Source organism: Rhopilema esculentum, chromosome 20, assembly GCF_057945365.1.
Source record: "Rhopilema esculentum isolate cy_ngs chromosome 20, ASM5794536v1, whole genome shotgun sequence".
Classification (NCBI taxonomy): Eukaryota; Metazoa; Cnidaria; class Scyphozoa; order Rhizostomeae; family Rhizostomatidae; genus Rhopilema; species Rhopilema esculentum.
Window position 1 is genome coordinate 13,943,346 of NC_142834.1, and position 233,206 is coordinate 14,176,551.

Consider the following 233,206-nt stretch of genomic DNA (forward strand, 5'->3'; position numbering starts at 1 on the left):
AACTTGCACAAGGTGAAATCTCTCCTTGTTTTTTTCTTGCAACTGAATGAGATGTCAAAAAGAAGGTTTATTATCAGCTTGCTGGCCCTTTCTTCGTGGAAATTCTCTTTGGAAGATCTACTTTACATCAGAATTATTTGCATAAAAGAAAAAAATGATCGCCGCCCTCATATCAGAAGCTCAATTAACACTGTGAATTAGCACAAACAGCATCTTGAGTAAATCAAAGGATTAACAAAGGGCTTAATATTCTTAGCTACACACATGTGGATGTTTTTGTTTTAAGCCAGCAGTTTTCTAATTATGTAAATAGAAATATTTTCATAGAGTCGACGGGAAGCTTTCTCTTGATAATCTGGTTTCAGGTACAATCTGTTTCTAACTGGATTAGCCCAGTTTCATCGTGTTAATCCCAAGGAGGTATAATCTATGGTATAATTAAAAAGATCTAAGCAAAACAGAGACTACCCGGTTTTTATTGTTTGAATTTTCATTATCTAGCCTCTTCGAGGAATTGCGAAAGTTATGACGTCATAAAACTCTACTTTTAGATTTCAACTTTGTCCGCATGACCATCAAGCAGGGTCTTTTTCGACGTACAAACTAGGGGGGTGGGGGGTTATAAGAAAACAGCCCCAGTGACCTTCTTTTGCTGAAAACAATAAGCTATTGCCGTTTAAAGCAACTCTACACATGCAGAGTCAGTTACATTTTTTATAAGAAAACTACACATTTTTTCCAGCCTCGATATTCTTAAGAAATTTTCATTTTGAGCCTGATTATATCCTTGAAGAATCTTATTTTTCAAAATATGGTCCGCTCTTGAAAAAACCTCGCTTTTGTAAAACGAAGTATGTCAGTACTGTGATTCTCTTTTTTAACATCGCAAACAGGCGACTCCTAAAAAATAACACACAAATATGCTTATAATATTCTAAAAATTGGATGATTCTGAACCTGAATATTCTTTTAAAACATATTCTCATAAAAAGATTGTAAGTCTGCTATAGATTTGGTATATCTCAGGCAACTACACTATGCAATAAAGTTCTTTTCGAAACCAGTGGCGGCGCCAAGGGGTGGTATGGGGGGAGGGGTAATTACCTCCCCAATTTTCTAAAAACATGGTCTATATATTTCTTCTAAAAATAGATCAAAAAGCACTGGGTAGGGGTAGATCAAATTTCTCAAGGAAAGGGACGAATCACTGGAACGAAGAAAAATGGGCGTGGTCACACTGGTCACGCCCATTACCCTCTCACTCTGTAATAGCTGGCGCCGCCACTGTTCGAAACAACCATCGTGCCTACATCTCAGTATGTATCTAAATCACTTTATATCAAATCAACGGTCCCTTGCTCCGACAAAAATCCTCAAATTCAACTACCAATAAGAAACAAGGATAGCATGGGCGGTATTTGCGTCAACACAAGCTAATAAGCAGCAATTTCATCTAGAAATAACACGTGCCTATAACGAGAATTCACGTAAATAAGAAATGATTGCCAAGTATTTGAATAAACAAGCAATGTTTACGTCTTTCCCACAATCCTAACGGGATCAACATGTTGTTCACTGTATGAATGGTGGAAAAACAACAATCGTACACCATTTTTCTATAAAAACCAGATATCTTTTGCTTAAGCTCGATTTTCCTAATTTTTTATATTTCGGTTCTCAATATCGTTCTTTTTTAAAAAATTTTTTTTCTACATCTATAAACTATTTATTATTTCTAAGACCACTAAAAACAGTTTTAAAAATTTCTTTGAAAAAAACAAACATTTTCAAACATAGTACTAAAGCTTCTTATCCAATATCCTTCACAGTATAAAGCGGAAGAACATAGATCGAAAACTCTACGCTAGGAAATATATATACCAAGTTGTGGATCAAAATAGGCCAATCAGAAACGCGAGCACATGACTTTTGAGGTTGCCCAAACAGTACCGCTTGCCTATGGAAAGTGTTACCAACGGAGTCCTAAGGTGAAAACGAATCCCTTCTGTATACATTTGCTAGAATAAAAACCCAAATTGTGCAAAAATCATAAATACGACATGTTTCGGATGGTTGATAGAGCCCGATCGTCGTTCCATCTAGCTATTATGAAATATATCTACATAAAAATTAAAAAAACACTACTGTGCAGACAGAAGGAGTGTGTGAAAACATATTTCTTATCTTTTATTTTTTATTGGGGCATGTTCCTATACTGTTCTTATTATTTCGGAGAATTAAGCCTTGGCTTTCTTATAAAATATTTTCTTATAAAGAAAAAAGTGTAGCATTTGCTAAAATAGCATTGGATTTCATATAAAAAGGGTATACTACGAAAAACAACTAATTATTAAGCAAATCTGCATTTTAGCAAATACAGATAGAAACTGTGTGTAGCAATTACGTTAAGAAAAATATGGCTGAAAGCAACGGGAAAGTTCTCCTCAGAGCAACCCCTCAGCTTTAAGCAAGCTGTATTTGGGTTTTGCTTTAGATTCAACTAACAGAAAATTATCACCATGAGAAAGCATCGAAATCTTATGAGTGATATCCGGTTGAGAATAAAAATGCTATAACTTGATGACAGCGGCCCTGCCCGCAGGTTTTGGGGAACAGGGGAAACTGCCATTTTTAAAAGAGAACATTGGTACCTCAGGTATTATTAACAAGGGAAACTTAGAAAGCATTCAGGGGCTTTTTTGGAAAATGCTAGAAACATTGTTCAGAACAGGAGATTTTCGAAAAATTTTTAAGGGGGCATGGGAAAACAGACTTCCTCCTAGGGGCCTCACGACACAAGCTAGAGCCAAATACAGGCAAGATAAGTAATAATTCGATCCAAAACAAAACTGACCATTTTGACCTGCAACGCCGTTGGAATCAAAACAAAGACGATCCTGGACCCTTACAATCGCTATTTGATAGATAAATCTAAAATTCTTAAAAATAAATATCTATTAAACCTAGAGGTTTACAGGCTGAAATAAGGTCTCATTAAAAACTTGCACATCTTCCATGTCCCTTCCCTTCTTTAAAATTTGGACTCTTGCCTTCAAGTTGGGCTTCAAGTCGTTGAAGAGGGATCTTAAACCAGCTTCAGGGTATTGGGTTTGTTATCAAGTAGGAATTGCAAGAAAGCAGATGTGATGTTCACACAAGAATCACAACGAACATCCTCATAACGGATACTTGTGGGATAACACCTTTGACCATAGCGGAAAAAAATTAGGAAAAAATCGTTTGCCAGTTGCTTGTAATAATCTTAGTTTTACCATGTTCTCTTTGGTTTTGCTTAGTAAGTTGGTTTTAACACAAACATAAGCATATTCATTATTTCATTCTTATCAGTTATCACACGTGCTGTGTTGAGGCCCATTGTAGCGGCCCACAAAACATTCTGCAGGAATGGGGGAGTTGAGCCCCCAGGCTAGAAGAGCAGAAGGAAAAAGAAAACGACACAAGAAAAGGATGCGAAACGATTGAGAGAATAAAATACTAGAGCTATGATGTAGAAGCGTTTTGGTTCGTAAAGGAATTGAATCTAGAAAAATTTATGTTTTTCGAGTGTATTGTTTGGTTGAGTCGTTTAGGGGCGTTTCTGGGTTGTTGTTATGTGCGTCTAATATTGCTATCTGTTAAAGTGAGGGCATTGCTCTATGTGTAAAATTCTGTGAAATTGTATTGCAGGGTCTGTTCCAACGTGCAGTGATGGCCAACTTGTCTAGTGATAACCTTGAATTTTGTGCAGAGATAAAGCTAAGATAAAGAGATTTTGTTCTAATTAATTATGAATTTCACAAAGAATAAATACATTATGATACTGAGTTAATCAAGAAAAGAATAAAATGAGATTAACCGTCAGATGGCCTATTTGCCACTAAAACGTATATGTCACATTTCGTCGGTTCGAGGGGAAGGGTCATAAAGAAACCAAAAGGCAACGCCCAAACTTTATGAGTTAGCTTTGTGAGTTTGCAAATTTTGTGCAAGTGCAGCGATTGAAATGAAATGAAATGCTTGCTCTATAATTTCATCGTTATTTTATTGACCGCAAAATATTATTGTTGAGAAAATGTAAAAACTAAACGAACGGGAACGGAAACAAAATTATTTACAAAACAGACAAGGTGCACTCTGCAGACATTCTCTTGTCTTACCATGGATAAATTAATTAAAATGAAAGGAATGAAAAATTAAAAAATCATTCAAAACTCCAAGCACACTTGCAATGCATTGCGAGATTATCAGAAAGGCGGGAAAATTCTTTCAAAGTATAGAAAAAGGGCGGGATTATTAGAGAGGCGGGATTATTAGAGACGGTGGGAATAGAAGAGAGAATACGGCAACTGTAACTTCTTTATTCGATTTAAAGATATGCAGTCAGTCTGGCTTTTAATCGCAGGAGCTGAACGACAAGCTTTCTCCTTATATCAGCCATTCCGAACCCGTACAAAAACGGTTCAAAAAGGACCTTTGTGCATGCTAATAAGATCAATGGCCAATGAATCTTGACAGGAAAAAGTTCACCATGAACGATGCTATGCAAATGGCTAGTTGACAGGGGCAATAGGCATACGATGTAATACCCTGCTAGTGCGCCCGTTGATACCGCCAATTTCACCTCATTTTTGAAGAACCGGTTAGACTCTGCCCGGGCAGTGAACGGGCCATGCGGACTGATCCGCATCTTTTGGCGACAGATGATGTATAGTCGAGCTTGTGTTACTATTAGTACCAAGGTGGTGATGTAAACTGGGAGAACGACCGTGTACGATAATAGAGAGGGCGGGCTGCGAGGAGAAATGTTGGGTGATGCCGTTGCCGGTAAAAACAGGACACAAATTAAACCTTGGGAAAACGCGATGAAGCAAAGAGCAGCTAGGCCAATGTTCACTCTCCGTGCTGTCACTATTGTATGTAGTCGTAGGCAATGAACACAGGCTACGTATCTTTCAATTGATAAACCAATAATCGTTCCACTTGAGACTAGCAAACTTAAAAGGCCTTGAAGCAAAACAAAAGTCTTCATAACCCGACATTCAAGAGATATAGGCGATAAGGCCAAAATCTGACCAAACAGCAACACTGTACCACTCAAAAAGTACAGCAGATTGGAAACGCAAAGTATCTTTATCAGCATATGCCGAGGCAGAACATCCGGGATCTTTCTTATCAGTATCCAGAGTAAAAATGCATGCACAGGGAGTGCGGGCAAACAGATGAGTATCATATTCCTGGCAGACGTTGGAACACACGGATATTCTCTTACGACCGTGCTGTTGTTTATAGATGCGTCCATGTTGCACAGGGTTCGGATTCTATAGTACATTTGCTGACGGCAGGAAGGTCATTTATACCGCCAAATACGTCAAATACTCTCTGCGTCATTTTTGCACCTGTGCTTTATAGACAGATCAATCAAGTAGGCTGCACAACACCAGATCAATACTCGCTTACAATTAAAAAATGATTACTCCATAGCCACTGGCAGCTGTTGTTTTAAGTTGTAAGTTGCCTACACATTCGTAGAGGAATGACAAAACAAAATGGTAAATTTTCTAGTATTTGGTTTGTTTTCATGCAAAATTGTCAACCGCTTACATAAATATTTCACTGCTTTACACCTAGACCCAATTTGTGTGTAGCAGAAAGTAACACGTTTTGAAACAAAGATATCTTAGCAATGCCAACTGTGGAGAATGATTTTATAGCCATAAAATTGGGAAAAACCCGCGGCATCAATAAATTTAGAAGGTGATCAGAGATCCACTAGGAGAAACGTGAATCCTTTTTACAATAATTGATAGGGAATAACGTTGAAATGGTGAGGTAGGATGACCAGCTCCTTTCCCTGCTGTCTTTCCTCGTTCCTACGTGGGCCTAATTTGCTAATTTAACCTAATTTAAAAAAAATGTTTGCTAATTTTCAGAATTCCTCTTACTTTCTCGAATAACGTTACACTTTCGAGGCATTTCTTTATGAATAATATAAACTTTGCCCAGACACGATATTCTTGAGAGATTTTCGCTCTAAGCTTGAATGTATTCGTAAAATACCTTTCTCTTTTTTCAAAATTGATATGGTTAGTGGGAAACATCACACGCCATCGAATAGAAAACATGTTTTTAGAAGAAAAGAGATATGTCAGAGTCATTCGATTCGCTGTTACGAACATCGATAAACTAGCTTGTGTTTCCCAGACCCCTAAATTTAAAGTAGACCTCTACTTTCAATTTAGGGGTCTGGAGCACAGGCTACGATAAACAGACAACTGCTGAAAAATGAGACCCAAATATGCGACCAGAGGCTGAGCAATATTCTTATAATATTTTTAAAAATTTATGATTTTAAGCCTCAATATTTTCATATATAGCTTTAACTGTATATTAAGTATATTAATGTAACTAGGGCATTCATTTTCTGTCTTAGTATTTAGTTGTAAGCTGAAGGGATTTTTGTGTATAAAGAATTTAAAATGAAAATGAAAAATAATCATTATTTGTATAAAAGAAAAAGCTTATAGCGTGTGCTTATTTGAAATACGTTAATACAGCTAAAATAGTGCAACCGATGCATGTTATATTTAGCAAATATGGTTCGCTTTACTTTGCATACGTAGCTATATCTCTATTACAAAACATCTAAAGGTAGGATTACACGATCAAATTTGAGTCATTTTTTTCATCAAAAGAACATATGATGGTCATATATCATCGTACCAAAGTGCTAAATTTGCATTATATTCAACTTTTAGCACTAAAATTCTTACAAAGTTTGAAAACGTTTTCTCACTCATTATATTTTTCAAAAATTGCACCATGTTATGTAATCCTTTGGGTCACTTTTAAAAAGAAGAGGGTCTCAAATTAAAATGGCACTTTTTGAAAAATTAAACAAAGGCTGCTACTGAGAAAAAAACCGTACATTATCTGTCGCCCAATGTTCTATTTACTACAAAATAGCCACATGATGGAACCAAAGTCTCCTACATTTTGGCATAAGCTGTCCACAATGTCCAATTAATGGATCTAGATACCTACATGTTAAATTACTTTGTCAAAACTAACAGCTTACATTGTTTTCAGTTCTGTGGTCATCTTTTGAAATGCTTGAGGCATCAAATGTTTTTTCTCAAACTGCACTTCAAGTAAAATTGACCTACGTTGTGTCTTTGAATGTCAGTCTTGTAGATGCACCATACACAGTTTCTATATACATGTGTACGTTAGTCAAGACCTTCTTTCTTGTCCTTGATGGAAGACTATAACAAAAAGAGCCAAGCACTGAGCAGTGGCACACAATTAAATATCAATTCAATAAAATTCAATCAATATAAGTTCGATTTCAAATCAATTGAGGCTTGGCCATTGGAGGACAGCCATAGCTCTTGCTCCTCCCCAGGCTCTCCTCAAATGCTGAATGAGAGCTAAAGATTGCTCTCCTAAACTGTCTAAAAATCAAATTGCTCTCCTTGAAATCAATTTTTCTCTGTTTCCATTCTTGTTTACCTTCAAATAGCTCACCTGGAAATTACTAGGAGAGCTGTTTGCTGCTCCCCTGGTAAAAGTCTTATGGCCAGGCCTGCAGTTTAATCTTGTTCGTACACTAGAAATTCATTACATGAAAATACTGTAATATATATATTTAAATGATAGATTTTGCAAAAATGAGCTGCTAAAATTTGATAATGGTATGAATCTGGCCTCTCTGACAAAGAAAACAGGTTTTAATTGACAAGTGCAACCCCCCCCCCCCCCTCCCCAGAAATACCAGGGGAAGCATTGGAGTGCTCACAGTGCCTAAGTGGCAATTACTTTTAAAGAAGCAGCTTATGTCATCTTCAAATCAATAATTGGCCAATCTAAAAACCCCTTGATGGAATCAAGCTCGCTGATTGGCCAATGTTGATCAACAGATAGCTTAAGCCACTTTAGTATATGTCAATCACCTTTAAGATTAATTACTAAGTTCAGAAAATAGAAAAAGAAAAAACTAAATGCAAATACTTTCAACATTTTTAACATTTTGACAAAAGTTTGATGAAAAGGCAAATTCATAGAATCCTTTCATGGAATATTACACTATAGCTGAAAAGTTACTTACTTTAAACCTCTCTTCCAAAAGTGAAACCTCACTCATTAGATCTGTGATTGCATTAGTGAATGCTTCATGAGGGCTATAGTCTGCAGTGGTTTGCACTCTCAGTACAAATTTATGCTCCAGTGGGTGAGGCACTCTATAACCAGCAAAGATTACTTGTGGGTCTTTTAGCAGCTGCCTAAAATGTATAAATCAAAGCTATGTGTCCAAACATTTTCTGAGTGAAATTGGATAAGATTGTTATGAATGGTGCAGAAGGGTGCTACTCTAATATAATATTTCAAAAAAATGACACCCAGGAGATCATAGAAATCAATTTCTAGGAATAGGAAGTAATTATATATATTATATCCTGCTATGCCTGTTTTAGCTTGACTCTTAAAACAATAATCAAACCAGAAAATGTGGGGCTGTACCAGCTGGCCCCACCGTCTCTCTATGCACTTTGTTGATGCATTTTCAGTGCTTTTTCATTAACTTCTCATCAACATTTCTATCAAATTTCAAATTGGCCACTTTTCTTGATCCAAGCTGGCTGTGGGACGCTGGCTGGCAAGACGGTTTATTGAACAAGAACATTTAAAAACAAACTTTGGTAAACTTTATTTTCCAACAATCAAAGTATACCACAAAAATTAGACAAGATGTTTGCAAAGCAAATATTAAATGACTTACGCTCGTAGTAGGTTTCCTAAAGTATGATCCTCCTTCATGACAACAAAGTGAGCAGCATTTGGCACCTTTGTATCTTTTGTTATTGTAATCCTAGTTAGAACAATTGAATTACAAGATAAAAAACACAATAGCCAAAGGTTCCACTTAGGTTTATCCTGTCAATAGCATTCCTAGACTGCACTTGCATATTTGAGCTCATCTAGCTCCAGAACTGAGCTAAACCCCTCATAGTTTTGACGAAGAGAACAGAGCTTCAATTTTGAGTAGAGATGCAGGTAATTTTATTCTTAAAACAATCAATAATAGTTGAATATACTTTTGTTGTCTTCTTTTTTGTTTTGGCTAAAATTCAGACATGAACATGGGAACAGATAACATTTAGACATTTAAAACCAGTCCTTTAACTAAGTAGAGAGCTAAAACCAGTCCTTTGACTTTAGTGTTTAACAATAAGATTTTTCAACGAGCATCAGCCACATTTACTTTATTATGTATGTCTGCTGCATACAAGGGCTTGATAGTGTGAAACTTAATGTCAAGATCTGTGGTGCACCAAAGCAACTTGGTAGCAAGTGAGCGTATGCATAAGACACCAATTTTCTCAATTTGTGTTAATCTGACTAAAATAGATTCCAGTGCATTAAAGGTATATTAGCTTTTTATTAAGTCTCAGTATAAAGTGCAGTTAATAAGAAACATTGACAAGTCTCGATGTGATAACAACTTGCAGCTCAGAACAGTGCAATACCAGGCCTTCTCAGGAAAGGTGTGTGCGATCACACTCGCACATGCTGGTACAAGCCTCCACACACCGAGGAGTGTGTTTAATCACATGCCTATTTTTCTAATCTTTATTTTGTTTTTTAACCAAAACGCTGAAAACTAATAAGGTGACAAAAAAAGAAATTGTTTTGTGTTTTTTATTTTGATGTGTTTCATCGCTCTTGTCTACCGTACTGGGTCACTGTAATCATTTTAAGAGCTGTTCTGTGGCTGTTGTGATGACACTCGAATGCAATCAAACATGGACCAAATGACTGTAGCATCGGAGCTAGTAGTAGCCCAGCAAATTTCATTCAAATTTTTAAAAGTTTTGAATATGTGCAGTGATAAAAATTCCTTAAAATAAACTCTGCCCAGTGCTCATAAAAACTAAGAAGCAGTTTTATCATAGACCTGTGTTAGCATGCACATGTTTCTAAAATACCATTTTTGAATAATACCTAATGGCTTTTTCTTAGATCTTAGATCAAGAGTCGCCATATTGTGTTACAACAGCAACAGCATCAATAACATAATGGCGGCGTCGCGGCCTAAGTGCAAGTAAACTTAAATAACATAATATGCCTCAAACTGTTAACCGAGTCATAATTTGCAAAATTGGAACAATAATATGAATAATAAACACTTCAGGTATAACTTCTCACTTCTTTTCGCCTTCAAGAAGCAAAAAAGGTGCGAATGATTCCGGAGCGTTCATCTTTGCACGTCCAGGAGCGTGACGAAAACTCTGGAGCAATGCATTGTGGGATGTTATGGATTTTGAGACGGCGACTTGTTCATGAAAATCATCCTTCAAACCGACCATTACAATTGTATACGCAACACGTAAATACAACGTAATTGGCATTGTACACTTGCTGCTTGGCTGCACGATTTGATTTCTAGAGTTCTAAAGTGATGATGTCACAAAAATGTATCTTTAGAATTTTTGAATCTGGATCCCATCACCTGAAAGAGCATCATGAAGTTCCTCTAAATGTGCAAAATTAGTCATTTGTGTCGCGAATTGGCAGAGATATGGCCACATGTGTATTGGCTCTTTCCCCATCAAACCTCTGTATACTTTATGAACAGAACAAAGCCAAAATAACAGTGATTCGAGTGGCACCCAGGGTATCGCCCTATAGGCCTCTTTATAACGCTGCGTAACCGATTTAGCCCCCTCTCTATCAAAGGCGGTTTTACAAGAAAAATATTGAAATAAGCCTCCCAATACATTGTACGAGGAAGAAGATAAATGCAAGAATTTGTCTGTACTGATGGTCTCTGTCAAATATTTTAAGTTTGAAATGTTAAATTATTAATAATGCGAATAGTTTCTATTTCAGCAGCTCAACTTTTGTCATCCCTTCAGCCTTAGAGATCAAATATTTTTGCATTTCCTGATTTTTATTTTTTAACTGAGATTAGACTAGTTCGATAAATTTGCTTTGTTCATGGAAATTGGTTCAAAAGATAAAAAGTTCTGATTCTTTTGAAGAACAAAACCCTATCCCTCTCTGAAGAATCTCTCTCGTGCAGAACAGCAAAATATACTTCCTCAAGTTCAGTAGAACTTGTATTCTTCCCCTAAAGAGAAATTCGAGTATATTTTTCCGAGGAATCTCGGGCCAGAACATGGTAGAAGATCTTGAGAAAGTTTTGGAATTGGGGTAAAAACAAGGCTAGAATTCAGGGGTGTGGATGGATAAGGCAAGGGGGTTGAACTTCGCTTGCTAATGCTGAAAAATATTTTTTCTGATTTTTATTTGTTGTTTTTCAAGCAGTTTTGTGATGACCCCTTTGCTCTTTTTTCTCTACCCATGCCTGCATTGCATTTTGCATTTGGAACCTGTTACACAGTGAGAGGACGCTGGAATAGAAGGGAACAGCGGAGGAGGTAAACGTTTATATGCGGACTGCAGTATTGTATTTTGACCAGTTATTAAAGACAACATGGCTGACGAAAACAAGACTGAAAGGGAAGAGAGCAAAAGTCCGGCCTCAATACGTCGCGAGACCAGGTTAAACTTTTATTTTGCATTTCGACAATTGGTTTGATATTAGACTATGAATTTGTTGCCTTCTCCTTTACAGATGGGTTGCGATGCGCAGACCCAGCTTCCCACAATCCCGGAGTCGGCGAATTAAAACTTGCAGGCTTCATGTATTTTGAACTAGCATCATTGAACTAGAACTCTGAGATTAAAGATGCACGATTAGTAGAATTATTTTAAAGAATAATTTTGCGCATCTGTGTAAAGGTTCCTGCTTAAAAATGCATCTGAAATTAACCTTGTTTAGCCATTTTAAGTTTGTTTGCCAAATTAATACGATGTTTAAGTTTCAACAAACCAAAAGCAAAAACAATTTTAAAGTAAATGCTTTACACTTAATGTTTGATTGCTGCTAAAGTTTGCTTTTTGGATACACTTCTAGCTCTAAGCCTGATAATATAAATAGACTATGACGCTAACGATTTTAGAAAGTCGTGGTTCCAAGGGTTGAAATGTTTTTTCAAGAAAGAGTTTGGAATAAACCAATCGCAATTTATCAGACCAGTGATTAAGGCGAATGTTGGCGAATCCTCCCAATTTAAGTAAAAGTTTTGCCATATCAGTTACTCGAACCACTGACCCTTGGATCTGTAGTCCATGACTATAACCACTGAACCATCCTTGCACGGTATCTATCATTTTTTTAATTAACCAAATAATCATTCTTTCAATACCCATTTAAGATCTAAATTTGTAGCTGAAAATGACTCTATGAATATGACTTAAAGCCATTGTAAAATTGATATCTTCATCATCTTTATTTCTAAATTATGACATTTATCTACTCCATCAGTCTGTTTTGATTCTGAGTCTTAAAGGAAGCAATTTTTGTTAAGGTCGGATGGGCATCTGCTGCGAATGTCTCGAACGACTGAAGCCAGAGCTGCCACAAGAACAAGGAGTTATTCTACCAACGATTCAGATGAGTTAGAAGAGAAGCTCTATGATGGACCTAGAAGAATTTCTTTCTCTGAAGTTCTACTTGGCAGAAGAAGCTTGTTTAGTTCAAATCAGCCTGTTGTCAACCAAACTGTGTTAGAAGAAAGTATTAGCGCTCAGAGTTTGGCTGAGCCAGATGGATTGTCGATGTCAACTGATAGTCACCAGGAAAGCCAAGATACTTTGACCAACCAGAGTGGCGTGGAGCAACAGCCACCTCGTGAAACAACACAAACAGATCATTTAAACAAACGACTACTTGATTCATTTCTGTCACGACTTGGCAATTTTGCTGGAGTGTTGACTCCGGGAACTGTCTATCACAGTGAGCATGCAAATGAAAATGAAATTCAGGAATCTGGGGATTACAGTACTGTGTATTCTGATGACTTATTGATGGACAGGATTTATAGAAGAATTAACAGTAAAAATGGACATAAGAAATAGTATCACATGCATAATATATAGATTTGTTCCCGTTAGCAAGGGTGTCAAACTCTAGCCCTACTGTTTTCTTTAAATATACTGGTACGTACTATCCAAATTCAAATTCTTGTCTAGGCTTAGTCGGTTTTGGCTTGTTCCATAATTTCCCCTCTGGTTTGGATTGTGGCTCTAACCATGTTTTAAGTTATGGCCCTTCTATGGTTGAGTTTGGCACCCCTATGCTAGAATTATCATGAGCCGAGGCCATCGTCAGAATGATGTGCACAGCCAGATTGGGAAAAGTATTCCATTGATCAATGCACTGATAAATTCCTTTGTGTCAAATCTGATGCAAAAGGCCATCAATATTTCTAGGTTTTTATTCTATGATTTTACCCCAAATGTATATGCATCTGACATTCAAATCAAATCTTGATCATAATTGTATTATTTTCAAAGAGATTATGTCATCAAACAGCTTAGTAATGTTGTCAGATTATTTGTGTTACGATTCCAATGTATAAACATCATACTATGTAATATACAAATAATAAATAATCATATATATATTCTTTAATTTTGATTTTAACAATTTGAGGTAAGACTAGATTGATGTCAGTGCCCTAATGTGTGGTACTGAGATAAACATTCACTTAACATACACTGTATATAGATTTCATAAACATCCTGCCATACTATATTGATTTTTAATAATTTTCTAGCCAGAAACAAATCTTGGTTTTATCTAAAGTTTTATAAATATATTCCACCCCAGTTTTGTTATTGAATTTTAAGATTTTGTTCATTTTTCTGTTTTACTGATGTTTAGTACCTGTTCATGATATGCCTAAAGTTGGAAGTATGTAATCCTGTACATGATTCTAAGATTGTGATGGTAATATGAGAATGATTAAATATATAAAATCATTTATAGCGAGTTTTCATTCTAGATTTTTATTGTCTGCCGAAAGATATGTTTCAAGCTTGGCATATCTGCTTATTGTGCATGTCAAATTACACCTCAAGACTAGGTTTCAAATTTATAGCTTGCATACATTAAATACAAAAGAATCCAGTGCCAAAGATTTTGTTAAATTGATTTTCAGGGGAAGAAACTTCCAAGTAAATTTCGGTGAGAACTTGAAAAGTTTCGGTGAGAAGAAACAATTTTGGTGAATATAGAAATAAAACGATTTCTTCAAGCTATTTCTATCTTCGACATAAAATTATCTGGAACGCAATCATAAAAGTAACAAAATCGAATGTTTTGTTGGCAACTCAATAAATGTTACTCTAAAGAGTGAGCAAGAATATGATAATTTTTTATTTAGAGAAGGTCTGTTTGTTTCATTTTTTATAAATCATGGAGGAAAATTAATTGGAAACGTTTACATTTTGCAATTTATTCGTTCGCCAATCGCAACGAGGGGACAAGAAATTCTGATCGATTGTGAGCTAAAAATTGAGGTGTCCAAATTGAAACATCTGGGGCTTTAAAACGAAATAATTGAGAGAATTTATGAAGAGCCAGTAGAATCATCTGCTCAGCCCATAGAGAACTCAAATTTTTTGGATGTAGAAGGCGAAAAAAAAGAAAGGTAAGATGAGCTTGATATCGTATCTGTTGATGACGAATGAAAACTAAAAACTGATATGTAAAATGAAGGTATAGTAACCCATAAAAAATATAAAAGAAGTTTATTTTATTCATTCGAAAACCAATCGGTGTAAAACAAGATATAGGTGTATAAATAGGTGTTCGGTTGCCCTGCTTCACCTGCCTCAGGGTGTTAGGAAGTATTAAATATAATTGAATACAGAACATTCTAATATCTAAATTCCAATATATTTTGTAATGTCAAATAAAATAAGTATGCGCAAAACGTAAATGAATTAAATAAGGAAATTTCGTACGATGCAAACGACTGAAAATTTACGACATCAAAATATTGGAGGGTAGGTCGAAGAAGTACACTGATCGGATGCGACTACTTCCAGTGGCGTTGATAGGAAAACTTATAGAAAGTTCATTCCCGTTCAATTCGTATATTTTAAAATTCCTCTTGCGTATAGAGTTATTTAAATGGAATAAGTACACTTGATATAAACTTACAGAAAATGAAACTAACAAAATTAGCTTATATAAACAACTAAATAAAAAGCTTGATTACATCAAGTACAAAATACATAACACAAATTATGGGAATTGTATGTCGGGACCTCTCTTGAGGAGGAGCACACTAAATAGCTAGGCTGGTTGAAGAGAGAGCATCCTCTGTATTAAAAAATATTATAGAACTTTGGAAATTGTTTCAAACTGATAACTCTCCATTATTGAATAATAAATTAAATCTTTTATGTTTTTATATAAATTATTGAATAAAAATATTTTTTTAAAAAGTTGGAACGGTGAGAAATTTAGATTTTCAGAGAAGTATCTGACAACTTTTATTTTAAAAAAAATTGAACATAAAATGATATTAGAACTGAAATAGAGAATAAAAGTATTATAAACCATACTATTTGAAGGTTTTCTGGGCTTCTCCTCAAAAAAGGTACTTTTAAGTATCAAACTTTAATGAATCAAGTTTTCTATCTTATTTAGGACAACAGAAGAATTCGTTTTTTATCCAGTTATAGATATCGTTTCTCGCAAAATGTAACATATAGTTGAAAAATAGACAACCGTGTTATATTGCCGACAAGTGCAAAAATTTTCCAAAAAAGATTAATTGTTTAGCTTTACAGGGTTGTTCTTCGCTGATATACTGTAAATGTAGCGTCGGCTATTTCGCATCATCTCCTACTTCTCTTAAGCGTAACGATAGGGCGCATCATACATGCGTTCATTTTGTCACACGTGGACGAGTAACCTGGGACTAGCAGAGTCCTAGCCTGCACCATTTTCAAGGCACACTTTTCAAATCTTGTTAAGAATCTTTCATACTTACACAACAAAACCTGCACGAGCATCAATGAATACCTCCAAATATGCTAAATGTTAGCTAAATGTATTCCAAATGAATGGTCCAAAAAATTGCTACACGCATGCTTTTGTCTTTCAAATCACTGTAACTTGGTCCCTGTCTGTTCATAACTTTATATAAAGGCGAACCAAAATAGTAAACGTCAAATCTTCCACTGACCATATATCAGTAGTGGCGGACTGACCGGTCGGGATACCCTCACAAAATTATTACAATTTTTTCCTTATATTGCTATTAAATGAAAAATCGTATTGTTTGGTAGGGGCCCTCTTCTGTTGCCATGACACCGAGACTCTCTCAGGATTAGTGGATAAAGAATGAATAGAAATATCACTATGGGTATTAAAGTACTGGAAAAGCATTTTCCAAAATTTTGGGCCCCATTTAAGCAAGAAGAATCCAGGGCCCAAAGCTTACTGTCTCTAATGCAATAATACGATACTTAACTGGAAGTTCCAAAATCTGATAAATTTTCATTTCAGGCCCTCAGTTTAAATGTTTTCATTAAAACATAGGTTAAGGTGGTAAGGACATGACAATTTTTGTGGCTCAAATTCTAGGAAGGTACATTATTTAAATGCTAACCAAATAGATTTGAGAGTATAGATCAAAACAGCAGAAGGGCTCAACCCCATCAGCTCTGACAAAATTTTTGCTCCAGCACATCCATACCACCAACGATCTTAGGTATAAACCATCGGTACTTACGCCAAATTTGGGTGTATTTACTCGGCAAAATTTTGGCATAATTCCATTGTGGTGGTCTGACTGTGCTAGTTTTAAATTCTAAAATTTGCTGACGTGGCGAAAACCATGCGAGATTTGCCCTGACGAACTTTGCAAAATAACAGGCTCGTAGACACTGGGGGCAGGGGGCAATGCACCCTCTTAATAAGTTTTAAATGACTCCCATTGTAAACTAAACAATAAAAAGAAACGAGATACAGCTGGAAGACTGAGATGCATTTCAAGCTTTATGCTCATAGAAGTGTAGACATGAATTGACATCATATCACAACTAAAATCGCAAAAAGTATTGGTATTTTGTCAAAGGTTATTTCACCACATACCAACTACGGTATAACCAATTGGGGCGGTGCCTATCCCAGCTCGCAAAAAAAAATTAGCAAATGTTTAAAGAAAGCAGTGAGAATTATTACTTTTAAAACGCAAATGGAACCTTCGAAACCAATCCTAAAAAACTTTAAATTGTTGAATTTAGAAGACACATACAAACTGGAATGTGCCAAATTTATGTTTGAAATATCTAAAGGAAGCTATTCCAGCCTTTATTCATACTTATTTCAACTAGCGAGCAACCAGCATAATATCGATACACGGCAAGCCAAATCTGGTAAATTTTATACTTCAGCAGTAAGAACTAATTATAAGAAAAACTTCATCACGCATTCAGGAATCAAAATTTGGAATAGTATCCCTCAGAACATTCGAAATTCTAGTACAAAAAAATCCTTCACTCAACTGTACAAAAGAATGCTATTTGACAATTATTAATTGTAAGCTTTTGGGAAAAATGACCCATTGGACCCATGAAAACCTTACTCCGGAACTTTCATTCTTCTTAATTTTATTTTACTTTTCCTTTTAATTTTGATTCGATTTTCCGATTTTTTTTCTAAAAGAGCACAGCAATTATAGGGAATTATTGTAAATGAAAGCTTGTACGTGTTGCCAAGGATCGTCCTTTCGTCAAAATTGGTGTGGCAAATATTCTAGATGCATTTTCTGGCCATCTCTGTAATGTAATATTTCGAAAAATTTTCTTGAATTCAGCCAGAATTCCTAACCATGTTGGTGGCCTTTATTTAAGCCCTGAATAATCTAAACATTTCACCCCGTCCCCTACTTCATTATCGTTTCGCCTGCCCCTACCTGTCACTGATGTTACCATCTTGGTTGCTGCGCAAACAATCAATTAACCTGGCTGCTTAACCATTGATCGAAAAAACATCAACCACTATTATGCTTTGACTGGAAAATTACATATCAAGATTTTCTTGAATAACATAGATATTTCTTGAATAACTTAGATATTTCATTAAGTTCTACCCTGGGTACCAGAGCCTCAGTGATCGAAAATGGTGACCCCTCTAAATACCATTCGCCGTTTTTTATCACTGAGGCCACCCTTTAAAAGTCCTTCAGCTAGAAAACAATAATTCCCCTCCCCGCAATATCATGATTTTCTCTCATCTCTTATCTACGTCAGAATGAAATTTCCAATGAAAATGGTGCTGACCTGGACTAAGGATTGTAAATTAGACATACGCCTAAATCCCTCCCCTGTATATCAGCTTGGTATTTTAAGCTGATTTTCCATATTTAGAGGCATTTTTTGGTGTTCTTATACGGTGTTATGTACAGTATGTATTTAAAGGAAATAATGCTAAAAATAGATCTTCCAATGACGTCACATCGGGGTGTAGGGGTAGCGAATCTGCTAGGTTTTCCTGTCAAATTCTGAAACAAGCAAAAATCTGAAATCTGCGTACAAAACTACCCAACCTCTGCAGATCGACAGACCCCTACACCCCCCTCACACTTAAGAATTCTATTTCAAATGTTTTTCTTTAGTCTCTTTGAAAAAGGTAAGCATGAGTAAGATACCTATTACAGAAAAGCCATGCAAAATTCCGAACGACAAGTGAATGCTAACTTGATGGACATAAAGCGCTATGAACTGTCCTAAGCAAGCCCCTGCTTGGCCAGCCGCTTCAGAAATGCCACAACCGAAGGACCTGGTCGATGTTGGAATAAGTTCTGCCCCGTAAACATACACAATGGTGTTAAAAGCCGCAAATCCTAAACCTGAAAGGGTCATAAAAATCGTTAGGAGCCAACCACGAATATCCCAATACAACGGTAAAATACACAAAGATAGGTATGTAATCAGAAAGTAAAAGGACTGTCTTCTTGTGAATTTCCCTAACAGAAAATACGATGTAAAAACAGCAAGCAATGCGGAAATCTCCAAAGCCCAAATATATTTGTAAGTGAAGTCCACGGAGCATGATGTTTCTTTGTTTAGATCTGAATTTTCACCAAACTGCATCGCTCCAAATCGCATCATTGCTGCATATAGAAATCCTAAAAACTGCATGTAAGAAACCAAAATGATTCTTTTTGCAATCTCAAGCGGAGATAAATCCTCTTCGTCATTTTTCTGTTCAACACTGAATTGTCCACCAGAGCTACTTCCCAACAAAGAAATATATCCTTTCTCCAAGCCATTGATTCGGGCGATCCTTTGCAGCGAATCTTCTGCATCGTCAGTCCGGCCAGAAACCAGTAAGTATCTTGGAGATTCGGGAACTAAACACATCAAACATGCCCCCACTGCAAGGGGTATTGCCTCGGAGAGTATGACGAACCATCGCCACGTCAAGTGTTCTATCGAGATTCTACCAGCAAAAATCCCATAAGCAGTTCCAGCAAAAAATGTTACATGCAACAAAGACGAATATTTTCGCTGGGAAAGTGGCAAAATTTCTAGTAGGTAGGTATATGCTATCACGTTACTTGAAGATACAAGACCAATAAATCCTCGAATTATGCCCATGAGATATAAGTTAGTAGAGAACGAGTAGAGTGCAGAGAAGTAAGAATTAAATATAAGGACCAGAATCAAAATCTTTCTTCTGCCATATATGTCTGCTAATCTGCCAAGCAAGATCGATCCAGGTATGTTTGATAATACTTCAGGAAGGACAAGCCATGTTGAAGTCAAGTAACTCAGACGCCAGTGTTTACGGAGGTACGGTTCAAGTATGGCGAGAAGGCTATTTGTCGATCCATAGCAGAAAAGTCTATAGCCCATAACGAATATTGCCATGATTTGAAACTTTCCAAAACCGATAGCTTCGAGCTGTGAGTTAATATCGAATCGATCCATTTTGGCTTGGATAGTGGATAGACTTTACTCCTAACCACGTCACGGCCCAATGCATTCTGGTACTCGTAGTTAAACCCAGGAACATTTTTGTTTATGTCTTTTACGGCGATCAGTCGAAGTTCTGTAATTATTCAACACTCTTTGCTCAAATAATCAAACAAATCATGAAAATACGGCAGAATATACCGAGCAGCCAATCTTTCATATTTTATAAAGAGCGAGTCTCGTACCCAGGGTAGGCAAACCTAAGTCTTCGAATATTTAATTATTCTACTGAGAGTGAATTTTTCTACACAGATCAGTCGGGTCTTAGGCCATTTTACTCCGTATTGAAATGCTTACTTAAGAGTACCAATGGCTGGTATCCGAATTTCGACAAGGGACTCTTGTCTGGAGTCATCTTCATCGACGTAAGGGGGGGTTATACATAAAATCGATCATTGTTGGTACATTTTAAAACCATTGTTATTCTACAACATAAAGATTTGACCTACATCTCATCTAACAAGGGAGCCTTAAGCTGAATTTACACTGGACGCGTCACGGCGCGGCGCGTCATGACGCTGACCAAATATGGTTAGCATTTTCGGCAGCTATGCGCACGCAGCGCGTTTTTTCAGCCACGCGTAACCGAGCGTCAAAGTTAAATAAATTTAACTTTGACGCTCGGTGACGCTTCAGAACAATAGAAAACCTAGAGGACAGCCAGAAACGTAAAAAAGGAGTTTCTGAAATAGGCCATTATAAAACTGTATTGCTTGTACTGTAGAATATACTTTGATGAGTCTCTCTGATTAAAGCATCGGGGGGCTAAATCCTGAAAGTAACAAAAACAAATCGCATTTATATTAGTTCATGATAAGTAACAGTATTATTCGTGTTTAGAGTCTCTTCGATGATATAAAGTTGCCTCGTCGATTCAATTCAACAATGATTTTGAGTCATTATATGTTCCGTTTTGGTAAAAAAAGTATTTCAATCACTCCCCGTTAAGCTTTCAATACCTTCCAAAGGTATACTTCCGAGGGATTTAATACATGGAAATTTTGGGGAGTGTTGATAAAAATAAGGTGTTTAATTTTCCCTCGAATTTTGGCAGGAAAGGAAACCCCATGAATCCGTAAAGCCAAACATTTTGCTAATTGTAGTAAGACCTTCAAAATCTTTGATATCAATAAATATTTCAGTTCTCTAATGAATGCTTGAAGAGAATCGTCTTCCTGTCAAAACATTGGCCAACCTCTCGAACCGAAATGTCGAAGAAACCGCACGAGACTAATTGAAATACATAGAATACCTCGATGCCAAGATGACGATTCAGGCCAAGATGCTGTTTTTGATATATTAGCTTCAGATTACCGTTTCATCCGTTTCTGTAGCAAACTTAAATGTCCGGCTTGATTTTACAATGCAAGGAATCCAGTACAACTTGTCGAGAATTTTGCAAGTTTGCTGTGAACAGTATTGGAAAACAGAAGAAAACGCGCCGCTCGATGACGCACCGTGTGTGAATAGGATGAAAAATGCATGACGCGACGCTCGATGACGCTCAGTGGCGCGCTGCGCCGCGACGCGTCCAGGGTGAATTCAGCTTTATAGTGCAGTCGCTTAGCAGTTGAATTGTGCATTTCATGATACAAGCATGAAACTTGGTACAAGTACATAATTTGACATGCTGAAAAACATGGGTTGCAGACCCCAATTTAAAAACTTCCCCAAAAGCTATTTTTTAGACTGGGGTACTTGTACCCAGTCCTCCTTCGGGCCTTTCTCTATATCTTTTTACCTATGCAAGTTTTGAACTGGAAACTTTGTATTCTTGCGCAATTTGACGTGCTGAATAAGATGAGATGTAGACCCACTTCAAAACACCCCGAAGCTATTTTTAGAATGGGGTTCTTGCACCCAGTCCTCCTTTGGGACTTCTTCCTTTATTTATTATTTATTTTGTTTTTAATTATTTACACAGTGTAAAGCTATCAACTACATACATAAATTGCTTTCCAAGCTGCCCTGTACAATGAAAGCGATAAACGCTAAAATTTAACAATACAGATATACAAATATACAGATTAGAACAACAAATTAAAAGCATTTAAAATACTGGAAGTAACACCAGGAATAAAAAGGGTCTCTTTATGTTCTGGAGTTTTCGAGATAACATTTTACTTGTTTGAAATGTTTTGTTAATTTAGATTTTGCGTCCTGGCCATTCCATAGTTTTGCCCCTCTAAAAGAAAAGCATTTTTGGCCACATGATGTTCGTAAAAACAGGACACGAAGATCGGTTTCGATGTTTCGAAGTTCCCGGGTACTGGTTTCTGATTACCTGTCGATAACCTGTCGAACAGGCACGCAAGGTACGAGGGAGCCTCATTATTTGTACACTTGTAAACCATTTTCAAAGTTTCTTCTACTATCAAGTCATTTACTGTCTGCCAGCCAAGTTTCTCTATAATAAGAAAAGCAGAAGCGTTGTACGGGCTATTGGTAACTATTCTGGCCGCGCGATTTTGCAACTTCTTAAGCTTGTCTAGTGCCGTGATTCCGCATACTGGGCAACAATATCGAAAATACTGGGCAACGGACAGCATCCTGGCATAGAGAACAATTGTGAGAGTGTATGGTCAATTGAAACTTTTTTCCCTTGCTCGTCTGTTGAATATTGGTGCCTAGCTCGCTTAGAATCGCTCCTCGGTTCACTTTGCGTTGAGATCGAAGTTTCACAAACTTTCCCTCCAAAACGCTGGCATTCCCGAGCCTTACTGCGCATGTTCCATCAATACATTTTTCAAAAGTCTCGTTTGCATTTCAAACTTTGGCCGTTTGTATCCCCAACAGTATTCGTTAAGATTTACTTTTAATGATTTCAAACTTCAAATGTTTACTTCTAATTCATGATACAGTTTTCGCAAGTTTTTGAGATCCCGTTTCGATGAAACTTGGGGCAGATTTATTAAACTTTCCATGTGAGCATTGATATTAAAGGTAATGTGTCCAGCTAAAGCAAGCGATTCTGTGGGGGTTTTTAGAAACATGTGATATTTCATGTCATCGCCCCAGCCACTGCGGTCGTTTTGTTTATCTAGACTGCTGCGAGGTTAGCTTTTCATGTGAGCAGTTTTGCATCGCAAGAATACTAACCAATCGCAAATTGTTATTTTGATGGGTGGCTTGACAAGTTGGGTATCGCAGTCCTTTTACATGGACACATTACCTTTAATTTGTCGGTTCGCAAAACGATTTTGCAGAATTACAATAGCTTCACCATAATTTGAGCCAATAACTTGAATGATAGCCTGCGTCGCAGACCATATTCTGAAGGAGAACTATCAATAATTATAAATCCTATAAATAATTATAAATCAGAATATGGTCTGCGACGCAAGCTACTTGAATGCCAGGGAGCTCTAGTTTTGGTAATTTCGCTGCAGAATCAACATACAAAGAGTTGGTAGTAGTAGATATGTTTGGCTGTGATATTTCCGAATTTGATTAGCTTCCATTTTCAAGTTTCAGACCTGACAGTTTATCTTCAATTTCTACTAATAAACCGTAGATATCAGATTGAATTTCTTCGCATTGAATCACTTCGTTTTCGATATCATCGTGCTTCATTTCAAGAAACACCTCCTCGTCAATTTTCCTAAGAATATTCGATTTTTCCTTTAAGAAAACTGATAGTTTTTGAAGAACAAAAATTGAAGCTATATATTTCGTCCCTGGCATCGTTTAAGAGTTTACTAGTGTGCGCACGGTAACCAGCCCTAATTCTACTTCGTTTAGGGCGTTGAATTAATTCAGGTACGGAAGTGTCCGTTGCTTCACCCTCTTGTGACATAGTTCATAGTTCATGGCATGACATCAGATTTATGCAACAAGTAATAAAAATCCAAAACATAAAGACAACAATTTGTAACTAAGAAAAGAACGTCAAACTAAGTAAACAGCGAAATCCGTCGAGGTTCATGGACCATTTAAGAAACCCCACTTAGAATCAGATTCAAGCATAAACATAAGCATAAAGAGCGTAAACGCTGTAGGGTAAAAAGTACAACCGAGTGGTTCGCAAAGAGTTAAGTTCTAGAGGACTGTATATATTCAGAGTAAATGTAAAATAAATAGTTTGATAGTTTAACGAACGAGAGAAACATGGAAAGAAATCACCTGGTTGTCTTTAGAAATACCATAACATCATCAAAGAACCGTACAGCAAGAATGATTCGAATAAGATTTGATCTTCGTGAAAATGTCAATACAACGACGTTTCGCAAGAGTTTTTTAGAATGAAGATGCGTCTGTTCGCTAGCGTTTAGATAATAATAATAAGTTCCGATTTGCCACACCTATCAATATCGTAGCCTCGTTTTCTTTGTTCGCTCACACATACATCGACACTGTAACCGCTGATAGAGCCGAAATGGATCGATTCGATATTAACTCGCAGCTCGAAGCTATCGGCTTTGGAAAGTTTCAAATCATGGCAATATTCGTTATGGGCTATAGACTTTTCTGCTATGGATCTACAAACAGCCTTCTCGCCATACTTGAACCATACCTCCGTAAAAACTGGCATCTGAGTTACTGGACTTCAACATGGCTTGTCCTTCCCGAAGTATTATCAAGCATACCTGGATCGATCTTGCTTGGCAGATTAGCAGACATATATGGCAGAAGAAAGATTTTGATTCTGGTCCTTATATTGAATTCTTACTTCTCTGCACTCTACTCGTTCTCTACTAACTTATATCTCATGGTCATAATTCGAGGATTCATTGGTCTTGTATCTTCAAGTAACGTGATAGCATATACCTACCTACTAGAAATTTTGCCACTTTCCCAGCGAAAATATTCGTCTTTGTTGCATGTAACATTTTTTGCTGGAACTGCTTATGGGATTTTCGCAGGTAGAATCTCGATAGAACACTTGACGTGGCGATGGTTCGTCATACTTTCCGAGGCAATACCCCTTGCACTGGGGGCATGTTTGATGTGTTTAGTTCCCGAATCTCCAAGATACTTGCTGGTTTCTGGCCGGACTGACGATGCAGAAGATTCGCTGCAAAGGATCGCCCGAATCAATGGCTTGGAGAAAGGATATATTTCTTTGTTGGGAAGTAGCGCTGGTGGACAATTCAGTGTTGAACAGAAAAATGACGAAGAGGATTTATCTCCGCTTGAGAATGCGAAAAGAATCATTTTGGTTTCTTACATACAGTTTTTAGGATTTCTATACGCAGCAACGTTGCGATTTGGGGCGATGCAGTTTGGTGAAAATTCAGATTTAAACAAAGAAACATCATGCTCAGTGGACTTCACTTACAAATATATTTGGGCTTTGGAGATTTCCGTCTTGCTTGCTGTTTTTACATCGTATTTGCTGTTAGGGAAGTTCACAAGAAGACAGTCCTTTTACTTTCTGATTACATACCTATCTTTGTGTATTTTACCGTTGTATTGGGATATTCGTGGCTGGCTCCTAACGATTTTTATGACCCTTTCAGGTTTAGGATTTGCGGCTTTTAACACCATTGTGTATGTTTACGGGGCAGAACTTATTCCAACATCGACCAGGTCCTTCGGTTGTGGCATTTCTGAAGCGGCTGGCCAAGCAGGGGCTTGCTTTGGACAGTTCATAGCGCTTTATGTCCATCAAGTTAGCATTCACTTGTCGTTCGGAATTTTGCATGGCTTTTCTGTAATAGGTATCTTACTCATGCTTACCTTTTTCAAAGAGACTAAAGAAAAACATTTGAAATAGAATTCTTAAGTGTGAGGGGGGTGTAGGGGTTTGTCGATCTGCAGAGGTTGGGTAGTTTTGTACGCGGATTTCACATTTTTGGTTGTTTCAGAATTTGACAGGAAAACCTAGCAGATTCGCTACCCCTACACCCCGATGTGACGTCATTGGAAGATCTATTTTAATATCTTTTCCTTTGAATACATACTGTACATAACGCCATGAGAACACCATAAAATGCCTCTGAATACGGAAAATCAGGCTAGATATATGGTCAATGGAAGCTTTGACGTTTACTATTTTGGTTCGCCTTTATATGAAGTTTATGAACAGACAGAGAAAAAGTTACAGTGATTTGAAAGACAAAAGCATGCATTTTTGCGGTATTCATTTATGCTCGAGCAGGTTATGTTATGTAAAATTGAAATATTCTGGACAAGATTTTTGCAACGCTATCAACGATTCATCTTGGATTCGGCTAGTCCCAGGCTACTCGTCCCGCGTGCAACAAAATGAAGGGATCCGACGCTACATTTACCGTATATCAGATATCAGCGACCCTGTAAATTTAAACAATTATTTACTCGGAAAGTTTTTGATCTTGTCGGCAATATAACATGGCTGTTTATATGTTAACATTTTGTGAGAAACGATATCTAGAACTGAATAAGACGACTTCTTCTGTTGTCCTGAATTAGATAGAAACTTTTATTGAATAAAGTATGATACTTAAAAGTACCTTTTTCGAGGAGAAGCCCAAAAAGCTTCCAAATAGTATGGTTTACAATACTTTTATGCTCTATTTCAGTGCTATTTTCATAACATGTTCAATGATTTTTTGAAATATAAAAATTATTGTTAGATATTTCTCTGAGAGCATGTTTTACAAAGGACTTTATGTCTTTTTCAATAATGCAGATTCATCGGCTTGAAATAATTTCCAAATTTGTCTGATTTTTATTAATACAGGGGCAATTGAGTGTTCCTTCTCACGAAAGGTCTCGACATAGAATTCCTTTCATTATCTTCATTTATTGCTTTACATTATGTTAGTTTTTATCTAGTTTATTGAATAACAAAATTATGTTAGCTCAATTTTCTGTATGTTTATATCATGTGAAATTTAAAATATACGAACTGAACTGAACTTCCTGCAAATTTTTCGATCAACGCCACTGGGAGTAGTTTCATGGGTGATCAGTGTACTTTTTGGACCTTTCCTCTAATACTTTGATGTCGTCAATTTTCGGTCGTTTGCATCATAGAGAATGTCCTTATTTCATTAACTTTCGTTTTGCGCAAACTTTTTTATTTGACAGTTCAAAAGATTTTAGGATATTCTGTATCCAATTATCTTTGATACTGCTTAACACATCGAGGTAGTATTTGGCACAGTGACAACCTATGGTAGCCAGGGTGGGAAGTTTTAGGGGCAAGGATGAGCCCTGTATCAGGGTGTCTGGGTTGATAGACGTAGGAGCCAGGGGGCACGTGCTCCCCCCCCCATTTTTCACAAAAATTGATAAGTACTTACTTGCAGCTTACAAAGGTGCACCTTCTCTGAGTACGTGTGCCCCTCCACTTTTGAATTGCTTCTTACGTCTATGTCAAAGGTCTTACTCTGGTGTATTTTTGCCGGCTAAACCCTAAAAATGCAGGAAAACACCCCTCTTGTGACTGTTTTTGAAATAGGTTGTATAAAAAATGTATTTGAAATATCATCAGTACCCGACATACAATAGGCAATGACCATGATGATGATTGCAGTGAAGTTGCTTGGCAGTTGAATCATGCACTTGGTGATGGAAGCATGAAATTTGATAGAAAAACACAATTTGATATAATGAATAAGAAGAGATGCAGACCCGACTTTGAAAATGCCCCCAAAAGCTAACTTTTACTAGGGCACTTGTACCCAGTCCTCTTTTGGGTCTTGCTCTTTATCTTGTAAATTACATCAAGTATCAAAAATTTCGATGGGATTTATATTCGGTGAAGCAGGGTAGCCGAAAATTAATCCCACCGAATTTTTTCGAAACTGAAATTGTTTCTTACCGAGATTCCCAAACGCTGAAAGAAACTTGTTTTACACCGATTGATTTTCAAATGAATAAAATAAATTTCTTTTATATTTTTTATGGGTAACTATACCTTCATTTTACATATCAGTTTTTATTTTTCCTTCGCCATCAACAGATACGATATCCAGCTCATCTTCGCTTTCTTCTTTTTCGCCCTCCACATCCAAGAAATTTGAGTTCTCTATGGGCTGAACAGATGCTCCTACTGGCTCTTCATAAATTCTCTCAATTATTTCGTTTTAACGCCCCAGATGTTTCAATTTGGACAGCTCAATTTTTAGCTCACAATCGATCAGAATTTCTTATCCCCTCGTTGCGATTGGCAAACGAATAAATTGCAAAATGTAAACGTTTCCAATCAATTTTCCTTCACGGTTTATAAAAAATGATTTAAACAGACCGGTTGTGAATATTTCTAGAGATTTGACCCGAATTCGTTTCTGCATTGGAAAACTCCTTTGAAATGTAAAGAAAAAGCTAAATTTTGAAAACAGCGTTATTCGCGGCCAGCCAGACAAACTAACTTCAACATGAAGATTCCAATTCTGTGATCAATTTTTAGAGAAAATGAAGATAATTAATTGACAACGCTAGATGGAATCAACGTATAGTATTTTTCGAAGTGGTGTGCGTCCATATTATCAGGGTTTCAAATTGCATTTTTCTTTCAATCAGGTCTTAGCAATCTTAATCTAAAGCGTTTTTAAAAGGTCGTGCGGCACAAAACTGTAGAGGTTGGAAGAATATGCGAAGAATGAAGGTATATAACGGTCTTACGAAATGAAAGCGTTGCTCCTGTGCTCCGAAACATGGATCTTTCACACATGCGATGTTGTTTACTTTTCAATAAAGCTTCCCCATTCACTGCGAGTCCTGTTTTCACCTTGCAAACATGGCTGACGCGACGCCATTTCTGGGTGCCCCATCTCGATAAAGCCACCTTCTCGTCGTTAACAACACTTATTGAAGCAACCAACCAAAGCAAGTTCGTTAGTAGTCACGTGTTCCTAAGGCATGCATGCTTTGACACCTCAAATTCAACTCCCAAGTGAATTTTCACTTGTTTCGTCTTGGTTCGATTGGACAACAAATTAACAAGGGAAATAACAGATGCATGTTTATTGCCAGTTTAAAGCATTTTCAAAGCTCCATGGGATCAAGTACAACTTAAATTCGAAGTGTCAGTTTGGAAGCTTTTTCGATAACATGGATACGAAGGAAAAAAGTCAACAGCATCTCTTTCCTTCGAATGAAAAAACAAGCAAAACACGATCAAATAGCTTTCTGGAAAATATTCTTGGGGCACCTTACACATCTAAGAAGAGCACCTTTTTAGGTGATTTACTCAACGTAGATGAAACAGCGCAAGCTCGTCAGCGAAGCCATTCTATTGCCGAAGAGTCGCCTTCACGAAGGCCTAAGCAAGAAAACGAACGCGAGAAAACGCGGGACACTCACTTGATCATGAAGTCAAGAAACGTTTCATTGACTGAAGCACTTCTAGGTCGACGACATAGCACTAACGCTGTATCCATGGTCAATCTTAATATGGATTGCGATTCAAGTTTTGAAAGCAACAGTGGGAATTCCGGGCAGTCCCTGGATTATCTGGATACATTCGATGATCCACATTTCACTGTATCTAAACCAGATCCCGTTCTGGATTTAAAAGATTTCAAGCCGGATTCTGAATCTGAAGCTAGCGGTATTCGCTTCATAATCGAAGAGGCTCCAACCAATACAGCTCCTTCCCATAAGAAGCCTATGATTGATGCTTTTCTTGATCGGGTGAACAATCTTTCCTGGGTTCATGGGATGATACCAAAAAAGAAATTCGCTCCAGGATGCCAAGATAGCACCCAAGGCAGGAAAGATAGCGGAGCTTCATTTTGCGACGATCTGCTGGTAGACAGAATTTATAAACATCTCAATGATAAATAATGACTTTAAGACGAAACTGCAAAGAAATATAAGGACTAAAGAATTGAAATTGCAGATGTCACCAAGAGACTTACAATTCACGGTTTTTATTTTCATGTTCATCCTTTACAGGCTAGAGAAGGACTTTATTTGGCGACATCACAAGCTTCATTTTGAATAGTGTTTTCATAAGTAAAAATTTGACTAGCACACAATTTTGTAAGGTAAATTTCGAGATAAGAAATCCATGCTATCGTAATCTTTATTCATAAAATTGCCAATAAGAAATGTTGGTTTTAATTGTTAGTTGGATTAATTACTTGTCTTAATTGTAGTTGACTTATAACAATATAATTAATTGTCTTAATTCATTCTTGAAGCAGTGAAATTCAATAAACATCCTTCGTGTTTCGGTTGTATGTTGTATTAATCAATGTTATGTTTGGTTAAATTGAATTTTTTATATTCAATAAATGAAGTAAATCTTCGACTTCTTATGGATGACTATTTCTCCAGTTTAACCTACAATACTGTAAAAGATATGATAACTACTGTGTCGTAGGAATGAAATTCATATAAGTGAAGGGGGTTTGTGGGTCGGGGGAGTGACGGATAGGTGTTTGTGGGTTGGGGGTTTGTTGGTTTTTTTATTTAAGGGGTGGGGTTTGCAGGATGGGGCTTGAGGTGTTGTGGTTTTTTAGGGAGGGGGTTTGATGAGTTGATGTTTGATGGGTGAAGGTTGGTTCGCATTGAGTATTTTGTTATAAAGGAAACACTCTTTTGGCAATAACTAGGGGTCTGATTGTCTCAAGCATGGAGTCTCGGGTGGGGGGGGGGGGGGGTTGGGGAAACAGGAAAGGAATAAAAAGACAAAGTAGATTTACTTTTTCTGTGTTACACATTTAATTATCATTTACATCGGAAAACTTTCAAAAAGCTCTAGTTTACAAACATCAATTTACCGATACCTCTCATTAATCTAATTCTTGGTAGGAAAGGCAGTAAAATTGCCACATGTGGTTGCAAAATAAGTGTTGCTAACGATGTGGAAGCATTTTACATTAATTGTAAATAGTTGGCTTAAATTAACTTAATGCTAGATTTACGAAATAAATCATTGCCAATTGTAAATAAATTACTTATTATCATATTACAATTATTAAGCAATTAACATCGAACGGTGGAGTTACAGGTAGGAACAAAGAATGCAAATGTGTAGTTAAATGGTTGGAAGTACTTGATGGGTAATAATAGAAGCTGAAGATGGACCAGCGTCAAACAATTGGGTTAGCAAATTTTAGTTAAGAAAATTTCATCTTGGTTGTTATGTTCAGTTAATCATTCGGATGAATAGCTTGCGAAAAGAGCCCCGAGAAAGACGCGTTTCAACCTGTGAATTTCATAGCCTAACTGTAAAATTAAAAGTGTTATTTCTTATCAATAACTTGTTAATATTGATACTTTGTTATGCTTGCGAGTGACTTAGGTGCATTAGCAAAGGTGCAGTTGTAGGGGTCCAATAGCAGGGTTGTAGTGACAAGAGTGCATTGGCAGGGATGCAATGGCCGGGGTGCAGTGGATTGCAGTAGGGTGCATTGGAAGGGGTGCATTAGCAAAGGTGCAGTTGTAGGGGTCCAATAGCAGGCTTGTAGTGACAAGGGTTCATTAGCAGGGATGCAATGGCAGGGATGCTATGGCAGGGATGCAATGGCGGGGATGCATTGGCACCCCCCTAGTATTGAAAATTGGCCGCAATGAACACCCTCTTCTATTAGAGACACTAGAGTAGCAACAGGTATTAGCACAGCCAAAATGTGAAAAAATTGATCGCCAGATTGTTCGAGCATGATGTATTAAAAAACATTCGCTAATATCATACTTTTTCGAGATAAATAACCAAGATAAATAACGCTGCCTTCTTTTTAAATGCTAAACAAAAATGACGTTTCATAAATTAAAATTAAATACAACAGAAACCAGCTCTTTAAAATTTGAAAATTTCATAGTAGTAATTCTTGCAGCTTGTAAACGTATTTTCAACAATTACCAGGTAGTTGTCTAGACTCTGTGTTGTGGTAAATTTGATGTTCGTTAAAAACAAAATTTTCGTAATACATAACATAACTTATACAAGCCTCCATAAATGCGTTTCAAAAACCAGGCAAACAGACCCAAGTGAAAGAAACTGACCTTGGTATTTCTAGAGCCAGGAGCAATTGTGCCTTAAATGACAAGGCAATCCATGATCAGTTGCATTTTTTATTACCATTAACAAATATATCATTTTCAACAGGGAGAAGCTAAAGAAAATTGTTTTGGGAGGGAGTGCAGATCAGTTTGAGTTTGAGTAGCCATTCGAGAATACACAGCCAATTTTTAGGAAGAAATTGAGCACATCATATGGATGAATTCATTTATCGCTAGTCTGTCCCTCAGTGATTGGCTAACATGAACAATAGGTCTTCCCGCCTTAACGGATTACGCTGCTCGCTTTGGCCGGCCTAGCTGCGGCAATGAACGAGTAATCGGGAATGGCAAGAAGATTTAGTTACTGGAATTGAATGATAATGATAATAAAGGAAGCATTTCCATTTGCTTTTGACATATCTGTCGCAGAAATCAAACAGGGAGTCAAAATTTTCTAGCCACAGCTTCACTATAACGGGAAAACAGCCATTTGATTCACAAGCTCTGGAATCAAAGCTGTCCCTGATTGGTTTAAATCGGTTAATTATCGATTAAGCTCAACAGTGCTTGAATTTCACAGCAATGGAGTTCTGAAGCAATGCCGTCACAAAATACAGCATTAAGAATTTTTTAATTTTGATCCTATGACTTGAAAGAGCACCACGAAATATCTCTTAATTTGCCATATCAGATAAATATGTTAGGCCTTGGCCGAGATATGGCCACATGAGCACAAACAATGGTTGCTGTATGTTTCGGGATCGTTGGCGGTTAACTAATTTATGTTTATCGACTAAATTCGGCAAGCCAAACATTAATGTAATCAAAATTAGTTTTGTGTGTTACCAAAATTTTCAATAACTTTCATCTTCAATTGCCTGTTTTCTTTTATTTAATTCAGTTTTTTCCAATTTCGAGATTATCTTAACATTCATTTGTTTTCTGTGGTTTTCAACACGCAGCAAAAATGCGACCAAATTTTGTTTTTGCACCAGATCAATTTTCGACTGCCAGGGGTTTTTGAGAACGGCCAAATGGCAACCCTGTATCGAGCCTTTGTAATATGATCTGTGTACATAACTTTATGAACAGACCCAATATAACAGTAATCCGTTAGTAAACTTAAAATCTTTCGTTGATCGTATCTCACCTGGCTTTTCACATATTTAACTGAGTTGCATATTTAGAAATATTTCATGGTGTTCTACAAACAGACTCTTATCGCCAAGTCCAAAGTTCGGGAGAGGGTGTCCCTGATTTTTAAAAACACCCCCTCATCTTTCGCCAATCTTGTTTGCCTGTCTATCAGTTCTATTTTCAAGGTAGAAAGAGTACAGAAAATCGATAGCAATAGAAAATTCCGAAATTATTGAAGTCGACTCTCGATACTTTCACAAGGGTGCAGCCAGGTACGGAACATTTCAGAGTTAAAGCACTGGACTTTAGCTTTGTTAAATTTCTGGATACGTTACTCTATGTAAATAATGACTCTATGTAAAGGAAATACTGTACCTAAACCAGATCCAGTTCCGGATTCAAGAGATTTCAAACCGGATTCTGAATCCGAATCTCCCTGAATCCGAACCTCCGGGTTATCAACATGGCATCAGTCAACACCGCCTCTCTACACGAGATTTCTAAGAATTTTTCTATTTCCTAGAATCTTATGAGTCCACGTAGGTCTGTCAAGAATTCGTTACCGTATTTATGAAGTCCTGGAACACAACTGTTTCTGTAATTCTCTTGAAAGTCGCCGATGCTTCCAGCGCTTTGCCTATCGACATCCATTGGCATTCTTCATGAACGTTTGTCTGAAATGCATTCATTCCTAAATAGATGTTGTCATGATTCGCATTCGTAGACTCACCTGGAACAACGATGATGAAAGCACCAATTCAACTAGCGTTAATTATGAGAGCAATGAGCAAAGCGATTCAGGTACTGCCTCGTGACGTCATAGGTACAGGTAAATGATAGCACCTCTCCGCAAACAAGGAATCTACTACTTCAAGAGTTTTCGAGTTTCAAAGGTTTATGATTTGTCAGGCTGGAATAGGTTCGAAAACAAAAGGAAGATGGTCTATAGGTTCTTTAGATTCAAAGTAAAACAAACGTTTCAACTTTACTTCAAACAAAAAATTAATGAAATTAAAAAGATCAACATGTTAGAGGGAGAGATTATTACCCTATTTTATTTGATTATTACCCGAATATCGCTATCAAAACCAAAAACAAATTGTTATGGTATAGAAAGTACAACCTTTATGGGATCCAAGCTCTGGCAAGAGCTTACAAATGACATTAAAACATCTTCTAGCCTCGCAATATTTAAGAAAAAGATTCTTGAAATATTCATCGAATAATTGTATATTTTTATCTAATGAGTCATCCTTTTAATTTTGTACATTTTCTATATCATTTTATTCATTCATTGTAATTAATTTAATATTTGTAAATGTAGTATAAATAGTAGGCTTTAATTAGCTGTTATATTAGCTTAAAAAAAATTTGCTTCGCCTACTGTAGATAATTTTATAATAATAATAATAAAATAATAATAATAATAATAATTTGTTAAGAGGCAGTTGTTAAGGACGGTAAATAAAGTGTTTACCCTCAGTGAAGGGAAAGAAAAAAAGCGAATGTCAGAGAGACCTCGTCATAGAACAGAGGCTAGAGGTTCATTTCTGTTATGTGGTCTGGTTTGTATCTCGTCCTAGAATCATGCTAGGAACAATCTCATCTCGCTGCACTGGATTGATGGGAAAATTTTATGGCCATGACATGATAATGGAGGCGGGAATGTAAAGAAACAGAAGAAATGAACAGAAACTACGAGAGAACAAAAGAAGGGTCTAATCCTCATGGGTGATTTGAATGCTGACTATCTGAACACTTCGAAAAACAAGGAAGTAAAGCGAATCATCAAGGGGCATGGGCTCAAACAAATAATAACAAAGCCCACAAGAGTCACCAAAACACAAGCACACTCATAGATATTATTGCAACAACCCACGAACAGAATGTAAGAAAGCATATCACACGCCCTAATTCTCTCAGTGATCACGATCTGGTGGGAGCAGTTATAAAGAAAAATTGTCAAAAGTTTTTATCAAGGACAACATACAAAAGAAATTTTGCGAAGTATGATGAAAATAGTTTCAGAAGAGATCTCCAAAGTCAGCCCTGGGAAAACCTTGAAAAAGAACAAAATGTTGACAAAGCATGGACAATTTTCAAAGGGCTCTTGAAGTCAGTAATAGATAAGCATGCACCCCTAACAAAGAAAAAGGTAAAAGGGCGTGATTGTCCATGGCTAACAAATGAAATTAGATCCAAAATGAATGAGAGAGATTACTGGTTGAAGAAAGCAAGAAAGACAGGAAAAGAAAATGATTGGTCCACATATCGTCGCTTACGAAATGCAGGAACTCGAATCATCAGATACAGCAAGGCAACTTACCCAAGATCTGTCTTTCAAGAAAACATTAACAGACCAAAGCAGTTTTGGGAGCAAATTAAAAAATGTTATCCAGCAAAATCCTCAAAAGATCGAAGCAGCAAAGTTTTTGAAATAAATGGAGAAATTACTTCTGAAAAGAAAACTATATCAAACGAATTCTGCATGTTTTTCGCGACGATTGGCAGAAAATTGCAATATACATTACCAGCAATAGTGAATCAAAGTTTGGAATATCACAAACACTCAACATTGGATCATAGACAGAACCCCAAAAAGGTAACCTTTAATTTCAAAATGACAAACATCAAAGACATCAGAGGCATTTTAACGAAACTAAAAAGAAAAAAGGCTGCTGGTTGTGATGATATACCAACAACGTTGATTGTTGATGGGGCAAACGAGATAGCTGGTCCTCTCTCAAATTTGATTAATCGATGTCTTGAAATGGCAATCTTCCCATGTGCTGAAAAATGCTCTAAAATTACACCAGTCTACAAGTCAGGTGAAAAAACGATCATGGATAACTATAGACCAATTTCTATACTCCCTGTTATTTCAAAAGTCTTTGAGCGGGTTGTGCACAATCAGCTCTATGACTATCTTGAGGCTAATAATATGCTTTCGGGGAGACAGTTTGGTTTTCGAAAGCGATCATCTACTCAACATGCAGTTACATTTTTCTCAGATTTCATCAGAACCAATATGGACAGGGGCCTTATGACTGGAGCTGTATTTATTGACCTGCGAAAGGCTTTTGACACAGTGAACCATGAGAGACTCCTATCTAAACTTCTTAATTATGGTATTAAAAACAAGGAGCTTTGCTGGTTTGAGAGCTATCTGTTTGGTAGAACGCAAATTGTATCATATGATGGAGCCTTGTCAGAAAGTCAAGCTATTTCCTGTGGAGTACCGCAAGGATCCATATTGGGTCCATTGCTTTTTACCTTACTAATAAACGATATCGATGAAAATTTAAGCCAATGTGAAATGACCCTTTATGCTGATGATTCTGTTTTGTACGTTGCTGGTAAAAATTGTGATATTATCGAACAAAAGTTAAACAGTGATCTAAAACAGATTGCTTACTGGCTTCAGCAAAATAATCTCGTTATTAATCTCAAAAAGACCAAGACCGAGTGCGTCCTTTATGGTACACACCAGAGAACTTAGAAATCAAAACCTATGGAGATCAAGATCAATAACACAAAGATCACAGAATCTAAAGAATACGAATATCTAGGAGTAAAGATGGACAAGAACCTGACCTTTTCTGATCATTTCGAAAAAACAATAAAAAAAGCCACATCTAGAGTAAAGTTATTGTCGCGTATACGGCATAATATAAGTCCTTACACAGCAGAAACAATTTACAAGGTAACAATTTTACCAATTCTGCTTTATTGTAACAATGTGTTCCTTCACATGGCACCATCAAAAAAGATGGTGTATGAGAACATTCAGAGACGGGCACTGAAAGTAATAAATGGCAACAGGGACAGTGTACAGCTGGAGAAAGTCAGTAGTATACGAAACAAGATGTGTGCTCTTGAAGTTTTCAAAAGTTTGAATAGCGTATCGCCACACGCCTTTCGAAACTACTTCACTAGAGTAAAACACAGGCAGTGTACTCGTGCCAATGCAAAAAATATTGTTTTGCCCAAAGTACATTTAGAAGCAGGCAAGAAGGCCTTTTACTTTCAAGGAGCAAAGATTTTTAATAAACTAACAGACGAAATGAAGTGTGAAATTTCAATTCTAAGATTTAAGACTTTTTGTAAAAATTTTAACTTCGACTTTTAAGATTTCATTCTCATCATGTATTTAATTTTTATTTCGGTAATCCATGTATATTTTAAACAGGTCCTTTATTGATAACAGCACGTTGTTGCTGACCAAAGTTAACCTGTATAAATATGATATTATTATTATTATTATTATTATTATTATTATTATTATTATTATTATTATTATTATTAAGGGATTGAATGAAAAAATAAAGAGAAAAAAGAACGACGAAAGCAGAAGAACATGACGGCAAGAAAGGAAAGTACAGGCAGTGAATAAGAACGTCACTTGATCTCCCTTAAAATCACAAAACTAGAAACAAACAAAGTGGCATTCACATACCATTGAGTAAAGTTCCTTCGCTGCCACGGGCTCCTGTTGTTCTCGGTTTATTCAAGCACAAATAATACCTAGTGAAATCACCTGATGGAGAAAAAGATGTTTACAATAATGCTTACAGCAACCAGCATTCGATTATGATAGGAAAAAACTGGGTTTTAGGCCAGTAGCGTTTGTTTAGCGGGGGAAAAGGGTATACGGAAAGGGGGTATACGGAAAGGGGGTATACGGAAAGAGGGTATACAGAAAGAGGATATAGGGAAAGAGGGTATACGGAGAGGGGGTATACGGAAAGGGGGTATACGGAAAGAGGGTATACGGAAAATGGGTATACAGAAAGAAAGTATAGGGAAAGAGGATATACGTAAAGAGGGTATACGGAAAGAGGGTATACGGAAAGAGGATATACGGAAAGAGGATATACGTAAAGAGGGTATACGGAAAGAGGGTATACGTAAAGAGGGTATACGGAAAGAGGGTATACGGAAAGAGGATATACGGAAAGAGGATATACGTAAAGAGGGTATACGGAAAGAGGGTATACGGAAAGAGGGTATACGGAAAGAGGGTATACGGAAAGAGGGTATACGGAAAGAGGGTATACGGAAAGAGGATATACGGAAAGAGGATATACGTAAAGAGGGTATACGGAAAGAGGGTATACGGAAAGAGGGTATACGGAAAGAGGGTATACGGAAAGAGGATATACGGAAAAAGGATATACGGAAAGAGGGTATACGGAAAGAGGATATACGGAAAGAGGGTATACGGAAAGAGGGTATACGGAAAGAGGGTATACGGAAAGAGGGTATACGGAAAAAGGGTATACGGAAAGAGGATATACGGAAAGAGGGTATACGGAAAGAGGGTATACGGAAAAAGGGTATACGGAAAGAGGATATACGGAAAGAGGGTATACGGAAAGAGGATATACGGAAAGAGGATATACGTAAAGAGGGTATACGGAAAGAGGGTATACGGAAAGAGGGTATACGGAAAGAGGGTATACGGAAAGAGGATATACGTAAAGAGGGTATACGGAAAGAGGGTATACGGAAAAAGGGTTTACGGAAAGAGGGTATACGGAAAGAGGGTATACGGAAAGAGGGTATACGGAAAGAGGGTATACGGAAAGAGGGTATACGGAAAAAGGGTATACGGAAAGAGGGTATACGTAAAGAGGGTATACGGAAAGAGGGTATACGGAAAGAGGGTATACGGAAAGAGGATATACGGAAAGAGGATATACGTAAAGAGGGTATACGGAAAGAGGGTATACGGAAAGAGGGTATACGGAAAGAGGGTATACGGAAAGAGGATATACGTAAAGAGGGTATACGGAAAGAGGGTATACGGAAAAAGGGTTTACGGAAAGAGGGTATACGGAAAGAGGGTATACGGAAAGAGGGTATACGGAAAGAGGGTATACGGAAAGAGGGTATACGGAAAAAGGGTATACGGAAAGAGGGTATACGGAAAAAGGGTATACGGAAAGAGGGTATACGGAAAGAGGATATACGTAAAGAGGGTATACGGAAAGAGGGTATACGGAAAGAGGGTATACGGAAAGAGGATATACGTAAAGAGGGTATACGGAAAGAGGGTATACGGAAAGAGGATATACGTAAAGAGGGTATACGGAAAGAGGGTATACGGAAAGAGGGTATACGGAAAGAGGATATACGTAAAGAGGGTATACGGAAAGAGGGTATACGGAAAGAGGATATACGTAAAGAGGGTATACGGAAAGAGGGTATACGGAAAGAGGGTATACGGAAAGAGGGTATACGGAAAAAGGGTTTACGGAAAGAGGGTATACGGAAAGAGGGTATACGGAAAGAGGGTATACGGAAAGAGGGTATACGGAAAGAGGATATACGTAAAGAGGGTATACGGAAAGAGGGTATACGGAAAAAGGGTTTACGGAAAGAGGGTATACGGAAAGAGGGTATACGGAAAGAGGATATACGGAAAGAGGATATACGTAAAGAGGGTATACGGAAAGAGGGTATACGGAAAGAGGGTATACGGAAAGAGGATATACGTAAAGAGGGTATACGGAAAGAGGGTATACGGAAAGAGGATATACGTAAAGAGGGTATACGGAAAGAGGGTATACGGAAAGAGGGTATACGGAAAAAGGGTATACGGAAAGAGGGTTTACGGAAAGAGGGTATATGGGTATGCACAAAACAATTAACATCCTTCAGCGTGCAGTAAACGTTTTCCATTTTATTACGGACGAAAAGAGCTAACACAACACAATATAATACCTAACTTTTATAACTTCTCTAATTCAAAAGGGCGTGGCATCAGTATATTGCCAAGGGATACGTTTATTACAACCCCCCCCTCCCCGCATTCCTACACAATTAATTTTGACATTGAATATAGCACTCAGTATATTCCCCCTTAGCAAGAGGAATATTAAGCAAAACTGAATTACCTTTGTGGGGATTGAAATTCTCATGTTCCAAGATCTCTATATCGACATATGGGAATTTGGCTATCTCCGATGGCGATATGACAATGCCGGTCTCTTCTCGCAGCTCTCGGTATGCGCATTCCGAGCTGCTCTCCATAAAAATACCTAAGATTTCAAAAAACACATATGGCAACGCAAGAAATTTACAGCAAGATGGAGGGTTGAATTGAAGAAATTATTTACCTAAATCTACTTAACTGACTACGGAAATATTATAAAATCCATGTCAGTTTTACTGCTTCAAAAACCAAAGAATATGTTACTGCTTTGAAACAAATCTAGGCCCAACCAAGAGCTTCTTTCCATCTAGGATTCTATCTCCACCTATACCACCGCCACCACTACAATCTTTTTCGCCATTATCAATATCATCGCCACTTTTGTCATCCTCATCAGCATTATCAACATCGTCACCATCATTACACCATCATGCTTATATTTATGCTGTGTACACAGTTTCTTTTCAATGTAAATGTGCCACATACAAACTACCTTGTAATAGTCAAACTACGTGAGGTTTGTAAGTGTTTTGTTTTTCAAAAGGAAAAGACAACTGGTTCAAAAAAGGATCTAAATTGTAACTTCAAATCGGTAAAGTTTGCTAACTTTTCCTTCAGCACTCTTGGAATTTTAAACAAATCTTGTGAAACTTTCGTTGAAACGTGTAAAACTCTTTCCTCTGATCAACAACACAAAATTATCTCATCTCTAAACACAAATTTTAATAATTTTGTCGGAGAATTCGAATATTTTGCCCATTTAAAAATTGGTCCCATTGTGTTCAACTGTCTAAAATATTTGCCCCACTGCCCCCTTAGTATATTTATCCACAAGAAAAAATTGGTCCCACTGTCTCCTTATCTGAATATTGTACCAACAAAACTAGCCCATTTGGCCCTATCCTACATAGCTCCGTTGCCTCCTTCAACCTTAAACCCACCTTAATTTGTCAACAGATATAAACACAAACCTGTTGTTAGAAGCCGATGCTTGAAAACACCTTTTGGTAAGTTCCACGGTTTCTCGAAAACATCGTTGCATTTCCGTTTGTTTCTATGGCGCCTCTGAAGTTCCCATCTGCAACGTTTCTGAGAAACAAAACATCTCCAAATTATTTGGCAGTGAAATACTTCAGGGACCTAGCATGTGAGCTTAGATTGAGGGAGGAGACAGGATAAATGAGTGATTACATGAAGGATTAGTGGAAAGCACCAACGAGAAACAGAATAGCAGAATTAATGTCCAGAATTGTTCCTTGTGGGTTCTTTTATTTTTCTGCCTCATAAAATCTATAAACCCCTTTTAAAACAATCAACAGGACAAACAGGGACAATAGAAGCATTTTAATGTTGGAGGGGAAAAGGTGGCATGGAGCACTTTGTCTCAGGAGAGGACGCAAAAGGTTCTATATAGGGCAGCTTCAAGAGAAGAAGCACTTTCCGCAATGCTATAGGGTATCTGTTGCTCGATATCATAATAAATACGTCATTGAACCTTGCACCTCAGAACGCTTTATCATTTTTCGAAAGGAAAGAATACGAAAAAGTCAAATGGTTTGGAAAAAAGGTAGGCGAAAATTTCTACTGAGCCATTTTTGCTGAATTGGTCTTAAGGTACACTTATAGGCCAAGTATGTGCATTTCAACAAATAAATGTTTTGACAACAATATAACAATTAAACTAAAGATCACGCACATAAAAGTGAAAAATAGGGGAAATGGGGGTCACGAGCCCTTTATTGATACAACACAAAGATGGGCAACTGATGTTTTTAGGCTTTGCTCGCCTGAATTTACATAAGAATAAAACTGCAAATGTAAAGAAGAGCTTTAAAACAAAACTCATTCATATGATTAAAAAACTTTGTAATTTCACATTTTTAAACATACTTGGAGTTTACGAAGGTCCTCTGGAAGATGCGATTGCAAGAGGCGGCTCCAAGAATCTTTAAAATTCCATTGCAGAAACAGCTGCTTAATGGAGGCATCCTTCATCTCGCTTAACAGCTTAACTTCAGAGTCCAGCCAAAATTGCACGTGCTGTAATATCTTATCGACATCGAGTTTCATTGGCCTACCCGAAAAGTATCGTCGAAACCATTGCGCTAACGAGGCTGATACGTGAATAAACGCGGGGCTTGTGACGTAACGTTTGAGCAAAACTTGCAAGGAGTCCCTGCGAAGAAACCGAGAATAAGAAATCTTAAACGCAGTAGCGCAGTGAGGGGTGCGAAATTTGAGGTGGGGGGGATGGGGGAGTTGGGGGTTGGGGTGGACGAGGGTATCTTAATAATCAAGACAGAATGACAGACAGAAGATGCAAAAACATCCTCCTACTTAAAGGCGAAACAAACAAGGAGTATTTTTGAGAAATCCGGCGACTTTAGAAAGTGAAAATTGAGAAAAGCCAAAAACAGTAATATGCTAATACGAACCTTATGAAATAGCTGGCTTCAAGCTAGTTTTCAAAAAAGAGAATTTTCAACCACTCCAAAGGCCACTCACATTCATATTTTGCAAGGAAAGCTTCCCAGCGCCCCCCCCCCTCCCCCGGCTAGGGTGCTTTGCTTACCTTTGCCTATCTCCCAAACTCACCACTCTGGTTGCGCTATTGCTAAAAGACAGATTTTTTGTCTATGTGTTGATTTATGTATATGTTTGTTTATTGTTTTATGGGTATCTTTCTGTTTCGGGATAGCTCTCCAGGAATGAACAGGGGAAAAATTATGGCTTTATCTACAGCTGATATATTTGGATCCTCGCATATGGAAGTGCAGATTTTCATGGCTTATACATAGGACCCTATATAAATACGCCCTATACAGCAGTATAAATACGGCTATCCGCACAAAAGGCTGGAAAGCTAAGTAAAATTTCGGTGACTATCCACACGATGTAAATTTTTCTACCAAAGAAACCCCTTAAAATGTTTGGCCACCTTGAGATCCAGCAATTCCAGAGTTGAATTTAGTAATCCATTTGACTTATGGATTACTTATGGATGAGTTAAAATCAGGGGTGTAGTGCTAGGGGGACTCAGGGGGGCTCAGGGGGGCTGAGCCCCCCTTGTCAATGCCGAACAGTAGCCAATTTCTACTTTTGCTATTGTTTTTCACAGCGTTTCGCGCAAAAGCCCCGCTTGTTATTTTGATAACACTACACCCCTGGTTTAAATGTAGGCATAGTGAAAAACTAGGACCTTAAATATACTGAAGCTGTTTTTCAATATTTTTTGGTAAATGGTTTTCAGCTGTGATCTCGAAGCAAGTGAGGCTATCACCAGCAAATGGTAACAAAGAAGGACATACCTGAGCTTCGTGTCGAAGTGAATCATAACGACACCGCAGCTTAACAAAACCGGTTTTGGCTTCAGCGGGTACAAAATTTCTTCGCAGCTTTTGCCTCGCAAATAAATCTGATTGCCTTGCTGGTAATATTTGCATACCAAACCACGGATATTCGCGCCTAAAGTAGAAGGATGACGTGTCTCATTAACGATGGCCACAATAGAACGTATTCGTTTATTAAAATTGCAAAACAAACTCGTAACTTGAAACGTGTAGAATTATAGCTTCGAAGATAGCATTGCATACACAGGTTAGGGAAAATGAACATAGGATTTAGTCAGGTTATATAATATCGTGCAAATAAGCGGTTTAAACGTTGTTGCACGCATTCGCTCAAAATATATAAGCCATTTTTAGGAAAAACCCCTATTCCCAGTAGGCGTTTTTAAGCCTCCTTTACAGTGTTGTCGCAAATGTTCAAACACTCGATACAATGGCCATCCAACTCCCAGTTGTATAAATATTAATTCCCTTGTGCCGATAAAAGCAAATCCAATTTTTCAGGTTACTGCGTTTTTTGATACTTCGAAATTGTAAATATGCGACAAAACAATCGGATACGGGGAGGGGGTGCTGTGGTGAGGTGGGCTGCAGACATTTCCTTTATAATTGTGTATGAATGGCAAGCCATACAACTGGCAGCCCCCCCCCCCCCAATATTAATTTCGATCCGATGACACTGTACGGAGTAAACAATGTTTTCATATACCTGGTCTTAAACGGACTCTCCTTCGCTCTTTGTGACAGATCAGTTCTTTTGTGATTCCGAGACACTTGAGTGGGATCGAGAATTCAGTATTGCCAACTATAAGGATGTTGGTCTTATCAGGCCAGTCTTCACAAACGCTCAGGTCGGTGACCCTACTGACTGGAACACCAGAGATGCGTGGCTCACCAAGTCCCCAAACCGACAGGGGGTCGTGTTCACTATCGTATGTGTCGTCAGAAAGCAACGCCCGTTCTCGCTCCAGGATATCTTGGCTAATTTAAAAAGAAAGAAATCATTTACTGTTATATTAAATATAAGTATGAATACTATACAAACAGTAATAAGGTTTTTGGCTTTAGTATCCATCTACATTTTTTTTGTAAGTTTCTTTGCAGAGGGCCGATGGCAGAAATGTCTTTCCAGCAGGATCGATATTGTATTGCACCTTAATTCTACGAGAAGGTGTTAGGGGAGGGGTAATATTATGGCAAAGTACCCCTACGTGATGTGATTCTATTAATTCGAAATGCTGTTACGTTGCAAAAAGTCACTTATCACTGTTTTCTGTTGGTAAAAGTCATATTGTTAAGTAAAAAGGGGGTTACCTAAATCTTTCTATTTTTTAACCCTACAGCCTAATAGCTAGGGGGAGGGGCATTCAAATTTACTACTTCTGTTGAAGTGCTATTCTCTCTAATGATTTCAAAAGCAAATGACAGAAAAATCATTTTCTGTTCAACGAATATTGGGAGCATTTAGACCTACAGCCCTTGGTATAACCTGGTTTTATGCAATGTCTAGAGGTCGGTATGGTTCAATTCATTCCTTCCAGATAATTTTCCTACGTAACTTTACAGCCAGCATTGTTTAGGGGGAGCCGATGTACGTCCAGGGGCAGCTTGTACAACGAAAGAAAATTCAGGAAACAAAATTCAGTAAACAAAATTCAGGAAACAAAATTATATGGAGGCTCCCATTTTCTAGAGTTGTACGTTTATGGGGGACAAACTTTTACTGTATTTACAAACCTAATAAATTAAAATCATACATACTTCCTGGCACCATGGTCAAAATTAAACATCTGTGGATCACTGCTGAGCTTCTGTGACGCAATAGCATCCCCATCATGCCTTGCTCGCTTGGACGCGATGTCGTCGCCTATGTCTGATGATTTTCTCTTCAATTTGCTTGCAAGAGAACCATTCCTTATTCGAATAACCTTTTAGAAATAATAATTCTACTGAGAAAAATATGTTATAAGACGTTACCACTATCTGATGGGGTGGGGGCAGTGGCGTCGCTTGATCTTCCAGACTAGGGGGTAGATGGTCATCAATAGAAAAGGAATTTGGGTGCTATTTCATCGACTGATAGACGATTGTACCGACAAACTGAGGGTTTTGTAGACAAACTAAAGATTCACCGACGAATTCGTGAAATATTAGGGTGGTATCACACCCCCTACACCCCCGCTAATTACGCCCCTGGGTAGGGGTGAGGGTGGGAGAGGGTTTGGGAGTCGGGTTTAACAAGATGCGTATTCAAATCCCACAAGCAAACGTTGGGAGGATAAAAGGTTGGAGTGGTCGTCCCATACGGTTAACATTTTATTACATTTATCAAAGATAACTTGATTCCCAAGATCCCATATTAACTGCAACATTCATGATACCTGATAAATATAAGATCATGAAATTCCCTGATAAATAATTCCTCAGATTGTGTAACAGAAAAAAAATTGAATTTCAATCGATATTACAAGATGTTATATGGGTGAGTCAACTAAGTTGGCGAGTTTTCCGACTAAGCACCCCTAAAAAGGAAAAACTCCTCGTTTTTGCAATGGAACTTTTTTTCAAGGGTGTGTCACGCCACAGACGCCCCCCTTTGGCAACGGGCCTGGATGGGGGGCTGCAGCCTTAACCTCTGTCTAAATTGAAACAAGGGGGCAGAGCCACTAAAGCCCCCCAATACATGACCCCCGGTACACGGGCAGTGACTTTATGTTGTGCAAGAATAAAACATTGACAAAATCTGACACTAACCTTTTCAGGGTCCTCAATGCCAAGGCTAATTAATGCCTGTTTTGCTGCTTCTTGCTCAATCTCTTTCCGTTTTTGAATCGATGACTGAAGCTGGGTTTTCCAGCCTTCATAACCACAAGTGACAGTTATTGCCCCTGCAAAGCAAAACAAAACCAAGGTATAAGTAACTCATCACAATAGAAAAGAAAGATTAGAAATACAGTTCTTAAATGATGACATCACAAAAAGCTATTTTAAGAATTTTTGAAATTGTTTCCCATAACCTGAAAGAGCATCATGAAATACCTCTAAATTTGCAAAATCAGTTAAACGTATTACGAATTGGCTGAGATATGTCCAGATGAGCACAAGCTCTGGCCCCATCAAACCTCTGTATTTATTTAGTTCTCAGTAAATTGCTAATGTTCTTCTTTTCCATGGTATTTTGAAACCCTGTTTCATTACCTACTTCCAAAAAATTCTTGAAATTTTGGCTTCTGACAGGATGTCATTTGAATATTTTTTTATGGTTTTCTGCACCATGATACTTCACATCATAGCACCTTTTCTGTACTTTAGATTTTACTTAAATATCCTTTCCATCCAAAAAGATATAATAAGAAGTCAATCTTACCTCCAACAATTTTACGAGTATAAGCTGCCTGTGGTAGTCCTCTTTGCATTAGGTGCTCATCAAGAAGGCCCTTGTAATTTTCCACAACAGGTACACTTTTTGGTGTGTCTCCTCTGACATTTTGAGGTATAACTTTCTCTCTTATTTGACTGCTCCACAAACAAACATGATCACTATGCTCTGCCTGTTTAATTTCCCTTTGAGGCAAGTTGTCCACATGCAAACTATTGTTATTTAGTACAGCACTAGGTAAACTTTCGCCAACTGTTTGACATAACACTTTCTGACTGTCCCTCTCAAACAAGTTTTCATCAATTCCTTTTGGTTTTTTAATGTCAAGTGCTTCCCAACATGCCTTCGCAGCAGAGTGCTCTGCATTTTTCTTATTTTTACATGCAACTGCACCACAGTAAGTCTTGCCACAGAATTCCACTACTCCAAAAAGCTGGAAATTGGGCCCCTCTGTAATTTTTGTTGTATAAATTGGGCGTGGATGGTTATGCTTTTGAGCTAGTTCATTCAGCAAGCTCTTATAAGCTTTTCCAGAGACCTCATCAAATTTATCAGCATTAGATACTTTCCTTGAACCAGGCACTTCAATCTTAGTGTCTTCTATCTCATTATCTTTTGATGTAGATAAACCAGACCTCACAATATCATAGTCTTCGATATTATCTTTCTCAAAATCAAAGTACATTGGCTCAATTTGTTGCTCAACTGCATAAATGTCTGTTTTTGTTTCCTCCATGTTTACATCTCTCTGTTGTGTTTTGTTTGATGAAGTGCTGCCTATTTTATCAGCGGCTGAATGTATCCTTTCAGATTCATTAGCCACGGACTCTTTCTTGGCACATAAACTAAGGTATCTGCATGCAATTTCAGCAACATTCTGTTCTGCTCTCTTCTTACTTGGTTGTGGAGAGCTGGTATGGAATTTCTGTCCCTCAAATAGTAAAATTGCAGAGAACTCTTTCCTTCCATTTGAGCATCCTTCCACAATGGTATAAACTGGTTTTGTCTTTGACAAATTCTGCTGCCATAAATAATGTAAAATTGACTTGTAGCAACTATTCTTTGAATTTGGTCTTAAATCATCTGTTGAAAAAGAAGTTGCGTTGCTTATTGATTGATTCTGTGAATTTTGCAATGTGTAATAACATGAAGGTAATAGTCAGTAAAAAAGCAAAACAAGGACAAGAATCCAATGCTGTGTAATAGAATTTGAAAATAAATTAAATTTAATAAAAAATGATACTTCATCAGGCATACAGGGCTTCATCAGAGTAAATGTAAAGAGAGAGTAGATGAGTTTGAAATGTGAAATTTTTGCTTCAAATATAATTATTTAAGCTGTCACTCAAAGCACGATAAAAAGAAGAAGAAGAAGATGTTAGCAATTTATCTTTTTTATCAAGCACATGACAAAATATCATTTTGCAATTTTGAGGACTTTTGCATGTTGGGAAATGGAATCAAGCTTTTTTTCCATAGGAAAAAGATTTTTAAGACAAACAAACATTGCTATGATACCTTTCTGAGGGGTTTGGAATTTGCAGGGGGGGGGGGGGGGGGCTTTGTGAAATAGGTAGGGCTATTGTGGTCAATTCCAAAATCTAATAAACAAAGGGTTTTGATAAATGAGGGGCTCGACCTTTTCTGGAGCAAAAGTATTACTTAAAGTGATAACAAGGACCTTTTGAATTTTGAAATTTAGTCAAATAAAAAAAGGGGTGATAATATCTAAACCCCAAGAATACAAAGTAACTAGTTACGTTTACCCCCCATTTAGCAGCACAGTTGTTGCTAGGAGAAGTCAAACAGGAGGTATATGCAGTTTGATTATTTTGATATTATTCAAGGAACAGACAAACTCCAACCATCAACCTTTACATGACAAAATATGCAATTAAAATATGATCGAAACATTTACAAATAACTCAACAACCAATTTTTGAAAATTTTCAACACTCCAATAATATTAAGGGGGATAGTTTGAAAGCCAACCTCTTGGTTACAGGGTGACCCTTTTGCCCCATGAATATTGAACAAAAAACACAAATGCTAGTCTTGTGCCCCTTTACTCATCATACCCTTTTTATAAGAACAATTTTGTATCTCAAAACTGATCAAAAGTTAAGAACAAGTTAAGAACAAGCTGAGGTTGAGCTCCTGTAAAATGCAATTTTGAACAACATATTATCTCAAAAACAAGGATTTTTAGCCCTGTGTTAGTGCTTTTCGGTGAATATTCAAACTTGTTGGCAAATGAAGGTTTTCACTCACTTTGTTGGCAATTGAGGCCTGAACACCTCCCTTGAGCGAAAAAGCTAGCAATCACACTGCTTACACTCTATAAATCTATAAACAAATTAAGAACAATCCAGCCTCAGATTTTCGAAAAAAATAAGAACAGTCAGCCTGAACATATTTACTGGTTCTTACGAAAAGAACGTGTATTGCCTCTTGTTGCAGGCCTTTGATGACAGAACTTGTTTAGAGAACAAGTTGAGAAGCTTAACTCTTGCATTTAAAGTTCAAGATACAACTTTTTGTTTGGAGGGGGGCAGCCCTGATAAATAAGTGTCAATAACAGCCATATTTTACAAAGGCCCCCGGTATCTCTGCCCTTGCTTGCATTTCAAAAACTTTTTATGTATGAGCAAAATTTTAAAGAAGTAATGTAAAAGTTTGTTTTTTTTTTGACCAGAATCTAGGACGCTTTTCTGGTTCTATTGCTTTTCTCGATCTGTTAAGATAAATTTATCTTGGCTCCAAGCAAATAATTTTTGCTTACTTTGCAATGTTAAGGCTATATGTATTATTTGCGTCATTACTTTTTAACAGGAAAGCTTAGATAAAAAACTCCATTTTAGCTTGTTTTTTAATGAAAGAAGCACCATGGTGCTATCAAAATAAACATTGGCCAGCCATGGGACGGGGGTGCAATTTCAAATTTCGTAAAAGCAGACTCTAAAAAGTAACAGATTTGGGTTTTCAACCTTATTTTTGGCTTAAGAAACTCTGACTGCTAAAGTGTTTATCTGGTTTTGTATAAAAGCCATTGGCCTAGGCATGCAGCGAATAACAAACATAGCAGTAATTGATTGAGGCGTTCACGAACATCGTGAAGGTCTGAAGTTTTGTAATGGGCCTACTTACACAACGAGGCGAAATATGAAGCAAATCAATTTTAAGTAAAACTTTTATGCTCACCTACAGAAAATGAAGGTGAAAAGGAGTTCTCCGTCAGATTCCCCTCCATGTTTTGTGAGATTGTTGAAAATGCAAGGCGCTTGCGCAAAAGGCAAATTTGACAAGAAAGTTAACGATTTCCGAATATATGGCAAATAGGCCAAAATGGGAAGGACATAATTATTTTTGTGCATTGATGTTTGAAAATCGTCTATTGAAATGACTTTATTATCGATTAAGTAGATTATTCAATGAATGCTGCAGATGATATTGACATAACAATTTTACCTTAATGTTCCACCTTTCTTCGTTAGGATTTCCATTGAATTGCCAACATGAATACCCTTCCGGCCAGCCTGTTAGTATGCCAAGAAGAACTTGGAAACATAACAGACAGACCTGGAGGGCAGTCCATGGCAGACACCACCGCATAGCACTATATGTGACGGCGCGGTCGCTTCGGCATTTACCAATTCTTGCCCAGTGTTAGTGTTTCAAAGAAAGGTTGTGAGAATTGAGTCATAAACATGGCAGCAATTCGTCAGATGGAAGTAAGCGTTATTTGTATGGCTCCTTAGTCCACATTGTTCGAAGTAAGCGAGATGAGTGCCCGGCCTAACCTAAAGTGGCTACACCTGAGATGGACACTGTTTCACAATGTTGCTTCGTGCGTATATATAGATGCGTATGACGTAATTTTCTATGAATAAACGCTTCCCCATTGGCCAGATTGTCCCGTGGTAGTCCCGTGGTGATTCTATTTACATCCCGTGATAAACGATGTCATGGTAACGTAGGACCAAGATAAAATAAGGAAGGACTTGCGCTCTGAAAGCGAGGCTATCATATTGCGACCATAATTACGACCAAAGTAAACATTTAAGTTACCGTCACATAAATACTAGGAAAAAAAGCCTAACGCAAAAAAGAAAAAGCTCCAGGTAACACTTACCTTTATGAATCTTTTCAATTAAAATTTTCGCAATAAATCATAAAATTCAATAGTTTTATAGGGATTGGATTTTGTTTATCAAATTTTTACCTAGCCTAAAGTGAAAATGATCCAGATCCAGATTAGCCTGAATGAAATTGTTCCCACCCTGTAGAATAAGTATGAAATGCCCCCTTTGGAAATACTTGCTTAGATTTAATACATTACCTCAAAGGGCATTGTTTGTTACCCAAGTTTTAAATTTTTTCAAAGAAATTGAAGTTTTTTGAAAGGGGAGCATTTTCATTCAGATCCAGATTAGCCTGAATGAAATTGTTCCCACCCTGTAGAATAAGTATGAAATGCCCCCTTTGGAAATACTTGCTTAGATTTAATACATTACCTCAAAGGGCATTGTTTGTTACCCAAGTTTTAAATTTTTTCAAAGAAAGTGACGTTTTTTGAAAGGGGAGCATTTTCATTCAGATCCAGATTAGCCTGAATGAAATTGTTCCCACCCTGTAGAATAGGTATGAAATGCCCCCTTTGGAAATACTTGCTTAGATTTAATACATTACCTCAAAGGGCATTGTTTGTTACCCAAGTTTTAAATTTTTTCAAAGAAATTGAAGTTTTTTGAAAGGGGAGCATTTTCATTCAGATCCAGATTAGCCTGAATGAAATTGTTCCCACCCTGTAGAATAAGTATGAAATGCCCCCTTTGGAAATACTTGCTTAGATTTAATACATTACCTCAAAGGGCATTGTTTGTTACCCAAGTTTTATATTTTTTCAAAGAAATTGAAGTTTTTTGAAAGGGGAGCATTTTCATTCAGATCCAGATTAGCCTGAATGAAATTGTTCCCACCCTGTAGAATAAGTATGAAATGCCCCCTTTGGAAATACTTGCTTAGATTTAATACATTACCTCAAAGGGCATTGTTTGTTACCCAAGTTTTAAATTTTTTCAAAGAAATTGAAGTTTTTTGAAAGGGGAGCATTTTCATTCAGATCCAGATTAGCCTGAATGAAATTGTTCCCACCCTGTAGAATAGGTATGAAATGCCCCCTTTGGAAATACTTGCTTAGATTTAATACATTACCTCAAAGGGCATTGTTTGTTACCCAAGTTTTAAATTTTTTCAAAGAAATTGAAGTTTTTTGAAAGGGGAGCATTTTCATTCAGATCCAGATTAGCCTGAATGAAATTGTTCCCACCCTGTAGAATAAGTATGAAATGCCCCCTTTGGAAATACTTGCTTAGATTTAATACATTACCTCAAAGGGCATTGTTTGTTACCCAAGTTTTAAATTTTTTCAAAGAAATTGAAGTTTTTTGAAAGGGGAGCATTTTCATTCAGATCCAGATTAGCCTGAATGAAATTGTTCCCACCCTGTAGAATAAGTATGAAATGCCCCCTTTGAAATACATTCTGCAAAGGAAGGAAGCAGGAACAATGAAGGTGTCTGTTGAATGCTGAATTGCTGAATTGTTATTTTGTTATAGAGTTGAATGTTATAGATCTGATTTGTTGTTTATGTTGATGTTTCATTGCTTGTGTTTTTAATTTTATTTTAAAATAGGCAATCCTCTTTTTTCTTTCAAAAACCTGATTTTCTCAATGTCCAACTGGAGATTAGGCGAGACAACAACGTTTTTGAAATAGTCGTGTCGTCCAAAAATGCAGCTGTAGTTTGCATGGTGATAGCCGTTACCATAAACAAGCATCTCCTTCTTTGTTGTTTTGTTAAAAATAGATCTTCCTTCTACATGGCAAACCACAAATTCTTCATTTTCGTATCCATTTCGACAGCCCTGGCACCTTTTGATTCGCTTTGTCCATTTTTTCAGGACGAATGGAGCGTTTTCTTGTTATTGTTATTTTGGTCAGTATTTACATCGTTTATTGTGGCTGGTTCGTTTGTTTCTTGGAGAAGGTCGCAAGAAAATAAGTTTCCAATTCGATCTGGAAGGCATCTGCTATGAAATATTTTGTCATCAGTACATTTCTGACATTCGACCTTGGAAGGAAGTAGAAAATTGTATAAAAGATATTGTAGCTTTAGGGTCCGATATGTAGCTAAGTGAGAAGATAGCGCATCACCTTTGGGAGACAATTTGTCCATGGATCCTTTGTCAATAAAATGTTTATTTTTCTTATCGACTTCAATTGCTTCTCGCAGTAGGAGTAGCAATTTAGAACCTTCCTCTTCTATACACCAAAAGCCGGTAAAGCTCTGCCAATGGGGCAATTTATAGACAGGTGAACAATAATCATCATGACATGTACAAATGTATACAAAAATTAGGGAAAAGGTTCATACTTCTAACTTGTTCCTCGATTTTTGCTATTATTCTGTCAGCACGAAGTTCACTATCTAGAAAAATGATAGATCATAAAATCTTTACAAGTCCTTTGCCATTTGAATCTTTCTTCCTCATATAAATAGGTCAAGTTGGTATAGAATACATTTATCGACCTTGTCGGATTTCGGAATTTCTACATTGCCTGTCAAATATGAAACGATAGGTCGGTATCAAGAATATTTCAGATTTTTAACGTACTAAATAGAAAAAGCAGACAAGGACGTCAGCCAGTCTTATATGATTAAATAGATGCCAGAGTTAGGCGCTTACCATCTATCTCTGGTCTTGTGACAGTAGCTGTAGACATGCTTCGTGCCTGCGACGGTGCTTTGGACAAAACAGACGGAAGGAATATTTTTAATTCAAACATATAAAACATATATAAAAGAAAGGCATATTTTTAATTCGTTAGATTATTGGTACTTTGTACGTAAACCAAAATAATTTTCAAATAGAAAATAAAAACAAATTATTTGAAAAGCATAGCTTAAAATCAAAAAGCAAAAAGGTACTCAGAGTTGTACCTGGCATTTTTCTCCATGTAAATGTGAATTTGTCTTCTCCGTGTAGTTTTTCTCTTTTAATAAAAACTGATGCGTTACCTAAAACAAGTGATAATGTACATCGGAATACACCTGCCTAAAACAAAAAACTTTAAAAAAACATAAATAAAATTAGATCCGCAGAACCTGCTGAAGTGTTGCCGTTGCTTTCATTGGCAGCAACATCTCCAAGCGTGTGTACTTCTGGAGAAACAAATATGAAAAAGGGTTATAAGAACAAAATTTTATTTTGTTTCATTTTAGACTTTCAGTTTAAGGCAGCTATATTGCACTGTAAAGACCGCCAGCACTAAAGCAACTACAGTTTCAATAAAGATTTCAATTATCTGCTTCTTACCAATGATTGAAACCGCAACATTTTATAAGTCAAATAAAGTGTAGCGGAGCTGGGGATACGGCTGCTTAAAACAAAAATCGGTAAAACTTAGATCCACAAAAATGCAGAGAAAACTTTTTACTTTTGCCTTTCAAATCAGGTTCATCAACCAACGACTGCCTTTCTTTGTTGATCACAGCGTGCATTTTTGTTTCAAGTAACTCTGAAAAAAAGCAAAGTCAAAAGGGAATTAGAGAGGTACCTTGTCCATCAACAACACCAGGAGACAAATTAAAAAAAATGACAAACACAAAAATGACGGCATTTTGTAAAAAAATATTGTATTACCTGCTGAAGTGTTGTCGTTGCTTTCATTAGCAGCAACATCGCCAAGCGTGTGTACTTCTGGAGAAACAAATATGAAATCTCCCAATGCAACAAGATATATAATTGAAAACATAATATTTTAACCGTTAGAAGAAATTGGTACGCGAAAGCTTCAATAGTCTTCAACAAAAGAAAGCTCCTTGGTTTACCTAGGTGTATTCGGTGAAACTTAATGCTTTTCGTGACTTATGTATCAAAATTCAAAGTGAACTTTTAATTTGGCTGTTTGGTAACAACCTTCTTACCCTTCGCCTCTTTGTAAAGTTTTAAATGACTTTTGTGAACGGGGTTCTTCAACCTCCGTCCTTCCAAGTCCTCCAAAATCATCTTGTTCTTTACAGCATCCACCACTATCATAGGGCCCTTATAGCGTTGTTCCAACTTACGCCCCTTTTGATTTTTAAGGGAAATATTTGCCACCAGCACCTTTGCGCCAGGCTTTATAACACCTCCTTTCCCGCGAATTCTGCTCCTGTGCGTAGCAATTTGTTTTTCTTGTCCTACCTCAACATTTTGGAGTAACCTTGAATAAAGACTTATGTTGGCTTCTTGGAACTTTTCTAAGTGTTCCTCGATCATTTCGTCAGAAGGCAACAATTCTTTTGTCTACAAAATAAAGGTTTTCCAAGTTCCAGAGAGAAATACGCACGCGCGTATATCTTCAGCTTGATGAAGAAAGAACATTTGAAGTAAGATATAGGTAGCGGATGAACACACGGAAAAGCATCGATTATGTGAGCTAAAGGGCAAAAAATATGTGAAACAAACCTCAAAAGTTTCTGGTATTTCCTCCAGTTGCACAGGAAAATTGGGCTCCCTGCCGTACAAGACCTTGAAAGGCAAAAACTTTGTGGTTGCTTGCCTTTTTGATCTCATTGACCATAATGCAGCATCCAAGAACTCGTCCCATTTTTCAGGGTGCTCGCCAACAAATGCACACAGACGCCTGTAAATCATTTGATAACAAAAGAGTGCACAGAAAATAAAGATTTCAAAGAATTGTTCCATTGGCAAAAGAGGAGCTACAGGAACTGCATTTATTAAAATTGGACCCAGAAACGTACCGTTGAATCGTTTGGTTCGTCCTTTTATCTAGTCCGTTCGTCTGTGGATGGTAAGCTGCAGTCCTGTTGTGCTTCGTCCCCAAAGCTTGCATGAGATTTTCATTGATCTTGCAAAGATACATATATCATTTTCGAGTGAAAGCAAGTGAACAATGCTAAAATTAACAATGTACCATAACTTGCTTGTCAGCATAATTTAGTATTAAATCTGAAGCGCTTGAATAAACAGCAGCCAAGGGTGCACTGGTAGGGGGGAGGGGGCAGGGGATGCCAAAATATAACTAATCTTTACTTTTGCTATTGTTTTTAGCAACGTTATGTGCATGAACTCACCTTGTTATTTTGAAAGCACTACGCCACGGACCTCAGTCTAAATCTAGATACTTCTCCACTGTGAAAAATGTAAAAAGACACAGTGTTCCTTTTTCATGAGGATCGAGTGCTATATGATATGACGGTTATTGCATACAATGATTCAGCATGATCCAAAACATATACATATATGAAAAGTTTTTAATTCTTTTTAATTGGGTACTTAAATGCTTCTTCAAATTTTTACATTTAATTGTTAATCTGTAAAAATCCTTTTTTAATTACTGAATGGACATAATTATGCATGGAAGTCACAATACAAAATTTAATTTTCTGTCTCTTCTATAAAATATTACAAATTGTTATCACCTCATTGACAAATTCTCCTCCATTATCGGACAGGAAAGCATGACAAGCTCCATGTCTGAAGAAGATTTTCAGAATACATCCTGCAATTTCAGAGGCACTTTTTGATTTTATTGGAAATGCTTCCGTCCATTTACTGAAGAAATCTGTGGCAGTAAAAATGTATGCATTCCCATTTGCTGTTGTTTTCAGTGGCCCAACCAAATCAATTCCCATCATTTGGAATGGATAAGTGACCTGTTGTTAGAAAAGAGAATTTACTAGCCTTTTAGCCAAAAAATTCTAGGTAAAATGATTAATCACAAACATTTCCAGACATTAAAAAAATGAAAGCATTTGAAAAGTATTAGTAAATAAACAAGAGGAATGCCAAGATTCCATATCTCACCAACCGAGATATCTCTACTTGAAGCAAGAAATGTTTTAAAAATAACCTGGATCAATTGATAACCCTAGGACTTCTTTGAAACAAATTTTGATTGACTTCTAAAGGCGCACAAGTTAGTCTTTACATTGGCCGTATTTGATGCACACAATCTTATCATCATCACACTCATCAAGAGTCCAACTAAATGCCCACAAGAGGGGGGCTTAATTGAGCTTTTAGGGTAGTTATAAAATTAACAACTGTGCTTGAAAATTTACAAGCCTGTTTTCGAGTATATCTAGAGTAAATAAAACTTTTATGGGTTAGTCACTTAACATGTCTTAGATGGTTTTCCAGTGATTCTTTAGCCTCTAAACATACTCAGACAGTTCAATACTCTTCTTATGCTTTTGATTTTTTAATGATAATGTTAGCACATCATTGCTCATCACCTTTATAATTGCTTATTTCAATATACCTGATGATTCTTTGTATATGAAACTCAGAGTTGTGGAAGATAGTCTCTTTATTTTAGTCGATCCAATAGTTTGAGCACTTTAGACAGCCATATGAACATTTCAATATGATATATATATATATAGATAATAGAAATTTGTCTTTTGATACTTCCGTAGCACAGTGCTCAATATGTTAGCACGTAGAGCGTGATATATCATAGAGTTGAAGAAAGTAAAACTACATGGTTTATCTCTACAAGCCTGTTTCGTAGTTTCATGATATAGATAATATGCACAAAATATAACATCAGTTTGAAGAAACTATCCAGATCAAGGTGCAATACTTTTATTGGTTGCAACTCCTCCTTCACAACTTTAATGTCAGAACTTCGCTGACATTTATCACAAACTTGTATCTGTAAGATAAATCAAAATTTGGCAATGTATTACTGCAATTCTTTCAATATAGATATCATATTGTAACCAGGGAGCAAAGGCAGTATAAGATAACTGATGGAAAATATAATTGGAATATTCAAGGATTTTCAAAAGTCAACCGGGACAGTTGACCCTGCGATATTTGCTCTTGTTTTAAAGTCATTAAAGAAAATGACAATTATTAGTAGCCTAATATATGGCATTGGATTGACACTGATGCCAAAAATTTGAAATATTACAAATGTTGAATGTTTGAAAAAAATGAAATGTTTCAAGATTAATTGCTTTAAAAAATTCAATATTATCCCTAAAATGTGCAATTTCCTCTAGCTCTTCAATGTCACTTGCATATCATGGTTTTATATCATACCCAAGCCTTCACATCATCCCATAGCTTTGGCCAAAAATATATCTGTGATATGGCAGTACATGTTTTGGTTGTGCCAGTATGGCCTCCCACGAGACTGTCATGAAATGCATCAAAAATCTCTTTGGCATTTTCTCTTCCTCTGACCACCTCTCTAGCACCATGCTCAATCTGCCCCCCTTTTGTGGCCTTTTCAACAGGTTTGTAGAACATTTTACCATCTCAAAGGAAATAAAGAGGCTTGATGTTATAAGAAAAACAGATTCTTGAGATAAATATGTTTACAGCCATTAATTGTGAAATATATGTATATTTATATATAATTTTAAAATCTAACAAAAACTTGCATAAGAAAATGTTTCATTATCTTCATATTTTCATTTCTTATTCTTTGAAAATGAGACAGCAATCACATTTATATGAGCATTTTACAAAAATTAAAATTATTAGGGGAGTGTCAAGGGCTACCCCTGGTAGAATGACTTGATCATAAGCATCACGCTCCCTTGACAATTGAAATTTATTGACAATAAACAGTGGTGATTTTTCTAAAAGATTAAGGGGAGACTTTGCTGAGCACTGCAGAGACACACATTTGCTCATTATAATTTCTTCTGAAGCTAATATCTTTGCCCCTCCCTAATACTAACAACTATCAAACCTTGAAATATTATATTAAAAACTGACTTAAAATTTTCATGTATCATACCTTTTAAGAAGAACTTTTTACTGGCTCTACGCAAATCCTTTTTTGCATTTGCTGTCGCATCCCTTGGGAAAATATTTTTGTCCAAGTATTCAAACAGACTTTGATATCGGCTTTCATCCATGATTACAAAATATCTAGCAGAACAGTTGATTGTTCAATTAAATTCAAAAATATTAAAACTTTAACAGATACAGATCAATGAAGTCTTTAATGCTTATATTTCTGGTCTGTTCTTGTATTTCGCTAAGAGACAGGCACTGAGAAGCGTTGAGAAAAGTGGGGGGTCTGAAAATATTGAGGGGGGGGCTAAAACCGTATAAAAAGAGGCTTTACTAGTAGATAATTGCTTAATATATGGTATTTTTTGCAAAATGTGGGGGTGGGCTAAAGCCCCACCCCCCCAGCCACCCTGCTCCACAGTGCCTAAGAGAGAAAGCTTTTTTCTGCCAGTCCAGCTTACATGTTTCATTTGTTTTTTTAACAAGAAGAGTTTCTTTCTGTTAAGAGAAAGAGAATGGATGAAAGAGAAAGAAGACCTCTTCAAATATATTTCCATTGGCAAAATCCTGATAATTTTCTGGCATTCCCAAAGACTGGGGTATAAGTACAAAAGAAGTTCTCAAGTGTGATGTTACAAAATTTATTTAAATTTGACCATAACCTAAAAGAACACTAGAAGAGGCTTACTATGCTAACACATTCAAAAATTTCGGAATATAACAACCATGCATTAAGTGATAACTAATTATATTTCAATTTGCCAATTTAAAGAATTAGTCCATTTTCATAGGATTTATTGGGTGTACAGCAACATTTAGCATATGAAATTACATAAATATTCACAGGCCACGCATATAAAATCAAACTTCCACAGTGCCACACCCACACTTATCTGATTGCAAAGTTTGATTACCTTAGCAAAAAAGGTATCATTATGTGATGAAATCTATTTAGCTTGAATTTACATCTGGTTAGAAACCCCCCTTTGTGAAACTAATTTGGGAGCTAAGCTCTAATTGAAGAATCAGTAAGAAACGAAATAGCTACGAGCAGGAAAGAGATGAGGGGAAGAGGAAGGAACTAGATCATTCTGTTTAGGTAGCCAAACTCACTAGGTCGTTCTGTTAGGTCGCTGAACTCACTAGTTCGTTCTAGAACACACAAAAATTGGCAATTGCATAAGTAAATATACAAATATTGTTGAAAAACACAAAACCTTACCCAAATACAAAAAACGCTTGCTCTGGTCGGAATGTCGGAGTGAAAAGAAAGACAAATCATCAATTGCGACCTACCACGTGCCCGCTAGTAACCTCGTACCGGATATACACAAGGACAATAGCAAGAATGTACTAAGGTACATTTTAATTCAGGGTACAGTATAATTCATGACAACGATTTGACAACATCGTCCAAAAAGCAATGTATATGTATTATCAACATTTTATTTTGGTATTATATGCTTTATAAAGTAAAAAAACGAATCATTGTAAAAGATAATATCCTTCCAGACCTTGTTTTGAAAAATTCCTCCCTCGCTTCAATTCGGCACCAATACTGTTTTGGCCCTTTGTAAAACCACTTAAAAAGGGGGTTTTACAAATGTGAGTTCGTAGGTCGTTCGCAGAAACGTTCACGATAAATACGGCAAAAACTGTTATCCAATTCTCTATACACTTCTTCTAATTCATCAGTTGACGGCAAACGACTAAAAATATCTTACACGGCTAACGGCGACAATGTAACGGCAAACACAATTCTGCAAGCTAGCGACAAGGTACACTGAGTTCAACAAAGCTTACGGCAAGACTGAACCTAACTATAAAGCCACCCCTTATATACCCGAAGAATAATACAATGAATTGGAACCCTGTGTTCTAACACCTTTCTCCCATTGTAACATATTTTATCGGCAAAGAACTCCACCGAAGCCATAATACTATCATAAATATTGTTTTCAACATTTCAACTAAGTCATCTGCAAAAACCTCGAAGCCTGTTCAATTTCATATCTTGTTTCGCTGCTCGAATATCATTGCTTGCATTAAATTTTCTTGTTTCTGAGCGGATTTCTGGAAACGAGATTTTGAGCATGTTACATCGAATTTTATTGAAGATTTGAAGGTCATTGATGCAGTATTGATGTTGTAGTGGTAGCCAGTTTAATGATTTCATTTTCTGTGTCAACTGAGCGTCTGTTCCATAAACGTGATAATCTAATGTAAACCTTGCAGCTCGTCTCTGGACAGCTTCAATTTTGTCAATGTTCTTTTTTGTATGTGGACTCCAACATGCTGATGCGTAATTTAGGTGGGGACGGACAATTGCATTGTATGCTGTAGCTTTAACATCTGGGGGACACATGTACACTTCCCTCACGAAAGTACCCGAACAGTTCGAAGATCGATTGCGCTTTCAGACAAAAACAAAATTAGGCTGGCGAAAAGGACTTTTTAACTTAGTGATAATAATTTCTTGAGAAACCCTTCCAAAAAAACCAGAACACCAAAATGCCGCAAAACTTCTGCGCTTTTTATCTGTTATCATTTTTTGTTAAAATGAGAAGCCTTTGCGCTACAAGCCTTACGCAAATCAACTGATGTCAAATAATGTACAAGTTTCGGCGACATAGGTTTAACAATTTTGTGGCTTTGTTTGAGATATAATTTATGTAATAATTAAAATTTAGCTTATTATCTATAATCACTCCAAGGTAACGTTCAGACGTAGTCTCCTCCAAGCTGTAAAAATTTAATTTAGATATATTTCCATCATCAAATGTAAATTTGGCTGATTCAAAAACTTCGTCAGAAACATCGTTTTCCTGTGAGGCTGATGACTGGAACATTTTGTACACGAAGTTGATCTTTATTTACGAGAAACACAACAAGTGAGATTGTAAGTTTGAGAAATTCTGAGACTGATTTGCTTCTTCCAAGAATGAAAACAGGCAATGGCCAAAAAGTATTTTCATTCTGCGGATCAAAAGTCTGGGATGAACTAGAAAAGGGGGTCAAGCTAGCCCCCTCTCTGTCGACATTTAAACGTAGATTTCTTTTAGATTTTGTATATTTTATGCTAATTTTAATATTGTTAATAATCTTCTTTATTTTTGATTTTAATAAAGTATTATTGTAATTTATTTTTTTCATGGCTCCCTGAAAAACATCCACACTAGGTTGATGGGGCAACCGTGTCTAAAGAACTTAAAATGAAATGAAAATATGAAATGAGAATGTGGGACATTTCTCTTTTTTGTGCAGGGCGAGGTCGAAATGGCCGATCACCAGACTGATTTCCATAATTTCAAGTTAACTTAATTATCTTAGAATACAACAAACAGCTAACTCAAAGCAGTGGCGTACCCAGGGCTGTAGCACTGGGGGGTGTCTGGGGCCCAGCCCCTAGAAATTTTTTGGACCACGCCCTTCAAACACTCGCAAATGCGGGGAAACGCCCTTTTGCAAATTTTCCCCCATTATTAGATTCATGTAAGCTACGGTAAATAGCAAAGCATTTTACAATTGTTATTGACACAAGCATACAGTATACTATCCCCCCCCCCAATGAGTTTTACATCGTTTTTGGACAAATCTCGAGTACCATATTTCAGAAAAGTGGGGGGGGGTCCGGACCCCTCCATCCCCCCCCCCTTGGGTACGCCACTGATTCAAAGGTAAGAAATGTGAAAATTATTACGAGTTATCAAAGTTTTCCAAAATAAAAGATTCCCGTGGTAATAAAATGCCCTCCTACCGAAAATACGGATCTTGAAAACGAGGATGAACGGATGTGGGCCTAAAAAGATTTTTAAAAGTCAGAAAGGCAAAGTGTTGCAATGGTTTTCTTACATCTGAGGGACTCCAGAACGAAAACAAGAGTGCGGTTAGAAAATTTCGACTTATCGGAAAATGTTGAAGTGCTGAGAAAAAGGGCATCAGAAATCACAGGACTGGATGTAAACGAACAACGTATGTTTAGCAGCCGTTATTAGCATGTTCTTGAAAATTTTGCATTAGCTCTCTCGATTTACCTCCTTTTCGCATCTAGATTCTCGGTGGAAAGGGCAATTTTGTTTTGTGGATCTAAATTTGATTAAAATTACACATCATGGTCCGGTGTTGAGCCCATGTAGCTGGACTTCATAGTTTCCTTGGTTGGGGGTACTGGCATAGAATGAAGAAAGAATGAAGAAAGAGCGAGGAAAGGTTGATGGATTTTCTGCTACGTTTTGGCAAGCGTATGACTTATAACCAGCCGTTGTTGGCAAAGAAGGACAATTTATAGTTTTTATTATGTGTTGTACCACATAAAATTTTGGTGTTGGCATTAAGATATAAAACCTTTGGTGCAAGTTCGTAATTAACTCGCCAATATCCAGTTTGATGTTTGCATGGATTCCACCCAGGAACATGATAAGCAAATGCTTGTGGACATAATATTAAAGTTAGACTCTACAATACATAATATCAGAAAGACCTAGAATTCGCCCTTCAGCCCTATAGAATAGTTTACTACGATTGCATCAAGTTTGAAACCCCGAGTTCAGTGGCGGACACTTGGGGGGGGGGGGCAAGGGGGGGCGACCGCCCCCCAATACTTTAGAGGACAATGGTCTTTTGCTCTAAAACAATGGTAAATGTGATGTCATCTTATTAAAACAATAGGCTTGCCCCCCCAATATTTGATCAAGTGTCTGCCCCTGCCTGAGTTCCAGCTTGGATTTGTCCTGTTGTATGCTCCAAAAACGCATAGAACTGATTGTATAACAGGCTTATTGTAACACAAAACAGGCTTGTAGAGATGAAACTTGTTGTTTGATTTCATTCAGCTCCAAAATATAGCATGCTCTACTACTTCAAAATATATATAATATAAGAGTTCCAAACTTAAAACTTTTATACTTTATAAAAGCATAAGATTAGTTGTATGTATTTTTGTTGCTACATACTATGTTGTGATAAAGCCTTTCATCTCAAGCATTTTATCAAGTAATCAATTGTCAATTTCAGATATGGTGTACTGTGGAAGAACATTAGAGGACCAAAGGACAATATCCTCTTATGGTTTAACTGAGGGCGTTACCATATATATTTTTCCAAAAAATTTGAAGACACAGTCTGAATCAAATGGTAAAATCCAAACAAGTATTTTTCACAATTTTTTGGCTTTAGAAAGTAAATTTAATTGATTGTTTATAGTGTGTCATTAGCATAGGCTGCTTTACCATCATTACAAAATACCCTCAGGTTGCTTTGCTCAGGAGTATATAACATCGTGCAGCCATAGATGGCATCCATAACTGTGGAACAAGTACCCAGTCATAACCTTGGGTGGAAAGAGTCACAATTGCCCAAGGGTGCTCTTCTCGCAAGTAATGGCCACTGTGCCACAGAGCTCACAAAACCTTTATTGCAACAAAACCAGATTTTGAAGCCTTCACTTGATAATATAATGAAATCTGAATGCAACAGACACTTGTGGGATGAGAAAAGTGGCCAAATTTAGGGAGATGTCCAAATTTAGGGAGATGTCTAAAAGTGCCTCTACAATTTTTTGTAAAGTGGAAAATAAACATTAAGGCTACAGTGATTTACAACACAATGGGTTTTTTCTATCATAGCTCAAACCTTGTACAATACCTGGGAATTCATACCTTGGGGAATTATCTAGGAGCGCCAGATTTTAGGCTTTTGTTTTTCTTTATCATGCGCTAGACGATGTAATTGCAAATTAATGGTTTCTCTCAAACACCCTTTTCACAGTTACGTTTATAGAAATTCTCACAAAAAGGGACTAACAGGTGGGCAAAATGCTAAACATTCTGCTTTCTCATAATTAAAGTCTTTTATTGCCTTCTAGAGAAAGAAACTGAAGATGTGAAACCAACACAATTAACAGAACTTTTAGAAAAAGCAATGGATAGTCCTCTTTACAAAGCCTCTGTGAGTTTATCTGATGAATTAAGCAAAGAAATAAAGGTTGCAAATCTGTAATTTCTATAAAATAACAAAATTTCTGAATTGAGTCATATAAACAATACAAGAAATTTAACTTCATTAAAATAGGGCATATAATGTTGATTAAATCTTAGGGCTTCTTATAGAAATTTGAAAAGCAAGGTCTTCTGAATTTGCAGACAAGAAATTTTAAAGATGTTTGTGCAACTATCTCAGCTAACCCAAAACAGAGGCAATATTTGGCTATTTTTTTAATTTACAAGAATTCAGTAAAATATATCAGTTTTTTTAATTCATTTGTTAGTTCTCTGGATTAATTGAAAGAGCATTATTTGAAAAGGTAGATGTTCTTCAACATAACTTAATTATGCATCAATGACAATGAATTAATCAAATAAATTTTAGCTTATAATAAAGAGTATGAAGATAAATGGATAATAAAGAATAAGACATGTATACATTTATCTTCTGTTATCTAATAACTGCGATTTTAAAAAGTTTAGTTTGACCTTTTGCGTTAATTTGTTGGTTTTTACTGGGATAAAACATTCAAAGTTTTTTCTACAATTTATGAATAATTGATAAGGATTTACTTGCTTTGGCCAAGGAGCATTCTTGTAGCATTCATAGTGACAATTTTGTTTTAAAAAAACATTAGCATGCCCTTACAGTCCCTTTTGAGCAACATGGCACATCTAATATTATTGACATAGACTTGAAACTGTCAAGATTACTTCATGCAAAACAAACAATTTAGAAAACTTTCGAAAAGTCGAGATGCAAGAACTATAATACAAAATTCACCTTCCTGTATAATTTTGCATGGTGAAATTTTCATGTAATACTTAACGAGATAATCCATGTTCCTTCAAGGTTAAACGTGTTTTGCAAGATCCAGATGCCATTGAACAACTCATTGCTGCAACACCAGCTCTTAAGAAGGATCCTGTTGCACTTTGTAAGTATTAAGTCTAGGTAGTCAAAAACACAGTATAGTTTATCTACCTAATAACATTTAAGTTTATGATTTCATTATCTTCTACAGACTAAGTAGCAACCATATATTTTTTTGCTTTGCAGGTTCTAAAGAGCTTTCAAGTGATATGATTAGAATGATCACTTTCTTTCTTAAAACCTCGAGTTTTTCCTTGGTGAAAGATTCACATTTCCCACTCAATAACACAGCTTGCAATGATCATCAAGTTTTCCGATTGAAATATTTCATCAAATTTATGACTTGATTTAAAATATTTCCCTAATTTTAGCACTGCTACGAGATCCTGAGCTTTTGTTGCAAGTTGCAGAAACAGCAAATGTGGCAAAGTGAGTTGACAAGATATTCGTTTAAAGATTATTTACAGATTCACAGACGATCTTGCCGTTTTCTTAGACTTCCCATGAAAAACAGCCTGAAAGCTTCAAGATTTCTCATCATATACAGCTCTAAACATTTGTATTTTTGTATTTATTTCTACCTAGCATCTGAAGGTAGTTTTTAGGACACTGAGAAGCTTATGCTTATCAAGCAGTGTCCTGGTCTTTCCTCTCGATGTGACCACAACTCCTGATTCCTATGCCTGGAATTACAGAGAGCTGGCGAGAGTTTGCTCATGTCAGGGACTCCAACCACAGACCCTTTGGTCTTTAGTCAGCGTCTCTAACAACTGAGCCATCCTTGCTCTAAACATATCAGGTCATCCTTGCATTTTGAGACATAACAATCTCAAAAATCTTCAAAAAATCTCAAAAATCTTTACAAAATCTGAAAACTATTCACAAGCTTGCATATTGGTAGCTATGTACTAGCTTAATGAATCTAAAGTTGGTTTGAGTTGCCTTTTTGAACATGGGCACTTATTCACACATTAGCACTTATGAAAATCTTTTTGTCCAAGAATTGGCGCTAATTTACATGGTGCTTATGGAAGCTTTTTTCTCTAAGGGTGGGCACTAAATTGGACTGGGTGCGTTTTTGAGTCCTGCGTGCTTGATAAAAGTAGTCATAAATGAGTCAACATATTTGAATTGAAATGATTTTGGAGTTTCTTTACCTTTTAATTTATTAATCGGTAATATTATTTTGTTGACCAGAATTGTTGAGCAGCACCCAGCTTTGGCACAAGCTGCAGGTCACATCATTGCAGCTGTAACCGAAGATGTCATGCCACTACCAATTGATAACTTAAACGATGAGGAAGTTCGTTTGCAAGAATTCGAGAGGGTAGGTATTATGCGTTAAGGTGACACTAACATTAATGTATATACAAGGATGTAAAAAACCCCTCTCAAAGTTCGCATTGTCATGATGATCCACCCCTATCTAATGCGTTTGATCTAATGGCTGTCCATTGCCATTCTATTCTTTTTTTTAATACCGTTCTTATTCAACTCCCTTGGACCTCATGCCCAAAGTATTGCAACTTTCTCTTCTTAATTACATCAACAAATTCTTCAAATGAAAAAGTTCCTTGTGGCATGCTAGCTGTTCTATTTCATGATATCTCTTTAAATGTTTTTGTTATTTTCTGGAAAGTAGCCCTAGAGCATTCGGCATTTGGAAAACCTTTATGAAACTTTTAGCAATGAAATAACTTTTGCAAAGGCTATTTTTCATCATTAACAAAAAGGGGACTCTACTCCCAGGATGAATAAGGAAATAAATCTTATTGTACCACTCTTTTCTTAGAGCGTTCGAGATTTTTTAGAACAATGGGATTTTTAGAGATTTTTGGGGGATTTTTCTAGGCAAAAGCAGGATTTTTGCCTAGGGTGAATGTGATTTTCATTGAGTGATATGCCCCACCCCCAGTTAAAACAACAATCAGCATTCTTTGGGAAGGGGGCAGTGCCCGATTAAGCCCAAATTTGACTTGATGCTGCAGCAGAAAAAAAGACCTATCATTGGGCCCAGTCAGCTTTAGGAAAACTTTTTTCTGTTTTCATCGGAGTAATGGGCCTAATGCTGCAGCAAATATATTCTGCAACCCACCCTAGTACGGTCAAGATTCTCACTTATAAAGTATCTTGAGGTTATTTTGAATTGTGTAAGTTTTGTATTAGATTTTAAATTTTTTGCTCCTTTAGGCAGTTGCTCGGGAGATGAATGCTTTCCGGGATATAAACACTTTACCAAACGAGGCCCAACAAAGGCAGACAGCACAGCAACATCAAATATCAGCTGCGCAGCTTGCTAGGGCCCTTTCGCAAGCTGGGGTTTCTGGGGCTATTTCAGGTAAACATCTAGACATGATTATGACGTAATTTTCTTTGTAAATGCTTCGTACTGGTTGGATTTGATAACAACAAACACTGGATATTCTATTATCAAATTCTCCAAGCTATCATTTGAAAATATTTCGGGCTCTGATGCCAGGGGCGTAGCTACTGGGGGGTGTTACACTCCCAACAGTTCCAAACAGTGGAATAGCTTGGGCAAATACTTCAAATTTGGTCAAATTCTGACATTGGGAAAGTTTTTTAATTCTTGATATAAAACTAAGTGTACATATGTATAATTCAAACTTTGATAATTATATCATTTATATATGACATTAATTGAGATGAAATATATTACATGAACTATTATATGCTTTTCATTGAAATTCTTATTCATAAAATTTTCGGGAAATTTATTGAAAACGGGAAAATTCAAAAAAATGATTTCGACAGCAAATACTTGAGGTATCAATACACTCCTGTCTGATGCGACCTTAAATCTTTTATCACTGAAAGTTCCCAAAGAGCTTCGATTTTTTCCGTTGATTGATCAACCCTTGTTTCTTTTTCTCAGGTCCTCAACCTACCCAACAATCTCAACCTCCACCAGCAGTTTCTTCTCCTCAAGTTGTCCCCCCTCCACAAGCAGTCCCCCCTTCGCAAGCTGCTACCCCCTTGCAGGCGGCCCCCCCTCCACGAGTGGTTTCTCCTGGCCAGACGGCAATCACGGCTGACTTCTTCAGCCAGGCCATTGCATCCGCATTAGCATCTCAAACACCAACGAACCAAGCGACTGCTGGCGACACACAGCACGAAGTGAGTCGAAAACGAAGTACACTCTTTTTTTATAAGAACAATTTCATAAGAACACGAACCTCAAAACTGGTCAAAAGTTAAGAACAAATTAAGAACAAGCTGAGGCTGAGCTTCTGCAAAATGCAATTTTGAACAACGTTTTTTCTCAAAATCGAGGATTTTTAGCGATGTGTGGGTGCTTTTTCGGTGAATATTCAAATTTGTCAGCAAATTAAGGCTGTCTCACTCACTTTGTTGGCAAATGAGTCCTGAACACCTCCTTAGAGCGAAAAAGCTAGCAATAGCACTGTTTACAGCCTCTTAATTTAAGAACAAATTTAGAACAATCCAGCCCTCAGATTTTCGAAAAAATTAAGAACAGTCAGCCTGAACTTAAATTTACTGGTTCTTATAAAAAAAAGAGTGTAACTCTCTCACAACAAAATGATCTTTATTATACGACTCCACTTCTTATGGATCTACTCTTTCCCAATTACTCAAATCGATCAATATTCTCTCGTTTTTAATACTCTGAAGAGTGTCAGGCGAAAAATTAAAGTATGTTTCAAAATGTTGCTTTTTCAAAGCCATTTTTAAATTCTGTACCGCTAAAAAGTGTTATAATTTATTTAAAACCAGGCTTTGGTGATAATTTGGCTGCATATAGAGTCTACTCTTAAAGCTACACACGTCACAACACCTGAATAAGTCTTCATTTTTCGTTTTTTCTCTGTATATTAATGTATATTAAGAGAGGGCCTAACAAAAACTTATTGCACTCTTTTCTAGGCTGCGCTCCAACAGATGCGCGATGTAGGAATCATGGACGATAATCTTAGTTTGCGGGCGTTACGACAAACTGGTGGCAATGTCGAAGCAGCAGTTTCGCTAATTTTCGAAGGCGAAATCGATTGAAAATGTTAATGCTGCAGGCAGGACGCGGCATTTCTATGCTTCAGACAATCCTTCGCGTTGACATTTCGTAGCAGGACCTGGTCCCCAAGTTGACTTGAAACCTCATCTCCTTTATTTAATGTATTAAATATTAACCTTTCTTGTGAATATATGTGTTGGTTTATATTTAAAGAATAAAATGATATGTGAAATATGCTAAATTCAAGAAAGAAAGTGGAAAATCTATTTTTGATATTTTATATTCTGAAAATGCAAATCTTTGCATATAGAAACGGGCCGAGGCATCTTATTCCGTTGGGAATGGACCACGTGTGCTGGTGAAAATGGACCACGTGTGCTGGTGAAAATGGACCACAAACTATGGAAAATGGATTACAAATTATGATGATAATGATGATGATTGATTAGGAGAAACGTTTTGGCAATACTTGTTAAGGCTTTGGGTTTATTTTCATCAATCGGTAAAGAAAAATTTAAAGAGAATAGTTAAGCTCATACTGTCCTTATGAATGGAACAATGGAATGGACCAGGACTACTTGATAGGCCTAGCTTCTAAGTATCCTAAAAAGAAATTTTGGAAGCTTGGTAGTTAAAAATAACAAAGTGATAACAAACGGTAGTTAAAAATAACAAAGTGATAACATAAGCAACAATTTAATCGTTAAAACTTAGTATTGTTTACTGGAACTCAATATAGAGTGAAATAAGGTTTTACCCTACTTTGTACTATTCTTCATCGAATGGATCTATTTTCTCTTCCTGCTGTGAGCCATAAAGCTTTCCCCATGATTTGAGTAGATCTTCCAGTGTACCCCCTGTCTGACAAGTCAGCCTTTGGAAGATCTTCCCAGCTTTCCTGTAGTATAAAATGTTTCATTTGACGAAAAGATGATTTAATTCCCCAATTGCTGCACAGTGTAGTCCCTCGGTATTTTAATAATAGAACATTAAATTCCCAAACGGGAACAAGCCTAAACACGAGGGACAACACAACGAAACTAATTTGTAAAGAGCCTTTCTCAAGAGACGCAAGTTAAGTCATTTTGCAGAAGTAGCTCTCAACAATTATTAATTGTTGTGTATTCCAAGAAAAAGGATACGAATAGAGTTCTCAAGTGTGACGTCACAAAAACCAATTTTAGAATTTCCGAATTTTGACCACATAACATGAAAGGACACCATAAAATAGTCCCATATATGCAAAATCAGTTAAATTTGTCAAAATTGGGTGAGCTATGGCCAATAGAAGATTTGAAGTTTGCTAACGGATTACTGTTATTTTGGCTCCGTTCAAAAAGTTATGAACCAAGACCAAATTACAGAGGCCAAATCTCAGCCAATTCGTGATACCTTTAACTGATTTTGCAGATTTAGAGGTATTATGCTCTTTCAGGTTATGTGAAAAAAATTCAAAAATTCCAAAAAATAGATTTTTGTGACGTTATCACTTGACAACCCTATTACAAATATTTTGGAAACTCCAACCACCACCCCCCCCCCCCCCCCAAAAAATGAAATTGTATAAGAAAAGCAGAAATAACATATACATTGTAGACAAATCAGTTTGCTTTGATGGACTCCGAAATATCCGTCAATTTTGTATCAAAGTTCTTCTTAAAACAGAATCGACCAGTTTGAAAATTTCTTTGATATATTGACTTCTAATTACTGCAAACTTTTTGAACTGATTTAAACTTTTTGTGCTACTAAATTGATTTAAATGTTTCGTAATTTGAAATTTAAAAAATTCACGAGATAAAATTCTAACAAAAACCATCTCAGCCAACCAATATGACAAAAGTCGACAGAAACATCATAAATTCTTGCCGAGGGGTAGCGAAAATTCTAAGAATTAATTATGAACTTAAGTTTGTTTTTAATTATGGTTGTTAACCTCAATAAAGGTACCAATGCCTAAATAAAATTCATCTATATTTCGATAGTTTTCAACTTACTTTGAGTCTCCTTGAACGTGGAAAAGTGACATCCTGAGTAAGTCAACCAAGCAATTTCCAGGTTTTAATTTTGCAAACTGAGAAAGAAATAATTGTAGTTGCAATATTTTAGAAACTGAGTTTCTTCTACAAAGTCGAAGTCTACAAAAACAATGAACATTAATTGTAATGATTGCCAATCTCAAAACACAACATTTTGCTAGTGTAAATTTTCTTTGACAAATCCAAGCTCAAAAAATGGCATCCCATTAAAAAAACCATTTCAGTTAACAACAAATTCCTTATGCTAATGTAATATTACTTTTAACAAATCCGTCCTTAATTTTTTAATCTGGCATAACAATTTCTACAAAAAACTACAAATCAAGATTCACACTAGAAGCATGAACTTGATGTTGATTAAAAAAGATAAAACCACATTGTCGATCTCAACACACCTCATTCAACGCCTCCGAAGCAAGTGTGATCCATCTTTCATTTTTATCTTTGCTGTAGCAAGCGATGCTTGATAAAAACAGCCGGACAAACGATGAATGGCTTGAAGGAGAACCGGGCACGGCGTGTTGGATGCATTTTCGCAGCGCAAACTCGGCGAGCAGAGGGAGGCCGAGCTTTTGGCAAATTCCAACGAAAACCTGTTTAAAGAAATAAATACTATTTCAGAAATGGATGAAGATATTAATATCTCCAAATAAATTACTGGGTGGCCTGATAATCTCATTAAGCGTGAAACGCAGAGTTGCAACTTAGAACCGTCCTGTTCCAGACAGCAAAGCCTGCACAGGTAGGTAAAGTGGGGGGGGGGCAAGGGAAAATTTAACAGCCATAGCAAAAAAAATTGTGAAAAGTTCATTGTTTTGCAAAAAAAGTGGGGGGGGGGGCATGGCCCCCTGGCCCCCCTTCGTCGGAGGCCCTGTCACAGCATCGAGCGTATTATCACAGACCTGCAAAATAACTACAATCCATTGCTTCGTAAGAACCGGGTAGTTTTTGTTAAGATAGCATGCTCAATTTTTTTAGATAATTTGAGGCTCGGGTGTTCTAAATCTTGCTTTTATTTCAACATTGATTTTTCTACATTCACTCACTATAAATTGTTTCTAATACCAATAAAAAGCAGTTTTACATAAAATTTTAAATAACACGATTTCCTAGCTGATAAAATATCTTCTACTATGTCAAAACTTTCAAAAAATTGCTTTTTCTACTAATTTTTGCAACTGGAACTGGGTAGGTTTGTTCTTACATTTTTCTTGTTTTTGGCAAACAAGCCTCCGTTTTTTAAAAAGAGTGTTCCTATAAAGGAAAGAGAGTGCATTCTATCTCTTCAATAAACTCTTGCTCTTTTGAAGCCCCTTTACCTGAGAAGGGCCTGAGAAGCTTTACAATTAAGATAATGACGGGTAACATCAGCTGCAGTGGTGGTTTATTAGGGGGCAAAGGGGGGAAGGGGGCTCCCCGTCAGCCAACCAATCGAAAATTTAGCAGCAACAGGACAGGTTATAAAAAAGATGACACTCAATCAAACCAGCGTCGATGCTTCTTTCAACATTTACTCACAACTTTAACAATCAACTCACTACCTTACCTGGTACCTCCAAATCGAATTGCTTTCCGAATCGCACAGCGTCTTTGCAGCCAATAGCAATTCATCTACATTTTCTCCGTTTCTAGATTTCAACAGAATTGCACAGATAACATTCAGATACTGAAGATCGTTCCATATTTTTGGATGTCCTTCGTACTCACTCATCGCGTTTTCCGATAACAACATAGCGATATTGTAAACGCCGTCGTTCAAATATGCCCATACTAGCTGCTTGATGGAATACACCCTGAGGTTGATGGCAATTTTGATTTTAGGCTCAAGTTGGCGTGAAATCGTTGTCTTTAGGGTCTCCTCCAATCCGCCGAGGCTTTCCTCAGCTATAAAGGAAGAAAGGGAGATTATTTAAGATCTATACATGCTTGTAAATACGTTAGAAGCGTACATTACAATTTTATTGAATTTAGAATAGTTGGCTTTGTTTATTTTTTACATTTGAAGTTTATGTTGTTAGCCATGTAAATATCTAATCGAAATAAATAAACAACAACAACAAGTTCCTCTGTGAACAGAGACAAAACTATTAGCGGAATTGACCCCAAGCCCCTTAAAAAGTCAAATACACATCTTTAAGTAGATACTTCCATGAGAGAATTTCCATACCAATAATTTTTCTTTTTCGATTGCACATCACCCTTTTTTCTTTACATAGAATAATTTACCAGTTGCCTCTCGATGAAGAAGCGAGGAGAATGAAAGTAAAACATAAACAGGAAATTCATTTAAAATGATCCTAATTTTAAAGTAATAGTAGAACAAAGGAACAAGCTTGGGTTTGGAGAATCAAAGGTCTGAATTGTTGAATTCATCATATATAGAACATAGAATATCAAAAAGAAGTTTCAAGTAATATATTCCTACATATCACCATAACCCTATTACCTTATTTTATCAACTGAAACGAGGCTGGCTGTTGCATAAATGTGACAACGAGGCCTTAAATAATTGCTAAACACATCTTAGATGCCACAATCCCTGGCCTACTGTTCTGAAAACTAATTAAAATTATTCTCAAAGAAATACGATAATGTTTACCTTTAAGCAAGGAAAGTCTTGCTGTTGAAATTGCCATCGTTCTGGTTGCAACACCGCTAGAACACAAACTTTTTGCCAATGCCGCCGCAGATAGCAGAGCCCAGTTCTCTGGTTGCCCTGGGTTACTGTGAACAGCTTTTTGAGCAGCACGTAAGCAAGCAACATGGGGACTTTGGCTATCTAACTTTGAAGCGAAAGATTTTGAACCAGAGGCTGCAGCAGCAACAACGAGCGATGAAACCTGAAATCAAGGACATTCAGCGATCATTTGATCTTTAAAAAATATAATACACGACGCTGAATAATGCGAGCTTTTTCTTATGACTTAATAGACGAAAAACTTGGCCAGATAACATAGGCCTAAAAAAATCACGTTCTCACGTTTCTGATTGGCCTATTTCAATCTACATATGCCTGTCGGTGGCCTGATAATTACATTAAGCGTGAAATTCGGAGTAGCAATTTAGAACCGTCCTGTTCTATACACCTAATAGCTTGTACAGCTCTGCCTGTACGGCATCGAGCACTTTATGACAGCAATTTTCAATCTATATATGGGTGTTCATATTCCCTAGCTTAGAGTTTTTTATCAATATACAGACGATTTTAACTCTGAGGAAAGCGATATTGACATAGATTTTGTGGTTGGAATTTTGAATTGTAATTGTAAAACAAGTGATGGAATTTTGGGAGGATCCTCAAGAACAACTCCCCGAAGTATATACACAGAAAACACGATTGCCTGAGTTAGAAATGAGGCATTGGGCACCCCCCTCTTAAGACAAATCGCTGGTGAAATCCAGCTTTATAAAAGAAAATTGTACAATCTAGCCTACTTCTTGGACGGGGGACACTGGAGGTAGAACTGAGTAGGTATTTATCTAAGCCTTTGACTACTGTTTTAACAAAGAAAGGTTACCGAAGCTTGAGAGAAAATTGACCCCTCATCAGTATGTTACAAAGGGTCCTGGAAACGAGAGTCTGTTACACAAAGAGTTTGACACTGGGGAACAAGGCTAAAGAAATTATAAAAAGGTCACGAGGAACAAGGTCTCGGATGACTTACATTTGATGGTTCATGAACAGCTGAAATTTCCGCACACCGGCCAGCAATCTTAAAAAGGAAAGAGTTTCATCAACTCGATATTTCGTTTTATTAAAGATGTATGTGCCATTATAATCATTTCATCAATTCAAAGATCTAGTTTCGCAAAACAAAATTTTTGCAAAACAACTGGAGAATTTGGAATCAATCTTAGTTTAAAATATTTTTCATATAAAGAGAAGAGTCCATACAAATTAGTTTATGTAATCCAAATCACTGATAAGATTTGAGGTTAAAAACATATCCAGTTTGCGTTGGGGAGGGTTTGTGTCCCCGATAAAAATGTCTATGGTGTGAATTACGCTGTCTAAGGTGTGTAAATAAATCAAGATGTATTAAAGGTTCACGAATATACCCAACATGGAACAGAAACGATTCAAATATTAGATTTAGGAAGAGATGGAAAATACCTCCATAGACAAAAGAGGTGTCTGCAAAGAGAAAAATTTGGCGAGCTTAGCCCACTGCCGGGAGCTTCCAGGATATCTGCAAAAGAAAGGATATAGTGATGGAAGAGCTTTAAAAATGTTAAAAAAATGAAACCACCATCCCTAAATAGTGCCTTTAAAATCATACAGGGTGGGTACTCTGGAACTATAATCAAACTAAATGTTCGAAGAGGTATTCTATCGAACTTTTGCTGAATTCTTCTGCATGCGTTGCAGAAATGAAAATTGTTAATAAGGTTTCATAGCCTGATTCGATTAACAGCTTTTCAATTAACTTTTTACATATTGCAATTAATTGTTTTTGTCAGGGTGAGGCAAGACGATCGGCCTATACTGATAGACGACCTTACTTAGATAATACCTCCAAAATACACCCTCATAGCACTCTCTTTAACCTATTACGCTAAGTAAGAATGACCAACAAAGTCTGCTACAAAACATATTTTTACTCCTGTACTTTTCTCTATAAACTAAGTCACGATATCATTTAACCAGCACGTACGATTACCCTACTCAAGAAAAGTCCTTTACATCACTTCTCATACCAAAAATCAGCTAATGGAATCATACCTTCGAATAAGTTTCTGAACGCTGCGTTTGGCTTCCGTGAAATTGCCCTTTAGTAAAAGAAAGATGGTTTAGAATCACTATGACATTATGCGATGCGTATTCAGCCAGAAGCCTCTTGCAACTTGCTATATAAACAAAACCAGCTCTACCCCCTTTTTAGTAAACAATATTTGATAATATTTCGACTTCGCGTAAGTTCTCGAATAAGTCCCAAACTTCCAGTAAAGCCCCTTTCTCGAATAAGCCCCCATCCTAAAGTACTTTTTGTGAAATAAGCCCCCATGCGCTGAGATATTTCCTCGACAACAATATGTATATCCCAACATATCTCAATTTTGAAGCATCCGGACCAGATTCGAACAGAAAAAAAATTACTTTGGTAATATTTTTGGCTGCGGCTAAATTAGCCCCCACCTTCAAATAAGCCCCATCTCAAAATAAATTCTGTGGAATAAGCCCCTGGGGGCCCCACGGAAAAGTGAAGTAGCATAATATCAAATAAAAGAAGTAAATAGTTTTGGGTGTGGTGAGGCTTTCAGTGCTGCTTTCTGTTGATCAGGACAATCCATTACACAAAGAAATAAATATATACTAAGAGTAAAAGGTGCGGATTTTCAGAAACAGTTGGGGAAGGATGGTTTCTATAATGAAAACCTTACATAGCAACCCTACAAATTAATCGATCCTAAAAATGACTGTCGATTGGGTCAATTTGAGTTAAAACCCCACTCATTTTTTCAAACAAAAATGAATATATGTGCATTAAATCTATAAGCAAATAAAATGCTGATACAAACGGCATGACAGAAAATCAACATTTATAATCGACAGTCCTTCCACAGACCACTTGCAAAACGTAGGGTATAATATTTCGAATAAAGTAGGAAGTGCTTTAATGTCAACTTAGGCAGCATTAAAGAAGAACAACATTCAATAATTGTTGTAAAAAGCTGTGTATTACCTGTAAGTAATATAGAGATGATTCCAAAAATGTAAAACTTTCTTGGACATCCTCTGTTTATAAAGTATAAGAAGATATAATCCTTGATTTTCATCGGTGAAAAGATCAAGTGAAAACGCCTTAGCCAAAAGGATGCAAGGCAGGGTTTCTTCGCTGTAGATGCAAATGTTCAGAGCCAAAATCTCAATCAACTGCAAACTGTCTAAACGGCTAGAATAATCTGGAAGATTTCATTAATCTATTTTAAGTTTTCAACTGGGTCTTCTTTAGTATTCCAGAAGTAATGATAATTTTCACATTGTTGCGAAAAGCGAAGCATACTATGCAAAATTTTTGAAGGACATGCGGCAAAATTGAGGATTTCAGAATTTCATTTTCTATCAAAAGCCTAATTACAAATAACTTTTGTATGCTTCAAGCAGCTAATGACAGAAGTTACAAACAGAACAAAACGAAAACAACAAAATAATTTACTAAAATACGTGTAAATCTAAGAGTCGATATTTTTGTAACCCGTTTCAGAAACATATGCAACATGGCAGAAAAATATAGATCTTCAAAGAAAGTTGCAACGAACGAAGATTGTAGGCAGGCTAGAGTGACGCTGATGCTCTGCAGTAAAACATGGAATACAGAATAGTTGCATATTGGACAAAAACAGCAAAATACGGAACAAGGAAAACGTATATGTGAGGTGAGATTTACAAACAGGACAAGAACAGACACATAGAGAGCTCTTGGAAACAAATAACGAAGCAAAACAAAAAACATATAGTAACAAATTCAAAAGGCTTAGTGCTTGCCACGCTCAATTCATCGCAGATTCATCGTCTGGAAAAAGAAAACTGGATAAAAACAAGAAAATTTATTGAAAGATGGAAAATACCGAAATCAGGATGTTTTCTAATCTCTGCCAAAGCTGCATTGGTTAGCGTCAGATCCTTTGACAAGAGACCCAAGGCAGCCAGCGCAGAAAGCCCTCGTTCACTTGGAGAAGATGTCTGCGCACTGCAAAGGAGACAAAACCATCATTATATCTCTACCTTTTTCAAAATATTGTCATGGAAAATAAGAATACACAAATATTTTCTAAAGGACGCTATTAAAAAGAGCAGATACTCACCCACCAAAAATGGAGGCTTTCGAAATTCGAGGTTTAAGAAAACGTTTGTTTTAAAAAATTCTCATTATGGGAAGCTAGAAAAATATCTGAAACGGAGGTGCTTAAAAATCTATGGATCAGCCACGACAAGTGCAAAGAAAAAATTTAAATGAACAAATGATTGAAAAAATGATAGCAAAGAAAAGGTAGAAAAACGGATCAGTAATAATTAAAGTCAAAATTTGCATTACCTCTTGAACAAAAATGACTTCGCAATCTCAGAATTTCCTGTTGAATAGCCAATAATTCCTATGGCGGCAAGAATGTCGGATTTGTCCCGTTCACTCTCTGCTAAACCGAGTGCTTGCTCGTAGGCTGTTAAATCATAGAAGAATGCAGTTATATAAAGCATTTTCCAAGAAAGCTAATGTTGAAGAGGCCAAAAAGTAATGACCAACCCCCCTTCTTGTAGTACAATTACAAGGGTAATAGTGACAAGGCTCAATGTGCTTAGAGACTTCAAAGACGGGGGATGCCTTGTTTGACTGAATGTATCCATTTGTATTTCATGCAGACTAGCCACGAGCTTAATTAAGGAGGGAAAGAGAACAATGTCTTCCAAAATTTTAAAGACCGATTCAAATTGCGTTCAAATTTGAAAGAAGGTTGAACTTCCGTTCCTCCATTTCCTTTGCAACATGATAATGTCAAGCAAATATTTGAATTCAGGCGTTATACGAAATTCTTGGTTTGCAAACCTCAGCCAATTTTTTGTTGCAAATCGAAGAAAGGAAAAAAATTAAGATGACATATAAACTACATACTTAATTAGTCTTTCAATAAAAATCTGTAGTGTTCATTTCAAGATAGTTCTATGGATAGCCTTCTATTGGGCAAATATTGGGCTTCTAAACAAACAATCACATAAACAAATCATCACTGTGTGGAAATTTGTGACTCAAATAGATGGGGGATTATAACTAAGAGAGCAAAAAAGCGAAATGAGAAGTAGGGTTTGTTTAGGGTTTATTCATGTTAGATACATTGGTAATAGAATTGACAAAATACAGGCAACAGGAAACTACAAAAACTCACTTTGGAAACTTTGCTCCAGCTGACTATCAAGGAAGTAGGCCAATGCGAGGCCAGTGACGTCACTTGCATTGATCATTGGCTTTATTTGAAGGTAGACTTCAATGGACTGCTTGAATTGGCCAGATCGTCTGGAATCGATTCAGATTAGATCAGTTATAGAAAAGATGTAGAAGGACAAAAATATGCATGCATGTCTCAAATAACAAAATAATAAAAACACAAACAAGAGCTAATTGCACTCAACACTAAGAAGGTTTTGCTCATCAACACTGTCTGGCCAAAGCATTGTTGAGCTGCTTACAGTGTAATGCCTGCGGCAGATTACAGCTCCTTGCCAAATGAGTTAGTCTCGAAAAAGAATATTTTGCTCCAGGTTTCCTATTAGACAAAATACTATGCAAGTTGAGGCAGGCCATTGAAAAGCAAGTTAAAATGGTGGAGGCCTTCGTAGAAATCAGGACAAATATTTTATAATTAGAAATACTTAATGTTCCTAAGGTGCCTGCTGTGCACAGGGATTAATCCACAACAGTACAGTGCATGTCGACCTATGGTTGAGTCATTTATAGTCGGTTAAGTTGGTAAACCATTCTCTGTTCCAAGGGCTTTTACGTTTAAATGGAGCTACGCTAGGTTTAGATAGCATGTTTCTGCCTCCCTAAAGAAAGTATATCACTCTATCAACTTTGCAACGGCAATAGCAAGTTATTAACTGATCATGAAACGAATAACATACCGTAAAACTCTGGCCAGATTTGCTAGTACCATGTTTCTTTTGTTGACATCTTCACTCGTTGCAAGTAGTTGATAAGCTCTTAGATACAAATTAAAAGTATTAAAAAAGCAAATTTGCATTTTTGTACAGCTAAAGCATAACGAAATTTTTGGAGTGTCGAGCATCTTTCCCTCGTCGAAGAATATCTGTGGGGTACCACAATGCTTATCGTCAGTGACTATACTTTTGATAATAAAGTTATTGCGTTGAGTTGACTTGTGTAGAAGTCAACCATATGCAAAAAACATAACTATTAAATAAACATAGTCATGTACTTTTTTGTGAATGGGGTTCGCTTTTATAAATCAATTGACACAAAAGGAAAAAAGATTTTTTTCCCTTTATAACACACAGGGTGAACGGCATTTTTTGGCCCATTTTTCTTTTATATTTGGGTACAAACTTTGCCAGTTTAACACAATCAACATCAACACCAACATCTCAATAGTCAGTGGTATAGTGCTATCTAAATAACAAGGGTGGCTCTTGCACAAAATGTTGCGAAAAACAATAGCAAAAGTAAAAATTGCCAATTTTGGGCATCAACAAGGAGACCAGCCCCCTTGAGCCCCCCTAGCACGACACCCCTGCCAATAGTACACTTTTTGACGCGTGTTAGACTTGACATTTTCCAGAACCTCAGCATAATTCTTTTAGGCCACAAAAATAAAAATTAAGGGATTCAATTTGCGAACTATATTCGTCCATGATACCACAATACCTTCTGAATGCTGTTTCGGCTTGTTTAAACAGCTGTTGGTGTTCCAGCAGAATACCAAGGAGGTTGTGTGCACAAGAGTTTCCAGGCATGCGAACTGCAGAGACAAAAGCAGAGTGAATTATAAAAAGAGGAACGCCTGGAAAACAGTGTGATGGGAGGGGGAGGGGGAGTTTAATTCTCTACCCGTCCTTGTTACAGATTATAATTTACTGTGCAAGAATGGTTTAGTGGTTTGAGATATACAACCAAGGGTCTGGGATTCTAGTTGCTGCCAGATTTTCACTTTCAGATACCAGAGATGCTAGCCTACGTCGCAGACAATATTCTGAAAGAGAATATGATCTGCAAAGCACGTTAGATTATTGCCAGCTCTCTGGAATTCCAGGCACAGAAATCTCGAGGTGTGATCACATCGAAAGGAGGGACTATGACACTGCTCGATAAGCATAGTTTCTCAGTGTCCATTCGGGAGCTACGCCGTACTGAATACAGAAACGAGAATTTTCTCTAAATCACGAGAAGTCATAAATGGTTTTAGAGCAACGGCAAAAATGCGCAATTTGTCTAGAGGATGAGCCTGCTAAGCAACATAAAATTATTACAAAAATGTACAAAAAATGGACGCTACATGAATTAACATACAAATAATTACTAACTTGTGTCCAGTACTATTACATCCTAATAAAATTCAGATATCTATTTTGTTATTGTGGTGACCCCTAGTGCTGTTCTTCTTTCTTGCTCTTATCGTATGCAGATGTCTTAAGGTATAGCACTACCAAGTATTTCCCCGTGGTAACAAGGCTACACGGCTTGTTACCAATCGAAATAATATATACCTACTTCTTAAGGTCAGGATACAAAAAAGGGGTTTAGAGGCAACCCTTAACATACCCAGAGAAGGAACGATTCCATTTTTAAACGTGTACTTTAAAGCCTCGATATTTGAGAGACACCACTGGGACATGTACGGAACTCGAGACCCAGACCCTTCGACGTTTAGTTGACTACTCTAACCACTGAGCCATCCTCGCATCTTTTCTTTAACAATTTCTAGACATGGATTGTACGCCCTCTGATAAATGTAAACAAACAATGTAAAAAATACCACTGAAGAGCTTTACCTGTATACTTCTGGACACAGACGGCCGAATTCGCGATGGCTTTGCGCACAAAATCAGGCAAGTCGAAAGGGCCAAGTCGTTGCGTAGACCGCTTCTGCTTGGCAAAGTAGTCTTTTAAGGAGAAAATTACCCATTTGGCGTATGCCAGATAGCACTCAGTCTGAAATATAAACACATTCAAATGGTTAGTTAAGAACTTCTTTCAAATGATTTCTATTTAAAGGCTTCTTCGTCTAGGGGTCTAACAGCCGAAAAATTAATTAAAATTTATATTATAAGGAACACTAAGGAATTGAGTAGGAAACAAAAGTGTATAAACAACATTTTTGTTACCAAGATAGGAAAAACGAGATTTCGGTAATTTCATCATCTAAGACATGACCAGGTTTTCGTGGATGTAGAAATTTCGTTGAACTCTTAAGCATGAACAAATTGATTGTGAGATTATTTATGGATTTTAAATCTCTGCGTCACATTTGAATTCGGCATAAACAACGCGAAATTTTAAGAGACAAAAGATTTTGGAAACCAACGCAGTTTCAATTTAAGTAACTATTGACTGATTCACACCTTTCAATTTACTTGATTGAGTCAGTTGTAAAGTTTAATCTAAGTTAATGACAGAACCATTGAACATCGATACTAAACGGTCGCTTCCTCATTGGTAGAGTTGCGACGAAAAAATGAAACAATCCTAAGAAAAAATTTGAAAAAATTGTCAATCTCGCAATGGTAGCAAACCACACAGAACGAGGCTGGTCTTTGGAAAGGTCAACTTACGTGCGATCCCATTTCAGATGAATGGCGAAAAAGATCCATGGCATCAGCATCGCCAATGATTTCCGCAATTGAGGCCTGTTAGGTACAAAATTGAAGTTACAAAAACAAAAGCGAGGTTACATTGAACGAGGCTAAACCAACAGAGTGCAGGAGTTGCTGGTCAAGAGTCTATTTTCTATTGAAGCATTTGGTGTAGCAAATTGGGAGTTGATTCTAAAATATATGTGATTTAAATTTTGACAGTGTTTTTATTCTGTACTGTTTATTCTGTAAAGTATTTTATACTTTACAGAGACCATTGACAATTTTCTGATGAATTTACTATTTACTATTCTTTTACTATCTGAAGATGAATCTAGCTAGAGACGAAATGTTTATCTATTTATTTAACTGGAATTGTCACTATATAACCGGAATGTCCATTAACATCTTTAAACGAGCTCTCTTCACTGGATTGTCAATGTTCTGATTTTATTTATTTTATCAAATATTGGACTGTCAATGGATTCAAGTCAATAGAAGAAATCTAATTTTGCAATGTCTTTTTTGTCGCTGTTCTTGTTATTAGTCTGATTATCAAGTCCGAATCTATTTCTGATTTATCTGCAACCCCCGTCTTTGCATTCACTGAGCATGCGCAATGTACTGAATTATCATTGCGCATGCTCTTCAAATACAAGCACGGGGGTTGCAAATTCATTGCAAGAGTTTCCCTTTTCCAACCCCCAAGCAATGTATTTCCCCTGTCCGTGTCCTTTCCCTTTTTCTTTCCCTTTTTCTTTCCCTTTTCCTTTCCCTTTTCCTTCCCCTTGTACTTCCCCCGTCCTTCCGCTAATAATAAAACTCACCTGGCCAATCCAAGCAGGGGTATATTCCGGGTCAGCATCTTGAGCTCTTTTGAAAGCTTCGTGGGCCTCCTGTATCATAGATATGATAGTGCAATAAAGAAAATTCAAAGTTCATATTTCATTAAAACACTCATTAAAACACCAAATGCTGGCAAAAACACTCATTTTTTAAAATAATCGAGTGTCTAAACAAATTATGTGTCAGATACTAATAACTTAATCAAGGTTAGCTGTCAGATACTAAGCAAGTTATGTTTCATTTTTTTTTCATTTTATTTTTTCATTTTATAATATTTATACAGGTTAAAGGTTCATATGTTTTTCAACCTGACCTGTTTAAAAGATTAAAATAAGAGCTAATAACTATGTTAAAATACTAGTAACAAAAGAAATTTACCAATCAAACCTAATTTACAATATTTAATAATACTAAGGCTATAAAAAGTGAACGTAAAGATGAAATAAAAGTTGATTTTTTATTTCAAAAGGTGAAATGTTATTTTTAGGTCTATAATTACATAGGCGATGATAATTCATAGCTTACCTTGATTTTATCATATTTCAGGTAAAGAGTGCCCAAATTGCACCATATTTCTGCATTCTGCAATAGAGAAGATAAAATTTCAACAAAAATCTATCTTCACGGGAGAATAACTCTAAAATTGCAAAATTATTAGGTTTAAAACAAAGAGCATAATTAAAAATCTTCGGTCTTTCAGACTGCAAAAATAAGAGTTTTGTTCAGAGATTGAAATTATCGTGAAATTGGCATCAATTAAGCGCCTACTTGTTCTGAAGTATTTCTGTAATTTTTGTCAAAATCAACTACTTGTTGAATGTTCCTATTGGTGAAATAGGTGACCTTGACACTAAAAACAATTTATCTAGCATCGCTAATTAACAACACTATGTTTTATTACTTTCTTTGTTCTTTATTACTTTCTTTGTTCTTTTCATTTCGTAAACCGGCAGCCTATCGGTATATAAACAGTGCTGGAACTTATTTATTGTAAACAACTACTTATTGAATTGAATGAGCAACTGCACGCGCCTGTCTTTGAAAACAACCAAGCTGGCGATAGGATGCCTTACTACCGTCAAGAACAACATTACTCTACAACATCGATCAGACGTGGTATTTGGCCTAATGTTAAAGTTCTGGTCAAATTAATTTTTACGTCAATTCAGCGTCGCTACTTCGATGTGTCGAAAAACAAAAAAAACGACATTGCTTGGACGTCCTGGCATTAGAATAGTGGAAATACATCCCTGGACTCATTACAAAAAAGAAATTACACTACATTACACTACTGACATTACAAATGTCATGAAATTTTCGTGTTTTATTTTAAATTTATTCTTCTTCGAACATATTCTGTTTCTTTAAAATATGCAATGTATTTCAAAGATGACCAAGATTTCACAGAGATTTGACTAAGATGTAATCAATAAGATCTATGTAATATTTTGCTTAGAAAAAGGGGTACTAGGTTCGCCATGGGTTTTTCTAGAGTAGAACTTCCAATCTTTGCTAGAGTATTCAAGAACCCTGAACAGCAATCAATTAACAATAACTCCATTCGTAGCAAGTAGAAAAATATTTAGGAAGAATAATAGCAGATTAAAAGTTGTTGTTCAAATGAAACCGAAAATTGTAAAATTGTAGACTACAGTAGAATCTTGTTATAACGTACTCTGTTATTACGTACTTTCGGATATAACGTAATGGTGTGCTTGGTCCCGGCAAAAGGTGTGCTTGGCTTTTGTCAATTTTTACTTACCCTCGTTACAACGTACTTCGCTTATAACGTACTTAATACGCTGGTCCCTTAAAGTGCGTTATAACCGGATTATACTGACTATAAACGGATTGTATAGACAATTCAGTAGACTGTAAATTTACATTGATCTAATAACAGCTTCAAGGCTGCATATATTAGTCACTGTATTGCTTTTACTGATATACAGAAAAAAAGTGAACTGAGAACAGTCAGGGAAGTTCAGCGTCGAGGTTTTCCCATAGCATTAAACCATGACAACGGTAGATTGTAAATTCACACCTGGGAGTCCAGTTGCAATGCTTTGATGAAGGCGTGCTGGCTTAACTCGGGGTTGGCAATGTCTAGAGGACAAAAAACATAATTGTGAAAAATTGTCAGCTTGTAACAGGGGTCAGGTAAACAAAAACATGTAAGGGTATAAAATGATGTGACAAATCGAGCAGTGGAATGAAAAATGGCGAGTGCCTTAATTGACTTTATAGAAATGGAGGACTTCTATCTTAAATAATTTTGTCTTACATAACAGGGGCAAAGGGTCTTCTACATCGGAGTCTATTCCTTTGACTAGGCCTTTCAGTGTAAGACCATTTTTTCGTTCAGTGCTTTCGATATCTTTCAAAAGGGCGTGCAGCAATTTTAGCGTTGTATGAATCTTGTCAAAGTGTGAGTTAAAAAGAGAAAACAGTGCCATAAAAAAGGGAAAATACTAAGTAAATGGGAGGTTGGATTACAATCAAAGTATTAAGGCGGCAAAGGAAAATGGTATACGAAACGCAACAATATCTTTTTACATAAAATTTTAAGAGAAGGAATTGTGTGTATGAATTTTGATCAATACCAGGACAACAGTGTCCAAGAATAACTTGCTAGTTTTCAAGCAAAGCAGTTGGCGAATTTGAGAGTCAAAACAACCTTTGATTTCAATTTAAGGCCAAGCCAACTTCTTTTTTGCAAGACCAGTTTTTAGAAGCTATACTCCGTAACAAGGGGCCGGGAGTTTCATTCTTCAAAAAGCGATTGGGTGTGCGGTTGCAATAAGCGATTGCAATAAGCAATAAGCGATTGGGTGTGCGGTTGCAATAAGCGATTGGGTGTGTGGCTATTCTACACAATTCTATCACTTAATATTGAAAAATCTCCAAATGAAGAGAAAACACAGTTTCTGTGCTACAATCCGTGCCAAAATCGTTGGAACACCTACACAAACTTTTTTTCTCCCCCCTCTCCGTTACAATTCGATTAATAGCAACATTGCATGATGGTCAATGACAATATAACTACGATTGAAGAAATCTCTATTCTCGTGAATCCACATTGTATTTTATCGAGGACGAGGGAGGGAGGAATTACCCGTGATTACCTGAATACGAAACTAAATCAAAGATCAGAGGGTTTTCCACTTTTGAACGTGAATATTTTGGTGCCCTAGCTATTTTTGGCAAGGACTGTAGGCAATTTGGGCAGCAAAAAGTCTTGAAAAGATACTGGCTGTCACGGACTTTATAATTACTACACGGCACATGACAATCGATACTTCAAACTGAACACACGAACACAAACGTAGCGTGACTTGCCATAAACCGAGTAACCGCAACATGTGAGAGACGGACCTGAACTGCCAGAGATCACGCCTAACGTGTTCCACATCTTGGCATTTCCTGGTTCAAGGCTGATGGCTTTCTTGATGAACTGGGAAAGAAGATAAGATCGCTAATCCTGTTTGCTGGATTTGTATATGTAGCTTTGTACGATGACTCTGGATGTAATAACGAAGTAACATGACAGAAATTTCAACAAAAGCCTATATTCAAAGCCTACAATCCTGGACAAAAATGGTTGAGACTTTTCAAGGAAAGCTTATATTTTCACTTTCCTTTAAAAAATAACTCCCCCCCCCCCCCAATTCAATGTTGAATGCATGATTTTGAAGGAAAAATGATAGAACTACAAATCCAACATTGCTTCAGGGGAAAGGGGGGATTCGAATTTACAGGGGCAAGGTATAGTAGAAAATTACAAAAACTGCATTTTGTCTCAACATTTTTGTCCGGGATTGCAGATCTCCCCGACTCTCACATCTACTATTATGATAATGTATGCATTGTCATATACCACAACTGAAAGGCTGGCCTTCTTCTGTTCATCTGATGGACCTAGCTTTAATTCTTACATAAAGATATAATAACCTATTGCACAAAACAAAGAAAAGCTAATATGGCTCTTCCTACAATGTCTGCTTAAAGTCTAGGAACATCAACTGCTTGTTTGTCATTCCCATTTGCATGCCCCCTTCTCCCTGTTCAAACAATATTGGACTAATCCCCATAGAAACACACTATTTGAATGTAATTGTAATTTTGAAACTAGGATTGATTGGATGTCATTCCAACATTGACTTGGGGAGAAAGGGGGCAAAACAGCTATTTCTAGGGGGCAACTCGGCTTTTTCTAAAGGCGTGAATAAAAACAAATCGAGCCTTGACTAAGATTTCACAGGTACTTTTCGCAAGCATTGAAGTAAGTATGTTAAAACGCCTTGGGAGAAGGGTTCAGAGACGAGTCCTGAAGAGGAGGCCAGAAAAACATGACGGTTTGTTGACGTCATGATGGCTCAGCAAGTTAAATGGCTTATAGATCATCAGAAAATTATCGTTAGAAAACTAGGCAGGCTATTGAACAAGACTTTTCTTAACGTCACAACACAAAAGCAACTCCCTTTTAACTTCGATGTTTTGAGTTGCTCATGGGTAAAACACGATCACTGCCTTGCATGATGAAAAGCATGGCGGTTAAGTAGGGCGGACAGAACAGCTTGCGTTGCACCCTAACGATGTTGTAGACGGACATCTTCTCGATGTACATAAAGCAAAAAATGTATGTTGCGTTGCAAAACGTGTGTTGCATACCAAAGATTTGTTGTTTCTCGTCTTACGAGGTTAACAAATACAACGTCTCGCAACTATTTACTGCGATCTCAAACAAAACATACAACGATACCTTGACGCTCTGTTGCATGGTCGTTTTGCCAAGCTCGCCATCAAGAAGCTAGGAAATAAAAAAAAATATTCGGCTTCACCCAACAAGACATATATATTAGGTGGAAGAATCTATTTTCTGGCCTTGTTGGGGTTTAGGACTTGGGTAGATGGCCTGAATGCTCCACAACCTTAAGAACAAAATACAAAAAGAATCATCAATTAAAGAAGTGTAAAAATGGAGCTAAAGACATTGACCTAGGCCTCTTGCCTATAAACCTAGGCATCTGACAAATATTGTAAGGGCAACTGGTCTGAAAACAATAGAAAACTTAGTCTTGTTAGCTTGGATCAAGGACAAAATAAAGCTACATGGATATATTTAAGATTTAGGTTGAAAAGGATCTTTTCAATCGTTCCTGGGAAGTTTCTGTGACGCCATAAGATGAGCAATTCAAAAACTTACCATTCCATAATGAAAGCTGCTCAGCGACAAATCATGCCACGCAGCGGCTGAGCTTTCTTCCAATTTGACCACAACTCCATAGCACCTAGAAAAATGCCACTCTTTGATACACAAGGCATAGAGAACACGAGGAGAAAACATAGATCCTCTATTAAAGCTCTATTTCAACAAAGCTCTATTTCAACAAAGCTCTATTAAGCCCCCGGGGGCTTATTTATATTTTCAGTCCTAAAGAGGGGGGGGGGGCTTAAAAGAAAGGAGGGCTTATCAGAAAGAGGAGGCCTATTAAAAATTTGAAGTAAAAATGTTTTAAAAATGCCTTTTTCTATTTTTTGTTATAAAAATGTCACACATATGTTCTCAGAAAACTTCGCTAGCAGCTTCGAAAGTCTAATTAATCAATAAGAAAGTCCTTATCTTCATCAGAATCACCAGGATCAATTGATAGCCCTGGGACATCTTCTAAACAAATTTCGATTGACTTTTTAGGCGCACAAGTAAGTTTTTACATGGGCCGTATTTAATGCGTTTGATTTTATTATCATCACACCCGTTAAGAGACCCACGAAATGCGCATGTTTTTCTATGTTTTTCTTGTTTGATAACAAAGGCTAAAGAGGGGGGGGGGGCTTAATAGAGAGTGGGGGCTTATTTTAAGTTTTTGCTTGATAAGGAGGGGCTTAATAGAGAGAGGGGGCTTAACAAAGAGAGGGGGCTTAATAGAGCTTTTACGGTACTCATTAAGGATGAGATTACATCATTTTCTTCATTTATGGAACAGGGTTACACAGTTATGTCAGATGGCACGAAATGTTGAGCAATTTTGCGTCATGGTTTCATTTGAAACATCTCAGAGCATTTTGATTTTGATTTTCAAATAATTTAAGGAGGCTATCCCTTCAGCGAATGCTGGTTTACAAGGGACTCTCCGTCATAGTATAAAAAGCTGTATCTTACTTAAAGGTCAGCCCAAAGTTATTGGAGATATTTCATACTATCTGAAGCGTGGAAACAAAAACATCATGAATCACATGATATATCCTATTCTTTGTGCCATCCGTAATTTTTGTAGTATCGAATAATCACCCTTTTACAACGAATAAACACCATCTTCTTCTTAACATCCCCCTCAAAGCCCCATTGATACAGTTAAAATGTAAAAATTGTCCCCTTTCTTAAAAGCCACTCCTTGAAAAGATCCTCTCTTTGGAAAGAGCAAATAACAGAAAATATGGAGGGTACAATAAGTATTGTCACACAATGCCTGTTGTCAGTCCCAAACATTATTCGTATCACATTTTTCTTAAATGAATGTAAAAATTCCCCCTTCTTCTAAACATTCTTTTGAGGCATCAAATTAAAAAACGCCCCCCGAATTAATCAGGTTATTGGTTTTTAAGAGCATTTATATTCAGCAGTTCATAAAAATAAAAATTTTCTTACCTACGACTTAAATCCAGGATGAATCTCTTCTTTGAACCAGTTTCCTCTTCTTTTATGCCAATGATTTGCGAAACCGATGGAGGAACTTGGAGACTATGAAAATCATTTCTAAATTATAAGAAAGAAATGAAAACAAATTATGAAAATTTTATTAGCTGGATCGTACTGAACGGAATTCTAGAAACACTTGTTCACAAACTTGGACTGCTTGAAATTTCATCTCCTTTAGCATCTCTTTCAAATTTGGCATTTAATCTACCAGGAATGAAATTTTCTTAACTCACAAAAAGAATTCTTAACTCGCAATATGGAATTAGGTCATTGCGTTTCTATGGTGCAAAGATGTGGAATGCCATTCCCGTTGGAGAAAAGAAATCCCATTCTGTTATTAGTTTTCATAAAAACCTAAAATCATATTTGACAAACGTTACAAGAATTGATTGTTGCTAGTGACAGCAACTATAAAATGAATCCAACCAATCTTTTTTTCTTTTTATACAAAGTATAGCTAAAGGGGGTGCTCTCTCCTCGATTAGGTTACCTATTAAGAGAGTTCCTCCTTAAGAAATTCCCCTCCATACACTTTCTTTTTCATTTAGTTTCCTTTGCATCTTGTATTTGGTATTTAGTTTCTCTTTAATTTCTTTTTTTTATATGTGTATGTAGCTTTAACTGAAGGTGTGTGTAGTGGAATTTTAAAATATGAAACTGAATTGAACTGAATCTAAGATGGCTCTAGCTGGTGTCAAAACGATTATAACCTATTAAATGTTGTGTACAGATTGGAATGCTGCTTCAATACTGGTTTTTGTCATACTTGGGTCTTACATGGAAGGTCTATAACTTGATTAGTCGGCAATTGAAATATAAGTTGAAATACCACCTACTTACAAGTTGTACTGGTATTCTGCTTTATCTTAGAAAATTGAGATTCTGGCGTGTAAAAATATATCGGGAAAGAGTCAAATAGAATTTAGTTCTGTGCTCAGGAATTATTCTCTAGTAGGAGCTGTGGCAATTTGCATGTTACAGTATGTACTTAGATCCATATATAGAAAGTGTTTAAAATGTTTATAAGGTGACCCAAGGTTAATGTAAAATCATATTTTTGGTAGATCTATTTTATACTCTGATGTCAAGAATAAACAAAAGAGGGTTTGGAATGAACAGGGGGTTGTGGCTACGCCAAAAATTTAACATACAGGGGTTTAACATAGCAGGGGGTTGGACATTGTTTGAAGAGAAAATATAGTTGAAAACGATCGCGAGAAAATTTTTATTTCGAAGTTTTCATCGAACAATATCATTGATGAAGCAGGTGGATTTGAATGGAGGGTTTTATCGCTCTTTCCAAACAGCGTACGAGATTTTTAGAATTGGGGGGATTTATCACGAAAATAGGAGGATGTGCCCCTCAATTTGAATTAGGAACGAGGAGTCTACAACACCACAAAACGGGGTCTACAGGCATTAAAAGTTAATGCAAATATCTCTTGCCTTAATTTCTCTTCAGCAACAACACGAAGTGCAAAGCTTGCGTCACCCATGATTTTCCACAAGCAGCGAAGATCTGGTCGAAGCTCGACAGCCCTACAAAAATCAGAGTAACATTCGAATGGAATATGGCTTTCACACTATTTGTTCACGTTAAACAAGGATATCTTCATTTTTTACGGTGCGCGAGGAAATAGTATCCGTGCCACGTAAATTATTCCTAGTTGAACATAAGCAATATCTTTGCAAAAACAAACCGTAGGAATTTTTTTCACCATTTTCAACTGTACTATTTGCAACAATCGTCTGTTGGGAGACGTTTAAAAACAACATTACAGGTCAGTGACGTAAAGAAAGCATTTTGGGCCTAAGTAATAAAAATGAAACGTGGTCCCTGTCTACGGACTGCAAGAAGGTCCCTACCAATGTTGTAAAGCAAGCTAAACAGAAAAACAATATGAAAAAATGATAACTTTTCCAATTTACTAGGAGGAGCTTAGCTTACATGCTTAAATAAAAGTACTTTGAAAGTTTCTAAAAACAATGCGAATTTAAACAACGTCTTAAAAACATTGACATATCTTGGGGGGCCATTTCAATCGGGGGCCCGTAGTAATTGAACTGTGGTGCCCTCAAATTCGTTCGCCGCTGTTATAGGTATTTTGTTCCTAAAAACCAAGAATCTTTAATACGAGTAATGCTTTCAAGTCACAAACTGCGCCCAAGCTTTCATTTTAAGATGCAAAGACAAGAGAATTATGTAAATAAAACAAGTGTAGGCCTTAGGCCCTTCTTTCGAACTCTGTTGCAACAAGATCTTTAGTCTGCGCGCAGATTCCTCTATAACTTCATCGGCACATCGGATGTGCCAGAATTCACTTTAGATTGGCCTCCCGCCTATTTTAATGAAATGAGACAAAGCTGAAGAATATTTCGAAAAACCAAACAGGAGCCAATCCGTTTGCTGCTAAGAAAGTAAGGAATGGAAGAAACCCACCTTGCCGCTGCGAGTAGCGCCTCGGCAGCATGACCAACCGCTCTGCCATCGAAGTTCTCTGCAATACACGCATACTCTGTCTTGAGATGAGATTCAGCCAAGCCTGCAACAGAGGTGATAGCATATATAGGTACCAAATTCTCCTCAAATCAATTAAAGGTTGTGAGTAATTCTCCTCAAAAACACTCTTTCAGCAACAAGATCCTGTAAATGAAACTACGATTTCAACTCACCCCTCAAGGCTGGTATGTGATCCTCCTCAACTGCCAAGACCTTCTTGAATTCTTCGATTGCTTCGTCATACACGCAAACAGACTGCTTGATGACGCCCATTCTGCAAAGATATAAGTGATGACGTCACAAAATATATTTTTAAAATTATTGAATTTTGATTCCATTACCTGAAAGAGCATCATGGTATACCTTTATATTTGCAAAATTAATTAAAGGTATTACGAATTGGCTGAGATTTGGCCACATAAGCACAGGCTTTTTCCCATCAAGCCTCTGTAATTTCGTCTTGGTTCGTAACTCTATGAACTGAACTAAAAACAAAAACAACTTCAAATCTTTTATTGGCGATATCTTACCCGATTTTTAACACATTTAACTGATTTTTCACATCAAAAATATTTTTTTCTTAAAAATTCTAATTCTAAAAAATAGTGTTTTTGGGACATTGCACTTAAGAACTATATGATGAAAGTATGATGCGCCTAATTGTGAAAGCATAACCCTTTAAATAGCTGAGTAGCTAACTGAAAATTTATCAGATTTGATTTTCACGAAGAGGTTCTCTCAGTTTGGGTCTTCATTTGGATATCGTTCTTCTTCAATGACCGTTTCTGTGTTTTTTTGGATAATGTATTGATGAAACTGTACTTCAGGCTTTTTTACACCATTGAGAGCGGGGCGACGATTGATTTTAGACTGTCTAAAAATGCATTATGGGATGCTTGCGTAGCGCAATGCCTCATTGTTAGCAATGAGTCTTTAAATACTCAGAGGCGGGTATGGGCATTTGTTGGAAAGCACGCTTCCAACAGCCAATAGCTGAGTATCAAACGATTTGGCCTAGAGACGACAGTATCTCCGATGAAATCAAGCTTTGACGGATCTTAATTAGATCAAATGATTAATACATCCTTACTTGTATCTGGAATATAGATTCTCAGGGTCGAGCTGAAATTCAAGCGAAATGAAAACATTCAAGTGAAATTTGCAACATTAAAAGCTATATTTCACAGAAAAAATTCATGAGGTAATAATATCGAGATAAACCAGAAACTACATTTGATTACGCATGTTGCAAGATTGGGATGTGGAAGCTTTGAAAACTAATATTTCAAGCTCTAGCCTTGCATTCAGCAATTTTAGAAAATAGGCTATTTTAAAAAAGCTCCCTCTCATTTAATTACTTATTCAATTATTATTTGTTAACACTGAAAAACTACTTTTAACTGAAATGTGATTAAACACGAGACGAACTAAAAGAAATACTTTATGAGTGCAATGCCAAAGAACGGGATTTCTTAAAGAGTCATACCTCAACAGCCTTCTGAAATGCTTTCAATGCTGGCATATAGCTGCCTCTTGCAATGTAGGCATCACCGAGGCATTCCCACATGTGCCTGCAACAGGAAAGAGCAAATGAAATTGCGTACAAAGAGTGTATGCATCGAGGTCACTGTGCTGTGTCGCAGAACGTAATAATAATGTAATAAGATGCGCTCAGCACAGTGACCTCGATGCTGCAACGAGGCGAAATAGATTGCTGTTTACCGTTGTTTTAGATTTTATCTATCATACCACTGTGTGTATGATTACTAAAGGCAATTCTGCAATCTTGACAAAGTTGTTTAGACACAATGCAATTTTTAGAAATTTTGCATTTTGTAAAGCAGAAGAAGACTGCTCTCCCAAGTAAAAAACAAACAGTCAGTTCAACTTATCACAAGAAGTCACACAAAAAAACTCACCTATCTTCAGGGTCAGATCGCAATGCACTTCGAAAGCTGGAACATAAAACAGCGTTTTATTAGCGTAATTTCCAAATAAAAAGAAAGACGGCAAATTAACTACAATTTATGCATCAAAGCCGCCGGCGGGGCGCGATTGCCAGTAAGTTGGGAACGACCTCCTTTTAACTCGAATAGCAACTTCTACTTTGACATAATTGGTTTTTCTTTCAAATTTTGAGAAACTTGACGGAAGCTTTCATCATTAAAGGGTCAAATCGTGAGATCTGGACACCACTGAGAGCCCTTCGCAACCCTCAGAACCCCAAGTTACTTTTTGGCGTAAGTGTACCCCTTATCGTTCAGTTTTGAAACCCCCTTTAAATTCTCTGCCTTTGCCTCCTGTAAATAAAAAATATTCGCATTTCGAAATAATTTGAGATACGGAAGACATAGACATGTGATATTTAATGTCGGTCCCTAAAATAGGATTGCCTGGAATTTTTTCCCCAAAATTATTAGATGGAGGGCATGTATTGAAAAAAGTGACATTTTAACGTGGAAGATTCATAAACGGGGGGGGGGGGGGGGTGGGGTGTGAGGCTGCATTGGATCAAGGGCGGGTGGCTGCAAGTTAGAAACGCTTCCAAGAAATAACAAGCTGTGGAGTTGTGATGCAGCGGTGGAGTGGTGCTCCATGGCCTATTGGGACGTGACATGCATACATGATATCACTTCCATTGCACGGGGACGTAGTGAATCTAAACAGATTTGTGAGGAGGAAGATGAGAAGAATCTGGCTGTTACATTATAGTAATAATGATTCTTTATCGTAAGTTGGAACTTCTAGTTTTATTCCAAATGGAAGTTCTAGCTCTTTGGTATAGTTAATTGAACTAATTCACACCAATTAATTACACGAAAAAGAAGACTACAATAAAATATAATCTGCTTTATGCAATGTAAACATTATCTACAAATATTTCAATTCGAATTTTGCCCCCTTCAATTTTTAATGTCTTTCCAGAATATACCAGCATAGGAGGTGCTATTTATCAAATCAGACATATAGTTCAAAAGAAGGCTACTTCGAATATTAATAAAACTTCGTTATAGTTGTCGTTGCAAGAATTTATCCCTATTTCAACTAACCCCTTTTGACCAAGGGACCAGCCTTATCGTGTGAAAAATCATGATTTTGAGGAAGATTCTTGGTTCATGATTCTTGGGTCACATCATAAGGAAAAGAAGTTTAAAAAGGTGTATTATCGAGGGAAAGGTTGAGGGGAAGAGAAGAAGAGAAATGCCACTGATATTATGGGCAAGTGACATTGCAAAATTAGTTGGAGGAAGTTTTGCTGATTCAGTTCATCAGGTTGTTGACCGAGAACGATGGCGTGCTCTTTAATGACCACACCTGCGCGTAGAGCGCCAACTGGCTTAAAACAAGGATAAAGAAATTTAACCGTTCTGCCTATTACAAGCACTTTGGGCTTCATAAAAAATGTCACGAGTTGAAAACAATATATTTGATATAACAATTAGAAAGCTTACCACGTGACTGCCTTTTCTGCCTGTCCTCGTTTTGTGAGCAGCAAGCCCAGTCGGAGCCAAGCAATTTTTACCCTTCAAATACAAATAAAAAACATTACAAAAGACAGGGAAGATATAATATATGAAGATGCCGGTGGACCTAGCGAATTTGAATAGGCAACAGTTTTCACTGGATGTCATAATATTAGGAGAGAAATTTTCAACGAGGTACCTTATTAGAGATCCTTGACAATAGGCAATCCATGATTCGCTCATACAGTCGAAAATCTGCTCGACGCGTATGACATAAGGTTAATCAAATTATTATATTGCTAGATTTGCTAGTTCAGCCAAAAAGCAACGAGAAATCAAATTAAGTACATTAAATTTAACAACAATTAAATTATGATGATATAATTATAAAAGAACACTGAAAACATCGAGGCTTTCAAGAAATAACATTTTTCAAGACAGCACATGGAAAAAGATAATTTTAAAGTTTGAATTTTTCATTAAAGTTTCTTCTAAAGTTGCATTTCATGTTAAATCAGCTTGCATTGAAAAGGGAATGGTAGATTCTTAATTTAATTCACGGACAATGAGAGTTATACATATGGAAACTAGAGGGAAAAGCAATGAACAAGGAGACGTACAAAATTATTGCATTGAAAACATGGTCCTACCTGCCAGCAGCAAAATTCCTGGTAACTTGCTCGTAGACTTTGACAGCAGTTTCCTGAAAAAAGGTAAAACTTTAGATTCTACCACATGTACAGTGACGCAAAAACGCGAAGGAAATGAGGGGAGGGAAGCCTTATCGTTTTTCTTGAGTTTTCAACTTAACGAAAAATCGGAGGATAGCTTAATCATGATCTTCACGGCCTTCACTTCTCAACTCTTTCGGTTAACGCAGATGAAAAGTGACTTTCAAAAAGGCAGAAATTTTACAACATACAAAAAACTATTCGTCTGACACTCCTCGGAGCATAAAACGTCAGATGGAAAATATATAACCAATTGTGGATCGAAAAAGGCCAATCAGAAAAACGCGAGCACATGACCGGTATAGTTGTCCAATCAGTGCCGCGTGCCTAAAGAAAAATTACCACTGGAGTCCAAGAGAGAAAACGAACTCCCTCTGTCTACACAATGGCGGCTTTTTCGTTTGTATGTAGGTCGACTCCAAAACTGCTAGACGAAAAGACGATCGGGCTCTGCCAATTATCTGAAAAATGTCGTCATCATACGATTTGACATCTAAAATCTTGGTCATCTAAAAGATGCTGGCAAAAAGTACCGCTAAAAATTGTTCACAAACACAAAAGTAGGTAAGGGTCTAGTGGCCATCGTTTGGTAATAACAAAGAAACAATCAAATGCACAACGTTTTCATTCAATTCATTTTTTATCTGTATCTCAATTTGAAATTCTGTTCACTTTTTGGCGACCTTCCAAAGCTACATACGTTGAAATGAACAGCAACGTTGACTATGATACGTGGTACCTGTGCCTTCATAAATTACCGTAAATCCTCGAATTGCCCCCCCCCCCCCTCGAAAAAGCCCTCCCCTCGAAAAAGCCTTCACTCTAAAACTACAATCTGTCAATAAGCCCTCCCCCCCTCGAATAAGCCCCCACTGCTACCGTTTATTCTCGAATTGGATCTCTCAATTTGACGGTTTTTGCCATCTGAGGTTGCCCATGGCGTTTTATTGAATTACCACGACAAATTCGTACTTTTGGTAGTAATCAATTAAATGCCCATAAAGAAATTCCTACTAAAATATACAAGATCTTTTAATGATGTCTTCTTAATGTCAACAATCATTCTATAAGCCCCCCCCCCCTCGTATAAGCCCCCCTCTTGAATAAACCCCTGTATATATTAAAAGTATTAAAACCAAATATATTAAAAGTAAATAAGCCCCCAGGTGGCTAATCCAAGGATTTACGGTATTTACCTTTAAAATCACAAAGTTGACTTCAATCTTGAAAAACGAGACTCTTGGTGATTTAATTAAAATAGAAAGTAGAGAGACAAAATATGTTACTAGGAAATAAAAAGGGGTTTACAAGGAAATTAAAAGGGTCCAAAGGTGTAATATATACCTAGCCTTTTAAGGACTCACCTCATCGCCGAGATCCATAGACAAGTCACCAAGCGCCATGGCAGCGTCCTCGTTCAGCTCATTCAGGGACACTGCTTTTTGGAAACATTTTTGGGCTTTTCTGTATAACGAAAAGTAACAGTTTGAAACAAGCAAACAATCTTTATCAATTTGAAGCAAAAAATGCTTCACATACAATGAGTATTTAAATACAAGCATATTCAATGAAAAGATATATGGGGTGAAGGTGACAGAGACTCAATTGAAACATTTCCCCTGACATTTCTGTTGATTATATAAACATTCCGTTGAATGTGACTTCTTGCTTGCTTTTTTTGCAGAATATTATCCTGATTTGCTCTCTTTATTAAAAGATCATTAATGCATAATTTTATGGGAACGAAAAAGAATGGCAAACAATTAATGACATATTGTCTTGAAAGGTGGCTAAATAGGGCGAGGCCTTGTGACAGGGCCCTTGTCACAAAGAGAGCAGGGTTTTGTCACAAAGATAGCAGGGTTTTGGCACAACGAGAGCAAGACTTCGGCACAATGGTAGGGTACTTCGAGCATTCCACAGCCAGTAACTTGTTCGTTGCTGTAGTTGATCATAACGCCCTAATAGTTAACCACTGTAGATAAGAGACCACAGCAAGCATCAGAATCGCCACTGTGACTTACCAAGAATTTTAGAAATGATCAACGCAAAGAATTGGAATTATGGCAAATAATATGCAAATATATAGAAATAATAAATTAAGAAACACATAGTTAAAACATATACGTATCACGCTATTATTGTTACACTGAGTGCTCAAGCAAAGCAAAAAGCCTTCGCTTATTGCAGTCTATTATCCGAGTATTCAAGACGGTTTAATTCATTGACCATAGAATGTATGGATGGAACACCTTCTGGGACTAGGTAAATTACCAAAAATTTTGGCCTGTACAATACCTTGAGTCTGCAACAAAATCTCTGTAATATTCACCGAGCGCAAAGAAAATATCCGAATTGAAAGGGTCCAGCTTAGCAGCCTGGAAAAGAAGGAAAATCGTATTCAAATTTCACAACAACTTAATTCTGCCAGGACCTATGTAATACCTCGGTAACTCACATCTTAGTTATTGATACAGAATTGACACTCTTGCATACGTCAAGCAATTTACCTCATCAGCGGAAGAATTTCATTTATTTTTCCTATCTTTTGAAGTACAAGGCTAACATTTAAAAGTAGGTGTCTATAAGTTTACTGAAGTTTTTGCAGTCTTATTAAAGTGAGTGTGAAAGTGGTGGCAAAGGAATAAGTAGCGGACTTTCACCGGTTGCCAGGTTCTAATGAAATCCCTGCATAGGTGAAAACCTTAAGGGTCTCTAAGTTATTCTAATCAAGCTATGTAAGAGCTCGGGGGTACCATTATTTACTGAGCCCGGGGGTACCATTATTTACTGAGCCCGGGGGTACCATTATTCACTGCCTCTAAAGAGTCTGGACCCTACACCGAAAAATTAGACACTAATCTGAGGACGTATAACAGGAGTATTTCTCATGATATACTGAGACACGTATAAAATTAAGTTTGCTAATGATGGATCGATGGCCTAAAACAGTATCGCAAAGAAGAGTTGAGAAGGAGTGTTATTATCGAAAATAACAGAAAGCTCAATCGAATGCAATGCATAGGGAAGGAACAAATTATATCTTAAAATGTTGTTATTAAGAATGTGAATTTAACTTTAAATCACTGTGTTATGTACAACGAAAAATAAGGTGCTGCTCAGAATTATAATACTTGATAAAGATTGTACGCTACTTCACGCTTGAAAAACGGAAGCATTACCTTTAAGAAGGAGCCGTGAGCTTTCCTCCAATATTCATCGCCTTTCTCACGCAGTTGCCAGTAAACTTTTCCAAGTAAATAAAAATATTCGGAAATATCTCCCTGCAGTTCCATTGCTTCTTGTAGCCTATAGAAAAAATATACTCGTATTAAAGATGGTTGTATGGCCTGTTTCAGTGATCGCAGAAGAAAAAGGGGGGACTAAGGACTTAGCCCCCAAATAATTTCTAAAATGCTCTGCAGTTCTAATACAAAAAATTGCCTGGTTTTGGCATGTTTAGCCCCCCATCCCTCGAAAACATCAGTGAACGGTTTAAAGTAAATTTTGAGAATTATTGGGGGAGGGGGGTTAAAACCCCGATTACCCCCTCCCACATCTTCAGTTCCTGGTGTTTTTTGAAGTCATTTATTAATTTTTTTGAAAGACTGTGATGCAGGAATAGTATTTTGTTTCAAAATTCACAAAGTTTTAAATATGTAATGGGAGAAAAACGAAAATAATTCATCGATCGCTAATCGATGTCATCTCAAAACCTGATGAGAATTTAATAGAAATTGTTATAACGAAAGAACCCTCATTCACCTCAATTCTGCATCATAATACTTTTCTTCGTTCATACTTATCAATGCCTATAAGAGAATAGAAATAGATTGAAAAACATCTACATATTCTCCAAAAAAGCCTTCGACAAACGACCTTCAATTGTCTTATTTCTGCAAATTTAATCAAAGTCTATTCTAAATTTATAAACCAATTTTTAAACAAATGGTCATAAACTTATGCAGCGTTGCAAAAAATGAATCTATTATTCAATAGTTTGAATACTTTTGATTCGAGAAAGGAGCAAAAAATTATCTAGTAGAAATTCATGTTAATATAATGATATATAATGTATATTGGGCAAGTTTGAATTTGTATCAAACAACCTTGATTGCCAGTGTTCCAGAGGCATTTTGTTGGAGTTCTGTAAGATGTTCGCAAACCTAGGGAAAAAAGGCTTTATAGAAACCAAAGGGAATTTTCAAATGCCATCTTTGATCATTAGGATCGGCTTAAAAACTCGAATTTCAAGGCGAAGTTAATTGAAAGAATTAATGGAATATATATAATGGAAGTATTTATGTACGCAAGTTGGTAATATCATGCCTATTTGAAAAATTTTGAAAAATATTTGAAATTTTTTAGGTCTCATGGGGTTTTGATGTTTTGGCAAGGGAATAAGACAGCATTCATTTACAAAAACACAAGTTCCCAAACAATCCCCATGAGCAAAAATCTTAGAAATCAAAACAAAGGAGTTGTCCTCTAGATAATTATAATAAACTTAAACACTTCAAAATAATACAAGGTTTTGTGAGTATGCTTCCTAACCTCGGCAGCTCTTTTGTTTTCTTTGAGGTATGCATAAGACGCTCCGAGCAAGTACAAACCATTTGAAGTCTTGCTCTTTTGTGTTATCTGATTAAAAAACAGTAAATATCTTAAAAAAAGGAAAATTTCATAGATATACCGAATTCTCATACCTGAAACTCCTGTCTCGTTATAATTTTATATGTTAGATTTAGCACGATTATAATTAAAAAAGATTTTACCAAAAAGAAAAAACAATATGTATTGATCATCCTAACAAGTGAGGAAAATAAGAGTTTCAAACAGCAAGTAAGCGTAATCAAGCATTTGGGAAGTTGATAAGAGCCAAAATGCGACTGATAAACAAAATTGTAAACAAGAATAAGTAAAGTAATGCCAGACCTCGATGAGAATATCCTTTGCTTCTTCATACTTTCTCATTTTCATGAAACACTCGGCTTTACATTTACTGCAAAAAACGATTAAAGATCTTATCAACTACCTCCATAATGATAGGGTTCTGAATAAAACCTGCACCAATAAGAGTATAGGGATAACTTCGAAATTTCCTTTGCTACTTCATTTAGCACAGAGAAAATAGGGACTTAAATTCTTGACACGAAGCGAAGGCTAACTTGTTGAAACAAGTGTGAAAACTTTTGACATGCTTTTACAAGTTATAACACTCTCTCCATAGCAATCTCTGTACATCGATGGAATTATAAAACGTTTTTCAATTACCCCAAACATAATCATTATCTAACAGACCTTTAGTTTAGATTGAATTCAGGTGACAAACCCTTTAGCTCATTGAAAAATGATGGAAACACCCATTTTCAAAAATTCAGTTTTAAAATTTAAGATAAAAGAGATAATAAGATAAATAAAGTAAAAACTTGCCGTTATTTGATTACTACTGACTACTCAAATTATAATATTTACCGAATTGAAGCAACATTTGCCTATGGATAAAAAAATATTGCGGGGGGGGGGGGGGTGGTGCATCCCCTATACCCCCGGTAAATCAGCCCCTGACAATTCTGAGCTACACACTTAAGTGTGGTTCATATATGACTGTATGTTGGAAATGCTTTCGAAAAGCATAGCAACAATAACATTCACGGAAAAACAAGCCAGATTCTTAATACCTAAGCTCTTGTTTATAGATTTCTTTCCCAGATTCTGTCAAACATCGAACAATATTTTTCATCCCTGTCAAAGAGAATGGAGAAATACCCTAATTCATGTACAATTCACTCTGTAGTTATAATTAAACCTGAGGAGACTTAATAAACATGTAATACATGAATAAATTTGAGAGACAAGGCATCTATATAATGGGCGGCCTGTCAATAGTGCTGGATGCAGTATAGGCAAAGCAGTGGTGGATACTTATTGGGGGGGGGGGGCAAAAGCCCATTGCTTTAGAACAAAAGACCATTGTCTTCCAATATATTGGGGACGACCGCCCTCTCCTTGCCCCCTCCTTGCCCCCTTCGTGTCCTCCTCCTTGCCCCCTTCTTGTCCCCCTCCTTGCCCCCCTCCTCAACCCTCCTTTCCCCCCCTAGGTGTCCGCAATTGAAGCAAAGCTGTACACGGTCACTTGATGATATAATTAAGCCTAAAACTCGGAGAGGCAACTTAGAACCATTTCTACACACCGAAAGCGTAATTCGATATCTATATAGAAATCAAACCAAATCTAGAAACACGATAGAGCCTAAAGATTGCCAGGGCTCATACGCATTCAAATCGATTGTATCTACCAGTTCCAAAGCATCAACTTTTTCTAAACAACTTCAAATAATATTCTCAAAAATGTTCAGAAAGTAACTAGCAAAACAATTTGCGTCTGGAGGGCGCAAGTTTGAAAAAAGTAATGACCGATATCCGAGATTCAACCATCAAAACAAATGCCATTTGATAAAATTGTCAGGTACATAGAGCCACAGATTTTGGACTGCATACGTCATGAGCTAAAGTCGATTGAAAATCAAAATCATTTAAAAAAATCAATAACTGAATGGAATTCATCCAAAATGCATCTGCAATGCATATTTATTCAAACTGTCAAAAAAGGGATTTAATATTTCAATTTTGTCACTTTTTTTAAACAATTATTGCTATTCTAGTTTAAAACATGCTACTTAATCATGCTACTTGTATAAATTTCTGCTACATGCAACTTTGATAAACTTAAATTTACAACTTCAGGGAAAATACATTCGTTTAAAACATACGACTTACCATTCTTTATGTAAGCCAACGAGTCTTTGGTTTCGTATAAATATAGATGAATTTTCGCCATCAGAAGCCAATAGAGAGCAACAAAGTCTTTGCTTGCAATACCTAGATGAAATAACCGATAATTAACGTGAACAAGAATTTGCGTACAACACCTAGGTGACATAAAGTAAACAAGATTTATTTCAACTGTAATTTTAATATTTAGAGTAATATATAGTTGTGTATCTTAACATAATATCATAATTATGATGACGATAAAATATCAAATATTAATGAAGGTATAATAATGCATATATATATATATAGACTAATGCATCATTAAAAAAAAGGCTGGATACTAATTTCTGATATCAGATATCAACCGACTACAATAAACTGATTTCAAACATATTTGCTTTCTAGATTTGGGCCAAACAAATTATATGTCTTGGCAAATATACAAACGCAACTTGCTCCAGGTATTATAAAATGCTAATTTCAACAATTTTTTTGTGGTACAGAATTTGAAAATGGCTTTGAAAAAAGCAAACATTTCACAACAAAATAACTTAAAGCTTTTTCGTCTGACACTCCGTTTTGTTTGACAACTCGGTTTTGGAGTCGATCTACATACAAACGAAAAAGCCGCCATTGTGTAAACAGTAGGAGTTCGTTTTCTCTCTGGGACTCCAGTGGTAATTTTTATTCAGGCACGTGGCACTTATTGGATAACTATACCGGTCTTGTGCTTGGGTTTTTCTGATTGGCCTATTTTGATCCACAACTGGGTATATATCTTTCATCGGGTTCTTTCGGACCCTGATTCTGACGTTTTATGCTCTGAGGAGTGTCAGACGAAAAAGCTTCTAGTATGTTGTAAAATGTTTGCTTTTTTCAAAGCCATTTTCAAAATGCTAATTATAAAAACAGCTTAAGAAATCTATACTGGAGACAACTGATGCGTATTTCACAGTTTGATACAACAAGTGGAATTGATGCTAACTGATAAAAGATCGTATTCACCTTGGACTGGCTTTAGAATTTTCAGCGCAGAAAGCCATTGCTGTGTTTGGACCTCAATGAGAGCCATGCCAACAATACCAACAAAATTAGCAGCATCGATTTCATGAAATTCTTTGATGAGCTTCGCAGTTTCGTCAGAATGGTCTTCTGAAAATGTTAATTAAAAATATTCGTAAAAAGATTTTTAAGACTTAATAAAAAATGAAAGCAACTCAGAATATGATAAGAAAATAACATAAGAGAACTGAAACACTTAACGATATGAAAAAGAAAGATAAAAACGGGAATTTCTGCAAAGCTTTCACGAGAATTTCTATAACAATTAAGATATATTGTCATAAACAAGAGGTGAAAATAAACAAAACATTAATATTTTGTTTCAAAAGGATCGTTTTTATTTGTCTTGCAAGTCGATATTTTTAAAGAACTATAGTTATTGAAGCAACTAAATCTGACATATCTATTTAAATTGTATTTTGGCTCTGCATTGACCTGTATTCAGTGACAAAAAATAGGAAATTATTTATAATCTTTGTTATGGTGTCCCGCCGTAATTTGAATCTCATTTTTTTGAAAAAGAACTGCAATTGCAATCAAATTTGTAAATATTGTAGTCTCACTTCTACATTTTGCAAAATATTTAAAGCTTCACTTGTATTTTGGATTCGATTTTCTAAGACTTCAATTTCAAGTATTTATATTGTAAATATCAAACAAGCAGGACCCTAATGATAACTGTTTATGTATACAGTTTTACCCTGTAAAAATAATCATAATTATAGTTTTTATAAAAAAGAAATCTAAATGATTTTACTCTACAAATGTTGCTATTTTTTTTATTTTAGCATTTTTTGGCTTATCTTAAACATACCAGGAGATTGTTCAAAGCGGATTCTTATCTTAAACATACCAGGAGATTGTTCCAAGTGGATTCTTATCTTAAACATACCAGGAGATTGTTCCAAGTGGATTCTTATCTTAAACATACCAGAAGATTGTTCCAAGCGAATTCTTATCTTAAACATACCAGTAGATTGTTCAAAGCGGATTCTTATCTTAAACATACCAGGAGATTGTTCCAAGCGGATTCTTATCTTAAACATACTAAGAGATTGTTCTAAGCGGATTCTTATCTTAAAAAAACCAGGAGATTGTTCAAAGCAGATTCTTATCTTAAACATACCAGGAGATTGTTCCAAGTGGATTCTTATCTTAAACATACCAGGAGATTGTTCCAAGCGAATTCTTATCTTAAACATACCAGGAGATTGTTCAAAGCAGATTCTTATCTTAAACATACCAGGAGATTGTTCCAAGTGGATTCTTATCTTAAACATACCAGGAGATTGTTCCAAGCGAATTCTTATCTTAAACATACCAGGAGATTGTTCAAAGCAGATTCTTATCTTAAACATACCAGGAGATTGTTCCAAGTGGAATCTTATCTTAAACATACCAGAAGATTGTTCCAAGCGGATTCTTATCTTAAACATACCAGGAGATTGTTCAAAGCAGATTCTTATCTTAAACATACCAGGAGATTGTTCCAAGTGGATTCTTATCTTAAACATACCAGGAGATTGTTCCAAGCGAATTCTTATCTTAAACATACCAGGAGATTGTTCAAAGCAGATTCTTATCTTAAATATACCAGGAGATTGTTCCAAGTGGAATCTTATCTTAAACATACCAAGAGATTGTTCAAAGCAGATTCTTATCTTAAACATACCAGGAGATTGTTCCAAGCGGATTCTTATCTTAAACATACCAAGAGATTGTTCCAAGCGGATTCTCATCTTAGACATACCAAGAGATTGTTCCAAGCGGATTCTTATCTTAAACATACCAGGAGATTGTTCAAAGCAGATTCTTATCTTAAACATACCAGGAGATTGTTCCAAGCGGATTCTTATCTTAAACATACTAAGAGATTGTTCCAAGCGGATTCTTATCTTAAACATACCAAGAGATTGTTCCAAGCGGATTCTTATCTTAAACATACCAGGAGATTGTTCAAAGCAGATTCTTATCTTAAACATATCAGGAGATTGTTCAAAGCAGATTCTTATCTTAAACATACCAAGAGATTGTTCCAAGCGGATTCTTATCTTAAACATACCAGGAGATTGTTCCAAGTGGATTCTTATCTTAAACATACCAGGAGATTGTTCCAAGCGGATTCTTATCTTAAACATACCAGGAGATTGTTCCAAGTGGATTCTTATCTTAAACATACCAAGAGATTGTTAAAAGCAGATTCTTATCTTAAACATACCAGGAGATTGTTCCAAGTGGAATCTTATCTTAAACATACCAGAAGATTGTTCAAAGCAGATTCTTATCTTAAACATACCAGGAGATTGTTCCAAGTGGATTCTTATCTTAAACATACCAGGAGATTGTTCAAAGCAGATTCTTATCTTAAACATACCAAGAGATTGTTCTAAGCGGATTCTTATCTTAAACATACCAGGAGATTGTTCCAAGTGGATTCTTATCTTAAACATACCAAGAGATTGTTCCAAGCGGATTCTTATCTTAAACATACCAGGAGATTGTTCCAAGTGGATTCTTATCTTAAACATACCAGGAGAATGTTCCAAGCGGATTCTTATCTTAAACATACCAAGAGATTGTTCCAAGCGGATTCTTATCTTAAACATACCAGGGGATTGTTCCAAGCGGATTCTTATCTTAAACATACCAGGAGATTGTTCCAAGTGGATTCTTATCTTAAACATACCAAGAGATTGTTCAAAGCAGATTCTTATCTTAAACATACCAGGAGATTGTTCCAAGCGGATTCTTATCTTAAACATACCAGGAGATTGTTCCAAGTGGATTCTTATCTTAAACATACCAAGAGATTGTTAAAAGCAGATTCTTATCTTAAACATACCAGGAGATTGTTCCAAGCGAATTCTAATCACCAATTCCAGAGCATATTTGTTGGTCGGGAAATCGTGAAGCAATGCAGTTCCTTTTTCAAGTATTCTGTTTACAACAAACATCGATTTTTCTTTATCTCCAATTTCCTATAAAACAAAAACACAATTGTGGACACTGTTCAGAGAATAAAACAATGGATACTGACCAAAATATGGAAGTAAATTTATATCCAGGATTGAACCGAAATTTACGTGAAAGGAAGAATGGAGTTTGATTGGTTCCCTGTTTTTGACCAATCAGCGGTCACTAACCTCCCACCTAATTGGAGCGTCCAAGAGAGAAAAGTAACTCTTTCTGCCAACGCAAGTCGGGGTCCTTTATTTTGATGTACACAGATTCCAAGAGATCATAAAATCACGAGATGACTTTGCTTGCCCAATGAATTTACAATTGTTGTTACTCAGTAGCGTAGCCAGGGGGGTGGGGTAAGATTGGGGGGCAAGATTAGGGGGCAAGATTTGGGGGCAAAGACGAGTTGAGCTAGGGAAAAATGCGGGTCCACACCTTTTGGAAAGCCAGAAAACGCCCTTTTCACAGAGTTTGGTTTCCATGGGGGGAGGGGGGAGGCGGGCTGCCCTCATTACTTACTCTATTGCTGTTAAATTTGAGGCCAAAAAACTTTAACAATACCCGCAAGCACTGTTTCAGCTTCTTTAAATGTCCTTCTTGTATCTCTTCAATATCCAGCCCAAGTACTCTGCTGTATTCCAATGCAGACTGGAATGTGTTCTCAATCTGAAGACAAAATCTATCATTAGGATGTGGATGTGGAAATCTTAAGAAGAGATTGGCAAATCATAGGATCATGTTGAAAATATTTTACACAAGATAAAGGCAAGGAGTTTGATGCTATCTACAATAACCACCGCTGCTTTTATATCTTCTTGGTTAAGTTTACTGTTCGCACAAACTATGAGAATATCAAAGATAGGCCTTGTTTACCCTACACAAACAAGCCCTGGCTACTTTTCGAACAGGAGTGAAGACAAAAAATGTTTTTGCAGGAGTAAAGTAGTGATTTTTGCCGACAAAACTGGCGTGTCTCACTATTTAAGGGTGTGGTCAAAAGACAAAGACACTTATATGCTGCTTTTATGGGTTTCTGTTTCAAAGTTCATACTTAAGTGCCATACATTGAAAATTCGGCTCTACTACAGAAATGTTAATACGTTACAAGTGTTGCGAAAATTGAGTACAAAAATATAGGGTAAGTACAAAAATTGTTTCTTTTGACTGTGCCATAATGTGCCGATGGACTAAGTGTTGGGGGTACTGCATCCAACTTTGGGGACGCCCCTGTTTTCGAAAATGCAGTCTGAATGCGAAACTAAGGCAAACACAAGTTTGTTTCATTGATTAGCAAGCGTACACGTGTTTAAAACAGCACCAAGCAAGCATATGTGTTATAAATAACCCAGTTTCGTCCCAGATCAGCGCTTGAACTACAAAACCTAATCAGCCCAGGTCAAACTGACGATAGACGTTGCCTTTCCACTCTCTGTTCATCTCCTTCGCAGAAGTCCACTGGAAGGAAACAAATACTCCTCTCTCAAGCTAAAAATATATTTGGAGCAAGTCTAAACTGACGAGGGCTGTCTCAATCTGGGGCGAATCCGGACTACTTTATATACGGTAGCATAATGCTACATCTGTTACTCGTCCTTCACAGTAGCGAACTCATTTTCCTCGCGAAAATGTGTAACAAATCATGTTTATCAGAATCGCGTTTGCTTGATCTGAAGCAAAATCTAAGTGGAGTTTTGGAAAACTTTTCTCATTTTGATGAAAAGTTTCATTACTCGAGGGTCTTTCAACAGATTATCAATTTTTTTTATTTTTTATATATATTCGGTATAAAAACTTACACAACAAATTACCTAAAACAGTACGCACGAACTACTAAACTATATTACAAGGACCGAACCCAGGAGGAGCAATATAACATGACTGCCCCCTGGGATATGACATGTATATAAATATAACTAATAATACTACATATACATAAACTAGATTATAATAATACATATATAGTAAAACACAACATATACATAAACGGTAAATACTACATAAGTAGGCATATGAAAAGAGAGACTTGGTGGCAAGGTAACAGTGACAGTAACGAGATTATCGATTAAAAATAAAGCAACAAAACCAATTGATCAGTTTTTTCAAATATCATTCCAAACAGTTTTACCTGTTCTTGCAACTCTAATGTAATGTCTTCTTTCTGCAGCTGTTAATGAAACAATTAAACAACGAAATTATCATGGCCTTAAAGAAGTTTGATAATTAAAGCGGAGCTGCAATCTGGGGACACCTCCTAATAACAGACAGCCAAACACAAGTGACTTTTTTAGCCAAATTTCTTTTCTCACTTCAATGCAATGTATGTGTCACCTCCTTATAGGCAACTAACATTCAAATAGTTTGCACTCTTCAAATAAATTTTGATCAATTGAATTGAAACTATAATCAAACATGGATGCCAAAAACTGAAACTGTGGCCCTGTTGAAGCTATGGATATGGATCGGATATGGGTTAAAGCTATGGATAAGTTCTAAACATTACTACAAATGATTAAAGAAAATATACAATAAAAACAAACCTTTAACATTAAATTGTTCAAGCCTCTCTGCCAGTGACCAAGTAATTCCATAGATGGTTCAGAACTAGCTCCTTCCAGATCTTTCAAATTTGACAAGGCCTAAAATTTCCCAGTTTTCTTACTGATAATTTCAAAATACAAAGATATTGTATACTCAAAGATAACAAAATAGCAAATTATTTGCTGGCAAAGAAATAAAAGATTATGTTCAATTCTGACTGATTTCTTTTCCAACTTTAAAACAGCAAGAACTATAACCTTATTTTTACTCTAAATAAATTAAACTTTTACTGTTGGCATTTTTACATAAATCTTTGCAGACAAGCTGTCAGATTGCCTTAAAACTTCAACTGAATACATGTTTTCAGTATTCTTTTATTTTTCATATCTATACTGGATATTGAGAAATATGCAAAAATTTCCATGGGCACCTCAAAATTAAATTTCATTGTAATTCAAGTTCATTCTGACCATAAATTTCAAAATTGTTTTTTTTGTAATTTCAAAATTTCAAAAGGCTGAACATGAAATATAAAAATACCTCTGATGTCATATCTAGCGACAGTTGCAATGGTATTACTTTTGCCAACAATTCCTTCCACCTGCTCATATCACTGTGATATAAATAAAATCAGAAATAAGTAAGCAGACTATATTTTAAAGTTTTTATGAAAAACTAACTGAAAAGTTTTAGCCAGCACGCTATTCTGAACATATCTTATCTTCATAAACATGTAGAAATACAATTCAATGAATGTATCCAAACTTCACATTTTCTTGCCTCAAACATAAAATATTATGTATTAAAATCATGCAAGAACATAAATTAACATAATGTAGAAAAATAAGAACAGGTTAGCTAAGGTTATTGTCTTTTAACATACACAACTGCCCACCAGGATATATTTGCTGTTTCACCTCTGAACAATGAAAACAATTTGTTTGCCTGTTTTATGAGTGAATCAATATAAAAGGAAAAAAGTTATCTATGGTCTCAGAATTGTGTTTCACTTGCTTCACTACAGGGTTGTGGAAGTAGGGGAAGGGGGCTGAGGGGGCTGAGGGGGCTTGGTCACCCCAAAAAACATCAAAAATGTATTTGAAACCATACAAAAATTGCCTTGCTCTTGATTTTTAGCAGGTTTTGCTTCCCAAAACTTTTTTATCCTTTCAATCTATAATAAGCTCTAACATTCTTGCTTCATTGTAACAAACCTTTTGCTTCCCTGAATCAACTTTGAGTAGGTCTTCACTAGATCTTCTTTCCATTCCTCTTTGTCTGCTGCTTCATACAAGTTACAAAGACCCTTGAAAAAATTTGTTTCTCTCAATAAAAATAATATGATTATAATACAGAACAAAGCTGAAAAAGATTTCAAAAATCTGCTATGATGAACAGAAAACCTCTTGAACTTTGTTATGAACAGAGAATTCGATTTGACTTAAACATTTTGAAATGAGAATGAGGTAAATTAATGCTGGTTTTGCTGCAGTCGTTCATCAATGACATAGGTTATCCATGCTAAACAGTACCTCATTATATCATTTAAAATTTTCATGATTTTTCAAACTGAATCAGGGACACCTTAGAAGATTTTGTAAACAAAAATTCAGTAAGGCTTTTCAGGTTGTCCTTTAAAACTGTTTATGGGTTGTGCATACAATCAAACATGTTTTTCATTGATTACCTTTAGACCAATGGCTTAAAGTTTTAGTCAAATTTACTATACAAAATCTATGTTTATCCCCCAGCCTCAACTGAGTACCTTCTCCAATAAACAATTCCAACCAGAAAGCCTCCTCATGAGATAGGAGTTAAGAAAAATTTAATGGCATGTTATGATGTTGTCTTCACATAATCTCAATAGATGTTAAGAAAAATTTAATGGCATGTTATGATGTTGTCTTAACATAATCTCAAACTTCTGGCTTAGTGTAATTATTGCAAAAGTTTGTTGCCATTCCAATCTATCATCACTCTGACAGTTTTATAGAACTGCCAACTTAATTTCCCCAGCTTGAAAGCATTCTATCACTCTCAAAATATATTGAAACAAGCCTCTCATTTTAACACTACAGTCCTAGAAGCAGTGAGTAGTTTTATACAACTAAAATCTTAGAAAGAGCAATTGAAACAAACCCTTAATAAAAGACATGCAAGGTCTGATATTTAACATCCCCTTTATTCATATTTGGGGTGTATACAGTTTGTATAGCAGATATATCAACATGGAGCTGGGGAGGGGATGGGAGATGAAAAATCTCAGCATGGTCAGTCCAAGACTGTATATCAAGTACCAAAATATCTAAATGTCAACTTTTCACTGGCCATTATATGCCAGGTGTGAAATATGTACAATTTTGGCTACACAAATCTCAATGCAACAGCACATTATCAGCAGTTACCTGTAAGCAAAGACAGTTGAGCCGCAATCAACAATGCTATAAACATGTATAACAAACAGTTTTGATATCAACGTATATGGGAAAATTATTAATTTAGTACAAAAGCAAAATCATAAAAAGACAGAACACTTCTATTTGCTAAAAATTAAGAACAATGTAAGACAAGCCTCAGAAAAGTTAGGAAAAACAAACAAATGAAGTTGATGAATGAGCCTGTTTATTGAATGGAGTAGATTTTATCAACCCTGCTTCTAGGACTGTCATCATGAATTAATTGACACTGTAGGGCAGGCTTGAGTGCAATCTATCTACATCCACATTGATACTGAGCAGGACCGAGTATCGGTATAATGCTCAGAGTGCAAGAAATAATGAAATAAAAGTTTAATGGATAAAACGTGCTAGAAGATGCCACTGATCAATGATTGGATTGATTGAACATTTACATGTCAAATGAGAAGCTGTAATTTTGTTTGTCGGCAAGACCAAATCAAAAAGGGACTGAAAATTAAAGGGGACATTGAGAGGGTATTATGGTAATGGATTGGTCAGTGGCATGCTTGTGCAAGTTTTGCAGCCTTGGTTATATGTTTCAACCTTCAAAATATCAAATTATTAGAACAATAAGATCCTAAAACATATCAAAGTTTAACTAGAAATAAAATTCAAAGGAAATGCCAGACTTTAAAAGCAGTATATAGTGTAATAAATACCTGCCAAGCAAGTAGCTGTTCCACATTCTGATCTATTGCTTTCTGGTACGCAGCTCTTGATTGCTCAAACTGCTCCATTTCCTTGGCACAGAGACCAATGAAAACCAAGGCATGGTAATTGCTTTTGTCAATTTTGAGCACATTCTGTTGAAGATAGAAAAGCAATTCAACAGAATGTGTTATGAAGAGGAAAATTATCTTCCTTATTTGACAAATTTCATCATTGAAATTAATACACCTTAAAAATTAAAGTAATAACACCTGTATCATATACTTGAATGACCCTAAAGCTTATCAAGTAAAGCTTCATGATCCAATGGCACCCAGACATAAACATTCATTCATTGAGGGTGCACCTAAATTTAAGTAAAAACAAGCTTTATTCGTTTTACATCTGGAAAAATTGATAGTTCTGGTGGATCTGGCATCTTAGGGTAATTTTTGCGCGCCTGCACGTGAGGTTCGGGCTGTTGGCGTACCCAAGACCGTGTCGAAAAAGGCCATACACGATACACACTGCACTTCATGCCTAAACGGCAGAGTTACAACTAAACTTCAAAGAAAGTCGAATACATTTTTCAATAAAGTACATTACCTTACAATGCTTGAGGGCCTCTTTATACTCTTTTTTCTTTATCTCTTCTTTTGCAGCCTTCAGTTCTGCTGTAATTTCTTTGCTCGCAGCTTTTCCCTGACTGTCCGCCATGACTGCATCCTTGTCGAATATTTTCTTGTTGCTTGAAAAGGAGGCTAATTCATCGAGAACGAGACATATGAGGTACTTCACGAATTTCCTGGGTCAAAGGTTGCTCGAGAAATTTCTGTCGTTTATGAAGCAAATTTTCCTCTTCCCAAATTACCTGCACGAATTCATTCATCGATGTCGGAAATTTGTGGTGATGACGAAGACAAATGTCCACTATCATTCTTTAGCTTTCTGCCTGACTTTTCTCACGATTTTGTTCCACACTCAAATTGAAATGCCTGACTGATGCGAAAGTCCTATGATTTTGTCCTATGAATATCACATTGACTGAAAAGGAAAATATTTTTGAAAAATTGTATCTGGGAAATTTTTATAGGATTTGAAGGGTGGTCATGGCAAAGCGTAGCATTAAGGGGGGGGGATGATTCTTTCATCACATGCTTACAGGATAGGCTGCTCCAGGATTTCGTGCGTTGAAGAAGTTTTCCCTGTGCAAACATTTTTATTATTATTATTATTACTTTGCCATTTTGAGATATATTCATATATACACTTCATTTTTTCAAGTTTTTCCGTTGATTTTGTGATTGCTTTAGTATTTGCTGTAACCAAGGCTAGTCAGCTGCAAACTACCTGTGTCATAGAGAGGTTTGCAATTGTAGTTTAATGAGATTGATAATAAAAAGTTTTTATTGTAACAGCCAGTGTCGTGATAGAAGGCCGAATGGATCATAAACTTTGTCGAGGGTCTCACAAGGGGTACTTGCCCCCGTGTTCCTGTTGAAAATGAAAAATGTTCCCTTGTTCTATTAAACTAGCAAAAATGTTCCCATGTTCCCAGTGGAAAATTTAAGTTGTTCCCGTGTTCCTGTACAATCTGTTGTCACGTTCCCTTGTTCCCGAAAACCCCTGGGAGGCCCTCTTTGTTTCCGTCTGGCTTTTTCTATGGCACATAAATTTTGTTTATTGATATGTCATCATCAAAAAAAATAAATGCCCCCTTTTTTGCGATGTTTTTGACCCTGACCTCTATACCAGCCCTTTCTAACCCACCTGACACACCCACCCGCTGACCCCCATCCTAACAACAACTTGACGTCAATGCCGCAGATATTACCAGTACAATCAGTTAGTTAGAGAGGTTAGACGTTTCGGTCACAATTATTGCAAAATGAAGAGATTATTTTCAAAAAGATTGTGGAATCCTGCAAGGATTCTTGCTAGGAGTTTTTATGAAGGAACTGCTTTTGAGCCGTTTCATCCGATACCAAATCGTAAGCCAAAGTTCATGTCTGCCGACGAAGCAGTGAAGATTGTCAAATCAGGTAATATGGCCTAAATCTCTGGCGCGTAAAATTTGATTTGATTCATATGTTCTCGCCGTAAAAGGATTGTTATATAAGCTGGCAAATGATGCAGTAAGCTAAAAATCATAAGAATTATCATAAAGTACTGCAAATTGTACATCAGCCGGTTGCAAAACTTGAAATGGAGAAGATGAGAGAACTCCACCAGATCTTTCGTCGGGGATTAAGCTTGAGCCATTGAGCAGCTAGAACGCGATTTCCTTAACGATCTTCCGTTGTAATAAGCTAACATCTAGTTTTTTCTAGAGTATAGATAGCAAGCGAGGAGTATTGGAACAGCTTAAAAGCTGCAATCAGAAAAATCTGATAGTGTAGTACAGCAATGTCAAAGGGCAGAATCGCTGTGACCTTTCATCGGGGACTGTAATCACTATGTGCTCCGAATAAAATAGCTAGAATATTGAGATCCGATCCGTGTAAATACTCGCTTTCCTTTTTCACTGAAGCTGCTTTTGTAACTTTTTTATTCATGCATCGGAGCTTATTTACCAATTAACAGCAACCTGCTGGCCTTTAGTTAGGAATTTGTGATACCTCAAGTTTCACTTCATTTTTCACAAGATATATCTGTCTGCAGTCTCACTTTATAAGTAGTCTACTTTTGACCTAGAGTTGGTGAAATTTGACAAGTTAGTTCCAAATTTTATGAAAGATATTTAAAACAATTATTAAATCAAAGCTTATTATTGAGATGCCCTAAATGTTTTATAAGAATACGCAATGTTGAATTGTGATTAAGTTTGCAACTAATAAATTGAATCAGAAAATTTAATGGACTTAGCCAGAATACCTATTTGGAATATTTCATGACAAGCTTGTCTCATCCTTAGTGGGAAAATTATTTATTTAGTATATATATTCTCTTTTATAAAGAAAAAACTTCGTAAGAATATAAAGAGGCTCTACATGCCAAAATAAGAACCATGAAAGAACTGCCTCAGAAAAATAGGGAAAACTGTTAATCTGTTAATACTTACTCTCCTGTTAATCAAATGAAGTAGATCACTAAGAAACCTTGCTTCTAAAAAGTTCATGCAAAGCTGTTATTTAATGGTCTTTAAAACAATTCATAAATAAAATTGTTCAAAAATCAATTTTTAAAAAGATAAAAATAAAGAACACCTTAGGATTAAATAATTCAAAAATTGAGAACACCAACCCCGTGGAAAAATTATTGCATTGTTATGTAAGGAAAGTGCAATCCACTGGAATCCATTGAACTAAGTTTGTGCTAGGGGTGGAAGTTGCAGGGGAGTGGGGGGCAAGAGGTTTAGGTAGATTATTGGTAAAAAATACAGTTTTTATCTCTTTTGAGGGTGAATTTGGGCATTTATCATCAAAGTAGCTTGTTTTTGTAGGTTTTGCCCCATTACCAAGAAAATGGATCTCTGCCTCTAGTTTATGTTATTTGTTTGTGTCAGGTCATTTGTTAAATGTTATTATCATTGTTTTATTTATAGGTGATGTTGTCTTTGTTCATGGAGCAGCTGCCACACCCCTGCCACTCCTTGATTCGTTAGCAGCACATGGAAAAGCATCACAGCTCAAGGATGTTCAATTGATCCACATTCACACAGAAGGACCTGGTGTTTGCCAACAACCAGAATACAACGGTATACCTACAGTTAATAGTTATTCTAGTGCCAGTAAAATTTTGGATTTTGCTATTCAGAAAAAGTTATTTATGAGTTCAGAAGCAATCCACTTCTTCAATTCATTTATCATTTATAATCATTTGATTGTTTCTTGGTTTTGTTCTAAATATGCTTTGTATATCTTTATCATTATCAAGTCTTTGTAAATCTTTATGAGTTATTGATTCTTACATTTTTTCTTGCTTACAAATTATATCTTTCAGATTATTTCAGGAGTTTTTTCTGATGATTTTTTATCATTTGCAATGTTGACATGGCAAAATATCAATGAATTGCATCTTTCCCCGATTTGAAAATATTTAGTTGGATTTGCATCATAAAAATTATCGTGCTAATGCTATGTGGAGCGATGTAGCCTTAAATTAACAAAAACAACCTAGAATAAAATTTTAACCACTTCATGTATTAACTTCCAATAAACTGTTAAAATGTTACCCCTGACATGCAATACTTGACCTCTGACCTTTCAGATTTTCTAACCATTGGCATCCTTTGTCTTTCTTAAAATAGGTATATTTCGTAGCACCTCCCTTTTCACTGGTGCAAATTGTAGAAAAGCAATCGAAGAAGGAAGAGCAGATTATGTACCCATATTTCTTGGAGAAGTCCCTCTTTTGTTCAGAAGAAATGTGGTTAATATTGATGTTGCACTAGTGCATGTAAGTGACCAATATTTCAAATGAATCTTGCCATTTTAAGAATGGCTTTTTTAATTTTACACTGATTATAGTTTCCATATTATTGTTTGTCATAAATAACATATGCCCCTTGTTTTCTGTGATATTTGTCTACTTTATACAACTGAAATATGATTCTATAATTTCATCAGTCAAGTCAGTGCTTTAGGGCCATAGTTCTAAAAAAATTCAATGTCAATGCACTTTCATAAATACCAGTTTCTTAGTGTTTTAAAACACCAAACTTTGCATGCCTTGTTCGATTACACTCATGGTCCCCGAAACCTCGATTTTTCAACTCTTTGAATGCCCAGTGATGAAATCTGACCAAATGACTGGCTTGCTTCAAACAGATTTGCTGTTGTCTTGTACTCCTGTATGTCGTGTACTGTTTTGTGCTTTGTTTGTCATCTTTTTGTTTGGATACATGCCTCTGTGATGGAAAGATTATGAGATCTGAGGGCTTTTTGTAATTCATGCTTTGTTATCTTTACATCATATTGATTGCAGAGCTGGATTCACGAAGTTCTTTTCTGAAATGTTGAGTGAATCAGTGGCAGAAATTTTTCAGGTGGGAGGGGGGATGGGCAATACCCACAAAAACAAGCAAATTGCTGACAAACAACATTTCTTTTACCAAAAAAACCATGTCTCAACCAACAATTTAGCAAAACTAGGGAGGGGGCAGGGGGAATGGCCCTTGGAGTGGATGTGAATGTTAGTGAGAGAGAGAAAGCCATAGCACTACCACAACCATGCTACTTGTTGGTGAAACACTTCTTGCTGTTGATAATGCTTTTTTACCTTTAAGGTGTCACCTCCAGATACCCATGGATTCTGCTCATTAGGACCTAGTGTTGATTGCACAAGAGCTGCTATTCAGAATGCCAAATACATAATTGGTAATGTCCTTGAATATAATGAGGTCACACCTTGTCATATTCAATGCTTCTACAAATACTACAATCTTCTACAATGTTAGTCTCCAAAAAGGCTTAGCCAATGACAGGATACACCTTACTCTCACTACAATACATCTACTTTACCTAACTACATATAACTACAGATGATATTGGTCAACGTATTAGTAGTCTTGGCCAGGGCATTTTTTAAGAATTTTCTACTGGTGGGGCATCTGAGAAAAGGGCATATAGATGAAGGCAGAATTTACAGATAAAACAGGCTTTCAAAAATATTCTAGGGGAATCGCCTACAGAAGCAGCAGTTCCAGGGAAAAATGAATTGAGATTTGAAACCTGTTCAATGAAGATTTCATCCATCAATATCTCAAATAAAATAAAAAGTAAAAAAGTCACCGAATCATAAGGGCACTTAAGTGGTGGAACAAACATGTTCCACTGGTGGGGCAATGAAAGGGGCTGGTGGGGAATTTCCCCACCAATTTATATGTTAAAAAATGTCCTGGTCTTGGCACAAGAGCATGTTTTACTTTTACTAAGCTTAAAACTTGATACTTAGGCAAAGTCATAAACTTAAATTCTGTGACAAACTTTTGGTCACCATGAATATTGGGTCACTACCAACTTTATTGATGAAATTTTCCTCTAATTGCTTTTCTTCTGGTATGGTGAGCATTTCGCTTCCCTGTAGGTGTTAAATGAGGAAAATCATATTGTGTTTTCTCTGTGTTATTAAGCTGAGTTTTATTCTGGTATCAGCCTTAAAAAATAAGTTTTGTCGGCATATAGATTTATATTTTTTATTGATTTCCTACTAGAATTAGTACTGGCAGACTTAACTTGACTGAGATTTGTTAATACATACTATCCAGCCTCATTGCTAGCCATTGCTCAAGGAGGGTTTTCCAGTCCTATTTGCTGAAAAATGAGTGAGCCATCCTTTTTTTTGCCAATAAGTTTGCTGACTAAGCAATCTTAGATGGCAAAAAGCTCCTCATTTTTTAAATGGAATTTTTTCTTGGGGGTGTCACACAGGGGGTGTAACAACACACAGCCCCCCACCCCCCATTTGACAGGCCTGATACTATCTTGCTGGAATGTAAGCCATGAAATATAGATTTATCTCTCAAAAACAATATTTATAACAAATTTAAGGTTTATATGAAACATCGCAATACACCGAGAATAAACAACAATGAAAACACGTAAATCAGTAAAGGCTAGCCTTTTATCGACCTTTCGCCACAGGAACTCCTTGGAGCCCGTCGAGCAGCCTGCTACAGTGGCCTTTTCTCCATTCACAAATTAAGATTTATTGACCAAGTCTGAATATTTTTCTAGGCCTATGCAACCCACAGTGCCCAAGAACATATGGTGATGGGCAAGTGCATCAATCACACTTAGATGCGTTTGTTTATATTGATCATCCTTTGCCTGTTGCTCATAAAAAGAAGCCATCAAAAGAAGAAAATACAATTGGAAATTTAATTGCTGAAAATTTGGTTGAGAATGGTGCAACCTTGCAAATGGGTAAGGGTCTGGTCTTAAACAAATTCTCAAACAAAGAAACAAACTTTCTGTTTTAGGATGAGTGGGAATAACCAATTAAGACAAATAAATATTGCATAAACTTTGCAACCAGTAACAAAACCAATTTTTAACCAGCATTGTTTGGAAACATACATTACTGAAAATATGGATTTTTAACATAGGAGGTGCTCTCTCCTCGATTAGTCTATCTACTGAGAGAGCTCCTCCTTTAAGGAATTCCCCACATACAGGTTCTATAAATGTTCTCTTTCTTAGTTTAATTTCTAGTGCCTGTCGTTTGTTTTATCTCTGTTTTATTGTACTTGATGTATTCGAACTTGTATGTTGTGTGAATTTTAAAATGAAAACTGAAACTGAAACATTACCAGGTTGAAAGGTGCATATTAGAAGCAGAAAGAAACATTTGCAACAATGATGGAACTCCTGACTTCTTTTCCATTTCCAAGATTGGTTGCTAAGATTGGTGTCCAGGATACAAAAATACGAAATTATTAAAAAGTATAGATTGGAGCCAGCTTTGGTAGACACTCTGGATACCATTGGCATGAATGTTACAATAAAGGTATAAAATGTATGCCTTAAGCAGAAGTTGTATTGCAGTAATAATTTTTTGGCATTTTAGGTATTGGTGCAATCCCAGATGCTGTGCTGGCATCACTCAAGAGCCATAAAGATCTTGGTGTTCATACTGAAATGTTCAGTGATGGGATTGTTGATCTTGCTCATGAGGGAGTTATAACTAATGCACAAAAAGTCATACATCAAGGCAAAATTGTTGCTGGTTTTGTAGTTGGAACCAAGACAGTGTTTGATTTCATCCACAATAACCCATTTGTAGGTTAGTTTTGTTTATTGATTCTTAAATTTGCACAACACCAACCTAGCTTATAGCACTGGACACAATTGGTGAAAATGAGAATCCCTTTTAGAATTAAGCATTGAACTAAAATTTCCCTGTTTTAGGTGCTCATCCTTTAGCTGGAGTTTTGATTCAGGCCAGCAATGGCCAATATCTGTAACAGGCCATTTCAATTGATGGGAACGATCACTCGCAATCGTGTCAGCACTCACACAAACAAAACCGTGGGAGCGTTTGATCGCTCGCACAAAGCGGTAAATTGTGAGAAGTAAATGTCAGCATCAACAAGGGAGGCTTAGCCCCCCTGAGCCCCCTTAGCACAACACCCCTGCAACAATATCTATGATGGATTTTTTGGCAAGAAAACTTGTTGCGAGACAATTCTGTTGCGAGTGATTACAGAGTATAGATTTATAACTTTATCTACTGAGACATAATTGCAATGATTTTATTTCTTTTGCTAGTGATGTGTGACATTTCATTTGTCAACTCAACTGCAATCATATCAATGAACCCAAAAGTTACTGCCATCAATTCTTGCATCGAGGTTGACTTGACAGGACAAGTTGTGTCTGATTCCATTGGCACAAGAATTTACTCTGGTATGTGGCAATCTCATATCAACTTATGGTTATTTTTTTCAAAAGCACTATGTTCTAATGTTTTTGGATGGCAATGAAAATACCCACTGGATAGACAAATAGGCCTACAATTACTTATATATCTAACTAACAACATAAGAATAATTCTTAAAGCTCTCTGCATCATAAATTCACACCAGAGCCTATTTTTGAATAGCCATCTGACACGATCTTTCTAGAATCTTGTATTTAACCATAAAATTGCATTCAACTTGCAAAATAAAATGTATTGAAATGTATGTTTAAAACACATGTTTAAAAAGAAAATTGTTCTCCATGTCCTTATTTGTAGACAATATTAAATGTTTAATGTTGAACTGAGCAAGGAAATTAACAAAAATTTCAACAGCTTGTTCCATGAGGGAAAACAGTGGCATACAGAGGAGAATTAACATTCAATGAATTCACTATCCTATCAATGCTTGCTGGCAGTTTATTTATCTACCAGCAGCTAATTTCAATAAATAATTTGAATCTTCTTATCTCTAGATTCTTATATTCAGTCATGATTTTTCGATTATTTACAAATTGTATTTTGAACATGTTATGTTTGTTGAATCATGTATCAAGAGCTTGCCAAATTGTGTTGTAAAGTGTCTTAATATTTTGTAATAAATTTTGCAGTGATTTGTCAAACCTATTAACAAGTTATTGAAGGAAACATGTATTTGAAAACTATAGGTGTTGGGGGACAGATTGACTTCTTGCGTGGTGCAGCTTTGAGCAATGATGGAAGGGGAAAACCAATCCTGGCAATGCCTTCAGTAACAAAGAAAGGAGAATCTAAGATAGTGCCAGTTGTCAAAGAAGGTATGAATTAGCCTATGGAGTTTTGCAGTTCATTTCTCAAGAGAGATACTTTGTAATAATTTGGGTAATAATACTGTTATTCTGGTCATCAAAGCTTATGTTGGGAATAAGTGTAGATATATTTATTCTGTGTTAGATAAAAAAGACTGTTGCATAAAGTTTTCATGCATCTCAGGACCAACTTAATAAAATCCCTGTTGATAGCCTCATAAAGTAGCCTGTATCTTGTCTGCACAAAAAACCTTTTATGAAGTAATAAGGTGATGGGCTCAAAAGCATATTTGGTTTATCAAAGTCCAGGGCAATGTTTGTGTACCTTGTGTAGCAGCTTAAATTTATAAATCTTCAACACTTTTAATAGATTTGTAATAGGAAATCTTTGGCTGAATGATGTGAATTGGAAATTTGAACTTTCTTTACAAGAAGGCAGAAGGTTGCAATAGGAGGGCATCAAACTCCTTGTACCCTCTCTTGTTTTTATTGTGTTGTAATGTGGGTGTAGCTGCAGTAGCCGAGTGGTTAAGGCGCTTGACTGCCATGCCAGCACTCCAGGTTCGATCCCGGTTTGCGGACAGCCCTCAGTCAACTCAGCTGAAAATGAGTACCTGGTTGAAACATACTAGGGAGGTAAAAGCGGTGTGGCAAGGAACTGGCCACCCTACCACACAATGCCGTGGCCCAGGACGATGCACCCTTAACAGTGCATTCCCCAATGTTCGATATTGAATACGGGACCAAAAAAAATTGTGGGTGTAGTTTTTACCTAAGGTGACATGGTTTATTGCATGTTCAGCTGTTATGTGTTATATATTTTTATTATCAGGAGGAGGTGTTGTCACATCAAGAGCACATACACATTACCTTGTTACTGAGTATGGCATTGCTTACCTATTTGGCAAGAGTCTTCGACAAAGAGCATATGCACTGATACAAATTGCACATCCTGACCACAGAGAATACCTTGAACGCTCTGCCTTTGAAAGACTGAAATGCATGCCATCACCCTAGATTCTTAACAAATGAGATCCAATTAGAATTCCTTTCACAACACAATTTATTGATTTACTCATGCTGCTAGTAACAAGATTGAATCACTCCTATTCACATGCATTATAATGCTGTAAGATACCTATAATTCAAAACTTATGTATCCTTTAATTTGGAGACATGCAGAGGCAATTGCTGGCAGGATCTATTTGATGTTTCTATAGGTTATTGCACAGTAGAGAATTAAGCATTCTAGAGAATAAGCTTAGAACTTCAGCTTAGCCAGATAAAGCTATTGATAAATTGTTGTAACAAAAAAAGATAAAAAAATTACCTGCATTTATCTGAAAGCCAGTGGATGGGAGTTTTTTTCATATGGAATAAATTTATCAATATTAATCCTTGTATGTTATTAAAGGGGTTTATTGTATTTTCATATGCACTTCTTATAACCTGGTAAATTATTTAATGTTTTGTAGCACACATTTAAGTAGCTAAAGTTCCTTCAGGAAAATTTAAGATAATTGATAATCACACTTTAATATCTTTAGCAATTATAGTAAATTGTACCTCATTTTCCTTTATTTTATCTTAAGTCAACCCATGGCAATCCTTTAAAGTTTCACATCAGATGGACATTTACAATAAAAGCAGTGTTTAGAGCCCTATAAAGAAATAAAAAGGTTTTACTTCAGCAAATAAAATTAGTTACATCTGGTTTTGGGTTTTTTTTCTGAAACATGCTGTTAGCAAATTTTCTCCAAACCTTTGAAACCCATCTCTTAGTAAATTCAAGGCCACATTTTTTGGCAGCACATTTTCTTAATAAACAAATTTCTTCTTTGACAAATAATTCACAAATATTGCTTCTTTAACTAAACTATGTTAACTAACACTTTCACATTTGAAATAGTAGACTATGTCACTTTTTCTATTGATAATCATAATTGTCAGTTTTAAGACTTTTGGTAATGAATGTACTAGTGTAATGCTAATATTTGCAAAAAAAGAAAACCATTACATTTGAGCTCTTTTTCTGGCTTTTAGCATCCTATTTACCTACATATAGTCTTCCCAGACACTCACCATGTAATATTTCATATTTTTAAGATTTACTCATAGTGGTTAGCAAAATGGTTATGCATAAGTTGGTTATGTCTACACTACATACAGTGTTTACCATTTTATTAGGCTACTATGATATCAGGATTTACATTGTGTAGGAGACTGGAGGTTTCAAAACAAGGTTTAAGGTAAAAAAATGGGATAAGAAAATCTCCTAGAATCGAGGTGTGTACCAGATTCAGTTCTAAAGCTATACCCAGACCAATATTGTTTACAAGACAAAACACACCCACATCCTTAGGAAACAGAAACCATCTTAGCATAGCTTTAAGCTTACTGTAAAAATGTAATAATGGCATATTGTGCTTAAAATTTTCATCAAAATTTACTGTGGAAAAAGTAAGAAAGGTCGCACCTGCCTTTTCTGTTAACTTTTCATGATATCAGAGCAGAAAATCAGAAGTAACCTAAATTTGAAGCCATATATTATATATTTGAACTTTGCATCAAGCAATTCCCAAAACCGTTAGTAAAATTAACACACCTCTTTCAAGCAGATGCATCTCCAGCAAATAATCTGAAACTGTTGAACTCTTATGACCAGGTAAATACAACAATTTAAATTCAGACAATTAATACAAAAAGATAAAATTAATACAGTAATTATGAATAGGAAAGCTTATGTAGAAACAATTATATATAATACTCTTAAGTGTGAAAACTGTGATGTCAGGTAAGAATGTGCAGGACAGCATTATCTGCTATGGTAAAGATGATTCAGTTTTGAAGTTACGATTTTCAAATGTTGCATTTGTATATCAGTTAGTTAAGCTTAAAGAGCTAAAATACTATGAACATGTAATTGAGCCTTTACAAATAGTTCTACCATTTTGGATCATTAATGACAAGTTAGGTTCAACTGGCAGAGGACAAAGGACAAATATCAAAGGACAGAAGACAAATGTCAAAAGACAAAAGGGTTGAGTTACCAATAACTTTGATCATGAGGTTTTAATTTAATGATTCTAGGATACAATCTCTTCGCTTGGTTGTAATATTTTGATAGTTCAAAGCTGCAGCAACTTTATTTAGACACAATAATGCATGAACAAATTCTACAAGGCTTGGTGGAAAAGATTTTGAATTTGAAAAAAAAATTATCAGGTACTGTTTGATTATCTATAAAAAGTCTAAATTTGTGATTATGCTTGTGTCTATTGGCGATTTCAGCTGAGTGATCTTAATCAAAGTCAATCAACAGCAATCATTCTGCAAATGATTCCACTACAATTTACCCAAGTTGATTATGCGATGGCCTTTGCCTCTGGAAGGTATTCTTCCCAGTACTTAACCATCTAAAAAGATTGAATAAACAATTAGGCTTACTTTTTCTGGTGATTAAATTGAATCAAATTTATAGAGTAACTCATAAATTCTAGAAACAAGCCCAATTTACAGTGATTAGATAGGAAAAGTGCCTGTCTTCATGTGGCCTTGACTCTGTTGATTTATGATAACACACTCGACTGTTTACAATGCGCTCTTTAAGATTTCTGTCACAATCAAAAACAGTTCTAAGGAATTCTATGTTCTCACCACGAAGCCATTCTGTTTACTTTTGGCAACATCCATGCACAGATTGATAAAAATTAGTCATAATGCACAAGTGAATAAATCAAACTATTTTTGATGTTTAGTGAGCTGTTGGTGTTTGTTAAAAAAGGACAAACTGATCTATAAAGTATGCAGTTTGACATCATCTCATCAGGCCTTGCGAGAAGAGCGCTTGGGCTCAATCAAGCACTGCCACACACACCTAGATAGTTCTAGTAGCTTGATAGATCGAGCACCTAGAGTGTTTATGATGCAAATAATGAATGCTATTTGAGGGGATTTTTCAGACTTGTGTAGAATAACCTAAGACAATTCAATGTATGGTTTACAATAAAAGTAGAAAATAGAAACAAACCTTTTGTTGACATTCCATCATAGATTCCAGATATTTTATGATAAGATCCTTGAAATCATTAACCCTGCTTACCTGAATAGCAAAATAATATGATGAGAGGAAATAAAAAAAGTTTCTGCCAGTTTATTCAAGCCTTTTTTTTGAGACAAAAATTTTTTGTCTTCATGGAATTACTGAAACATTAAATATTTGAAATAAATCTTGATTTGTATGAAATAAATTATTAGTGTGATTAACCACACAATGGCAACTTTTTTGTGACGAGGATTGACACAGACCAAGCCTGCCGAGAGCCACTACACCTTCAAAGCAACAATTACAGGTAACTATTTTGCACTTACCTCAAACCGTTTATGTTCTTTTTGAATTGTTTTTGAAATTAGCTCAAACTCCTCTTGCCCTTTCTCTACTTTTCTCTCCCACTACAATTTGAAAAAGAACCATTTAAAAAGTTGTTAACAAGATATATTAGGCGATATCAGAAATTTTGTAGAATAGTATGTATATATATGAAGTATGCTTAAAAAGTATAAAATTGAACCAATCTATAATAATGGAACCAATCAAGTATAAACTCCCAATGGCATTTAACAGAAGCAAAGGTGGTGGCATTGTAAAGATTTAGCAGGCCCGTCAGAACGGGGGGGGGGGGGGGGGGCTGGGTGGCTGGAGCTCCCCTAATAATTGTCAAACTGTAGTATGTTTCCTTTGTAACAGTGTACTGAACGAGAAGGAAAACAATGGGCAGCCCCCCAATATGAATTTCATTTCGACGGCACTGTTTAGTAACATCAAATTATCAGCCAAGTGGTCAATAGACTTTTCCCCTTATTAGGTCATGGTGCAATGCATTCTGGTACTTTAAGTTAAACAGATGATAATGCGATAATGTTATTTGGCAGCGTGGCTCTTACTTTACATTTCCCTGTGCCTAGTATGAAGTGACTTGGTTTGGAACAATTCCCTAAGTACCCTACCCTTAAGGGTGCACTTGCAATCTCAAATCCATCCAGAAGTACAAAAATTCAATCTTTAAATAACATTGTATACAATCATGCAAACACAAACTCTTCTCAATAAACCAATGCATTCCTGCTTAGCTAGTCTTTGATTGATATTGACAAAGGCGAATGGAGAAGGGTCCAGTTTTACTCGGCCTTTTTGTAATTAACCAATGCAACAGTTTATGTCTGAAGATGAAGCTAAGATAGTTGATTGAGTCTGTTTAATACACCTTTCCCCTAATTAAGTCATGGCGCCATGCATTCTGGTACTTATAGTTAAACCCACAAACATTTGTTCAGGTTGTATACGTGACCGGAGTTCTGTTATTCTTCAACACTATTTGCTCAAATGGTCAAACAAATCATGAAAATAAGGCAGAATGTACTGAACAGCACATCCATGGTTCTTATCAAATCTCTTGCCCGGGAATTTATGTTTTCCAATTAGGCGAAAAAAAGGACAAGAAGCAGTTCACTCTTGATTGACAAGAAGAGGATATGGGCCTCGAAAGATATGCAATTAAAAGGAAAGGTTGGACCAAGTCTTTAAGGTTTATAGCAAACCTCTGAAGTGAACAGCTCAGTGGAAGACTCCTCGATAATTCTGTAAAAATACTAAAGAGTGGAAGTGCACCTTACGCCTGACAACAAAAGAAGTAAAAAACATAAAACTGATTTGCTTATTTGCTAGATATTTCTATTTGCATGCAGCTGAGCTGTATTTATTTATCACTTTTTCCTCCTTCAATACTCATAAATTGTCACTGCCTTTGACCTGAACATTTCCATTCTTTCTGTCTATCTGCTTTTTTTGCCCTTACATTTCCCATATTTCACTTTCCTAGTTGCTTGTTGTAGGGGAAGGTGAGGGGTCGGGGTGGGGGGAGGGGTGGATGAGGAGGGGGGAAAGGATTTTATTGAATATACTCAAAACTCTCTGATTCCTAGTTTGGAATAGGGGCCACTTCTCTTGTGACAGCATAAAGACAGTAGCGGGTTCATACCACTCCCCCTCCCCCTTTTTCCCCCTAGGGAGTTTACCCCCAAGCATTTTGTTTCTCCATTCACATCAATTCATCCCCATTCTTGTAAAGGTGTACGGTACTTTATTATTATCATTCGTTATGTTGATTAGTAGTGGACATTTTAGGACAGTTTAGGACAGTAGAGAACTGGGACCGAGTTTCAGTTTTTTTTAGTTAGATCTTCGAGAGCACGAGACAAGATGGCGAATCTTAGAGTTTAGCGATTTGTGTGCGGCACATTTCCGTACATACGTGGCGATCCTGCAAGAGACACATACCGGGAGAATCATGGCAAATCCATCAACAGAAACAGCAACAGGAGATGGGCAAAATTTAGGCCCAGAGATTGATATCGAGAAGGAAATAGCGAAGTTGAATTATTATACAGAGCAGACAGATGAGCTCATAGAAATTGGAGACACAGTAGAAATGGAGATAGCAACAAATAGGGTGAAGGTAATCCACAATAAGATAATTGATTTGACAGGGAGAATTGAAGAGATGAAATTAGAACAAGGGGAATCATCTAGGTCAGTTAGGCAGTGGAAAAAGGATGTGAAAGATAAATATACAGGAATGTTAGAGCAAAATGAGAAAATGTTGAGAGCTTTAACACAAATAGAAACTCAAACAAGAGAGGAAGGTCTGAGAAGGGAATTTGAAAGGAAGCAAATTGAGCAGCTAAGGGAAGATAAGAGAATGCTAGAAAGACAAAAGCAATTAGCAGACCATGAAGAGAAAATAAGAAGGGAGAGATACTTACAAGAGAAGTCTTTATGGGAGGAAAGAATGCATGCTGAAATTAAACTTGCAGAGAAAAAGCTAGAAATGGAATGTGGGGCTAAGGCAACCTTTTCAAAACTGCCAGAGCTGAGAGTCACACCATTTAAAGGCACAATAGCTGACTGGATAAGATTTGAAAACATGTTCACAAGTCAAGTTTTAAGTAAGGGGTTTAGTGATGAAGTTAAATTTGGATATTTGTTAGAGATGGTGAATCCCAGAGTAAGGGATAAAATTGCAAATCTGAAACCAGGAAAAGTTGGGCTTGAAACTGCCTGGGAAAGGCTCAAAAAGGAATATGGGCAAAGGAATGCTGTGATAAACACACACATTGATGAAATTGTGAATCTACCTACCATAAAGGGAGTAAATTATGAGAAAATTCAAGAATTTTATGACAAGCTCACAAAGAATTATGATGCCCTGCTGACACTTGATGAAGAAAACATGTTGAGAGGATTTGTGATGACAACATTAAACAAGCTGCCAAATGTCAAGTCTGATTTGGTAAGGCTGGATGATGATTGGGAAAGCTGGGGGATGTCAAAGCTTATTGATAATTTGCAGAAGTGGTTGAAAAGAAACAAAACAGAGGAAATAGGAAAGCCAGTGGAAAAAAGAGAAAAACACTGGTATACAGGTGAAACAAAGGAGAAACACTCAAGAAAATGTATTTATTGTGATCAAGATCATTGGAGTGATAAGTGCAAAACACAGGAAACTATAGAGAGTAGGAGGAGCTTCTTCAGAGAAAATAAGCTATGCTTCAACTGTGGGAAAAAAGGACACAGGGGGGATAAGTGTCTAAGTAGGGGGTGCTACTTTTGTAAGGCTAAACACCACAGCAGCCTATGTGAAAAGCAGAAAGGTGAAAGTGAAAAAGGTTCAATTTTAACAGGATTCACACCTTCTGTGGAGGAAACACTCCCACCAATTTTGCCTGTAAGAATTGATGGAAAGGTTATTTGGGCATTCCTTGACACAGGTTCAGGAAGGAATTTCATTTCTAAGGATGCGTTAATGATGCTCAAATCAAAACCTGAGAGATATGAAACAAAAGATGTAACAACTATCAATGGAACAGCAAGAAAAGCCATGCCAATCTTTCAGATGACCATAGAATCATTAGACAAGAAAGCCAGAGAACATATTGAGGTTGCAGGGGTAGAAATGCATGATTTCACAACAGTCAAAAGGCCAGATTTAAGGAAATTGAAACAGCTGTTTAGACACACCAAAGACAAAGAATTCTACATAACAGCATCAGGGGAACATAAAATTCACATGATTATTGGAGACAAAACATACAGCAAACTGAGAACAGAGACAGTTTTCAAGGGGAATGATGATGAACCAATTGTAGAAGGCACATCATTTGGTTGGATTATTCATGGAGGAGAATTTTCTAGCACAAATTGCATGTTCACCAGAGAGCTTGGAAATGAATATGAGAGATTATACAGCCTTGACATACTTGGGGTTGAAGACAGGGGAGAAGATGACCAATTAGATGTTTACAAAGAGTTCAAAGAGAACATTTCCAGACAAAATGATGGAAGGTATGAAGTTAATGTTCCATGGATACCAGGAAGCAATTTGGCAGAAACAAATGAGATGCAGAGCAGAAAGAGATTGAAAAATGTTGAGCGCAAACTGAGGCATGATGAAAAACTGCAGAAAGAACACACAGAAATTGTTGAGAATCAGTTAAGAGAGGGAGTTGTGGAGAGAGTTCCAAGTGAACCATCTGGAACAAGAATATTTTACATGCCTCACAAACCAGTTGTAAGAGAGAGCGCTGCTACCACAAAGGTGAGAATGGTATTTGATGCCAGTGCACGCCCAACGCCAACAACAAACAGCATCAATGATTGCATGTACAAGGGACCTGCGTTGCAGCCAAATATTTGGGACATTATGGTCAGAGCAAGAATGACACCATATCTGCTGCTAGGAGACATACAAAAGGCATTTTTACAAATTGGAATTAAATCAGAGGATAGAGATGCATTCAGATTCTTATTCACACTGAGTGGGAAGGAAGAACACCTAAGATTTCTAAGGGTCCCTTTTGGGGGGGAAGCCAGCCCATTTATGTTGGGGGGAACCTTGCAGCACCATTATGAGGAATTTACTAACACAGAGCTAGCCAGTACCCTAGAAATGCTCAGAGAAAATACATATGTAGACAATCTGATGTGTACAGGAATGAGCATTGAAGAGCTTCAAAGATTTAAAGGAGAGGCATCTGAAATACTAGAGGATGCAAAGTTTCAAATTCATAAATGGGAATCCAACATAGAAAGCCTAGAAAGTGAAAATATGGAGAATCCAAGCAAGATTTTGGGGCATGTTTGGAACAAGGAAGAAGATACTTTGATGGTACCCATAAACAAAGGGGAAGAGGATAAGGTCTCAAAGAACACTGTATTGAGTCAATTAGCCAGAATTTATGACCCCTTGGGAATCATTTCACCAACCCTAGTAGAAGGAAAGAGAATCTTCAGGGAGGCCTGTGATGAGAACAAGGGAGGGGATGCTGAAGTTTCTGAACCCCTTATGAAAGATTATTTGAGATGGATGAGACAGCTGAGAGAATTAAAGATACCAAGAACTTTAGTAAGAGAAATAAGAGCAGTTGATGCAGTGAATTTACACATATTTGCAGATGCAAGTGAAAAGGCATGCTGTGCTGTGACAATTGCAGTAGTGGAACAAGGATCAAGCAAAGTAAAAGGCTTACTCACTTCAAAGTCAAGAATTTCAAAGAGAAACACTTCGATAGCCAGACTTGAGTTGGTTGGGGGGCAAATGGCAGCAAACATGGCCAAGAACATTTGCAAAGCATTGAAGAATTGGCCAATAACATCAATCAATGTGTGGATGGATAGTATGGTGGCCTTATTTTGGATAAACAATCCAGGGAAACAATGGAAAGCATTTGTAGCGAACAGGGTGAGAAAGATTACAGAGATAGGGAATGAAATTGGAATAGAGTGGAAATACTGCCCATCAAGTGAAAATTTAGCAGACCTAGGCAGTCGGGGTGCGAACATAGAGAAAATGGTAGAAAAGAAGTGGTTTGAAGGGCCAGACTGGCTGCTAAATGAAGAAGAATGGCCAGAACAACCAGTGCTGAAGAGTTCAACAAGAAACTTGGAAGAACAAAGACCAATTAAAGAGGCAATCTTATTCACAAACGAGACAGAGAGTGATGAATGGGATAAGCTTTTAGAGCGTCAAAGCTATTGGAGAACACTTAGAACCACATCATGGTGTTTGAGATTTATCAAAAATTGTCTTGCCAAGAAGAGAAAGGAGAAGGTAACAAGAGGACCTCTGACCACAGAGGAAATTATGAGTGCAAGAGATCATTGGGTAGTAAGAGAACAAAGATACATTATAGAGATGAAAGAAACACCTGGATGGAAATTGATAAGAGACGAGAAAACAGGTATGCTTCGATGCCAGGGAAGGATTCAAGGGTATTAACCAATCTATTTGGAGAAGAGTCTCTTTACTGAGAAACTGATTCGACACACACACAGGAAAGTTATGCATATGGGAGTAGCAAATACAATGGGAGCACTGAGAGAGACATGGTGGATACCAAAGATGAGAACATTGGTCAAGAGAGAAATCAGGAATTGCAATGTGTGCAAAGTATTTTCTGCAAAACCATTTGAAGCACCAGCAACAGCTGCGCTCCCAATGTTTCGTACAGTTCAGAGCCTGCCATTCCAGAACACAGGTGTTGACTTCGCCGGGCCTCTCAAGTGCAGGGGGAGTACAAGCAAAGAAGAGATCAAAGTTTACGTGATTATTTTCACTTGTGCTGTGATGAGAGCAGTTCATTTAGAGGTAACAAGGTCACAAACTGCTGAAGAATTTCAGAGGAAGTTAAATGCGTTCATTACAAGGAAAATGAGACCAGAGGTCATAGTCTCTGACAACGCAAGTGTTTTCAAGACAACAGCTGAGTGGATAAAATTGATACGAAAAAGTGAAAAATTGCAAGACCATTTGGCAACTCTAGGCATCACTTGGAGGTTCAACTTGTCGAAAAGTCCCTGGTGGGGGGCGATGTATGAAAGATTAATTAAGGATTTAAAGAAGACATTGTACAAAACCCTTGGAAAAACGCATTTGCAATTTGAACAACTGGAAGCAGTCATCATGGACATAGAGAGGCATTTGAATAACAGGCCATTGACATATGTAGAAAGTGAAAGTGGGGAGGAGCAAGTGCTAACACCTAACATAATCATGTGGGGGAAGGATTCACATACATTTGAAGATGTGGAGGTAGACGAAGAAAGAGTGACCAAGATGTATAAGAGATCGAAGAATGCGAAAGAGCACGTATGGTCACGTTGGAACAAAGAGTATATCAACAGTTTAATGGAAGTGCATCGTATTAACAGAAAGAAGAGTGCATGTCTGCCACGGATCGGAGAAGTAGTACTAGTTGTTGGTGATGAAAGAAATAAAGGGCAGTGGAAGAAAGCGAGAGTAGAAGAGCTTGTGAAAGGAAGAGACGACGTAGTCAGGGGAGTGCTTTTGAGACACAAAGGACATCTCATAGAGCGACCGGTTCAAGCTATCTGCCCATTGGAGATTAGTTGTCAAGCGAAGGAGTCACAGACAGTGGAAACAATCAAAGGAGCAACTGATGACAAAGTCAATGTGATAACAGCTGAAACAATCAACGGAGCAATCGATGCCAAGGCCAATGTGACAACAAGAGAGAAGAGAAGAGCTGCGGTGGATGCAGAAGTGAAGACAAGACTTTGTTTTGAAGAAGATTGAAGAGGACAACTGCGTACCGTAAAGGTTTGATAAAATTTGACTCAAGTATGTTACTTTACTCAAATTTTAGGGGAGTTTGTGTACGGTACTTTATTATTATCATTCGTTATGTTGATTAGTAGTGGACATTTTGGCAGATTAGCAGAGAACTGGGACCGAATTTCAGTTTTTTTTAGTTAGATCTTCGAGAGCACGAGACAAGATGGCGAATCTTAGAGTTTAGCGATTTGTGTGCGGCACATTTCCGTACAAAGGCCAGTTTTCAAACCTCACCTCTTTGACTTCCTCCTGTGCAGCTGGAATCTTCTCTTGCTTTCCGGCTAACTCTAGCTTCACAAGAATCTCTCGTTTCTTTGTCAAAGTAGCTTGAGCAGATTGCCAATTTTGGTAGACCTTCATTCTTTGGTGGAAAATTGCCTAAGAAAAAAAGGAGAAATCCAAATTGCAACACAAAATATCTCCCTTTGCAAAGAAAAAATCTAAATAAGATGAAATGAACTTCACAGTCTTAAAGATAATCTCTACATGAGAATAATGAAAAGCAATTAATAGGCTTTAAGTTAATGTATATATAAATATAGAATCAACATTTCATTTGCATCCAGCGTTGGATTTGCAAAATATAATTTTATCATTGTTAGTGTTCTTTATTTGTGGCCAATAGAGTACTAAAGTGATGAGGTCACAAAATTCGGTTTTTAGAATTTTTCACTTTTCATCTCATAACCTGAAAGAGCATCATGAAATACCTCTTAATATGTCAAATCTGTAGAATGTGTTGCAAATTGGAGGAGATATGGCCGCATGAGTACAGGCGCTTGCCCAATCAAGCCTCTGTAATTTTGTCTTTATGAACCAGGGCAGAATAACAGTAATCTAGGTTAGCAAACTTAAAGTTTTTCATTGGCCATTTCTCACCCAATTTTGAATACATCTAACTGATTTTGCATAATGAGGGGTATTTTATGCTGTTCTTTCAGATTATGTGGCCAAATTTAAGAAATTCCAAAAATAGATTTTTGATGATGTCACACTTTGGTACTCTATTGGCAACTCCTTGACTTGGACTGCATGTCCACACATTTAAATAAGTTAGCAACATCTTTAAAATAAAAAAACAAGCTTGATGTTTCCTCCCTCTCTTCCTAACCCCTCCTCCCTTTCCCTGCTAAGGGCTTAGCTTTTCCTTAGAATTACCAGCTAAAATCTCACCTTGACAGCCAAAATCAACCCAAGATACTCTTTGAGTGATTCACAAAGCAAAAAGAAATCTATGTTTGACTGTAAAATAAAAATATTTGATTTAAATTTTCACACAAACCAGCTGTTTTAGAACAGACATAATAAAAGAGTTTTGCAAAGTAAACAATATGTAACCTATGAAAACAACAGCAAACCAAGTTAAAAACAATACCTGAAACAATGTAAACAGATTCAAACATTGATCTGTTTCAGTAGGTGCCAAAATAAATATCTAATACATATATAAGTTTTCAAAGATAAATTTCTAAAGAATGCCTTAACGTTTTCAAATCATAGAATTAGTGGTAATGAAAGTAAAAACAAAATTGAAAAAACTGACTTGGTCATGGTGAAGTTGTTCCATCTTTTCTTCCAACTCTGCTAATTGACTCAACGCTCTTGACAAACCAGTATGTTCTTCAGAGCTACCTAAAATATGATTTCAAGAACAAATATCAGAATTAAGATTAAACTGCATTGAAATCATCCAGACACAACGAAGAAATATGATAAGAAAAAAGTTAGACATCTTAAATTCAGTTTTCACTTTAGTTTCTTTCTAAAATTCCATTAAATACAAAACTCTTTCAAACAGACAACTAACTTAAATTATAGCAAAATTACAAAAAGACATAGAAAAGCTAAACATGAAATATTACAGAAAAATAGATTTGTATCCATGGGAATTTCTTAAGGAAGTGCTTTCTCAGTACCAAAACAAATTGTAGAGAGAGTGCCCCTGTAATCTGGTTATTTTCATTCTCTCATTGATAACTGCAATGGGACAAATGTTCTTATATACTTACTCAACAATGAAGCACTCTTTGCAAAATTTGTAGTATTTGTTACAACATCTGAAAATAAACAAACAAGCATAACATATCAATATATTCTTAACTATTACTAATAATTAGGTTTAAAAACCACTTTAATTAGGTTAATTACTCATCTCTTAAATTAATTTCTCCTGGAAAATCTAGAGGCAATGCCATAATTAAATAAGGCTTGTGAAATTTGTAGCAATGCGTTGTTAAAGTTATAAACGCTGTTTTTGTTTTTGGAAGTAATAAGAATCAAAATTAGAAAAATCCCACATTTAAGCACATATTTCATTGAAATTCTCTTATTTGTTTCCCTATGGATGACTTTTGTTATGTTTCCCTATGCAGAAATCTTTTTTAAGCTAAAAGGGGGTCATTGCAGGGACCAGAAAAGGGGTCATTGAAGGGACCAGAAAAAAGGGGGTTAAGAAAGAGTCCAGGATGCTTGGTGATTGTCACCTGGGACATCATTCTGGGGGAAATTTGCATGTTGTCTGTGATGTTAAACAAATTAGATTTGTATCATATTCAAAAACTATTTATCATAAAAATTTGGAGAACATATTAATTTTCGGTTTTTGCGTCACATAAAAATTTTCATCAAAGCAAGCATTTTGGGCAAGAATAAGCATTCTCGAGTCAGAGTTAACTAAGAACAGAAAGATGCAAAAATAACAGCCACATCTGACCCCATCTTAACATCCCAGAAAAAATTATCACAGGCTATCATCGATGAAACAGATATACCATCCATTTTTGTAAACCTAGCAGCAAAACTGTTACAAAACATGCAAATCGCCTTTTCCCTCTATAATGCTGTCACACACAGAAAAAACATCTCCTTATTCTTTAAGCCTTATTTCAAAACCTTACCTTTCTTAAGTGTTACCATTGTTTCGCAAGCCATGTGTAGTTTTTTCAATTGCTGCTCCAGTGTCTCAATCTGATTGTGTTTTTCTTCAAACCACTAAAATAAGATTAACAAAGTTACCTTCCAGTATAAGACACAACCACAGTCTTCTTTCATCTCGCATAAAATTCTCTTTATAGATAATAAACACAGATTTCATGGTGTCACTCAATAAATAGCACAATCTTAAATACCTAAAGCAAATATGCCCTGATTTATTTGCTATTGCATTTCAGGGCACAAAATCTATTTCTCTTTTTAGACAAGAAGCAATCTTTGTCAAAGAGCAGGCTTTTCAATGGGCAAGAAAATGAGTGAAATGGGTTTGACAGTAGCAAAAATTTTGAAACATACTTTAGCTGAACATTGTTGGTAGCTTTTTACTTCATATCATTTCATATCATATCAAGATATCTTTTAGAAATGTCTTAACAACTTTTGGAATTTTTCGTAACGTTTCATGATATGATATGTTCAGATATGGATAAAATATTCATCATAAATATTCTTAGTTTTCATCAACTTATGTGTGGTTAGGTCTAAAAAAAAGTTTCAGTGCTAATCTGAATAGTTTGATTAAAACTTTCTGCAATCAAATCTTCATTAAATTCGTTTAATTTTACAAACAGTTGCTAGATAAGACAAGGAGGAAAGATCTGCCTTTCTTTGGGTGTTCGGCCTGTGCTTGGGATTTTCAGTCTGTTTATGGGGGTTGCTCAGCCTGTGCATGGGGAGTTTGCCTGTGCCAGGAGCACCACCCCCCCCCCCCCAATGGCAAAAAATCTCTTTGAAAAAGGGCGTTTTCTGGCTTTCAAAAGTGTGTGGAACCCCAATTTTAACTTGTTCAACTCGCCTTTGCCCCTCCCCCAATCTTGCCACCCTGGCTACGCTACTCCGTTTGATCTGCTCTTGGGGAGTTCAGTCTTTTAGAAAGGGCATTGAAGAGCCACATAACTTTGCCATCTAACCTATCTGTGAGTTTAAACAAGAAACCATCACCAACGAGCACTGACGTCAGCAAACGGTTGGCTTGTCTACATTTCTTATTTAGATAACAAACCGCTCTCGTTTGATGCGCAGCATGCCTAGATATCGTTTTCCTTCTGGATTACAAAAAGAACAATATCTAATGTTGTCCCGTTTTTTGCAAGGCGCCGTAGAAATTTAGCTGAATACATGAAATAGTGACAGGCCATTATCTTCAACTTCCTCCACAAAGGAGCTGTTATAATATTAGATATTCTGCTGAGATTTCGTGGCGCCATGATAAATCGATTTGATTTGATCAAAATCTAAGGAATGCAGACAAACAAGCGGACTGTTTGCTGAAGTTAACACCCACTGTGCAAATGGGAATTGTATTTTGTTTCACGACAAATGCGTGGGTACACGACAGAATGGATGGCGGAGGCAGCAGGTAAATTTTATACTTCTTAAATTTTTTGCCATTAAAACGAGAAGAATTTCGCTTCTCTTGCATTAATACTCAAATATGAGGAGTACGAAATAACATTTTTATCTATCAGAATAACTGTCGGTCCCACCTGGCAAGTTTACGGTGATTCGATTTGGTGAAGTAATTTCTGCTTAAAGTGAGCGATGATAAGTCTTGGGTTCCAGTCTTACCAAGTCATTTACCGAGTATGGAATTTTTGCGCGATTTTCTGTCAAATTTAACGAACTATCTTTAGCTGCAGCCTCAAGCCCTGGCTCTAAACCACCTACAGTTAACCTTCGGCCCCAAAGCCCTGTTCTCCAAAGCCCTCAGCCTCAAATTATATTATTCACCTTTGGATGTTAGGGTTCGTGCTTTCATTCTTGTATTAAGCCTTTATATGCCTTAGGAAAAAAGAGAGTAAGAGTTCCACAGTTAGGGTTTCGGCACAAAAGTTTGTCCCTTGACTGAGATAAGTGTATTTAAATGCTCCTAATATCGTGCCTTGTTTGGAATGCTCTTTCCACGCTGTCCTCTTCTCCAGTCCCTCCCTTCCCATTGGAATAAAGCATTATGTGGTTTTTCGAATCACTGTGAATTTTTTTATCTCTTGTGGTTAGGGCTTATTCACATCGCAGGGCTGATTTCCCAGATCTCTATGCTTTTATTTTGAATAGACTCGGCTTCTTAAAATGAAATCACTTCGTCTGCTCTTTTAAGGAACATATAAAAGTTCCTTAAAAGCGTACAGGACTGCAACTGTAAAATTTGCAATAATTAAACAATAAAGCTAAATAATAAAACTATTTGGCAAAGGATATGCGTGCTTACATTTAAAAATGTTGCTTGAATTGTTTTGAAAATTATTTTTCAGCCAAAACGATGCAATACAGACAGTCCCTCTATATTTTAAAGAAGAAATTCCAGATGAGCCTCGCTTAGACTACGAAAACCCACCCGAGGCAGTAGCTGAGGCCTTGTCTGTCCAAGAAACAGCTTCTAGCAGTGGTGGACTGGGCATTAGGAAAAAACGTGGACGACCTTCGAAGAAAGCTGAATTTGAATGGAGTGACCAAGACGTTTTTACGCTAATAGAAATATGGTCGTCAAAAGAGGAGCTGTACAACAGCAAGAATCCACGATATGGAAACCGCGATTTCAGATTAAAAGCCCTTGTTAACATACTGCAAACACTGCAGCGCCAAGGTATTAAAGTAAGGAGTACGAGACAGATCCAAGACAAGTTTACTAATTTAAGAAATTATTATGCCGCAGAACGCAGAAAAATTGAAAGTTCGCGCAAAAGTGGCGGAATTGCTGAATCGGAATATAAGTCCTCTTGGAAATTCTTTCACCCCTTGCATTTTTTGCAAGATAATTCGATTCCTCGCGAAAATGCTGGCAACTTAAATGATTCCTTTGTTATGCTTTGTCAACAGCCCTTTTCTAGTGCCTCGTCAACAAGCTCAACGTACTCAGCGAATAATCCACCTTCAGCAAAGGCAGCTAGAAGAACCAGGGAGAGGCAGGGAGAAACGTCTGGAAAAAGGATGGGAAGTGAACCAAACGCACATGAAATGATCGGTAGACGGCTGCAGGATAAACTTGACGACCAATCAAGAACAATGATAGAGAGGCAAAGAGAAATAGCGGAAAATGTAACGATTGCACAGGAAATGATAGGTACAAGGATACAGGAACAAAATGACAACCAGTCTAGAACAACAATTGAGAGGCAAAAAGAAATAGCGGAAAAAAGTATTGAAAGTGCAACAAATGTACAAGAAATGATAGGTAGAAGAACACAGGAAAATCTTGAGAACCAATCTAGAACAACGATGGAGAGGCAGCCTGAAATAGTGGAAAAAACCACGGAATATGAATCATACACACAAGATATAGCTGCTAGTGGGAGACAAGAAAATATTTGCAAGCCAAATGCTCCCAATCCTGAGGACAAATGCTACACTGACATGATCTTGCAGATGCTGAATGGCATTCCCGACTCAGAGGCAAAAGCACTAGCCAAAATTGAATTCCAGCAAAAGTTGATTTTCTTGAAATACAATCAGCAGAACCAAGCGAAAACATCATCGCAGCAAAATCATTTCTCTCCCTTAGGCCAGCAACGACGAGACACGCATTCTTCTGCTCAAAGATATGCAGCGAGCCCATTCTCAAGTAGTAGCTCGCACGAGCCCTTCTAATCTAGCAGAACGCCTTTACAAAAGAAACATTCTTTGGAAATCATTCGGTCATCGGTTAACATCGTGTTACCCTGGGTTCCAGAGCGTCAGTGTCGAGGAAATAGGGCGTCGAGGAAATAGGGGGTTGAGGGAGAGTGCGGAGGAGGAGAGAAGAGTCTTCCTCTCTTCTTTCCTCCTCCGCCCTCTACAACAACCCCCCCCCCTATTTCCTCGACGCCCTATTTCCTCGACACTGACGCTCTGGAACCCAGAGTAACATCGTGTATTCTAGCAAAACCTTATTAACTTTTGTTTGTTATAAACAATCTTTTTTTACTTCAAATTTTATCACTAGTTTTTTCACAGCCATTCAGTTTGTCCTGGTCAAAAAATATGCTAATATTTTTGAAAATCTTTTGTCAACGTTGATCTGTCAATTTTAGCTTGCAAAGTGAAAGAAGAAAACTAATTTCTTTCTCTTTATTTCTTTACTCATTTAAAGTAAGCTCACGTCCTCGTTTTCAGGATCATATTCTTATTCATATTCAGTCTTTAATACTAGAAATTAATCTAATATTAATAAAATCTAAATATCATCAATCTAAATAGATTATCAGACTATAAAAGACGCGGCATTGCTGATCTTTTTGGGCATCCAGCTCAATGTTACCAGCTCAACAAATCTTTTACAAAGTTTATTTTTCAATTGGCTCAAGGCAAGAAGTTCTCTAATATTTATAGAAACTCCAATAGACCGTATGCATGATGACGTCATTTAACGATAACGCGCAATGCATTGTGGTAGTTGTAGAAACAAGCGCCTCACTTTGCTTCAGGTTTTCTTGGTTTTCATATAAAAAGATCAAGAAAAATGAACAAATTTTCCAAGAAGACGGTAGCCCTAGTTTTTTTCAAAACTCTGGCATACGGTCCATTCAAGAACTAAAAGCAATTTAGAGAACCCTTTCTTCGAATGTTCTAAATTTCACATCTTTCTTTGAATGTTCTAAATTGTATTTGTTGGGGAGACGAGCAAGAGAAAGTTTTTTAATAAGTGAGGCAACCCTCCGTCATGGAGTCGAAGAGCATGCGCACGGGACGAAGTGCTCTCTGACTCCAGGACGGAGGGTTGCTTCACTCATTTGAAGATTTTCGCTCGCTTGTCTCCCCAACAAGTATCTACTTCTCTGAACCTTCGGTAACTAGATTTGGTACTTCCTCTATCAGTCTCAATGCGGATATTTCTGCTATAGCTTTCTTAAATGTAACGTCATAAAAAATCTTTCATCAGAACTTTTAAATGTTGATTGCATAACAGAACGCCATGAAGTACATCCAAATATGCAATAATCAGTTAAAAATGTCGGGTGAGATCTCAAAATATTGCGAAGGACCGTGGTTTTAAGTGTTGAATTTTTAGCCTTTTCTGGCTTGCGTTTGAAAATACATGCGAAACCAAATCGTGGGACTGAGGTTTTGTTCATCAAGGGTCAATTTTTAGGCACCGTGCTTGAAAACACAACAAACAATTTCACTTCAAAAGACCGTTATAGAGCTAAACCCTCAAACCGACTGGACCCCCTGTCAGGCCTTAATGGGAGTACCCCCTGGGGGCATCGGTCGCGTCTATCGTTTCGTGATTTTTCATTTTTGTCTCATAAACTTTTTACCGCCGTGAAAATTCATAATAGATCCTGTGCTTTGTCATAAACAAACAAGATAATTTTATTGCATTGGCCAATCAGGTTCACAAACCTGCCCTATCATTATGGCAGAACCTTGAGCAGGTTTCGTCCTTGGTACATTATGCTATTTCCACCAAATACAAAAACTTCTAGCCTGCGTGCTAACTTTGATGTCCATTGCGAAGGCGGACCAAACATGTTTGAAGAATTTTGATTATAGCTCGAAAACTTTTTAATACTGCATCTTATTCATCAAATGTTTGATTCTCTCTCCATCGATCAATAACGAAAACGGTAACTTATCTCCATAAAACGTTTCCGTAACAGTGTTCGTACGAATTCTTTGCAACCTAAATCTTTTGTTTTAAAAAAACCACGTTCAAAACAAATCTAAAATAAGTTTATCAGGCTATCCACTGTTTAGGGCAGGTTTTTAACTATATTCAGTGGCGTAAGGGAAGCATCTTAGGCTGTATAAAAGAATGAGACGAGGCCCCTATTTGCAGAATGCAAGAAAGTCCCATCAAACGTTGTATAGCATGTGAAACACAACAGCAAGATGCAAAAATTGTAAATTTTCTGGTTAACCACAGAAAACTGAGTTAAAGAAACTTCAGTTGAATAGAGGTTTTGAAAATGAGGTTTACTTGAGCAAAAATTTAGAAACATGGATAAAAAGTCGGTGCCCCAAACAGCGTTAGGTCTGCCACTGTAGTGTAACCAGTGGAGGACACATGGGGGGGGGGCGAGGGTGTTCGACCGTGAGTTGAAGTGAAAATGAAGAAATAATGGTCAAACAACAAGCTTGAAAGATGCAAAATTTCTTCGATTCGTTACTGCCACGCTCTCTCCCTATAAACACACAATAAAGCAACTCAAACCTGATCGTTTTCTGTCACTTTCATTGTCATCTTTGAAACAGCCTCCCCGACGTTTTTCACCAGTCTGCTGAAACCCCCTTTGCTCAACGCTGCAGTCTGGGTGGCTTTTGGCAGCTAAAATAAAGAGGGGTATAGTTTGAATTGAGAAAAACTTTGAATGCAAGGGTCGACAGCAATCATGGAGCAAAAAAGGGTTAAAACAACGGGCCGGTACCCTATCCCGGACTACTAGACTGAGGAAGTATTGTGTTGAAATAATTTGGGATTGAAGAAATGTTTTGAGGCCATAATGTTAATGTAAAAAGAGTACCAAAGAGGATGTTAATGTTAGGATGGCTTCGTGGTTAGGGTCGCAGACTACAAGTCTAAGGGCTTTGGTTCGAGTCCCTAACGTGACGAAATGTTCTCTTAGATTGAGGAGACTAGCAAGGTCTTTATAATTTTAAACGTAGGAATTACGAGGTGTGGTCACATCGAGAAGACAGAACAGGAAACGGCTTGTAAGAATAGCTGCTAGGTGTCCTAAAGTAAAACTACCTTCAGCAGCTGGGTTAAAACCAAAGGAAAACATGAATACTTTTTTTGCAAAATAAATGACCCACATTTCATAGAACATGATGCTAATACAAAAATAGCTTTGTTTGAATTGAGACATCATCTAGCATTGCATAATCGAACGAGTTTTGACACAAGATATCTGCGAGAAAACGAAAACATTTTCTGTCCTAATCATAAGCGGTTTAATATATAACGAATAACTCACTGTTTCGGCTTCCAGGAATTCTTTGAAATCAGCATCTTCTCTAAGTTCCGGGTGTCTTGCTGTACGGTTGAGATATCTGATGAAAAGCATGAGAAATAGTTTAAGTGGGAACAAGTCACAATAATAAATTCAATAAATAAAAACTTATGCTCTTTCAAGAAATGAAGTAGTGGGGAAAAAGAAAACAGTTGACCAGAGGTGGAAAAATTTTTTTTCTTTCTGGGAACCTAAGAATCTGGCTCAAAACTTCCTGCAAAATTTAGGGGGTAGACAAATAAACTTTTTGTTTGTGCCTATATCTCTATACTTAGTTGGTGTATCGTCTGCTTATTTGACTTAACCTATGTCACAAGATTTTTATATTTACTTTTCTTATATTTCCTTACAAAATATTCTGTGAAACTTTCTGCTAACATTTTCATCTAGAAAAATTTCTGGGAACTACGTTCCCAGGTTCTGATACTTTTTCCACCTCTGCAGTTGACAGTCAACCTTTAATGCAGGTCGATAACATTAAAATTTTATTATTCTTGTAATGCACCTTTTCAGTAATGATAAAATCCCAGCAAAATTGGTTTTGAGGAACAAACATATGCTGTGTGGCTCAGAAAGGCTTGGTATTTTCTAAATCGCTAAACGACTACAGTTTAGGGATAGCAGCAAATATAATGAATCGAGTATCAAAAAGTGCTTTAAAACAAAATGTGTGGTTTCATTTTTACAAGGAACGTTAAGCAATTGAAACACTCTTGTATCTATTTGAAAGAGGGACACAAACTAAAAGAAAGGAGGAGGTGAGTGAAGAATGTTTCCAAATAATAAACTGGAGCGAAAAAGAAAATGGGGAAGGAGGAGAAAAGTCTCAACGGTGTCTGAACAGAAAAGCCCTTTCCAAGGTAATGGTTTCAAGAAAACTGAGTGGCGGGAATCAAGTTGTGCTATGGCACTCCCTCTAACTAAAAAAATTGTACAATGCCTGCCAAAAGTCTTGGAACACTGACATCAATTTCCAAGGTCAAAACCAATCATCCCCCTCTCCCCCACGGAACAATGTTGGTTTACTATCAAACAGGTTAGGATTTTAGGAAGCACTTTCTTATGCGCTTCTTTTATGATATTTCTCTAAATCATCAACATTGTTTGAGGGGGAAAGGGGCGGAAGTAGCAATTTTTTTTCATGAAAGGAATGACATATATCAAATGCAGCGTAAATTGGTGGGTGTTCCAAGTACTTTTGGCAGGCATTGTAGAACTTTGTCTTGAGATGGTAAGAGCTGGTAATCCTCTAGCAAAGTTAATTAAATACTTGCCTTGCAACGACAGTGCTTAAAATCTGAGGCTTATGCATTCAGACCTTCAGAAAAACAATTAAGTAATTTTTCCAACTTTCTTCATCAACAGTAAAGTACCTTTCGAGTGCAGCTTTCCTTCTGTCAATAAAAGCATCGGGAGCACTTTCTTCACCTTTGGACATTTTCACTTTTGTCATCCCTAAAAACAGGCAAATTAAAGAAGGTAAGATTGCTGTTAATTTCTTTGCTTAATTTTATCCGTTATACAGTTGATTTGACAACCGAAAAGGAAAATCAAAGAAAACAAAAAGGAAGATGAAGACGACAAAGAAAGAGTATGAAAATAATGAAAAAATAAGATTGGGAAGAAATGAAAAAATAAGAGCATGAAAAAGAATTAAAAAAGAAATATTGCTGAGGAAAAAATGAATAAAAAGAAAAAAGAATTAAAAGGAGAGGAAAAAGAAAAGCAAGAAGAAAATGAAAAAGGAACGCCAAAGGAAGAACAAAAAGAAAAAAGGAAGAAGAAAAAGGCAAAAGGGATGAAGAAGGAAAAGCAAAAGAGGTAGAAGAAAAGGAAGAAGAAAAAGGAAGAAGAAGAAGGAAGAAGAAGAAGGAAGAAGTAAGAAGTAAGAGAAGATAAAGAAGAAAAAGAAAACGAAGAACATGAAAAGATTGAAAAGAAGAATGGGGAAGATCATGAAGGGCAAGGAGGAAAACAGGGAGATAAAATAAAGAAGAGCAAGGGAACCATAGTCTTCATCTCATTTAGGAGTCAGATGCTGTTAAGACAACTGTTTACAATGCTGCTATCTAGTGCTTGATTAAACAGAGACTTTGGTGTGTAGAAAAGGATTCTTCTCAGAGTAACTGTTTTATTATTAATGAATAATTAATGATGAAGAGTCAGCTCTGGAAGGGTCGGCTCTGAAGGGTTCAGTTTCACAGGTTCCGTAAACTACTCACCAACTACTGATTTCTCTGGAGCAGGAGGTACAATTCTTCCATATGGTAGGTGCTTCTCAGCCAAACGAACATGAAGACCAAGGAAATCACTAAATCTTCGTTTGACAACAGATTCTGGACTTTTGAATGATGGTAGTGATGTCTAAATAATGAAAAGTGCTTAGTTTCAAAAATCATATATTAATCACCCTTATACAAAAACTGTTTTATCAGTCTGTCATATAGTGCTTGCAGTCCTGGTAATAGCTTTGAAAAAAACAAACATTTAGTAAACTAAAGCTTTTCGTCTGACACTCTTCAGAGTTTAAAACGTCAGAACATAGATCGAAAACTCTACGCTAAGAAATATATATACCCAGTTGTGGATCGAAATAGGCCAATCAGAAACACGAGCACATGACTGTAAAGGTTGACCAATCAGTGCCGCTTGCCTATTAGAATGTTACCAATGGAGTCCTAAGGTAATAGGACTCCATTGGTAACATTCTAATAGGCAAGCGGCACTGATTGGTCAACCTTTACAGTCATGTGCTCGTGTTTCTGATTGGCCTATTTCGATCCACAACTGGGTATATATATTTCTTAGCGTAGAGTTTTCGATCTATGTTCTGACGTTTTAAACTCTGAAGAGTGTCAGACGAAAAGCTTTAGTTTACTAAATGTTTGTTTTTTTCAAAGCTATTTACAAGTTTTGTACCACCAAAAGATTGAGTCCTGGTAATATGAAATTTGGTGGTGTGCTGGTAATCACACACCTTAAAAAGTTTAGGCGTGCGATGACGTGCGATCCGTTAAATGGAGACGTTACGATTTTCATGAAGACCTGATGTCATCTTTGTGTTTGAAAAAGTGTTTGAGGTTCCCATCAAAACCAAAAAGTTTTTATGGACTTTTAGAAGAAGTTTCTTGAAAACAAAATAGCTAATTTAACAAAAAGGATACAAGTTTTTTAGGCCTTGTTGCCATTACTCCGTTTCCATAAAAACGGATTTGAGTGATTCTCTTTTAGATTTTGAGTTTCATTAATACATTCAAAAATGCGGTTCAAAGTGATCCGAAAACGGAATCACTTGAATACACGTCGTTTTATTGGGAACAGCGAAGACAGAGGCAATCGAAAACGGAGTCATTCAATCTCAGTTTCAAAACGAGCTCGAGCAAAGGATATGAACGGACAAATATGGAGTAATGGAAACACCCACGTTATCCTTTTGACCAAAAAAGAGTGGCCCAGGGTAATATGTTCATGAAAATGGGAAAAGAACGGAGTGAGAGAGCAGCAGAGACACACACAAATGGAGTAATGGAAACCGGGCCTAGTGGAAACGAAGTAAGGAGTTAAAATGCCTCCGGGAATGCCATCAATATAACTCACGCAAAAGAAATTAAAAATTACTTTAGAGAAAATAAACCAGAAATTACAAGAAACAAAAGAGAAAACGAATAGTAATTCAAAACACAGGACTGCGCGTGCGATATAAAGCACTCCTTGGGAGTTTTAAGGGTGTGTGGAGGCGTGTGTGTGCGATTGCAGGCCTAATATCACCAGGACTGGACCATATTGAAAGGGTTGTACACACTTTGCGAATAGAACAGGACAGTTCTAAGCTACAACTTTGAGTTTCACCCTTGATGCAATCATTACGCAACTGTTCATGCTTTAATGCGATCATCAGGCATAAGTATTTATGACCTGGTGATAACATTAAGGATAAAACTCAACATAACAAATTAGAACTGTCCTGTTCTATACAGCAAAGCATAATGATGAAATTTTAGCATCATTTTCCCAAGCTGACAAAACAAGATGGTAGAATATCCTTGCAATTTAATGTCAATAAAGATTTATATACACACTGTTTCAAGACTGTCTTTAATATTTATTTAGTTATGTTCTCTTTACAGATAGAAAGTTTGAGAAATCAGAGATAAATCTAGTTAAGGTTATGGTAAACATTTTTGTCACCAATTTGGTTTTGTCTCCCTGAAATCCAAACTACTAAATGGAATCAGATTAAACTATACATCATTCGATGCACAAGAATGTGATGATTCCAACCATATAAAAATAATTGGCAAATATTGTAAAATGATACTTTCCATACACATTTATTGCTTAAATGATTGTACCACCTTCAAAAGTTATTTTGTACCCTTGCGTTTGAGGTATCAAAATCTTACTTGGATCAGCAGAAAGCGCAGATCCTTAGCTAGTGTCTCAGATTTTTCAAATTCCTTGTCCTCTTGTAACTATACCCAGTCAAAAATTGATAAATAAATTGTCTATTCTCCCGTAGTTGTTTTGGACCAGAGCGAATACAAAAATTTTGAGACACACTTTGCTTGCCTGGACATCTGTCCTGATCGTTTGCATATTTTGTAGCTATTTGATTAGTTCCTTGGGTACAAAATAGCTTTTTTGTAACTGTAGGTAGGGTAACTATGAGCCCGAGAAAACTGGATTCTACTGATGGCACTTGAAAGGTACACTCGTTAACCACAGTGTAATCTGGGTCAAGTCATTTGAAGATTAAAAACCAATAAGCCTGTTTAAATAAACACAGGCACACATGGGATACATGGACCTGCCATGCAATTGTAACTAGTAATGGTAAATGAAACATGTGACCACAACCTCAAAGCAATGATAATCGGCTTAACAAGTCAAGAGATTTTTCAGGCCTCAACTAAAAGTTCTGATAACGAAATTATGGAAACCTTCATTTACATGGGATTTGTTTCAATTTCAAAATGTCTGTTAGTTTCAAACAAGGTATTATTGTGTGCCTAGAAAGTTTGACTAGCAGAGTGGGAAGAAATCAAAAATGTAAGTTTTCTTCCAGAAAACGTTTACCGTAACCTTAAGAAAATTAACAATAACTTTTGCTACTGGTATACCTATTGGCTTGAAAAATATTGTTTTACCAGTCTGTCAGAAATTGCTTGATGCCAAATAGGCAGAGTTTCACTGAGTTTCACCCTTAATGTGTTCATCAGACAAAATTATATCAAAATTTATTGCATTCTAGTGTCACAAGAATCCTCTCTTTTTAGATATTTATCAAATTTTCCTGTTTTTGACGCACTTTCTTTTCAAGTTTAAAATAATATTTTTGATTGTCAAGTAGCATTGTCTCAAGTAACTGTTTATAATATTCATTTGTAAATTAAAGTTTGAGCAAAAATATATGTTGATAACATTTGTTTATAACAGACATATCAGAGAAAACATATAATTCATCAAATAAATTTATAAACTCGCGGAGATGTAAAAATGGATAAAAAAACTAGAACAAACTTTAACTAACCGTAGTTGACACTCTGTAGACCATAAAAGCACTCATGCCATCACCTAAAAATTAAATGCCAAATAGCATAAATATTTACATATATTTTGTACCAAATGCTTTCAATAACATAAAATTCTTGAACTCAATTTTTTCAACAATGCAAGAAAGCTCTTTTTAAGAAGTATATCTATTCAAAAATTTACTATACTTCTGACATTTTAATTTGTAACACATTTTGTGACATTTTCCATTTTTAAAATTAGATGGTAGTAGCACATAGAATAAACTTATGGCTTTAGGTGAAAATTCATCACAGAAAGGCCCCATACCGACTTTCTCTGGATCTGAAACTTTTATCTTTATATCTGATATATCAAATGAATCAGTCTCTTCATCGTCTTCCTCTTCTTTCTTTGCTTTCTGAAAAAATCAAAACAATTCATATATAAAAGACAAATCCCTGCATTATTCAAATTACTGATTATTATTTGCTTATCTTGGATTTTATCCCAAATGCTTAGATGAAGCTATATATCGTAAACTACATAAGATTTACTATATAAATTTGATGGCAAATTAGTATCATATGCCTTATAACACTGTGAGATTTTTCATAAGATAACAATATCAGGCCTTGCCCGGAAAGTCGCTCGATCGAGCGCGCGCGCCTAGAGCGCACCCAAAAGAAGCCTTGGAGAGCGATTTATAGAGCCCCTCAAAACGTAAAAACAATATTACCACGGAACAAAATAATTTCTTGGCTTTTGTCTAATTAACTTGATCAAGCATAAACAATCTTCCCAATAGACCGCAATGTTATGATTTGCGTAAGATTCCCCCTTGAGAAAAAAATTCAGCAAATTCAACGTTGGGTTTTCGATACCATTTTTAATCTAATAACCCTCTCATAACCACCAAGGACACAGGCCATCAAGAGTATTCTCCGTCAGATTTATCTGATTTCCGAGCAAGCGTTAATCTTCTGTTGAAGTATTATTTTCTGTTTTTCTTAATAACTTAGAATCACCTTTGCAAATCAGAGATCACATTTCCATCCAAATTACCGCATTGCTTTTCAGTTTTCATTTGCTTTCGCGAGTAGTAGATGTTCTAGTGTCTCTTATAGAATGGATAGCATAAAAAGGGAAACAAAGCTAATGTTCGACTTAAAGCCATGCGTTTTCCTATATTTCTATATTTGTATTAACATAGTGTTTGCTGCATGTTTTGTTATTTCATATTATGGTGCTTTTTGGTATCACCATTGAATTTCTTATTTAAAACTCTTCCAAAGCTTTCGATAGGAAGTTCTCGATCTTCCAAGGCTCTTGAAGGATGCTCTCAAGGATATTTTTCTTAAAGGTGCGAAATAGAGCGCCTAGAGTTTCTAAGGGGCTCTTTTTATGGAGCACCTTCATTTTGCTTAGAGCAAGGCCTGCAATATTGTTAAATATTCCATTATTGAACAGAAAATATTCTTTTTACTTAATAACTAAAGTCTTAATAGCTAAATAAGAAAATATTTCTTCTTTCTTTTTATCTGTTGAATGCCTGATAAAAAAATCTGACAGAGAAACAGGGGTTTGATACAATGTGGATGCTAGGAAACAAAACTTCTTTTTATGCCAATAAGAATACAGATAATAATTTCAACCTTACAAGAAACTTTACAATCAAGGCAACTCTACAAAAAAACACCTTAGAAAAAAGGTAATCAGTGCAAATTGGAAAGTAACCAATCCAAGTAAATTATCAATAAAATTTTACAAATTTATTGATATAATACTTAGGTTTATAAACCCAAAAAATTCTGTTATTTATGAATTTACATGCCAGTGTGATTCTGGCTACGTAGGACGCACAACTCAGAGATTGGGGATACGATAAAACAACATGTTCCTTCCAACATAAGAAACAAAACTGCCCCTCAAAGAGAACAGCCTCCTTGATCTTGTAGGTCTAGTAACACTGTTAAAACAAGTGATTCTGCCATCGGTCAACATCTTTTAGACAACCCAGATTGTGCAAAACTCTATAATGACGACATGTTTCAGTTAATTGGCAGAGCCCGGTCGTCCTTTCATCTAGTAGTTTTGGAATCGATCTACATACAAACAAAAAAGCTGCCATTGTGTAGACAGAAGGAGTTCGTTTTCTCTCTTGGACTCTAGTGGTAATTTTTCTTTAGGCACGTGGCACTGATTGGTCAACTATACCGTTCTTGTGCTTGCGTTTTTCTGATTGGCCTATTTCGATCTACAACTGGGTATATATTTTTCATCGTGTTTTTTCAGACCTTTTTTCTGAGGTTTTATGCTCTGAGGAGTGTCAGACGAAAAAGCTTCTAGTTAATGTGTTGTGAAATGTTTGCTTTTTTCAAAGCCATTTTCAACTTAGGTTTTAGCTGTAGATATTTTGCCTGGTTATAGAAACAAAAACATTTGTCCAAGATAAAAACTTCTTCAGCAGATACAGGATCAACGATATAATAACAATGGATACATCTGCTGATCTAGAAATAGCAGAATGGAATGAAATAAGCAGATGTTGTTAAGATAAAAGGAGTTTGTTTTCTCACTTCCACTTCAGTGCGGATTTTTCTATAGGCACACTGTACCAGCAACTATACTGCTCATGAGCTTGCATTTTTCAGATTGGCCTAATTTGATCTACAACTGGGTATATACTTTGCATTTTTTTCTTTCAGCATATGATGTGATTAATGCACACTTAGGATTGCCTTTTTAGGATTTACATGAAATGCACCCTGGAGTAAAAGCCACTTATTGTAGAGAACAAATATACCATTTGCCTTTATCATAAGAATTTCATAACATGTTGCTTCTATTTAAGCTGTTAACATATAAAAGAAATCTTTGCATCTCATTTAAACTTTGTATGTCATCTGCATACTACTGCACACATTTACAAAACATGACAGGAAATCGATTGATTGGTGTTCAAATCACGTGATGACATAGTGAGCTCGATGAATTTGTACGTTCGGTGGTATAAAATGATTCTACACAAAATAGAAGAACTTTTCTCTTCAATAGCATATTATATTTAACCTGTCATAGTAAATCTCGCTAGAGAACTTTTTACACTTAATAACAAAAAGAATTTGACGTGATCTTTTGACTTTTAGGCCCATCAAAATGATCAACGTAACGAAAAGTTGAACTATCCGCCGTCAGTTCCACCCTTTGCAGTACCAGAACCGACTGTAATATAGATGAACATGTAAAAACGTAAGAGTTTCTAAAAAGATCGACAATTTAAGAGATTCCTACATTATCGGATTCTCCAGAACTGGGGCTTGCACTGACTGGAATTGAGGCGGGTTCATCTTCCTTTTTTGGCTCCTCTTTCTTTTCGCTGTCGGCTTCAGGGCTATCAGCAGCTTCCTCTTTCTTTTCAGGCTCATCCTGCACCTCTTCGAAAAGCGGACTATCATCTGTATCAGACATCTTTTGGTGATCTGACCCTCACTACGACAGTTTCTAAGCTCCTTTTCGCCAAGGCCAAAAACCTCAACACCCTTTCCAAAAACTAAGCTTGTCGTCTCCCTATGCTCAGAGCTCGGGAGAACCCGTTAAGTCCCGCGGTTCATAAAACTGATGGGACTGACAACAATGGGTAAACCTTCCCAATGTTTACCCAAATGCTTACCTTACCCAAAGAAAAATTCCAGTTTGTTTGTTGTAATTAGCGAACTACAAACTTTAGAAAAAGGGATAAATAAAATATTTGTTTACTAGTGTCAGCTTGCGTGCAGACTCGGAAATTTAAAAGAGGAGAGAAAGTAGAGTCTGCGCAACAGAGCCGCTTTTTTATTCACTGACATCAACGTTTTATTCTAAGCACTAGTGCAATGTTTTTTTTCAATTTTAGTTGTTCAAAAGAACAAACAGACCTATTCTATTATCCTGATACCATTCTTTTATACTTCTGCTCGAAGGCGCCACTTCGAAAACTGAAAAAAGCAATTGAATTTCCCCCAACCAATCAAATCGGTTCCTTAATTTTGAGGAATCTGTGAACAAGAAAATCGACTCGGCTTCGCAGACTCTACTTTTTCTCCTATTTCAATTTTGTCAACAGAGTCTGTACGCAGGCTAACTAGTGTGCGCCAAACTCATTTTCTACTAATGTTTCATCCATGAATATTCGATTATGTAACCAGAGGTATTTTGTCTTCTAGAGACAGCAAAACATTAGTCTATAAAAGATTTTGTAAAAGCAATCTTGCGTCACTTATTCGTCACTCTTACGTATCTATTGCGTCACTCTGGGGTGCAGGTTTTTTCCTTATAGCTCTTAAAAATTGTGAAAATATCTTCTATCGCTGCCCTAATTTGACGTTATCATTTCATACCGTGATTTTTATAATTATCTACTAAATCAGTTTCAACATCATGGAAGCTGTTATATGATCGATAGGATAAGTTATCAAATGTCTAAAGGATCAAGCAATAAGTTGATTTCAAAAGACTAAAGAGAAGTTTAATGGGATTTGAGAAGTCGATGGATTTATTATTTCCAAATTCGAGAAGGAAAACAAATTGCAAACAACTTAATCAAAGAGTGCACCAAGTGAAAGATTGGCCTCTCTCAGTTTCTTTCTTCCAACCATCTCCAAAAACTTAAAAAATTTTCTTCCTCTTGACAGTAGAAAAAATGGAACATTTTGTCAGCAGAATTGAAAAGGACGAATAACATTTCTTTGATTAAATGTTTCTGAATAAATAATTGATTATTCTGAATAGATAAATGTTTCATTCCCTTATTCTGCATAACTGAATTAGTTTTACTTTGTCTTACGGTTTTTTGTTCTTGCCCTGTTCTTTTTGTGTTCAGTGCGTATTGCTTGAGAGTCAAAATCAATCTAACATGATAATTTTCAAACACATCATCTGGAGGCTTGCCTTGATGGCATTCTTTGAGACTTTGCGTGTATCCATACAATCTTGTTATTGTTTTAAAACAAAATACTGTAATAATTTGACTTTTAGCATATTGTAATCAACCTATTAATGCTGAAAGCAAGAGTTTTAATTTCAATCTTATTTGAAAATTAAGCTTCACCTTGAACGCCCGCATTCTCTTGAGGCTGAATATGAAAAATTCTGCGAACGGACAAAAATGCTTTTCGCTTCGAGGTGCAAAAATCTTGAATTGCCCTCCATCTGAGGTATCAGGCATCTTCCAATAACTTCTTTAAGTGACAGCTCTAGTCTAGATCTATTAGATTTTCTACACTTTCATATAAATTGTTAACACCTTAATTTATTATATCAAGTAAACCTTTGGGTAGAAATTTAGAACTTAAGTATTCACTGTAATAAGATACTTTTCTATTATATTAACATCACTGTATTGTAGATCAGATGGAGGGAGGGTCCCTTGAATATCAGCAATTGATGAAGGATTAAACCTCCTAAAATATAAGAAATCTGAATGACATAACAACAAATCAAGTTAAAAAAAATAAAATAAAACTGAAATAGAATCAAATAAAATCAAATCAAATCAAATCATATCATATCACATCAGATCATATCATGTCATGTCATTTCATGTCATGTCATGTCATGTCATGTCATGTCATGTCATGTCATGTCATGTCATGTCATGTCATGTCATGTCATGTCATGTCATGTCATGTCATGTCATGTCAGATCATATCATATCATATCATATCAAATCATATCATATCATATCATATCAAAACAAAATCAAATCAAATCAAATCAGTCAATCATGATATCGATGACATTAAATGTTGGTTTCTTTCAACAAGAATACAATGGACACAGAGAGCCAACAGTCAGGAAAGCTTTGTAGTTATGGAAAACAACACTTAATGTTACAACTAAATGTCCTGAGCATGAAATATTTACTTTCTAGAGATATAAAACAACATTAGTTGTAAAACGCACTAGAAATCATTCCAAATGATGCTTTGTGATTTTGCGGATCCAACTTTACAGAAATATATCTGTTTCAAGAAACTCTGAATTTCGCTTGTTAGCCAAATAGTTTATTAATTCCAGTTACATTTTGAGAGAGCCTTCATTCTTTTAACGAACATATACAAAACGAACATGTAAATATGTATAAAAATAAAGAACATAGCAACTAGTATACACTTTCCCTTGAATATGTTAACTAATTTAATACATAAAGGCGCATATCAGCCAGGCCTGTTTAACAAAACATTAAGTTTGAGCAAATATGATTTAGACTCAGATCTATTTCCATATGTATCAGAAACGGATTCAAAACAGTAGAGATTAGAGGTGGAACCAAACCGGACAGGATGCCAATATGAAAGCCGGATCCACATCGGCACTGATAGTAACCTAATCCAATCTTTGATTTAACAAAACTAAACAAAGATCAATATCGATCTAAACAGAATTGGAAAGAATAAGAAATGGATCCAAAATATTATGGCCCGTTATGGATCCAGAAAAGAACGAGCGGCCGAGAGCTTTCTAGGGTCTGGGGCAAAAGAGAGATGGGGTCCACGATGACGTCATTAAACTGTGATTATAATTGTTCCTGTTACTGTTAGGAACAATACTTTAACTTTCCGGGGTCCCTCTCAGCTCAAGGCATTGGGCAATCTTTCCCTCCACCCGCAACCCCATGGCAGGCATGTGTACAAGTGGCAACGGGATTTAAACTCCCGAATAACCATTACAAGCATGGATCATCCCCGTTCGTGCTACAAGGAAACCAATTTAGAACGGACTGCGTATTTATGTGATCCATGAAAACTAAATATTCAAATCCGGTTCAGATCCAAAACGCCGGGTGTAAAAGCAAAGCTAGCCAGGGCCAGTCCGGGTCCGGATTTTGCTTGATGCAATAAAATGCATCGACAATCCAGGCTTCTTTATTGGGTTATGATAACAAAAAGGCCATTACAAAACGACTTGGTACTTCGATTCCAGATGTTAACATTCTGCTTAATACTCAACGTAAAGATATTATAAAATTATAAAACAGTTTCCCTTTCAAGTTCTCTCCTCATTTCCTTAAACGAAGGCCTTCTAAGAGGGTCAATGTTCCAGCAACGCTGCATTAACGTATACATTGCCTTTGGACAACCGTCCGGTATTTCCATGCGATATCCCTTCTCGACTTTTTCACTCACATCTTTCAGTGGCTGCAAGAGAAACGAAAGCATTATAAAAAACAGCTTCTTCGTTTGCAGTCTGACAAAATGACGGTTTTAAAATAGAGGAAAGTGTCCGATGAATTTCGAGCATGGAACGTGATTTCAATAATCTTGTTAATCGTCGGAAGACCAGTCCTGTTGTTCTTTTCAGCTTCAGGTAATGAGGAAGTTTATAATATGCTAATTTATTCAATACTACATCAAGGGCGCAATTCGACAGCTTTTTACAACATTTACAACAGAAAATGACAATAAAAACACTATGCATTTTTATAAAATTTTTCTTGTCACTTTTCTGTCTTTTTTCAGAATGTTACTTTTTTAAAGATGAGCTTGAAATAACTGTAAAAGCTTCAAAAACGAGTTAATTGCACAACACCTTTAGATAAATCACAATACCATTTCATATAAGCTTGACTTAGAATTTCGTGTAAAAAATTAATAGCGTCAACTAATTTTGCTACTTAGAGGTAAGGCCTTAAGAATTACTGGCATTGTTGGCGGTCACTCTCCAACCCTCACCCTTTTTGGTTTTCCTTTCCTTACTTTCTAGTGTCCGCATTTTCCGGACTAAGCAGGGCCGTCGGAAGCGGGGGAGGGGGGGGAGCAATAATTATCAAACTGTATCATATTTCCTTTTTTACAGTGTACTGAATGGGAGAAAAACAATGGGCAGCCCCCTCCCCCCAATAGGAATTTCGTTCCGACGGCACTGCTAAGAATCATTCGAAATAAAAAGAGAGAGACTTGTAGCAAGTTCGTGTGACATGGTTATCATTCGGATCTTTTAGTTGAAATTTAACAGTTCTAAAAAATCGATGCTCTAGTTTTCAAAAATTGTAGACACCGAGTCGCTTGAAACAGGCGCTCCTGTAGGAGGTCATCTGCTCCGTCGCTATCCCTATAGATTTACACGATCTAGGCAGTCATTCGACTACTGTTTAGGAGATGCCTCAGTGGGTCGCAGACTGGGGTTCGAGTTTCTGTCATGACGAAACTTTCACCCGCAGAATAAGGATAGTTGCCAGCTCTCTGTAAATCCATGCGAATCACAAGGTGTGGTCACAGCGAGAGGAAGGCCCAACACAATGCTCGATAAGCACAGCACTTCAGTATCCTAAAACCTATCTTCAAATGCAAATACAAATACAATACCGATACTCGCCGTGGACAAAAAGTTCCAAAAATTAGCACGAGGTACCTTTATGTGACCAGTCTCTGGCCAACTAATAGTATATCAGGGAGCAAAAGGTCTTTCTGAGACAGCATAGAAATAAACTTTTTTTTAAGTTTTTTTAAGGAATAAAAAAACTCACTACTCTTGGATAAGGGTTTCTTCCAAAAGAATAAATCTCCCACAGTAAGACACCAAAACTCCAAACATCGCTATGGGTTGAATATTGCTAGAAAGAAAGGAAGAGAAGAGTCTGGTTTGAGTACAATAATATTCATATTACTTAGTGTAAGTTTTTAAATCAGATTCTCGTTTTTGAAGGGCCATTTTTATAAACAAACTAAAACAGGTCTTCGCGAGCGTTAATGATAACAAAAGGAATTAAGGCTCAATCACACAAAGCCAGATACAGCTAGTCCAGATATAGTCCAGGTATAACCATGAAACAAAGTGTACAGCTAAAATTAAGAAACCACACATGGATTTAAGAAACCGACCGTACTAGAATGTGGTCAAAAAAGGTCCACAAGTAAGGAAACTAAGAAGCAAGGCCATGACCTAGGTTAGATTGAAATAAAATAAACTTGCACTCACTTTATGTTTTATGGCTTCAGGAGCCGTCCACTTTACAGGAAATTTCTCTGCTGCAGTGTCTTGGTTGAGGTCCTTAGCCAGGCCAAAATCAGCAACCTTTAATATATTCAAATTATGCATAAATAAAAATTAGCCGAAGATGGCGTTCTAGTAATAAAAGTGTAAGCAAAAAAGGACAGACAAATATCAATCCTAATTGTGATGCAATGAAACGACTTTGTGTGATTAAGAAGATCTTTTATGTACATGTACAGGAAGATAAAGTAGAAGGTTGAGTAGGGGTCAAATTCTATACTATGTGCAAAGGGCGGAGGTTTAACACTCGCCACTTGCACGTCTCTCCCCCGTCCCAGGAGCTAGAGCCCAAGACTAGTACTCATGGAGAAAATTATAAACAATTGTCACAAAATACCCCCGGTCACACTGGCAAAGACGGGGGACCAAATGAAATAGCCAACCGCCTAATGAACCAACCTCACAAGCTAGAATTCATAAAAGAGTTGCCGAACACTTTGGGAATCGCCTACAAAAGTTGAATTCCCATGTTAACAAAAGTTGAATTCCCGGTGCCATGTTAATGATTGGCGGTGGCCTAGGCCAGTCAATACACGTGATACAACTCACACGGTTATCGATTGGTCAACAATTGATTGACACATGGCTTAAGCAACTTTAGCTTCGCTCCATTGCTTTTAGACCCCGTTTACACTGTGTCGGATATAATTTATCCGTATAAAACTTATTCGGATTGATTTGCGTTTACACTATGCCGCAAAAATTTTGTCCACTTTGCCCTCCCGTTTACACTGTGCCCGATAACTGCAGTCACATGACCTAAATCATGCACAGAATGCCTAAAATGAAGTCTTCTCTGGGCAACAAAATAAAAACAGAATTCCCTAAAACGTGAAAAGACATTGTAAATACAAATTAGACCTAGATTGTTTTAATAGTTTTTTCTTGAAACAAAATGACACTGAACTAGCAACGAAAGTAGGGAAAGCTGACAAGGATGCCAATTTTACGTGGACTGGCAAGATACTGCACTTTTGACACTGCGAAAAGTCTTGATTGGGAGACAAATTTAATCCACTTACCTAGGTGAACTAATTTTGTTCGGATAGCCGCTCTCAAATTCGTGCGGATAGCGTGGGTCTAGTGTAAATGCGACAATTATCTAAACTAATATTGATGCGGATAAGATTTATCCGGCACAGAGTAAACGGGGTCTTAAGGGCCTTAAGGGTTGTAAAATGTGACAAGACATTCTTATGATGAAAGAAAAGGGAAACGAAGAAAGTATAATCGACGTACCTTGGCTGTCATGTCATCTGCAAGCAGAACGTTCCTCGCGGCGAGATCCCTGAAAAAGAAAACCATACATTAATACATTTTAACTCTATCTGACAAAATTGAATATTCCTTAGATTTCACTTAATTTTGTTAGATAAAAGTCGTTTTCTGGTTTTATACATATATCCGTAGCATTAGCTATTTTGAGGCAGCAAATATAATTTTCTACTGTAAATAAATTAGTTATAATAAAAAGCCATAAATCCTTCTATCACTGCATTCAACCAAAAATAGAGAGCGGAGAACAAAGGTTTCTTTAATCCAAGTTGGCAGATCGAGGTCGCTGGTTGGTTTCGGGATATTGGTGATAAACTGATAACAGTTCAGGACTGGGTACAGCGCTATGAAAAGGAAAACAATGGGATTTTTTGCAAAGCAAGAAGAGAACTTCCTTTATTTCTGTCATAAAGAATGGGAAGGGACTTCTTTTTATCACAATCAAGTTACAGGGACATGACCAAACAGAACCAGGTCCTGCTTGCCAAAAAAGTCTTCTCAGTTTCATAGAATCATTTTTTGGATGGAAATGGACAAATCTAAAAATTAGTGACTTACCTATGAACAATTTTTCTCTGCTCCAAATACCACATACCTTCACAAACATCCCTAAAACAGAGAAATGTGGAATTATCTTCTCATACTACTGGTAACATCACATTTTCATTACAATTCTTCTTAAACAGATAACCACAGTTTTATAAAGAGGCTGGTATTGAATTCTTGTCAAAGAGAGTTTGAGTAATTTTTGCTCAGTACTTTACGTTGGTTGTCCACATCTTGGCGATTCAGCCAACCAGAAGCGGCTATTCGTACGGGGTTTCGTTTTGTTGATTGTGCGAGCGACCCAAGCTCTTGAAATTACAGTACCGTAAGTCCTGGAACAAGCCCCCGGGGCCTTTTTCGCAAAATGAATTATGGGGTGGGGGCTACTCCGGAGGTGGAGGTTGAGTATGGCCTCCGGTCAGTATGCTTAAAAATGCAGATAAACTGGGATAGCCCTATTGCTGTCGGGGCAATATCTCAGCCCACGGGGGCTTATTCGAGGGTGGGGGCTTATTTGACAAAAATTAACATAAATGAGGGGCATATTGGGGGAGGCTTATTCAAAGGTGGGGGGTTATTCGAGTACTCGCGGTAAACAAACATAACATATCGTTTATAGGGTCGAAAACTACCGTCAGGAAAATAACACGTTTTTGGACATCCGATCAAAATAAAACTTTAATACATTACCAGCTACAGAAGCAAAGAAAAATCCCATGTAAGAAAAATGATTGAGAAAGTAACTTGTTTTGTCTTTCAACTTTTTGTATTTTTCCTTATTTCTGAAGAAGAGCCGCAAATGGAGAATTTAATATCGCTGAGGATAACTACTCGTGAAAAACGATATTACTTTGTGATAATGAATCGGTTGTTAGCTAGGAACAAGAGATGGTACCCCAGAGCAAACTTCATGCGGCCGTTACCCCCATTAAATTTGGCACAATCTGAGCCTGTTCAAATGTCTGCACCACTTTTTTTGCCCCACAAGTTTGAAAAATCGCCTCTTGTGACGTCACTGTAAGGTAGGTGCCTCCCTTGCCTGTTTAATCCGGATATGTAAAAGTATATATAGTCATAAAGGAATGGAAACCATTACATGCCCTCTAGCCTCGTTAGGGACTCTCGTGACAGAGAGGTTTCAAAACAGGGCAGCAAAATGGTAGCCACTTACCTTGCGAAGCCACGCAGTTGGTCATGTGTTATCTGAGCTCTTCCCCTCGAACGCAGATAATCCAAAAGTGCACCCTTTAAATAAGGTTGTTAAATATAAATAGATGTTGAGGATTGGATATAGCAAGTAAATTGGAACATAACATGACAAAGATTTTTTTATCACTGGTTAAAACGAAAACAAAATACAATATTCTGTGCCGTCCACAGCAGAAAAAGACATGACGTCATCTGGTTCTGGCTATGAACAGCACTTGATATATACTTTACAAATAACGATAATATAGTTAGCAAATAAATTTAGTACCAGAATGAAAATATAATAGTTTGATTGTTAAAAACACGAAGTTTCGAGCATGTACTCGTTGTTCACTTCTTAATTCTGGATGAAGTATCACACGCAACGTACATACTCTAAAAATAAGCTTATAAAACAAACACTTTGTGAACCATGGCACCATTTCACTTGACAGGCGCTAGTTTAGGGCAGGCGAATCATGGATTTAGGGTAGATAACAGGTACATTATAATGGCGACATTAGAGAACATGATAAAACACTTTCGACCAGACACTCCTTAGAATTGGAACGTCAGATAATGACCGAAGGTAAGCAGAAATTTTATCCTGATGTGAATCGAAAAAAGTGGGATTTTGCTAGCAATACCAAACGTGAGAAACATGCAGAAAACATTGTGCGTTTGGAGATCTGAAGCAAATAGAATAGGTTTCTTCATTCGGAGACAATTGTTCTCCGCACTCTGAATAATATTGGAGAAAACTGCGCTTTCATAATACCATATTTCCATATTTTGAGAGTACATCTATACTTCTTGCAGAGAACTAGGATATTACAACAAAGCTTTTAGGGAATTTCTGCAAAAAGTCCTTTGAAAAAAGATCACAATTTTTAAGCGACCCCACAATTTTTAACAGCTAATAATTTTGTAGTTGAGTAGCTTTTGCTGAAAATTTAGCTTTGTATTCGCCATAGTTGTTTTGTTATTGATGCGTAGCTTAAAAATTGTAATTGTAAAATTGTAATTCGCTGTAGTACTGTAAGCAGTTCAGGACCATATCGGCCTAGATACTTCAATTTCACAACAACAACAAATTCAAGTTTCACTGAGGCTGAAACACAAGATTTTTGTTCATAAACAAAATATAGTAGGAGATTCTTTCCCTAAGCAACGGAGTGATTCATTTATAACGTAACACGAAAACTGCCAATATTTACTTTTAAGACAGTGGACAGATTCTCAAGGGGCTCATGCCATCAATCAATCAATCATTGGCCAATCAATAAGCGTCTGAGTGGAATTACGCATGATGATTGGCCAATTGTAGAATGACGGATGCCTTCAGTCACTCTAGTATCTGTCCATTGTCTTCAACTCTGAAGCAGCCCGGTATGTGTGGCGAATTAAAACCATCTAAGATGTAAAGAAAGCGCCATTAATTGTCACAAAAACGTCTAAACATACCAATCTTATTAGCGATATGTAATGGCCACAAATCGTTTAGAAACCACATTAACGGAAGTAAAAAGACACAAGTTGTACCAAATACCTTGGAGCAAAATTCAGTGAGGATATAAAGGCTGCCTTCATTGAAACAAATTCCTTGGAATAAAACCAGGTTCTTGTGTCTTAGCGTACTGAAATGAAAAATAATACTATGGAATCACACAAGATGAGATCATAATCACAAAATTTAATGCACACAGTTTTGGTTGGATGGTATTTCGTCAGGGTACCCGGTAACATCCGAAGAGATTTATGGAATAATAGATAAATAAGCCTTGTATAGTATTGTATATTTCTTGTTTTGTATTGTATTGTATTTTACTGTATTGTATTGTATTGTATTGTATTGTATTGTACTGTACTGTACTGTATTGTACTGTACTGTACTGTACTGTACTGTACTGTACTGTACTGTACTGTACTGTACTGTACTGTACTGTACTGTACTGTACTGTACTGTACTGTACTGTACTGTACTGTACTGTACTGTACTGTACTGTACTGTACTGTACTGTACTGTATTGTACTGCACTGCACTGTACTGTACTGTACTGTACTGTACTGTACTGTACTGTACTGTACTGTACTGTACTGTACTGTACTGTACTGCACTGCACTGCACTGCACTGTACCGTCCCGTACCATACCGTACCGTACTGTACTACAGTGTTTGCTACCTAGCTTCCGAAGGTAGTTTTAGGACACTGAAAAGCTATGCTCATCGAGCAGTGTCCTTGTCTTTCCTCTTGATGTGACCACACCTCATGATTCCTACCGCAACCCTAACAACAGAACTGTCCTCGCAGCTCTAATATAAACATATACTGACGACTTTGACATTTTGATATGCATATATTAAGATACAGTGAAGTTTTAATGTTTACTCGTCTTTGATATAGTGCTTGATGACGCAAGTTTCACTCTAGGATCAGTTTTGTTACTGCGCTTCCCTATAAAGGGTGAAAAATTCGTTTGCTCCTTGGTTGGAGTAGGTAACAAATGAAACACAAACAGTGTTTACTTTAGTTCCAGAGTACAAAAACAAATAATGAATTTCATCAAAATGGCTTTGAAAAAAGCAAACATTTTACAACATACTTAAAGCTTTTTCGTCTGACACTCCTCAGAGCATAAAACGTCAGAATAGGTTCCGAAAAAACACGTTTGAAAAATATATACCCAGTTGTGGATCGAAATAGGCCAATCAGAAAAACGCAAGCACAAGACCGGTATAGTTGACCAATCAGTGCCGCAAGCCTAAAGAAAAATTACCAATGGAGTCCAAGAGAGAAAACGAACTCCTTTTGTCTACACAATGGCGGCTTTTCGTTTTTATGTAGATTGACTCCAAAACTGCTAGATGGAAGGACGACCGGGCTCTGCCAATTATCCGAAACATGTCGTCATTATAGAGTTTTGCACAATCTGGGTTGTCTAAAAGATGTTGACCAATGGCAGAATCACTTGTTTTAACAGTGTTTCTAGACCTACAAGATCGAGGAGGCTGTTCTCTTTGAGGGGCAGTTTTGTTTCGTATGTTGGAAGGAACATGCTGTTTTATCCTATCCCCCAATCTTTGGGTTGTGCGCCCTACGTAGCCAGAATCACACTGGCACGTAAATTCATAAATGACGGAACTTTTTTGTTTGGTAGGGACGCAATCCTTTTGAATGGATGGAAGGGCTCTCCTAGTGCTGTAAACAATCCGAGGATTGACAGCAAAGAAACAATTGGTTATGGCTTGCCTAATTTGACTCTCGAATCGCAAGGAAGTGTTACCAATCCATGGTAGTTTGAAACTACCATGGATTGGTAACACTTCCTTGCGATTCGAGAGTCAAATTAGGCAAGCCATAACCAATTGTTTCTTTGCTGTCAATCCTCGGATTGTTTACAGCACTAGGAGAGCCCTTCCATCCATTCAAAAGGATTGCGTCCCTACCAAACAAAAAAGTTCCGTCATTTATGAATTTACGTGCCAGTGTGATTCTGGCTACGTAGGGCGCACAACCCAAAGATTGGGGGATAGGATAAAACAGCATGTTCCTTCCAACATACGAAACAAAACTGCCCCTCAAAGAGAACAGCCTCCTCGATCTTGTAGGTCTAGAAACACTGTTAAAACAAGTGATTCTGCCATTGGTCAACATCTTTTAGACAACCCAGATTGTGCAAAACTCTATAATGACGACATGTTTCGGATAATTGGCAGAGCCCGGTCGTCCTTCCATCTAGCAGTTTTGGAGTCAATCTACATAAAAACGAAAAAGCCGCCATTGTGTAGACAAAAGGAGTTCGTTTTCTCTCTTGGACTCCATTGGTAATTTTTCTTTAGGCTCGCGGCACTGATTGGTCAACTATACCGGTCTTGTGCTTGCGTTTTTCTGATTGGCCTATTTCGATCCACAACTGGGTATATATTTTTCAAACGTGTTTTTTCGGAACCTATTCTGACGTTTTATGCTCTGAGGAGTGTCAGACGAAAAAGCTTTAAGTATGTTGTAAAATGTTTGCTTTTTTCAAAGCCATTTTCAAATTCTGTACCGCAAAAAAATTGTTCGAATTTCATCAACATAACCCTCTCTTTTCAACGCGATTTTACTTCCACTCTTGTGGGAGAGGGCAGGTAAAGGATCGAAGACAAGTCAGATTGCACATTAAAGAAACAAATAGTTGGAAAGACTTACGTCATCACAGAAGCTTCAGACAGGAAAGACTGTGCAGCCTCGCTATCATCTTTAAGTTTCTTGATTGCAACGTTCTGATCGTTGTAAGTGCCCTTATATACCTCTGTGAAGGAGAAAATTTCATTTAGCCCAAAATAAAGACGATTTATCCAAATAAAAACTTCAAACTTTACTGCTTGGTTTGTGTCGTGTAAGGAAAAATATACCTATTAAAAACAATGAAATATATTAAATAAGTAGATAGATGAAATCAGGGGCGGACACTTTGTCAAATATTGGGGGGAGGGGGCAAGCCTATTGTTTTCATAAGATGACATCACATTTCCCATTGTTTTAGAACACAAGACCATTATCCTCTAAAGTATTAGGGGGGCAGTGGCCCCCCTCGCCCCCCAAGTGTCCGCCACTGGATGAAATAAATTCTAATGATAGCAAAAAAAGCATTAGAAAAAAGCGAATCAAAATTACACAAGCAATCATCCAACCAACGGGCTGTTATTAATATATTTCATACAGTTATTGATATATTTATATTTTATACATCACTATATTTCCAAAAACCTAAAAAACAAGGAAAACAGTACAGTACCGTACCGTACCGTACCGTACCGTACCGTACCGTACCGTATCGTACCGTACCGTACCGTACCGTACCGTACCGTACCGTATCGTACCGTACCGTATCGTACCGTACCGTACCGTACCGTACCCTACCGTAAGCCGACGAACTTACCTGCAAATTCCCCACTCCCAATAACATCAAGCTGCTTTGATAAATCGCTCCAATTAACAACCCAGCCCTCTGCAAAAGATAAAAAAATACAAATTTGTTATGATGAAAAAACTCTAATTTCCTATTTAAAAACTGAGGTTTAACTGTGATATAAGTTCATAAAACTTCTTCCGTATAGGGGAATATCCCTAAATTTTGACAAATTTAAAGTGAAAGAAGAGATACATTTTTCGATTTCGAGAAAACTAGAAATACACAGGGACAAAAACTGCCAAGATAGGTTATGGGTCACCGAATAATGAAATTTCCAGGCCATATTCAGACGACAATGACGTTAATACGACACTGCGTATTAGAAAGCCCGAATAGCTTCAAAGGTCCCCAATTACCATTTTTTGCAAAAGGGTAAGTGGAGATTGCTCTGTTCCAACCTCTTCAGTAATGCAGATAGTGATGGAACCAATCTTGACAAAATCCCCTCTAACAACCCCTGTAACCAATTATTAACTGAAAAGAGTTCGTGATACCTTTTTTAAATGTTTCTATGAAAACAGTTGTCGATATTTCTTTATGTTTATCTTTCCTCAGCGGCTGCGTTAAAATTGTACAAAGACCATCGTTGTCCTTCATGTAGTGCTGAAAAAAACGAAAGATGAAAAAATGTCTCGACGGATTTCTACAAGATTACGATTTCACAAATATCCTCATGGAAAAAAATTAATATTATAATATTTGATATTCTTATCCGCAATAAAGTTACTGCGAAAGGCGCCTTCATATGATAAACGAACAAACAGAACTTTATCAATCCTATTCAGATTTTTAAATTTTTCGTTAAATTGCGAGATTTTCACCTCTACAAGGTCACAAATATCCTCAAGGAAGAAAATCAATGTTATTTATTTGATATTTTCATAAAGATTTAGCCACTGGGAATATTGGTCGTCTAATCCTACTTTATCTGCATATTAATCCCGATTTAGTTACTGGGAAAGTTACTTTCGAGTGATAAATGAACACACTGTTCGCTATATTCAAAGATTTTTACCTCTACAAGGTTAGGAAGTGTGTTAAAGTATCCATCTTCGTCGATTGTAAGCATGCCTTTTCTCGATAGCACTCTGTAATGCTCTGTCTTGCCACCAGCAGGACTATATGGATACAAATGACATCATCAAATACAATTCGGGTGTTCAGGGCCAGCAAAATTTAAATATGGCTTTAAAAAAAGTTCCGTTATTAATGAATAAACGTTCCGTTATTTGTGAATATACCTGCCAGTGTGATTCTGGCTACGTAGGACGCACAACCCAAAGATTGGGGGATAGGAATAAAAACCTGCTCCTTCCAACATAAGAAACAAAACTGCCCCTCAAAGAGAACAGCCTCCTCGATCTTGTAGGTCTGGAAACACTGTTAAAACAAGTGATTCTGCCATCGGTTAACATCTTTTAGACAAACAAGGTTGTGCTAAACTCAAAAATGACGACATGTTTCGGATAATTGGCAGAGCCCGGTCGTCTTTTCATCTAGCAGTTTTGGAATCGATCTACATACAAACGAAAAAGCAGCTATTGTGTAGACAGAAGGAGTTCGTTTTCTCTCTTGGACTCCATTGGTAATTTTTCTTTAGGCTCGCGGCACTGATTGGTCAACTATACCGGTCTTGTGCTTGCGTTTTTCTGATTGGCCTATTTCGATCCACAACTGGGTATATATTTTCCATCGTGTTCTTTCGGACCCTTATTCTGACGTTTTATGCTCTGGTGAGTGTCAGACGAAAAAGCTTTTAGCCAATATGTTGTAAAATGTTTGCTTTTTTCAAGGCCATTTTCAAGTTCTGCACCGCCAAAAATATAAATAGTAGAGCTCATCGCAACAGACAACATTCGACATGTGGCTTTGAAAAAGCTTCCTTCAAAATATATCAAATATTTTTTTCTTACACTCGAAAAAGTATAAAACTTCAGTTTAATGATAGAAAATTTTAAGAAAGTAAAAATATTAAACACGAGCACATGACTTTTTTAGCTGCCTAATCAGTTCCAATTGCCTATAGAAGAAAGTCGACATATGCATGAGTCCAACAAATTAAACTTGTGCAAAATGAAAATTCACGAGAAAAAGAGGTAGTTAGCAATTTCCGGTTGCGTTGAATCTGACAATATTAAAGGGGGTTATTCGAGAGGTGGGCCTATTTGAGAGGGGGCTCATTTAAAAGCAGAGGCTGGCCATTCACCCTTGTGTCATCAGATCCTGTTAAAACAGGAAGCTCAATAAAAACTGAAATGAAAAATGAAGCGATGACTGTATTCAAAAGCAAATATCATACAGAGATTTTTGTAGACATTTTGAAAACGTAGCTAGTGATAAAATATTGATAAACCAACCTGCAAACTGATAAAGTATAATCTCCTGGAAAATTTGTGCTCTCTCTAACCAAGAAAGATCCTGGAGGTTCACCATGGAGCAATTGTTCCGCCTGCTCTCTCGTTATTTTACCAAAAAACCATCTAAGGAAAACCACAGTATATAAACACATCACAAATTTCCTGATGATCGCATCAAGCGTGAAACTCGGGGAAGAAACATTGAACTGTAATGTTCTATAGGCCAAAACCAGGGGCGGGCGGACACTTGGTCAAATATATAAACATTGGGGGGGGGGGCAAGCCTATTGCTTTGATAAAATGACGTGACAATTTATTCTTGTTTAGAACAAAAGACCATTGTCCTTCAAAATATTTGGGGGTGACCGCCCCCTTGGCCCCCTCAAGTGTCCGCCACTAGCCAAAACGTGAATAGCTTTTCCTGTACGGCATCGAATTCTAAAAGCCTGTTCTATACATCAAATGAAAGTAAAAATACGACACAACAAATACAACAAAATTAAAATATACCGTACAAAGAATATTAAAGAATGCGTGAAACGCTGATGAAAAAAACATGAACAAAGTGTCGAAAAATACAAAACAGCTAGGTCATAAACGACAACTTTTAAATTTCTCAGATTAAAAATTTAAAAAATTAAAAGCAAAATTGAAAAATTAAATATCCTAACAAAAATACGACTTGCTAAAGTTTCTTACTGATTTCGACAAAATAAATTTCTTTCTATTTCAACTGTAGAAAAAAAGAAATTTCAAACAGGTTCATTTGTAAGAAAAGGAACAGCTTCAAGTAAAAACTTTCAATGTGATGTTTCTTACACAAAGAGAATGCACTGCATTTAATGAAAACATCATATCTAGGTCTATTACTTACGGCATGGCATGAAGATTCATTGCTTTTCGCTTTTTAACATAATTAGCTGGAATTATGCCCTCTTTTTTGTCGGATTGCCTTCTGGCATAAAACCAGTTTGGGTCCTGTGAAAAAAAAATTCTCATCTTTAAGCATAATCACTTCAGCATAAATAACTTTAATACTCATAACATTCTTACAAATTAAATACTTCAGCATGAACAACTTTAAACATTATCAATAGCTTTCTTCTTCTCCTTAGTTGTCTGCCGCGAGGCAGGTTCAGTGCCACATGCGCCAACATCAGGATCTTCAGCTCTATGCTTGATTTCTCCATATGTTTCAATTCTGCCATTTTCTTTCTTACACCAATGATCGAACAATGTAATTCTCTTCCTTCCTCTACTCCTTTTGCTGTTTATCTTCCCTTCGATGACATCCCTTAGTAGTCCCTGGTATCTCATAATGTGACCAATCCACTTCTTCTGCCGGTTATATATGATTGAGATTGATGTTCTGTTCTCTCCAATCCTTTACAATACTTCCTAATTTGTCACTCTTTCTGTCCAACTGATCTTTACCATGCTCCTCCAAAACCTCTGCACTTTCCAATCTCCTGATATCCTCCTTTTTCAGTGTCCATGGCTCTGACCCGTACAATAACACACTCCACACCAAAGACTTAAGCATTTTTCATTATATTCTATCAATAGCTATCTATAACTTAGTTTTGCTTGTTTATATTCATTCTCGGCATGTTTTTTCTCTACATTTTATCAAATTATCATTACAAGTATCCTACTGGAGTTTGTCAAGCAGTTTGCAATCGTGGTATTTTGCATTATTTACATAATATTCAAAATTATTAAACTACATAGAGGCACATATATTATGAAAAAATAAATCTTTACTAGATAGAAACAAAATTCATATTCAAAAGAAATATTGAAAAAGAAAAAAATCTGGCAATAAAGGATGGTTTTCACATGAGAAAATAATGATAGCATAAATTGATTGGTTCAACAAAGAAACTTCAAAATCACCTTGGTTGCACTTAAAATGCATAGTATTTCTCCTTTTGCAAAAGGAAGATCCTGAAAAATGTAAGAAAATCTAGATTAAGTATGATTCAAGAGAAAAAACAAAAATTATAGTTGTTATTTGGCTTTTGTACATAAATTTTGATGCATTAAAAGATTCTAACTTGTTTGGTATTAGCAATTTAGATTCACAGTTAGGGACACCAAAGGAAAATTATCAAAAATTAAATGTTTGCTCAATGAATATCACCTTTGATTTGGCTCCCTTAAATTCATATACAGCCATGCATTGGGTTCCTGGTTCCAACTCAGCCTGAATGTGCAAAGAAAGGAAATAAAAAGCCATTGTTTTTCTACACTATATTTTATAAACAAAAATAAGACATAAAGCTACAAAGTATTATAAATAAGATTGAAATTTAATATTAGCATAACAAAAATGTTTCTTCTTCTCAAAGTAATTGGGTCAAAGTGTGTCTTTTTTATTTTGTAGAGAAAGGCAAAGAAATAAATATCCTAAAAGTAATATATATAATTGTGTTGAAAATCTCATTATGTCACAAATGTAATTATTAAACAGATATAGGTCTGTTTAGAACTAGCTTACCATTTTCCCAATAACAGTTTGCTTTACTCTAAAAATAGAGAAGAGTGAATATTCAGAAACACACAAAGCAAACAAGTTTCACCAAATTAGATTCCTTTTATAGATTGCCATTTCAGATTATTCATATTTCATTCATGCCAGGTTGGTTCTACCAGGTTGCCAATCGTTTTCCTCTACCAATTTTCTGCAGTTTGCTATTCCTTTTAAATCACCATAGTAATCAACATAAGCGCATAGAGTTCTAAGGTGTGACATCAACCAGTGGATTTAAGGGGGGGGGGGGGTAATTAGGGGCAGTTGCCCCTCCCTCAACGAGTTGAAGCAAGTTTGGCACCCCTTTTTTTGAAATTGTGCGCCCCTTTTTAAGAATGATAATCAGGTCAAAAAGTTTCTGAGACCGATAGCTTAATTTGATTCAAGAATGACACCTGAAAGTTATGTTGTTTAGTCCAAAAATGTATCTGAAATTGTTGTTTAAAGCGTACTCTTGTCGCCAATTTCAAAAATTGTTCAGCGCCCCCACTACCAACTGCCCCTCCTTCAAATTTGCTCTGGATCTGCCCCTGACATCATCTCTTTAAAACTCAATGCCCTTATGTTATCTGGCAATATTCTTCTTGTCCTACCTGGTGATCAGGGTTGTGGGATGTAGCCATAAACAATGCTACAAAATACTTTTTCACAGGATTCTCTAACTTCATGTCCAAAAAGTGTCATCTTCCTTTTTGCAACAATGTTTTAGTTGTCTTGATGTATTCATTTATCTTAGCGCCTCCTCATTCCCTACTTTGTCTGTCAAGATAATCTCAAGCATTCTGCGGTAGCACAACAACTCGAAAAAATCAAAATTGCTTTTCTGGTCTTTGCTTATTATTCATATCAAAGAGTCAAAATAATTTAGATTGAAGATTCAAGGATGACAATAAAATGAGATAAATTTGTGATAGGACTAATGATACCTTTTCTGCCAACTAAATATCTGAGGCCAGCAACATCAGTTCCATTTGAAGCAAATCTAGTAAAAATAAAGTTAGTTTTCTTTAAAAGTTAAACTTGTCTGTAATTTAAACCTATATCTGCCAAGTCTAGAAGAGAATTTTATATCAGAATATTCAATATAATTCCATGGCCATAAGAAACTAATCTGAATAGCTTAGTGCAAAATTTGCTTCTGCCCAGTGCAAAAATCTTGTAATAAGTCTACCAGAAAACACAACTGACACCAAAATTGAGTGGAAAGTTTTTCTCCCAACAGCCAAAAGATCACAATTACAGACTACCATCAAATATTTGGTCGGTTTGGTTTGAGTTGTTTGCCCTCGAGGATTGCAAACCACATTGAACAACCACTTCTTGGCAAGCCAGGATGACTTCACCACATATGGGCATGTTTTGAAAATCTCTGGTGGGGTTTTTTGGGAGTTGCTGGTAAGTGGGGAAACCTCCTGATCATAAGGAATATACCAAGTACTGAAAATGCTGCCAGTTTAAACTCTTAATCAACCAGGACATGTTTCTAATATTACCCATAGGAATTCTTGGACTTGAACATAATATAAAAACAAACTTTTTTTGCGATTATCTTAACATTGCTATATGACGATCTAGCTTCAGTGTTTACTTAGGTTTTATTGCTTGCTTTCGTCTTAGAATTGCCAAGTACCAATATTCAATTAAATAAGGAGTGATAAACGGACAGAGCCCCTTGGTAAGAGACTATGAAGGTAAAAAATATTATTCAATCTAGAACTTTTATCTTAAAATTTCTCTGAAAGTTTCTTTTCAGGTCACATTCGGAAATCCTGTGGGAGAGCCATGGGGGGTGGGGGAATGGAGGGGACTAGTCCCCCCCCACATTTTCAGAAAGTTGGTCCTTGAGATTTATGCAAACCTGATCAGAAAACTTTTGGGGGGGGGTATGTAAGTTATCTAGATCGTCACATTTAAATGACATTTCTTGGGGGGCAAGAGGTGTTTCCTCTAGAAGAAAATGTTTCAAACAAGGACAAAGGGCATGGTCCAAAAAGGGGGGTCCCTGTCACACCTTTTGTCCCTCCCATTTATCCCAGGCTGGAGCCGCCACTGCTAAAATCTTAATCAATATATTCACAGATGAAAATTCATGTTTAGAAGACCAACCTAAAAATTTTTGGAATATAAACTCGGCATGGGAAACAAAATAGATTTTGCAAAGAAACATGATACAACTTCATTTTGGAAACAGCATCATTTTTTAAATCGAAAACTACCACTTTGGCTTTCTAACAATAGTTGATATGGCTTTATCACTTTCAAAATGAAAAGTCACATCAATTTTATCAACAATATTTAATCCGTAAGTGAAAATTTCAAGTTAATTTCCTTTCCTAACCCAGCATAAAAATATATAAATACCATAATATTGATATTTCATAATATTTTCACATATTTTGATAACTTCAATAAACAAAAACATGATCTTTCAGCAGTACACAGGTAAACATAGGGCCTATTCCTATGGGAAAATTCTTTGGCATTTTCCCAACCTATAGGAGATTATGTGTGAGAAGAAAGAACTGCAGGATAGGCTGTCTGCCGGATTCTGTGAATCTTGCAATGAGTGTTGTTATGAAAGATATACAGGAACAAAGCAATACGATGATGAGAATCCAATGTCACGACAAAATTTTTTAAAATAAATTGAATTTAAAGAATATACTAAGTATATAAGGTATATAGTATATAGCTCATGCTTTAGAATGCTCAGATATTTATGTGCAGGAAAAGGTATCATTACTCCTATCACAAATTTATTTTATTTTATTGTCATCTTTGAATCTTCAATCTAAATTATTTTGACTCTTTTATATGAATAATAAGCAAAGACAAGAAAAGCAATATTGATTTTTTGAGTTGTTGTGATAACGCAGAATGCTTAAGATTATATTGACAGACAAAGTAGGGAATGAGGAGGAGCTAAGTTAAATGAGGTACATAGTATATTCTTTAAATTTAACTTATTTTGAAAATTTTATGTCGTGACATTGGATTCTGGTCGTCGTATTGCTTTGTTCCTGTATATCTTTCTATAGGAGATTGCTGTTTCACTTTGAAACGAAAGACAATATAAAGTTGAGCACTACAAAATATTTGCAGTTTACTTTGCAGTTCGCAGTTGATGTCATCGATTTTGCATCTCACTATATACAGAACTTTGTCAACAATGGAAATCACACTTAGATTAGAAATTGTCTTGTTTAAGTTTGTCTGCAATTTATGTTGTTTGTATTGTTCAGAAACAAGAAAATACATTTTGAATATTGAGGTAAAGCTAAAGATTTGATCAGAATTTGTTGCTGCAGTTAAAATTTTTCATTACAGCCAAAAAATTCCAGTGAAATATAATTGAAAAGCTAAACAGCTTGACTGTCTTAACAATAGAATTTTTTTGAACAGACAACTTCTAATATTCTAATATTTTAAAAGCAATTCTATCTATTTTTGGGCAATTTGAATATAAATATTGACAAGGCTAAATTGGAACCACAAATTTGATAAGAAAGTCCATTTATATCTCCCTAATTTAAATAATTGTCTTACCTCCCCTAATTTAAATAATTGTCTGCCTAAACATCAGAAGACGAAGAAGTAAAAAGCTAAAAAACTAGAAAAAAAATAATAGACAACTTATGTTTAGCTATGTTAATATTTTTACATGCTAAATTTTTAATCACTTTTAGATTCATGTACAATTCATGTAAAATTTAAGAAGTTGGTGGTAGGAAAATCCACAAATAGGGTGAGGTGCATTCAATTAGTACTGCAAATTTTCTCAAATCATAAGTTAATCAAATATTGGTGTGAACACAACAATAAACCACTGAAGAATATATATTCAATAAATTTTAAATTTTGATATATATATTAAGACTTTAATTTATATCATTGGAGAAAGTCATTACTCATCAAGGCCTATTTTCTTTTATCAGGTTTGATAATCATTATTTTCATTGAAGCATAACACTGTTGTTTAAAAAATTACTGTCAATAAACTGCACTCTTTCTGTTGAAGCACCAAGCCACTAAATTTTAGTTTTTTCTTAATAGGCAATGAAATAAAAGTTATCTTAAGAAGCTCTCTTTTATAGAAAAGGTGTAACAAGACCGTAAGTCCAAAATATGAAGTTTTAAAATTCTCTACATAACTGCAATACATAAATTGCCAATTCACCTTGGTGACAAATTTGCTGCTTCAAAAGCTATGGTTTCTTTTCTTTTAATCAATTATGCCAACATTTACATGTTATTCCAACGATCCACAACCGGCACTTTGTGGCAAGACCTTACTATTTTCGTACCAAATAGAACCGGCCAGTGTTTTTGTTACAGCAGTCACACAGGGGTGTTAACTTAAACTATTGTTTTTTATTTCGTTATGCTGATAAAAAGACTAAAATACTTGTAGAAAACAACGACTTACAGCCATAAATATTTCAGCAATGTGACTTTTTGAAGATGGCGCGTCTAAGAGTTTTGTTCGCTTTTGTCTTTGAATGAGAAAATAAATTAGTCCGTTCCAGACCACAAAATGGGCCTAAATACTCTCTATGTGTGGGAGTGATCACATTGTTCACAACATTGTAAACTTACCTTTCTTAAACAATGTCTTGTGTGTTCAGACTAGCCATGTTTTCAGATAACCTTCTGTTGACAATTGTATTTAGAAATTTCAAATCTGCTGAAGTAAAGTACGAATAATCACGCTCCAATTCCACTTCTTCCAATTTGGGGCTAAAGGGCGAAGGCGGAAGCACTGATAAACCAATGCTCCTCCACAATCCAGTCATGCCTCGCTAAACACGCTGAGGTCAGGCAACTCATGTCGCTTTTAATTACATAAACATGTTTAGAAATAAAAAATTCTGATAAGAAAGAAAATTGAAATATAGTGTGTCACAAATTGGCATAAATTGACCTCAGTTTGAGAAATTATTTTTCTTTAAGTATTCGGTCTCGATTGTGTAGCCAACACATACTGAATTAAATACTTTGAATGACCAATTTGGTAGGGAGATTAAAAGAACAACTTTGAAACATCCAGTTTTAGATAAATTTTTCACAAAATAGGACTGAAAAAGATAACTTCGGTTCTTAAAAGGCTCGAGTCCATCTTTAATAATGCTTTAACCTCTTTTCATTTTTTTAATGCATTTAGTCTGTGAATATTCTTTACAAAGAATTTAATGCCTTTCAAAATCTTTCCATCGAAATTCATTTCTAATGATAACCTCGTCAAAAACTTTAGTTATCGTACCCATGAGGCATTTCGGTTTTTCAAGAAACCTAATTTCTTTACCGCCCGCCTTAAAACTGGTCTACTATGACGAACCTTGCATAAGTTGGATTACCTACCTACTGTTTTCCTTCAGATATTTTAACTCTTGACAACTCGTAGATATCGTGCTTCATTTGAACAGCTTTTCAAACTCTAAGAGCTTTTTGTTCAAGATTTTGCTGAATTTTGAAATATCTGTGAGGGTCCTTTTAGGACTTTTAGAGACATGGAAATACCATCAACAAATTAATGATGTTTTCTTTTCTCATTAAGAAGAAGTCGTCAACATATAGGAAGCAATGGGTCCTAACAAGAATCCTTGAGAAACAACAATAAAACGTGATTTTCTTTCAAAGACAAAACTGGAAAATGCTTAAACATTTCAAAACCAGCACAAAATCTTTATATCGTTTTCAAAATCATTGTAGCCAAGTGTCGGAACGCTCTTTCATTCCCTCATCCCACCTCCGCAGCTTTGCCTTTTGTTGCACAATCGATGACTCATTCATAGGTCATTCCATAGTCATTCCTTATTCAGACGCGAGTCATGCTTATTCGAATTCTCTTGTTATCCTTGTTCATCATAACAAGCAAATATAATGGGGCTGTCTCACAAGGGACATCCCGCGTGGCAACACCAGTGGCGGCGCAAGTTGCTGCAGAGTGGGAGGATAATGGGTGTCGCCCGTGAGACCACGCCCTATTGGCCTCGTTTCAGTGCTTTGTATCAGGTCAAATTTACTTAGGAAATATGATCTGCCCCTACCTAGTGCTTTTTAATCCGTTTTAGACGAAATATGTAGACCATACCACACCTTGGCGCCGCCACTGGGCAACACGCCAGTTTGCGAAAGTTTTTGGGTGATTAAGATACTGGATTCTTACAGTGACTCGATAATATATTCAGGCCTCCACACGTTGTTATAAATTTGTAATAGAAATATATAAATTCACATTCTTCTCTCTCTTATAATATCAACTTGCCTTTTCTTGCTTCAAATTTGAAGATAATTTGAAACAAAGTGTAAATGAGAATTTATCGGAACCAAATCCTGTGCTAGCCAGACAACAAAGGTTAAGTCGGCCACAGTATTTGACTGTAGCTTTTTGTGAAAAACACGTTTGAATTATTGTTTACGCCTCAGTGCCGTCGGAACGAAATTCATATTGGAGGGGGGGGGGGTGTCCATTGTATTGCTTTCCATTCAGTAACCGTAACCGTTATAAAGGAAGTATAGTACAGCCTGACAATTATTGGGCTCTGTGCTTTTTATGTAACGGCCTTGGGTTGTAATCATCCTTTGCTTTCCTTGGCAACGTCCTTGCAATGTAAACTTTTTACCATATATCATTATCTGAAATCAGTTTTAGCATTAAGATCCAAAGCACTCAGGGGCGGATCCAGTGCGAATTTGAAGGAGGGGGAGTTGGTAGTGGGGGCGCTGAAAAATTTTCAGAAATTGGCGATGATTGTATACAACAATTTCAGACCCTAATTACTGACAGAAGGCTCTTTATTGACTTTGTAAAGGAATTTTACAATAATTTTTATTTACGTTGATGTAATCCTTGAAGTAAATTAACCTATTAGTCTCAGAAACTTTTTCACCTGATTCTCATTCTTCAAAAAGGGCGCAAAATTTCCAACATAGGGGTGCCAGACTTGCTTCAGCTCGGCGAAGGAGGCGTGACTGACCCTAGTTGCCCCTGCCCCCCACTTAAATCCGCCACTGGAAGCAATATCATTCTAGCTCGATTAGCTATATTTTTATTACCAATATTTTTAGGATAAAATGTGTTGTACAAAAATGTACAGTCAACTAGCCCTGGCCAGTGCTTGGAGGGAGGTTCGGAACTCAGAGCTACAACTCACGGAGGATGAGGTCGGTCTGATTATTTGGTCAAAATCTTGTCAAATGCGATATTCCTGGCTAAAAATTTTGCCGGTTTCTCAAACAACTTTCCGCATTGACCTGCCGTTTTCATTTCATCAATAAAAACAACGATAGCCTAGAGAAACGAAAAAAGATACTGACGTTCTTAAAAAACAAATACAAAAAATTACGAAAATATCAATTTAAATGCTGTATTAAGTTTCATTTAAGGAAAGTTGAAAAAAGTCAGTTTCCTTCAAAATATCTTCTAATATTTTATTTTCATTCTCCATTTGTAATGCGCCATTCTACAAAAAAGGAAAAAACAAATTTAAATCGCATTTCACTTAGTTCGGCAGATTTACAGCAGTTTTAAAGGAAAGCATGGGATTTGTGGGAAAAGATTTCTCTGATTGTACAATATTTCGTGCCTAAAATAAAGGCTAGAGGCCAATCGTGAATTTTGCTTTCTTTCATAATGGCGGCATTTCAAAATGGCAGCATTTTAAAATGGCGGATATACAAAAATTCAGCAACATGATGACAAGGTAATTATAAAAGGTATAAATGATTTGACATGGCTATTAGCATAAACATTAAGTAGCAAGACAATTTTGAAGGAAGGTTCATCAAATTTGCCTAAGACACTGGGATAAACCGAAAAAAATTATCAGGCATAGTGCCCTGTGCAAATAATAACGGATAAAGAAATAATTCATTTGGTTAATAGTACACTTGTGTTTTACAGAAAAAGTAATAATATTACACAATTTAAGATTCAACCTTTTCTTAGCAGGAAAGCATTTTTAATAAGTAAGGAAAACATTTTTAGTGGAAAAAGGAGAAAAAAGGAAGACAAACTTAATTAGGATTATAAAATATAAAAATAAAAATGTAATAGGATTGATTTTAACTTTCCAAATAAAAAAGTGTGATTGAGAATAGAGCTTTTGTTTTGTAACATTTGGTTTCTTTTGGATTATTGGCAAGGGAATGGTGTCGTCCAATCCTATTGGGAAAGAAAGCCATTTTTCTATTGTTTTGTCAAACATTTCTATGGAGAGGAATGGACTGGTACTCAAGTGAAACGCAAGAAAAGAGAGGTGTCTGGCAAGTTTAGGAAATGTTATACCTTCCAAAGAAGGACTTGGATGGACGATATTAAAGAGTGGGTTAACATCCAGAACAATGGTATCCTGAAAAGTAGGTGTAGTGACAGGGTTTGTTGGAGGACCATGGTTAGCAACCTACGGATCACGTAGAAGCTACCTGGAATGAATGAATGAATACCTTCCAAAGAATCACCAGGTCATTCAATCCACAAGTGATGAAGCCTTCTTTTCCGCACGATACTATTAGCTATAATAAAATGCAACATATGAATAGTAAAGAATATAAATGGGACTGAAAAGAAAGTGGGGTTTCGAACTGGGTAAATATGTCAAGTCATAAAAACTATAAAGGGACACCAGGAAGGCGAATAAATTTAGGGGGGCGGAGGCTTAGTAGAAGAGCAAGGTGCCTGTAAATTCACATTAAAGATTCTATTGTAGAAGTTACAAGACTTTGGGTATTTTGAGGGAAGGGGTGCTCCAGCCCCCAATTTCCCCGAGACTTTAGCTATAGCAAGGTCGTATTGAAATATCATTGAATTTAACAGACTTCAACACGTACGCATTATCAATTAAAGTTATGAACAAAACAAAAGTTTTACTTCAAGTCTATGTGCTTGCTTCGGTGGAAATTCATTTTCAAACTTGAGTAAATCATTAGATAAAAACTATATAATTGAATAATGTGTTGAGTGCAGTGATGATTCAGTCGTTTAATATATTGTTTGAGAATCACTGTTCAAGATGCGCATTAGGAAGGATGGGACGTTGCGAAGGAGCTAAAAGACACGGTGTTTAGATGTTTTGACAAAGCTTAAAAAAACAAAGGTTTAATACATGGGAAAATTTGCATTTATTATGTAATGAACCCGGAAAGAGAAATATTGACCAAACATTTCTGAGAATTCGGTTGATGTGGTCTGTGCTCGTTTGTTTGAGCGTGTAAACATGATTAAAGTTATTGGATTGAAATAAACATCACGAAGTCGTTTGTACTTTGCCAATTGTTCTTTTAAACGAGTGAAATAAGAAAATTTAGTTGAAATTAAGTGACTCCACTGAAACAAATCCTCATAGCTGTGCCATAATGGTTTACCAATGTTTATATAATATACAATATAATATGTATATTAAATAATATTTTGTATAAATGTCTTCAGAAATAATTCGTTCATAAAACTGGAACTTTGGTTGTTGGCTTGTGGACAATAATGGAGGGCCCTCGCCACAGGGGTCCAGGTGGCATGGCATACCCACTTTTTGCTGAACAAAAGATTAAAATCGGCTCAAATTATTTTTTTAGATAAACTTTTTGATAACAACAAATTACAACATTGAACCCAAGTCTACAAGTAAAAAAGCTCCAGCAAAATGTTTGCAACAATTGGGGCTAGATGGGGGGTAAGAGGAAACTTTCTATACATTGTTGGCTTCTCCAGTTTGGAACCACTACCCTGTTATGAACGGAAATCATTTGACCTTCGGCGCAGGCCATCTTCGAAAAATACCTACGAATTGCATTATGGTATGCTCGTACTTAGGCAGCATAATTATGGGGACGTGACAGATGAATACGAAACCGTATGCCTGAAACAGTTCACTTAAAGCAAGGACATAATTCTATAAATATTTCATTATAAGATAAAAATAACAGGGTGACTAATCAACTCCCAATAATCTCGCTACGATCATTTGTTCTAAGAGATGTGAAATGTTTGTTACAAAATGAATGTGAAAACCCAGAAGAAAGCAAACTGCAAACAAACTCATTGCATTAAAGGAACTCAAATCCGTAATTATTAGTGATAATCTTGTAAACAGCCTGGAAACAATTCAGTTACCAAAATTACTTACGGGTACAATATACAAGAGAGACATATCACAAATTTCAACGAATCGACACTTCATTTTTGAAACAACCGAAAACCTGCCATCCAACTGGTGCCTATTCAAAGCATAACTTTTGATTACGTGTTTCATTGGAAATTCAGCGCTAATTTGAATACCATATAAACAAAAGGGTTGGAAAACGGGCCGGGAAATGTGGACATTGATAAATATGTCTGCAAAAGCACGGCTTTTCTATAGAAAAAAAATGTCAATTAATATCTTCAAAAACCGATTACATTCGATTTGGAAGCAAGTTCAAACATAATTAAAAAGTTAACAGTCATGAATGCTGAGTAGTTCTATATATTTCCATGCTAATGCTAGAAAACACGTTTTTTTATAAGAAACTAATGCTGGTAGGCAGTTTCTTACATTTTCTGGCCATTTTGCTATCAAAAGTTTTTTACATGTTTCTTAAATTTCTTAGGTAGTGAATTTTTTAAACATTCTTCCAAGGTAAAGTAAATAGTTCACTCACATTCAGAGATGAACTAACAAAGTGATCAAGGAATTTTGCTTGAATTTTCCTAGAATGACTAGCCCTGTCGAGATCTGTGAACAGTTGAGCTCATTGAACTTTATCAATGTCGAGTTGAAGTCAAAACAAATTTTTAAATGGAAACTTTTTGAGTGTGCAATTGGCTGAGAATGAATGCAAACTGAATCAATTCTGTGACTGAATATCAAGTGTAGTGTTGCAATATACAGTGATTGTTTCGAGTGTCAACTAAGAAAATTGAAACTGAAAATTATACAAGTTTCTTAGCTTTTTTCAATGTGGGTAGGGTTGTTGCTTAACTTTCGAAAAATTGAGCCTACCGCTTCTTATAACCTGTTTCTTATAAAGAAATGAGTGTATTCCGTGAACTTTAATCTAATGCAAGTGAGCATGAAGTTCAATTATGTTTGGTTTATATTTTCTGAAAAACTAATTCTAACCTCAGACTCGAAATGATAAACACTGCAAATGATTTTAACATTTTTTACAAACTATTAATAAAGAGAAAAAAGTTGCATTTTTATTTAGCATACGTTTTCTATTTATAAAATCAACGAAATTCATTTTTAGAAAATCTATTGAGCTTTGTAGGAAATATATTGGCTTCCAAACAAGAACATGTACTTGAAAATACTTCGAACAAGTGCTCTTGGACCCAAGAAACTTCGATCGAAACCAAATAATCTAATCTGCATAAACCTGGTGTTATCCTCTACATAATTTCTAATAATTTACATAATTTGTGATAATTTATCTATTAAGACATTGCCTCCATATGGCGGCTAGCATGTGGGAATTCGAGGTTGATCAATTCACGAGAAAAGTGATATGTTATGAGTACACTCCTTCCGCCAAAATGAATAGCTAAATAACATTTGTCTATCTTATTTCCAGTACCGGACGTATATAACCGATTCATTGTCTCCCTCGTTGCGTCCGCCCCCAACACCCCCCCCCCCCCTTAATCAGAGTATAAGAACGTTAGGATCATTTCATTTCATTTAACATTACTTATACAAAGATTATCTCATAATCAGATATAAAATACATAACACCTATACTTATAATGATAAAACATCATTCATAAAAACTACAGCCCTGTAAAACTTCTTCGTTGCTTATCTTCTGTGGAGTTGTATCTCAAAGTCTAAATCTTTAGCGGTGTTTTAAGTTTTTTTTAAGAAGATCTGGTGTCAGTTACAGTGGTGGCGCCAAGGGAGGGCTAGAGGGAGGGGGCTACAACCCCTCCGTTGGAAGCAGCTAGTCCCCCCCCATCGGAGGAAATTTTAGGTTATTGTCGGAGCAAATTTGACAAAATAACGTACGACAACCGTTATTTTAGTCATTTTGCCCCCCTGTCGGAAGCTCCAACCCCTCTGTCGGAAGATTTCTGGCGCCACCTCTGTGTCAGTACCATTTCATAGCTTTGAAGCTGCATAACAAGTCTTTTTTGCAAACTAAGTCCGATATCTGGAGATCTAAAGATCTTCACAGTGCCTCGTACTGTAGGTCGAGTGGCTTTGATCCATAGGCTTTCGGAACATACTCTATTCAAAGTCGTATAGGTCACGATCGTTTGTGATTGTGTGTTATTCATGATAATTTATTCTTAGATCAAGGTAATTTGTTTCCAATTCATTTTAATTTATCATTAACCTATCGTAATTTATTCCAAATTCATCCCTCGTACATTATGATTTATTCCTAATTGATTGCAAATCATTGCTAATTGTGCATCTAATCTGAAGAAAACGCCGCAAATAAATCAAGAACGAGATACGTCAAGAACGAGATTAAACGAGGTCGGATCTAAATGTCCCCAAATCGCTTTGAAATGTGAAAACAGATCTATAGAGAAAATATACCTGGACACTGTCTGTATGGCCCGCGCATTCTCCAATAAGTTCCAAAGAGGTTGGCTTGTCACGCAGCGATTTGACCCTGTAGCGAAAAGAAAGGATATGGTAATAGGGATTCAAGTTAATGGATGACATCAGAAAAGACACCTTTATAACAATAACCCCGAAAATCTCAAACGAGGCTGTTGGATCGAAAAGAGGCAAATTCCAAAGTTGGGTCTCAAGGGGTCGGTCTGTTCATTGAGGTGTTTTGGGAGTCGCGTGTCAAAAGGACAAAACGACATTAGGATTTTCTGGGGTTTGAAAAGGACAAATAAACCTAGTGTGATAACCATGCCAGCTTTCGTTAAATATGCTTTCCTTCATCAAAAATGTGAACTTTGGGTTCAATTCATCGGGCGGACATGCATGTGGGAGCCTGCCTTACTTCAATAACAACTTTTCTAAATGCTTTTTAATCAGAACACACGTGATAAGAGCATTAAGATTCGATTTGCCACAAAATAGGAACATTGCAAGAAAATGATCAGAACCTTGGAAGAATAAAAGAAATGCCTGTTTAAAAACTTAACTTATGTTAGCAAAACAGAGCTCATTTTATCAGCTTATAAACCGTGAAAACAATTATTTAGTGGTCCTAGCAACATTTGATGGTAGGTAGGTATAAAATAAATAACTTTTGACACAAAAACAGTGTTGAAAACATTAGAGCCTAAAATTATCCAGAAAATGATAACATCGATCCTCATTAGAAAGTACTTAGTTCTTATAAATAAACATTTGAGAATGTGACTGGGATTTTCATACTGAATTTGGGGTATAATGGATAATCAACATTTACCAACCAGATTAGATGAGAAAGGTATTATTACACTAATACTTGACATCATTAGTTGCTTTAGAAACAAAATAACGATTTTTATGAAGATTTAGAGTTATTCTTTGTTTTTTAGAAGAGGTTCCCGTTGTCTTAAATTATATTTGAAACAAACGTTTATGCTTGTATGCGAGAGAAAGTCATAAATGATACCTTTTTCCTATAATTCTTTCCAAGGGGGTTACTGCACTCTTCAGCGCAGAAATGTCACCTGAAAGGTTAATAATGGAGAATTTCCTTGAAGATAAGCCATTCTTGAATATAACAAAGCAAATTTTGAGACAAGATCCCATTTTTCTAAAATTATAACAATCTCTCTAGGTTTAACAAACTTCCAGGTTTAAATGGTTACTCAAAGATAGCAATTGAAAAATAAAGATAAAACATTCAGTTACAAGAAAAATAAACGGAAGTCTAAAATTAAAATTAATTATAAGTAAAAAGTTGATACGTTTAAAAGTTCATTTTTCCCAAATAAATGAAGAAAAGAGCTGAAAAGAATTTAAGTTAAAGAAAGAAGAACTAAAGAAACAGAAGCCAAGACCAAAAAATATTAAGTATATTGTAGAAGAGTACTGCACTTAATTATTTGCTTCTATCTGAAAAGAGAAAATACTTCTTCAATTTCTTAAAGAAACCAGCTATGAAAAAAATAGTGGAAAAGCCTTTACGTACAGAATACGCTTCCCTCTTAATCCGCTTCAAAGTTTATAGCATCATAATAGAGAGAAAATCCCCTGTGAGATACATATTCTCAAATTGGGGTGACCTTCAGAAGAATAAGGACCTTCAGTGAGATAAACCTATGTTGCCTTCAAAAGATATCTTCCACCGGCAAGAGTTTTTAAACAAGTTACAGGGCGCGTTCTGTAAAGACGTGTTTTTATCCTGACAATTGTTTTCTACCTTTTATCGATGTTTTGGACGAATTGATATCACTTCTAAAAAATCAGGGATAATCGGAATTGTCTAGTTTCCATACTGTTCGACCTGATAGTCATAAGTAAGCATGATTAATAGTCATAAATTAGTATGTTAGGGTTAGGGTTAGGGTTAGGGTTCGGGTTAGGTTTAGGGTTAGGGTTAGGGTTAGGTTTACGTTTAGGGTTAGGGTTAGGTTTAGGGTTAGGTTTAGGGTTAGGGTTAGGGTTAGGGTTAGGGTCAGGATTAGGTTTAGGTTTAGGGTTAGGGTTAGGGTTAGGTTTACGTTTAGGGTTAGGTTAAGGGTTAGGGTTAGGTTTAGGGTTAGGGTTAGGATTAGGATTAGGTTTAGGTTTAGGTTTAGGGTTAGGGTTAGGGTTAGGGTTAGGGTTAGGTTTAGGGTTAGGTTTACGTTTAGGTTTAGGGTTAGGGTTAGGTTTAGGGTAAACTAATTACGTCATCAGGTCGAGCAGTATGGAAACTAGACAGCTCTGGAATAATATTATTGTTGACACTGCCTTGATTGCAGAGCAGCATGACTACAAGTACCAGGATGCATTGCAAAGACGCGCGAGTGTAACATAAATAGGGGAAAGGCCTCTTAGTATGAACACTAGCAGCACAGTGTGATCTCTTTATAGCAGAAACCTTGAGAACAGGAGACATTGTCCGATGCAAGGGGCGGGGGAAGGGGTCCGTTATTCATACATTACTTCCAGAAGGCAATAGAAACGATAGAAGTAAGGACATACAAAGATTTGTACCCCCTGTAAATGGATCAGAGTACCAATTTATGCAAAATAATGCGTTTGGTTTGATGTTGCTGTATCTGTAGATCGCATTGAACTTGAGGATAATTCTCTTTGAAAGTGCAAAACCAATAAATTCTACACCGAGCTTGCCTTATTTTTCTTAGAATTCACAATCGAGTGCTTACTTGAAGAGACAGGAGTTCGGTGACCCCACAGTCTTGTTGTTCCATCAAGCGAACATGTTGCTAAAACTGACCTGAAGGAAACGAAAAAGATCGAAAAAAGATATGAATAAAATATAAAAGATGCTTTGATTTATTAGCCGAATCTCCGAATCTAAAAGAAATATTGTATCAAGCGAATTACTGAAAAAACAGAATGGAAAAGACGAAACAATCATGAAATGAATGAACAAAACAAAAGATACAAGGAAAGAGAAGGACAAAATGAAACAGAATAAGACAATGAAACAGAATGAAACAATTAAACAGAATAAGACAATGAAACAGAATGAAACAATGAAACAGAATGAAATAATGAAACAAAACGATAGAATGAAACATAACAAAACAATGAAACATAATGAAACAAGAAAACAGAATGAAACAATGAATCAAAACGAAACAATGCAGAACAATGAAAAAATGAAACAGAATGAAATTATGAAAAAGACTGATTATATCTAACTAACCCGTCTCCGATCAGTGCTAGATGATTTACTTCCTCGGAATGGGCGTTGGGTTGCTTAACGAGACATTTGTCTAGAATTAAGAAGAAAATAATATAATTGAAAATCGCACGGAAGATTGGAGATGAATGTCCAAAGCTATGTTTCTCCATTAGGTGCTATCTTCAAATTTTGTGATACTACAAGGATTATTAACAAAATCTGTTTCGAACATCCACAGGAGCTTAACGTTTCAAGAAAAAAAATCTAAGTTATAAAAAGAATATAATTTGGACAGACTTAGGTGGACCCTACCTCAACAAACATATATTTTAACAAAATGTATTTCAAACTTTCACAGAAGGTTAATGTTTTGAAAAAAATAAAATCAACCATAAAATACAATAGGCCCTGAGAGATTTTGGTGAAACTTAACTCATCAAGAATATATTTTATGAAAATAAATATCAAACATTCATAGGAGGAGCTTCGAAAATAATAAAATCAATCTTATAGAAGAATAGACCTTTGAGAGACTTAAGAGGGTGGATCTTAGAGGGACTTGGAAAGAAGTTGACTTCATTGAAAGCATTTTGACATTATGTCACTTGCTTACCTGAAATTGTGTCATAAACAAAGAATCCATTTGCAATTGCAGCAAAGATGTAACGCTACAAGGCAGAAAAGGTGCAGTGTTTAGCAATGAATTCCATAATTCTGACTTTTGTAGAACGGAATAAACGAGAATCAAATGATCGATTCCCATATAGCCAGATTCCCATATAGCCAGATTGGCTGAATACATGCTACCAAACTGATGCTAAGAATAAATGAAAACATTATAACAATTTACATTAATCCAGATATAATTAAAATTCAGTAAATATTTGTAATTACCTGTTCAAGAGCAAACAGATGTTTAACACTGTATAAGAACTTCTTTTTCTCGGAATCTCTGTAATTTTCGTGCGAATTGAACTGTCGTGTCGGAAGGAGATGGTAAGTCGTCCAGACCATGATCGTACCATCAAGAGAAGCCGACGCAAACATGGCATCTGACAGGGTTTTGAAACATATACGTCATACAAGGTACATATTTGTCAAGCACCATATTTGAATTTTAGTTTACGCATGTTTCTTATTTTATACTCATCGTAGATAAACACTTTGTTTACAAAAACACACTTTTATAAGAAAACAGAGACTCAATTTGCCAAAAAAGAACAACGTAGAAAAAATGCCTCAAACAAAAAAGTAGAAGCAATGTGTTTGTGAAATTTTTTTTCTAAATTTATAATAAAACAGAGCATATCTTATCAAATAATCAATAGTGTTACACCCTATAGGACCATTGGAATAAAGCGTAGGGGCCTGAGGGTAGAAAGTGTGTCTTTTTATCGTTTTAACGAGTATTGGTCGCTCTTCCTCTCCTATATCCCTCCCCCCTCCCCATTTCACCATAAAAATACATAAATTTCTGTACTAACAGCAAAACTGTACGTAAGGCGAGCATCAAAATCACACGAGGAGCATTTTTGTTTTCTTAAAACATGGATTCGAAGTCAAAACCTTTTGACCTGCGGAGGAGCACTCCAGCTATTTTGTTACTTCACCTAATTATATCAAACAATTCTTAATGTGAAAATGAAATGAACGAAAAAAGGTTAAGAATGAGAAAATAAGAACAAAATTGTTGTCGTCTAGGCCAGCCAAATGTTATTACGTTATCAGAAAAAATCATTTTAAAAAAATGGCACATCTTTCTTTTACTTCGCGTTGTACTTACCAGATATATTAATTAGGCAAGTTATTGATTCCCTGTGTGTTGGAAGCTTTCTAGAATATTGAATTTCCACACTTTCGCTGCTTTTTTCAATGCAATAAACATCTAGGAAGTGAAGTGAAGATGAACCCTAACCATTTCACAGACACAAAGGTATGGATAATGTCAAAGAGCTTTCAAACTGCGGCCTTTGGGAATAAGAAGAATATGCTGAAATACATGTACTCAAGCATCATAGGATCTAGAGAAATGGTAAATGTACTGTTTTATGCGAAACAAAATTAGCAATGTTCTCACTGGAACAGGTGGCAGTGAGAGGTAGGGACTACGTTATATGAACTGCTGCCTTTCTGAACTATACCAAATGATCTATACGTCAATTTTTGGCCTAAATAGATAGCAGAAAAAAGCGAGTTCTGACAGCATTTTCTGCTTGGAATGAAAGTAAAAGAGCAGAATCGAACCGTTGGATAAAAATACCACATAAGTGTAACGTGTAGAATAGAAATTAGGTAGACAGTGCAATGAAGAAGAAAGTTATGAATATAAAATTTGATATAGAATGCGGTGGACAATAAGAGAAAGATGTTTTAAAGTGTATTTGGGATAAAAGTTTTAAGCAATAATTACTGTTAAATTTTTTTGGAATATACTTCTTGAACACAAGTATTTGTCTGTAACTCAATAAAACGTTTAAACAACATTCAAATACCTAAGTAATACTGGTCTGTTGCAGTGACTATCTTCTTATCCTTGATGGAAATCAGCGATTGTATAACTAAAAAATAAACGATGAACAGATTTTTGAAACAGTTTATGCAAATTGACATGCTGGTAAACGTTCTTGATAGGATGTTTGGTTTTCTCTCCCTAAAAGCAAACTATTACCGGAATCAGATTAAACTATACATAATTGGCAAAGATTGTGAAATGATACTTTCCAGGCAAATTTTTGGCTTAAATGAGTGTACCACCTTCAAAAGCTATTTTGTACCCTTGCGTTTGAGGTATCAAAATCTGACTTATATCAGCAGAAAGCGCAGATCTTAAGCTACCAAAAAGGGTCTCATATTTTTCAAATTCCTCCTCTCCTTGAAACCATACCCTGTCAAAAATTGGCGAGCAATTTTTCTTCTCTCTCATAGCTGTATTTGGCTATAAAAGACGGACCAGAGCAAATACAAAAATTTTGAGACACTCTTTGCTTACCCGACATCTGTTTTGGCCGTGTGCAAAGTTTTGAGCCATTCGATTGGTTCCTTGGGTACAAAATAGCTTTTCGTATCTGTATGAAGAGAAATTGTAAGTCCGGACAGAAAAGGATTTTACTGATCGCACTTGCAAGGTACACTCGTAAACCAGAGTGTAATCCGGAATTTTTTCAATCTTCAAAATTTCTGTTTGCTTCAAATTTGGTATCAATGTGTGCCTTGAAAGTTCGGCTACTTGGATGTGAAAAAAATCTAAAAAATTGATGTTTTCATCCAGAAAACGTTTACCGCAACCTTGATAGTGGGGGGCCACATGTAGGCAAAAAGGGGTAACTGCCCCCTGCGCCCCTGGTTCCTTCGTCTTTCACCTAGGAATATGTTGCTGGGACAAGGTTCGACAGACAAATATTTTTGAGATTTTGTATTGCCAAACTTTCAATTAGATTGAGGAGGGTCGCCAGCTCTATGTAATTCAAAGCATAGAAAACATGCGGCGTGGTTACATTATAGAAGTAAGGATTCAGTATGCAGAGCATGGCGATGGTGTAGCCAAGTTACACAGACATGGCATCCTTGAGGGCACACCTAAAAACTAGGTATATTTAATTTAAAGCTGGAAAAATTAATCTTTCTGACCAAGGGGAATTTTACCTATTTGCACCATGGTACGGGGCTGTTGGCGCACCCAGAATGTTGTCAAAATGGGCAATACTGTGCAACCTGGGGACACTGCTCGACAAGCGTCTTAATGACTACTTTCGGAGGGTCGGTAGTAAAGAAAAAAAGGTGGATTGTTGAAAAAATTTGAATAACTGGGATATTGGCATATAAAATGACTCACAATTTGGATTATTCCTTTTATAAGTATGAAGAAGTTTCATGTTTTCATCCCATATGCTCAAATGATCTCCAGCGCAGCAGTAGTGGGCTTCTGTTTCTTCACCCCTCAGCTTTATGAAGCACTAAAAATGGATAAAAGTTGACAGAAAGTAAAATCCGTAATAAAAATTTCAAGCTAAAAAAATCTTATATCGTAAAAATGAATTTATGGCTGTATCTAGAAAACAATTTTTGATCTATTTCGCCTATTTCGCCTATTTGGCCTATTTCGATCCACAACTGGGTATATATTTTCCATCGTGTTCTTTCGGAACCTTATTCTGACGTTTTATGCTCTGAGGAGTGTCAGACGAAAAAGCTTTTAGTATGTCGTAAAATGTTTGCTTTTTTCAAAGCCATTTTCAATTCTTGATCTGTTTAGATTTTGTTTTGAAAGGATTGGAAGAATAATTTCCAATTTATAAAGGTTGTCATTGTTATCCAAAATCTTTTCAAAACCTTGCAAAAGAATTAACTTTGCAACTTTAAATGAATTAGCAAGGAGGTATTATAGAAACAAATAAATGAATAAAGAAATGAAATGAATAAATTTTGAAATGAAGGAATACACGAATCCTTGTATGTGCAGAGTCGTATTTCAATATAAACCTAATTCATTTCAAATCTAAATTTACAAAAGAAAAACCGTAGAAGAAACAAAATAAATATGAATTAAAAATAGCGGCAAACCAATCCAAAAATACCTTCACAGCATAATTGTGTTCCGTGATAACTTTTAGGCAATTTCCATAACACAAACTCCACAACTAGAAAAAAATACAATTAAAAAAGATATTAAAGAAGGTTAGTTATCTTTAAACTCACAAAACAATAACAAAATATAGAACTAAGAAAAAAGGTTTAAAGGTAATTTAATTTAAATGTGTACATTAAATATCCTAGATATTATGGATATAAATAAAATTTGTTGTTTTAAAACAAAAAATAAATATGCAAACTGTTTGGCATAGGTTGTTCTAGGATGATGTTGAGCCTTTGACTTTGCACATATCTTGGAACAGCAGATTATGGGATCAGTCCCATTATATTTTTGGGAACCACCCCCTAAGCAGCATGTTCACATATTTCAATACTTACCTCTGTGTATAATTATAATACTAGATGATTCAACCCAGTCAATTGCTAGGCGGAATAGCCTACCTATAGCAGCAGTATTACGTAATTGAATAAATATAAAAAAGGTTATGAATAATAGAAGCCAAGATTAGCATCTTGCCACGCAAATTTTAAAAATCCACAAAAACGAGAACATTGCACATAAAATCAAAGCTATGTACCATAATTCCTTTTCTCATGCTATATAAAGAAAAAGGATCTCACCCGAATGGATTTGTCAAATGAAGCAGTGAGAAGGATTCTTGATGTCTCATTTCCAAGGTCCTCTGCTTTTATTTCTTCATCCAAAGAAACATCATAGTGAATGACACATACGCAGTTGATTGGTTTTGTATGACCATAGAGTTTGAATAGCAGGTTGCCATTCTGTAACAACAAGATGATATTTTCAAGCTAGACCAGTGGTGTACCCAGGGCTGCAGAAGTAGGGGGGTCTGGGGCACAGCCCCCAGAATTTTTTGAACCACGCCCTTAAAACACTCGCAAATACGGGGAAACGCCCTTTTTGCAAAATTTCCCCCCATTATTTGATTCATGTTAGCTATGGCAAATAGCAAAGCATTTTACAATTGTTATTGACACAAGCATACAGTATACTACCCCCCCCTCCCAATGAGTTCTACATCGTTTTTGGACAAATCTCGAGGACCATATTTTAGAAAAGTGGAGGGCCGTTTTTGGGCCTAAATTTTATATGACAGTTATTGTTAGTGTGACCTTAACCAGACTTGTTTTGAAAAAGCTGCTTTACCAAACCTAATGTGCTTCATAAAAAAATTGTCTAATAGTAATTGAATGATGATGTTGGAAGGGAGAAAACCTTAATGTTGAAACTGGAGTGTCATTAATGCTAAAACTGCTCAGGCTTGAAATTTTATGTCTGTCCTTTCCATTCATACTATCTTCCCAAATGAAATTCATATCACCAGGATAAGTTGAAACACAATCTTTCTAGTAGAATGAATGAAAGGATAGAAAAACTTTAATCTCAACACAAAAATTCTTCATGAAAACATAAAACCTTATTCTGAGATACCTTTTGCAGCTTTTATCAGCTAAATGATAATCTAAAAGATTTTAACACTATAATGCAAATTTTATTTCAATATTTAAAATTCATGTAAAATGTGTAAACATACTACAGAATCCCAGACTGCAACTGTATTGTCTTGTGCAGCAGTGAGTATCCTTAGTAATAAAAAAAGAATGAAGTAAAAGTTTGAACAAAAAGTAAATAATTTGAACGAGCAAGAAAACATCACAAAAACTTCCTGCATGATATAAAAAGATAATCAAATTTAAAGAATAGAGCATAGCTATTGCCATCTTTGAGCAGTGGCCTTTCTTAAACTGAGCTAAGAAAGTCAATGAGAAAATTAGGAATAAATTTCAATATTAAGAATATAATACCAAAACTCTGAAATGGCTTTAATAAAAAATGTCTCCTTAGAAAAGAAGCAGTTTTACCTTATAATATTTACTATTAAGGAAAGAAGAAACTAAGATTGATCTGTACTTTGCAGATATCAAGACTTTATATGATTATTTTGTATTGTATAGGGGTTTTATGTTAATTGAAATTGAGATTTACTTTAATTTGCAGTTTCACATCAGCCTAAGATGCAGTCTTAGAGACTTAGAGTGAGAAAAGTCACTTGCTTTGGAATAAGAATCCATTCCAGACCATTCAAGGAATTACAAAGTGATTTCACATCAAGAAGAAGGACCTGAACATAGCTTGATATGCACAGCTTCTCATTGTCCTAAAAACTACCGTAGCATGCTAAAAGATACAAAATAAAACAAAATTCAACAGGGACAAATTCTATTTCTCCAAATACCTGCTTTCATCAATGATCGTAGCTAGGTGAATTCTATCTGAGTGTCCTGACAGTATCTTAATCTCTGTATATGGATTTCTTGGTTGGTCATCTGTTATCTCTGGGACCTTGGAACTAGCCGCTTCGGTCTGTAAGAATAAAATCAGACAACATTTGGATGTTTGAAAAACCTTAACAATGATATTCCAAAGCCAATCTATGAAAGGAATGTCATATTCACGAGCCCTGTATTTTTCAAGGAAATTCACTCTATTTATCCAAGAAATTAAATTATGTTTAATTTTTCAATATTGTTTGCAAGGAAATTGCTTACTGAATTAAATAGAAAATACACCCGAAGTCGAAATACGATTTTTGGTTAATTGTTACTCAGTATTACACATGTTACATTCTGAACAGTCGTAGTAACAACTTTTTTAGCCACATTATTAAATTTTGAGATGCAAAATCGATAACGTCAACCCGAAACCTGGAATTGTAACCAAGTAAGGCCATTTCACACAATGCAAAGTGTAATTGCTCTTTCACTTCCCCGGTGACATTATTTTTGTTTAGGCCAAGGAAATTATATTTACGGAGTCTACGACCGTTGTGGAATCATCCCATCAGACATCAAAACTCTATATTCTAATCTGATTTCGTTTAACTTAACTGAAACTTTTTTGTAGAATTAAAGGCCTAAGAAAAAGTCATTCATTTTGGAACAATCAAACTGGTTCGCTTCGACAAACCTGGTCTCTATCATTTTTCGCTTCTTTACTATCAGATCTAAAAAAACCCAAGAAATCTCTAAGCATCACTGAACTGGTTTCAATTTCTGATCATAGTATAATTTCTTGCCCGTTTCGAGTACTTCCTTGTTTTCAAGCTGCAATGTTTAATCTGCCTCTTTTTGAAATATCTTTACTTGCTTTTGCTGTTGTGGTTGTGAAACAAATCTATTCGCAATGACAAATATCAATGGCGGTAAGGCATCACATTTTTTTAAAATTGTGATTTTGCTGATTTTAAAGTCGATTTTATATGTTTTATCATGATAGATTGAATAAAAATGTGTGTACGTAGGGAGAGGGGGGGGGCGGAGGGGGGGGGGGGGGCGGAGGGGGGGGGAACCCTCCAACCTGGCGACAGCCTATTGTTCTTGGTTAAATTTATACTTGTTTTTTTTGTTCTCAGCTTCTTCATTTTATATTTGTTTTGTCCTTTCTTTTGGCGCTTTTCTCAATAAGAGACCTTTCATCCAGTAAATTTAAAGATAACAACAATGATTTCATGCTACTAAGCAATTACATGTTAATATATGTTGAAATATTGAATACTTAAAGAATATTTCATAGATTATTTGCATTCACATCCTTCAATGCCATACACTCAGTTTTTATAAGAAACAGGTTATAAGAAAAAGTAGGCTCAATTTCAAGAAACGTCAAGAAACAACACTACCCAAATTGAAAAAAAGCTAAGAAACTTTTATAATTTGAAGTTTTAATTTTCAGATCTCAACAGATTTAGTCATTCTAAAATGGCCAGAAAATTTAAGAAACTGCCTACCAGCACTGGACCTTAGTTTCTTATAAAATATATGTAGAAGCGACCCAACTTGCTCTTTGTCTTTAAGGACTTTTTTCTAAACAGGTAACTTGTTGTGGTCAGCCACATGATTGCATCTGATATACCAATTAATACCAACTATATAGACAGGTTTGGAAAGGATTTCAAAAGAAAAACATTTTACTTCAAACAAACAAGCAAGTTCAAATTTGTACTCATCATTTCAAAATTCCACTCCACCTCCATATCTTGCATTAAGTATTTAATGAATTCACAAAATAAAGGCCACCAGGTCCATAGACAGCTAAACTGGAATGAGAATGATAAAATTAAAACTGAACTGAACTGAACTGAACTGGAGGGTATGGATAGAAATATGGCTTTTTCTATATCTGCCTTAGAAAATACTGTCAGATCAAGCTGCACTTATAAGATCTTCAAACACAACTTTTGCAAACTATTGGGGGCACTGTCCCCTAACCCCTCAGTGCCTATGGGCACAGAACCCACTCTTTCATAACAAAGAGCTAGATATGGGCTTTCCCTACCAATATTGGCATTTGATGATTGGAAAAGAACATTTTCTGACAGTAAAAAGGCATTGCATAAATTTTTGTCTCATCTGGGTAGTAGCTGGCACCACCTCTGCATGAATCCCGCCCCACCCTTGAAAAAGATATCCAAACCATATACCCTGGGTTTTTGTTTCCTGTCATCAATTGGATAAACAGCTGTGTTGGCTGTAGGCATATGGAACATGATCAGGACTCAATGCCATGATATTTGAATAATGGGCCAAATAGCTTCATCCACTTGTCCACACCACTACAAACACTATATTCCCCCTTTGTAGGAATTGAAGCTGTTAAGTTGAATAATATATTTTTTTGTAATTTTACAAATTATTCTACATCTTCTAATATAGACAAATTTCAAGGTGAGTAGGAAACAAACAAAAATATGGCATAATTAGTTTTGAGAGGAAATTCTTTAGGAAACTGTGTTCTCTTAAGAAAATAAATTAATGTGTGAATTTGTATTATGCAAAAAGAACAAAAAATTTGATTATTCTGATAAATTTGACAGAAATTTGATAGAAGAAAAATTCCAATTAATTACAGTGTTTGATTGCAGTGATAAGGAATACAGTTTGAGCTGTGGTTTTTCTTTAGCCTCCTGTCAATGAACCAGTAAATTGATACTCAATTGCCAATTAGGCTTTCTAACATGTAAATTCTGAAAAAAATCTCAGAATTTACATTGTTTAATTGTACTTGTAATCTTTGCAAGGAATACGTTAGCAACATCGGTTATATTCGAATTATATTATATTTAGCGTTGGTAATTTAAAATAGTTGGTTTTAATTAGCTTGTATGCATAGCTAGAAATTGTACCAACTTTGAATAAAGAAAGAAAAAAAAGGTCATGTTGCTGGTCAATAAACAAATTAATTTGATAACAGACAGTATCTTCCCTTCACTTTCTTCTGTGCATGTGCTTGCCTAACAAATAGCAGATATTGGCCTCTTGAATGATAGGAATAAGGCAATTTTCTGTGTTGTCTTCCTCTGTAGTAATTTCTTTCACCTTCTAAGGTCACGATCACTGATTGTTAAGATAAATGTTCTGACTCTTTTCAAATAGCTGGGAGCAGCTACATGATCAGTGACACTTCTGACACACTTGACACAAAAACATATCTGGACATGTATTGTAAAGGATTCAAGACTCATCTTTTAAATTTTAAGCATGACATTGGTATCACCAAGATGAATTTAATGGCTATGGTACAAACTAGAAAACTGCATAGACAGAAATAACTAGCCGTGCAAACTCATTTTGCACAGCCCTGCATTTTCTCCTCCCAGTTCAAACTTATAAACAATCCAATAGGCACCATTGTCATTTGAAGGCAACAAAGAATTACAATATTCGGACCAAACATCTGTTATTGTTCAGTATCAGTGAAGAAAATTCTAGATTTCATTTGATTAACAAAATATATCATTATTTAAAGATTTTTTCTCCCTACAGGTAAAATTACAAAATTAACAAAGGAGTACTTGAAAAACAAAACAAAAGAGTTCGATGTCTCATGCATTTATTCACTGAATATATCAAATATTGGTTTGTATGTTTTCAAAGAATATTCCGTTTAGCATGAAAAACAATGTCGCTCTCTTTAATTCTACTTCTTCATTCTACTTCTGTTCAACTTCCCTTCCCACAATTTTCCCACATTCGAACGCCTTTCCCTTGGATCCTTTACCTTACAATAGCTTAATGTCGATCTCTTTTTACTTCTTTTTCACATCCCTTCCCACAATATTCCCACATTCGAACGCCTTTCCCTTGGGTCCTTTGCCTTTCAATAGCTCAATGTCGATCTCTTTTTACTTCTTTTCACATCCCTTCCCACAATATTCCCACATTCGAACGCCTTTTCCTTGGGCCCTTTGCCTTTCAATAGCTCAATGTCGATCTCTTTTTACTTCTTTTTCACATCCCTTCCCACAATATTCCCTTATTCGAATGCCTTTCCCTTGGGCCCTTTGCCTTTCAATAGCTCAATGTCGATCTCTTTTTACTTCTTTTTCACATCCCTTCCCACAATATTCCCATATTCGAACGCCTTTCCCTTGGGTCCTTTGCCTTTCAATAGCTCAATGTCGATCTCTTTTTACTTCTTTTTCACATCCCTTCCCACAATATTCCCATATTCGAACGCCTTTCCCTTGGGTCCTTTGCCTTTCAATAGCTCAATGTCGATCTCTTTTTACTTCTTTTTCACATCCCTTCCCACAATATTCCCATATTCGAACGCTTTTACCTTGGGCACTTTGCCTTTCAATAGTTCAATGTCGATCTCTTTTTACTTCTTTTTCACATCCCTTCCCACAATATTCCCATATTCGAACGCCTTTCCCTTGGGTCCTTTGCCTTTCAATAGCTCAATGTCGATCTCTTTTTACTTCTTTTTCACATCCCTTCCCACAATATTCCCACATTCGAACGCCTTTCCCTTGGGTCCTTTGCCTTTCAATAGCTCAATGTCGATCTCTTTTTACTTCTTTTCACATCCCTTCCCACAATATTCCCACATTCGAACGCCTTTTCCTTGGGCCCTTTGCCTTTCAATAGCTCAATGTCGATCTCTTTTTACTTCTTTTCACATCCCTTCCCACAATATTCCCACATTCGAACGCCTTTCCCTTGGGCCCTTTGCCTTTCAATAGCTCAATGTCGATCTCTTTTTACTTCTTTTTCACACCCCTTCCCACAATATTCCCACATTCGAACGCCTTTCCCTTGGGCCTTCTCTCCTTTCAATAGCTCAATGTCGATCTCTTTTTACTTCTTTTTCACATCCCTTCCCACAATATTCCCACATTCGAACGCCTGTCCCTTGTGCTCTTCACCTTTCATTGCCTCAATGTCGATCTCTTTTTACTTCTTTTTCACATCCCTTCCCACAAAATTCCCACATTCGAACGACTTTCCCTTGGGCTCTTTGCCTTTCAATAGCTCAATGTCGATCTCTTTTTGCTTCTTTTTCACATCCCTTCCCACAATATTCCCACATTCGAACGCCTTTCCCTTGGGCCCTTTACCTTTCAATAGCTCAATGTCGATCTCTTTTTACTTCTTTTTCACATCCCTTCCCACAATATTCCCACATTCGAACGCCTGTCCCTTGTGCCCTTTGCCTTTCAATAGCTCAATGTCGATCTCTTTTTACTTCTTTTTCACATCCCTTCCCACAATATTCCCACTTTCGAACGCCTTTCCTTTGGGCCCTTTGCCTTTCAATAGCTCAATGTCGATCTCTTTTTATTTCTTTTTCACATCCCTTCCCACAATATTCCCACATTCGAACGCCTTTCCCTTGGGTCCTTTGCCTTTCAATAGCTCAATGTTGATCTCTTTTTACTTCTTTTTCACATCCCTTCCCACAATATTCCCACATTCGAACGCCTGTCCCTTGGGCCCTTTGCCTTTCAATACCTCAATGTTGATCTCTTTTTACTTCTTTTTCACATCCCTTCCCACAATATTTCCACATTCGAACGCCTTTCCCTTGGGCCCTTTGCCCTTCAATAGCTCAATGTCGATGTCTTTTTACTTCTTTTTCACATCCCTTCCCACAATATTCCCACACTCGAATGCCTTTCCCTTCGGCCATTTCTCTTTTCAATCGTTCAATGTCGATCTCTTTTTACTTCTTTTTCACACCCCTTCCCACAATATTCTTACATTCGAACGCCTTTCCCTTCGGCCATTTCTCTTTTCAATCGTTCAATGTCGATCTCTTTTTACTTCTTTTTCACACCCCTTCCCACAATATTTCCACATTCCAATGCTTTTCTCTTGGGTCCTTTTTGCCTTTCAATCGCTCAATGTCGATCTCTTTTTACTTCTTTTTCACATCCCTTCCCACAATATTCCCACATTCGAATGCCTTTCCCTTGGGCTCTTTGCCTTTCAATAGCTTAATGTCGATCTCTTTTTACTTCTTTTTCACATCCCTTCCCACAATATTCCCACATTCGAATGCCTTTCCCTTGGGCCCTTTGCCTTTCAATAGCTCAATGTCGATCTCTTATTACTTCTTTTTCACATCCCTTCCCACAATATTCCCACATTCAAACGCCTTTCCCTTCGGCCATTTCTCTTTTCAATAGCTCAATGTCCATCTATTTTTACTTCTTTTTCACATCCCTTCCCACAATATTCCCACACTCGAATGCCTTTCCCTTCGGCCATTTCTCTTTTCAATCGTTCAATGTCGATCTCTTTTTACTTCTTTTTCACACCCCTTCCCACAATATTCTTACATTCGAACGCCTTTCCCTTCGGCCATTTCTCTTTTCAATCGTTCAATGTCGATCTCTTTTTACTTCTTTTTCACACCCCTTCCCACAATATTTCCACATTCGAACGCCTTTCCCTTGGGTCCTTTGCCTTTCAATAGCTCAATATCGATCCCTTTTTACTTCTTTTTCACATCCCTTCCCACAATATTCCCTTATTCGAATGCCTTTCCCTTGGGCCCTTTGCCTTTCAATAGCTCAATGTCGATCTCTTTTTACTTCTTTTTCACATCCCTTCCCACAATATTCCCACATTCGAATGCCTTTCCCTTGGGCCCTTTGCCTTTCAATAGCTCAATATCGATCCCTTTTTACTTCTTTTTCACATCCCTTCCCACAATATTCCCTTATTCGAATGCCTTTCCCTTGGGCCCTTTGCCTTTCAATAGCTCAATGTCGATCCCTTTTTACTTCTTTTTCACATCCCTTCCCACAATATTTCCACATTCGAACGCCTTTCCCTTGGGTCCTTTGCCTTTCAATAGCTCAATGTCGATCCCTTTTTACTTCTTTTTCACATCCCTTCCCACAATTTTCCCTTATTCGAATGCCTTTCCCTTGGGTCCTTTGCCTTTCAATAGCTCAATGTCGATCCCTTTTTACTTCTTTTTAACATCCCTTCCCACAATATTTCCACATTCGAACGCCTTTCCCTTGGGCCCTCTGCCTTTCAATAGCTCAATGTCGATCTCTTTTTACTTCTTTTCACATCCCTTCCCACAATATTCCCATATTCGAACGCCTTTCCCTTGGGTCCTTTGCCTTTCAATAGCTCAATGTCGATCTCTTTTTACTTCTTTTTCACATCCCTTCCCACAATATTCCCACTTTCGAACGCCTTTCCTTTGGGCCCTTTGCCTTTCAATAGCTCAATGTCGATCTCTTTTTATTTCTTTTTCACATCCCTTCCCACAATATTCCCACATTCGAACGCCTTTCCCTTGGGTCCTTTGCCTTTCAATAGCTCAATGTTGATCTCTTTTTACTTCTTTTTCACATCCCTTCCCACAATATTCCCACATTCGAACGCCTGTCCCTTGGGCCCTTTGCCTTTCAATACCTCAATGTTGATCTCTTTTTACTTCTTTTTCACATCCCTTCCCACAATATTTCCACATTCGAACGCCTTTCCCTTGGGCCCTTTGCCCTTCAATAGCTCAATGTCGATGTCTTTTTACTTCTTTTTCACATCCCTTCCCACAATATTCCCACACTCGAATGCCTTTCCCTTCGGCCATTTCTCTTTTCAATCGTTCAATGTCGATCTCTTTTTACTTCTTTTTCACACCCCTTCCCACAATATTCTTACATTCGAACGCCTTTCCCTTCGGCCATTTCTCTTTTCAATCGTTCAATGTCGATCTCTTTTTACTTCTTTTTCACACCCCTTCCCACAATATTTCCACATTCCAATGCTTTTCTCTTGGGTCCTTTTTGCCTTTCAATCGCTCAATGTCGATCTCTTTTTACTTCTTTTTCACATCCCTTCCCACAATATTCCCACATTCGAATGCCTTTCCCTTGGGCTCTTTGCCTTTCAATAGCTTAATGTCGATCTCTTTTTACTTCTTTTTCACATCCCTTCCCACAATATTCCCACATTCGAATGCCTTTCCCTTGGGCCCTTTGCCTTTCAATAGCTCAATGTCGATCTCTTATTACTTCTTTTTCACATCCCTTCCCACAATATTCCCACATTCAAACGCCTTTCCCTTCGGCCATTTCTCTTTTCAATAGCTCAATGTCCATCTATTTTTACTTCTTTTTCACATCCCTTCCCACAATATTCCCACACTCGAATGCCTTTCCCTTCGGCCATTTCTCTTTTCAATCGTTCAATGTCGATCTCTTTTTACTTCTTTTTCACACCCCTTCCCACAATATTCTTACATTCGAACGCCTTTCCCTTCGGCCATTTCTCTTTTCAATCGTTCAATGTCGATCTCTTTTTACTTCTTTTTCACACCCCTTCCCACAATATTTCCACATTCGAACGCCTTTCCCTTGGGTCCTTTGCCTTTCAATAGCTCAATATCGATCCCTTTTTACTTCTTTTTCACATCCCTTCCCACAATATTCCCTTATTCGAATGCCTTTCCCTTGGGCCCTTTGCCTTTCAATAGCTCAATGTCGATCTCTTTTTACTTCTTTTTCACATCCCTTCCCACAATATTCCCACATTCGAATGCCTTTCCCTTGGGCCCTTTGCCTTTCAATAGCTCAATATCGATCCCTTTTTACTTCTTTTTCACATCCCTTCCCACAATATTCCCTTATTCGAATGCCTTTCCCTTGGGCCCTTTGCCTTTCAATAGCTCAATGTCGATCCCTTTTTACTTCTTTTTCACATCCCTTCCCACAATATTTCCACATTCGAACGCCTTTCCCTTGGGTCCTTTGCCTTTCAATAGCTCAATGTCGATCCCTTTTTACTTCTTTTTCACATCCCTTCCCACAATTTTCCCTTATTCGAATGCCTTTCCCTTGGGCCCTTTGCCTTTCAATAGCTCAATGTCGATCCCTTTTTACTTCTTTTTCACATCCCTTCCCACAATATTTCCACATTCGAACGCCTTTCCCTTGGGTCCTTTGCCTTTCAATAGCTCAATGTCTATCCCTTTTTACTTCTTTTTCACATCCCTTCCCACAATATTTCCACATTCGAACGCCTTTCCCTTGGGCCCTCTGCCTTTCAATAGCTCAATGTCGATCCCTTTTTACTTCTTTTTAACATCCCTTCCCACAATATTTCCACATTCGAACGCCTTTCCCTTGGGTCCTTTGCCTTTCAATAGCTCAATGTCGATCTCTTTTTACTTCTTTTTCACATCCCTTCCCACAATATTCTTACATTCGAACGCCTTTCCCTTGGGTCCTTTGCCTTTCATTGCCTCAATGTCGATCCCTTTTTACTTCTTTTTCACATCCCTTCCCACAATATTTCCACATTCGAACGCCTTTCCCTTGGGTCCTTTGCCTTTCAATAGCTCAATGTCGATCCCTTTTTACTTCTTTTTAACATCCCTTCCCACAATATTTCCACATTCGAACGCCTTTCCCTTGGGCCCTCTGCCTTTCAATAGCTCAATGTCGATCTCTTTTTACTTCTTTTCACATCCCTTCCCACAATATTCCCATATTCGAACGCCTTTCCCTTGGGTCCTTTGCCTTTCAATAGCTCAATGTCGATCTCTTTTTACTTCTTTTTAACATCCCTTCCCACAATATTTCCACATTCGAACGCCTTTCCCTTGGGTCCTTTGCCTTTCAATAGCTCAATGTCGATCTCTTTTTACTTCTTTTTCACATCCCTTCCCACAATATTCCCACATTCGAATGCCTTTCCCTTGGGCCCTTTGCCTTTCAATATCTCAATGTCGATCTCTTTTTACTTCTTTTTCACATCCTTTCCCACAATATTCCCACATTCCAATGCTTTTCTCTTGGGTCCTTTTTGCCTTTCAATCGCTCAATGTCGATCTCTTTTTACTTCTTTTTCACATCCCTTCCCACAATATTCCCACATTCGAACACCTTTTCCTTGGGCCCTTTGCCTTTCAATAGCTCAATGTCGATCTCTTTTTACTTCTTTTTCACATCCCTTCCCACAATATTCCCACATTCGAACACTTTTCCCTTGGGCCCTTTGCCTTTCAATAGCTCAATGTCGATCTCTTTTTACTTCTTTTTCACATCCCTTCCCACAATATTTCCATATTCGAACGCCTTTCCCTTGGGCCCTTTGTCTTTCAATAGCTCAATGTCGGTCTCTTTTTACTTCTTTTTCACACCCCTTCCCACAATATTCCCACATTCGAACGCCTTCCCCTTGGGCTCTTTGCCATACAAATCCTTTATGCCGCCCTCGTTTTATAACTTTTTACCATCCCTTTCCACAGTTTTCCCACTTTCGAATGTTTTCCTCTTGGGTTGATAACATTTTAATTGGTTAATCTCGATTTCTTTTTAATTTTTTTCCAGATCTCTTCTTCGTTTTTTAACTTTTGAACGTCTTTTCTTAATGTCGTTTGACTTAGAGTATCTCACTGTTAATCTCCCTCTATTATCTTTTCTCTTATTTCCCTAGAAAAGTTCCATTTCCAAGATTTTTCCATTTTCAATTGCTTCTCCATATCGACCAATCCCTGGCCCTTGTTACCACATTAAGTTTCCCATTTTACCTCGTGTTATATCTCGCAATTTGAAAAATCATTCTTTTTTGAAGGTCTCTTTGATCTTGGATGCATTGGCGAATGTCTTGGTTTGACAGTACTTGACGTGTCAGCAAACAGCATTTCAAGTGTTCGACCTTTGGGTAGGTCTTCATTAATTGTTCCATGAACTGTTTTAGCTGTGGCACACATATTTGATTTTTTTATGTTACGTACCACATCCCTTGAATACATATGTTTTTCCCGATGAGTCATTCCGATAGATACCCTCTTATAACTGATAGATTTCATTTTCTCCCTTATTCCAGCTATATACCCAACAACAGGGGTATCGCCAAAAGGGGTATGGGGGCACTGTACTTCTCTCCCAAATCTTTGTTTGTCCGCATATATAGAATTTTTGCTGGAAAAAAGAAGAATTTTTTCTCACCCTGTAATATAATCGAAATTTTTTGCAACAATTGTAACATATTAGAATATCTGTAACAGCTGAACTGTCAAAGTTTGGCACTAAAATTTATTTGAAATTGAATTTTTCGGATGTTGAATATTGAATTTAAAACGCAGAAACCCAGCTCATAGAATTTTTATATCATCACCACCTTCTTGAAGAGTGAGACGCGTCCTTTTTGTCATTTCTGTGCCAAAGGTTTTTTAAATATACGGGCACAAAATTTAGCCATAATGGGACTTTCGAAAAACTATCACGAAGTTTCATTGTTGCTAAATGTTTTCATAGAAAAGCAGTGAAGATTGAATTGCGCTCATTGTCTTCGCCCTCAATCTATTTTGAATATGTTCTTGTACAACCTTTACAAAAACAAGTGTGCTCGAATGCCCCTTTGTAGCAATCAAGTTTTGTTAACTTTTAAAACTTTTTTTGCTGTCCAAACTGGATAAGCCTCGCTGTTTTTAGATTGCACAGAATACGTAATTTTCTTCGTCGTTTTTATAACCTCTGCACTTTAATATTTTTACTGAATTGAATTGAATTTTATTGAATTGAATTTTCAGCACCGCTAAAACAGCTACAGATCTTGAAGATGTCCCGGAACAGAATTTCAGATCTTAGTAAGTGAAAACAGATTTTGATGGGAACTTTAAGGAATAAAATTAGTTTACTCTCAAACTGTGACCAATTTTTTGGCGGTTCAAAACAGTGGCGGACACTTGGGGGAACAAGGGGGGGGGGGGCGACCGGCAGGAATCGAAATGGGCCAGTCAGAGAAACGCAAGCACATGACCTGTTTTGTTGTCCAATCACTGAGAAAGCGAAGAAAGAATTACCACTTCTGGCAGCATACTTTAAATAAACTGATAATCGTCAAAATGATAATAGTTTTGTCTACACAATAGCGGCTTTTTCGTTTATATGTAGATCGATTCCAAAACTGCTAGATGGATAGACGACCGGGCTCTGCCAATTATCTGAAACATGTCGTCAGTATAAAGTTTTGCAAAATTTTTATTGTCTAAAAGATGTTGACCGATGGTAAAATCGCTTGTTTTAACGAGTATATTTTTAAACATGAAAGCGTGTACAGTTCAGTATTAACTGCATTGGAAATTTGAGATATTTCCCATCTACGAGTGATTCGTTAGCAAGTTTTCAGATTCATCGGCCGATAAAGCATGGGTCAACAACTTTGTTTGCAAATGGGATTGGAGCACCCCCCCCCCCCTTGAGCACAATAGCTAGGGACGATTCTGTTTATGGTCAATCTTCTCAAGCTTTTTATGTTATCCAAAATTTACATTTTCTTCTTTTACATCTAAAGGTGGCCTAGAAGAGCTGGAGTCTTTGTTTACACTCGATTTGTGCTCGAACTTCATCAGCAGGTATAATTACAAGAAATATCCTCAAGCACAAATTTTTTTTGAATACCTGAGAAGATAGGACGCAATCTCGTAAAGAAACAGCGGCTAAAGTTTGATCTTATAACTTTTTTTATTTTAACTACATGAAAGACAGTCAAAAAATGCATTCATCAAATATGTAATTTGTAGACAGAACCAATACGAAAAAATTGATATAATCCGTTAACACGTTCGATAGTTTTTTCTATAGAACCCATGTTTAGGCACGTTTTACAAAGTCATGTCCAAAGTCCCGAAATTTGCTTCAGTAGTTGAAATCGTATTTTTTATCTAACAAGGGGACCCACAACACTGTTTTTACCCAACAATAGAGCTTTTTGCATAATCTTTGTTATCTGTCTTCAATTTTTTTGGATATTAACATATCTTTATTATATTTTCAGTGTAGATTCTTTGTGGCCTCTAACAAAACTGGAAAAATTTGCACACTTGAGGTTGAGTGACGCCATTGAAGGACTTTCGAACCCAGGTTGATTCCACTCTGCTCTAAAAATCCTCAAGTTTTGTCCATTTGGCCAGAAAGAAAATTTTCTTGCTTCTATGTAATTTTGCGAAGATCCCCAAGTTGTCCTTTTTCGTTTTATCTATATTCTATAATTAACGAGGCTCTCATTAACTACAACCTTGGACAAAAATGTTGAGACAAAATGCAATTTTTGTAATTTTCTACTTTACCTTACCCCTGTAAATTCGAACCCCCCCCCCCCATTTCCCCCTGAAGCAATGTTGGATTTGTACTTCTATCATTTCTGCTTCAAAATCATGCATTCAACATTGAATTGGGGAAGGGGGGAAGCTATTTTTCAAAAGAAAGAGAAAACATTTTTCTTGAAAAGTCTCAAGTATTTTTGTCCGGGATTGTAGCCTTGTTCTACACAATAACATGTGATTATTATTAAAACACAAAGCTGTCTCTGTGTGTAATGAAGGACTCTTTTTATTTATGATTGGTAAGGTCCCCGTCCTTTTAAACTTATCAATACAACTGCTACAGAAATGTTAATACGTTACAATTATAGTACAGGATGAGAAAACATTTCTTCTTCTGCCCAGCAAAAATCCTTGATGTGCCGATGTATATTTGGGGGATACAGCGCCACCAAAACCCCCCTCCCCTTGGCGTATGACAGGGACTGAAATCATTCCTGGATTGTGTTGTTTACAATTATAAGGAAACCTGCAAAGGACATCAATCAATGACAACCAATGTGTTATCTTATCTCCAACTAAAACGTGCTTGTGATGTTTTGAAAATTCCTGACAGGTTTTATGCCAATTAGTCGTGACACTTATCTTCCTTATAGTTTGTCAAAACAATGAGAGTTACAAGCAACAGATCATGGACTTGCTTCCTGACCTGAAAACATTAAACGGTTTGGTTATTTGCAAATTCTCCTGTTTCCATGATTGGGAATGTCCTTCATTTTAATCCAAGGCTATCTTTTACAAGCCAATTTTTCAACTTATCATGTTCGCAGAAAATGTACATACCTGCATAAATTCTAAAAAAGATTTTCATTTTTTCCGTGGTCGTAAGAGTTTGACATAAAAATATTATTATAGACAAGACAAACTTTTAAATTATATTACTGACACAGTAGTATATTTTTAAGAAGACCTGATTGGTTCAGTTACTGTGCTAGAAACTTTGCAATCCAGCTTTGAAAGCCAGCTCCTCTTGAATTTTCCTCATACTTTCATGCTTTCAGGGCAAATTCTTTCTGGCAAAGGAAGCGAATTCCAAGACCTTTGCGAACAGCTAGATGAAACATTTAAAGGTAAAGAATTTTAATTCTCTTTACGAATAAGAAGTTTTTTGCGAATATTAGGAGGACTGAATCTTGGTAATGTTGACAAACCGAAATTGTCCCAGAAACTATAATGGCGACATGATTCGAATTATTGGCAGTTTTAGAATCTACCTACATCAGCATGAAAATACCGTTGTGTTTTTTTCACCTTAGGAATCCATTGGTAACATTTTCAATAGGCAAGCGACACTGATTGGGCAACCTTTAGCCAGCTTTTTTCGAAGCATCACTGAAATGAAAACCTGACCTTTGAATTCCCGTTGAATTTCACTACTGATGGGCCTATGGGCCAATTCTAATACCTATGGGCCAATTCTAATACCTATGGGCCAATTCTAATACCTATGGGCCAATTCTAATACCTATGGGCCAATTCTAATACCTATGGGCCAATTCTAATACCTATGGGCCAATTCTAATACCTATGGGTCAATTCTAATACCTATGGGCCAATTCTAATACCTATGGGCCAATTCTAATACCTATGGGCCAATTCTAATACCTATGCGCCAATTCTCAAGTGCTTTGCATATATGTTGATGATTTATTACTCGGCATTTTTTATGCCCATAGGTATTGAAAGTAGCACGCGCCAACGGGCTGTTGTCTCCCTTGTGAATGAACCTTACCCATCAAGTAAGTAACAATGGTTCTAAAAACACGTTTTTTAACACCCGTTCACGACACTTGATATGCTGTGGTAAAGCCTTGAGATCAGTAAAATCCCGTTTTCTCCGGACTCGCAAATCCTCTACATACAGGTACGAAAAAGCTATTTTGTAACCAAGGAGCCAATCGAATGGCTCAAAAATTTGCACACGGCCAGGACAGATGTCCGGTAAGCAAAGTGTGTCTCAAAATTTTTCCATTTGCTCTGGACCGTCCTTTATAGCCAAATACAGCTATGAGAGGGAAGAAAAATTGTTTGCCAATTTTTGACAGGGTACAGTTTCAAGGGGAGAAGGAATTTGAAATATCTGAGACACTTTTTGGTAGCTTAGGATCTGCACTTTCAGCTGATATAAGTCAGATTTTGATACCTCAAACGCAAGGGTACAAAATAGCTTTTGAACACTCATTTGAGCAATAAATTTGCCTGGAAAGTATCATTTTACCATATTTGCCAATTATTTTTATATGGCTGGAATCGCCACATTCTTGTGCATTGAATGGTGTATAGTTTAATCTGATTCCGTTAATAGTTTGGTTTTTAGGGAGAGGAAACGAAATATCGTGTCAAAAACGTTTACCGTAACCTTAAAGCTGCAATGTAGATCCTCGTTTATAACCATTTTCAAGATTTTTTCAACAGTAGTGAAAAGGCATGGTTTGGTTTTGGCATCTAAGGTTCTTCGTTTTCAAAACCTTCCTGATGGCCATCGACCGCGCAACCATGTTTTTTTGTAAATTGTCCATGATATGTCAGTATGTGAAAATGATATTTCTATTCCATCAAGAAAGTTTTCAATTAAAAAAATTCAACAATCCATGCTTCAGGATCTAAATTAATTTTAAATTTGGCTCTTTATTATCGAATGGTTTCAAGGTCGTTGTAGCCCCAGAACTGTATTGCTTCATACAATAATTTATTAATACAATATTTCGTACTAGAATAATTAATTCAATTTTTTCACACCAGCCAAGTCTTTAAGCTCGCACGGAGAACCAGATGAGCGAATTAACAGCCATGAAAAGAAATTTGAAGGTAAGTCAACTGATGTGCATTTATCTTCAAAATTTCTTTTTTTGGGTCTATCAACATTTTATGTTTTCAGTAAGATATTTTGGCTCAAGACAATGTTTAATCGTACAGGCTGAAGTCCCATTATTTTTACATTCCTTAATGCGATTGCTGCCTTGAGATTTGGCTTTTGTTCAGCCTCTGTTCGGTTTTGAAGCCTCCGTTCGGTTTTGAAGCCTGAACCCTGCTTTTTGAAATGAAGCCTGCATTTCTTCTGTTCAATATTTGATACTTTTGTTCAACATTTGCTATTGAAATGGGACTAAATAATTCTCACAATTCTCTCTAAACTTGAAAAGGAGCCTCCGTTCGTTTTTGAAGCCTGCATTTCTTCTTTGCTACCTGTAAACACCCGGTCCCGCCTGTAGTCTCAGGATTGTTAAGGCTGCTGCAATTAAGTTCTCTTATTTGTTTCTATCTTCATTATGGTACAGGTTAGAAAGTTGACATTATTCCGTTTAAAAGTAGGTGGGGTTGTTTCACATCTGGGTTAGCGAAGGTTCACTTTGTAGAGTCGTTTTATATGGCGATGTGGTTCAATGTGTGGGCTCGTTTCATATCATAGTCTAGGAAGGATTTATGCGGCAAGGATTGGGGGAGGGGTGTTAGATGGTAATTGGACATTGGACTTTGACGGCACGTCCTTCAGGCAGTGGCGGCTCCAGCCTGGGATAATTGGGGGACCACGCCCTTTTCCCCTGTTTGAAATTTTTTCTTCCGGAGGAAACACCTTTTGTCTCCCAAGAAATGTCATTTGCATGTGAAGATCTAGATAACGTACAAACCCCCCCCCCCTGAAGTTTTCTCATCAGGTTTGCAAGAATCTCAAGGACCAACTTTCTGAAAAAGTGGGGGGGGGGGCTAGTCTCTCCCATTCCCCCCCTTCCCGTGGCTCCGCCACTGCCTTCAGGTGGCTGGACAATGATGGAACCGCCCATTTTTAAAATCAAAATTAAGTTGGAGAAGATAAGAAGATATAGGAAGTGAAATTTTGGCCCTCATTGATAACTACTTACTACAAAAAATTACCGAGGTCGTAACAGCAGAGTAAGAAGCCTACGCAAAAAGAAAGGGGCCACGAGCATATATTTTCCAAATGAAGACTCCCGAAGTTGCAAAACCTTGACTGGCCCACCGGGACACACGGAAATTTCCCGGTGCGCCCTTGCCCCCAAGTTATTTTTTCAAAAACTTGAAAACTTTCAAAAGGCAACTAACCTTCGGATAAAACTAAAACTGATTGCAATCATAAATTGACCTCCTGTCTAAAGTACGTTTCCATGAAATGTTTAGAAAATTCATTGAAGACGAAATTTTGATCAGCAATTTCTGCAGGATTTTTTTAAAACCTTGAGAAAAACATATTTTGTTTTGAAAATGGCTTTGAAAAAAGCAAATATTTTAAGCATATTAAATATTTTTCGTCTGAAACTCTTCAAAGCAAATAATGTTAGAATAAGGGTCGAAAAGAACAAGATGGGGAATTCGATCCACAAATGGGTATTTATTCTTCATCTTGTTCTTTCCGGCCCTCATTCTTACGTTTTATACTCTAAAGAGGTTCAGACGAAAAAGCTTTTATTATGTTAAAATTTTTTGCTTTTTTCAAAGCCATTTTAAAATTTAGTAGCGCCAAAAAATTGTTCATATTTTTTTTATTGATAGCAGTTAATGTGGTAGCAGCCAGAAAGCCTATTCTCAGACCTCGTTAGCTTTAAATTTTGTCAAGCAATTGCGAAATACTTGAATTAATTCGATATATGTTGAGAGAGTAGTAGGGGTTTTCACTAGCTAACTAGCACACTGTTTGTGAAAACCATGACTTTTGACTAGCCATAATGGTTTTTTTTACTTATGACTAATGCGAATTATTTTAAGTATCTGATATCGAATAACTGAGAGGGCTCGCACATTGGAAAAATTTATTGAGCACTACCCTGTGCTCTTTCCAATCAAAATGGTTATAACTGGATAAAATTATCGATGTGTTGGCCATTGGGTGGGGAAGGGGGGGGGGGCGGGATTTCACAAACGGTAACAGTCATTATGGCTATTTCTTAAATGTTGTTGAAATAATTATTTAGGGAGAAGGGGATTTTTCAAATAATACCATTTTTTGATGACATGATATGTGCATATTCCTTGTGTTATCTCTCTTGAATAATAGTCCTTTTTCTTTGGGCCATAAACTATCCCTTAATAGTGAAAACTGCTCTAGGTACGATAGAGGACAATACTTTCTCAACGTCCTGTTGTTGGCAAGCTATTTTAGTTTGCGATTCAATTAGAATCTCGAAGGCGTCATGCTTTTTGTACGTTACAACCAGTTTTGTACCCTAAAAAAACTATGACTAATTGAAGCCAAAAATCTTGACCACTTTTTAAAAAACTTCATACAGAATTTGTGAAGGATTGCTGCCCTCATGTAAGAACCTTCTGTAAACTTAATGGGAAGTTAAACCGGCTGTTATGATAAAACTGGTTTCAAATTTTATTATTTAAGTATTCCAATCTTTCTTCAAACTTTTGTCCTGGAATAGAGACTGTGTCTTTTTTTAAGAAATTCTTTATCCATTTTACCATTTCTACGCACATATTCTCATACCGAAGGAGCCATCAATCAGCAAATCATAGATTTGGCAGCAAGATCTCTTAAAATCCATTTTCCAAGTTATGTTATCAGATATCTTTCAGACAAGTCTACGGTTTCGAGCACATGTTCAATAACCTGATCATAAATCATATCTTTTGTAAATGATATGTAACTGTAGCGTGGAGGCAGGAGCAACACAGTCATTAGGTTAGAAGGTGTTGTGGCTTTGGGCGTCCAACTTTCAAAATCTATCATTTGATATCGTCATTCAGCAGCGGTTTTAGGGACTGCGGGGCACGGGGCTAAAGACATCTGCGGGGCCCTTGTTCTTTACAATTTGTTTCTTTTTTCTTAGGTGTAGGGCCCCTTTTGGCTACCATAATCGTGGGGCCTGGGGTCATGGCCCGCCTGGACCCACCTTAAAACCGCCACTGTCATCATTTGATACCTTAAGTTGAGGGCAATACATCATTTGATACCTACACATTTTATTAGCCTTGTAGACGTTTCAAATACAGTCAATTTGACTGAGAATCTTCTTAATGCCAATGCCAATTGTGAATAAAAAACTTTGATTTTCGATATGTGGCATGTTCTGACATTCTAAATAGGGTGATTTTAAAAAATTTTCCGAGGGCCAGCCCCTAACCCCCCCCCCCCCGTTTCGTTTCCTATGAAAATGTTTGCAACAAACTGATTCTCAGGTAAAGCAAAGTTTTTCCGAGCCCGTTTTACAAGACTAGAGTTATGCAATTTTAGCATCTATTGGCGCCTTTTTGGCTGCTTTTCCCGGTTGGTCAACGGCTTTGTAGTCAGTTAAAGAATCCCCATCAAAAGGACCCCGGATTGCTCCAGACCCCTAACTTGAAAATCTAGAACAGCTACTACTTGGAAGAGGAGGTGTTGGTGCCCTCGCTGTCCCCCCGCCCTTACCCTGGGTACCAGAGCTGCAACAATTTAACGGCAGCCAAAACATAAGGAGTCACCTCCTCAGCTATCATTACCTTTTTTGCTGCCGTTAAGTTTTTAGTAACCTGTAGAATTTTTTACCATTGTGGTACCCAGAGTTCCCTGTCCTATACAAGAATCTAGGTGTTAATTTACAATGAATTTGTTCCAAGTAACCAGACGCACGCACCCACCTGCAAATCGTTTTGCATGGTCGAAACACCAGATTGAAAATATTTAATTTTGCCACCATGTAATTGTTGGTGTGAGTAAAGTTTGCTGAGGAGGTTGTCACAATTATTTGTAATGTGCTGGTAGATTGCAGCATTTAGATACATAAGTGTGAATCATATAAATATTTGCTGATGACCATGGCACCAGCAAGTTCTCACGAAGGCTAAGAACATATTTATCTATTGCAGGGGCGGCGCCAAGAAATTCAAAGTGGGGGGGGGGGGGGGGACTCGAGTTGATAGCTTTATTAGACTAAAAGACCATTTTTCGAAAACCGCGCTAAAATGCTTCACGATATTTTATGCCTATGATTTTATGGGGCAATCGTTATGCTAGCGGTACATTGGAAGGGCCGGTGAGAAGTTATCGGAATCCCTAGGTATATCTGAAAGAGGAGGCTTCCCTGAGAGCGAAGGCGGCAGAAAATTTTAAGCAAAGATAAGCTTAAAATTTATTTCAGAATATTTCTTGCAGTCATTTAAAATTTTGCTATTTTTAAGAAGTGCTTTTAGTACGTTTGAAACATTTCAGTCTTGGCATCCATCACTTTGCAAGGTCTAACAGATCTCTTACTTGTTCCTTGGAATTGGAGCAATAACTGGATTAATCGCACTTCTCTTCTATTTCTTTTATTTTCTTAAAAACACTCTTTGCAAAAAAGGAGGGTAGCTTCAGCCCCACCCCCCCCCCCATCCATCTGGCACCGCCCATGTATTGATGTTCCTATGGTTATATGAAAACCCATTGAAACAAAAATTCTGTAAGAGAGAAAACGATCGTCTATTTGATAATTGCAATTGTCTTTGTCCAAAACAAGTTGTTTTAGAATATTGATTAGAGTCAGGAAAATTTACCGTGATTTTGTGATAAATAGAGTTACCTGGTTTTTACAGAGTCACTGCGACAGTGTGAGTTGGCCAATGCCAAAGCTGAAATGGCTGCAAAAAGAGCAGAGGAATCATTGTCGATGTGAGAAGCAAACTTAACGATGTTTGGGAAGGAAACGTATTGTTGTTTTGGAAACAAACTTAAAGATGGTTTCAGAAACAGAAGTAAAGATCGTTTCACAAGTGAAACTAATGCTTGTTTGAGAAACAAAATTAGAGATGCAGAATTAAGAATTAAAGAAACAGAATTCAGAATTAAAGATTCTCAGAGAAACAGAATTAAAGCTAATTCCTGTATCAAGTTAATGTATTAGGTTGAGAAAAATTTTTCAGTATATTTAAAACATGAAAGGAATGCATTAAAATAAAAACTTAAGATTGTTTGAGAAACAAACTTTAAGATAGTTTGAGAAACAAGCTAATGTCTGTATAGTTTGAGAGTCAGCCTCGAGTAAAGTTTAATGATAATAGAAGTCATTTTAATAATAAAACTTAAGATTTTTAAGAAAAAAACTTAAAAGTAGTCTAGAGAAACGTATTTTCATATAAAGGTTTTCCCGCGCCACTAGGAGGCTGTAAATTTGGAAACAGTTGGCAGATGTTCCTTTGAAAACGAAAACTTCACACTATTCTTATGTTAAACATGATTAATTATCGATAAAAGTGTACAGCATGGACTTTTTAAACAGTAACCTTATAAAAATATCGAAACATTATCGGGAAAATCGTGTTGTGTTGTGTTGTGTTGTGTTGGAAAATTGTCAGCTTTGCCCCCCCCCTCTTTATTGTTAACTCCATTTATGTGGTTTGCAGTCAGGTGTGACGCCCTAAAATGTTGGGAAGGAGGGACCTTCTGTAGGAAACTTCTAGAAGCCACACCCAAAACCACAATCATGGTCACACCTTATATATGTTAATTTAAACAAGGGGGCTGACTCCCCTCCTCCCGGAGTCCCCATCCACGGCACCAATGTTGTAGTGTATTGAATTCTGCAAACCAGGGCATTGTAAAAGACTAGACCAAGACCGCTAAATTATCTGTTGAAGAAGCTAAATAAACCCGGAAATTTGAGGGGGAAGACAAACGAAAAAGGAACAGAGCAGCATTTACAAATATAAAATATTTTATTAGAAATGGATAAAAGCTTTATTTATATTGATAATAATGATTTCAGTTTACATGCAACTTTAATATTCAAATGGTGATATTCAAACGATCCTTGATATGTGATATCTTTCAATTATTAAGAATATTTCTTAGTGAGCAATGGTGAAGTATGTTGAAACGGGTACCAAACTTTGCCGCAACCGTGGTTGAAGAAAGGGTCAAATGCTTTACCAAGAAACGTGCATACGCTATCACATAAAAGGCAACCTTTGACATTTATAACAATGAAGCTCGGCTACACACATTTTGTAGTAATCATTGCCAAAGCAATAGAAACCCGCGCATAAGAACCAAAGTTTTTCGTCGCAACCTGCTTACTATAAGGCCGTTAGGAGCCAGCTCAGGCCCCGGAGCAACATTTGAGGTACAATGCCAAACGGCGTAGCCAAAGGGGGTGCAAGGGGTGCCGCTTCTTTTTACCCCCCAGCTAGATGATTTCCTTTAAAAGCCTTGGGTGCGGGGGGGGGGGGGTGTTAAAGAATTGATGTTCAGACCTTGGAGTTGTAACTCCTCATCATTTACTCATCCACAGTCATAAGAAAACATATTTAGAAAATTGTTTCGTAATTAATTAGTTCTTTTTTTAGTTTTGCACTCTCTCGCCTGCTTTATCAGCACTTTTGCTATCAATCTATCATAGTATGTTATGTTTTTCGAGTCCATACATGTTGTGTTTATTTCCAAATGAATGAATGAATCAATTGAATCCTTTATGAAGAGCATGTCAAGGGCTGCAATTTTTCTTATTTCATTGGGTTTAAAAACACTGAACATTACTTGTATAAACTCTAGGTTACGCTATCTGGTGTATAGAACAAGATAATTCTACTCCAAGCTTCACGCTTGATGTGGCAACCGTTGAAAACTATATACAATAGAAATTTTTCTTCTATACACCAAATAGCGTGTACAGCTCTGCCTATACGGCATTGAGCACTTTATGTAAACAGTAATTTCCATAAACTGTAAATTATTTACAAATAAAGATCCTTATTTGGAAGATTTATTTGCAAGGGCACCCTGCGTTCTTTATAGCTTGGCTCCCTGTGTACTTTGAAACCATGCTTCTATAAGTTTATGAGCGATTGCTTGTTTCGGTGGAACGCTTAAAAGTGTCCCTGGTCCGTCAAGCGCATTTTCAACATCAGATCTTGTAAACCACTTGGCATCCTCTAACTCTTCGCTACAAACGGTGATTTCCTCATCCTCTGCCTCGGAAATACAGCCAATCATTATTACTGAGGGGTATGGCCATGGCTGTGACGCAATATACTTTACAGGGCCAACTGTTATCCCACTCTCTTCTCTTACTTCCCTTCTCACGGCCTCCTCGACACTCTCCCCAGGCTCCATAAACCCAGCAAGGCAGGAGAACATGTTTGGAGGGAAAGTGCTTTTTCGTCCCAATAATATCCGTTGTTTGTCTGGAGATGTAACGACAGATATCACGACGGGGTCAGTGCGAGGATAGCTTGTATTATATATGCCTGCAACAAGAGGAAATTAAAATATAATTTAATCTAATAAAGATATGATATAGTTCGGTAATGAAAATATGATAAAGTTAAGTACAGTCATATAATTAGACAATAATGGAGGCATTATAACATACAAAAAAGCAAAATATAAAGATCATGATATGACAAACTATGAAACAAAATATAATATAATATAATATAATATAATATAATATAATATAATATAATATAATATAATATAATATAATATAATATAATATAATATAATGCAACTAATCTTCTCACAGAACTAAAATTGATTACAATGACCAAAGTACGTTTGCATAAAAAGTATAGCTTCTCCTTTAAGTTGGGCAATATTAACATTGATTGCAAAGTTTCCCAATCTGCAAATTCTGCAAGATTTTCTAAAAACCTTGTAAAGAACATATTTTGCTTTGAAAATGACTTTGAAGAAAGCAAATATTTTAAACATACTAGAAGCTTTTTTGTCTGAAACTCCTTAGAGTATAAAACGTCTTGTTATTTTGGTTAGCTTGTAATTTTTTCAAGCAAGGGCACAATACTTGAATTCATTCGATTTCTGTTGAGGGGGTAGAAGGGATTTTCACTAGCTAACTAGCAGACTGTTTGCCAATTGACTGATGACTAATAATTTTGTTAAACAAATGACTTCTGACTAACCATATTAGTTTTTGACTTATGGCTAATCTTATGGCCAATGAAAATTAATCCTAGTGCCTGATATCCAATAACTGAGGGCTCGCACTTTGGAAAAAAAATTAGTTGAGCACTACCTTACTACCCTGTGCTCTTTCTAATCAGAATTGTTGTAACTGGATAAAATTATCCATGTGTTGGCTATTGGATATGGGAACGTTCACATATTATGTAAACAAAGATGGGAATGGGGGGGGGGGTTTACACAAACGTTTCGGATAATTGGCAGAGCCAGGACCGTCGAGAGGGGGGGGGGGTAACCAGGGTAGTTACCAGGGGGCCCGGGGCCTTGAGGGGCCCGTAGAAAATAAGGTATGTATTTTTGGCTACGAGTTTTCAATTAGCAGCATTGGCAGGGCGGGCCCATGACCCGATTGATATTCGAACTTTAATCTTTCAACATGGGATCAACAAGCTGGTCTATGACGAGGGCCTTTTCTTGTTATGGTTTATAATTAAAACATTGCCGATACGATCATAATATACTTCTCCGGAAGCCGAAAAATTCGATTGCATTTACATATATCTACTTTTAGCAGGGCCCCCAACGAAGGAGGGGGGTCAGGGGGGCCTTGGCATGGGGGCCTAAACATGGGCCCCCCATTTTTTTGCAAAACAATAGAGTTTTTTTCAAAATCTTTTGTTTTGGGTGTTAAATTTTTCCTTGGCCCCCCACTTTTCAACCTTTGTCGGAGCCCATGTTTAGGTCAGATGTTTTAGTTATTCCTTGTGTGGACTTCCTATAAACGTAAAAGTAAATCTTCCATTCACGGTGTAGACCAGAGAGAAAGCACATGCGAAGAACCAAGACAAATCCAAACGCTATAAAAGTCTTTATCAAAATTACTAAACGGGATCACGATCCAAGCAACCCCTGCGATGTCATCTTACAGGCACACGTCTGGTGCTTAGAAAAGGCAGGTAAAAAAGATACGAGAAAAAGAAGCAAAGAAGGCCTCTCGCACATTGTTTGAGGTAGGTGCTTACAAAGAGACAAGGAAGGTGATTCAACTTTAAATAAACCTGGTGAAAGCTCTGTTCAAAGCATTGCTGAAGAAGAAGAAGACACAGACGGCTTGGCTGCTTCGGTAGACCATGACACCACAGAAAGTAGAGAAAGCACTACCGATTTGTCATTAAATCAAGATACTGTTCATAGTGGATCATCTAGTTTTGATGTCGGCACATTGACCAGATTTCCAACGAAAAAGGAGTTAGAAAAGGTTGTTAGAACTGGTCATTTGCCTCATTCTCCAGAGTTTCCCATAGATTGCGACGGCCACAAATTTCCAACAACGGTCCTAAATGTGAAGCAGCAATATGGGGAGGTAGTAAGAAGCTGGCTTGTTTTCAGTCCTACAAAGGCTGCACTCTATTGTTTGCCATGCAGGTTCTTTGAGCACACTATTAATAATGGTTCAAAATCAAAATTGGCTTCTCCTGATGATTAGGGAGCGAACGACAGCTGGAAAAGATTGTGGGAAAAGATTAAGGATTTCGCCATGAGGAAAGCAAGAAAAGCAGTTTTTTAAACATTAAATTAATTCTGATTTTTAAACTGATTTGTTTTAATGATTTTTTTTATATAGTCACTGATTACATGTTCTGTTAAAGGCCTTAAAATACAAATTCAAGTGTTCCAGGGGCGTTGATTTCAAAATTCATGCCTTTTACAGTCCATCTAACTGCATTGCTAAGGGCGTAATCCAAAAAAGGTTTTTGCAGCCTTCGACGGTGGGGCCCCATGACAGTCCCAGCCCTGGGGCCCGGCCCGCCTCTCGACGGCCCTGGGCAGAGCCCGGTCGTCCTTCCACCTAGCAGTTTTGGAGTCAATCTACATAAAAACGAAAAAGCCGCCAATGTGTAGACAAAAGGAGTTCGTTTTCTCTCTTGGACTCCATTTGTAATTTTTCTTTAGGCTCGCGGCACTGATTTGTCAACTATACCGGTCTTGTGCTTGCGTTTTTCTGATTGGCCTATTTCGATCCACAACTGGGTATATATTTTTCCATCGTGTTTTTTTCGGAACCTATTCTGACGTTTTATGCTCTGAGGAGTGTCAGACGAAAAAGCTTTAAGTATGTTGTAAAATGTTTGCTTTTTTCAAAGCCATTTACAAACGTTATGGCTATTTAGCTGTTTAGGTAGAAGGGGATTTTTCAAATATTGCCGATTTTTGATTTCGTAATATGTGCATATTCCTTGTGTTGTCTCTCTTGAATAATAGCCTTTTTTTCTTGGGCCATCAACTATCATTTAATATACTCTTTTTTTTATAAGAACCAGTAAATTTCAGTTCAGGCTGACTGTTCTTAATTTTTTCGAAAATCTGAGGCTGGATTGTTCTTAATTTGTTCTTAATCTAATAGGCTGTAAGCAGTGCGAGTGCTAGCTTTTTCGCTCTAGGGAGGTGTTCAGGCCTCATTTGCCAACAAAGTGAGTGAGACAACCTTCATTTGCCGAAAAGTTTGAATATTCGACGAAAAAGCACCCACACATCGCTAAAAATCCTCGATTTTGAGAAAAAATTTTGTTCAAAATTGCATTTTGCAGAAGCTCAGCCTCAGCTTGTTCTTAATTTGTTCTTAACTTCTGACCAATTTTGAGGCTTGTGTTCTTATAAAATTGTTCTTATAAAAAAAAGAGTGTAGTGAAAACTGTTCTAGGTATGATAGAGGACAATACTTCCTGTCCGTGGCAAGCTATTATGTTTTGCAATTCAACTAACAACTCATAGGCATCCTGCTTTTTGTATGTTAAAACCAGGAGTTTTGTACCAAAAGAAATTATCACTAACTGAAGTAAAAAATCCAGAAAGTTCATTCAGAATTTGTTGAGGATTGATGCCCTAATGTAAGAACCTTCTAGAAGATTTAATGGAAAGTTAAATCGGCTGTTTAGTTAAAACTGGTCTCAAAGCTACAACTAGCTATTAAAGTATTCCAATCTTTCTTCAAACCTTTGTCCCGGAATAGAGACGGTGCCTTTCCTCAAGAAATTATTTATCCTTTTACCATGTTTACGCACAGTTTCTCATACCGAAGGAGCCATCAATCTGCAAAATCTCTTAGGATGGCAGCAAGATCTCTTAAAATCCATTTGTCCAGGATATGTTATCATATATCTTTCAGACAAGTCTCCAGTTCGAGCACATGTTCAACACCTGATCAAAATTCCGCACGCTGATGAACTGGCATCATATCTTTTGTAAATGATATGTAACTGTAGCGTGGAGGCAGGAGCAACACATTCATCAGGCTAGCAGGTGCTGAGGCACCCCTTTACATTTCTCAATGATATGCTGCAAAACTTTCAAAAAAATTTTTGTTACCATTTGATGAGAACGAAGTCATATATTTCGTCAAATTTCTTAAGATTTCGAGATCGAGTTTAATCAAAAATAATATCGTCTCCTAGGCCAGAGAAGCTGCTTCCTTTATAAAATCTTGGAAGGGAGTGTCTCGCTAACTGAAAAACGGGCTTTGGGTTTTAGTCCAACTTTCAAAATCTATCATTTGATATCATCATTTGATACATTAAATTGAGGACAATACGTCATTTGATACCTAAAAATTTTACCAGCCGCGTAGAGAGTCTTCTTCATGTCAATGCCGATTGTGGATAAAAAACTTTGATATTCAACATGTGACATGTTCCGACATTCTAAATAGGGTGTTTTCAAAAAATTTTCCGGGGGCAAGCCCCTGAGCCCCCGTTTCATTTCCCACCTAGTTCTCTCATTCTGTTGTCCATTGCAAAGGGTTTTAAAGATGAATTATGGCAATGTTTGCAACAAACTGATTCTCAGTTAAGGCAAAATTTTTTCGGGCCCGTTTTGCAAGCCCCAAAAATAAGCAACTTAAACACCTATTGGCGCCCTTCTGCTTGCCTTTCCCGGTGGGTCAAAGGGTAGCCTGCCCGCCACTGCTGAGAGCGTCCAGGCAATACTGTAAACGTCTAAATAGCACTAAAATAAAGCCAAATTATCCAACTTTAATGATTTTGACTTCAAAGAGTTTCACAGCCAACGCATCTAATCTGGAACTCGGGCTAATAGCTTAACCAACTGACAAATAACCAGCAGAAAATTGATTGATCAAAAGAACGCTGACTAAAGCACATGAAACGTCAAGGGAAGTACGCTTTGCAAGGCTTCAACTTCCCTGGCTGGGGTATTTTGCCCGAGTGCCCTGAGACATAGTCAATGCCTGAGACAAATACAAAGCAAGCCGAGAAAGATCATCTATAACTGGCAACAGCTGTTTAGCTTGATGTGAGGCCTTCTCTCTATTGACTAGACCAGGAGTGTAGAGCTAGGGGGCTCGGGGGCTGAGCCCCCCATATTAATGCCGAAAATTAGCCAATTTTTTACTTTTCCTGCTGTTGTTAGCAACACTACACGCATCTCTTATTTTTTGGAGCAACAAATAAACGAATTTTTGTGTACGAAGAAAATCTTCTTATTTCGACGTATCATAACAATCTACAACAGCATCTAAACAGTACCTGTATTCTTCGTACACAGCGACAGGATGCCTACCTCCTTTGAAAGTTATTGGTGGTTGATTGAAGATAATATTTTATAAATTAAATTGGCCAAATTTAATTACTTCTTCTGCGGGTAAGTTCCAATGAATACGAGACGATTACGGACGACGAAATGCCAGGCACAGGTGGTCTGTATCCATCAATAAGCAAAGTCGCTCAGCAAAACAAAATTACAGCTTATTACAAATATCCGCTGTGGTAATATGGTTTCTGTCTTCCTGGAAAAAGAACCTAGTTTAGGCCATAAAAAAACTGAAAAGTGGGCATGGCCTTCTTACGTTTTAAATTTTTTTGTTATAGTTGTTAAATTTTCGCTTGCCCCCCCCCCCCCCCCCCCCTCTTTCCAACTTGCGTCGGAGCCGATACGTCCATATTTTTCAGCAGTTGCCTGTCTTGCATGCGATGTTCATTAAAAGGAATCACAGAGCAGGAGCTGACTTTTAGTTAAACACTACATACTTATCCACAAGCAAAATAGAAAAGAATTCCTGGGCCATGTCTTCATGCTCACAAATGAACCTTGTACTAGTCGTGTAATTCAATGGTGGTTCTTTTCAAACATTGGACGAGTGCGGAAACATTTTGCAATATGTATAAAACACTTCGAAAGTTATGAACGTACAATAACCAAATTTGTGTTGAACACCTCGTCATGAAAGAGAAAAGGATCCTATCACGTTTTTGTTAGTATAAATTATGTCAATTATCTATGCATAAGTTATGCAAGACCGCATTCACTCTCCATCAAAAAATATCACCAATGTCTGAAAGGAATCAGTTGGACAACACTGGAACTTCGTTAAAAAATGATGGCTCGTCGAGGGAAGAGAGGAGGGCTTTTGACAATGTACAAAAAAATTAGTGTAGTATGCCCGTAAATTTGGCAAGTATTGTAGAAAGGTTAATTTACTAACTCGGGAATGAAATACCAATGCAATATAAAGGGCATAAAGCTCCCTCAGAAAAAATGCCATAGACATCAGAAAGGTCAGTCATGAGGCTACGTTCCCACATTATCGAGAGCGAGTTTCGCCGTTGGTGCATCGGCGCAAATCGCTCAACCTACCATAAAGGGGTTACTAAGGGACGTTACACAATAACCCCCAAATATGATTGATAATTGGGAGGGAATGGAAAGGAAAAACCTCTTTTCCCCACTAATAGCCGATGCACCAGTCCTACCTAATAGCATCAGAAAACGCTAAAAAGCATAAAAGATGCCTAAAGGTATGAGAGGTTTTAACGATGCCATAAAAGAAACTCAACACGCAAAGCTATACTAAAAAGGCATTTTGCATAAAGAAAAAAATGAGGGAGGGAGGGCTGGGAAAATACAATAAAACAGCCTAGTTGTTTTGTGGCTTCACCAAGCAAGATGAGACCCACGCTGTGCCAAAACCTTAAATACCCCTAGATTAACCAAGGGAATAAAAAGGCCACGAAACACCCATCTTACCCTGGTTATACAAATCAAATTCACAGGAGGCCGAAAGACTCCCTGCATTGCCCATAAACTAGTAGAGCAGGTACAAGGAAAACGCGAGGAAGCATGGCACAAGAAGACATAACGAATAAGTAAGAACAATAATCTCAAGCGATCTACTTAACGCTCGAAAGCCTCTCGTGAAATCAACTCTCATTAAATTTCATTTAATCATCATAAAAACTAGTAGGAAAATTTCAAAGTCTAGGTTAAACTAATAACTCTTTCCAAAATTCACATTTGTGCAGTAAAACTCTTATAAGATTAATCGATTTTTTATTTGCATCAAAGACACCTAGTAACATTTGAGCAAACACACAGAGCCGGTCGGGTACTTCTAGATTCAGGTACCTCGTGCCTCAATGTTACATATCCAAGAAAGTAGCCATTAGAATTTCAAAGTACCTGTCAATTGGTCATTCATTGATTGTAAACAACTCAGAGTTCCCTAAAAGCGTTTCCAGGCGTCGTGTCGCAAAAAGAGGAGCTTTCTCTCCAAAGAGCCTACAATCGTTGTGGTAGAGCTACTCAAGAGTTGTTTCAAAAGAAGCAAATTCATGACCATTTCTGGACACTTGTTTGATAAATTGTTCCTGATAAATTGTTCCTGATTCTATCTATCTGAAATGCCGAGACCAAGAAAAAGCAGCTACGCGGACAAAAGGCCGCCCTTTTCTTACATATATCTTTGTGCAATGGCGATAGAGAGCGCTCCAAAGAAAATGATGACCCTTCGGGAAATCTACAAATTTGTATCAGAAAATTTCGAGTTTTATCGAAAAAGTGACAGTCGGTGGAAGAATTCCTTAAGACACAATTTGTCTTTCAATGATTGCTTCATTAAAGTCAGCACAGATGAAAGAAGGCGATTTGAAAAGGGAAGAAAAGGCTACTATTGGACCCTGCATCCGAATTCGAGAGACATGTTCTTGAATGGGAGTTCACTGCGAAGACAGAGGAAATTCGTAGTTAGTAACCAGGGAAAAGCACTATTTCCGTTTTGGACCCAGAGCGCGAATCAACCGAGAGTTGGCCAGCACCCGGGACCAATGGTGTCTCCATATAGAACCGGGAAAATACGGATTGAAGAAGACAGATGGGAATGTTGGGGAGCCGGATATCAAGGTGTACTGAGTCTAAGTCACAGTAAACCTGAGCATACGTATCCGGACAGAACTACAAAGACATCCAGCAACAGCGGTTTGCCTTTTACAATAGATAACATCCTGGTTCCTGATCGTAATACACCGACTTCTGCGAGATCGAATTGGACCGGGCAAAAATGGCTTTCGCCAAGTTTTGGTTGGGAGGAACAGCACAAGGGGACAATTTCTCATCAGGCCAGTTTGGGCTGTCCCTATTGCCCATCAGGGACAGAATACAGTCGCAAATTTTGGGCACCGACATGTCAATGCTGGGACTGTGCAAAATTGGAGGCAGGCCATGCGAAGCCGTGAACACGAACGCTGGCGATTGCCGGAAAATCCGCCAAGCTCTTTGACTGACTGTAAAAAAGTTAAAGATAGTGGACAGTACAAGATAATAAAACGTATAACAGTAATACAGTTTTTTTTCAGATACCACGAGGTTAAAAGTTTATACACTTTGCTTAAAAGATAGGGGATCTTTTAACATACAAACTAGAGGGGAATTTCCCCACCAGGCCTTTAAATCTCCCCACTAGTTGGCCCATAATTTCCCACTAGCAAGTGCCCTTTTGTTGAAAATTGTTTTGAAAACCAATTGGACGCGTCTCCAATAACTGCTTTTTATGTCGTTGTCGTTGTTGCGTGTAGCTTTTTGCTGCATTGGAATAAGGACTGATCTGTAAGACCTTGGAACCTTACATATGCGTACCTTAAATACTATGTAGACCTTTGCTTTTGTTTTTGCAGTCAGTTGCGTCAAGTTAAAAAATGCCCTTAAAAGAACAAACTTTATAAGGTCCTCGAGGCTCGATTTGCTAACAAATAAGAGCAACGTAAGAACTCGCTATAGAACAAAGAAATAGGTTATTTAACTTTCTCTCGTGTCAACGGAAGAGAGCAGATTTTGGTCAGCGAACCAGCCGTGCACTAAATTTGATGCACCGCTGTAATTATCAAGTTGCCTTAGAAACAAATTATAATAACTAAAAGTAGAGGTTATCTGGTACTAGTTAAAGAAGATTGTATCCAACACGCTCTCTCGACAGGTTTAGATCTTTAATGATTGTTGCTCAAATTAAAAGTGACTGGAAATTGGATTCACATATGGTAGGATGACGCCAACAACTGTCCGACGAAAATACAGAAATTACAAGATGTTATGATATGCAGGAGAGAATTTCGCGAGGCTAACATAATCCTTATATCGCATTATTGAAATCTGTAGTTTAGAATTTCATCTTTCGCCGAAAAAACCCACATGGAAAGGTCTAAACGCAAAAGCTGCTTTAAAAAAACCCGAGCTAAGGGTTTATTTGGGAGGGGAGGGGGTGGGTTGGTTGATAGAGCCCTGCCAATCAGGCACGTAAATATCGGTGTGTGTGTGTGTGTTTTTTAGGGGGGGGGGGGTTAGCACATCCCCAATCTTTAAAAATCTTTGAATTAGTTGGAAATTTTTCAACTCCGAAAGGAAATGATTGAACTGGATAAGGTTAGGGTTCTGTACGGAAAGCCTTATTATAATTTTAGTACGAAATACACACTGTTTCTGACGGACAAAATTTCGGCCTGCCTGCCTTCAAGGACAAGATATAAAAAAAATCTTAACCAATACAAGATTGAGTAATGTTCCATTTAAGCGACTCGAATCGGGGAGCATTTACGAATGTATTTACGACTTAAGCGGCGCGCAATACTCTCGAACAATAACAAAATTACGCCTCGAGGTTGTAAAACGTAGAATTTGCTGGGACAAATTACAAGCCAGACGGAGAGACGGAATTTTTAACTTGCTTGAAAAATTTTCTAACTAGTCGCCTGATGATAGCATAAATTCACACTCTTTGTTACTGCGGGTACCACATTCATGCGATTATCCATGAAAGCCATAACAAGGAAATAATGTGACATGCTTGGCTAGAGGAACCACCAGAGGATAACAATTGTCAATACAAGTAGTATCACTAAAGTCAAATTTCTGATTCATTAACTGTCATGGGACCAAAAAAATGGACCTTCTGTTCGGCCATTGGAACATCAATACAAAAACACTACTCTCAAGGGATCGTGGATGTTGATAAGCCCTCTTTACCCAACACTTCGTAACTTGGGGGCAAACAGGCGCATGCGCAAGCACTTAGTCGTATGCGTGGAGGGAAAACACGAGAAAATGGCGGATTTTCTGCGAAAAGGGCTTCTTTCCAGAACGTAAAGGTTTACTACACAGGCACCATGCAGCCAATGGGCTAGCAGGGGCTATAGCTCCCCCCCCCACTTTTTTGTAATAATAGGCTAGAAACACTTTGGATAGTTAACTCTTATGTAGTAGCAGTTCTTCTTGAATAAGAGCCTTTGTTGTTCATTTTCTAGGTGTTTTATCTTGTTTAATGATATGATATATTTTCTAACTCGGTTAACTTGGTGTTTTATTACCTTCTTTACAGTTATTAATATTTTCTCTGAACCAGATTGTTTATAAAATTTCAGTAGAAATATGCAAGTATTTTCTAAAAGGGGCGTTTTCTGGTGCTCTACAGGGCGTGGCCACAAAAAAATTTTGGCACACCCATTTCAGCCCCGCCATTCTTAGAATGGTGCACGCCCCCTGGTACTAAAGGCATTATGAATTGGCTGAGATATGGCCACATGAGCACAGGCTCTTGCCCAATCAAACCTCTGTAATTTGGTCTTTATCAACCAGGCTAGAATAACAGTAACCTGTTAGCAAACTTGAAATCTTTCATTTGCCACCTTTCCCCCATTTCTGATTGTATCTAACCGATTTTGCACATCGAGAGGCATTTTATGCAATTCTTTCAGATTATGTGGTCAAACTTTTGAATTTATAAAAAAGACTTTTGACACTCGGAAATTCAAAAAAAATACCTCGCTTTGATACTCTATACCAAAGTTTCCCATGGCTCTAGACAGGATGTTGGTAGGGTCACATTATTTCCCCTTTTGACTTAAGTTCCCCCCCTCCTTGCAACTGGGTATACCTTGTAGATTGCCTTCAATATTGGACAGATCTTTGTCATAAAATACACTTTATCTCTGGACCTATTTATTGATAAGATGGGTCTTCCTGAAAATGGACTTAAGATATCTGGTAGAGTGGCCGATGTAGGAAGTCTGAAACTACACTTATCACCACAACAGGAAGGAAAGCATAAATTTGTTTTTTGGTACAGAAAATTTGGCCAGTGTCCTTTACGCCAGTGGTAGAAAGTTTATTTTTTGAGAGGTATCGCCAGAACAGTGAAACTTGAAATTTTCCTGTTGGTCAACCTACTCTTTTATTTTTATTTAATATATATAAAGATGCTGCTGCCATTTCTTGATATCAAATTACTTTGCCCAAAATGTCCCTGCTGACATCCTAAGGGATTTTCATTCAATACTATGTTCTCCAGTCTGGTTGGGCATTCAGCATGATAAACAATTTCATATCACTTACCAGGGCCACTGGGTGAATTTGGAGGCCCTGGGGCAAAACCAAAAGATGAGGCCCCCTGCAAGCTGATGGAGCAGAAAATTTTTATAACCGCACCCTGCCTGAAATGCATTTCAGAATTACTCTTCAATACATTTTTGCAATCTTGCAATCATTTAAAACTTCTTATTATTTGTAGGCATGCTTCCCTATGTTTGATTAATTCCATTCTTAAAATTGAATTGATTACTTGATGAGGCCCTCAAGTCCTTGCCCCCCCCCCTTGACCCCTCTCGGCGGCACGGTCACTTACCCTTCCGGCTTAAACACTTATCATCTGTGCATGTTCTCTTGTACCCAGCATCTTGTGAAATCGTTCTAGACCCACATGTTGGGCAAAATAGATATCTTTGATTCCAGTCTATTAATGATCGGCTTTGAGACACTAAACTTGCATCCTCCTTTTTGAGTTTCATTATGTCGAGCCTCGACTTTAATATTTTAATTTCGATTCCACTGCCGCATGAGACGGAGTTCGCTATCTCCTTTAGGCCATAGTCAGTCAGGTTTATTGCAAAATAATAATGTTTCAAACCATCTTCCAGTCTTTCCCCGAGAAATATGGCATTTCCATCTTGATAAATTCTTTCTATGGACATCTTGTCATCAGACTTGTCAATTATCCCATCGTTGCTTGCTCGTCTCTGGAAACATTCTATGATGTTGTCAACATTCAAAGCCAAAAGTTGAACATTGCATATGCCATTTTCATTTTTAGCTACTGTTGCGAATGGATTTAGTCCATCAAACAGAAAAAATAATGATCTTTTATCTTTCAAAAGATCAGAGATAAATTTACCATCTGCTCGTTTTTCGGCTAGTCTGTTAAGCGAACTACCGGCAAAAAATGATGCCTCCTCCATTTTGGAACCTCTCATTGCAGTAACCTCTTAATCAAAGTAGCCCAAGTGAATCACATGCCTCATGTACGTGAATTTGCTTGACGTTTTCCAAAGTTGTCCAGCCAAAATTTTCCAAGCCAAAAAGTAATGACCAGAACGGCGAGGCGGGGCTCGATGGGGCAGGGTTTGGTAGGCGGGGCTTGGTGGGTGGGCTTGTTGGGTGGGGCTTGGTAGGCGGGACTTGGTGGGTGGGGCTTGGTAGGCGGGACTTGGTGGGTAGGGCTTGGTGGGTGGGGCTTGGTGGGTGGGGCTTGGTAGGCGGGGCTTGGTGGATGGGGCTTGGTAGGCGGGGCTTGGTGGATGGGGCTTGGTAGGCGGGGCTTGGTAGGCGGGGCTTGGTGGGGTGGATGGGTTCAAATTTGCCCAAGGCCTCGAGGTGCAGTGTATGCAGAGGCTTCACAGAGTAATGAAATAGTAACGATAATAAATCACATGAAATAGTAACGACAACAGGTACATGCTCAAAACGTCGTGTTGTTAACATTCAAACTATTTTATTTCCATTCTGGTACTCAATTTATTTGCTAACAATATTATCGTTACTTTGAATGAAGTACCACACGCAACATACATATTTAATTGGATTTTAATGAAATAGTAAAACGTTTTGTTTGCATTGATGTTTCTGCACATGCAGGCTTCCTAAGGACCACGTAGCATATCACGGATTGTGGAGGCTATAAATGCCAAAAGCCAAAAGAAAGGCGATTCTTTGCATAGGAAATTATTGGGGGGGGGGGCTCCCTAAGCTCCATCACCTCATCCTCCGCTTCCATGGTCCTTGACAGCTATTAATAATAATTGAAGCTAAGTCTCCATTTCGGAGCAGTTTCCCAACTACTGGTTATCACAAGCTGGTGCTATAATTTTAGCCAGCCTTTTTAATTCTAGTTCATCTCTTGGTAAGTATTTTTTGAAGGGTGTTGTTGATATTTTTTAGAATTTTTGAATTATTTGTAACTAAACAAGTCTTTTCCACCTTGGGTTTTTGAAAAAACCTGGGCAATCCAATAAGGGTTCAATATATTCCTCATGGGACCCACATCTTCTGCAAAGAGAATCAGAGTACTTTCCTTTGCAGTTAGCTCTTAGGTCAACCATGTTTAGTTTTAATTTCAGCATGGATGACGCGTCTTCACCTCCCAGATTCTCTTTCATTTCAAACTTACTACCCTTGATGTATCTAAGTTTAGTCTCATTATTATTATTATTATTAATATTATTCTCTATGATTATGATGATTTTCTCTCTAACAATATTTTTCCACTGTTCTTTGGTTGAATTTTTGATCTGATTTTCTTTGTGGTTAATATCAATCATTTTCATGTCACTAATCACTTCTTTATACCAACAGTTTGAGAAAATTTAAACTTTTTTGCTCTCCATAAACTATCTTGGTCAATCTACTTTCGTTCATGTTCAATATCTTATGGAAGTATATTAACCATTTCTCTTTTATTCTAAATTTCACAAGCATCAGGCTACATTTAAGGACCATTCCATCCAGTGGCGGATTTAGAGGGAGGGGGGGGTAATTAGGGACAGTTGCCCCTCCCTCGACGAGTTGAAGCTAGTCTGGTGCCTCTTTTTTGGAAATTATGCGACCCTTTTGAATTATGAGAATCAGATGAAAAAGTTTCTGAGACCGATAGGTTAATTTGCTTCAAGGATTACCTTCAAGTTATGTTCTTTATTCCAAAAATTGATCTGAAATGTTGTATACAGCGTACCCTCGTGATAAATTTTTGAACATTTTTCAGCGCCCCCACTACCAACTGCCCCTCCTTCAAATTTGTTCTGGATCCGTCCCCGACTCCATCAAATGGCACTGATTGGGGTAGAGAGTTAATTATTGTTACTACATAAGTCTTTAAATTGCTTATTAGTTACGATAGTCCGTGTTTCACATGCGTACAGAACTTCTGGCATCAAAATTGCTTCAATCAGTTTGATACTGATTGCAAAACTTTGTTTTTCGAGTGCCTCCTGCTTAATAAGGAATTTTATTTCATTAATAATCCCCAAAGCAGTGTTTAATCGTTTACTGATGCACCAATCTAAATTTGTTTGTTATTTTTCAAGCCCACTCCACTTCTTTAATAACTTGACCATTTGAAATTAAATTTTCTTTTTGGACTTTTTTGTTACAGTGCATGACTATTTCTTCACTTTTATCCAAGTTAAAATTCAGTAGGTTTTTCTTTTGAAATTCTTCAGCAATGGTAATCATTTCCTGCATTTTCTTATGAGATATGGAGGCAACTAATATAATCTCTTTTTAAGACTTTTTTTTATAAGAACAAGTAAATTTATGTTCAGACTGACTTTTCTTAATTTTTTCGAAAATCTGAGGCTGGATTGTTCTTAATTTGTTCTTAAATTAAGAGAGTGTAAGCAGTGTTATTGCTAGCTTTTTCGCTCTAAGGAAGTGTTCAGGCCTCATTTGCCAACCAAGTGAGTGAGACAGCTTAATTTGCTGACAAATTTGAATATTCACCAAAAAAGCACCCGCACATCGCTAAAAATCCTCGATTTTGAGAAAAAACGTTGTTCAAAATTGCATTTTGCAGAAGCTCAGCCTCAGCTTGTTCTTAATTTGTTCTTAACTTTTGACCAGTTTTGAGGCTCGTGTTCTTATAAAATTGTTCTTATGAAAAAGAGAGTGTATATCATCCTGATAAAGTAGTGGAGGTATCAAAATGTTCCCAAAGTTAATTCCTAGGTTTTCGCTTTTTACTATTTGCATACCTTTACCATTATGATTGGCACAGATGGGGGCTGCCAAGATAGTTCCTTGTTTAAAATTTTCTTTAATTCTAACCTGTCCTGAAATTCCACTAGGTGTGTGGATTTGAATGTATCCTTCATCGTTTAATTCGTAAACATTTTTAAGAATGTTTCCCTTTACGCCACTTCTATACATATCTATGATGAAATACAAGCATATCACAACAGCACTGTAGAAATTATAGAAAGTTTTGCATTATGTGGTAAAATATTTATGAAAAGGAGGTTATAATAAAATAGAATATAGACTAGAAATGAGACATGTTCTCTGTTACTCCGAGTTTCGTGCTTGCGCACTCATCAGACAGACTATAATGAAGAATATTCCTGTTACCGCGGTATAAATATACAAAAGGTGTGATAAAGTTAGACAAAAGAAATTTTATTTAATACAGGTTAATTAGTTAGGTGGAGTTCTATTGTTCATGAGATAAAACTTGTTTTCGTGTTGGCATTTGGAGATTAATTCGGATCGTTCGTTTAGAAGGGTGTTGTTATTTGCTTTGATGATGTATAGTTTTTCTGTTAAGCATAGGTCACACCTATGCTTGAAAAGGAGGTTATCTATTTTACCTACCGAGAGGGCCTTTCAGTGAGAAAATCTACTTTCCTCCACAGAGGCTATTGGGGAGGGAGAAATGGTGAAGCTACGGGAGGGAGAAATGGTGAAGCTGCGGAGAATTGGAGGGGGCGGAGGAGAAGAAGAAAGGAAAATTTCTTCTGCCGCTT

At 36.7% G+C, this 233,206-nt stretch overlaps 16 protein-coding genes across 24 annotated transcripts; 8 read left to right on the forward strand and 8 right to left on the reverse strand.

Annotated features, from left to right (window-relative positions):
- Positions 1-3,799: 3,799 nt before the first annotated feature.
- Positions 3,800-10,318, reverse strand: LOC135687546 (DNA-directed RNA polymerase II subunit RPB11). The gene is made up of 4 exons (XM_065204128.2): positions 10,204-10,318; positions 8,777-8,866; positions 8,105-8,279; positions 3,800-7,262 (listed from the first exon to the last, which is right to left on the reverse strand). Exons 1-4 carry the CDS (start codon positions 10,254-10,256, stop codon positions 7,227-7,229), a joined length of 354 nt encoding a protein of 117 aa, XP_065060200.2. The 5' UTR covers positions 10,257-10,318; the 3' UTR covers positions 3,800-7,226.
- A 1,100-nt stretch (positions 10,319-11,418) lies between these two features.
- Positions 11,419-13,891, forward strand: LOC135687437 (uncharacterized). Its single transcript, XM_065203994.2, has 2 exons — positions 11,419-11,562; positions 12,432-13,891. The coding sequence occupies exons 1-2, from the start codon at positions 11,495-11,497 to the stop codon at positions 12,979-12,981; spliced, it is 618 nt and encodes a 205-aa protein (XP_065060066.2). The 5' UTR covers positions 11,419-11,494; the 3' UTR covers positions 12,982-13,891.
- On the reverse strand, positions 13,085-19,991 carry LOC135687469 (synaptic vesicle 2-related protein-like). The gene has a single exon (XM_065204026.2). The coding sequence runs from the start codon at positions 19,858-19,860 to the stop codon at positions 18,520-18,522; it is 1,341 nt and encodes a 446-aa protein (XP_065060098.2). The 5' UTR covers positions 19,861-19,991; the 3' UTR covers positions 13,085-18,519.
- A 3,922-nt stretch (positions 19,992-23,913) lies between these two features.
- Positions 23,914-29,783, forward strand: LOC135687545 (synaptic vesicle 2-related protein-like). Its single transcript, XM_065204127.2, has one exon. The coding sequence runs from the start codon at positions 24,281-24,283 to the stop codon at positions 25,619-25,621; it is 1,341 nt and encodes a 446-aa protein (XP_065060199.2). The 5' UTR covers positions 23,914-24,280; the 3' UTR covers positions 25,622-29,783.
- Positions 29,784-30,443: 660 nt separating this feature from the next.
- On the reverse strand, positions 30,444-50,024 carry LOC135687541 (uncharacterized). Of its 2 annotated transcripts, none has more exons than XM_065204123.2 (11): positions 49,794-50,024; positions 46,577-47,671; positions 45,964-46,097; positions 44,971-45,137; positions 43,919-44,190; positions 43,171-43,327; positions 41,753-42,038; positions 40,834-40,951; positions 39,825-39,968; positions 37,382-37,462; positions 30,444-33,655 (listed from the first exon to the last, which is right to left on the reverse strand). In XM_065204123.2, the coding sequence occupies exons 1-11, from the start codon at positions 49,960-49,962 to the stop codon at positions 33,474-33,476; spliced, it is 2,805 nt and encodes a 934-aa protein (XP_065060195.1). In that variant the 5' UTR covers positions 49,963-50,024; the 3' UTR covers positions 30,444-33,473. The 2 variants fall into 2 exon arrangements, with proteins under 2 accessions (XP_065060195.1, XP_065060196.1); XM_065204124.2 differs by having other exon boundaries at positions 49,790-50,024.
- Positions 50,025-62,186: 12,162 nt separating this feature from the next.
- Positions 62,187-69,525, forward strand: LOC135687549 (ubiquitin-like protein 7). The gene is made up of 9 exons (XM_065204137.2): positions 62,187-62,385; positions 63,427-63,546; positions 64,277-64,359; positions 65,248-65,332; positions 65,640-65,697; positions 66,466-66,595; positions 67,459-67,606; positions 68,165-68,406; positions 69,175-69,525. The coding sequence occupies exons 1-9, from the start codon at positions 62,253-62,255 to the stop codon at positions 69,298-69,300; spliced, it is 1,125 nt and encodes a 374-aa protein (XP_065060209.1). The 5' UTR covers positions 62,187-62,252; the 3' UTR covers positions 69,301-69,525.
- Positions 65,189-114,045, reverse strand: LOC135687548 (superkiller complex protein 3). 6 transcript variants are annotated; one of them, XM_089114379.1, is made up of 50 exons: positions 113,890-114,045; positions 113,295-113,438; positions 111,391-111,482; positions 110,717-110,789; positions 110,176-110,274; positions 109,764-109,802; positions 108,200-108,304; positions 107,520-107,655; positions 104,621-104,767; positions 103,619-103,720; positions 102,520-102,583; positions 101,774-101,840; positions 101,393-101,479; positions 100,948-101,004; positions 100,604-100,650; positions 100,021-100,147; positions 99,137-99,216; positions 98,203-98,302; positions 96,758-96,810; positions 96,096-96,167; positions 94,563-94,598; positions 94,130-94,214; positions 93,734-93,765; positions 92,817-92,917; positions 92,584-92,686; positions 91,590-91,682; positions 90,093-90,200; positions 88,650-88,734; positions 88,206-88,253; positions 86,783-86,897; positions 85,488-85,549; positions 83,972-84,028; positions 83,428-83,496; positions 82,580-82,654; positions 81,800-81,959; positions 80,676-80,769; positions 79,916-79,993; positions 79,180-79,307; positions 78,336-78,459; positions 77,869-77,990; positions 76,983-77,041; positions 76,022-76,068; positions 75,413-75,488; positions 74,964-75,011; positions 73,898-74,138; positions 72,845-73,182; positions 71,694-71,891; positions 71,257-71,333; positions 70,022-70,157; positions 65,189-65,345 (listed from the first exon to the last, which is right to left on the reverse strand). In XM_089114379.1, the coding sequence occupies exons 1-49, from the start codon at positions 113,998-114,000 to the stop codon at positions 70,028-70,030; spliced, it is 4,791 nt and encodes a 1,596-aa protein (XP_088970505.1). In that variant the 5' UTR covers positions 114,001-114,045; the 3' UTR covers positions 65,189-65,345; positions 70,022-70,027. The 6 variants fall into 6 exon arrangements, with proteins under 6 accessions (XP_088970505.1, XP_088970506.1, XP_088970509.1 ...); XM_089114380.1 differs by lacking the exon at positions 65,189-65,345 and adding an exon at positions 69,659-69,862; XM_089114383.1 differs by lacking the exon at positions 65,189-65,345 and having other exon boundaries at positions 69,882-70,157; positions 86,819-86,897.
- Positions 114,046-115,106: 1,061 nt separating this feature from the next.
- Positions 115,107-124,519, forward strand: LOC135687198 (succinyl-CoA:acetate/propanoyl-CoA:succinate CoA transferase). Its single transcript, XM_065203704.2, has 9 exons — positions 115,107-115,325; positions 116,828-116,980; positions 117,533-117,681; positions 118,511-118,601; positions 119,961-120,149; positions 120,793-121,008; positions 121,494-121,631; positions 122,352-122,480; positions 123,304-124,519. The coding sequence occupies exons 1-9, from the start codon at positions 115,172-115,174 to the stop codon at positions 123,486-123,488; spliced, it is 1,404 nt and encodes a 467-aa protein (XP_065059776.1). The 5' UTR covers positions 115,107-115,171; the 3' UTR covers positions 123,489-124,519.
- Positions 124,520-125,118: 599 nt separating this feature from the next.
- LOC135687200 (sorting nexin-2) lies at positions 125,119-153,155 on the reverse strand. Its single transcript, XM_065203706.2, has 15 exons — positions 152,887-153,155; positions 149,923-150,013; positions 149,612-149,655; positions 146,304-146,445; positions 145,455-145,536; positions 144,046-144,121; positions 143,283-143,396; positions 137,059-137,152; positions 136,171-136,218; positions 135,705-135,793; positions 135,335-135,403; positions 134,396-134,539; positions 126,843-126,923; positions 126,502-126,573; positions 125,119-125,887 (listed from the first exon to the last, which is right to left on the reverse strand). Exons 1-15 carry the CDS (start codon positions 153,061-153,063, stop codon positions 125,837-125,839), a joined length of 1,374 nt encoding a protein of 457 aa, XP_065059778.1. The 5' UTR covers positions 153,064-153,155; the 3' UTR covers positions 125,119-125,836.
- Positions 128,804-132,805, forward strand: LOC148957881 (uncharacterized). The gene has a single exon (XM_089114384.1). It carries the CDS (start codon positions 128,819-128,821, stop codon positions 132,803-132,805), a length of 3,987 nt encoding a protein of 1,328 aa, XP_088970510.1. The 5' UTR covers positions 128,804-128,818.
- Positions 132,869-134,238, forward strand: LOC148957882 (uncharacterized). Its single transcript, XM_089114385.1, has one exon. It carries the CDS (start codon positions 132,869-132,871, stop codon positions 134,120-134,122), a length of 1,254 nt encoding a protein of 417 aa, XP_088970511.1. The 3' UTR covers positions 134,123-134,238.
- LOC135687199 (uncharacterized) lies at positions 137,557-140,810 on the forward strand. The gene is made up of 2 exons (XM_065203705.2): positions 137,557-138,512; positions 139,405-140,810. The coding sequence occupies exons 1-2, from the start codon at positions 138,445-138,447 to the stop codon at positions 140,735-140,737; spliced, it is 1,401 nt and encodes a 466-aa protein (XP_065059777.1). The 5' UTR covers positions 137,557-138,444; the 3' UTR covers positions 140,738-140,810.
- A 2,267-nt stretch (positions 153,156-155,422) lies between the features above and the next one.
- LOC135687298 (tyrosine-protein kinase CSK) lies at positions 155,423-176,258 on the reverse strand. Of its 2 annotated transcripts, none has more exons than XM_065203825.2 (18): positions 176,080-176,258; positions 172,410-172,465; positions 171,451-171,478; positions 171,094-171,156; positions 170,847-170,897; positions 169,825-169,928; positions 168,951-169,073; positions 167,609-167,711; positions 167,088-167,196; positions 166,561-166,629; positions 165,828-165,930; positions 163,184-163,271; positions 161,618-161,691; positions 160,459-160,509; positions 159,865-159,913; positions 158,551-158,646; positions 158,099-158,185; positions 155,423-156,770 (listed from the first exon to the last, which is right to left on the reverse strand). In XM_065203825.2, the coding sequence occupies exons 3-18, from the start codon at positions 171,451-171,453 to the stop codon at positions 156,600-156,602; spliced, it is 1,344 nt and encodes a 447-aa protein (XP_065059897.1). In that variant the 5' UTR covers positions 171,454-171,478; positions 172,410-172,465; positions 176,080-176,258; the 3' UTR covers positions 155,423-156,599. The 2 variants fall into 2 exon arrangements, with proteins under 2 accessions (XP_065059897.1, XP_065059898.1); XM_065203826.2 differs by lacking the exon at positions 176,080-176,258 and adding an exon at positions 175,910-176,005.
- A 2,509-nt stretch (positions 176,259-178,767) lies between these two features.
- On the reverse strand, positions 178,768-194,942 carry LOC135687684 (WD repeat-containing protein 41). Its single transcript, XM_065204316.2, has 16 exons — positions 194,798-194,942; positions 194,067-194,194; positions 193,365-193,413; positions 192,430-192,591; positions 191,793-191,855; positions 191,051-191,171; positions 189,711-189,776; positions 189,002-189,103; positions 188,113-188,270; positions 187,832-187,886; positions 187,240-187,309; positions 186,734-186,804; positions 185,029-185,086; positions 184,005-184,080; positions 179,929-179,997; positions 178,768-178,946 (listed from the first exon to the last, which is right to left on the reverse strand). Exons 1-16 carry the CDS (start codon positions 194,861-194,863, stop codon positions 178,854-178,856), a joined length of 1,407 nt encoding a protein of 468 aa, XP_065060388.1. The 5' UTR covers positions 194,864-194,942; the 3' UTR covers positions 178,768-178,853.
- Positions 194,943-194,998: 56 nt separating this feature from the next.
- Positions 194,999-214,897, forward strand: LOC135687295 (leucine-rich repeat-containing protein 61). 2 transcript variants are annotated; one of them, XM_089114365.1, is made up of 11 exons: positions 194,999-195,032; positions 197,653-197,745; positions 204,715-204,804; positions 205,676-205,732; positions 206,440-206,500; positions 206,923-207,008; positions 207,844-207,912; positions 208,249-208,317; positions 208,924-208,986; positions 209,990-210,055; positions 214,760-214,897. In XM_089114365.1, the coding sequence occupies exons 1-11, from the start codon at positions 195,014-195,016 to the stop codon at positions 214,837-214,839; spliced, it is 753 nt and encodes a 250-aa protein (XP_088970491.1). In that variant the 5' UTR covers positions 194,999-195,013; the 3' UTR covers positions 214,840-214,897. The 2 variants fall into 2 exon arrangements, with proteins under 2 accessions (XP_088970491.1, XP_088970492.1); XM_089114366.1 differs by lacking the exon at positions 208,924-208,986.
- Positions 214,898-216,950: 2,053 nt separating this feature from the next.
- On the reverse strand, positions 216,951-229,670 carry LOC135687294 (NAD-capped RNA hydrolase NUDT12). Its single transcript, XM_065203821.1, has 2 exons — positions 229,042-229,670; positions 216,951-217,408 (listed from the first exon to the last, which is right to left on the reverse strand). Exons 1-2 carry the CDS (start codon positions 229,664-229,666, stop codon positions 216,951-216,953), a joined length of 1,083 nt encoding a protein of 360 aa, XP_065059893.1. The 5' UTR covers positions 229,667-229,670.
- Between the last annotated feature and the right edge of the window lie 3,536 nt (positions 229,671-233,206).

What these genes read in the sequence shown, in the direction of transcription:
- LOC135687437 (XM_065203994.2), top strand. Translation starts at nt 11,495, where the DNA reads ATGGCTGACGAAAACAAGACTGAAAGGGAAGAGAGCAAAAGTCCGGCC. An exon ending in TCAATACGTCGCGAGACCAG is followed by an intron (nt 11,563 to 12,431) that starts GTTAAACTTTTA and finishes ATTTTTGTTAAG; the next exon opens with GTCGGATGGGCATCTGCTGC.
- LOC135687298 (XM_065203825.2), bottom strand. An exon ending in TGGGAGTGGGGAATTTGCAG is followed by an intron (nt 165,931 to 166,560) that starts GTAAGTTCGTCG and finishes TCTCCTTCACAG; the next exon opens with AGGTATATAAGGGCACTTAC. An exon ending in CTGAAGCCATAAAACATAAA is followed by an intron (nt 158,186 to 158,550) that starts GTGAGTGCAAGT and finishes CTTTCTTTCTAG; the next exon opens with CAATATTCAACCCATAGCGA.
- LOC135687198 (XM_065203704.2), top strand. Translation starts at nt 115,172, where the DNA reads ATGAAGAGATTATTTTCAAAAAGATTGTGGAATCCTGCAAGGATTCTT. An exon ending in TGGCACAAGAATTTACTCTG is followed by an intron (nt 121,632 to 122,351) that starts GTATGTGGCAAT and finishes TGAAAACTATAG; the next exon opens with GTGTTGGGGGACAGATTGAC. An exon ending in AGTGCCAGTTGTCAAAGAAG is followed by an intron (nt 122,481 to 123,303) that starts GTATGAATTAGC and finishes TTTTATTATCAG; the next exon opens with GAGGAGGTGTTGTCACATCA.
- LOC135687295 (XM_089114365.1), top strand. An exon ending in GAACAGAATTTCAGATCTTA is followed by an intron (nt 205,733 to 206,439) that starts GTAAGTGAAAAC and finishes TTACATCTAAAG; the next exon opens with GTGGCCTAGAAGAGCTGGAG. An exon ending in GCTAGATGAAACATTTAAAG is followed by an intron (nt 208,318 to 208,923) that starts GTAAAGAATTTT and finishes TTATGCCCATAG; the next exon opens with GTATTGAAAGTAGCACGCGC.
- LOC135687199 (XM_065203705.2), top strand. Translation starts at nt 138,445, where the DNA reads ATGGGAATTGTATTTTGTTTCACGACAAATGCGTGGGTACACGACAGA. An exon ending in ATGGATGGCGGAGGCAGCAG is followed by an intron (nt 138,513 to 139,404) that starts GTAAATTTTATA and finishes ATTATTTTTCAG; the next exon opens with CCAAAACGATGCAATACAGA.
- LOC135687548 (XM_089114379.1), bottom strand. Translation starts at nt 114,000, where the DNA reads ATGGCGGACAGTCAGGGAAAAGCTGCGAGCAAAGAAATTACAGCAGAA. An exon ending in AATTCTAAAGCCAGTCCAAG is followed by an intron (nt 103,721 to 104,620) that starts GTGAATACGATC and finishes TATTTCATCTAG; the next exon opens with GTATTGCAAGCAAAGACTTT. An exon ending in GCAGAAAAGGCAGTCACGTG is followed by an intron (nt 94,599 to 96,095) that starts GTAAGCTTTCTA and finishes TTTATGTTCCAG; the next exon opens with CTTTCGAAGTGCATTGCGAT.
- LOC148957881 (XM_089114384.1), top strand. Translation starts at nt 128,819, where the DNA reads ATGGCAAATCCATCAACAGAAACAGCAACAGGAGATGGGCAAAATTTA.
- LOC135687684 (XM_065204316.2), bottom strand. Translation starts at nt 194,863, where the DNA reads ATGCTTAGAGATTTCTTGGGTTTTTTTAGATCTGATAGTAAAGAAGCG. An exon ending in AACAGACCAGTATTACTTAG is followed by an intron (nt 189,104 to 189,710) that starts GTATTTGAATGT and finishes TTCACTTCCTAG; the next exon opens with ATGTTTATTGCATTGAAAAA. An exon ending in GCCATACAGACAGTGTCCAG is followed by an intron (nt 179,998 to 184,004) that starts GTATATTTTCTC and finishes ATTTTATTATAG; the next exon opens with CTAATAGTATCGTGCGGAAA.
- LOC135687200 (XM_065203706.2), bottom strand. Translation starts at nt 153,063, where the DNA reads ATGTCTGATACAGATGATAGTCCGCTTTTCGAAGAGGTGCAGGATGAG. An exon ending in TCCAGAGAAATCAGTAGTTG is followed by an intron (nt 145,537 to 146,303) that starts GTGAGTAGTTTA and finishes GCCTGTTTTTAG; the next exon opens with GGATGACAAAAGTGAAAATG. An exon ending in AAGTGACAGAAAACGATCAG is followed by an intron (nt 137,153 to 143,282) that starts GTTTGAGTTGCT and finishes ATCTTATTTTAG; the next exon opens with TGGTTTGAAGAAAAACACAA.
- LOC135687546 (XM_065204128.2), bottom strand. Translation starts at nt 10,256, where the DNA reads ATGAACGCTCCGGAATCATTCGCACCTTTTTTGCTTCTTGAAGGCGAA. An exon ending in CTTCTTGAAGGCGAAAAGAA is followed by an intron (nt 8,867 to 10,203) that starts GTGAGAAGTTAT and finishes TGTTCTAACTAG; the next exon opens with GATTACAATAACAAAAGATA. An exon ending in TTAGGAAACCTACTACGAGC is followed by an intron (nt 8,280 to 8,776) that starts GTAAGTCATTTA and finishes TATACATTTTAG; the next exon opens with GCAGCTGCTAAAAGACCCAC.
- LOC135687469 (XM_065204026.2), bottom strand. Translation starts at nt 19,860, where the DNA reads ATGGATCGATTCGATATTAACTCACAGCTCGAAGCTATCGGTTTTGGA.
- LOC135687294 (XM_065203821.1), bottom strand. Translation starts at nt 229,666, where the DNA reads ATGAGAGGTTCCAAAATGGAGGAGGCATCATTTTTTGCCGGTAGTTCG. An exon ending in TAAGTGTTTAAGCCGGAAGG is followed by an intron (nt 217,409 to 229,041) that starts GTAAGTGACCGT and finishes CTCTTGTTGCAG; the next exon opens with GCATATATAATACAAGCTAT.
- LOC148957882 (XM_089114385.1), top strand. Translation starts at nt 132,869, where the DNA reads ATGCATATGGGAGTAGCAAATACAATGGGAGCACTGAGAGAGACATGG.
- LOC135687545 (XM_065204127.2), top strand. Translation starts at nt 24,281, where the DNA reads ATGGATCGATTCGATATTAACTCGCAGCTCGAAGCTATCGGCTTTGGA.
- LOC135687541 (XM_065204123.2), bottom strand. Translation starts at nt 49,962, where the DNA reads ATGCACAAAAATAATTATGTCCTTCCCATTTTGGCCTATTTGCCATAT. An exon ending in CCTTTTCACCTTCATTTTCT is followed by an intron (nt 47,672 to 49,793) that starts GTAGGTGAGCAT and finishes CTTTTTCAACAG; the next exon opens with ATGATTTAAGACCAAATTCA. An exon ending in TTTGACCATGGTGCCAGGAA is followed by an intron (nt 44,191 to 44,970) that starts GTATGTATGATT and finishes TTTTTAAATTAG; the next exon opens with CCAAGATATCCTGGAGCGAG.
- LOC135687549 (XM_065204137.2), top strand. Translation starts at nt 62,253, where the DNA reads ATGGTTTTCTTACATCTGAGGGACTCCAGAACGAAAACAAGAGTGCGG. An exon ending in ACTGGATGTAAACGAACAAC is followed by an intron (nt 62,386 to 63,426) that starts GTATGTTTAGCA and finishes TGTCAATTTCAG; the next exon opens with ATATGGTGTACTGTGGAAGA. An exon ending in GAAACAGCAAATGTGGCAAA is followed by an intron (nt 65,698 to 66,465) that starts GTGAGTTGACAA and finishes TTTGTTGACCAG; the next exon opens with AATTGTTGAGCAGCACCCAG.